We start from the raw sequence: 262,892 nt of genomic DNA, 5'->3' as shown, positions 1-262,892 counted from the left end.
CAGGAGGGACTTTCTTGCAGTAAAAACTGATTGACAATAGAAGAGACAACCTCATTCACTACGGTCATTTCAATAGACTCTGGATAAGGACGTTGCATTTGTACTGCGGATTGCAAACTGCATGATCTCCCAGGTCCCTTATGACTCGATGATTGTGTGCACTCTGCTGCAGCTGCAACCCCCGCCTGCCCCCCAACATCATGCATGAATAGGCAGACACATTATTAAGCCACTGCCACCCCTAGTTTGACCCTAGTCTGAAAACTGAAAATGGTCTGCTGGGGTAAGAAGCCCCTCAGAAAATGGGTTTTGTTTTCAGGAACCAGATGGTCACAATATTTAGGGACAGTGAGAATTTCCTTTACCAGGTCAGACTGGGTGATGATTCTGTTTCTTTGCTCCATCAGACTTCTCCTAGCAGTGAAGGATAACTTCCTTCATCCGTATGGGCTTCTCTTTAACAAGCCTTTAGTAGTCTGGTGTCCTTCAGAGGGACTGGACTACAACTCTCGACAGCCCTGATCATTGGCTGAGATTAGAAGTCCAACACATTTGGAGAGTCTCAGCATGGGGAAGGCTGCTTTACGGGGTCTTCAGGTCTCTCCCATCCTGATGATTCCCACCCCTGTCCTGTTGCAGCCAGTCAAAGATTTTACCGCTCAGCCAAAGGTCATTTCATTCCCTCTGGCAGCAGAAGCACACATAAAGGAGGAAAACTTGTTTTTCAAGAGCCAACTGTATACATAACCACCAAAGCAAGGAAAAGCTAACTTCCTCATTGTCTTAGGTCTCAGATTCTCAGCTAACGGATCTTTCCTATACTCACACACTCATTTAGAACAGCAAGAACACCAATGACCCTTTTAAATATTTTGGAATTTTTTGGATGAAAATCTGGAAGGTTCCATTCCTTGGTGTCCATTATGTCTATGCAGATAGAATGACAGTTTTGACTATTGAAGCATTTGCTTACCTTCATCCTTTATGGCCACAACTGGAAATAGATTCTTCTTCATGCATGAACCACTCTCTCCCAAAATTGTGCCCATACATTATTAACCTGAAAACCTGTTCAGCTAGTTCTATCTCTGAAGCAGCTGTCAAGCTTCATTCTGACAGTAGAATTTGCACTTGAACCAACTGCATTTGCCACTGTTCCTCCTAGATCTACACAGAATATATATTTTGTCAATTAGGTGTCCATGTGCTACAAGGATCAGAGCTGGTCTCTGATAAAGTATGATGGATAAGTCAACAAGCCAAGGAGAAGCATAATTCAATCAAAGAAGGAAAGCGGATCATTCTGGAGAGTAACTGTTCTGCTGCTCATTCAGTGATGGGTGAGAACTTAGGAGGAAACAAACAATGGTTTTATATTCTTCCAGGATGACTGTCAGTCCCAGAAGAATCCAGTTCTTGAAGAAATTCACTGAGGACTCAATAGCTTGTTATTTCTGGAGCACATAAGTTGCATTGACTGGTTTCCTTCGTGTTATCTGGAAAATCTTTGAGTCTCAAACATCTCTTTTCCTGCTTCCAGCAGCAAGCAATAAAACAGTAAAAACACATTTTAAAAAATATATATTGAAAACAATTCCCATACAGATGCAAATGGGGACCAAATATCCCGACTTAAAAGGCTTGTTGAAAGAGGACAGTATTCAGTAGGCGCCAAAAAGACAACAGAGATGGTGCCTGTCTAATATTTAATGGGGGAGGGGGAATCCCAGCGGGCAGGTGCCACAACACTAAAGCCTCAATTCTTATATTGTACAGAATGGAACTCCGGATCAGGTGGTACCTTCAAGAGGCCTTGACCTCTTGAGTACCATGATCAATTGGGTGTATAAGGGGTTAGACAATTTTTCAGGTATCCTATAGTTTTATTCCTGCTTCTCCTTCCCTTAGGTGAAGTGGCTTCCCAGCAACAATTTCATGAGAGCTCCATGAAATCTCGCTGGAAGCTTCTTCTTCTTTCCCCTTCTCCAGTGGTGACAACAGGGTGGGGAGGGCACCCACAGGGTCACCACCCCACAGGATTCTGCCACCCGAAGTGGCTGCCTCAGTGCGCCACATGGGTGGGCTGGCTCTGCCCCCTCTCCTTTGGTTCACCTTTCCTGCTTCCGTCTCCTTTTGTAGTCATTTGAACATCAAGTCCATCTAAGAGAGATGAATGCACGTAGTAATGAGACAGAGCAAGGTCTTCATCAATGTCTATTTTTATGAAAATCCTCTCTCACTGAAACAAGTCGCCTCTATTATTCATAACAGTTGGAATAGAAGTGACCTAATCCTGTTGTCATCAGTAACTAACAGTTTGTAGCAGATGGGGACATGAACTTATCCAGATGAGACATGAACTTTCCAATAAATGGCATATTATAGCCAATAGCAGATAAGTAATTTAGTCCATTTCCAAGTTATGGGTTTCAAGTCAAGCAGCCTTTGTAGGTTCTGCCATTTAGCTGAGCACATGCAGAGATTAGCCATGTGAACCCAAAGAGAGAGGAAGAGAAGCTGGCTATTAGAAGATTCCTGTTTGATCAGTAATTAGAAACTGACAGTGGAGATAATCATTTAAATGTTAAAGGGCACTCACTGGGACAAATAGGAATGTGCACCTGTTTTAGTGTCTGAATGATAACATCTTATGATCTGGGATAATTTTCCTGTGGGAAAAAAATCAATACAGAATCTAATCAAAACAAATAAATTTAAATCTCTTGAGAATCCATCACGGGCTATTTCAAATAGAAACTTTTGAAGAGTTCCATATATCTCAGAGTTTCCCTGAAGTGCTTCTTTGCAACAACTAACTACCTCCCAGAAGCAATGAACCTTATTAACTGAAACCTTTCCCCTTGAGGTTATTTTTTACAAAGCAGTTTTAGTTTGTTAAAACAACAGCTCTTTAATGAACCCAATTAACATGTACCAATGGGTCTTGTTGAAGACTAAGACTATTTTCGCCCTGAGTAATGTAATTAAAGAAGTTTTAATGAGAGACTGAGTAGCACTTAGCAAATTAAAACTTGTTCAAAAGCAGAAAGACAGTTTGAACACGGAAGTTCGTTCATCTAAACTATCTTTTTTCATCTAAATTCAAATAAATTATTTTTTTACAACGGTAATGTCAATGGTGGTGACATAGCCAGAATACGGCAGCCGGAAATCACTGAAACATCCGGAAAAATCTGAACATATGGCAACCCTACAAGAAACAAATAATAGTACTAGTTTTGATTCAGCTCCAGTTAAATGCTTCCATTGTACTTAGACTGTGGATCTGGTTTGCTTTGAACCCACCACCATTGACATTACATGCTGGAAGTCTAGATTTTGGCGAATATCCTAAAAAAATAGCTCAAAAATGTCATTCATATATATATATATTGCAAAAATGCTCAACCAATTTGGACAAAACTAAGAAAACCTCAGCAACTTTGGCCAAAAGACAACAACTTCAGTGTCCGGATTTTCACCTTCTGAAATATAGCAACCCTGGTTTATTACATTTACTGTGTTGGTCTGGATATAGGCTATACTTTCAGCCCCAGACCTGGCTTGTATGAAACCTGAATGTGGCCTATAATTGCACTCTTGTGAGGCAGCAGTAAAAGGAATGGAAAGTAAAATGCAACATCATGGACTGAATTTACTCTTGAGAGTTTTTTAAAGCCAAACCTGGTTGCCCACTCTCTTCTTTGCTCTGCTGGTCTTTATGTTCATCACGGTCCTCTCTGAAAACAGCCTCTTTCTCTATCTGCTCCAGGCGGATTCTGCTCTTCACCCCCCAATGTATTTTTTCCTTAGCCTGTTGGCCTTTATGTGTTAGGATATTTCCGTTCCACCTTAAAAGGGGGCAGGCTTTGTGAGTCACAGAGTCTGCGTATTTCCTGTTCACAGGAAGTTTATGTTTTCTATTGCTTTCGTTTCTCTCTCTGTGCCAGAGACACTGAAGCTGGCGGTCATGTTTTTTCTTTGTTCTGACCAACGCTGAATAAACTTGTAAATATGCTCTCCTGCGTGCAGCTTTCGCTGTGAATTATCTGCTGATAGAGCGTGCATCAGCTCTAGAATGTGGCAGGCTAATTCTGGAGCTCATGTCGCTAATTGCTGATACTGCGTGTCTACAGGAGATCGATGGACGTCCGGACACGGCTTGGGAGTCATGATGGACTTTGTCTCCCTGGCAGTATCCCAACATCATGAACATCTGTCAAACACTTGCCACTGGCCCTAAAATGGTTGTGGATTTTGTAAGCAAGATGAATGTCATTTCTCTGGCTAGATGTTCAGCTCAGATATTTTTCACTCTGATGACGGGTACGGCAGAATGCCTCATCCTTGCAGCAATGTCCTATGGCAGGTATGGGGCCATATGCAAGCTTTTGCAACATCCGGTCCTTACTAGGAGGAATATCTGCCTGGCTCTGATAGCGGCGGTTTGGTTGGAGACCTCTCCGCAAGTCTTGGTGCCCGCTGTTTAGGAAAGAGTCAGAAAGTACTGGGCACTTGCCTCTCCCACTTGGTGGTGGTGGGACTCTTCTATGGGGCAGCTAGGCTCAAGTACCTGAGACCCAAGGCATATCAGACACCATTCCAGGACAAAATAGTTTCAGTGTTTTGTACCATCATCATGTCAGTTTGCATTTCTTAGTGCAGAAAGGATTGATCTAATGTGTAGATAGCTTTCCTATTCTAATTCATTCAAGAGGGTTCTGGAAGCTACTGGAAGCTTCTCTGTGTGAGATAAGCAGAGGCAGAAAGGTTAACGATTGTTTAAACTAGGGGTAGGCAACCTAAAGTGCGGGGGCTGGATGTGGCCCAATCGCCTTCTCAGTCCGGCCTGCAGACTGTCCGGGAATCAGCATGTGTGGTGTAGTGGTTAAGAGCGGTAGTCTCGTAATCTGGGGAACCGGGTTCGCTCCCCCGCTCCTCCACATGCAGCTGCTGGGTGACCTTGGGCCAGTCACACTTCTCTGAAGTCTCTCAGCCCCACTCATCTCACAGAGTGTTTGCTGTGGGGGAGGAAGGGAAAGGAGAATGTTAGCCGCTTGGAGACTCCTTCGGGTAGTGATAAAGCGGGATATCAAATCCAAACTCTTCTTCTTCTTCTTCTTTACATGAGTAGAATGTGTCTTACCCATGCCTACCCATGGTTTAATGCTTGATGGTTTCACAGGTAAGGCACAAAGTTTAGTTCAAAACAAAACTCTTTACAGATAAACTTTTGAAGAGCACTCTCTTACAAACCAAGTCTTATGTAGGCTTTCCCCACCTAGAATAGCTATCAGAGCTCTAGCCGGAAACACCCACTCAGCGCCTTCAAGCATTTAGCTAACCTTACTCACAAAGTGAAACCCTGTGCGCCTGTATCATCCTTCTATGATTGTTATGCTGTCAGCATGTAACTTAAATTCTAGTCTTTCTCTCCTGACTGGTTGACTGTCTTGCCAGCTTTCACTGGTTGCTGGGTCACCAAGAGGCAGCCCCAAGGCCTGTCTGTCACACTCCCAACTACATTCTGATCACCTGCAGAGGTCTCCTTCAATTACCTAGGAGAAACTTTGGGTTTGCTTATGTGTACATTGTGCCATGTCTCTTAGGTTATGGATAACCACTCAAAGGTTGGTTCCACACTTAGTCATACACAGAGTAGGCTCACTGAAATCAACCATTCATTTCAGAAATGAACATTTATTTCAGAAACCAATGTTTATTTCAGAGGGCGGTATTCAACTCCTCACATGTGCCGAATGACTTCTGCTTGCATCGCAGTGTGCCAGTATTGCTTTGTTCAGAGAACAAATCTAAGCCTGATTTGTATGTAGCAGAAATGGTCTCACATTTAAGCTTTTAACTTTAGTTCCCTCTGTAACAACGGCCATGTTGGGCGCAATTCCCCTTCCTATCAGCGCACAGAAAATCTAGGGTTGAAGGTTCGTTCTTTAGGCCCATAGCAAATAAGTTTCCTTTAATTGGGAGTTAAATTCTTGGTTGAGCATTACAGAGGAGAAATAAATTATAATAACATTGCAAAGTGAAAATGTTGATCTTTGATACAGAGCTGAGAAACCTTAATAAAATCACCTTTATATAAATCGATGGTGGATAGATGGATAGAGAGAAAAAATATTCCTCTTTCTGGATGCTCAGAACTTTTGGGCTTCCAATGAAGCCAAATGTTGGAAGAATCAGGGCGGATTAAGAAAGTACGTCTTCACCCAATGCGTAGCTAAACTGTGGAACTTGCTCCAATAGTGATGATCACCACCGTGAATGGCTTTAGACAAGTGTTGAACCAATTCATGGAGGAGGTTTTTGATGGTTACCAGCCATGCTGGCTATATGCTGCCTCCACAGTTGGATTTTGAAGAAGAGGAAGAAGAAGAGTTTGGATTTGATATCTCGCTTTATCACTACCCTAAGGAGTCTCAAAGCGGCTAACAATTTCCTTTCCCTTCCTCCCCCACAACAAACACTCTGTGAGGTGAGTGAGGCTGAGAGACTTCAGAGAAGTGTGACTGGCCCAAGGTCACCCAGCAGCTGCATGTGGAGGAGCGGGGAAGCGAACCCAGTTCACCAGACTACGAGTCTACCGCTCTTAACCACTACACCACACTGGCTCTCACAATTTGAGTTTGGTGGAATAGTTGAGAAATGGCCCTTGTCAATCCTACTCTACAATATCAAGTGAAGAGACCTGAAAGAAAGAAAAATGGTGTTGGGAATACTGAAAATTAAGGGAATCCCAGACTGATTTAGCAAATGGACAGATTCCATGTCACTTAGAGAAGTCCCTTCATATTTCTTAACAGGCGAATGCAGAAGCATCTCAATGAACACCCATGTGCTATGCTATGGCAAGGTGCCTTAAAGTGCCAAATCCTTTCGAGATGCTTGCCACTACGGTCAACACCTCATTAATTGAAGACTGGGGATCAAATTCCCGAAAGCCAGCAGTCAACCAGAATGTCCTACTGGAACCTACATTGTAAACCTTGCATGGCTCCATAGACTTTATTTGTGTAGCCAACAGGCCATAGCATCAAAGGACAAACACAGACATTACAAATATAGTTACCGTAAAATCTTATGACCTATTAAAACCCTAGGTAGAAGCTGGATTATCATTCATCAATGACCCTCTGTCCCATGGGCGGCGGCCTTTTCTCTGGTAGATTGTTCCAGGTCAGTTAAGTAAATAGACCAGCCAAATTGAAAGATTATAAATATAAATATAACCTCGGAGGGATGGTCAGGACAGGGAGAAAGATAATAATAACCACTTGCGTGGCTTTAGTAATGCAAACGCCAGTCTCAATTTAGGACCGATCAAAGTAACAGAAAACAGTTTTCCTCAAGGGATTTCACCCTGGTCGCAATAGAACTAGAAACTATAAGTAATAAGCACCAGTTTCTACCCAAAGGACTCATGTCATCGGCAAGGGAGCTCAGCTCTGTTTCGTGCAGTATTTAGATGGAATTGTGTCTAAGAGCTTTCAGCACGCCAGAGTCGCTGATGTCAGATCTCTGGCAGAAACCTTCCTACCTTTCGTTCAATAGGTTGGTGTGATGAAACAGGCAGAAGGTACATTACGAGGAGAGAGCGCCTGTCCACAGGTTAGCTCTCTGATGCTTTATGCAGGGTCTGTATAGAAGCCTGGATCTGCTTGGTCCATAGTAATCCATCTAAGCTGTGTGCTTTAAGGAGCTAATTGTGTTTGAATATTGGAAATCTAGCTCTTCAAGGATCTAAACGGTTCTCTTTCTGCTAATATAGGAACACATGAAGGTATGTGCTTTTTTTTGTTACTGCTGTTGCGAAGGGTGGGTCTGAACCAACCAAGTCCTATGATGAATGGTTGAAAGCCTTGGGGCTGTTTTGCCTGGAAAGGAGAAAGTTATGGGGACAAATCATAGCTGCCTTCAGATATCTGAAAGGCCGTATCAGAGACAATCATAGGATCGTAGAGTTGGAAGGGACCCAATGGTCATCTAGTCCAACTCCCTTTACTCCTCACAGAGTTACAGCTCTTTCCCACCCTTAACAAAGTACAGTTTCCAGGAATCGGTGGAGGAATTCATCTGCTTTAAATGTATGGTGAGCACGCAGCTTTAAGCAAGTGGCCAGCACTTCTAGAGAAATTAAGGGAACATGTGGTTGGTGTGAGAGCTCAGGCAGTAGAGCATGAGAATTTAAATCCCAGGATTGTCTGTTCAAGCCCCACATTGGGCAAAAGATTCCTGCAGAAGCCCTCCTGGTTTCTGATTTGATCCTAGACTGTCCCACTTTTCCTTAGGTAAAGGTAAAGGGACCCCTGACCACTAGGTCCAGTCGTGACCGACTCTGGGGTTGCGGCGCTCATCTCGCTTTATTGGCCGAGGGAGCCGGCGTACAGCTTCGGGGTCATGTGGCCAGCATGACTAAGCCGCTTCTGGCGAACCAGAGCAGCGCACAGAAACACTGTTTACCTTCCCACCAGAGCGGTACCTATTTATCTACTTGCACTTTGACATGCTTTTGGACTGCTAGGTTGGCAGGAGCAGGGACCAAGCAACAGGAGCTCACCCTGTCGCGGGGATTCGAACCGCCGACCTTCTGATCGGCAAGTCCTAGGCTCTGTGGTTTAACCCACAGCGCCACCCGCGTCCCTCCCACTTTTCTTTAGGATGTCCCTATTTTCATTGCAGAAATGCTGGAGGCCATGGAGCTATCCGACCTCCAAGCTGTCTGAAGGCAATCCTGTATAGGGAAGGTTTTGTATGTTTATTCTGATTTTTTATATCTTGGAAGCTGCCCAGAGTGGCTGGGCAACCCAGTAAGATGTATGGAGTATAAATAGAAAATTATTGTTACAGTGGTACCTCGGGTTACAGACACTTCAGGTTTCAGACGCTTCAGGTTACAGACTCTGCTAACCCAGAAATAGTACCTCAGGTTAAGAACTTTGCTTCAGGATGAGAACAGAAATCGTGTGGCGGCGGCACGGCAGCAGCAGGAGGCCCCATTAGCTAAAGTGGTACCTCAGGTTAAGAACAGTTTCAGGTTAAGAACGGACCTCCGGAACGAATTAAGTTCTTAACCCGAGGTACCACTGTATGAAATGGGACGTCCCTATTTTCACTGGAGAAATGTTGGAGGGTATGGACTTGATTGCCCTTGTGGGCCCTTCTATGATTCTATGATAGCGCCCGGGCTTGATAGCGCCCGTTATTATTTCTCTCTGAAAATGAACAAGAAGCTTCTTAGCCCAGATCCAGAAATCCTTCACAGGCATGTCATCTCTCCTTCCCATTCATTCCATTGACACTAAGGTTGCCATCTGACCAGGGAAAAAGCAAACAAGCCTGCTCCTGTGTCTTTTGCAGCAGTTTGATATGAAAAACTCAGCGATAATGTAGCTGATATCAGCAGCTCGATGGCCGTTAAATACCCTGGCTTTGTGAAAATGCATAATAAATATAAAAAGTCTTTTTAAAACACTGGTTGAAACCGTCCTCCATTGGATTGAATGGAGATGTAAGGTCATGCATACAGAGCAAGGGCTGTGGACTGTGGGTTGTAACACTTCATTGGTAATATTGGGAGACTATTTTCATACATTTGCACTATTCTAAAAAGTGATATTCTTTCGCCATTGTGGAAATTTCGTATACATCTTAGAAGATAAAGGTAATGGGACCCCTGACCATTAGGTCTAGTCATGACCGGCTCTGGGGTTGCGGCGCTCATCTCGCTCTATAGGCCGAGGGAGACAGCTTCTGGGTCATGTGGCCAGCATGACTAAGCCGCTTCTGGTGAACCAGAGCAGCGCACAGATACGCTGTTTACCTTCCCACCAGAGCGGTACCTATTTATCTACCTGCACTTTGACATGCTTTCGAAGTGCTAGGTTTGCAGGAGCAGGGACCGAGCAACGGGAGCTCACCCCGTCACAGGGATTCAAACCACTGACCTTCTGATTGGCAAGCCCTAGGCTCTGTGGTTTAACCCACAGCTCCACCCTTGTCCCTCATCTTAGAAGATAGGAAGCTGCTTTATACCCAGTCAGACTACTGGTCCATTAAGCTCACCATTGTCCACACTGGCTGACTGTCGGAATTGGGGGATGAAAAGCCAGCTGGCTTGGCCCCAGATGGAGCGTCTCCCCTGTGAGCCTTGCCGCTGCAGAGATCCATCGACCTCTGCTCCTCCGACGTGCGTCTGTGACTCAAGCTGCCGTGCAGGCTTAAGCACACAGTACTCAGCAGGGTAAACAGCACAACAGATCAGGCTTGAGGCATGGATATGATACTAAACTACACATTTATTCTACATAAATCAGGACAAAGAAAACATGGCTTCTCTCCCTGCCGTTCTTCTCGGAGAGAGAAAACAAAAGCAATACAGAGTGGAAGTTCTGCTCACGCCAGCAATCTGTGCTGGAATGTAAACAGACATGTGAAATGTAACAATCCACATATCTGTATCAAAGGGTGGAATGGAATTCCCAACACTGACAGCAGGGCTTCAGACAGGGCAGTCTCTCCCAGCCCTACTAGAAGATACCTGGAATTGACCCTGGAGATGCTCCACCACTGAGCTGCAGCCCTGGCCCAGCACACTTAGGAAATTTCTGAATGGAGATCTATGAACTTGCTGGAAACTACCATCAGCACCGTTCCATTGATATCCAAATACAGTAGTACCTTGGGTTAAGAACTTAATTTGTTCTGGAGATCTGTTCTTAACCTGAAACTGTTCTTAACCTGAAGCACCGCTTTAGCTAATGGGGCCTCCTGCTGCTGCCGCGCCACTGGAGCATGATTTCTGTTCTTATCCTGAAGCAAAATTCTTAACCTGAAGCACTATTTCTGGGTTAGCGGAGTCTGTAACCTGAAGCGTATGTAACCTGAAGCGTATGTAACCCGAGGTACCACTGTATCTTTAAGTTACAAGTGCTACAAGGCTTTGTTAGCATGGTTGTGTCTGACATTGGTGGGGAGGGTTGGGGGGGTCAGCTGAAGACCTTGTGCCTTTTAAAATGTTGTTGTTTGAAATGTCCACATAAAAAACATTTAACCTGGTGCCCCTCCAGAATTCTGATGTTTTGTTTTGCTTTGCTTTGCTTTGCTTTGCTTTGCTTTGCTTTGCTTTGCTTTGCTTTGCTTTGCTTTGCTTTGCTTTGTGGGTGCATTCCGCAACATGCCATTGATGCACTCATTGCACATTTGTGGCAGTGGGCTCATTGTTCTGTCATGCTCCCCCAATGCTATTGCAATATCGCGTCTGAAGGAGTGTCTCCAACTCCATCATTCAGCCCGGACACTGAGGTCCAGCACTGAGGGTCTTCTGGCGGTTCCCTCACTGTGAGAAGCAAGGTTACAGGGAACCAGGCAGAGGGCCTTCTCGGTGGTGGCGCCCGCCCTGTGGAACGCCCTCCCGTCAGATGTCAAGGAAATAAACAACTATCTGACGTTTAGAAGACATCTGAAGGCAGCCCTGTTTAGGGAAGTTTTTAATGACTTTTGTTAGAATCCGCCCAGAGTGGCTGGGGAAACCCAGCCAGATGGGTGGAGTATAAATAAATTATTATTATTATTATTATTATTATTATTATTATTATTATTGCTGTCTTGAGGAGCACCCTTGCACCACTGAGCAACAAAAGTGGAACAATAACACCCCCCTCCCCAAAAGCAAACCTTTGTGGTAGGCAAAATTTCAGCAGGAAGTTATTGGACGTGCACCAATTGCAAAGAATGTAGTATGACCACCCAAAACCTTTTGCACCAACAAAGAGTATTGAAAGTGAGATAATGTCTAACTTCCCCATCATGAGCCCCCAAATCATCATTAATACACAGCAAAAAAAAAAGCAAAAAGCAAAAAAACCTGGCATTCTGTGAGTTCCATCTCCTTAAATCTTATCCTTTTGTCCTCAGCTCCAGCCCAAGGAAGAGGCAATGGGTCATGAAAATGCAACATCCTGGACAGAGTTTCATCTTGTGGGGCTTCTGCATCTAAAGACCCCCACCTTATTTTTTAGCATCGTTCTGTTTATGGCTTTCGTTGCTCTGCTGGGAAACTGTCTCCTGCTCCTCCTAATCCAAATGGACTCCTCGCTTCATACGCCAATGTACTTTTTCCTCAGTCAACTATCCTGCATGGATATGGGCCAGATCCTCATTGTGGTCCCAAAAATGTCTGTGAACTTTTTAACGCAGAGGAGCACTATTTCGCTCGGCGGTTGTGTGGCCCAGATCTTCCTCACTCTGACCATGGGGAGCTCAGAGAGCCTGGTCCTGGCCGTCATGTCTTACGACAGGTACGTGGCCATCTGCAGGCCCTTGCAGTACCCAATCCTCATGCGGAGAACCATCTGCCTCGTCATGACTGTCGGGATCTGGTCTACGGCATCGCTGACCATCATGGTCATTGCGATTTACGTCCACTCTCTGCCGTACTGTGGCTCGAACGTGATCGACCATTTCGTGTGCGAGTTCCCGGCTTTGCTGAAGCTGTCCTGCGCTGACACCTCTGCCTTTGAGAACGTGGTATACCTTGACAATGTGGTCCTACTCCTCTTCCCCATCTCAGTCATTGTTTCCTCTTACGTCGCCATTCTGGTGCAAGTCTTGAGGATGCACTCGACCGAGGGAAGGCACAAGGCTTTAGGGACTTGCCTGTCCCATTTCTGTGTCGTGGGCATATTCATTGGGGCATCTATGCTGACCTACACCGCCCCTATGAACTCTTACTCAGCGCAAAGGGCCATGATCTACTCGGTCTGCATTACTGTCGTCCCCCCAATGCTCAACCCTTTTATTTACAGCTTGCGCAACAGGGATGTCCTAGCAGCTCTGCGGAAGCTCTTTGTGAAATGCACAGCGTATTAACGGCGCCTAGAGAGGCAACAAAATTTCACACTCGTTCAGTTTTCGAAATAAATATTCAAGGTTTTAAGGTAGAACCACGACACCATTTCAAATGCCTTTGCAACAGTGGGTGGGGAAGAACAATCAAGAATACATGTCCATACTGATATAAGGACCTATTGGAAAATAAAACCCCGAGGTGGCTGTCACCGATGGAAGCGAAGGCTCAGAAAAAGCTCAATATGGAGGTCAAATGGCCGAAATATTGGGAAATTCTGGAACAAGAGGGAGATAGACTGAAATTGCAGAGTTATGAGAAATTAAAAAACAAAGTGCGAGACTGGCTTCATTATTATCAGATAATGGAGGCATACAATTTGGACAAGAAAATTGGCTTCCAGGTGGAAAAATCAAAATTAGAAACAGAACTGTTAGAACCCAAAACTAAGATTTTGTCAAAAATGTATAACTTGCTGTTGAAATGGAATACACAGGATGAAACGGTGAAATCTGCTATGATTAAATGGGCACAAGATGTTGGACATAACATAATGATGGCTGACTGGGAACAGTTATGGACCACAGGTATGAAGTTTACGGCATGCAATGCCTTAAGAGAGAATATTATGAAAATGATATACAGGTGGTACATGACACCAGTCAAGCTTGCAAAAATCTATCATTTGCCCGATAATAAATGTTGGAAATGTAAGGAAACTGAAGGTACATTCTTTCACCTTTGGTGGACGTGCCCAAGGATTAAGGCTTTCTGAGAGATGATTTATAATGAACTGAAAAGGGTATTTAAATATACCTTTCTGAAGAAACCAGAGGCCTTTCTCCTGGGCATGGTCGGCCAAATGGTGCTAAAGAAGGACAGAACTTTCTTTATGTATGCCACAACAGCAGCAAGAATACTTATTGCAAAGTATTGGAAGACGCAAGATCTACCCACCCTGGAAGAATGGCAGATGAAGGTGATGGACTACATGGAACTGGCGGAAATGACTGGCAGAATCCGAGACCAGGGAGAAGAGTCGGTGGAAGAAGATTGGAAGAAATTTAAAGACTATTTACAGAAATATTGTAAAATTAATGAATGTTAGAATGATGTTAGAATGAAGTTAAGTAGTTTAAGCAGCAATGTTTTAAAGGTGTATGAAAAATGGATTATTAACAGGTGAGAACTTAAAGTTATATTATATTAAGTTAAAGGATTAAGATAAAAACAAAGAGGGAAAGAAATTGCTGAATCAACTAACTAAATTGGAATACCAAAAAGGGAGATGTGAGGAGTTCAGGGAAGCAAGGATATGAATATATGACATGGAAAGATTGATGTTGTCAGGGGTTCAGGGACAGAGGCACAGGGTAGGCAGGAGATGGAGAGCGATGGGGATGAATCCCAGGACAGCGAGGAAGAGGATGACAATGACTCAAGAGATTCCATGAGTCTTTCCAGCGAATCAGAGGATTCCCAGAAGGGGGCGCCGGTGGTCAGGGCCAGGGGAGCCCCAGGGGGGAGGTGTCAGGAACAGGGGGCCAGCAGGGGATCCCAAAGTGGCAGCTGGGCATCAGGACCAGCCTCCCCGCCAGAGTGCAGCGAAGGGGGTGGAGGTTCCAGTGTATCAGGGGAAGCAGCTCCGGCAGCAGAGAAGGGAGGGAGGTCGGAGCAAGCCACCCTCCCGGAAGGGGAGGGGAGTAGTGAAGGGAGTAGTGTAACTGTCAAAAGGAAGGTTAGAGGTTGGGCGCGCGCGCCAAGTTCAAATGTAGAGGCGCGCGGAAGTACAGGGAGCCCGGAGGAGGAGCCAGGTCCCAAAGCCCGCAGGAGGGGGGAATCGCAGTCTGGGGATTCCGCGTCAGGGGAATCCAGGAGGGGCGAAACCCCAGGGGGCAGGAAGACCCTGCGGAAAAGGAAAGAGAGGAAGAGGTGGAGCAGCGCAAGCTTCTTAAACTGGTGCAGGGGAGGGACTGACTCAGAGGGGACTTCAACGGTCTAAGCGTAACAGACGTGGGGCTGCGCGCCTCGGATGTGAAGCAAACAATGAACTGCAATAAACACTTTTGTATATAAGAAGAGATTGGCGTTGGTCTTTTGTGAGCTGAGACTTGAGGCAGCCCTGACAGATGTGTTTTCTTTTTAAATGTTTTTTATCTTTTTTCTGTATTCTGTATTTTTCTTTTTTCTTTCTTTTTCTTTTTGTCTTTTTTCTATTCTTTTTACCTATGTAATTTTTTTCCCCTTTGAAAACTTAATAAATATCATAAAAAAAAAGAATACATGTCCATACTGATATGGTACATTTGCTTACAAAATTATAGGAATCACTCAGTTTCCAAGGCAAATCTTCTTTACCTTGTTATCTCTTAGTCAAAGGTGGACCTTCAGATCTTGTCAGACTAGACTGCAGCTTCCATCATCCCTGCCACTTGGCCATGGGGGGCCAGTGTGGTGTCATGGTTAGTGTGTTGGACTTTGAGGGTTCGAATCCCCACTCATCCATGAAGCTCGCTGCGTGACCTATGGTCAGCCACTGTCTCTCAGCTTAACTTACGTCATAGTGTTGCTGTGAGGATAAAATTGGTGGAGGGAGAGAATCATGTCCACTACCTTGAACTCCCTGGATAAAAGTTGGGGTATAAATGCAATAAATAAACGAAACAAATAAAATGAATGTATGTGGGCAGAAAGACAGCAAAATCTGGAAGATGGAAACATAGAAAGAGAAGGGCTGAAGCAGTAAGGTAACTCACAGGGTCTAATTCAGGTTGATTAAGGGTGTTGACTTGTATTAGAATGATGCAGCAGTTCAAGGGATCAATACAGCTATTTCACTGCAGGTAAAGTCCCTTTCTACAGCAGCCAGTCCTTCAGAAACACAAGAGTCTAACTGAACTCTTTTTAAATCTACAGCGTCCTCTGACTCTCTGCGATGCACATCACGCTTCTTGCTCAGAGTAAAACCAAAGCACACACAGAGATCTGGGGCATGTGCAAAGTTCCAGTTGCACTGAGCTCCAGCTCACCATTTTATCTTCTGCAATCATTTTGGCAGATTTTATCCTCTGCATAGATGTTTTGGCATTTTGTAAGACTAAACAGATTTCTACTTTGTCCAAACAGGGACTCAGCAATCATGTGCTAATTCCCCCTAGGAATTAAGGAACAATGCAACAACCCCATGTCATAGCATGACTCGGGGCACATAATCTTGAAATAGCATGCCTACTTGGGGTGTGGGTGGTGCTGTGGTGTAAACCACTGAGCCTCTTGGGCTTGCTGATCGGAAGGTTAGTGGTTCGAAGCCCCATGACAGGGCGAGCTCCCATTGCTCTGTCCCAGCTTCTGCCAACCTAGCAGTTTGGAAGCACACCAGTGTGAGTAGATAATTAGGTACCACTGTGATGGGAAGGTAAACAGCATTTCCATGCACTCTGGTTTCTGTCACGGTGTTCTGTTCTGCCAGAAGCAGTCATGCTGGCCAAATGACCTGGAAAGCTGTCTGTGGACAAACGCCAGCTCCCTTGGCCTGAAAGAGAGATGACCTCATAGTCACCTTTGACTGGACTTAACCATCCAGTGGTCCTTTACCTTACCTTCTACCTTTACTTGTTAATCCAGATTTATACACATGTGGGTTAATGTGTCACTAGGGCATGTCACATTAATATGCCTAAATGCTTGTCATTTCAATTTCAATGCCTCCATGCCACCAAATGCTAGAGCTTTTGAGATCTGTGGTACAATCTCCAGTTGTCTCATTACTTCCTTACCCAGGGCATTGGTATCACCCACTAAAACTCAGCAAAAGTCTTAATTATCTAGTATCCAAGCCAGAAATGGGAAAATAATATCCAGGACATTTTTCTTCCTATTAGCAAGCGTTAGGCATAAGTGAAATAATATGGCCCTGGACTCAAGCCAGTGAAGTCCTTACAAATTGCATCAGCTGATGAGTTTGTTCTGACTTTAATCCCTAAGGTGTGAACTTTTCCAACTTCAGTAATCCCTAAGGCTGAAAGTTGAATAAAACGTTAAAAAGTTAACCCTTACAGTGTTATTCCCTTACAGTGCGATTCTAACTATGTAACTCAGAGAAGTTAAGTCCTATTGAATTCAGTTGGGGTATTTCTCCCAGGTAAGAAGGCTTAGGATTGCAGCCTACTGGCTAATGATAGAATAGCCAAAATATATTTTAGGCCTGCCTGAATATTTATTTTGACTTGCAATGTGACGCTCAGTGACCCCGAGCATCAGCAATTGGGAGGGAAAAGCGGGACATTCCAGGGATCAAATCAGAAACAGAGATGGCTTCTGTAAATTTGGGACTGTCCCTGGAAAATAGTGAGACCTGGAGGGTCTGGGGTTTCTGGCATTGTCAGCCACTGTGAGAACAGGATGTTGGACTAGATGGGCCAGGTTCTTCTTTGGTCAATGGGTCCCCTACTGGGATGTGTGCCTTTGGCATGGTGACCTTGGCCTTTTGAGTGGAGCTGACTGCATTCATAGTACGCAGGAAATTCACTCAGTTGGTTCCACCCACATAGTTCTGATATTCACTTACCTGTATTTTTCGCTCTATAAGACGCACCCGACCACAAGACGCACCTAGTTTTTGGAGGAGGAAAACAAGAAAAAAAATATTCTGAATCTCAGAAGCCAGAACAGCAAGAGGGACCACTGCGCAGTGAAAGCAGCAATCCCTCTTGCTGTTCTGGCTTCTGGGATAGCTGCGCAACCTGCATTCGCTCCATAAGACACACACACATTTCCCCTTACTTTTTAGGAGGGGAAAAGTGAGTCTTATAGAGCAAAAAATACGGTATCTTCTCCAACAGTCCTCAATCACTCTCTGTGTGTATGTGATGTGAAGGCAATCACAGAGCATTTTAGATGCTTGCAGCTAGAGATAGTGGATTATTCCCTTAAACAACAATAAATGGTCGTTGTCTTTAAAGCATCCTGACTTTTTATTTGAGACCTCCTAGTTTGTAAGATTAATACTAATAGCTTGCTGAATATTGACGCAAAATGTTCTCATTGCTTTGATGATTTTCGAATACAATTTCTTTCCTCATTAATTGCTGGCTACTACTCAGAGATGGGGAAATGGGATAAAGTTTTGGTGCAGCACTAGTCATAAAGTCTTCCCATCACTTTGTGTGGACTCAGCTATACAGCTGCAAATAAAACGTTTTGAATGGGTTGTAATATACAAATGTGATATATGTAATATACAGAGAAGTATGACTAGCCCAGGGACGCGGGTGGTGCTGTGGGTAAAACCTCAGTGCCTAGGACTTGCCGATCGTATGGTCGGCGGTTTGAATCCCCGCGGTGGGGTGAGCTCCCGCCCTTCGGTCCCAGCTCCTGCCCACCTAGCAGTTCGAAAGCACTCCTAAGTGCAAGTAGATAAATAGGTACCGCTTTATAGCGGGAAGGTAAACGGCGTTTCCGTGTGCTGCGCTGGCTCGCCAGAGCAGCTTCGTCACGCTGGCCACGTGACCCGGAAGTGCCTGCAGACAGCGTTGGCTCCCGGCCTCTTAAGTGAGATGAGCGCACAACCCTAGAGTCGGACACGACTGGCCCGTACGGGCAGGGGTACCTTTACCTATGACTAGCCCAAGGTCACCCAGCAGTTGCATGTGGAGGAGCAGAGAAGCGAACCCGGTTCACCAGATTACATGTCCACCGCTGTTAACCACTACACCACCCTGGCTTTCATCAGTTCCCATAAAATAAATTATGATGGAAAGGCAAACTCCCAGCTACATTCAAATATCCACAGAGGAGCATTTTCTCCACCCTCTTGAGAAATTCCTTCTAATCCAGAGAGCTTCTGTGTTGGGATGTTGGCTACAGGTGAGAGAGTCAGACACTCCTTCAGACTGCTCTTGCTCCCCCGTGGAAAGATTGACAGGTATTTGGACAGGTAGGAGGAGACCTAGAAAGGGACAGTTACAGAGACCTAAGGTATAAAGGGAATCAAGCAGAAGAACGCCAACCTCATCAAAGAACAGGGAGAATGAGAACTGAATGGAGGCCAGTACTTCTCCCCAGAATCTTCTGCTCCCTCATTCATCTTATTTAGTGGACATTGGCTTGGAGGAAGCCATGTCTGCAGAAGTAGCATATGGTGCTATCTTTAGATTCTCATTATCTAGTGGGGCGTGCAATGTACTGTTTGAAGTCTGACTTGTAGCTTCCACTTCTGAAAGTATTACTTAATAAGTTGGGGAGCCAAAATTCCCAAATATACAGGAGTGTGATCGTTTCTCCTTGGAGCTTTTAAATACTGATTGTGAAAATGCTGGTTATAATATAGATCCAAAAAAGGCACATTTTTTCTCTTACTGCTAGACCCTGTGGGACTAAGTAAAGATTTTGCAGAGATAAAGCAGGAGACGTAGATTTTAAAATGTTCCTTTACAAGAAAGAGCATTATTTATAGTTCACAAGGTCTGGATTGTTTTCCTAGCTGACCTCAAATCAAGCAATTTAGGGTTTGTGATTCTGGATATTTTAAGATGTGAAAAGCAATCAAGAAAATAAAATATTGATTGTGGCTTTCTCTCTCTTTTTCTTTTGGAGTTATAAAAATATTTATGGTTTTCAAAATGTAAGGAAAAAAGATGCCATTCTCTCAGAGTAACAACTCTGTTCTAAAGAATGTACTGTAAATCATTTTTTGCTTGCAACAAGAAAAAGGCTGTAACACTTTTAAACTGAATTATGGTCAATAGTTTATGGTGGAGGACATGAGCAAGATTTAATTAAATCAGTGGTTGGAGCACTGAAGGTTTACAGCAGAACATCTAAAGGCCAACAGCTTCTAAAAAATCACATCGGTTTTCTACTTGCTGGCAGAAAGACATGCGTTAGACACAGGTATGTGATTCTTAATATTTATATAGGTTGCATTTTCAACACAATTTTTTGTGGTTGGCATATCTGATGATGATAACATCAATTTTCATACACAAAATCCTTTGCAAGTGAATGTGGGGCAGGCAATCACAATCCAAAGGGGGGAAACACAAGTGTGTGTGTGTGTGTGTGTGTGTGTGTGTGTGTAACCAGCACACCTGAAATTGTGAACCTAATTCTGGTGCTGAGAAGAGCAAATCTGTTTGGGTTGTTGTTTGAGGCGAAGGATCTTTCTTGCTTCAGTATCAATTACAGTGGTACCCCAGGTTACATACGCTTCAGGTTACAGACTCTGCTAACCCAGAAAAATTGCTTCAGGTTAAGAACTTTGCTTCAGGATGAGAACAGAAATCATGCTCCAGCGGCACAGCGGCAGCAGGAGGCCCCATTAGCTAAAGTGGTGCTTCAGGTTAAGAACAGTTTCAGATTAAGAACGGACCTCCGGAACGAATTAAGTACTTAACCCGAGGTATATGGTTGCATCCCTATGTTTACAAATTACAAAATACAAGGTGAGAAAAAGATCCCAGAAACAGAAATGTATCTCAACAGAGAACAGAAATCTACACAAACACAGAATTCTATGGCATATTCTACACTGACTTTGGGCAGAATATATAGTTCCCTCTGTGTGCTTATCAGAGCCTTTGAAGTAATGTGAATGTTACTTTAAAAAAAAAAAAAGTTTACCATTTCTCCAATGAACTCAGGGCACTATGGGTGAGATACCCAGGGCTTTTTTCTTTTCAGCCAGAACTCACCAGAAATCAGTTCCAGCACCAATAAGGTGGGTGCCATTGTCATTTGTAAGAAAACAAGGGAGGTGTTCGTTATGAGTTCCAGCACCTCTTTTTCTAGAAAAATAGCACCACTGGTACCCGCTTTAGTGTCCGGTGTAATAGTGGCAAATGATAATACAAACGTCCACTCAATTCCATGTCTTGTTCACAACAACCCTGGGCATTAGGCAATGCTGAGAGGTAGCAAGTAGTCTTTTGTTTGTTGCCATTTGGTAACCCTCCATCTTCCAGAAGATTTGCACGAGAGCTGGACCATAAAGAAGGCTGATCACCGAAGAATTGATGCTTTTGAATTATGGTGCTGGAGGAGACTCTTGAGAGTCCCATGGACTGCAAGAAGATCAAACGCATCCATTCTTAAGGAAACCAGCCCTGAGTGCTCACTGGAAGGACAGATCCTGAAGCTGAGGCTCCAATACTTTGGCCACCTCATGAGAAGAGAAGACTCCATGGAAAAGACCCTGATGTTGGGAAAGAGGGAGGGCACAAGGAGAAGGGGACGACAGAGGATGAGATGGTTGGACAGTGTTCTTGAAGCTACCAGCATGAGTTTGACCAAACTGCGGGAGGCAGTGGAAGACAGGAGTGCCTGGCGTGCTCTGGTCCATGGGGTCATGAAGAGTCGGACACGACTAAACAACAACATAGTTCAATCTGGCAACTCACGCCGTTGGCATCTATGCAAATTGGCCATTTCAAACTTTGGCACCATTGTAAATTGCTCACCGAAAGCGTTAGTTAGCTGGGGAGTTACCTTTGAGTTTTGAGACACAAAGACACCCAGGGAGCCTTTCTCTTACTCACTTCTTTCCTGTGTCTCCCCTCTGGCCATGTTGTCAAGTGAAGACGAGCAACTTACTTTTATGAAGAGCTAAGGGGAAGGGGGAAAGTTGCAGTGCACAAATGATTGGGAATATACAGCTATCAGGCTAAAGAAGTCTGTCAAGCTAAAAAATAATAATGGCAGGATCTGCTGTTGGTCATCATTCCTCCTGATCCTTGAGCCACCACACACAATGGCTGTATTTTGGGAATGGTGAATAGGTCAGACCATCAAAACCCAAATGACCAATTTTCTCCAGCTCCTAGCTGCTAATAAGTGCTGTGAAGAGCTCCACAAGAAGCCCATCACAAAGCCAAATGGCTACTTCTGGGTGGTTATAAGGCTGCCGAGACTACCCAGTACTCAAAGCTGTGTCACAATACTGGACTTCCTCACATGTTATTATGTTGGCTAAGCCATTGTAGGAGGTCACAATATGGTAAGATAAAACAGACAAACTATTCCCCCCCCCATTGACTTTTTATACTCATTTTTTGTGCTTGTATTTCTTCAACATAAGAAGTGGAGATTTGAGAACGATGTGTTTTGCACCCTTTTTTCTTCTATTTATTTATCTCTTCCCCTCTTTTCTCATTAAGATTTTCTGTATGGTTCGTTCATACTGTAATGTTCCATTGTTCTATTTGTGTTATAAAATTTTAACAGCAAAAAATTATCGAAACAAAAACTGATAACTAATAAAATAAAATAAAATAGCATGTAACATTATGGTGGAAAACTCTTTGAAAGGGGTAGCCTGGGCTGGATCTATTTCCTCTCTTTCCAGGTTTCCTCCATTTCTCCAACAGGATGGTTTTAGCTGCGTAGCTTACCCTCAAAAACCACTTGTAACTGAAGACGGCATGTTTTATTTTTAAATGTTGCCACTCCACAGTTATAATATTAAGGGTGCTTTACCTAATTTTTTTCACAGGGAAGTGTGACTTCCATTCCCCACATATTCTCTCCTTGTATCTTACTCAGCTGAAATCCAGACAAATGAAGAAGGAATGGGGGATGAGAATAAAACATCGTGGACAGAGTTTCTTCTTGTTGGACTTCAGCATCAAAAGTCACCCACCCTTTTCCTTGGTGTTATCCTCTTCATGTCCCTTATCGCTCTCCTTGGAAACAGCCTCCTCCTGTTCTTAATTAAAATGAGCTCTGGTCTGCAGACCCCAATGTACTTTTTCCTCAGCCAACTGGCCTTCATGGACCTCTGCCAAGTTCTCTCCATCGTTCCCAAAATGACCGTGGATTTCGCAACCCACAGCTACACCATTTCACTCTACGGATGTGCCATCCAGATTTTTGTCACGCTGGTCATGGGAGGAGCAGAGTGCCTCACCCTGGCAACCATGTCCTATGACAGGTACGTGGCTATCTGCAGGCCGCTGCAATATCCGGTCCTCATGAGGAGCAAAATCTGCAACATCATGTCAGTCGCTGCCTGGTTCTGGTCTGCATTCCAGGCTCTGAACTGTTCCCTCTACGTGCTGCCTCTTCCCTACTGCAAGTCCAACGTGATTAGACACATCGGTTGTGATTATACAGCGCTTTTAAAGCTTTCTTGCTCCGACAATTCTGCATTTGAAAAATCAATATACCTCGGAACATTCCTAGTATTCCTCATCCCCATCTCAATCATCCTGGCTTCCTACACAGCCATCCTCCTTCAGGTTCTGAGGTCCCGCTCCTCCGGAAGTAGCCACAAGGCCCTGGGGACCTGCTTGTCCCACTTGTGTGTGGTGGGGATCTTCTATGGTTCCGCCATTTTAACATACATGACACCCGTATCTTCCTATTCAGCAGAAAAGGCTATGATCAACTCAGTGTTCATTACCATTGTCCCAGCCATGCTGAACCCATTCATATACAGCCTGAGGAACAGAGACGTTTTAGCAGCTCTGAGGAGACTTTTGGAAAAATGCATATTGTGTAAATAGTTGGACAAGAAAAATATATATTAGAAACTTACATACAATGCTACTACTACTACTACTACTACTACTACTACTGTGATTTGCTTTCTATAAGGGATCTCAGTGCTATTTTACAAAACAATAAAAACATTCATATACCCATTTCATATGTACAAAGCGCTAAATAATTGCACATATAAAAATCTCTAAAAAAAACCCATTACATACATAAAAACAATTTCAGATTCAACACAGATGCCAAGTGGGATGACTTGGAAGATTTGCTGGAAGAAAATAATGACAATAGCAAGTTTGTCCAAACATATTTTAATCTTTCGTTTGGAAAGAAAAAGTATCCAAATGCTTTCATGGGGAACACACTGAGGCTGCTTTCCTTCCCTTCCTCCCCACCCAATTCCCTGCTCCCTGAATGTGCCGGATTGCTCTGGACAGCCCAACCAAGAGCTGTTTCTGCTTGACTCTGCCAAAGTCCAGGTCTCCCTTATTTGGTTTTGGCTTTGGCTGGGCCCAGTGCTCAGACCTAATGTACATTATCCCATCAAATGTCTGAGTCACAATCCAGAGAAAGGCTTCTTACACAAAGAGAAGCATTGCTGCAAGACATGCACGGTTGGTGGTGAGAGGTAGTTCTGCAAGCCTGGCCTCCCAGCAGCAGCACCCCTGCTATTTATGAGGAAAGTGATGGGGTGGTGAATGGCAGTGCTGAGAGCAGGGCAGTTTGAGTGAAGTGGAAGAGCCAATCTGGTGTGCCCAAGCTGTCACTATCTTCCCACCACCCTGTCCCACCCTACTAACCATCCTGGTACATGGCAGTGATGCTCGTGCTGGGAGGCTGAGCCTACAGTGCCTTCCCTCACTGCTGGCTATTCCTGCTCCAAACACTTGTCCCTGTTTGAACTCACACAAGAGAATTTGAGCTTTGGCATAGCTCTGCTCTCAGCCATGGCCTGGCATTCAAGGAATGAGGTCTATCCCCACGGCAGAGTCCAAACTCTAAATATACCATACTTTCCCATGTATAAGACTGTTTTTTTCCTTTTAAAATCATGCTCAAAAGTAGGGGTCGTCTTATACATGGGTGGCATAGCTGTCAACATTTCCCTTTTTTAAAGGGAAATTCCCTTATTCCGAATAGGATTCCTCGCAAGAAAAGGAAAAAGTTGACAGCTATGATGGGTGGTCCATAGGGTGGACGTTTGATTGGTTGCTGCTGCAGCTGTCAGCGGCTATATTGCATGTTATTGGCTGCTTTGTCAATGGGTAGTGTTGATTGGCTGATGCTCCAGCAGTTGGGCGGGCGATTTGCAGCTTCTGACGGTGATGGGACAGATGGAATGTGGATTTTGTGACACGTGCAAAAGCTCGACAACTCTGTGGCATCTCTCCCCATTTTCTTAAATCTGAGTCCCCCAAAATAGGGGTAGTCTTATACAAAGGGGTGTCTTCTAGACGGAAAAGTACAGTACTTTTTGAAGTGAGGCAATGAGAACTGTATACAGTGTTCCAAATGTGATCGCACCATAAATTTCTATTGGTATCTTCAATTTTATTTTCAGTTCCTTTCCTAATGATCCCTGGCATGGAATTAACCTTTTTTCATAGCTACCACATGCTGGATACCTTACGACCCCAAGACCTCATTCCTGGTCTGTCTTTGCCGCCTGACATAGTTCAGACCCTGTGTCAGGAGCTAGAGTCAAGCGTAGGTCAACAATAAAAACATGGTGTCAGTGACGTTAACGTTTTATTCAAAACAACTAAACAGTGCAGGTGTAGTAATCCCAGTAACTCTTCCCAGTAGGTCTTGCCTCAATGAGACAGTAGCGAGGTGCGTTCGAAAACGGAAGCATTTACTTTCGGGTTCTTAGCGTTCAGGTTCGAGACGTTCTAGAACAGAGATACCACTGTATTTTTGAGATACACTCATACTCTCCAACAGTGTTAGATCGCTCTCTATGTATATGTGATGTGAAGGCAATCACAGAGCATTTTGAATGCTTGCTGGTAGAGATGGTGTGTGTGTGTTCCCTTAGGCAATAATAAATGACAATTATCTTTCAAAATAGCCTGACATTTCTTTTTCTTGAGACCTTAGAAGACATTTATAAGATTAATACCAGAAACTTAGTGAATGCTGACACAGCAACAGTTACCAAGTTACTGGCATTCATAAGATGTTTGTAGGCCACTGGTCAGGAACTACATGAGTAGATCTCTCAAGACCTGTTTTGGACATGTTGCATATTTACTGCTAAAACATGGGCATAATATTGAAATTTGACCATCTCTCAAAGGTATCCAGCTGGTCAAATGTCAGAATTTGTTGACATTTCCTGCTAGCCCCTAAAATGTAAAGAATTAGCAGAAGCAATGTAGAAGTCACAATAATCACTATCACATGTTAGAAGAAGTTCTAACAATCACTATCATGACTGAGATGTGGAGAAAGACCATAATGAATGTTATTTCAAAGTTCTCTTCCCCTGTGAAAGGGGCTTCCTTTTTTCTTTTCTTTTTTTTTTGCCTCATTCTCTGTGCACTTTAAGGGATGCAGGTGGCACTGTGGGTTAAACCACAGAGCCTAGGACTTGCCGATCAGAAGGTCGGCAGTTCGAATCCCTGTGATGGGGTGAGCTCCCATTGTTCGGTCCCTGCTCCTGCCAACCTAGCAGTTTGAAAGCACATCAAAGTGCAAGTAGATAAATAAGTACTGCTCTGGCGGGAAGGTAAATGGTGTTTCCATGCACTTCTCTGGTTCGCCAGAAGTGGCTTAGTCATGCTGGCCACATGACCTGGAAGCTGTACGCCGGCTCCCTCAGCCAATAAAGCGAGATGAGCGCTGCAACCCCAGAGTCGGCCACGACTGGACCTAATGGTCAGGGGTCCTTTACCTTTTACTGTGCACTTTAGAATTTCTTTAGAGTTTTGGTGGGTTTGTGGTTTACATTCCTTTCATCTAGCAAAGTGGGGGGGGTTGGGGTTGGTGGGGGGGAATGGACAAGAATTTCCATAAGGAAAATGTGCTTTGAAAGTATGTTTGAAGTTTGAGTCGTAGCTTCCAGTGTGCCTTAATTGAAGTCAGGGGGCCAAAATTCCCAAACGGATAGGAGAGTGATCATTTCTTCATGAAGATTTTAAATACTGTTGGTGAAAATGCTGGTTGTGATGCAGCAGATGTAGATTTTAAAAATGTCCCTATGTAAGAGAGACTTTTTTTTTAATAGTTCAGAGAGTCTGAATTGTTTTCGCAACTGACTGCAAAACAAGGAATTCAGTCTTTATGATTCTGAATATTTTAATATGTGGAAAGCAATCAAGAAAACACTTAACTACCCTAAGGCACTAAATATTGATTGTGATTTCTCCCCCTTCCTTTTGAAGTTATAAAAATATTTCCACTTTTCAAAATGTAGGCAAAGTAAGTCAATAATTCAGATTAACAACTCTTTCAAAGAATGTACTGCAAATCATTTTTTGCCTACAACAGGAAAAACGTTGAATCCCTTTAAACTGAATTGTGGTCAATTAGCTTAGGGGAATACTATAGAAGAGATGGGCAAGATTTAATTAAATCAGTAGATGGAGCACTGATAATTTACAGCAGAGGACTTATATACCAGCTTCTTTTAAAACATAAGTTGTCTTTCTGCTTGCTGTTGCAAACACATGCATTAGACACAGGTATGTGACTCTTTTCTCATTGTCATTGCAATCTAATTCTTCTTTCGTTTTCTGTTTTGTATTGTTCTTTGGTGACAACACGAATTTTCATAAAGAAAATCCTTTGCAAGAGAATCTTAAACAGGCAAAGAGAGCAAAGGAAAAACTATATATATACATACATATATATATCACTAAAAAGTATATATACTGATAGTGTGTGTGTGTGTGTGTGTGTGTCTATCTGTCTGTCTGTCTGTCTGTGAGTGACACCATAAGACACTAGAACTCAGGACGCAAGGGAGAAATCAGTCATAGCTGAGTAAGGTTGTCTTCCATGAACACGGTTTTAACAGTGAGTCCGTAAGTGACTGTGGAGGCCAATTCTGGATCCACACGTGCTTCCACAGTGGGGACAGGGCGGGAGTTGATCAAGGTGTGGATTTGCCAAGTGTGCCTTCCTCTTAGCACGTTTCTCCCTTTCATCCCGAATTTGAGTGTCTTCAAAGCCCATGGCGCATTTGGTAAAGGCTATTCTCCAATTGGAGCGCTCGCAGGCCAGTGTTTCCCAGTTGTTGGTGTGAAGGCTACACATATACTTCATTTGGGAGTCATGTTTATGTCAGGGGCATTAGTCATTCATTTTCAGAAAACTGTCTTCAAGAGTTTCTGCATGTAAGATGAAACTCTGGCTGTGAAGCTGGATTGTTTGCACTGGTGCAAATATAAGACAGTGACATCATGGACATGCGCAGTGCGTTATGTGAGAGTGACTGAGAGAGAGTTTCGGTTTTAATCTACTGAAAAGATGCAAGCAGATCTGCTGCTGTGGGGATCCAGAGCAGTCTCTGTAAATAGCAATCGCTAAGCTTAATGACATGCAATAAAAGTAATCTTCCTAGAACAATCGTGTGTTGCTCATCAATCAAGACTCAGGGCCGATTTCCTCACGCTTCACTAACAGACTGTATTTCAACTCTGCTAAACACATGGTCGGAAGTGTGCTGGGCGAATCTTTCACAGCAGCTTTCACGCCATAAGCAGCCACAGTTTACTCAGAAGTTAATTGGAAATCCATTCTTTATTTGAAAAAACAAAACATCCTGTAACCCATCTGGGCACTGTGATGTGGTTCTCCTCTCTGATCTAGCAACTGGTGTTGCATGCAAGGCCCTTTTATTTTAAATTATTTTATCTGTGAAAATTAGCATCTTTTAATCTCATATATCATTCATGGCTTTCCCTCCCTCTTCTATCTACTTTTCATTTGATTTATCATTCATAAGGTATGTTTTATGTTGGTTAAGGCAGAAATCTATTGCACAGGGTCTCCATTCAGCAAGATAAAATGATAACTAATAAAATAAAAAAGTAAAGGGTAATATATTAATGACAGGCTTTTTGAAAGAGGGAGCCAGAGCTGGATTAATTGGCTACAAACAGGAGGATTTCAGCTCTTTTAAAAGACCTCTTTGCTTGTATATCATGAATCTCGCACACATCCAGTTGGGTCATATAGCCTACCTACAAAAAACACACTTGATAACAGAAGATGGGATAATTTATTTAGAAATCCTGGGTTCCCACCCACCACAGTTACAATATTAATGGTTGTTTACCTAAAATTCTCTCAAAGTACTATGTGATTTCTATCCCCAGCTATTCCCTTCTTGTATCTTATTCAGCTAAAATACGGACAAATGAAGAAGGAATGGGGGGTGAGAATAAAACATCGTGGACGGAGTTTGTTCTTGTCGGACTTCAGCATCAAAAGTCACCCACCCTTTTCCTTGGTGTTATCCTCTTCATGTCCCTTGTCGCCCTCCTTGGAAACAGCCTCCTCCTGTTCTTAATTAAAATGAGCTCTTGTCTGCAGACCCCAATGTATTTTTTCCTCAGCCAACTAGCCTTCATGGACCTCTGCCAAGTTCTCTCCATAGTTCCCAAAATGACGGTGGATTTTGTAACCCACAGCTACACCATTTCGCTTTCTGGATGCATCACCCAGATTTCTGTCACGCTGCTCTTGGGAGGGGCAGAGTGCCTCATCCTGGCGACCATGTCATATGACAGGTACGTGGCTATCTGCAGGCCGCTGCAATATCCGGTCCTCATGAGGAGCAAAATCTGCAACATCATGTCAGTCGCTGCCTGGTTTTGGTCTGCGTTCCAGGCTCTGAGCTGTTCCCTCTATGTGCTGCCTCTTCCCTACTGCAAGTCCAATGTGATTAACCATTACCTGTGTGATTATCCAGCGCTTATACAATTGTCCTGCTCTGACAATTCTGCATTTGTGAGATCAACATACTTTGGTAATTTCATGGTCCTTCTCATCCCCATCTCAGTCATCCTGGCTTCCTACATAGCCATCCTACTTCAAGTCCTCAGAACACGCTCCTCAGGAAGTAGCCACAAGGCTCTGGGGACCTGCTTGTCCCATTTGTGTGTGGTTGGAATCTTCTATTCAATGGCCATGTTTACGTACATGACCCCCTATACAGCGGAAAAGTCCATGATTAACTCAGTGTTTACTACCATTGTCCCTGCTATGTTGAACCCTTTCATATACAGCCTGAGGAACCGCGATGTTCTAGCAGCTTTGAGGAGACTTTGTGCAAAATGCATATTGTGTAAATAATTGGATAGGAAAAAAGAAACTATCCATGATGTTATCCTCAGAACCAGCAGAACTCTTAAACATAACTGGAAATAACTAACTAGGCATAGGTGAATTGGTTCATTTCAGTTTAACTCAGTTTCTCATTTTTCCAGTTTTAAGTTCAGCTCTCCACATTTCCACATCAGTTTACAACTGGGTGGCTTTTTAAAAGGTCTTGTTAAAATTCATTAGCATTCCATCTGAATTTCTCCTAATCCTCCTGTTGCTTTATGCATTTTCCCCTAACCAGTTTGCAGAGCAGTTTCCCCTATTGTGATGCATTTCTATGTGCTACTTTCTACAATATAAGCATGTTCATGCACACCTTACCCTATCAAATGCATTTTTTAACATTTTTTGGGCTGGAGAACTGTATTGTAAAGTCTGGACAACTGCAAAATTTGAAAGCTGGATGTATATTTGTTGTGTGCTGCTTAGGAAAGCATGAATTTGGGAGAACTGAATCAGAATTATCTTCCACCAATAAGAAGGAGACAGGCAGAAGTGACAGAAGGCTGCTGAAACTGCTAAGTGGTTTAAAACTAACTTTATTTGTTGACAAGAAAGTATTAAAATGTAAATTACAAAAAAATAGAAAGAGGTAATGCAGTACTGCAACAAGACAGAAACAACAGAAACATTTAGTATATTTATTTTTCAAAAAAACACACACATTGTAAATAATTATTGAGAAACTGAACAATAAAAAGGTCCTCCTATTAACTAGAAGTCCCTGTAATAGATCAATCATAGAATTCTAAAGTTGGAAGGGATCCTGAGGGACATCTAGTCCAACTCCCTGCAATGCATATATTGAGAATAAAGCTCTTAAAATTCTATGCCTTGGTCTGGGAGGCTACAAAATTGGGTTGGGGGATTTCAGTGATTCCAGTGATTTTTTGGGGGGGAGGCACACAGGTCATGATTTCTCCCTCACCCCAATTCCCTATTCCAAGGTACATTTGGCAGTGGAGTGGGGAAATTACAGTGGTGCCTCGCAAGACGAAATTAATCCGTTCCGCGAGTCTCTTCGTCTAGCGGTTTTTTCGTCTTGCGAAGCAACCCTATTACCGGCTTAGCGGATTAGCACTATTAGCGGTTTAGCGGCTATTAAAGGCTTAGCGGCTTAGCTGCTAAAAGGCTATTAGCGGCTTAGCGGCTTAGAAAAAAGGGGGGGAGCGAAAAAAATCTCAAGACTTGCAAGACATTTTCGTCTTGCGAAGCAAGCCCATAGGGAAATTCGTCCTGCGAAGCGCATCGAAAAATGGAAAACCCTTTCGTCTAGCGGGTTTTTCGTCTTGCGAGGCATTCATCTTGCGGGGCACCACTGTATTGAGCAAGGTCTCAATATGGGGGTGGTACCATTCCACTACCACTATTCCACAGAATGTCACTTGGATGAATACATTGGGAGGTAGGAAGAAGGTGCCCACTGGCCAACTGGAGTCAAGAGGAAACTCCAGTGAGTGTCTTGTCCCCAGATTACAGCACCTTTCAAAAACCTGTGCGACACAGCACTCTCCCCATTTGCATAGGCACGCACAGCACGTTTCATTAGGGTGTGCACCCAGGGATGTTGTAAAAAATGATTTCAGCAAAGGAAGAAGGGGCAGGGAATGGCAAGACAAACAAATAGGGTCAAGAGAGAGGTAAAGAGGAAAAACCACAAGAGCAGTCAAGAAGCCAAAATAGGATTTTTTTCAGCAGAGAAAAAGACTCATGCCAAGCTGACCAGATGCAGGGCACTTATGGAGGGCCAAGGGTGGAATGGCCTCTCCACTTCCTTGCTTAAAAGGTAAAGGGACCCCTGGCCGTTAGGTCCAGTCATGACCGACTCTGGGGTTGTGGCGCTTATCTCGCTTTACTGGCCGAGGGAGCTGGCGTACAGCTTCCGGGTCATGTGGCCAGCATGACTAAACCGCTTCTGGCGAACCAGAGCAGCACACAGAAACGCCGTTTACCTTCCCGCCAGAGCGGTACCTATTTATCTACTTGCACTTTGACTTGCTTTCGAACTGCTAGATTGGCAGGAGCAGGGACTGAGCAATGGGAGCTCACCCCGTCGCGGGGATTCAAACCGCTGACCTTCTGACTGGCAAGTCCTAGGCTCTGTGGTTTAACCCACAGCACCACCCGCATCCCTATTTCCTTGCTTACGGACCATAAAAAAAGCAGCCCCTATCCCCTTCAGATCTCTCTCCACGAAAGGAGGCCAGTGGAGTGAGGATGGAGACAGAAACAGACACAGGCAGAAGAAAAAGGCTGGAATGGATCTGCAGGGGCAGCTAGTGGAGCCAATCACTCTCATTCCCACTGCCACTGCCACTTCCAGAGACAGACACAGGCAGAGGCTCCAAGTCCTTTCCAGATCCATTCCATTCCATTTCTTCTGCCTGCATCTCTCTTTGTCTGCTTCCCTTGACCCACACCCTTTTTAACATCAGGGTATGCCTGGACACCCCCAGCACACCCCCTGTGTACTTCTAAGCCCACTTGTGGTTCCCAGTGATGATATTCAGAGACCTCCAGCACTGGGGGTACAACATTGTGGCTGGAAGCCACTGATAGTCTAATCCTCCATGAATTTGTTGATGTTGGGATGAGAGCAGAAGAGCTAGCAGGCAAGTACTTGCAGATGTGATTGTAAAGGATGGCATACAAATAATAAAATCATTATCATCATCATCATGGGTGGTTATTGTACATGTTGCAACCTGTCTGGTTCAAGACAGGAACCAGAGCTGACTGGTCAGAACAGAATGACAATATGATCATGTGAGCCCGTGCACTGTCAATTCATAGCAATCTGTCCCTCAATAAGTAGGAGAAACGTCACGGTGGGGAAAATCAATGTGGTTTGACCAGGACTCTCTCTGCACGGTGTCCTATAAAACCATTTATACCATGTTATACTTTACAAAGAGTTTTCTCAGTCCTGCTAGCATATCCCAGTTCCTCTAGACATATATGAAAGTATTTGTCATTGTAGATGCTATAGTAATCAACACCATATATCTCCAAATAGATGCTCCATAGCAGAGTACCACGACACACAAATTGGGCAAGCAGGTTCCCTAAGGCCTGGTGGCTTCTCAAATAATAGCACAGCATCTAACTTTTAAGGGATCCAGGAACAATGAAGACTTTCCTATCGCTGGAGCTGGCAGCCCAGAATATGCCTGGCCCCTTCACTGAAGTTTATGGCAAAAAAATATTTTTGTGAGACCGGGGAATGATAATACTTAGAATTCATACAACATTTTAGGGCATTCAAAACACTTCAGATTACACGTTATCCCCGTACATTATGTTATTGTCATCTCCATTTAGGAGCTCAGCCCCAGCAGGGACACACTGTCTTGCTTGAAGCTGCAGTATATATTATTAAACCAAAGGAAGTAACATTCATTCAGAAACAAAGCTACAGTATGAATATTGGGGTACATTTTATGCTGTGGTCACCAATCATACAACAATAATGAAAGTTAGAGTGCTTCCAGATGGGGGCTTAATAATGCAAACAGTACATTAAGGTGTTGCAAATAGGTCCCATTTTGGTTTGCAGACTGTTCACACATGAGTAGCATGAAAACCAAAATAATACACCCATTTGAAGCGCCATTAGACAAAATTTGCATCTCTCCCCTTAAGTTCCCTCCAGCTAAATTTCAGCCCTTGCATAAATTCCAAAGGGAGAGTACCTGCCATTCTGTTTCCTGGTGAACTCATTGACACATTGTGCATCTTGCAAAGAGCTTTCTCAGTGCTGCTAAGACGTCCCGGTTCCTCAGGCTGTATATGAAAGGGTTCATCATGGCAGGCACCATGGTACAAAACACAGCGTTTATCATGGCCCTTTGTGCTGAATAGGAAGCGGCAGGTGTCATGTACGTCAAAATGGCCGTAACGTAGAAGATCCCCACCACACACAGATGGGACAAGCAGGTCCCCAAGGCCTTGTGGCTTCTTCCAGAGGAGTGTGCTCTGAGAACTTGAAGTAGGATGGCTATGTAGGAAGCCAGGATGATTGAGATGGGGATGAAAAAGATCACGAAACTACCAACGTATTCTGTTATATCAAATGCAAAATTGTCAGAGCAGGACAACTGAACAAGGGCTGGGTAATCACACATGTAGTGTCTGATCACATTGGACTTGCAGTAGGGAAGAGACAGTACATAAAGGGAACAGAACAAGGCCTGCACAGAGGACCAAAACCAGGCAGCAGCTGACATAATGTTGCAAATTTTGCTCCTCATGAGAACCGGATATTGCAGCGGCCTGCAGATAGCCACATACCTGTCATATGACATGGTCGCCAGGATGAAGCACTCTGCCCCTCCCATGAGCATTGTGACAGAAATCTGTACAAAACATCCATAGAGAGAAATGCTGTAGCTCTGGGTTACAAAATCCACCGTCATTTTGGGAACAATGGTGAGAACTTGGCAGAGGTCCATGAAGGCTAGTTGGCTGAGGAAAAAATACATTGGGGTCTGCAGACCAGAGTCTGTCTTGATCAGAAAAAGAAGGAGGCTGTTCCCTATCAGAGCTACTATGAACATGAAGAGGATCACACCAAGGAAAACCATAGGTGACCTTTGATGCTGAAGTCCAACAAGAAGGAACACGGTCCATGACATATTCCCTTCTCCCATTCCTCCTTCACTTGCCCAATTTTGCCTGAAGATTCAAGGAGAGGACTTGTGAGATAATTACTACTGTTATAACTCCCCAGTTTCAAAGGGGTGGGAATTCATCCTCTACCGCAAAAATGTTTTCCCTTCCATTCTTTAAGAAAAAGAGAAATGCCTTCTTGATTAATGAGAAACGTTCACAATCTTTTTATAATAAAAAATAGGGGTTAGGAATGCCATGACCTATATTCATAGCTGCAGAATTACATGTGCCTTTGCTTCCTTTTGACATGCTTGATTTTTAAAATTCCAAAACCTAAACAAACCAATTCATGCTCCCTGATAAAGCAACGTGCATATCTCTGAAAATTTCCCAACGTACATTTACAGCGAAATGTTTGCTTAGCTCCACAGACTCCCTGTTTCTAGAAGCAGGAAATATATATCTGGGTTTTGATTCTGAAACATTCAGACCAGAACCAGTATTTCTCACCTGGCCCATTTCCAGTCCAGCATTTCTACTCTCCATGGAGAAATGCTCGCCAGCTCCACCCTGAGGGAATGTGGCTCCCAAACCATTATTTTAATTGTTACCAAACGTTGTTGCAGTTCAAATGTGAAAACTTCCTACCACTCACCATCTGAAGATGCTGAAATGCTTTCATGGACAGTATGGATGGATGTATTTTCAATTTCTATTCCTCTTTATATTTTAAATAAAAACCTCAAAGGGATGTAAGACATATTAAATCAATAAATCAATAAAACAATAGCCGGTTGATGTTCTTCTGACCTCATGAGGAGCCTCTTAGTAGGTCTGGGTGAGTGTGGGCCCCGCCCCCTAGGCCAGTTGGAAAGGGCCTTTCCGGGAGCAGCCTTCACGCCTCACATGCAGACATATATGATAATATTGAGGATAGTGAAGATGATGAATGTTCCTACGCATCTACTGGACAACAAAGGAGCAGAAGTAAAATCTGTTCCATGCTCAGGTTCTGCTTATGGGCTCCTCACAGACATGTGGTGGTGGGCACTGTGAGAACAGGATGCTCAGCTAAAAGGGCCAGAAGGACTTTCCTTGTGGTTTTATGGAAGGGGGCAGACTAGGGAGACTTCTCCCTCTCCCTCCCTCCCTCCCTCCCTCCCTCCCCCCCCTCTCTCTCACTCACTCACACACACACTCCTCACTTGCATAGCCATGCACAGCATATTTCATTTTGGTGAGCCCCCAGGGGTTTTGTAAAAACATTTCCAGCAAAGGAAGAAGGGATAGGGAATGTCAAGACAAACAAACAGGGACACGGAAAGGGTAAAGAGACAACAACAACAACAACAACAACAACAATGGACAAAACAGCTACAAAGGCGCTCAAGAAGCCAAAATAGGAGATATTTCTTGCAGAGAAAAAGACTCAAGCCCATTTGGCCAGAGGAAGGGCACATCAGGAGGTTCAAGGAAGGAATGGCTTCTCCTCCTTGCCTGCAGACCACAAAAAACAGTCCCTGCCCCCCTCAGATCTCTCTCCACAAATGGTGGCCAGCAGTACGTGGATGGAGACGAAGCTGGGAGACAAAAGCTGACAGAGGCAGAAGGAAAAGGCTGGAATGGATCTGCAGGGGCCACTGCTGGAGTCAATCAGCACACTGCTGCTTCCAGAGACAAACACAGACTGAAGCTGCAGAGCCAATCCAGATCCATTCCAGCCTTTTTCTTCTGCCTGCATCTCTCGCTGTCTGCTTTCCTGTACGGTTCTGGACTTAAGCAGGAAGAACCAGATGCACAAATAAAGGATGGGGGACACCTGGCTTACAAGCAGTGCATGTGAAAAGGATCTACAGGTCTTGGTGGACCACAGGCTTAACATGTGTCAACAGTGTGATGCAACAGCAAAAAAGGCTAATGCTATTCACGGCTGCATCAACAGAAGTCTAGTGTCCAGATCAAGGGAAGTAATAGAACCACTCTATTCTACCTTGGTCAGTCCACACCTGGAATACTGTGTCCAATTCTGGGCAACACAATTTAAGAAGGATGTTGACAAGGTGGAACGTGTTTGTAGGAGAGCAACCAAGATGATTAAGGGTCTGGAAAGTAAGCCTTACGAGGAATGCTTGAAAAAGAGGAGACTGAGAGGCGATATGATAGCCATCTTCAAATATGTAAAGGGCTGTCACATGGAAGAGGGAGCATGTTTGTTTTCTCCTGCTCTTGAGGGTAGGACTCGAGGCAATGACTTCCAGTTGCAGAAAAGCAGATTCTGACTAAACATTCAGAGAAACATTCTGACAGTAACAGCTGCTAGGCAGTGGAACAGTCTCTCAGGAGAGGTGGTGGAGCTGGCAGCCCAGAATATGCCCAGCTCCTTCACTGAAGGTTATTGCATACATATACACACACACACACACACACACACACAAACAAACACAGTGGTACCTCTGGTTAAGTACTTAATTCGCTCTGGAGGTCCGTTCTTAACCTGAAACTGTTCTTAACCTGAAGCACCGCACCACACGATTTCTGTTCTCATCCTGAAGCAAAGTTCTTAACCCGAGGTACTATTTTTGAGTTAGCGGAGTCTGTAACCTGAAGCATCTGTAACCTGAAGCGTCTGTAACCCGAGGTACCACTGTATATATATATGTATGAGACAGGGGAAATGATCCTTAGAATTTATACAATGTTTTAGAGCATTCGTAATATTTCCTATAATACATTATCCCAATAAAAGTTGCAGCAGTCCTGTAAGTTATGTTATTATAATCGGTAAGAAAGCTACAGTATGAATGTTGGGATTCATTTTTTGCTACCATCACAAATCATATAGTGGTAATGATGCAAACAGGACATTCAGGTATTGCAAAGGAGTTGTTCGAAACATTACGCATGCGTACCACCCCCACCCACATACATATGATTTTCCACGGAGAAAGTAAATGTGTTTTAAAAGGGGTGGGTTGGGGAATATAGGCACACATTTCAATGCCAAGAACACCATCTGACATTGTTGAAAACCTGTGTTATTCATTTACTTAGTAGATTCCATTTACGAATGATGCCCCATAAAATATTTCCAAGTGGTTTTACAGTAAAACAACATGAACAATGACAACAACTAATAACCATTTAATTAAAGCAGACTCTGGTTTCTAGATTCTGTTCACTCGTGAGTAGCACCAATCCCACAATAATACGCCCATCTGAAGCGCCCTTAGACAAAATTTGCATCTTTCACCTTAGGTTCCTTCCAGCTAAATTTCAGCCCCTGGATAAATTCCAAAGAGAGAGTACCTGCCATTTTGTATCCTGCTGAAATCATTGACACAGTGCACATCTTGCAAAGAGCTTTCTCAGTGCTGCCAAGATGTCCCGGTTCCTCAGGCTGTATATGAAAGGGTTCATCATGGCAGGCACCATGGTAAAAAATAAAGTGTTTATCATGGTCCTTTCTGCTGAATAGGAAGTGGCAGGTGTCATGTACGTCAAAAGGGCCGTAACGTAGAAGATCCCCACCACACACAGATGGGACAAGCAGGTCCCTAAGGCCTTGTGGCTTCTTCTAGAGGAACGTGCTCTGAGAACTTGAAGTAGGATGGCTATGTAGGAAGCCAGGATGATTGAGATGGGGATGACAAGGAACATGGAATTACCAAAGTATGCTGTTATATCATATGCCAAGTTGTCAGAACAGGACAACTGGACAAGGGCTGGGTAATCGCACATGTAGTGTCTGATCACATTGGACTTGCAGTAGGGAAGGGGCAGTACATAAAGGGAACAGAACAAGGCCTGCACAGAAGACCCAAACCAGACAACAACTGACATGATGTTGCAAATTTTGCTCCTCATGAGAACCGGATATTGCAGCGGCCTGCAGATAGCCACATACCTGTCATATGACATAGTCACCAGGATGAAGCACTCTGCCCCTGCCATGAGCATTGTGACAGAAATCTGCACGACACAACCATAGAGTGAAATGCTGTAGCTCTGGGTTACAAAATCCACTGTCATTTTGGGAACAATGGTGAGAACTTGGCAGAGGTCCATGAAGGCTAGTTGGCTGAGGAAAAAATACATTGGGGTCTGCAGACCAGAGTCTGTCTTGATCAGAAAAAGAAGGAGGCTGTTCCCTATCAGAGCTACTATGAACATGAAGAGGATCACACCAAGGAAAACCATAGGTGACCTTTGATGCTGAAGTCCAACAAGAAGGAACACGGTCCATGACATATTCCCTTCTCCCATTCCTCCTTCACTTGCCTGAAGACTTAAGCAGAAGACTTGTGAGAAGTGGTGTGCCAAATTGTAGGGTTGAATCCACTGTACACATAACATAAACAACAAAAAGAGAGCAGTTTTTATAGAATGGATTGTGTCTAATGCTCCGCACACTTAGTTCTGCCTGTGAAACAAGACTTCTCTTCTCTTCTGCAAGAGTCCCCAAAATATGTTTGGGGGTTCCCAACCCTCCAGTTGAGATTTTGAGGATTCAGTGGGGCAGCTGGAGGGAAGAGGAAGTTCTACTGAATGCATGGAAGTCCATTTTGCAGGCAGAGCTTCAATGTTGGATACTGCCCAATATGTTAGAAGTCTCTCTGGGTGCATCCAGATTCTCACTACAGTGGTACCTTGGTTTACAACCTTAATCTGTTCTGGAAGTCCGGACTTAAAACAAAGTGGACTTTAACCAAGGCGTGCTTTCTGATGGAAAGTAAAGGGAAATGGATTAATCCATTCCAGACGATGAAAGCAACTCCTAAAACAACAATTTGACATGAATTTTACTATTATATTTTGCTTGTGGGATTCAATGGCACAAGCTTAGGTTTGCTCAGTTGATGTGGATTGGGTGCTTTTGTGCTACCCCTGTCCCCCTCCCCCCACCACTAAAGGTGCAGAAATGCTTGGGAAATGGTAGGACAATTCCTGAAAACCTAGCCAACCTTGTGTTTTAGAAGGGAAAGGGGAATAGGGTGTTTGAGGTTGATCCAGCCCCAACTTCTCCTTTCATATCGCTAATTGTGGGACTTTTCCATTGTTGTTTCGGTGAAGCCCATTGCAGTTCTTTTTCAGTGGAAATGGGTCACCTGGGATCCAGATTCACCACTATAGGAGGGAAATCTCTAACATGCAACCACCGGAAGGACCATGTTCCTGTCCCTCCACATTCATAGCACTACCCCTTTCTCAGCTTATCTGGAGTAGGTTTAGAGATTCTGGCCCATTCTCAGGGATGATGGGTTCTATAGCTTCAACATCTGGATGGCGTCAGGTTGGCAGCCCCTGCCTTACTCTAACCTATCCAGCAGGCTGTTATGGGTATGAAGGAAAGGGCAAACTCAATATTTAAAAAATGAATGCACAATAATGGGTCATATTTCAAAGCTTTATCATGCTTTAGAGATACACAAAACTCCCCATCCTGCCCAAACTCAGTATAAGCACGAGAATGGAATACTCTGTTTGTAAATACTCCTGTTTAAATAAAGGACGTGGATGGCAGGTGTCTATTATATATCTAAAGAATAGTAGTGTTGTAGCTCAGTTGCTTTAGAGCTACAAAACCATGAGTACTGTAATAAATTGTTTCCAGTAGAATGGTTTATCTAACGTACATTTTGAAGTACATAGGCAGCATGTGGGAATAAATAGTATGTGTAGTGCCAAGTCTCACTTTCAAATGAAATCTGGTTTATAAAAATATCTGTTTCTCATTTTTTAATACCTTGACCTTTCCTGGAGGGTATGGCAGGACAGCAATTATCTAAAAGGAATATTCATACGCTACATAAATACATACATTTTCCGGTTCCAAATTATATTTTAATTTACCATACAATTTCAAGTTTTTTAAGTACAAGTAAATTGGTGTTATCATGAATCAGCATGGAGGACCATCATGTGGCAAAAGATTGCATCCCATTTTAGTTCTACTCAGAATAGATCTGTTGAAATTAATGGCCAGGACTAACTGAGGTCCGTAGATTTCCAAGGGGCTATAGAGTTGAATGAAATACAGAATAACTATGATTTCTAAAAATGTTCAGAATTACATACCTGTGTCAACCACTTCTGTTTACAACAGAAAGAAGGGGGGGACAGTCTAGTTTCTTAAAATGAAAAATAATTCCCAAGGCTCCGTTGAAAAACTGTGATGCCTCTGTTGTGTTAATTAAGTTTTTACAATAATTACTACTGTTATAACTCCCAGTTTCAAAGGGGTGGGAATTCATCCTCTACCGCAAAAATGATTTCCCTTCCATTCTTTAAGAAAAAGGGAAATGCCTTCTTAATTAATGAGAAACATTCACATTCTTTTTATAATCAAAAATAGGGGTTAGGAATGCCATGACCTATATTCATGGCTGCAGAATTACATGTGCCTTTGCTTCCTTTTGACATGCTTGATTTTTAAAATTCCAAAACCTAAACAAACCAATTCATGCTCCCTGATAAAGCATATCTCTGAAAATTTCCCAACGTACATTTACAGCAAAATGTTTGCTTAGCTCCATTGACTCCCTGTTTCAAGAAGCGGGAAATATATATCTGCCTTTTGATTCTGAAACATTCAGACCAGAACCAGTATTTCTCACCGGGCACATTTCCAGTCCAGCATTTCTACTCTCCATGGAGAAATGCTCCGCCAGCTCCACCCTGAGGGAATTTGGCTCCCAAACCATTATTTTAATTGTTACCAAACTTTGTTGCAGTTCAAATGTGAAAACTTCCTACCACTCACCATTTGAAGATGCTGAAGATGCTTTCTTGGACAGTACGTATGGATGGATGGATGGATTTTCAATTTCTATTCCTCTTTATATTTTAATTAAAAACTGAAAGGGGTTTTCCACATATTACCATATTTTTTGCACCATAACACTCACTTTTTTCCTTCTAGAAAGTAAGGGGAAATGTCGGTGCGTGTTATGGAGCGAATGCCTACGGATGGCGGGGGGATCTGCTGCAGTCGTGAGCAGAGGATCCATGGTTCCCCTTCCTTCCCTCCTGCGTGTTTACAAAGCATGGATCCACATGGATCCTCAGGATTTTTGCATTGGGCTACTCCAAACTCAATGTCAGATCACATGTCTGTGGCCACAGCATGAACCACAAAAATCATATATCCACTATTTCGTTTAGAATATTTTTTTTCTTGTTTTCCTCCTCTAAAAACTACATGCGTGTTATGGTCTGGTGCGTGTTATAGAGCGAAAAATACGGTAAAGCAATAAAGCAATAAAGCAAAACCGGCGATGTTCTTCTGACCTCATGAGGAGCCTCTTAGTAGGTCTGGGTGAGTGTGGGCCCCGCCCCCTAGGCCAGTTGGAAAGGGCCTTTCCGGGAGCAGCCTTCACGCCTCACATGCAGACATATATGATAATATTGAGGATAGTGAAGATGATGAATGTTCCTACACAGCTACTGGACCACAAAGCAGCAGAAGATTCATCTGTTCCGTGCTCAGGTTCTGCTTATGGGTTCCTCACAGACATGGGGGGGGGGGCATTGTGAGAACAGGATGCTCAGCTAAAAGGGCCTTTGGGCTGATCCAGAAGGACTCTCCTTGTGGTTTTATGGTAGGGGGCGGACTAGGGAGACTTCACACACACACACACACACACACACACACACACACACACTCACACACACACACACACCTCACTTGCATAGGCATGCACAGCATATTTCATTTGGGTGTGCCCCCAGGGATTTTGTAAAAAATATTTCAGCAAAGGAAGAAGGGATAGGGAAAGTCAAGACAAACAAACAAGGCCATGGAAAGGGTAAAAAGACAAAAACAACAACAACAGACAATACAGCCACAAAGGCGCTCAAGAAGCCAAAATAGGAGATATTTCTTGCAGAGAAAAAGAGTCAAGCCCATCTGACCAGAGGAAGGGCACTTCAGGAGGTCCAAGGATGGAATGGCTTCTCCTACTTGCCTGCAGACCACAAAAAAACAGTTCCTGCCCCCCTCAGATCTCTCTCCACAAATGGTGGCCAGCAGAATGTGGATGTAGACGAAGCTGGGAGACAAAAGCTGACAGAGGCAGAAGGAAAAGGCTGGAATGGATCTGCAGGAGCCACTGCTGGAGTCAAGCAGCATGCTGCTGCTTCCAGAGACAAACACAGGCAGAAACTGCAGAGCCAATCCAGATCCATTCCAGCCTTTTTCTTCTGCCTGCATCTCTCGCTGTCTGCTTTCCTTGGTCCCTGTGTTAGTGTATTTCATTTTAGGGACAATATGGGACAAATGTACGGTTCTGGACTTAAGCAGGAAGAACCAGATGCACAAATAAAGGATGGGGGACACCTGGCTTACAAGCAGTGCATGTGAAAAGGGTCTACAGGTCTTGGTGGACCACAGGCTTAACAAGTGTCAACAGTGTGATGCAACAACAACAACAAAGGCTAATGCTATTCTCGACTGCATCAACAGAAGTCTAGTGTCCAGATCAAGGGAAGTAATAGAACCACTCTGTTCTACCTTGGTCAGTCCACACCTGGAATACTGTGTCCAATTCTGGGCAACACAATTTAAGATGGATGTTGACAAGGTGGAACGTGTTTACAGGAGAGCAACCAAGATGATTAAGGGTGTGACTCAAGGCAATGACTTGACTAAACATTCAGAAAAACGTTCTGACAGAAACAGCTGTTGTTCAGTGGAACAGTCTCTCAGGAGAGGTGGTGGATCTGGCAGCCCAGAATATGCCCAGCCCCTGCACTCAAGGTTATATATTAGACAGGAGAAAGATCCTTAGAATTTATACAATGTTTTAGGGGATTCCAAAAATTTCCTATAATACATTATTCCAATAAAAGTTACAGCAGTCATGAAATTAGGTTATTGTAATCTGTAAGAAAGCTACAGTATGAATGTTGAGATACATTTTTTGCTACCGTCACAAATCATATAGGTCTGCAATGATGCAGATAGGTCATTCAGGTATTGCAAAGGGGTTGTTTGAAATATTACGCACACATTAACACACACACCCCCACACACATACATATGATTTTCCACATAGAAAATAAATCTGAATTAATGGGGAGAGTTGGCACATTTCAATGCCAAAAACACCAAATGGGCACTGTTGAAAACCTGTGTTATTCATTTACTTAGTAGTTGATTTGATTTACGAATGATGCCCCATAAAATATTTCCAAGTGGTTTTACAGTAAAACAACATGAACAATGACAACAACTAAAAACAATTTAATTAAAGCAGACTCTGGTTTCAAGACTCTGTTCACACGTGAGTAGCAAGAATCCCACAATAATACGTTCATCTGAAGCATCCTTTGACAAATTTTGTATCTCTCACTTAAGTTCCTTCCAACTAAATTTCAGCCCCTGGATAAATTCCAAAGAGAGAGTACCTGCCATTCTGTTTCCTGCTGAAATCATTGACACATTGTGCATCTTGCAAAGAGCTTTCTCAGTGCTGCTAAGACGTCCCGGTTCCTCAGGCTGTATATGAAAGGGTTCATCATGGCAGGCGCAATGGTAAAAAACACAGTATTTATCATGGCCCTTTGTGCTGAATAGGAAGCGGCAGGTGTCATGTATGTCAAAATGGCTGTAACGTAGAAGATCCCCACCACACACAGATGGGACAAGCAGGTCCCCAAGGCCTTGTGGCTACTTCCAGAGGAACGTGCTCTGAGAACTTGAAGTAGGATGGCTATGTAGGAAGCCAGGATGATTGAGATGGGGATGAAAAAGATCATGAAATTACCAACATATCCTGTTATATCATATGCCAAGTTATCAGAGCAGGACAACTGAACAAGGGCTGGGTAATCGCACATGTAGTGTCTGATCACATTGGACTTGCAGTAGGGAAGTGGCAGTACATAAAGAGAACAGGTCAAGGCCTGCACAGAAGACCCAAACCAGGCAGCAACTGACATGATGCTGCAAATTTTGCTCCTCATGAGAACCGGATATTGCAGCGGCCTGCAGATAGCCACATACCTGTCATATGACATGGTTGCCAGGATGAAGCACTCTGCCCCTGCCATGAGCATTGTGACAAAAATCTGCACAAAACAACCGTAGAGTGAAATGCTGTAGCTCTGGGTTACAAAATCCACCGTCATTTTGGGAACAATGGAGAGAACTTGGCAGAGGTCCATGAAGGCTAGTTGGCTGAGGAAAAAATACATTGGGGTCTGCAGACCAGAGTCTGTCTTGATCAGAAAAAGAAGGAGGCTGTTCCCTATCAGAGCTACTATGAACATGAAGAGGAGCACACCAAGGAAAACCATAGGTGACCTTTGATGCTGAAGTCCAACCAGAAGGAACACGGTCCATGACATATTCCCTTCTCCCATTCCTCCTTCACTTGCCCAATTTTGCCTGAAGATTCAAGGAGAGGACTTGTGAGAAGTGGTGTGCCAAATTGTAGGGTTGAATCCACTGTACACATAACATAAACAACAAAAAGAGAACAGTTTTTAATATAATGGATTGTGTCTAATGCTTCTCACACTTAGTTCTGCCTGTGCAACAAGACTTCTTCTCCTCTTCTCCCCTCCAAGAATCCCCCAAATATCTTTGGGTGTTCCCAACCCTCCAGTTAGGGACGAGGGTGTCGCTGTGGGTTAAGCCACAGAGCCTAGGACTTGCCGATCAAAAGGTCAGCAGTTCGAATCCCTGTGACGGGGTGAGCTCCCGTTGCTCGGTCCCTGCTCCTGCCCCCCTAGCAGTTCGAAAGCAAGTCAAAGTGCAAGTAGATAAATAGGTACCGCTCCGGCGGGAAGGTAAACAGCGTTTCTGTGTGCTGCTCTGGTTCACCAGAAGCGACTTAGTCATGCTGGCCACATGACCTGGAAGCTGTACGCCGGCTCCCTCGGTCAATAAAGCGATATGAGCGCCGCAACCCCAGAGTCGTCTGCGACTGGAATTAATAGTCTGGGGTCCCTTTACCTTTACCTTTAACCCTCCAGTTGAGATTTTGAGGGTTCAAAGAGACAGCTGGAAAGAAGAGGAAGTTCTACTGAATGCATGGAAGTCCATTTTGCAGGCAGATCTTCAATGTTGGATACTACCCAATATGTTAGATGTCTCTCTGGGTGCATCCAGATTCTCACTACAGTGGTACCTTGGTTTACAACCTTAATCTGTTCCAGAAGTCTGATCTTAAACCAAAGCGGACTTTAACCCAGGTGTCCTTTCCAATAGAAAGTAATGGAAATCTGTTCCAGATGATGAAAAGCAACCCCTAAAACAACAATTTGACATGAATTTTACTGTTATATTTTGCTTGTGGGATTCAATGGCACAAGCTTAGGTTTGCTCAGTTGATGTGGATTGGGTGCTTTTGTGCTACCCCTGTCCCCCTCCCCCCACCACTAAAGGTGCAGAAATGCTTGGGAAATGGTAGGACAATTCCTGAAAACCTAGCCAACCTTGTGTTTTAGAAGGGAAAGGAGAATAGGGTGTTTGAGGTTGATCCAGCCCCAACTTCTCCTTTCATATCGCTAATTGTGGGACTTTTCCATTGTTGTTTCGGTGAAGCCCATTGCAGTTCTTTTTCAGTGGAAATGGGTCACCTGGGATCCAGATTCACCACTATAGGAGGGAAATCTCTCAAGGCCACCTCTAACATGCAACCACCGGAAGGACCATGTTCCTGTCCCTCCAGGTCCATAGCACTACCCCTTTCTCAGCTTATCTGGAGCAGGTTTAGAGATTCTGGCCCGTTCTCAGGGATGATGGGTTCTATAGCTTCAACATCTGGATGGCGTCAGGTTGGCAGCCCCTGCTTTCTCTAACCTATCCAGCAGGCTGTTATGGGTATGAAGGAAAGGGCAAACTCAATATTTAAAAAATGAATGCACAATAATGGGTCATATTTCAAAGCTTTATCATGCTTTAGAGATACACAAAATTCCCCATCCTGCCCAAACTCAGTATAAGCACGAGAATGGAATACTCTGTTTGTAAATACTCCTGTTTAAATAAAGGACGTGGATGGCAGGTGTTAAGCTCGGTGTCTATGATATATCTAAAGAATACTAGGGTTGTAGCTCAGTTGCTTTAGAGCTTTAGAGCTGCAAAACTATGAGTACTGTAGTACTGTAGTAAATTGTTTCCAGTAGAATGGTTTAACTCATCTACATTTTGAAGTGCCACAACCTGAGAATGTGGGAATAAATAGTATGTGTAGTGCCAAGTCTCACTTTCAAATGAATCCCTTGACCTTTCCTGGATGATATGGCAGGATAGAAATTATCTAAAAGGAATAAGTATACTCTACATAAATATATTCATTTTCCTGTTTGAATATATTTTTCCTATCTTCCATAAGCTTGCAAGGTTCTTAAGTACAAGTAAATTGGTGTTATCATGAATCAGCATGGAGGACCATCATGTGGCAAAAGATTGCATCCCATTTTAGTTCTACTCAGAATAGATCTGTTGAAATGAATGGCCAGGACTAACTTAGGTCCATTGATTTCCAAGGGGCTATAGAGTTGAATGAAATACAGAATAACTATGATTTCTAAAAATGTTCAGAATTACGTACCTGTGCCGACCGCTTCTGTTTACAACAGCAAGAAGGGAGAAAGTTTGGTTTCTTAAAATGATAATTAATTGCCAAGGCTTGGTTGAAAAACTGTGAGGCCTCTGTTGTGTTAATTAATTTTTTACAATAATTACTACTGTTATAGCTCCCCAGTTTCAAAGGGGTGGGAATTCATCCTCTACCGCAAAAATGTTTTCCCTTCCATTCTTTAAGAAAAAGAGAAATGCCTTCTTAATTAATGAGAAACGTTCACAATCCTTTTATATTCAAAAATAGGGGGGAGGAATGCCATGACCTATATTCAGGGCTGCAGAATTACATGTGCCTTTGCTTCCTATTGACATGCTTGTTTTTTAAAATTCCAAAACCTAAACAAACCAATTCATCCTCCCTGATAAAGCAACGTGCATATCTCTGAAAATTTCCCAACGTACATTTACAGCGAAATGTTTGCTTAGCTCCACAGACTCCCTATTTCCAGAAGCAGGAAATATATATCTGCCTTTTGATTCTGAAACATTCAGACCAGAACCAGTATTTCTCACCTGGCCCATCTCCAATCCAGCATTTCTACTCTCCAGGGAGAAATGCTCCGCCAGCTCCACCCTGAGGGAATTTGGCTCCCAAACCATTATTTTAATTGTTAAAAAACTTTATTGCATTTAAAAAGTGAAAACTTCCTACCACTCACCATCTGAAGATGCTGAAGATGCTTTCTTGGACTGTATGTATGTATGTATGTATGTATTTTTAATTTCTCTACCACTTTTTAAAAAAATAAAAACCTCAAAGGGATGTACCACATATTAAATCAATAAAACAATAAAACAATAGCCGGCGATATTCCTCAGGGCTCATAAGGAGCCTCTATGGTAGGTCTGGGTGTGTGTGGGCCCTGCCCCCTAGGCCAGGTGAAAAGGGCCTTGCCGGGAACTGCCTTCACGCCTCACAGCCGGGCATATTTAATAATAATAAAAATAAAATTTTATCTGTTCCCCACCCTCCCTGGACGGAGCCGGGCTCAGGGCTGCTAACACCATGAAACTAAGACAGTATACAAAGAACATAAGATCCTAAAAACAGGCAATCAGGACTTCCGGGTTAGCGCCATCGGTAATGGCGGAATTCCTCTGAACAAGAGGAATCCGCTCCGTGGAAATCGGGTCTGGCCGCCGCGGCGAAGGTGGAGACCCTTCAAAAATCACAGGCGGTTGAAGCCTGTGAACGTGGGATTCGGCGGGCACCATCAGCGCCTCCCCTACTCGCGGGGAAACCCGTTTTCGGGGATCCAGAGTGAAGTGGGGTGAGCGGCGCGGTGCTTTGAATCGACTGCTACTTTCACGGAGTGAAGCCGCACAGCCGTTGCCGGAGAGCGCTGACTTTTTCCTGTGGACAATTGGATTTAAAAGCAACTACCCGTGACTAGATTGAAGAATTGGAATTTTAAAAGTTTGAATTTGACAACGAAACGGGGGAGGTTCAAAACAGGAAGTCCGCCTTCCCCTTTTGTAAATAGACGGAAGCAAAACGGCTCAAGCTAAAGCCTTGGAAAGTTCACTGTAAAAGTTTAAATTTCCAGTATCAAAAATAGCGAACCCCCCTTGGAAGCAGGAGAAGAGGGGGGGGTGTTTTGGACTGTATTTGCCTGCAAAAGAGAGGGAAGGAGGCTAAAATTCCACAACTCAGAACCTGGGAACGGGCTGCCATTAAGATTGCTGTACTTTGGAGCCTGCATTGACTGTGAATAGACCGCTCACTGACAGCCAGCTAAGTAAGAGAGATACATTGTTTCAACTATTCTCTTCTGATTTTAAAAAAGAGTAAAAGGAGTAAAAGTAATTGTGAAACTAGTTTTATTGTTGCAACTGTGACTTAAAAGGTGATACTTTGGATTAATACAAATACAATTAGCAACTATATCCCTCTAGAGGAAGTTTCTGAAATTGCTGAAAGTGTTACAAGAGCTGGAATTTTCCATCTGCAAGATAAGACCTTGGGACTGTGGGACTGACCTTGAATTACTTAAGTGTTATGGCAGATGGAAAAGAAAAAATAGATCAGTCAATTCAAGACAAAACAACAAGGTCTGGGAAGTCTTGGCAACGAAGAGCCTCTACATCTGGCCCTCCTGCCTCATCTGCGGCTGTACTAACTCATTCTAAATCAAGAGGAATGACATCAGAAGAGGCTCTAGCGCTTGCATTAAGTAAGATAAATGAATCATTGGAACAACTTAATAAAAAAGTAGATGCTGCAAGTATTAAAATTGATCAGAACACAGGAAGTATAAATAGCTTGACACAAAAGGTTAATACTAATACAGAAACCATGGAGAAGCTGATACAGGAATCCAATTTGACACGACAGACCGCAGAGGAAGCTAAGGAAAAAGTTGTTGCTGTGGAAGCGAAAGTAATTAAAATAGAAACAGAGAGAGTTCCAGACCTTCAGAAGCAACTGGAGGACCACAAGTTGACGCTTTCTATGATTGAGCTTAAGGATAAACAGACAAATTTGAGGATTAGAGCTGTACCCGAATTGGAAAAGGATAGTTTGATAGACTATCTCACGCAGGAATTTGCAGATTTTTGGGACCTGGATTTGGAACAAGAGGAATTTAGAATTGTGAGGGCCTTTAGACTTGGAAGAGGAGGGAAGAAAGAGAAGAATAGAACAAGAGACTGTTTGATTACCCTCCGATCTAAAGAAGAGAGGGATAGAATTTTGGGTTGGCATTACCAGAAGACTTTGGAAATACAACAGTCAAGAGTGGAAATATTTAAAGACATCCCGAAACATCTTTTGGATCTCAGGTCCAACTATGGAGATTTGGTTGTCCTGCTGAGAAGGAAAAAAATCATCTTCAGGTGGGAATTTCCTCAAGGCCTATCTTTTAGCTTTAAAGGAAGGAAAATAAAAATAAGATCAGTAGAAGACAAACTAAAGTTTTTGAACAACTATGAGGAAGATTTGCAGAAGGAACTTGGAAAAGAGTCAAAAGCGTCTGACAGAGGATCGCCACACAGAGGATTAGAGCAAACAGCATTGGACAGAAGATCACCAAAAGGGGGAATAGTGGATATAGCAACATTATCTTTTGAACTGGACCGCCCAGTGAACGTGACACCGACACCACCAACGGAAGAAGAGCAGGCATTGGGTGCAATTGGAGGAAAATCAGAGTAACTACATTATGGCACTGCAAGTATTAAGTTGGAACATTAATGGTCTGAACTCCCCGGAAAAAAGGCGGAGAGTCTTTCATTTACTTAAAAAAGAACAATTGGACTTGATCTGTCTGCAAGAAACACATGTGATAAGGCTACATAGGAAGATATTGAGTAATAAAAGACTGGGCCAAGAATTTATTTCATCAGACAAAGTTAAAAAAAGAGTAGTCCTCTATGCAAAAGAGAGCCTATCACCGAAATTTATATTTAAAGATAACCAAGGAAGATTCGTTGCAATTGAAATTCAATCACAAGGAGAGAAATTTTTGATAGTAGGTATTTATGCACCTAATGAAGGAAAATCGGAATTCTTCAAGAAGTTACATGAGATCCTGATAGACTATATGGATTACAACATGATTTTGATGGGAGATATGAATGGAGTGGTGTCTACAAACATGGACAAGGCACAGAGACAGGTAGTCACTAAGGATGGTAGGCTACCAAAAACTTTTTTTGACATGACTGAAAATATGGATTTAGTTGACATCTGGAGAACGAAGAACCCTCTGGGAAGAGAGGGAACTTTCTTCTCGGAGGCTAAAATGACATGGACAAGAATTGACCAAATCTGGGTAACTAGAGAACTGGCTCCGAAGACTAGTAAAGTGGAAATTTGCCCTAAAACTTGTTCCGACCATAATGCTGTGAAGATGGAAATGAAACTGACGCCAATTGGCTCCTTTAGATGGAGGATGAATGATACTTTGTTTAGGAATGAGGAAGTGACTAAGAAGGCCAAAAAAACTTTGAGAGACTATTTTGAGATAAATATGAACACTATTGTGGAAAAAAGAGTAATCTGGGATGCAAGTAAAGCGGTTATGAGAGGTTTTCTGATACAGCAGAATGCAATTAAGAAGAGAACCCAAAACGAAAAAAAAGATAAAATCCTGGAGAAAATAAAGGAAGGAGAGAAGAAATTGAGAGCGAAACCAAAGTCGCAGGAGATCCTGAAAGAGATAAAGTTATATCGAGTACAATATATGAAAATGATGAATCAGGAAATAGAATGGAAGATTAAACAGATGAGACAAAAGACATTTGAATCAGCAAATAAGTGTGGAAAACTGTTGGCTTGGCAAATGAAAAAAAGACAAAAGCTTAATACCATTCCGAATTTGGAAGTGGAAGGAAAGAATATACAGAATCCAGTGGAAATTAGAAAGTGCTTCCAGAGGTATTTCAAACAACTATATACACAGGAGACGCGGAAAGAAATGGACATTGATAGATTTTTTAAAATTAATGGACTACAAAAAATCTCTCAGGAAAATAAGTTAATGTTGAATTACAAAATAACGGAGCAGGAAGTAGAAGGGGCCATTCAGAACATGCAATTGGGTAAATCCCCAGGACCGGATGGATTGACTTCAAGATACTACAGATCTCTGAAAGAATGGTTAATACAACCTTTAAAGGAAGTCTGTAATGAAATTCTGGAAGGGAAAAGGGCACCAGAGTCGTGGAAGGAAGCTTATATCACACTTATAATACCGAAAATAGAGTCTGAAAAGACACAACTCAAGAACTACCGCCCCATATCACTGCTTAATGTGGATTATAAAATTTTTGCGGATATTTTGGCTAAAAGATTAAAAAAGGTGTTAGCAGAAGAAATTCATAAAGATCAAGCGGGCTTTCTCCCAGGCAGACACTTGTCTGACAATATGAGGAACATAATTAATATCTTAGAAAAATTACAAGTGAAAATTAATACTAAAGCAGTATTGATATTTGTGGACGCGGAGAAAGCCTTCGACAATATTTCTTGGAGTTTTATGAAGAAGAATTTACAGGGGATGGGGGTTGGTCAAGGTTTTGGAAATGGTATAGGTGCAATTTATTCAGAACAGAAGACTAAATTAATTGTGAACAACGTAGTGACGGAAGAATTTAAGATTGAGAAAGGAACACGACAAGGTTGCCCAATCTCTCCATTGCTTTTTATGTCGGTCCTGGAGGTTTTGCTAAATATGATTAGAAGGGACCAATTGGTTAAAGGTATACAAGTGGGAGCTAAACAGTACAAATTGAAAGCATTTGCTGACGACTTAGTATTGACTTTACAGGAGCCAAAATCTAGTACTAAAAGAGTATTGGAATTGATTCAAGAATTTGGTCAGGTAGCAGGCTTTAAGTTGAACAAGATGAAAACTAAGGTTTTAGAGAAAAATCTAACTGCGATGGAGAGAGATAAGTTTCAGAAGGAGACAGGATTAACATTGGTTAAGAAAGTGAAATATTTAGGGGTTAATATGACTGCTAAGAACGTGAATTTATTTAAGGATAATTATGAAAAATGTTGGACTGAAGTGAAAAAGGACTTAGAAATATGGTTAAATTTGAAGTTATCATTGCTAGGTCAAATTGCTGTGATAAAAATGAACGTATTGCCGAGGATGCTGTTTTTGTTTCAAACATTGCAAATTTTAGACAAAATGGACTGTTTCAAGAAGTGGCAAAGAGATATCTCTAGATTTGTCTGGCAGGGCAAGAAGCCTTGAATAAAATTTAAGATATTAACAGTTGCTAAAGAAAGAGGTGGATTTGCCCTGCCAGACCTTAAACTTTATTATGAATCAGCCACTTTTTGTTGGCTGAGAGAATGGATGCTTCTTGAAAACACTGATGTGTTGGATTTGGAAGGTTTCAACAATGTATTTGGTTGGCATGCATATCTGTGGTATGATAAGGTTAAAGCACACAAAGCGTTTAAAAACCATATTGTCAGAAAAGCACTGTTTAATGTCTGGATAAGATAGAAGGACTTGTTGGAAAATAAAACCCCAAGATGGCTGTCACCAATGGAAGCAAAGGCTCAGAAAAAACTCAATATTGAGGCCAAATGGCCGAAGTATTGGGAAATTCTGGAACAAGAGGGAGATAGATTAAAACTGCAGAGTTTTGAAAAATTGAAAAATAGAGTGCGAGACTGGCTCCATTATTATCAAATAATGGAGGCATATAATGTGGACAAAAAACTAGGTTTCCAGGTGGAAAAATCAAAATTAGAAACAGAATTGTTAGACCCCAAAGTTAAGAATTTGTCAAGAATGTATAACTTGCTGTTGAAATGGAATACTCAGGATGAAACGGTGAAATCTGCTATGATTAAATGGGCACAAGATGTTGGACATAACGTTATGATGGCTGACTGGGAACAGTTATGGACCACAGGTATGAAGTTTACGGCATGTAATGCCTTAAAAGAGAATTTAATGAAAATGATTTTCAGGTGGTACATAACACCAGTCAAGCTTGCAAAAATCTATCATTTGCCCGATAATAAATGCTGGAAATGTAATGAGACTGAAGGTACATTCTTCCACCTTTGGTGGACATGCCCAAGGATTAAGAACTTCTGGGAGATGATTTACAATGAAATGAAAAAGGTATTCAAATATACCTTCCTGAATAAACCGGAGGCCTTTCTCCTGGGCATGGTCGGCCAATTGGTGCCAAAGAAGGATAGAACTTTTTTTATGTATGCTACAACAGCAGCAAGAATACTTATCGCAAAGTATTGGAAGACACAAGATCTACCCACCCGGGAAGAATGGCAGATGAAGCTGATGGACTACATGGAACTGGCGGAAATGACTGGCAGAATCCGAGACCAGGGAGAAGAGTCGGTGGAAGAAGATTGGAAAAAATTTAAAGTATATTTACAGAAATATTGCAAAATTAATGAATGTTAGAAGGATGCTGGAACGAAGTTATATGGCTTTAGCAGAAATGTTATAAAGAATTAAGTAAAAATAGATTGTTAATGGACCAAAGTGGAAAATTTAAGGTTAGACTGTCTTAAGTTAAATTTTAGAACGAAAATTGAGAAAGATGGAAAGGACTTGCTGAAATAGCTAATTGAACTAGAATACAAAAAAGGGAGGTGTGAGGAGGTCGATGAAATAAGTATATGAAAGGTAAAGACATGGAAAGGTTGGATGTGTTTTTAAATGTTTTTGTTCTGTTTTTTCGTTGTTTTACTGTATTGCTTTTTGTTTTTTTGTTTTTTGTTTTTTTATGTATTGTAAGGTATTGTTTTGTTTTGTTTAATTTTCTATTGTTCTTTTTCTCTTTTTGTAACTTTAAAACTCCTAATAAATATCATTTAAAAAAAAAACAGGCAATCAATTAGCTAAAATACATCTTAAAATTAGTTCAGAGCAAATATTGAGGATGATGATGAATGTTCCTACGCATCTACTGGACAACAAAGAAGCGGAAGATTCATCTGTTCCGTGCTCAGGTTCTGCTTATGGGCTCCTCACAGACATGTGGTGGTGGGCATTGTGAGAACAGGATGCTCAGCTAAAAGGGCCTTTGGGCTGATCCAGAAGGACTCTCCTTGTGGTTTTATGGTAGGGGGCAGACTAGGGAGACTTCACACACACACACACACACACACACACACACACACACACACTTTTGTAGGCATGCACAGCGTATTTCATTTGGGTTTGCCCCCAAGGATTTTGTAAAAATTATTTCAGCAAAGGAAGAAGGGATAGGGAATGTCAAGATAAACAAACATGGACAAGGAAAAGGTTAAAAAACTGACAGAGGCAGGAGGAAAAGGCTGGAATGGATCTGCAGGGGGCACTGCTGGAGTCAATCAGCACGCTGCTGCTTCCAGAGACAAACACAGGCAGAAGCTGCAGAGCCAATCCAGATCCATTCCAGCCTTTTTCTTCTGCCTGCATCTCTCGCTGTCTGCTTTCCTTGGTCCCTGTGTTAGTGTTGGTGTTTTTCATTTTAGAGACAATAGGGGACAAATGCACGGTTCTGGACTTCAGCAGGAAGCACCAGATGCACAAATAAAAGATGGGGCACACCTGGCTTACTAGCAGTACATGTGAAAAGGATCTACAGGTCTTGGTGGACCACAGGCTTAACAAGTGTCAACAGTGTGATGCAACAGCCAAAAAAAGCTAATGCTATTCTCGACTGCATCAACCGAAGTCTAGTGTCCAGATCAATGAAAGTAATAGAAGCACTCTATTCTACCTTGGTCAGTCCACACCTGGAATACTGTGTCCAATTCTGGGCAACACAATTTAAGAAGGATGTTGTCAAGCTGGAACGTGTTTACAGGAGAGCAACCAAGATGATTAAGGGTCTGGAAAGTAAGCCTTACGAGAAATGCTTGAAGGAGCTGCGTATGTTTAACCTGGAAAAGAGGAGACTGAGAGGAAATATGATAGCCATCTTCAAATATGTAAAGGGCTGTCACATGGAAGAGGGAGCATGTTTGTTTTCTCCTGCTCTTGAGGGTAGGACTCGAGGCAGTGACTTCTAGTTGCAGAAAAGGAGATTCTGACTAAACATTCAGAAAAACCTCCAGACAGTAACAGCTGTTGGGCAGTGGAACAGTCTCTCATGAGAGGTGGTGGAGCTGGCAGCCCAGAATATGCCCAGCTCCTTCACTGAAGGTTATTGAGATATATATATATATATATTCGACAGGGGAAATGTTCCTTAGAATTTACACAACGTTTTAGGGCATTCTAAGCATTTCCTATAATACATTATCCCAAGAAAATTTACAGCAGTCCTGTAAGATATGTTATTATAATTTGTAAGAAAGCTACAGTATGAATGTTGGGATTCATTTTTTGCTACCATCACAAATCATATAGTGGTAATGATGCAAACAGGACATTCAGGTATTGCAAAGGAGTTGTTCGAAACATTACGCATGCGTACCACCCCCACCCACATACATATGATTTTCCACGGAGAAAGTAAATGTGTTTTAAAAGGGGTGGGTTGGGGAATATAGGCACACATTTCAATTCCAAGAACACCATATGACATTGTTGGAAACCTGTGTTATTCATTTACTTAGTAGATTCCATTTACGAATGATGCCCCATAAAATATTTCCAAGTGGTTTTACAGTAAAACAACATGAACAATGACAACAACTAAAAACCATTTAATTAAAGCAGACTCTGGTTTCTAGATTCTGTTCACTCGTGAGTAGCACCAATCCCACAATAATACGCCCATCTGAAGCACCATTGGACACATTTTGAATCTCTCACTTAAGTTCCCTCCAGCTAAATTTCAGCCCCTGGATAAATTCCAAAGAGAGAGTACCTGCCATTTTGTATCCTGCTGAAATCATTGACACAGTGCACATCTTGCAAAGAGCTTTCTCAGTGCTGCCAAGACGTCCCGGTTCCTCAGGCTGTATATGAAAGGGTTCATCATGGCAGGCACAATGGTAAAAAACAAAGTGTTTATCATGGCCCTTTGTGCTGAATAGGAAGTGGCAGGTGTCATGTACGTCAAAATGGCTGTAACGTAGAAGATCCCCACCACACACAGATGGGACAAGCAGGTCCCCAAGGCCTTGTGGCTTCTTCCAGAGGATCATGCTCCGAAGACTTGAAGTAGGATGGCTATGTAGGAAGCCAGGATGACTGAGATGGGGATGACAAGGAACATGGAATTACCAAAGTATGCTGTTATATCATATGCCAAGTTGTCAGAACAGGACAACTGGACAAGGGCTGGGTAATCGCACATGTAGTGTCTGATCACATTGGACTTGCAGTAGGGAAGGGGCAGTACATAAAGGGAACTAGTGAAGGCCTGCACAGAAGACCCAAACCAGACAGCAACTGACATGATGATGCAAATTTTCCTCCTCATGAGAACCGGATATTGCAGTGGTCTGCAGATAGCCACGTACCTGTCATATGACATGGTCGCCAGGATGAAGCACTCTGCCCCTGCCATGAGCATTGTGACAGAAATCTGCACAAAACAACCATAGAGGGAAATGCTGTAGCTCTGGGTTACGAAATCCACCGTCATTTTGGGAACAATGCAGAGAACCTGGCAGAGGTCCATGAAGGCTAGTTGGCTGAGGAAAAAATACATTGGGGTCTGCAGACCAGAGTCTGTCTTGATCAGAAAAAGAAGGAGGCTGTTCCCTATCAGAGCTACTATGAACATGAAGAGGATCACACCAAGGAAAACCATAGGTGACCTTTGATGCTGAAGTCCAACCAGAAGGAACACAGTCCATGACATATTCCCTTCTCCCATTCTTCCTTCACTTCCCCAGTTTTGCCTGAAGACTTAAGCAGAGTATTTGTGAGAAGTGGTGTGCCAATTTGTAGGGTTGAATCCACTGTATACATAACATAACAAAATGGAGAGCAGCTTTTAATATAATGAATTGTGTCTATTGCTCTGCACACTTAGTTCTGCCTGTGCAACAAAACCTCTTCTCCTCTTCTCCCTTCCAAGAGTCCCCAAAATATGTTTGGGGGGTTCCCAACCCTCCAGTTGAGATTTTGAGGGTTCAATGGGGCAGCTGGAAAGAAGAGGAAGTTCTACTGAATGCATGGAAGTCCATTTTGCAGGCAGATCTTCAATGCTGGATACTGCCCAATATGTTAGAAGTCTCTCTGGGTGCATCCAGATTCTCACTACAGTGGTACCTTGGTTTACAACCTTAATCCGTTCTTGATCCGTTCTGGAAGTCTGGTCTTAAACCAAAGTGGACTTTAACCAAGGCGTGCTTTCTGGTGGAAAGTAAAGGAAAAAGGATTAATCCTTTCCAGCCGATGAAAGCAAAGCCTAAAACAGCAATTTAACATTGTATTTTGCTTGTGGGATTCAATGGCAGAGCAGCAGCTTAGGTTTGCTCAGTTAATGTGGCTTGGGTGCTTTTGTTCTGCCCCTGTCCGCTCCCCCCACCACAAAAGGCGCAGAAAGGCTTGGGAGATGGTAGGATAATTCCTAAAAACCCAGCCAACCTTGTGTTTTAGAAGAGAAAGGAGAATAGGGTGTTTGAGGTTGATCCAGCCCCAACTTCTCCTTTCATATCGCTAATTCCTGGGACTTTTGCTTGGGACTTTTCCTTCGTTCTTTTGGGGAAGCCCATTGCAGTTCTTTTTCATTGGCAATGGGTCACTTGGGATCCAGATTCACCGCTATAGGAGGGAAATCTCTAACATGCAACCACCGGAAGGACCATGTTCCTGTCCCTCCACATTCATAGCACTACCCCTTTCTCAGCTTATCTGGAGCAGGGTTATAGATTCTGGCCCGTTCTCAGGGATGATGGGTTCTATAGCTCCAACATCTGGATGGCGTCAGGTTGGCTGCCCCTGCCTTACTCTAACCTATCCAGGAGGCTCTTATGGAAATGAAGGAAAGGGCAAACTCAATATTTAAAAAATGAATGCACAATAATGGGTCATTTATCAAAGCTTTATCATGTTCTTAGAGAGACACAAAAATCCCCATCCTGCCCAAACTCAGCCTAAGCATGAGAATGGAATACTCTGTTCGTAAATATTCCTGTTTGAAATGAAAGGATATGGATGGCAGGTGTTAAGCCCGGTGTCAATGATACAGCTAAAGAATATCAATGCCAGACTGTTGTAGCTCAGTTGCTTTAGAGCTGCAAATCCATGAGTAGTGTAGTAAATTTTTTCTAGTAGAATATTTTATCTCATGTACATTTTGAAGTGCCACATAGGCAGCATGTGGGAATAAATAGTATGCGTAGTGCTAAGTTTATAAAAATACCTGTTTCTCATCCCTTGACTTTTTCTGAAGGGTATGGTAGGATAGAAAATAACTAAAAGGACTATGCATACGCTAAATGAATACATACATTTTCCTGTTTGAATATATTTTTCCTATTTACCATAAGATTGCAAGGTTCTTAAGTACAAGTAAATTGGTGTTATCATGAATCAGCATGATGGACCATCATGTGGCAAGACATTGCATGCCATTTTAGTTCTACTCAGAGTAGATCTGTTGAAATGAATGGCCAGGACTGACTTAGGTCCATTGATTTCCAAGGGGCTATAGAGTTGAATGAAATATAGAATAACTATGACTTCTACAAATGTTCAGAATTACATACCTGTGCCAACCGCTTCTGTTTACAACAGCAAGAAGGGAGAAAACTTTAGTTCCTTTAAATGAAAATTAATTCCCAAGGCTCGGATGAAAAACTATGATGCCTCTGTTGTGTTAATTAATTTTTTACAATAATTACTACTGTTATAGCTCCCCAGTTTCAAAGAGGTGGCAATTCATACTCTACCGCAAAAATGATTTCCCTTCCATTCTTTGAGACAAAGAGAAATGCCTTCTTGATTAATGAGAAACGTTCACATTCTTTTTATATTCAAAAATAGGGGGGAGGAATGCCATGACCTATATTCAGGGCTGCAGAATTACATGTGCCTTTGCTTCCTTTTGACATGCTTGATTTTTAAAATTCCAAAACCTACACAAACCAATTCATGCTCCCTGATAAAGCAACGTGCATATCTCTGAAAATTTCCCAACGTACATTTACAGCGAAATGTTTGCTTAGCTCCACAGACTCCCTATTTCCAGAAGCAGGAAATATATATCTGCCTTTTGATTCTGAAACATTCAGACCAGAACCAGTATTTCTCACCTGGCCCATCTCCAATCCAGCATTTCTACTCTCCATGGAGAAATGCTCCGCCAGCTCCACCCTGAGGGAATTTGGCCCCGAAACCATTATTTTAATTGTTACCAATCATTGTTTGCTTGGGACTGCTGATGGCAGTTCTCTGACATATACAAATAAAGCTGTATTCGATGGATGAAAGGATATGTGATGTCTGACATGACTGAGAATCGTAGAGCCAGAGACGGAGATCCTTAAAGCATTAAAATCGAGATGTGGAAAATATGGAAACAACGAGGAGAGGCAGGACTGAGATTTGGAGATATGCTTCAAGGTCCAGACTATGGGAAGTCCCAAAAAATTAATAATTATAATCTGGATGATAATTCCATCTTTTTTATTTTAGTTTTTTATTTTAATTGGATTATGATTTGATATGTTAATTGGATGTTTTTTATTGGAAAATTAATAAAAATGATTTAACAAAAAAAAATTAGTCCAGAGCAAATATTGAGGATGCTGATGATGGTGAATGTTCCTACGCATCTAATGGACAACAAAGCAGCAGAAGATTCATCTGTTCCGTGCTCAGGTTTTGCTTATGGGCTCCTCACAGACATGTGGTGGTGGGCATTGTGAGAACAGGATGCTTAGCTAAAAGGGCCTTTGGGCTGATCCAGAAGGACTCTCCTTGCGGTTTTATGGTAGGGGGCAGACTAGGGAGACTTCTCCCTCCCTCCCCCCCCCCTCTCTCTCTCTCTCTCTCACACACACACACACACACACACACACTCCTCACTTGTGTAGGCATGCACAGCCTATTTCATTTGGGTGAGCCCCCAGGGATTTTGTAAAAATTATTTCAGCAAAGGAAGAAGGGATAGGGAATGTCAAGACAAACAAACAGGGACAAGGAAAAGGTAAATATGGGGGGGGGGACCCTGACAAAATAGCCACAGATGCGCTCAGGAAGCCAAAATAGGAGATATTTCTTGCAGAGAAAAAGTCTCAAGCCCATCTGACCAGAGGAAGGCACTTCAGGAGGTCCAAAGGTTGAATGGCTTCTCCTCCTCACCTGCGTATGTTTAACCTGGAAAAGAGGAGACTGAGAGGCAATATGATAGCCATCTTCAAATATGTAAAGGGCTGTCACATGGAAGAGGGAGCATGCTTGTTTTCCCCCTGCTCTTGAGGGTAGGACTCGAGGCAATGACTTCCAGTTGCTGAAAAGGAAATTCTGACTAAACATTCAGGAAAACGTTCTGGCAGTAACAGCTGTTGGGCAGTGGAACAGTGTCTTACAAGAGGTGGTGGAGCTGGCAGCCCAGAATACGCCCAGCTCTTTCACTGAAGGTTATATATTAGACAGGGGAAATGATCCTTAGAATTTATACAATGTTTTAGGGTTTTCCAAAAATTTCCAATTATGCATTATTCCAATAAAAGTTACAGCAGTTATGAAATCAGATTATTAAGGGGTTGTTCAAAACATTATGCACACATTCACCTCCCCCCCCCCCCCCACAGACATACATATGATTTTCCTCAGAGAAAATAAATCTGAATAATATGGGGTGGGGAAAATAGCTACACATTTCAATGCCAAAAACACCAAATGGGCACTGTTGAAAACCTGTGTTATTCATTTACTTAGTAGTTGATTCGATTTACAAATGATGCCCCATAAAATATTTCCAAGTGGTTTTACAGTAAAACAACATGAACAATGACAACAACTAAGAACAATTTAAGTAAATCAGACTCTGGATTCCAGACTCTGTTCACTCGTGAGTAGCAAGAATCCCACAATTATACGGCCATCTGAAGCACCCTTAGACAAATTTTGTATCTCTCATTTAAGTTCCTTCCAACTATATTTCAGCCCCTGGATAAATTCCAAAGGGAGAGTACCTGCCATTTTGTTTCCTGCTGAAATCATTGACACATTGTGCATCTTGCAAAGAGCTTTCTCAGTGCTGTTAAGACGTCCCGGTTCCTCAGGCTGTATATGAAAGGATTCATCATGGCAGGCGCAATGGTAAAAAACACAGTGTTTATCATGGCCCTTTGTGCTGAATAGGAAGCGGCAGGTGTCATGTACGTCAAAATGGCCGTAACGTAGAAGATCCCCACCACACACAGATGGGACAAGCAGGTCCCCAAGGCCTTGTGGCTACTTCCAGAGGAGTGTGCTCTGAGAACTTGAAGTAGGATGGCTATGTAGGAAGCCAGGATGACTGAGATGGGGATGAGAAAAACTAGGAAATCCCCAAAATATATGACTTTATTGAAGGCAGAATTGTCAGAGCAGGACAACTGTACAAGGGCTGGATAATCACACATGTAATGGTTGATCACATTGGACTTGCAGTAGGGAAGTGGCAGTACATAAAGGGAACAGGTCAAGGCCTGCACAGAAGACCAAAACCAGGCAGCAACTGACATGATGTTGCAGATTTTGCTCCTCATGAGAACCGGATATTGCAGCGGCCTGCAGATAGCCACGTACCTGTCATATGACATGGTTGCCAGGATGAGGCACTCTGCCCCACCCAAGAGCAGTATGACAGAGATCTGCACGACACAACCATAGAGGGAAATGCTGTAGCTCTGGGTTAAAAAATTCACTGCCATTTGGGGAACAATTGAGAGAACTTGGCAGAGGTCCATGAAGGCTAGTTGGCTGAGGAAAAAATACATTGGGGTCTGCAGACCAGTGTCTGTCTTGATCAGAAAAAGAAGGAGGCTGTTCCCTATCAGAGCTACTATGAACATGAAGAGGATCGCACCAAGGAAAACCATAGGTGACCTTTGATGCTGAAGTCCAACAAGAAGGAACACGGTCCATGATGTTGAATTCCCCTCTACCATCCCTCCTTCATTTGCCCAAAATTCACCTGTAGACTCAAGGAGAAGACTTGTGAGAAGTGGTGTGCCAAATTGTAGGCTTGAATCCACTGTACACATAACATAAACAACAAAAAGGAGAGTAGTTTTTAACATAATGTCCAATGCTCTGCACACGTAGTTCTGCTGGTGCAACAAGACCTCCTCTTCTCTACTCCCCCCATGAGTCCCCCCAAAATATTTAGGGGTTCCCAATCCTCCAGCTGAGATTTTGAGGGTTCAATGGGACAGCTGGAGGGAAGAGGAAGTTCTATTGAATGCATTAAAGTCCATATACTGCCCAATATGTTAGAGGTCTCTCTGGGTGCATCCAGATTCTCACTACTTTGCTTGTGGGATTCAATGGCATAGCAGCAAATTCGGGTTTCTCAGTTAATGTGGATTGGGTTCTTTTGTGCAACAAACCTACTCCTGTCCATCCCCCCTGCCGCTGCCCCCCTCTGGGCAACAGAAGGTGGGGAAATGGATGGGAAAGTGTAATATAATGCAATCTCATTTAATTGGCCCTCAAAGTTGGATATATGCTCAATAAGCAGGTTTCTTGAAAGTGCTCCAATCCTATTTTCCTACATGTAAACCGCTTAGAAGCCTATTTTGGTATCAAGCGTTATATAAATATTACTGCTAATAACAGATGGGTAGGCAATTCAGTCAAATAGCATGTTTTCATGACTGCAAGTAAATTCTTAGGACTGAAAATATTTCTCAGTTTCTACTCTTTTATTATTTATCTGGTCTGCTCCATATTTACACACTACCTGATTTCTGGTTCAAAAAGGTGAATTTCTAAAATTAACTTCCAAACTGGAGAATTTATTACAGTGGTACCTCAGGTTACATACGCTTCAGGTTACAGACTCCGTTAACCCAGAAATAGTGCTTCAGGTTAAGAACTTTGCTTCAGGATGAAAACAGAAATCGTGCTCCGGTGGCGCAGCGGCAGCAGGAGGCCCCATTAGCTAAAGTGGTGCTTCAGGTTAAGAACAGTTTCAGGTTAAGTACGGACCTCCAGAACGAATTAAGTACTTAACCTGAGGTACCACTGTACTTGTCTCAACAATCATTTCCTTCAGTTTGCATCTATCTTTTCATCCTGTCTTTAATGTGGATGACATTGGAAACAAAACAAAAGGCACTTCATTGCAGGAAAACACTGCAAGAAACTAAAGACAGATCACCATCTTGATGTGATCGTGTGTGTGATTGCAAAATAGTGACAACTATCAGCAGAAATTTTATCTGAACAGAGCCTTTCAGTATTTGAAGAAGACAATAATCTTCACCATTCATAGAGCCTTAAATAGTGAGCCAGAATTAAAGATAGCACATGTACAGGAAGAATGCAATGATAATAAATGTTGCTTAATTTAATGGCTATTAGGATGTAAGGCAAAGATGCCAGAATCTTACTCTGCTAGTCTATATGTCTTCATGACTGAACTCTTTGAAAACATTAGCAAAACATTCAAATGGATTTTATTACCCTGACATTAAAATGTACATTTCCAAAGTTCCTAGAAAACACAGATTCATACACATTCTAAATCTATACATTTTACATTTTATCTGATGCAAAATTCTGAAAATAGGTGTGTGGAGCTGTCATTGATATGGTCCAATCCAATCCAAATTGCTTTTCACTGATATGGTAAACAGTTATGTTTTCTCATTTTTCCAATCTTAAATTCAGTTCTCGACATTCCCACAGCTATTTGCAATTAATAATAATTTAAAAAATACTCAGGAAATTCAGGTGCCATTTAGTGCTAGTTTCTCCTAATAATACACATTTTTGCAAGCAATTGTCCTTACACATTGGTTGGGAAAAGATGAAGGACAGCTGTGTTTCAATTTGCATAGTGGTTTTGGAAGTGTGAATTAATTTTAATGCAAATGAAATGAAATGAAATGAAATAAACCCATCCCTAATTTGTATTTATCTCGCTCTCTTTTTAATCCTTTGGCCATTCCTGGAGGGTAAGGCAGGATATAAATTAACTAAAATACACTAAATAAATAAATAAATAAATACATTTTCTTGTTTGATTATATTCTTGCATTAACCATATGCTTACAATTTTTGAGTAAAAATAAGTGAATTAACATGATGGACCATCACACTTCAAAAGATTGCATCCAGAGTAGCCCCATTGAAATTAATGACCAGGACTAACTTAGGTCCATTAAATTCCATGGGGCTATGGAGCTGGATGCAATGCAAAGTAACTATGACTTCTACAAAAGTTAAGAATTACATACCTGTGCCGACCGCTTCTGTTTACAACAGCAAGAGGGGAGAAAAATTAGTTTTTTAAAATGAAATATAATTGCACAGGCTCCGTTGAAAAACATTCATGCTTCTGTTGTGTTAATTAAATCTTTTTCAATCATTACTACTGCTATAGCTCCCCAAATTTAAAGGGGTGACAACTCTTCATCTATTGCAAAAATAATTTCTCCTATATTCTATGTGAAAAAGAGACATGTCTTCTTCATTGATGAGAAAGGTTCACATTCATTTTATATTCAAAAGAAGTGGGGAGGGATGCCCTGACCTATATTCATGGCTGCAGAGCTACATGTGCCTTTGCTTCCCTTTAACATGCTTGATTTTTAAAATTCCAAACAATAAACAAAACCAATTCATACTCTCTTATAAAGCAACATGCATAAGTCGGAAAATATCCTAAGCTACGCTTACAGCAAAATGTTTGCTTAGCTCCACTGGCTCCCTGTTTCTAGAGACAGGAAAAAGATAGGTGCCTTTTGATTTTGAAACATTCAAACCAGAACCAGTATTTCTCACCTGCCACATATCCAATCCAGTATCTCTCATCCCAATGGAGAAATGTTCAGCCAACTCCATCCTTAGGGAATTTGGCTCCGAGTCCAAGATTTTAATTGTTACCGAACTTTAATGCAGTTCAAAAGTGAAAACTTCCTACAACTCACATCCCAAAGTTGCTGTAACTTTCTTGCACAGTATTTTATAATGTTGTGGATGAGGATTCATGCTCCCACCCTTCTACTGAACAATAAAAAAAGAAGATTCAAATGTTCAGTGGTGAGGTCCTACTTATGGGCTCCTCACAGACATGGGGTGCTGGGCACTGTGAAAACAGGATGCTCAACTAAAAAGGCTGAGCCAACAGGGTTCTCCTTATAGTTCTGGGATGCGGGTAGTGCTGTGGTCTAAACCACGGAGCCCCTTGGGCTTGCCAATTGGAAGGTCAGTGGTTCGAATCCCTGGAATGGAGTGAGCTCCCGTTGCTCTGTCCCAGCTCCTGCCAACCTAGCAGTTCGAAAGCATGCCAGTGCAAGGAGATAAATAGGTACCTCTGTGGTGGGAAGGTAAACGGCATTTCTGTGCGGTCTGGTTTCCGTCACTGTGTCCACTTGCGCCAGAAGTGGTTGAGTCATGCTGGCCACATGACCTGCAAAGCTGTCTGTGGACAAACGCCGGCTCCCTCAGACTGAAAGCAAGATAAACACCACAACTCCATAGTCATCTTTGACTGGACTTAACTGTCCAGGGGTCCTTTACCTTTTACCTTTTACCTTTTTGGTTTTATGGCATTGGGCAGACTAGGAAGACTTGCAACCTACCTTTTAAGGATTGCATGCCAGTGGTGGGCTGGGCCAAAACAACAGTTAAATTTCTATCATTTGGAAGATGGAAGGGACCTCAAGCGTCCTCTAGTCTAACCCCCTGCAATGCAGAAATCTCAGCTAAAGCATCCATGACAGATGACCATCCAACCTGTGCTTAAAAACCTCCAAGGAAGGAGAGTCCATCACCTGTCGTGGGAGCCTGTTCCACTGCCAAACAGCTCTTATTGTCAGAAAGTTCTTTCTGATGTTTAGTTGGAGTCTCCTTTTCGTAACTTGAAGCCACTGATCCGGATCCTATTCTCTGGAGCAAGAGAAAACAAGTTGGTTCCTTCTTCCATGTGGCAATGCTTGACATATTTGAAAATGGCTACCATATCTCCTCTCAGTCTCCTCTTTTCCAGACTAAACATACCCAGCTCCCAAACTGTTCCTCGTAAGGCTTTATTATATTATGGGTCTACTAAGACCCCTAGATCCCTTTCACATATACTCCTGGCTAGGTGTCCCCCATCTTATATTGGTACAGCTGACTCTGCCTGCCTAATCGCAGAACCTTGCATTTGTCCCTTATGAAATTCAGTTCGCTAGATTGGGCCCGGTTCTCCAACCTATTAAGGTCATCTTGTATCCCGATTGTGTCTTCTACGGCATTAGCTACCCCTTCCAGTTTGGGGTCATCTACAAATTTGATGAGCATCCCCTCAATTCCTTCATCCAAGTCATTTACAAATATGTTGAACAACAACGGGCACAGGGAAAGCAGTGCAGCAAAGGCAAACTCCCCAGCCCCATGCCTAGAAAGCACAGGGCAAGCAGAAAACTGCTCAGACCCATGCTTTCTAGCAGTGGTGTAGCGTGGGTTGCCAGCCCGCAGGGTCACACAAAGGGGGTGGGGAATGGAAACCCAAGGGATCACAGTCACAGAGATTTGTTCTGCACATGTGTAAGGAATAAAAATGTCGCCTTTTCATAAAATCATAAGAGGTCATAGGCCTCAAACAGTTACAGCATCTGAGTAGATGGCTTCAACAGCTAAGAAACCACGGACTCACTTAGAGGCTTATCTTTACTGGCTTGTGGATAGAATGCCCCAAAACAGGGCGGATTGCTGTTAGGTGATGGTTTATCGGGACACCTCAGTGAGCTTGGGCAGGGCATATCTCATACATGCCTAAGCGGTGGTTAGGGTGTGGCTTTATCGCTTGAGTAGATGTGTGAAAGCATAGGAACACCCCGCCTTATTTGAGTAAAAGTGATTAGGAGTGATGGTCCCTGGATTTAGAGGAATAGGAGTTGTCAACAGGGGTGAGCCTACAGCCAATGGAGGAGAGGGGAGGAACTTGTGATAAAAATGTGTGTTTTACTAAATGGTGGGTGTGCCTGTTTTTGGACACCCATCCTTGCCAGTATGTCTCTAGAAACATTTTGCTGCTTCACCAATTTTGTTCAGGTTTTATTTTAAGGGTCCCAGGACCCCAGTCTTCGCACCAGTGTTTCATTTCCAACAACATGGTAAGCAGCAAATTAGATATCATTAAATGTCTGGCTTCCCAAACAAGCTGAAAAAAAGCTCAGAATGTTGCCCGCAAAGGCATTTCCCACCCCACTCCACCCCACCCAAAAGTGAACCAAAATGTCACCCAACATGTTCAAGTGTCAAGTGTGACACTTATCTAGACTTCAAACACAAGCACAGCGAAGGCACAGGAAACAGGGAAGGCACTGCAAATAAGGTGCGGGGGGGGGGGTGGAATAAAGAGGTGGAAACTGATCATATTGGTTTGGCTATTGCATGACGTGGATTCTTCGGAGTAGCCAAGGAGGCAGGATGGGGGCTGAGAGAGACTAGTACGGACAGTCTATAAACAGACATTGCTTCTGTCCTTCGTCATAACCTTCCATTGTATTTCCGGAAGTCGATTTCGCTGGCTCCTCCAGGACCTGCCCGTTTGTTTATCTAACAAATAATTTTAAGCACTGCACATTTTGCATGGAGTTTTCTCAATGCCGCCAACACGTCCCGGTTCCTCAGGCTGTATATAAAAGGGTTCGTTATGGCAGGGACCATGGTGCAAAAGGCTATGATAACCATGGACTTCTCTGGTGTGTAGGAGGACGTAGGTGTCATGTACATCAAAATGGCCAATCCGTAGAAGATCCCCACCACACACAAATGGGACAAGCAGGTCCCCAGGGCTTTATGGCCACTTCCAGAGGTGTGTGCTCTGAGGACTTGAAGGAAAATGGCTATGTAGGAAGCCAGGATGACTGAGATGGGGATGAGAAAAACTAGGAAATCCCCAAAATATGTGACTTTATTGAAGGCAGAATTGTCAGAGCAGGACAACTGTACAAGGGCTGGATAATCACACATGTAATGGTTGATCACATTGGATTTGCAGTAGGGAAGAGGCAGAACATAAAGGGAACAGGTTAGGGCCTGCACAGAAGACCAACACCAGGCCGCTACTGACAGCAGATAGCAGATTTCCCCTCTCATGAGGATTGGATATTGCAAGGGCCTGCAAATAGCCACATACCTATCATAGGACATGATAGCCAGGATCAGGCATTCTGCTCCACCCAGTGTCAGCGTGACAGCAATCTGGATAACACACCCACAGAGTGAAGTGTCATATCTCTGGGTTACAAAATTCACTGTCATGGAAGGAACAATCGAGAGAACCTGGCAGAGGTCCATGAAGGCTAACTGGCTGAGGAAGAAGTACATTGGCGTCTGCAGGCCAGAGTCCGTTCTCATTAGGAAAAGAAGGAGTCCGTTTCCCACCAGAGCTATTACAAACATGAAAAGCATCAGACCAAGAAAAACCCTGGGTGACCTCTGGTGCTGAAGCCCGACAAGAAGGAAAACCGTCCAGGATGTAATATTTCCTTCTCCCATTCCTCCTTCATTTGCCAGGATTCCGCTTGAAAACACAAAGCAAAAGCATGTGGGAAACACCGTTCATAATTGTAGAGTTACTGTTCGTCCACTCTTTGCACAACATAAACAACAATGATAGAGCATTTTAAAATACAGTGCGTTAGAAGAATCTCTGAGAGCTTCCAGGTGGGATTTAGCCAGCTAGTTCAGGTTGTGGAATTAAAGAGGACCAGCTCAGCACTGTTATGAAACAAACCCACTCTTCCCTTCACCCTAACGATGGGGAAATGCTCTTGAAAGTGCCACTTAACATTGCTCGAGGCAATGTTGTATAACCTCCCTGCAGAAGAAATCAGAATGAATGCTGAGACCCTACCTGCCCATGGACTGTCTTGCCAGAGTGGTGCATGCTCTGGTTATCTCCCATTTGGACTACTGCAATGCGCTCTACGTGGGGCTACCTTTGAACTGACCCTCCCACCAGATGTCAAGGGGATAAACAACTATCTGACTTTTAGAAGACATCTGAAGGCAACCCTGTTTAGGGAAGTTTTTAATGTTTGCTGTTTTGTTATGTTTTTAATATTCTATTGGGAACCGCCCAGAGTGGCTGTGGAAAACCAACCAGATGGGTGGGGTATAAATAATAAATTATTCCTATTACTCAACAAGTAGCAGATTTTGTAAAATCTCCTTGTGATCATTGTGCAAAGAAATCAGGAGAAATGCTCAATGGCCAGGACTTGGAAACTCTATTGTGCTCTTTTTGGTGCTTGCTAAAACAATTTTGTTTAGACAAGCCTATCTGGAATGCTGCTGTGTCTTTAGTTTATTGCTGGTTTTAATTTCCTCAGTGTTTTAATGGTTTTTACTATTTCACTGGTTTATTCTTTTTGTTGTTTTTTTTAAAGAATATTTATTCCAATTTTAAAATTACAAAAAGAAAGAAAAAACCATACAAAAAAGAATAAAACATGTTACAAAAAACAGACAATAAGAAAAACTCAACAAAAAATAAAAAATACATTACAATAAAGTATGACAAAAATCAAATTAAACCTTTACAACCTTTTTCCCTTTTGCTTATTTCCATGACTTCCTCTCACCTCCCTGCTTTGTATTCTAGTTTAGATCGTATTTCCAGCAAATCCTTCTAACCTTCTTTTCATTTACTTATTTTAACATTCAATGATGTAATTAATCCTCCTCTATCCTCATTTTACACTTCATTTTTACTTACTCCATTATATCATATCTGCCAGAACGGCCTAATATTCTTTTCCAACCTCTTTCTAACATTCTTTTATATTACAGTATTTTTGAAGATATATTTTAAATTTTTTCCAATCTTCTTCCATCGACCCTTCTTCCTGATCTCGAATTCTGCCGGTCATCTCAGCCAATTCCATATAGTCCATCCACTGGTTTATTCTTTTTGTAAAGCTTGTTGATTTTGGGGGGCTTTTTCTTTGCAATTAAGTAGTATATAAATTTTATGAAATAAAGTTTGGTAACTATACAATGCTACCAGTAATATTTTAATAACCGTGAGCCACTTAGAAGTCTCGTTTGGAATTAAGGGTTATAAAAGCATCACTAATAATAATATATGGGCAGGCATGTCAGTCTAATAGCTTGTTTCCGTGACTGCAACTATATGCTTAGGCATGAGAAGATTTCAATAATAATAATAATAATAATAATAATAATAATAATAATAATTTATTATTTAAACCCCAGCCACTCTGGGCGGCTCCCAACAGATATTAAAAACACTATAAAACATCAAACATGCTACTCCATGATTATTTTACCCGGTCTGCTCCATGCTTCCTCTCCGTCTGATTTCTGGTTTAAGTAGGACAATATATTAAATTAACTTCCAAACAGAAGAATCCAGTACAGGTATGCATGGTAGATAAAACACACAAGCACAATTTTGATGAGATCCTGTGTATAGTTGGATGAATATTTTTTTAATATAGTGGTTTATTATTATACAGATCCATACATGTGTTATACCGCTAGGAATGGGGAAATCTCTCTTCCCCACCAACCCCCACACTCTGGCCAGCTTTAAATTCACTTTTCCCCATTTCCATTAGACTTTGTAGCTTGTTTATTTTTAAAGGCCCAGTGAAATTTCAGCAGCATTCTAATGCAAATTTCTCCCAATATCCATCTTTGTGTATAGAATTTTGCCTAATACAAACATTTCTACAAGGCAATTTCTGGTAATATAATACATTCTCACTAATATATGCATTAACTCTAGTTGATGCATGTATGCAAACAGTATTTAACCAGAGAAGTGAATTGCAAAATTCAGATGTAGTGTGAAGTCAAAGGATGGCTGTCCTTTTGCTTTCTGAAGAGTGCGGAATAGGTAGATTTGCCTTTATGTGCAAACAGAATGTAAATTCTCCCCATCCCTGCATCCTACGAGGCAATGAAAAGTCACAAAAACGGTAATGATGCCACTGAATGTACAATGCCAGGACACGAACGCACACACTTTTTTTTTTTTTTTTTGGCAGTGTTTCATTAATGAATACATGTGAATGGGAAAGTTGGCTAGAGTGACAGACAAATCTAATTCCCATTTATTCTGTTTTGGAAAGAAGACTCGGTCATTTGGAACTCCCAAATCCGGGAGGAATTTTGGAAGAGTTCCTCAAAGCCCTACCAACCCTCTGTTTTAGGGGAGAAAGAGAGTGAAGTACATGCGATTAATCCAGCCCTAATGCCCTCTTTTGAAACAGCCAATAGTTGGGATGTAAAGGTAAAGGGACCCCTGACCATTAGGTCCAGTCGTGGCTGACTCTGGGGTTGCGGCGCTCATATCGCTTTATTGGCCGAGGGAGCCGGCATACAGCTTCTGGGTCATGTGGCCAGCATGACTAAGCTGCTTCTGGCGAACCAGAGCAGCACACGGAAACGCCGTTTACCTTCCCGCTGGAGCAGTACCTATTTATCTACTTGCACTTTGACATGCTTTCGAACTGCTAGGTTGGCAGGAGCAGGGACTGAGCAACGGGAGCTCACCCCGTCATGGGGATTCGAACTGCCGACCTTCTGATCGGCAAGTCCTAGGCTCTGTGGTTTAACCCACAGCGCCACCCGCGTCCCATCTAGCAGCCTGTACAGGAGTATAAATGAAAGGTTGGACAAAAGAAGTAATGAATGAATGGCCAAAATGGATCATATTTCAAAGCTTTATAATGCTTTTACAGATATGCAAAGCTCAGCATCCTGCCCAAGCTCAACATGAGAACGGAATACACTGTTCATAAGCATTCCTGTATGTACATACATTTTCTGATTCAATTTGCTCTTCTATGATAGACTTTTTGTGTATAAGAAAGTGGATGTTATCATGAATGAACATTATGGAACATCACATTGCAAAAAATTGCATCCGATGGTCGTCCTTCTCCAAGTTGACCCATTGTAATTACTGGACATGATTAATTTAGGTGCGTTAATTTCAGTGGGTTTTCTCTGAGTAGGACTAAGTTGGATACCACCCAAATAAAGTATGGCCTCTGCAAAAGTTAAGAATTACTTACCTGTGTTGGCTGGTGCTGTTGAGTAAGAGAGGAAAGGGTAGGCTTTACAAAAGGAATTTAGTTGCAAATGCTCCTTTGAAACATTTTGTTGCTCCTGCTGAATTAATTAAATATTGTTCCTCATTTCTCTTTGGCTGATCAAACTATGCGCTGTGATCCAATTAAAATGGGTTACGAGTCAACTCATCTTCTACTTCAAAAATGCTTTGCACTACATTATTCAGGGGGGAAAAGACCTGTCATTTTAAATTAATGAGATACGCTGAAAATATTTTTATATTCAAAAGCAGAGGGGGCAGATGTCAGGGCTACAGAGGTACTTATGCATTTGCTTCCTTTTGACATACTTAAGTTTTTGAATTCTAAACCCTAAACAAAACCAATTCATACTCCCTGAAAAAGCAACATTTCCTAACTTACATTTACAGTGAAATGTTTGCTTAGCCCCACTGGCTCCCTGTTTCTAGAGGCAGGAAAAATATAGATGCCTTAAAATTTTGAAACATTCAAACCTGGACCTGTATTTCTTACCCGCCACATATACAATTTCTAATCTCTATGGAGAAATGTTCAGCCAGCTCCATCTTCAGGGAATTTGGTTCCAAATCCAAGATTTTAATTGTTACCGAACTTTAATGCAGTTCAAAAGTGAAAACTTCCTACAACTCACATTCCAAAGTTGCTGTAACTTTACCAATCACAGTCTGAAAATGCTGTCATTTTCCTGGACTGTATTTGATAATATTTTGTTTTATTTAGTTAGTTAGTTATTGAATTTATATACCGCCCCACAGCCGGGGGTCTCAGGGCGGTTCACAGAATAAAATCCAGATATAAAACCATAATAATATAATAATAATAATAATTTATTATTTATACCCCGCCCATCTGGCTGGGTTTCCCCAGCCACTCTGGGCGGCTTCCAAAAGAATATTAAAATACTATGATACATCAAACATTAAAAGCTTCCCTAAACAGGGCTGCCTTCAGATGTCTTCTAAAAGTCTGGTAGTTGTTGTTCTCTTTGACATCTGGTGGGAGGGCGTTCCACAGGGAGGGCGCCACTACCGAGAAGGCCCTCTGCCTGGTTCCCTGTAACTTGGCTTCTCGCAGTGAGGGAACCGCCAGAAGGCCCTCGGTGCTGGACCTCAGTGTCCGGGTAGAACGATGGAGGTGGAGACGCTCCTTCAGGTATACTGGACCGAGGCCATTTAAGGCTTTAAAGGTCAGCACCAACACTTTGAATTGTGCTCGGAAACGTACTGGGAGCCAATGTAGGTCTTTCAAGACCGGTGTTATATGGTCTCGGCGGCTGTTCCCAGTCACCAGTCTGGCTGCTGCATTCTGGATTAGTTGTAGTTTCCGGGTCACCTTCAAAGGTAGCCCCACGTAGAGCGCATTGCAGTAGTCCAAGCGGGAGATAACCAGAGCATGCACCACTCTGGCGAGGCAGTCCGCGGGCAGATAGGGTCTCAACCTACGTACCAGATGGAGCTGGTACACAGCTGCCCTGGACACGGATTTAACCTGTGCCTCCATGGACAGCTGTGAGTCCAAAATGACTCCCAGGCTGCGCACCTGGTCCTTCAGGGGCACGGTTACCCCATTCAGGACCAGGGAATCCCCCACACCTGCCCGCCTCCTGTCCCCCAGAAACAGTACTTCTGTCTTGTCAGGATTCAACCTCAATCTGTTTGCCGCCATCCATCCTCCAACCGCCTCCAGACACTCACACAGGACCTTCACCGCCTTCACTGGTTCTGATTTAAAGGAGAGGTAGAGCTGGGTGTCATCTGCATACTGATGAACACCCAGTCCAAACCCCCTGATGATCTCTCCCAGCGGCTTCATATAGATATTAAAAAGCATGGGGGAGAGGACAGAACCCTGAGGCACCCCACAAGTGAGAGCCCAAGGGTCTGAACACTCATCCCCCACCACCACTTTCTGAACACGGCCCAGGAGGAAGGAGCGGAACCACTGTATGACAGTGCCCCCAGCTCCCAGCCCCTCAAGACGGTCCAGAAGGATGTTATGGTCGATGGTATCAAACGCCGCTGAGAGATCCAGCAGAACTAGGAAACAGCTCTCACCTTTGTCCCTAGCCCGCCGGAGATCATCAACCAGTGCGACCAAGGCAGTTTCAGTCCCGTGATGAGGCCTGAATCCCGATTGGAAGGGATCCAAATGGTCCGCTTCTTCCAGGCGTGCCTGGAGTTGTTCAGCAACCACTCGCTCAATCACCTTGCCCAAGAATGGAAGATTTGAGACTGGGCGATAGTTGGCCATCGTGGCCGCATCTAAAGATGGTTTTTTAAGAAGCGGTTTAATAACCGCCTCTTTCAGCGGGTCTGGGAAGGCTCCCTCACGGAGGGAAGCATTCACCACCCCACGAAGCCCATCGCCCAGCCCTTCCCGGCTAGCTTTTATAAGCCAGGATGGGCAAGGATCAAGGAGACAGGTGGTTGGTTTCACTCATCCAAGCAGCCTGTCCACATCCTCGGAGGTAACAGATTGGAATTGATCCCACACAATTTGACTAGACAGGACTCTAGCACTCCCCCGCCCCGGCCCTGCTCCCACGGTGGCGTCTACCTCTTCCCACAAAATACCTAATAAAAATAAAAACAACACCCCCCCAAACACACACACAAAAAACAAATTTTAGAAGGGCATAGGATGTAAATCAGATCAACCAAATGCCTGGTTAAAAAGGAACGTTTTTGCCTGGTCCCTAAAGGTGTATAATGAAGGCGCCAGGCAAACTTCCCTGGGGAGAGCATTCCACAGATGGGGAGCCACTGCAGAGAAGGCCCTGTTCTCGTGCTGCCACCCTCTGGACCTCTCAAGGAGGCGGCATACGAAGGAGGGCCTCAGAAGATGAACTCAGGGTCCGGGTAGGTTCATATGGAAGGAGGCGGTCCTTGAGGTATTGCGGTCCTGAGCCATTTAAGGCTTTATGGGTCAAAACCAGCACTTTGAATTGGGCCCAGAAACTAATTGGTAGCCAGTGCAGTCAGACCAGGATCAGTGTGATATGCTCAAACCGTCTTGCTCCAGTGAGCAACCTGGCTACTGAATTCTGCACTAGCTGAAGTTTCTGATGCATCTTCAGAGACAGCCGTACATATAACGCATTGCAGTAATCTAACCTTGAGTGTAGCGGCAGCAAGACGCATACACGTACAGTCAATTAAAAGTTGGTTTTATTCTAGAATAAACATGCCACTTGTCCGGAGCGCTCTGCCCCCGTGACTTATGGCTACCCTGATGATGACTCAACTAAATCCTCAGCGTTGTTCCTCTTCCTCCAGAAACAACGCATGAAAATGAATCTCTTCCGTCGCTTCTGTGATGTCAATTTCCCCTTTTCTTGTACCCCTCCTCTTCTGCGTTCTTGCACGCTGAGAGGTTTGCAAACTGGTTCGGACAAGCTATGGTCTGCTAAGTCCTGTGTTTCTCTGGGCTGTGAACTCCCCCCTGTCCTTTCCTCTGATCTTCCCATGACAAACCTCCCTTCGTTCCCTGGGCTGCCGTCCAAGTCTGGCAGCTGCTCCTGTTCGCTTGATGGCTCCAGCCTGACATTGAGGTTACCAGACCATAGACAACAGTAGTTAGGCTATCCTGTCCAAATAGGGGCATAATATTGAGGATGGCGGTGTTCCTACCCATCTACTGAACAACAAAACAGCGGAAGAGTCATATGTTCCATGCTCAGGTGTTGGGCAGTGTAAGAATAGGTGTCAAGGTCTGGTTCACGGGCGATCAAAGTCCCAGCAGGGGATGTCAGGACCGGTGGCAAGATGGCGGGGTGGGAGCAGGAAAGGGGGTACAAAAGCCAGGAGTCAGGAAGCCAAGAGTCTGAGGGTCAGAGAGCTGGGAGTCAAGAAGCCAAGGGTCCAAGGGGCAGGAAGCAAGGAGTCAAGAAGCCGAGGTTCAAGGATCAGGAAGCAAGAAGCCAAACGCAGCAAGGCAGGAAGCGTGTTGCTGTAGCAAAGAGCCGAAGGGAAATGCTGACCTTATATCCCTTCCCAGCTCTTACCACCAGGTGCTGTGAGTTACCAATCGGCCTCACCTGTGAGGCTACGCCTTGCCTCTTCAGAACAAACTTAGGAAGGCTCCAGTCCTGCAAAGTCCTATTGGTCACAGGGCCTGGCTCCTTCACGCACAATAGGACTCTCCACCACCCCAAGGACTGCATTCAAGTGGGCATGGTCAAAGCGGGAATGGCCATAGCTGGCATTCCACAAACACACCACACACCCTACAAACTCACAGCACACTTGCAATCCATGCACGCATATATACATTTATGGGCATATCCAACACACACCACACTGACTGACTCCCACCAGTAACTAGGCTTTTCTTTTCTAAGACATTTCAACTTTTTTCAAACCTAGTTGCCTGAGTCTATGCTAACACCACTCGACAAAGTTGGTCTTATCCCCCTCTTCTTCCAGGTTGTTTTTTCTTTCCTTCTGGTCATCTCCTGGCATGAAATGATTTATTACCAAACAAGGACACGCAGCTACTTAACGAAGCTATGGATAAGTTTCCACTCCATGATCCATGGACCCCAAAGATCCCAAGAACCCCAATGGATCACACCAAAGCCCCTTCTCGTCCACCATCCTGTTTTCAGTGGCCACCCCAATGCATCTTGGAATCCCACAAGCAGGATGTAAGGAGTTGCGTGAGCCACAGGCATGTTTCTCAGATGCTGTTTATTTATCACATTTTTACTGCTTTACGTAATAAAATATCTGCACAGTTTACATAAAAGCAACAAAAATACAACAGTAAAATTTCCTAAAAAGAAACTAAGAATATGATAAAGATGCCACACCACTGTGCATCTCAGCTAAAACAAAGCAATTACAGTAGTACCTCTGGTTGCGAACGGAATCCGTTCCAGAGGCCCATTTGCAACATGAAAAGAGCGCAACCTGAAGCCCCATATCTGCGCAGGTGCACGGCGTGATTTGACGCTTCTGCACATGTGCAAAGCACGATTTAGTGCTTCTGCGCATGCGTGAGCGGCGAAACCCGGAAGTAACCCTTTCTGGTACTTCCTGGTCGCAGCAGGACATAACCTGAAAGAACATAACATGAAGCAAACATAACATGAGGTATGACTGTACACAGAAAGTGAATTCTAAAAATGTACAAGTAGTTGCAACAAAAAAGCAAGCTCCACCCCACCCTCCTTTTTAGAAACTGACCTGCAAGTTGTTAGAAGGGCTGATGTGTAGAACTGCTGGTCACCTGCCAGTGAAAAACTTATTCAGAGCCATTTTGCTTCTCCTATCAGCCATTTAATTGAAGTCTTGGGACTGTTTTCCCTACAGAATGAGAGACTTTCCCTTGGATGATGGAAGCAGAGCCTGCTTTTTTTAACCAACAAAAGCTGTCTAGAATTGAGCAGTATCTCCAAAACAGAGATTAAGCACCAAAGTGCCATCAAATAACAAAGACCATCTCCGTTTTCGGGAGATATTGAGATGTGGGATCCTCCCATTGCCACCTTAAGGATTCACAATGATACAGGTACACCTTTTACACCTGTAATCCAGCGGTAAAAATAAAACAGATGATTTGAGGTGGTTGTTTTATGTTCTGTGCTAATGAAATGAGTTGCGCAAACATTTTCTCATTTGTTTATCGAGGAATGTATAGCCTATGTTTCTTTTATATAAACTAGGATTGTCCCTCCAGATACTGACAGATTGTATTTCCCATCATCCCTGGCCTTTCGCTAGGAAACTGGAGGGCCACAGGTCCTTCACCCCTGAGGTAAGTCAAGGTAGGATGGCATTTAATAGTCCTCTTCACACTTAAAATTTGTGTGTATGTATGTGTGTAATAGAGAATGGGGGAGGGAAGCAGGATCCTATATTTTTATTATTATTCTGTGCTTTTTACATTGTAATTTCATGTTGTGAACTGCCCTCAGATCCATGGGTATAGGGCGGTATACAAATTTAATAAATAATCATCATAATAATGTGCAAATAACTTTCACACCTTCATTTGCAGGGCTCGCCTCTCACTGTTGGGAACCTCGCTACATCCGTAAGATGTGAAAAGGGCTTCTGCTGTTATGGCTGTAATAAATGCACCTGTCCGGCGGGGGGGCTACTTGATTGTTAACTGGGACAATAGATTGCATTTCTTCTGAATCATGTTTGCTTGAACTAAATAACACCACACGCTGGGCTCCTTTGTTTAGAATGGAATGACCAGTACCAATTTTCTAGAAAAAGAGGTGCCAGAACTCACCACGAACGCTTCCCTTATTCTCTTAGAATGGCAATGGCGCCCACCTGGGAGGTGCCAGAATGGAGTTCCAGTGAGTTCCAGCTGGGGAAAAAAGACCCTGGGAATGACAGGCATTTACTTAATTCATAATTCCACTCAATGAGCTACCGTATTTTTTGCTCTATAAGACTCACTTTTTCCCTCCTAAAAAGTAAGGGGAAATGTGTGCGCATCTTATGGAGCGAATGCAGGCTGCACAGCTATCCCAGAAGCCAGAACAGCAAGAGGGATTGCTGCTTTCACTGCGCAGCGATCCCTCTTGCTGTTCTGGCTTCTGAGATTCAGAAAAGTTTTTTCCTTGTTTTCCTCCTCCAAAAACTAGATGCGTCTTGTGATTTGGTGCGTCTTATAGAGCGAAAAATACGGTAGTTCACGTGCAACGCTAAGCCAAACCATGGGTCAGCGAAAGCGCGAGGCCTCCCAGAGATGAGATTGCAACCACTTTGCTCCTTCCCCACTCCTCCTCCTGCCATGCTGCTGTGAGCTAAGTCACGGTTTGGTTTAGCATGCCATTCAGACCAAAGAGAGCACAGTCTGTAGCCAAGGTTTGTTAACTGGGTTTACAGCATGAGTCTGGGTTGGGATGCCATGGCTTAGTTCAAAGCAGCACTGCAGCAGTAGGACGGGAGGAGGAGTAAGGCGGCTGCAATCTCCTCTCTGGAACTCCCATTGAAGACTTTACTACCACATTTCTTCTCTTAGAAAAAGAAAGAATGATATTCAGTGAAAATAGTAAGAATAAAATGGCAGCACGCAAGGACTACCTTCCCTATCATTGTCTCTCCTTGTCTCTTCAGATTCAAGCAAGCCAACTCAAGAGGTCCTGGAAAAGAACAACGCAACATCTTGGTCAGAATTCATCCTTATGGGTTTTTTGAGCCAATCGAAATCACCCAGTGTTATCATGACTCTGTTTGTCATGATGTTCATCATGGTCCTCTCTGAAAACAGCCTCCTCCTCTACCTGATCCACGTGGACTCTGGCCTCCATTCCCCAATGTATTTTTTCCTTGGTCAGTTGTCTGTCATGGATATTTCTCAAACTCTCACCATCGGCCCTAAAATGCTTGTGGACTTTTAAAGGGAGAAGAACACCATTTCACTGACTGGGTGCTCAGCCCAGATATTTTTCGTACTGCTCATGGGCAACGCAGAATGCCTAATCCTTGCAGCAATGTCCTACGACAGGTACGTGGCAATCTGCAAGCCCCTGCAATATCCGGTCCTCATGAGAAGAACTGTCTGTCTCATCCTGACCGCGCTGGTTTGGTTTTGTGCCTTTGGTGCCTTGGGACCCAGCATGTACGTGCGGCTACTGCACTACTGTGGCTCCAATGTAATCCATCACATCTTTTGTGACCTCCCATCGATGCTGAAGTTGTCCTGTTCTGATACATCTCGCTTGGAAAAGACACTGGTTTTTACTGGCTTTCTTCTGCTGATCCTCCCTTCGGCCATCATTCTGGCCTCCTATGTGTGCATTCTCGCTACGGTCTTGAGGGTGCACTCTTCTGAAAGGAGCCACAAGGCTCTCAGCACTTGCCTGTCTCACTTGACCGTGGTGGGGCTCTTTTATGGGGCAGCCATGTTCAAATACTTGAGACCCAGGTCCTACCAAATGCCGTACCACGATGATATGGTTTCTGTGTTTTGCATCATCATCACTCCCATGATGAACCCTCTCATCTACAGCTTGAGGAATCGGGATGTGCTGGCAGCACTGAAGAAAACGTTCCGGAAAAACACATCTTGAATAACCTCCCGGGAAATGTCATCAGGAAGTCTTGCTGCCCCATTAAGATTAACGGAGTCATTATGTTCAGAATCTTCATGGACGTATGCCTACTTTATCAGATGCTTCTTTGTCACTGTTTCTCATTAATAGTTCCCTGCCCCAGTGCAGGCGTTAATACAATCATCTCAGTGATTACCCCTACTGTAAAAGATGTGCCCATTTTAGCAAACTTTGAAAGTGTGATGATCACTGATGGTCATTTTTGCATTTCATTTCCACTCAAATCCCACTTTCCAGTTTTCTCCCAAATATTACGTACCGTTTCACTTCATGCATCTGACAAAGTGAGCTCGAGTCCAAGGAAGCTTTGTCAATCTTTATGGCACCACAGCACCCTTTGACTGTTTTTGCAGTGAGAAGCTAACACACAGACTCCTCTGGAATTTTTTTCAGTGCACTTTAATGTATGCTCTGCTTGCTGCACTAACTGAAAAATGAATAATAGTCACAATGCACAAGTTCTCAGCAGTTGCTGCACACAAATATAGAAGACCCTTCACCTGTACTATGTCCTTATGTTTCTGAAGAAGAGCCTTTGATTTATTTCATATATGTCCATTACTAACAGTGCAATCCTAGACACATCTACTCAAAAAGCAATTTTGAATCGATCTGGGGGGAAGGAGAGGAAGGAAAGCTGTGATGTGCTATGTCCTTTCTCTGGCTTCCACTAGTGGGACCAGTTAGTTCAACATGGCCCTGGTGGTATGCACTGGCCACAAGATTCAACTTGTTTCAATATTTTAATGTTGTATTTTAATCTTGTTTATAAGTTGTATTCATTCAACTTGTTTTTATTATTGCTTGTTAGACGCCCTGAGCCCGGCCTTGGCTGGGGAGGGTGGGGTATAAATAAAAATTATTATTATTATTATTATTATTATTATTATTATTATTATTAATCTGTAGCTTTGGAAAGCAGACTGACCTGTTTTGGAGCCTCTCTGTGTCTGTCAAATTTGACTCATTATTTGGGACTGGAATTAGAGTTGCTAAAAAACAAAGTTGTGTCCCCATCTTCCCCATTCACTAAAATTATGAATTTACAAACAGCTACAACTTGTTTCTAATTTTGCAGAAATTGGTTAAATTTGCAGGCAAAGGAGCAAATCCAGAGTGGATTAATGCTGAACAATTTTAGGCAGATCAAAGGTTTTTCGTGCTGGGGACCTTTAAAGTTGTTTCGTCTTATAAAGAAAAGGTATCCTTTATTTTATGCCAGAATTTTCTGCCTGCTACAGTGGCTTTCCCCCCAAGAGAGATTTACCATTTTGGGGTAGGTACAATAGGAATAGGGGCAGGGGCAATGAAAGGGCAGGGGGAATAGCATTGATCCCCAGTAAAGTCTGGGCTGGGGAAAAGGTCAACACACACACACACACACACACACACACACACACACACGTATGGCTTCTCATGCTGTTGTGGTACAACTTTAGTCTGATCAAATATACAGTATTTTACTGAGCATTATATTATTCTTGAAAGCTGTACCCTTACTTTCTTTTTTTTGTGGACAAGAACTCAAAGTTGTCAGGAGCTGCATAAATAACAATAAAATATTTTTTTTAAGTATTGATTTTATTTAAGACCGTTGTAAATGTACTCTGTGTGTTTTTAGAGAGGTATGAGGATAGTTGTGATGAAAAAAACTGAATAATGATGGAAATAAGTACAATGGAAACTCACCCAATCTAATTCCTTATCACAGACCATAAAACCATAACAAAAAACATAATAAGAGCCTGTTGGATCAAGCCAATGGCCCATCTAGTCTAGCATATGCCATTTGAAATATGATTCGGGGGGGGTGAATTTTGACAGATAGGTGTGCTCTGGTTCACATATTGTTTCAGAAAGTCTGAATTAGGTAGTTTAAAATGCAAACAAAATCAAATTCCTCCTCTATCCCTACTCTCGGGTAAATGTGCATGGGATTATAGCTCAAATGCTGTGTTTATACCTTTCTTTTGCGAACATTCACATTTATTAGGCAATTAAAGATGTTTTCCTTTTGCCATTCACCTTGTGCAGGAGAAGAAGGTATGTGGTGCCAAGGGAATACAAGACTAGTGTTTGCAGAAGTTCTTAAGTCTTGATCTCTTTCTCTCTAAAAATAGCAGCTAGTTACTAACATGTCTACCCAGAAGTAAATTTGATTGAATTTAAAAGTAAGTGATAGTATAGCAAGCCTAGCTTTATATCTTCTACAAAAGTAGAATGTATGAATGACTTTCCTTCTTTTAAAAAATGCCAATTAATTTTTATTGATTTTCAAAAAAATTAATAAATTAACAACAAATTAATTCAAATTTAAAACAAATTTAAAAGTTGGTTTCCCATCCCCCTTCCAGATGTTTCTTTTCTCTCCTTCCTTTGCTGCTCACAATAACATACCTTTTCCTAATTTCTATTCATTTCCCATCTTTCTGAATTTTCACCAGCTGTGCATGTTTCAATTCCAGCTTAGACTTTTGCTTAACTACAGCATGTCCCCAGTTATTCAAATTATTCTTCCTTTATCTATCCATATAAATTGTGAACGAGCTTTTCCTTTGAGTTTTGTAAAACTGAGCCGACTGTGAAATGTGGAACAAGCAAGCAGCCTCCTGTTCATGTCTGCAAACTGCTTGCTCACCTTCCTCTTGCTCTGCCACTCCAGAAGGGATGACCACTCGAACTATAACAGAGATGAGGAGGAGGAGGAGGAGAAGCTGTCACTGCCTGCTTGCTCATTGGCAACACACACACACACCCCTTAAAGAAAACATTGAAGGTACTTGCAGATATTGAAAGCAATTTTAGGATGCAATAAGAAGAAAAAGAATAAGAATTTATTATTTGTACCCCACCCATCTGGCTGGGTTTCCCCGGCCGCTCCCCAGCTTCCAACAAAGATTAAAAATACATTAAAGTGTCACACATTAAAAACTTCCCTGAACAGGGCTGCCTACAGATGTCTTCTAAATGTCAGGTAGTTGTTTGTCTCTTTGACATCTGATGGGAGGGCGTAGTATAGGGCGGGTGCCACTGCTGAGAAGGCCCTCTGCCTGGTTCCCTGTAGCCTCACTTCTTGCAGTGAGGGAACCGCCAGAAGGCCCTCAGTGCAGGACCTCAGTGTCCGGGCTGAACAATAGGGGTGGAGACGCTCCTTCAGGTATACTGGACCGAGGCTGTTTAGGGCTTTAAAGGTCAGCACCAACACTTTGAATCGTGCTCGGAAACGTACTGGGAGCCAATGTACACAAAGACTGCATGATCCTTTTTTGTAATGAAACCAAATTCTTTTCCTTTTAAATAATTTGGAACCTTTTCTTCTTCTTTACCTTCACTGCCAGTGCATGGAAACTTGTTTACTAAACCAGCCTCACGTCCCAGAAGACAGAGGGTCTAAGAGGGAGCTCTGAATACAGCTCTTTTTATTAAACTGTTCCTCATTCTCAGTGGCTGCTGTTTGACCCAGGAACATTACAAACTTATGCGAAATGGTGTTTCGGCTCTAGAAATTACTTATGAGGGGCATGCTTCAGAAAGACTTTCCTTAGGGCTGCTAGAACATCCCTGTTGCGCAGGCTGTATATAAAAGGATTCAGCATTGGGGGGATGATGGTAGTGCACATTGAGTAGATCATGGCCCTTTGTGCAGAATAGGAGGATACTGGGACGGTGTATGTCAGTGCAGCTGCCCCATAGAAGAGTCCCACCACACACAGGTGGGACACACAAGTCCCTAAGGCCTTGTGTCTTCCTTTGACTGAGCGCATGCCCAGCACTTGCGCAAGGATGGTGATGTAAGAGGCAGCGATGACTGAGATAGGGAGGAGAAGTATGACCACGTCATCAAAATACACCAGTTTTTCAAAGGCAGAGGTGTCGGCACAGGACAACTTCAGTAAAGCTGGGAAATCACAAACATAATGCTCAATCACATTTGACCCACAGTAAGGCAGAGACTGGACAAAGATCGCAATGGGCATGATGGAAAGCGTTGACAAAGACCAGATCCCAGCCGTCAACATGAGGCAGGTTGTTCTCCGCATGAGGATGGGGTACTGCAAGGGCCTGCAGATGGCCACGTACCTGTCGTAAGACATGGCGGCCAGGACCAGGCATTCTGCGCCTCCCCCGGTCAAGGTGAGGAAAATCTGTGCCACACAACCGCCGAGCGAGATGGTGTTTCTGTGGGCTAAAAAGTTCGCAGACATTTTAGGGACAATAACGAGGATTTGGCCCAGATCTATGCAGGCCAGTTGGCTGAGGAAAAAATACATTGGGGCGTGAAGGGAGGAGTCTCTTTGGATTAGGATCAGGAGGAGACCATTTCCCAGCAAAGCAACAAAAACCATGAGAAGAATTGCACCAAAGAAGACGTTGGGTGTCCTCAGATGCACGAGGCCCACAAGAAGAAACTCTGTCCATGATGTGGCATTCTCATTTCCCATGATCCCTTTGACCTGAAGACAGAAGGGCAACGTTTGTGAAGAAGGAAATAGCTGCATCCAACAAACAAAACAGAAAACCTTCAAGATTTGGCCAATGCTTTAGGTACATGGCTATTAAAAGAAAAGCAAGAGGAAGACCATACAATGTTAATTTGACTATTAATGTTCTGTAACAACAAAAAAAGAGCATTGGTGCTGTTGGAATTCCACAGGTACCAAGACAGGAGATGTGATTCAGGCAGTGTCTATTGACCCAGAGTCCTCCTATGGGTGCAGCTCTGAGGCATATGGCCAAGAAGCTCTGGTCTGGACTCAAAGCCAGTGGCGGGATTGGTAGAGTGGAAAGTAGGGAGACGGAGGGTAGCAGAACCAGAGACAATGATAGGCAGAGCCAACTCATTCTCATTCTGTCCCCATCTCCCTCCTCTCTGGTGAATTTCACAAGGACAACACAGAGCCTAAAGAGCAGGATGTTGCCACTGGCCTGGAAGAAGTAGCAAAACTGGCAGGTTCGATCTGACTGAGGACTGACTGAGGTTGGCAGAGCAGCCCTCGTGAACCAGCCTCCACACAACATATGCATGAAGCTATTGTGCGTACAAGTTCTGTGTGGTACCTTTTAGGCTCCACTCCCATCTGGGGACCATCCCCAAGGAATTTAGTGGGGCTTACTTCTGAGTAATGTGTGGCTATTGTGACATTACCTGTCACACTACAAACTGTGACAGGAGGGACTGCTTCTAAGCCAAGGTTAGACATGGCGCTGTGGGTTAAACCACAGAGCCTAGGGCTTGCTGATCAGAAGGTTGGTGGTTCAAATCCCCACGACGGAGTGAGCTCCCGTTGCTCGGTCCCTGCTCCTGCCCACCTAGCAGTTCGAAAGCACATCAAAGTAAAAGTAGATAAATAGGTACCGCTCCGGCGGGAAGGTAAATGGCGTTTTTGTGCGCTGCTCTGGTTCGCCAGAAGCGGCTTAGTCATGCTGGCCACATGACCCGGAAGCTGTACGCCGGCTCCCTCGGCCAATAAAGCAAGATAAGCACCGCAACCCCAGAGTCGGCCATGACTGGACCTAAAGGTCAGGGGTCCCTTCACTTTTACCTTACTTCTGAGTAATGTGTGGCTATTGTTACATTACCTGTCACACGACAAACTGTGACAGGAGGGACTGCTTCTAAGCCAAGGTTAGACACTTTCCGGTTTAGTTAGGCACTAAGTGCTTATACAACAGCAGTGTTTTTGTGACCACGCCTTTGACCACACCCATGTGACCTCCTTGGTTCCACCTTCTTAACTTCCAGTAACAATAGTTCCCTGGGAGACATTCAAAATGTAGTTTTTAGATAAATAAAATATTATATTTTTCCTACATGGTGGGATGAAATGATGTCTTCATTTAGGAAAAGCATCCTAAATATGCTTTAAATATCTGTGAGTGTCTTCAGTGTTTCCTTTAAAGTGTGTATTTTGTGTGTCTTGAATTCTGCTTGTACTGCTCTCTTTCTCTAGCTCTAGCTACTTCTTCAGTCCTCATGGTCCCCTTCCAACTCTACAGTTCTGTGGTTCTATTCATACCCTATGATTCAAGGGGAAAGAATACATGGAATCTCACCATCCCATTAAGAGTGCCCTTCATTCCAGTTCTTTCATGGGCCAGCCATCCCACCTCCTCCCAAACCCATGCAAAAGCACTTTCCTTGGCACAATCCAGAAAACTAATCCATGCTCACCCAAGGATGGGTCCATGCTCACCCAAGGATCAACCAACACAACCACTCTGCATGTGGACCGGCTGTTGTAGCTTATTGAGCAGGTGCAATTTAGGCATGTCAAAGGTCTCCAGTTCTGCTGTGGCACATTTTTAGTGTGGCAAGATGTCAGGAAGCATGTCCGCAAGGACCTTTCCAAAGTTGGAAAGCAAAATAGCCTGGGCTGTACTTGACTAGTGTTGACTTTTTCTGCCTTAAGCTGAACTGCCCAGTGCACCTGGTGACTGAACTATCCCCCCCTTATTTGCCATGAGCACAAGTTTTCTCCACATATGATGTGGGATTTCACAGGTTGTGCACATGGTGGGTGGTTCAGATGAACTGCTCACTGTGTGCAACATGCTACATGGGGTGGGATGAGAAGTGGGAAATGACCATGCTCAAAGCCACCCAACATGTGGCAAGTAGCAGTAATAGGACCGTTTTCTGGCTGGGAGGTGGATTCCAACTTCAGCCACCCCAGCCCCTCTTTACTGCACCTGCTGTTGTGCCTGGGACTAGAAAACTGCTGCCTGTTGAGGTGCCAGAAGGCGAACCCAGCCAGCCTCACCCTGGAAACCAGTTGTTTCTAGACACCCTTGTGTTTGTGGTGGGAGCACATATTCAAGTCATGAATGTGTAATGTGTTGTTTGTGGTGCGCCTTTGCTGTTGCTGTTTTGCATTCTTATAACTGCGGGGTTTAAAGACTGTCTCAAGGCAAATCTAAAAAAAATTAGTATAAACACCGACAACTGGGAAACACTGGCCTGCAAGTGCTCCAATTGGATAGCAGCCTTTACCAAAGGTGTCATGGGCTTTGAAGACACTCAAACTCAGGACGAAAGGGAGAAATGTGCTAAGAGGAAGGCACTCTTGGCAAACCCTCACCATGATCAACTCCTGCCCAGAAACCAATGGACCCACTGTGGAAGGACGTGTGGATCCAGAACTGGCCTCCACAGACACTTACGGACTCATTGTTGAAACTGTGTTTATGAAAGACAATCTTACTCGGCTACAAGAGATCGCTAAAGAAGAAGGTTCTTATTGACTGATTATATTGCACTTTGCTTTAGCATTCCCCCCCCCCCCCCGTTTTGTATTTGTCTGTTCACTGCCTTGGGGGCCTTGGTCAAAGAGTGGTATAGATATAAACATGAAGTACCCATCTGGTCCATTGGAGAATGGCTGTGGGTTTTTCCAGTCTGTGGCTAGATCTCATGCTTCAAGGCTGAATCTTGTTGAGCATCACTTATTTTGGATCTGTCTGCTATTAGGCATGGTGTTGATTCTACTTTATTTCTCATTCACTGCCACCCCAGGACCTAGGCAGCCATTTTTTTCTAGTGTTGGGAAATGCTTATAAAATCTGTACTATCAAGAGCCATCGCTCAATAAAAGCCTTACCAAAGCAAAAACAAAACCACTTACCTTCATGTGCACATTTCTGGATATATAGAAGAGACAGGAGCTCACCCCATCACGCAGATTTGAACTGCCGACCTTCTGATCGGCAAGCACAAGAGGCTCAGTGGTTTAGACCGCAGCACCATCACTTTATCCCAGCTTCTGCCAACCTAGCAGTTCAAAAGCACACCAGTGCAAGTAGATAAATAGGTACCACTGTGGCAGGAAGGTAAACAGCATTTCCGTCCTCTCTGGCACTCGTCATGGTGTTCTGTTGCGCCAGAAGCAGTTTAGTCATGCTGGCCACATGATCTGGAAAGCTGTCTGCGGACAAACACCGGCTCACTCAGCCTGAAAGCGAGATGAGTGCCTCACCCCACAGTCACCTTTGACTGGGGTTCTTTACCTTTTTACCTTTTACCTTACCACATAGAAAAGACTTTGGAGGACATTTTGGATGGAGGAGGCAACAACAGCTCTAAATAAAATCCACAAAAAAGCTATACTAATTAATAGAAATACCTTGTAACATCAGGTATCCTGGTTTACTGAAATGAGGATGCTCTTCAAAATAGCAGCATCTCAGTCCTGGAAGCCCTAGGTTGTGTCATCTTAGTTTGTTTTGTTTTGTTTTGTTTTGTTTTCACCCATGATGATTTCAGCCTCTGTCTCAGGGGCTAGGGCTGGAGAGTTCTTCAGAACGCACCAGTTTTAGTTCTCCTGGCAGCATGGTGAAAATCACCTGAGGAAGAACTAAAGAGCAATATTTGCATTCCTCAGGCACTTCAAAGTTTAAAATATCTAGTAAAGTATTCTTGGTGACTTTTGACCTTAGGGAAATTGGTCCCAAGTCCTTAATTAAGAAGTTGTTGATGGAAACATTACTCTAAGGAATTCTGAAAGCTATATGATTGCAGTTCTACCCATTGGTGTTTATGTAGAATCCTCTACATTTACCTTTTCATTTCCAGATCATGAACCTGAAGTGGTATTTGTGCATTTGCTGTGTTACCCAGGGGTACCCCCCATTTTCAGCCATCCTCAAACTGACCTGTCCTTTTGAACCTATTGATTTGGTTGCCTCACCTCAAGAAGGATATTGTAGAGTTGGGAAAGTTTCAGAAAGGGCAACCGAAGTGATCAAGGGGCTGGAGCAACTCCCTGGTGAGGAAAAGTTGCAGAATTTGAGACTTTCTAGTTTAGAGAAAAGTCAAGTAGGAGATGACATGATGGAAATTTATAAAATTATTAGGCATGACGTTAAAGATATACACATATTTTTTACATACGTCCTGACTCCACACAAAAGATTCCATTCCTCTAAAGAGTGTATGTTGGATCTATCTAGGTTTGTTGGACTTCATCACCCATCATCCTGACCCAGCTGGCTGAAGCTGATGGGAGCTGGAGTCTAACAACATCTGGAAGGCTACAGGTTCCCCACATCTCATTTGGAAAATAGTTAATGTTCTTACCAATCCACTCATATTCCAGAAACCATGCAAATTGCCAAAATAATTTTTTGGGGGGGAGGGGGGATTATAGGGACAGAACTACCCAAACTGTATAGAAATTTATTCATGTATACAACTATAGTGGCAAGAATGTTATTTGCCCAAAAATGGAAAGAAGAAGTACCAGTGAAAGAAGAATGGATACAAAAACTTATGGAATACGCAGAAATGGCGAAATTTACCAGAAAAATAAGAAATCAAAATAACAAACTTTTTATAAAAGAATGGAAATGGTTTATTGAATATTTTCAAACAAACTGTAAACAGATAAGAACATTGGCAGGACTATTGTAATAACCTGCAGTTTTATACGTTTAAAGTAGATGAGTAAATGATTAAGTTAATTTGGAATATGCAGAAAATAAAAAAATAAATTTAAGGAACCGCAAAAAGAGAGGGAAGGAAGTCAAGTTTTCGAAGTGTTTAAATGATTGTAAAATTATTGAAATGTATAAAACTGAAAATCATAAATAATTTTTTTTAAAAAAAAACACACACCAAATATGCAAATTGTATTTTGAGGCTCTTGTCTTAACTTGTCTGCAGGAAAGCTGGTGTATATTCCCACTTATTGTGCTCGATTAAATTTAGTCTTCCTTTATCTTAGATAAATCTAAGAACAAGATCTTTACATGGCCCTTAGTGTCCAGTTCATACAACATAACACAATACCCATATTTAAGATTACCCCTGCTCCACAACTCTTCAAGGTTGGCTGTTGCTTCTGGAAACTGCCTTTCTGCTCTTCTGCTTGGGTCCTCCTCGTGGGATTTCCATAGATATAAGGTTGGCCACTGTGAGAACTTGACATTAGGCTATATGAGCCATTGGCCTGATGCAACAGGCTCTTCTTATGGTCTTTGTTGTGGTTTTATGCTCTCTATTTACTGCTGAATCAGAGCAAGCATCCATTGGGCTTTATCCGCATTGACTTTTGCTCTGATGTAGCACTAAAGGGTGAGTTTCTGGAGGGAAGTGCCAGGGCAAAGGAGAAACCGCTTCAACCCATGCCTGGAAAGGATGGTGTTTCCATGGGTGCCGTTTGCCCGTTCTTTTGGAAATGTCTGTACAGGGGAAGAGAAAGAGTTAATAGGTAGACTAATAGAAAAGCCAGAGGCGGAGCCTACCTGTTTTTAAAAGGGCTTAGCCAGAGGTTTAGACAGTTGGGAAGGAGCGGTTGGGAAAGCAGTTGGCAGACAGTTGGAAATAGAGAGACAGTTAGTACAATTGGTTCTTGTGTGAGGGGAGGTAGAAGAGTTAGAGACAGGATAAAATAAGACTAGGAGGGTAAAAGGGTTAACAGTGTTTCGAATGCAATTAAAGTTTATTTTGTGCTTGCAATAAACTACAATCTTCGTGGTTAACTTGAGAACTGACCGAGACTAAGTGATTTACCAGGGAGGACCTGGTTGGTGGCAGCGGATTAGTGGTGTACGGGTCAATAGTCCGTGAGCCGACCGGGGGCTCCGTACGAACGCCACACCATGAAATAGGGTCTCAGCTTCCTAAACACTTTTCAGGCAGTGTGTGAAAAGTTCCACTGTAGATAGGACAATGACACAATGTAGAACTTATCTGGAGTACTGCCATTAAAACTTGAAAGGGTAATGAAAGGGTACGACTTTCTTTCTAGATAGCTGGGGTGTGGGGTTGCACTAGGAACAATCATCATGGAAATATATACCCATAAATGCTAATAAAGTTTTAGTCCCTGTATGTAGAGCAGGTCATCTACGATTATGATTGCTGTGTTTTTAATTGTGTTTACTGATAGAAAACATAGGTGCATAGTTAATTATTCTTATTGTTTTGCAATTTCCAATGTAGCCTTATGAGGCTTTGCCCTCGGGTGGGAAAAAGTATTGCACCTGGGAGAGGGAAATGGGAGTCAACAGACACTCAAGGAATAGTTTCGGAGAAAAAGCTTTATTTCTACCATCCATGAACTGGTAGAAGGAGCAAGTGTGATAACTCACAAACAAGCACGGGTTCACAGTCATTTGCACAGAGCATATATTCCCCTTCCAGTTCCCTCCCCTTTCTCCTCCTCTTCAGGAGTCCTGCCCCATGTTGGGTTTCCTGAGCATGAACAGAAAGCTCTTGTCTTGGGACTCTTTTTGGACTCTTGGCACCCTTCCCAGGAAAGGGGGATGAGAAGCCTTGCGTTCAGCATGTTCAAGATGTTACAACCGAATGAGATAAGATTCAGTTCCCAGGCCTGCTTATGCTTGGCACTGACAAGAGTCTATTCATTAGCCTTTTTGAAGCTCCCTTGTACTGATAAAAGTAACATTTTGCCTATGCACAGCATCTTGTGAGAAAAGCAGAGGAAAGCTTTAGCTGTCGATTTTTAGAAGAGAGAAACAGAATTTTGGACAGTTTTGAGGCCTGGGGTGATTATTGAGGCCTGGGGTGATTTCACAGACAGGATTTGGGTATCCTGTCCCTTCACCAAAACTCCAAATATCAACATGATCCAGAAGGGCTCTTCCAATATTTTTACGGAAGTACTTTCAGTTTCCTGAATAGTTTCCCTAATGCTGCTAGTACATCCCGATTTCTCAGGCTGTATATAAAAGGATTCACAGTCGAGGTGACAATTGTGCACAATGCAGCAAAAATCTGGTTCCTCTCTGCTGAGTAGGAGGAGGCTGGCCTTAGGTGCCGCAAGATGGCCGACCCATAGAAGATGGCTACCACACACAAGTGTGACGAACAGGTGCCCAGTGCTTTGTGGCTTCTTTCCGCTGCACGCTTAGCCCTCAGAATCTGCAGAAGGATGGATACGTAGGAGGCCACAATGATGGAGAAGGGGAACAGAAGCAATAAATGGCTACCAATTAATAACGACACTGTTTCAAAGATAGATGTATCTGAACAGGACAACTTTATCAGGACGTGGAACTCACAGAAAAAATGGTTTATCACGTTTGATCCACAGTATGAAAGAGTTAGTAAATAAATCGCTTTCATCAATGCATAATGGAAAGATGAAATCCACACACTGGCTGACATGACTAAGCATAATTTTCTTCTCATGAGAACTGCATATTGCAGAGGGCGGCAAATGGCCACATACCTGTCATATGACATGACAGCCAACAGGAGGCACTCTGCTCCTCCTATGTTCAGAACAAGGAAAATCTGGGCCACACATCCAACAAGAGAAATTGTTTTGGACTCTGTTACAAAAGCCATTACTGTTCTGGGAACAATGACGAGGACTTGGCACATATCCATGAAGGACAACTGACTGAGGAAAAAATACATTGGAGTCTGAAGACTTGAGTCCACCTGGATCACAGCCAGGAGGAGACTATTTCCCAGCAAAGCAACCATGGACATCGATAGGAAGACAGCAAACGAAATAGTTGATAGCTTTGTTTGGCTTAGAATGCCCAGGAGAACAAACTCTGTCTGTGATGTTCCATTTCCATGTCCCATTTCTCGTTTCATCTGACCTCCTGAGATCTGAAAATGCAAGGAGACAATTGGAAGAGAAACAAAGCCACAAAATCTTAGACGTTTCTACATATTCTTTTCTTTTATCGAATGGCTAATTCACTGAGCATCAACAAATGGACAGCTTCTCTACACACACACACCCAATAAAACCCCAACTGAATTATTATTTTTTAAACATAATTGAATGAAATTTATGTAGGAAATATCTTTGCTAATTGCGGTCACCTTTATAGAAAAAGTATATACTCAGAGAAGGCCCACTTAAGGGCCATTGATTTCAGAGGATTGTAGCCAATGAGGTTGTACCTGAAAAAGCGTCTTCACCCCCATCGTTCTGCCCAGACGCTGAGGTCCAGTGCCGAGGGCCTTATGGTGGTTCCCTCATTGCGAGAAGCAAAGCTACAGGGAACCAGGCAGAGGGCCTTCTCAGTAGTGGCACCCGCCCTGTGGAACGCCCTCCCATCAGATGTCAAAGAGATAAACAACTACCTGACATTCAGAAGACATCTTAAGGCAGCCCTGTTCAGGGAAGTTTTTAATGTATGACATATTAGTGTATTTTTGGTCTTTGTGGAAGCTGCCCAGAGTGGCTGGGGAAACCATTATTATTATTATTATTATTATTATTTTATTATTATTATTATTATTATTATTATTATTATTATTATTATTATCATCCTGATTGTGCAAGGAGTTCCACCTGTGCAACAGGATTTCCTCTCCCTCTCCCCTCATTGTGTTCTGTTCTGGGTTCCCTACCCAACCTTCTGGAATTCATCTGGGAGGCCATGCAGAGAGGAAGTCTTGTGCTGGCAAAAGTCTGGCATAAGAACGCCATTTCAAGGAGATCAAGTCAGATTTCGCTGAACCAATATACAAACCGAGTTACCTTTCAAAATGCAAACTTCTCCAAATTTGGGGCTATTGTTCCTCAGCCAACCAAGACGCACACAAAAATGTGTATATTATGGGAAGCTGACCCACTCGCCACAATTATTGGCAGGTGGTGTTGCTCCTTTGCCTTGCAACTGGCACCCCCTGCTCACTTGTCAGAAGCAGCCAATGAGCAAGCAGGCAGTGACAGCTTCTCCCCCTCCTCACCTCTGTTGTAGTTTGGGTAGTCATTCCTTCTGGGGTGGCAGAGCAAGAGGAAAGCAAGCAAGCAGTTTGCAGATATGAACAGGAGGCATCAATAGCCCCTTCAGCTGGGATGAGGGGCCTTGGCCCAGCCCAGTCAACCTTCAACACCAGCTTTGCCTTGACCAAAACCATCAGGAGGCTGCTTGCTTGTTCCACATTTCACAGTCAGCTCAGTTTTATCTCCTGGTACGAAACTCAAAGGAAAAGCTCCTTCACGATTTATATGGGTAGATAAAGGAAGAATACTTGAATAACTGGGGACCTGCTATAGTTAAACAAAGTCTAAGCTGGACTTAAAACAGGCACAGATAGTGAAAATTCAGAAAGATGGGGAATGAAGAGAAATTAGGGGAAGTATGTTATTGTGGGAGGCAGGTGGCGCTGGGGGTTAAACCACAGAGCCTAGGGCTTGCCGAGCAGAAGGACGCGGTTTGAATCCCCACGACGGGGTGAGCTCCCATTGCTCAGCCCTGCTCCTGCCAACCTAGCAGTTCGAAAGCACATCAAAAGTGCAAGTAGATAAATAGGTACTGCTCCGGCAGGAAGGTAAACAGCGTTTCCGTGCGCTGCTCTGGTTCGCCAGAAGCAGCTTAGTCATGCTGGCCACATGACCTGGAAGCTGTACGCCGGCTCCCTCGACCAATAAAGCGAGATGAGCCCCGCAACCCCAGAGTCGGCTACAACTGGAAATAACGATCAGGGGTCCCTTTACCTTTACCTATGTTATTGTGAGCAGCAAAGGAAGGAGAGAAAAGAAACACCAGGAAGGGGTTGGGAAGCCAACATTTGAATTTCTTTTAAATTTGAATTAATTTGCTTTTAATTTGTTGTTTTTATAAAAATCAACAAAAAATAATTGACAAATTTTAAAAAAGGAAAAGCTCATTCATACATTCTTCTTTTGAAGAAGATATAAAGCTAGGCTTGCTATCCTAACACTTAACTTTAAATTCCATCAAACTTACTCCTGGGTAGACATGTTAGTAACTAGCTGCTATTTTTAGAGAGAAAAAGATCTTGAACTTCTGCAAACAGTAGTCTTGTATTCCCTTGGCATCACATAATTTCTTCTCCTGCACAAGGTGAATGGCAGAAGGAAAACATCTTTAATTGCCTAATAAATGTGAATGTTCGCAAAACAAAGGTATAAACACAGCATTTGAGCTATAATACCATGTACATTTACCCGAGAGTAGGGATAGAGGAGGAATTAGATTTTGTTTGCATTTTAAACTACCTAATGCAGACTTTCTGAAACAATATGTGAACCAAAGCACACCTATCTGTCAAAATTCACATGTCTTTGAATTTTGCAGAGCATCCTCCCCCCCCCCCCCCAACACCTGAATCATATCTCAAATGGCATATTTTAAAGGGAAATTGCCCTAAAATGCATATTGGTTTAAATAGTATAGAAAAAGCATTATACTGGGGAAATTGTTTGCACAAATGTGTGTATTAGTCAAAACCAGTGCTTTTTTCTGGGGGTACGCATACCCCTAAACATTTTGTGAATTTAAGTTTGGCCTCATTGAGGGGCAGTATTTCAATAGGAGTAGGAAAATGAGACTACCCCTAAACCTTTTTTGGGGGGGGGTGCAAAAATCTGGAGAAATTTGTACTAAAATGCTGATGAATTTTCAGGAGGAGGTATTGTAACAAATTGCTACATAAATGTGGAGAACTGAATTTTAAACTGGGAAAACGAGAAACTTTGAGATCCAAAAGCAACAGATTTGCCCTTTCCTACCTGGGAGTAAGCTCCATTGAACCTAGTGGGGCCCACCTCTGAGTAAACATGTCTAGGACTTCACTGTCATCACTGCCCAACTCATTCTTGCTTTCAGGTTCTCAAAACGCTGGTGCATGAATGAAAGGATTTACATCAAGTAAATAAGATTCTGATATGCATTGGAATGTCCCAATAATTGTCAATGAATTGAAATAATACACTGAATGTTGCATTTGTAACATCACAAAAGGTTTATTATCCCAATAATGTTGACAGAATACATGCAAGATGAAAATAATTCCAAGGAAGGTTTAGGGAAGAAACCCATTTAGAGGAAACAGAAGTAAAACACTTGTCTAAGTCAGGGGTCAGCAAACTTTTTCAGCAGGGGGCCGGTCCACTGTCCCTCAGACCTTGCATATTTTGAAGAGAGAAAAAAAGAACGAATTCCTATGCCCCACAAATAACCCAGAGATGCATTTTAAATAAAAGGACACATTCTACTCATGTAAAAACACGCTGATTCCCGGATTATCTGCGGGTCAGATTTAGAAGGCGATTGGGACGGATCCAGCCCCTGGGCCTTAGTTTGCCTACCCGTGGTCTAAGTGATCTTTTTTGCTGCTGTGTTCTGGAGTGTTGGATCAAATATTTACCTGTATCACTGTGAATCCTGAGTATTGCACTGAGATGACCCAGTATCACCACAGCTCCTCAGAAAGTGGTCTCTGATCTTTGCATCGGTGTAACTTCAAAACGATCTACAGCCCTGCTCTGGTATGATGGTTGAACTCTTCTATTCATTGCTTTGCTGTGAGGGGCACTTTAAGCTGGTTTAAAAAGTGAAACTCTGCCTGCATCACCCAAGGGAAGACTGTCCCAAGACTTTAATTAACGTGGATTACAGCACAAGCAAAATGTACTTGAATAATTTTTCATTAGCAGGTGCTTGGCAACTTAGTGCTTCTCTGCTTTTGCATATGGATATCACTTGCTGCGGGTTGCGCTGTGGTCTAAACCACTGAGCCTCTTGGGCTTGCCGGTCAGAAGGTCAGCGGTTCGAATCCCCGCAATGGGGCGAGCTCCATTTGCTCTGTCTCAGCTCCTGCCAACCTAGCAGTTCAAAAGCATGCAAGTAGGAAAATAGCTACCACTGCAGGGAAAGATAAACGGTGTTTCTGTGCGCTCTGGTTTCCGTCACAGTGTTCCAATGCACCAAAAGTGGTTTAGTCCTGCTGGCCACGTGACCTGGAAAGCTGTCTGTGGACAAACGCCGGCTTCCTCGGCCTGAAAGTGAGATGTAAACTCGAAACCCGTAGTCGCCTTTGACTGGACTTAATTGTCCAGGGGTCCTTTACCTTTTACCTAAAGGAAACAGGACGCAGGCTTAAGAGACAAAATTGTGTAAAGGTATAGAATACTTCCAGGCATATTAAGATGTTGGAGGCTGAGCTTTCCCTGGAACTCATGGTAGGAGAAAATCCAAAGTCTATTTGCTACTAAATTCCAATGGAGGCCCCACTGTTTCCAGGATCTCCATTGCAAAATTCAGCTTTCATCAATAACAACTTTGTATTGATTCTATCACTTCTGCATCCAGGGCATTGCTATTACTAAGAGAAATGTTTCTGAGGTCTTAATTACAAATATCTCTCTCTCTAGGCAGAAATGGATAAATAATACTCAGGATACTTTACATCCAATTAGTAAGACTTACACACCTGTGAAAGAACATGGCCCAAACTCAAGTCAGTACCCAAATCTAATTGCATCACTTGTTGAGTTTGTTCTGACTTTAATTTTCTGCAGTGTGAACTTAAGTCATTCTCCAAGGCTGTAAGTTGAAAAAGTAAATAAAAAGTTAACCCTTAATTGCTGAACCTTTCAATAATGATATATCCATGATATGTTTTAGACATAACGTAGAAATTTGTAATTAAGTGTAGAAGTTTTGGATTTACTCAGTCCTCCCTACAATAGCAAATGAGTTTTACGTATGAATACAGGAAACTGCCATAAAGTAAACCCCAAACAAGGAGCTCTCCCCCCCCACTTGCTCATTTCTATATTATTATAATAATTTAATATTTGTACCCTGCCCATCTGACTGAGTTGCCCCAGCCACTCTGGACGGCATTTCTGAACTTCTGTCATTAACATATACACTTATTTCTCTTTCTCACCCACCTAGAATCACAGAATTGTAGAGTTGGAAAGTATCCCTTGGGTCATCGAATCCAACCCCTGCAATGCAGAAGTCACAGTTAAGAATTCCTGACAGATGGCCATCCAACCTCTGCTTAAATACCTCTAATGAAGTAGACTCCACTACCTGCCAATGTAGTCCATTTCACTGTTAAACAGCTCTTACTGTCAGAAAGTTCTCCTTTCTTGTAATTCAAATCCATTGGTTTGGGTCCTGCCCTCTGGAGCAGCAGAAAACAAGCTTGCTCCATCTTCCATGTGACAGATATCACCTCTCAATCTCTCTGCTCCAGGCTAAACAGACCCAACTCCCTCAACCATTCATCATAAGGCTTAGTTTCCAGACCCTTTGATCATCTTGGTCGGCCTCCTCTGAACACTTTCCACATTGTTGAAATCCGTCTTAAATTGTGGCGGTCAGAAAAGGACACAGGACTCCAGGTGTGGTCTGACCAAGGCAGAATAGAGTGGGACTTTTACTTCCCTCGATCTGGACACTATACTTCTTTTTCCCCAGACATCTTTATTGAAAAGTACATAATTATATGTGCACTAAACGTGGTGAGTCGTAAATAAAAGAGAGAGAAAGAAAAAGAGAAACAGCACCCATGTAGAAGGGAAAGTAAAGAGGGGGAGGGGGAGAACCCCAAAACTGTATACAGTGGTACCTCAGGTTAAGTACTTAATTCGTTCCGGAGGTCCGTACTTAACCTGAAACTGTTCTTAATCTGAAGCACCACTTTAGCTAATGAGGCCTCCTGCTGCTGCCGTGCCGCCGGAGCACAATTTCTGTTCTCATCCTGAAGCAAAGTTCTTAACCTGAAACACTATTTCTGGGTTAGCGGAGTCTGTAACCTGAAGCGTATGTAACCTGAAGCATATGTAACCCGAGGTACCACTGTACTTTACAAAGTTGTTCTTGTACTTCACTAGATCTTAACCTATTAATGTATTTGTAAGAATGGATTCCAAATATCATTGAATTTGTCCATGGCAAGTCTGCATTTATATGCAAGTTCCTCATATGTTGCGAGTTTGTATAAGTCTTCAATCCAATCGAAGAAGGGAGACACATTTTTATTTTTCCAAATCCTCAGTATCAGTCTTTGTGCCGTAGTAAGGGCATGGAGAGTCCACTCATATTGTCCTTTTGGAAGGTTCCATGTGCTGGGCATATAATTCAAAAGGATATTTTGCTCTGTAAATGTAAGGTTGTTCTGTACGGTTCTATTGATAGTTTCGGTTACGTTCTGCCAAAAATCTTTCAATATAGGACAATGAAAAAACATGTGTTTTAGAGAAGCATTATCCCTATTGTATCTTCAACAGTTAGATACCTTAGACAGCCCTTTTTTAAACAAACGTAATGGGGTCCAGTATATTCTAAATATTATTTTTTGTTGTATGAGCCTCAATTTAAGGTCCAGAGATGCCCTTGTTATAGTACTTAAAACAGTTTCCCACTGTGTGGTCGAAACTGAGATCAACCCCAGAGTCGTCCGCGACTGAACTTAACAGTCAGGGGTCCCTTTACCTTTATGCAAATATGAAATTGGTATTGTTTAAACGGTTAAACCAACAAGTTATTTCCTATTAAAATCAACTCCAATTTGGACGAGCGCAGGTGGCACTGTGGGTTAAACCACAGAGCCTAGGACTTGCCGATCAGCCTAGGACTTGCCGATCAGAAAACACAGACTCACTTAGAGACTTATCTTTACTGGCTTGTGGTTAGAATGCCCAAAAACAGAGCAGATTGCTGTTGGACTATGGTTTATCGGGACACCTCAGCAAGCTTGGGCAGGGTATATCTCATGCGTGCCTAAGGGGTGGTTGGGATGTGGCTTTATCACTTGAGTAGATGTGTGAAAGCATAGGAACACACCGCCTTATTTGAGTAAAAGTAATTAGGAGTGATAAGGGACGCAGGTGGCGCTGGGGGTTAAACCACAGAGCCTAGGACTTGCCGATCAGAAGGTCAGCGGTTCAAATCCCCGCGATGGGGTGAGCTCCCGTTGCTTGGTCCCTGCTCCTGCCCACCTAGCAGAATATCATCTGCAAACATTACCAATTTGTAGTCAAGTGAGTTATGAATTACACCAAAGATTTCCTTATGCTGTCTAATAGTGTGGGGTCTCAGAAACGTTTCTTTATTCTGTTTGTATATGGCATAACTAACGCCATCTTGCGTCTGTACAAATTGCTTGCTGAATTAATCCTGTGTGCTTTTAAAAGAATGCCGGCAAAGGAACTTAGTGTGAAGTCTCAGACCTCCTTTGAAGCTTCTCTCTGTTTTTGTATCAACCACAGTACACACCAGGGGTTTCAAACAGATATTAAAAAGGCGAAAGTGGGCTCTATACTTATGATGATGGAACCTAGAATTACAATAGTATTTTTTGCCCCTGTACCACACTGTTTACTCGTTCCGGAGGTCTGTACTTAACCTGAAACTGTTCTTAACCTGAAGCACCACTTTAGCTAATGGGGCCTCCTGCTGCTGCTGCGCCGCCGGAGCACAATTTCTGTTCTCATCCTGAAGCAAAGTTCTTAACCTGAAGCACTATTTCTGGGTTAGTGGAGTCTGTAACCTGAAGCGTATGTAACCCGAGGTACCACTGTACTCTCATTTTCCTGCTCATATTGAAATACTGCCCCTCAATGAGGCCAAACTTAGATTCACAAAATGTTTAGGGGTATGCATACCCCTGTGTACCCTCCCCCCCAGAAAAAGCGCTGGATGGACACATCAGCTGGTGTTTAGGTCTGAAGAGGCAATGGGAATGAAACAATTTCCTGGGGTATATTCCTTGTTATTTCCTGGGGTATATTTTACAATCTCCAGGGTTGGCAAATTCTAATTTTTGTGGAAATGGGGGGCAGGGTTTGGATTTTTATTAATTGTTCACATATGTATGAAATAAAATAGCGGGTCTTAATCTGTTTTCAGCCTATTGTTTTCAAATGCCTTACATTTTTGCTAAGTTTTCCTAAGGATAATATTTTTTTTTATCTTTTTTTGTAAAAGACTTTGAGGTGTTTTGGGGGTTGTTGTTTTTTAAAACAATCAAGGGGTGCATAACTTTTATGAAATAATAAAATAAAATACTTGTTTCTAGACTGCCCTCCCTCCATAGCTGTCAACTTTCCCCTTTTTTAAAGGGAAATTCCCTTATTCCAAATAGGATTCCTCGCAAGAAAAGGGAAAAGTTGACAGCTATGCCTACCTCCCGTGGTAGCCTGGGGTACTTTACATTGTTGTTGTTGTTTAGTCGTTTAGTCGTGTCTGACTCTGACTCTTTGTGACCCCATGGACCAGAGCACGCCAGGCACTCCTGTCTTCCACTGCCTCCCGCAGTTTGGTCACACTCATGTTGGTAGCTTCGAGAACACCGTCCAACCATCTTGTCCTCTGCCGTCCCCTTCTCCTTGTGCCCTCCATCTTTCCCAACATCAAGGCCTTTTCCAGGGAGTCTTCTCTTCTCATGAGGTGGCCAAAATATTGGAGCCTCAGCTTCAGGATCTGTCCTTCCAGTGAGCACTCAGGGCTGATTTCCTTCAGAATGGATACGTTTGATCTTCTTGCAGTCCATTGGACTCTCAAGAGTCTCCTCCAGCACCATAATTCAAAAGCATCAATTCTTCGGCGATCAGCCTTCTTTATGGTCCAGCTCTCACTTCCATACATCACTCCTGGGAAAACCATAGCTTTTACTATACGGACCTTTGTTGGCAAGGTGATGTCTCTGCTTTTTAAGATGCTGTCTAGGTTTGTCATCGCCTTTCTCCCAAGAAGCAGGCGTCTTTTAATTTCGTGGCTGCTGCCACCATCTGCAGTGATCATGGAGCCCAAGAAAGTAAAATCTCTCCCTGCCTCAGTCACAGAAATGACAGCTAAAGTGGGACCTCGAGTTACAAATGCCTCAGGTTACAAATGCTTCAGGTTACAGACTCCTCTGAGTAGGGCTGCGATCTCCTTACACACCAAGATTTTCGAACGCCACCCTGCACGCTGGATGCTCTCCATGAGGCTTCTTCCGCGATTGGCTGAATGCGGGACCAATCGGAAGCTTCCTTTACGTTCCAGAGGCGCTACCTGGATTCGCTCCTTTGCTGGGGCAAGTCCTACGGCGCCTGCGCATTTCGTTCTCGTGGGGCTGATGGCGAGAAGCAAGTGGCCACTTGCAAGATGCATCTGCAGGCAGCGCTGGGCAAGACCTGAAGACTCTGGAGATCCTCTGATCGTGGGATCGCGCTGAGTTTTAGCATTATCATCGTGGGCACGTGTCTGCTTAGAAGACCTGCTAAGCCCCTCAGGGTGAAGTAGGACTTGACTCCCACCTAAGTGTGCAAGGATTGCAGCCTTAGCTCTGTCGGGGAATCAAAATTAGGGAAATTAGCTGGTGAGCACCATTTTCCCCAAGGAGGGTGGAAAAAAACTTTCTCTCCCCACCCAACCCTATGTAAAAGAAATAAAGCTCCGGGTTCTTTGCATCCGTCCACAAAGGAGGCATCCCGCAGTGCAGACGTAAAATTAGATGCTTGCAGAACTTGCACGAGAAGCGCCGGCGCTTCCTTATCTTTATTCGGAAGAGTTTTTTTAAAAGTGCTCAGGTTTTCTGCAGAAGGCAATTTCTCTAGGTAGAAGGGAAACTTCAATGGAGAACCATCGGAAGAGCTGTGCGCGCGCGCGATGCTTGCGGTTTTTGACATGCAGATGAATTTATTTGAGAAGGAGGCACGCTATGCACAGAACTGAAGACTTCCTTGTATTACGAACTACAGAAGGAAATAGTAGTGATAATAGCTAGCTTTCTGACAAACCTACCACAACTTCCCTGGTGGTCTAGTGGTTAGGATTCGGCGCTCTCACCGCCGCGGCCCGGGTTCGATTCCCGGTCAGGGAACACTTCTTTTGAAAAGATTTGCCTTCAAATTCAACTGGATAAACCTTTCGCAAGGTGTTCAATATGCTTGGAAACAGGTTACTTTTGCTTTCAAAAGCTTTGCGTTGGAATGCTCCATTGTAAGTTGTTTAATGAAATAATCCATATTAAATGGGGGGGGGGGATATATGCAGAAACTTCCTGTGTGATTTGACATAATTTTGATATTAGTTCAGTGCTGGAAATCTATCTCACTTTTTTTCCAGATTTTTTTTTTAAAAAATCTTCCTTCAAAAGTAAGGAAATAACATAAAAACGAAATGGGGAGAGGGGATATCCCAGAAACAACATTAATTGCTTATGGTCTGCAAAAAAGGCTTTTTATTTTTTTATTTATTGAAAGATTAATTACTTCCAATTGTACTGTAAGTACACAAGAAGAAATGAGTGAAGATGGTGCTGGCAAAATAAATGAACAAATCTTTTCAAAATTCCATATTCCTCCCATTTCAGTTCCTTCTATGTGGAGAAATGTAAACTTCCCCACTCTGCATCCCTGTATTATAAATTCCAGCCTTGCTGTCCATCAGGTTTCCCCTTCACAGTATAATCGGGAAAGGAAGGAAAAGATATAGGGTACAGAATGGAAAAACAACAACATGGTACTACTGGCACTGGGTCATGATTTTTAATTTTCTTTTGCATTTTTGTCTGCCATCTAGAAATGCTGTTAGATTTTGTTGCACACCACCCCAAGAACCCAGAGATTACAGGAGTTTGAGGCGCTTACCCAGGGTTTGTGTTTCCTTTTGGAATGAGGCACAGCAGAGACGGTGGTGTCTTCATAATCTATGGTTTATTTGCAGATCTATACTACAGAGGGGCTCACAACATTGACACCCTAAGAGGGTCTTGTTTCTTTCATAGCCGTAGCCTTGGATTCAAACAGAAATCAAACCTTGCTTTCAAGCCTTGCTCCGACTCTCCAGCTTACTTCTAGGTCACATCACTTGAAAAACTCTGGCTTTGGTTGTTGTTGTTCTTCTACACATTTTCTGTCTTGCTCAGAGCCCCCCTTGTTCTCCTAATGACCCATTACCCTGGCTTATATTTTAACACTTCCTGGATCCAGCAGTTAGAAGGATCTTGCATCCAGCCTACTTCTTTCTCCCCAAACTCATAGCAATATTTTGACTTGTCCCGATTCAAAACTCCCGTATGTCAAGATACAGTGGTACCTCGGGTTAAGTACTGAATTCGTCCCGGAGGTCCGTTCTTAACCTGAAACTATTCTTAACCTGAAGCACCACTTTAGCTAATGGGGCCTCCTGCTGCCGCCGTGCCGCCGGAGCCTGATTTTTTGTTCTTATCCTGAAGCAAAGTTCTTAACCTGAAGCACTATTTCTGGGTTAGCAGAGTGTGTAACCTGAAGCGTATGTAACCTGAAGCATATGTAACCCGAGGTACCACTGTATTCCTTCAAATGATCTTTTCTCCTTTTGCAGAGTGCCTGTTTAAAGTTCCTCTTTGTTATTTGGCTGGTTCCTGGGCGACCACTTCCCAGATGCGAAGTTGATTTCTCTTGCTGCCCTCAGCCCTGACATGATTGCGGAGTCCAGCCAGCCGTGGAGTTTGGTAGTGTGTTCCCCAGCAAAATGGATCCTGCCTTCTGGCTCCTCGAGAGGTTCGCTGTAATCAACAAACTGGTAGGGGGTGAAGGCAGCAAAGCCAGCCATGGAATATTTATCCAAGCTCCATCTCTTTATTACGGATGACTGGCACACAGACTGGATGTACCCCTTGGGCAGGTGGTGGATGGCAGACAGGTCATCCAGGGTGATGCTAATGATGTCATCATGGCTGAGGGCCTGAAAGAAACGGGAGTCGTCACTGTGGACGTAGCTAGCCAAGACAACCCCAATGCTGCTGGAAAAGTTTTGACTGACGTAGTAGACGAATCGGGCCGGGCGATCAGTTGTGGACTTCCCGCCGCGGATCCCATCAGCTTCCCAGAACTTCTCGGCGCAAGCGAGGAAGACTTTAGTGACGCTCCTGTAGTGGATGGACCGCAAGGCGTGGCTTTTGTCACGCGACAGGGGCGGCTCAAAATGGATGCGCCTCGTGGCCTTGGCGGTGGAGGTGACCACGGCGTAATCGGCCGTCACGCTGAACAGTGCTTTGTTGGCGGTTTGATAAACCGCGGTGACGCTCTCGCCTGCCTGCTCCATCCTGACCACCCTAGTACCAAAATGCACCCTTTCTGAAATGCTTCTGTAAATGGCTATTGGCAGCTGATCAAAGCCTCCTGTGATTTGATCAAACCTGCAAAAAAAACCACACAAACAAATGCAGATTAATGGATGGATAGAAGATGGAAGAGCCTACTGTCGTGTGTTGCTCAGTTGCTGCTCAGTTCAGCACACACAAACGGAAGCATTTCTGAACCCAGAACATAGTTAACACTCTGGAATTCGCGCCGACAAGGTGTGGAGATGGCCACCAACTTTGAAAGAGGATTAGACAAGTTCACGGAAGATAATCAACGGCTTTTAGTTATTGTGGATATATTATCCAAGGGGATAGCTCACTTGGTTAGAATGTGGTGCTGAAAACGCCAAGGTTACAGGTTTGATCCCCGCATGGGACAGCGGCATGTTTCTGCATTGCAGGGGGTTGGACTAAATGTTCCTCAGGGTCCCTTCCAACTCTGCAATCTATGATTCTATGCATGCTGGGTATCACAAGTGGGGAGAGGGGCTATTGAGCTTAGGTCTGGCTTGCAGGCTTCCCATAGGCCTCTGGTCTAGATGGAACTTTCGCAAGAGCCAGCTGGACTCTTACATCTTTATGTTGACTTTGTTGTAGGGAGAGGGAGCATATGTTATTTGTTTATTTATCTATCATCAATTTGATTTACAGTGGTACCTCGGGATACATACGCTTCAGGTTACAGACTCCGTTAACCCAGAAATAGTACCTCGGGTTAAGAACTTTGCTTCAGGATGAGAACGGAAATCTTGCTCTGGCAGCACAACGGCAGCAGGAGGCCCCATTAGCTAAAGTGGTGCTTTAGGTTAAGAACAGTTTCGGGTTAAGAACGGACCTCTGGAACGAATTAAGTACTTAACCCGAGGTACCACTGTATATACCAACCATTATTCAAAGATCCCGGGGCGGTGTACAACATTAAGAACAACATTTACAACATTAAGAACAAAATAATAAAATGCAGAGCATAATACTGGACTGCATAATAAAATAATCATAATAACAGTCCACCCACCCACCCCTTTAACAAATCATCGATTATTTAATGGCTAAAGGCCTGAATAAAGAGGAATGTTTTTGTTTGGTGCCTAAAGATATGTAATAATGGCCACAGGCATAGCCAGGATTTTTGTTGGGGGTGGGGCAGGGCTTTTGTTGGCGTGGGGGGGGGCAGAACCCCAGCTTGCTATCCATTTTTATAGATTTTTATTTATTGGTGGGGTGCTGCCCCCCCTTAGCTCCACCCATGATAATGGCACCAGGCAAGCCTCTCTGGGGAGAGCATACCACAGACGGGGAGCCACCACAGAAAAGGCCGGTTCTTGTGTTGCCATCATCCAAACCTCTTGGGGGGGAACGGGGGACATAGAGAAAGGTCTCGGATTACAAGCTCAGGGTCCGGGGTCAGTTCGTATGGGGAGAGGCATTCCTAAGGTATTGTGGTCCCAAGATGTTCCTACAGTCCTAGTTTTGGAAATGAACCAAAATGCAATCTCATCTGAAGAAGAGCAGATTATTTACTTCAGCAAGAATAAATCCTCCCTATTTCCTTGCAATGCGTATTTCTGCTTACCTCTTTCCAGAAGAGAAGATCATTTCACCTCTCATACTTTCAATGAACGACTGGTAATAGCCAGCATCTTCATTGAGCAAGTCCCCAATCATTTCGACAGCTCCACGACTCAGCTTTGCTACTTTGATTAAATATTGCTGTTGTGGGAGGGGTGGGGAATAACCACCTTTAAGGATAGCACTCCACAAAGATGCTTAAGCAAACACACCACCAAGCAACAACTGAATTTGGAATCTAGTACACAAGAAATCCTGAGGTTCTCAGGCTTCAGGATTTGCTTATTCTGGAAAGCAAGGAATTGGATTCTGCAAAAAGTTATAGTGCAGTCCTCTATATGTCTATCTCTCTGAGTTCGGTGAGGCTTGTTCTCAGTCCCAGGTGAGTAAACATATCTGTATAGTCTTAGGTCAGGCATAGGCAAACTCGCCCCTCCAGATGTTTTGGGACTACAACTCCCATCATCCCTAGCTAACAGGCCCAGTGGTCAGGGATGATGGGAATTGTAGTCTCAAAACATCTGGAGGGGCGAGTTTGCCTATGCCTGCCTTAGGGCTCATCCACCCTTCTGTTTGGGCTCATCCACCCTTCTGCTTCTCTTTTACATATGTAGGTGAGGCAGTGGATATGCTGGACTGTTGTTTTGCCTCTGTCATGGAACTGGATGAGAGCCAATACACTGAAGCTCAGTCCAGATAGGACTAAGGCACTAGTAGTGGGTGATTCCCTGGACTGGATGGATGGGAGGGAGGTGGCCTGCTCTTGATGGGATTATACTTCTTTGGAAGGAGCGGGTATGTAGCTTGGGAGTTCTTCTGGATCCTTTGCTGTCGCTTGAGGCCAGTGCCGGATTTACGTATAAGCTAAACAAGCTATAGCTTATGGCCCCACTCTCTTGGGGGCCCCAAAAAAATTAAAGGGGGAAAAAAACCTGGATGTACATTTCCAAACTACAAGATAAAAAACAAATAAAATAAAACGTTTGTTATTGCCAAATGCCAATGTGCTTGCATTATTAAGTTTGTTATGAATAAAAAATCACTTTAAGTTAGAGCTTAATAATTATTTCACTATTAATATACCGTACTTCTTCTTAATTGTATTTCACTATTAATATACTTCTCAATTGTATTTCAGTTCAACAGTTACTTTGATAAAATACATATTTTGTTATGTGCAAATGGCTTTAGATACCTACTAGGTCCATAAATTACCATATAGCATATATTCAACACAAAAAACAGAGACAATTTGTTGTTGACAAAGGACAGCTGGACCTATAAAGGGCCCCATTACCTTCAGGAGCTTAGGGCCTCATCAAACCTCAATCCGGCCCTGCTTGAGGCTCAGGTGGCCTCGGCAGCATGCAGTGCCTTCCATCATTTCTGGCTGGTGGCCCTGCTGCTCCCCTAATCAGGACAGGGATAGACTAACTTCTGCTATCTATACTCTGGTAACCTCAAGGTTAGATTACTGCAACAAGTTGTGCATGGGGCTGCCTCTGAAGACATTTTGGAAAATTTTGCTGGTGCAAAATTTGACAGCCAGGTTGCTCACCAGGGCGAGACAGTTTGAGCATAGTGTACTTTATCCTGGCCTGACTGCACTGGCTGCCCATGAGTTTCTAGGTCCAGTTCAAAGTTCTGGCTCTGACCTATAAAACCTTAAATGGCTCAGAACTGCAAAGGGTCAAGGGCTGCCTCTCCCCATATGAACCAACCTGGACCCTGCAATGATCCCCTGAGGCCCTTCTTCATGTGCCCCTGCTCCCCAGGATATCTAGGTGGGATACCTAGGAAGCTGGGTAACTACTATAGGCTTGTGTAATATTCTAATAATATAACAGAAGTGCGCCAATTAAGTTTTTACTGAAACTTTGCACGTCACAAGTTTGGGGCATTGCTTTAGCTAGTTTTGTTAACTTATTGGGTTTTATTGCGCTAGCCAAAGGCCATGGTAACATCCAAAGAATGAAAAGAAAAGAAAAGAAAAGAAAAGAAAAGAAAAGAAAAGGGGGGGGGATCATTCTTTTTTACCTTGGTTGAGAAGGTATCATATTTACCCAGCACGTAGCTACAGTTTGTCCTCTTCACCTCTTCTTCAACCTGGTATGACCATAAAGAAAAAGTCAGAATGCATTTCATAGTTTACCTACATTGGCTCCCAGTACGTTTCCGAGCACAATTCTAAGTGTTGGTGCTGACCTTTAAAGCCCCCAAATGGCCTCGGCCCAGTATACCTGAAGGAGCGCCTCCACCCCCATCGTTCAGCCCAGACACTGAGGTCCAGCTCCGAGGGCCTCCTGGCGGTTCCCTCACTTCGAGAAGCCAAGTTACAGGGAACCAGGCAGAGGGCCTTCTCAGTAGTGGCACCCACCCTGTGGAACGCCCTCCCACCAGATGTCAAGGAAATCAACAACTATCTGACTTTTAGAAGACATCTGAAGGCAGCCCCATTCAGGGAAGTTTTTAATAGCTGATGTTTTATCATGTTTTTAATATTCTGTTGGGAGCCGCCCAGAGTGGCTGGGGAGGCCCGACCAGATGGGCAGGGTATAAGTAATAGATGATGATGATGATGATGATTACTACAATGTGATATGCTGCCTGAGGAGGTGCTTTCTTTTGTCCGTCCCAAATCCTCTAAGCTTCAGCTTAACTGGATGTCCCCAACTTCTAGTGTTATGAAAAAGGGAGAAAAAACCCCACCCACTTTCTGTATACCATGCATAATATTTAGCATCACATAATCTTAAATATTCTCATGCCTCCACTTAGTAAAAATAAATAAATCCCCCAATATAGTAACCTTCCCTCATAGAGGATCTACAATTTATTTTAGGAGGGTGTGTCGGCTAGACTTGCTTTTGGTTCTTTCCACCTCTACGGTCTTAATATTTGGAACAGGACACAGAAGGTTTTCCCAATTAAAAGAAGCACCAAAAGTATCCCAACCCGATGGAGGGATTCCTCATACAGCTGACCAGCGGTTTTGCCTTCTTCCGAGGGATCCACAGTGTAATTCAAGAGGCTGGGGTTCCTCTTGACCTCCCCAACTCGCTTCCTGATGTTGTCAATCAAATACCAGGCATTCTCATCCTCTGGAAAGAATTCCGTCAGACTCAGGCCAAACTTTCTGACATATTCGCGGACGATCCTGAGGCATGAGAAGGGGACAGTGCATAGTCAAAAGAGTGGAATTTGCTCTTCCAAGAGGCAGTGTTGCCCACCAACTTGGAGGCCTTTAAAAGAGGGTTAGATCAACACATGGAGGACAAGGCTAGCAATTGCTACTGGCTATGATGGATTGCCGATGCTTTTGAATTATGGTGCTGGAGGAGACTCTTGAGAGTCCCACGGACTACAAGACGATCAAACCTCTCCATTCTGAAGGAAATCAGCCCTGAGTGCTCACTGGAAGGACAGATCCTGAAGCTGAGGCTCCAATACTTTGGCCACCTCATGAGAAGAGAAGACTCCCTGGAAAAGACCCTGATGTTGGGAAAGATGGAGGGCACAAGAAGAAGGGGACGACAGAGGACGAGATGGTTGGACAGTGTTCTCAAAGCTACCAGCATGAGTTTGACCAAACTGTGGGAGGCAGTGGAAGACAGAAGTGCCTGGCGTGCTCTGGTCCAGGGGGTCACGAAGAGTCAGACACGACTAAACAACAAAAACAACATGATGGATATGCTGTGCTTCCACGGTCAGATGCAGCGATGATTATTATGTTGTTATTATTTACTAGGTTAATATACAGTCATACCTTGGAAGTCAAACAGAATCCATTCCGGAAGTCCGTTGGACTTCAAAACGTTCAGAAACCAAAGTGCGGCTTCTGATTGGCTGCAAGAAGCTCCTGCAGCCAATCGGAAGCCGAGCCAGACGTTAGGCTTCTGAAAATCGTTCGAAAACTGGAACACTCACTTCCAGGTTTCAATCTTTTGGGAGCTGATTTGTTTTGACTGTACCGCTCTTCATCTCAGGAGAGTTCACAAGATAAAAGCACATATAATTAGTCAAAACAGGAGCACACAAGCACATTTCAAAGGCTGCAGAATATTAATCATCCACCTGCCACCATATATATATATAAAATCAGTGCTTTTTTAAAAAAAAAAGTGTTTAGGGGTACTCTCATTTTCCTACTTGTATTGAAATACTGCCCCTCAATGAGGCCAAACTTTGATTCACAAAATGTTTAGGGCTATGTGTCCCCCTGCATACAGTGGTACCTCGGGTTAAGTACTTAATTCATTCCAGAGGTCTGTTCTTAACCTGAAACTGTTTTTAACCTGAAGCACCACTTTAGCTAATGGGGTCTCCTGCTGCCGCCACACCACCGGAGCATGATTTTTGTTCTCATCCTGAAGCAAAGTTCTTAACCTGAAGCACTATTTCTGGGTTAGCGGAGTCTGTAACCTGAAGCGTATGTAAACATGAAGCATATGTAACCCGAGGTACCACTGTATAATGAATATATAAACAGACCGGGGGTGGAGAGAGATAGCAAAAAAGGTTTGGTAAGCCCTGTGCAGAGCACTTCCTAAACACCTAGTTGTTGTAGTAGTAGTAGTAGTAATTATTACTATTATTATTATTATTATTATTATTATTATTATAGTACCACACCCATCTGACTGGTTTGCCCCAGCCACTCTGGGCAGCTTCCTATTGCCCAGCGCTTACAAATAGTCACTATCTCTCGACTTTATCTTCTTCACAGGTGCATCGTGGGGCAAAAGGGAGGTGAGCTATGTTTGCCACCCTGGGGAAGGGAGGAATAATGAGTGTTCCCAGAAGAGGTCCTGCCTCCTCCTCCTCCCATCTGCTCTGTCGCGTTCACAGAAAACAAACTGCCATAGGCCTCGCAGCCAAGATTTTCTCCAACTAGTGGGCCACATCCAAGAAGTCATACATTGTCTTCAATTCCATATACACTTTCTTCCTCGTGGCAACAGGCCAACAGCTCTTTTGTCTCCCACACAGCCAAATGCACCAAGACACGTGTCCATGGAAAGAGCCATAATGGATGAGCAAGGCGGGATTTATGCGTGCTCAGCAGATGAAGTGAAAGGCATGTGGTAACCTCCCGTCTCACCTGTGTACCTGAGGCAAACGCATGGGCCCCAGATCTGCATACCAGCCTTCTTGCTCGTTTCGATACGTCTCCACTCGTCCCCCCACGCGGTCGCTGGCTTCAAGAACTGTCACCTGAAGGCAAACAGGACAGCAACTGCTGTATCACTCCAACTACTGCTTCATGCTACACTAGGTAAAGGTAAAGGGACCCCTGACCATTGGGTCCAGTCATAGCCGACTCTGGGGTTACGACGCTCATCTCGCTTTATTGGCCGAGGGAGCCGGCGTACAGCTTCGGGGTCATGTGGCCAGCATAACTAAGCTGCTTCTGGTGAACCAGAGCAGCACATGGAAATGCCATTTACCTTCCCGCCGGAGCAGTACCTATTTATCTACTTGCACTTTGACGTGCTTTTGAACTGCTAGGTTGGCAGGAACAGGGACCGAGCAACGGGAGCTCACCCCGTCACAGGGATTCAAACCGCCGACCTTCTGATCGGCAAGTCCTAGGCTCTGTGGTTTAACCCAAAGCGCCACCCACGCTACAATAGCCTGCCTCAATTTCCATGGTCCACAGCACAATTCTTGAGGGCAGTTGAGAGACTTACCCAGCATGGGCCAGGAGTCGGCTTCACCTGCTGAGCAGCAGCCTGAAGCAGCAGAAGGCAAAGTGACTCCACCTGCTGCTGATCAGCCTTCTTGCTCCTGAGGAGAACCAGATGGCTCCAGCTTTCTTAAGCAGGGTTTTCAGCCTCAGTCAGTTGCTGGAAACAACATTTGTCGTTCCTGGTCAGACCTTGCTGCTTTTTGCTTCTCGTGACCTTGGACCTTCTGCTTTCTTGACCCCCAGATCATTTGACTACGTGAACTGAGATACTCCTGACTGGCCTGAACCTTGCATACAGCCTCTGCCTCCAGGCAAGTACCCCCCTGGTTGGCTGGCTTCTCCTTCTACTGAGCTCTGCTGTGGTTGGCAGCACACAACTACAACAGCTCCTTACGCCTCCCCACCTATTTCGGCCTAGTTTCCCCAACTACCAGATGAGGTCTGTGCCATGTTAAATGGCTGCCCTTGTGAGATCTGCTGCAGCCAAAAAGATTCATGGTATTTTTGGGTGGGACTCCATCACATACCACCAAACTCAGATTGCGACGTCAAGTTGCATGATTAAAATTGATTTGGTGCCCTCAAATACCAAACCTTAACCCCCCACCTCCCCAGCTGGACTCTGTGTGAGAAGAAAAGGTGAGGTGTGGAATAACACTTCCTTTGATGCAACACCTAACCTCCCCGCAAAGTAAAAAACGAATACTCAGCAAAGAGCCACAGTGGTTTAACCTCCCTGCAGACTTTGTGCAAACAAATCAATACGCAGGTCCCTAGGGGGCAACCTCGGAAGCAGAGGACCAGTTGCAACATCTGTGATGACTAAAGGACCCCTTACCTGGTGTCCAGCTTCTGTGAGAGTGTAGGCTGCGCTGAGGCCTGCTATGCCTGCTCCTACGATCAGCACATGTCTTGGGTGCGATGCGTTGCCCAGCCCGTTCTTGGCTATCTCTAGATAATTCTCATACTCAGCATCCTGGAAGCACTTTTCCAGCGGACTAGGATTATCTGTGTAGCAGCTTCGCAGGGCAGAAAAGAATAGCAATGCCGAAAGAACTGGAATGCAAAAGACACAAATGGATAGAATAAGTATATTTGTCTGCATGTTCCTGTTTGTCCACATTCTGCCATCCATGCTCAATCCATGTCCCTTTGGTTGGAGGCACAAATGCTCTTGGAAAGCAGTTTGTAGAAATGGCAGGAGGGAAGAGTGCTCTTATGCTTGCACCTGGGCGGCTGCTGGGGGGAAGAAGAAGAAGAAGAAGAAGAGTTTGGATTTGATATCCTGCTTTATCACTACCCTAAGGAGTCTCAAAGCGGCTCACATTCTCCTTTCCCTTCCTCCCCCACAGCAAACACTCTGTGAGGTGAGTGGGGCTGAGAGACTTCAGAGAAGTGTGACTGGCCCAAGGTCACCCAGCAGCTGCATGTGGAGGAGCGAAGACGCGAACCCGGTTCACCAGATTACGAGTCTACCGCTCTTAACCACTACACCACACGGGCTGGGCTAGATGGGCCATTGGCTTGATCCAGCAAGCTCTTCTGATGTTCTTAGCTGTTTACAAGCCTCTCCCAAGACTGGCCAAGTGTGAAGTGTATATAGCAGAAGAAACACATTCAACGGTCAAGTGGTTGAACCTTGGGTGCGTTAGCTGCAAACTGCTTACCAGTTATATATTACAACAGGAGAAATAAATTGGCGCTGTCAGATAAGATTTAGCAATGGCATGGGAGGGGTGTTTAATGACACCATCATTAAAGGTTTCAAAACAAAACTGGAGTGTCCTCAAAATTCTGACGGGGTATTTCTTGAATCCTAAGTATAGTCGTGATTGCTTTTTCCCAACTAGTTGTTTCTCCCCAGTGAAGATTCTGCTTGTAAATGACATGACATATTTACCAATTTAGCTCACACCTGATGTTTGTTAAAACAAAAGCCAAACTGTGGTGGTGGCGATGATGATGATAATATCTGGGTGGCTTCCAACAGATAAAACAACATAACACAACATCGAACATTTAAAAATTCTCCATACAGGGCTGCCTTCAGATGTCTTCTCAAAGTTGTTTAGTTCTTTATCACCTTGACATCTGATGAGAGAGTGTTCCACAGGGCAGGTGCCACTACCTGGAAGGCCCTCTGTCTGGTTCCCTGTAACTTCTCATAGTGAGGGAACTGCCAGAAGGCCCTTGGAGCTGGACCTCAGTATCTGGGCTGAGTGATGCGGGTGGAGACATTCCCTCAGGTATACTGGGCCGAGGCCATTTAGGGCTTTAAAGGTCAGCACAGAATTGTGCTTCGACAATACTGGGAGCCAATGTAGATCCTTTAGGACAGGTGTTATATGGTCTAGGTGGCTGCTCCCAGTCACCTGTGTAGCTGCTACATTTGGGATTAGTTGCAGTTTTTGAGTCGCCTTCAAACGTAGCCCCATGTAGAGCGCATTGCAGTAGTCCACGTGGAAGATAACCAGGGCATGTACCATTCTGATGAGACAGTGCACAGGCAGGTAGGTTCTCAGCCGGTGTACCAGATGGAGCTGGTAGACAACCGCCCTGGACACAGAATTGACCTGCGCCTCCATGGACAGCTGTGAGTCCAAAATAGCCCCAAGGCTGCACACCTGGTCCTTCAGGGGCACAGTTACCCCATTCAGGACCAGGGAGTCCTCCACACTGTCCCCCCTGCCATCCAGAAACAGTACTTCTGTTTTGTCGGGATTCAACCTCCATCCATTAACAACCATCCATCCTCCAACTGTCCGCTTTCAACAGACTTTGTGGTTGGGAGATTCCTGTCATTGTCTAAAGACGTTGTTCTGGAGGGAGGGGGGGCAGAAGATGAGTTTGACCACAAACCCTGTTAGAACCTGCTTTTTAAGGAACTAAAGCTCTAACTGAAGAGTGATTGCAAAACTATCCCTTTTGCTACCCATGACTGAGCTTGATGCTATTAAGAAATAAGGTGTTGCACAGTGGAAGCACCAGATTGCTTCTGCTAGTGGTCCTGCACCGTTGCGTCCTCACTGCCATCCTCACCCCCATCTCATGCCACCCCTGTCAGTGAGTTTATATGTGTTGGAAGCTGCCCAGAGTGGCTGGGGCAACCCAGCCAGATGGGTGGGGTGTTATTATTATTAATTACTACTAGATGCAAATCGACCAACCTAGACAGCATCTTAAAAAGCAGAGACATCACCTTGCCAACAAAGATCCGTATAGTTAAAACTATGGTTTTCCCAGTATGGAAGTGAGAGCTGGACCATAAAGAAGGCTGATCGCCGAAGAATTGATGCTTTTGAATTATGGTCCTGGAGGAGACTCTTGAGAGTCCCATGGACTGCAAGAAGATCAAACCGATCCATTCTTAAGGAAATCAGCCCTGAGTGCTCACTTGAAGGACAGATCCTGAAGCTGAGGCTCCAATACTTTGGCCACCTCATGAGAAGAGAAGACTCCCTGGAAAAGACCCTGATGTTGGGAAAGATGGAGGGCACAAGGAGAAGGGGGCGACAGAGGACGAGATGGTTGGACAGTGTTCTCGAAGCTATGAACATGAGTCTGACCAAACTGCGGGAGGCAGTGGAAGACAGGAGTGCCTGGCGTGTTCTGGTCCATGGGGTCACGAAGAGTCGGACACGACTAAACGACTAAACAACAACAACACATGCAAATCAGCCAATCATTTCAGTATTTCTATGATCATGTGCATATGTAGCCAACAGTTAACGTGATCACGTATTCGTCACATGTAATGATGTTTTGGGGCCTTCAAGGAGTTGTGCAAATGTTTTGGGTGTTAACCTATTCTGTGCCTCCTACTATAGCTGAATAAACTGTCTGGACTTTCCACCCTGGTGTGAAACTCATTAGCTACCTTCACCCCAGCCCAGCAGGAGTGCTGCTGAATCAGGTGAAAGCCCCATCTAGTCCAGCATCCTATTCTCACAGCGACCAGCCAGAGGCCTGTGGGAAACTAAGAAGCAGGACCTGAATGCAACAGTGCTCTCCGCACTTGTGATTTCCAGGACCAGGTATTCAGAAGCATACTGCCTCCAACATTTCTATCATGGCTAATAAGCCACCAATCTGTCCTGTGGAAGTGAATTCCCATCATTGCTTATTTCAACTCGCTTGTGGAAACAACTCAGAGGCCATGAAAGAAGGAAGGTTAACAACATGAAGATTTAAAGGAACTATTGGAAAGACTATTCAAGGCAGCAGAGATATGAGATGATCAGAGCCCCCCCTCCCAAACTTGGAGCATGGGAAGTCCCAACAAAAAAATTATAATTTAGGCAGAATATTTGGACTATTTGATATGTATTTGTATAATCTGGAACATTCAGTGTGGTTTGATTGGATTGTTAAAATGGGAAACTTAATAAAAATGTTTTTTAAAAAAAGTGAATTCCACAGTTTAACTACATTCTATGCAAAGAAGTGTTTTTATTTCTCTTTCCTGAAACTTCCAATATTCAGCTTCATTGGATTGTCCCAAGTTCTGCTATTATGAGAGAGGGAGAAAAAACTTCCTCGAGCTCTTTTAACTCTAAGCATATACAAACGGGGTGCAGGTGGCAAAAGAAATGCCTTGAGGGATTTCAGAATGTCACTTTGTCATGGGCAAAATCTGGAGGAAGTAGCAGTGGTGTACCGTGGGTTGCCAGAGCCCAGAGCTGCATGGAGTGGTGGGCAGTGTCATGTATTCAGTGGTCTGTGTTTGTCTGAGCAAACTGGATTAAGGTCTGGACTAAGGATTCTGAGCTCCTGTGTTCTGATTTGATACCTGATATCCAATCACATAAAGGGACGCGGGTGGCGCTGTGGGTTAAACCACAGAGCCTAGGACTTGCCGATCAGAAGGTCGGCGGTTCGAATCCCCGCGACGGGGTGAGCTCCCGTTGCTCTGTCCCTGCTCCTGCCAACCTAGCAGTTCAAAAGCACATCAAAGTGCAAGTAGATAAATAGGTACCGCTCTGGTGGGAAGGTAAACGGCGTTTCTGTGCGCTGCTCTGGTTCGCCAGAAGTGGCTTAGTCATGCTGGCCACATGACCCAGAAGCTGTATGCCGGCTCCCTCGGCCAATAAAGCGAGATGAGTGCCGCAACCCCAGAGTTGGTCATGACTGGACCTAATGGTCAGGGGTCCCTTTACCTTTACCTATCCAATCACGTAGCATTATCAGAGTTTAGGCTACTGGCATTGGCTCTTAAGCTCCGGGTTACGATTTACAGCTTCGGGGTTGAGTCAGCCGATCATGTTGAGGGTGGCCCAGGCCTTCAGAAATGCACATATGCAGTTGTCTGTTGCTCTTGATGATTCAGTAAAGCCTTTAAGCTGAATCACTGCCTTGGGTCTTGCTTGAACCCACATATACTTCAGGTGGGAGGTAAACAGGTGGAGTACGCATGCACATTCAATTGCCTAACGGCGTCCATGTCACCCAAGAGATTGCAGCTGCAGAGATAAGAGTTGTTCTTTTGTCTGGTGGCGAGGTCACTTCCTGGTTTGCATGGAGAAGCCATTTTCAATGGAGCCCAGCAATGGAAGTGCACAGCCATATGGAGGCAGCAGCGGGTGTTGAAATTTTGCGCCCCTAACAATTTTGCGCCCAGGGCTACTGCCCACACTACACCACTGGGAAGTAGTGCCACGTGGGCAAGGTTAGGTGGGGCTACGAAGCCAAAACCCAACAAATAATTAAACAAAATAAAATCTACACTACTGATATGCAACTAGCCACACACACTAGATCCGTTTTCCCCAATGTGGTGCTCTCCAAATGTGGCTGGCTTGCAACTCCCATCATCCCTGACCATTGACTGTACTGGCCTGGGTTGAGGGGAGTTGTAGTGTAAAACATTGGGAGGGTGCCAATGTACAGCTTGGTAGAACACTAGCACACACCCGGTGTAATCCTGACCCATGGATTCGAGTTTTTGCCCTTGTGAGCTTCGACATGGTTAGTATACCCTGACACAACGTGAACTGGGAGAGTGTCCAGCAATAACGTTTATTCATGCACACACCACTGAGAGGTTTGGGATCTTCTGCTAGAGTTAGGAGTGTGTCTGCTATGAATATTTGTTTTACCCATAACCTTACGCCTATAAGAAGTTCTTACACAAAAGAAATAAGCAAAGCTTGCCTTAATGCAGAGGTGCCACCTTGGGCAAAGACTGGGTGGCCAGCAGCGTGGTACATGCAAGATGTTGCACACGCGCCTGTGATGTCATGCACGTGTCATTGGGAGGAGGCACATTGTTGAGAGAAGGCCTTGCCCAGTGTTGCACAGCTTTGATGGCCACAACTCTTCCTCTCTCATGCTCAGAAGGAGCCTGCCTTTGATGCTGTCTTCAATATTGGGGGGGGGGGGGGCTGAGTCCCCTGCTAAGGAATATTGATGGGACTGGTGACACCTCAGCCCCCTACAGTTGGCACACCCGGTTTATTGTGTGAAAAGAAAGGGACAGAATATATAAATGCTGCTTTGGACAGCAAAATTACAATTTAAGCAGGCAGCAAATCCTACACATTGGTCTAAAGAGTGAAGTAATCCATTACTATTCTTAAATGCCTACGGAAAGTGAATGTGACAATTTTGCCACAGAACCCAAACTTATGACAAGGCAAGCAATGGAAGGGGAAGGGACTACGTGTCCTTAAGGAGAGGCATGTGTTGGTTCCTTGAGAGTGCTGAGTAAGTTCCTTGTTGGAGCTTGGAGAGAGGGTTTCTGTACTAATTTTAGCCAATGCATTCTGATGGAGAAGGGACTTTGAGATGAGCAGTTCCTGTAATTCCAACAGCATAGCTGTCAACTTTCAGATTTGAAAATAAGGGATCAGCAGCCTCACCTGTCCCGGGGACAGTCTACGGGATATCTAACAATCCGGGATAGCAGCGGGAAGTGGCGCTGGAATAAGGGAATTTCCCGCAAAAAAAGGAAAGGTTGACAGCTATGTCCAACAGCTCTATTGTTGTGTTGTTCCTTTCTGGAACTCCCTGCCTATTTCCCATTTTGCTTAGTCTGCTTAAGTAAAAGTTGAAAGAATATTAGCCTAGTGAGCAAAGACTAAACTGGTTCTCCTTGTCTGCTTCGTCTCTTAAAGTTATCTTACCATTTTGTCTGTGCAGCAGGTGTCGATTAGCTTTTAGGGGAACTGGATGACACGTGCGAATCTTTATTCAATGTATTAGGACACATTTGAGATAAGATCTCGTGCCACAATAAGTTTTACTCATGCAAGGATCTTTTACTCATGCAAGGACTACAGTAGTAAAATAGTAAACCATAGCAAAAGTTCAGATTAACACATGCACTGTTAGTTGAGTGCGAGGCTTTCCTGCATTGGTTCCACTTAAATGAGTGGGAGTTTGCAAAAGAGCAAAATCCCACAGGTAACACTTAAGAGTCAAAATAGAGCTTTCCACAACAAGTTCAAGCTCCCCCTCCCTGCCCTCCCACACCTTTTGCTTTCTGAAATTCAACTTGGCGGAATATTATTTTAAAATCTTGTGCTGGAAATACTTTGGGATTTTGTTTTTTTAGACTGTTTGCTTGTGAGCTGGGCTTTTGCACAGTACCAGGTCTCCTTTATATACTTTTACGAGTTAGAATAATAATAAATTTAAAGCATTTTTGTTTAATAGCAACTTGCAAAAGATTTTTACATCTCCCCTTCTCAAAATCCAGTAACATCAACAACTAGGTATGCTGGTGAACAAATACTGAATTAGTCAAATCCACCAAATAGTTGATCAGTCATCTGTTAGATAAAAAGACATTTTTATCTAACATATGTTTCTTTTGTTGGAAATGTATAATATCAAACAGTATTTTCTCTGTCGCTTGTTATTCTCTGCTCTCCACTACTCTAATAAGAAGAAGAAAACCTCCCACATATTTTCTAAATAGCAACAGTTTCTGAAAGTTGAGCATAGTGAAATCTGACATCAGAAATGTCATTAATAAGATTAAAATCAGACATTTACCTCAGCGATGTAATCTTACCCAGGATTATACTTACAGAAGATGCTCATACCTTTTGCCTTGGGAACTTGAATGGCAAAACTTGTTGGGCCCATTTCTTTTGCTAAGTGAGGCGCTCCAAATACTTTTTCAAATAAACACTCATACGTGAACAGAACAGGAAAGTGAGTGAACAATGATTTAAGCATTTGGCAGGCTCCTCCCCTACTTTCTCTTCCTCCTCCCACTCTAATTATGCATCAAGCAATTATCAAAGAACTGGAATTCTCTCAATATCCAGTTCTGTGGTTTGCACTTATGTCTCTAGGAAGCCTCACAAGCAATTCATGAAGGTAACAGCCCCTGTCTCCCCAGTGATGACGGATGCCATAGGGGTTGGTAGGGAGAAAACTGGGAGGCCAACAGTAGGGGGAGCCAGAAGCAATGACACACAAAATCAACTTGTTCTCCTTTTGTCCTCCTCCTCTGCCCTGGTGGGTCCAACATGGGCAACATGGAGACTAAGGGCTTATCCATACCTACCTTTCAGATTAAACGGGTTGTCTGCAGATTGCCATTTGCTCCGACTGTGCTTTAAAGAGTGGGTTTTTGTGGAGAAAGCTCCGGAACAAGACAAAGAACACTTGGACAGGGAGCTCTGAAACGCAAACCAAATACAACCACAAAACCTAACAATCTTCGTCTTCGGCGATCACTCGTAGCCGATTGTCTTCCATGAACACGGTCTTAACAGTGAGTGACTGTGGAGGCCAATTCTGGATCCACATGTCCTTCCACAGTGGGGACATAGGTTTCCAGGCGGGAGTTGATCACGGTGAGGGTTTGCCAAGCGCGCCTTCCTCTTAGCACGTTTCTCTCTTGTGTCCTGAGTCTGAGCATCTTCAAAGTCCATGACACCTTTGGTAAAGGCTGTCCTCCAACTGGAGCTCTTTCAAGCCAGTGTTTCCCAGTTGTCAGTGTTTATACTACTTTTTTTTTAGATTTCCCTTGAGAGAGTCTTTAAATCTCTTTTGTTGACCACCAGCATTATGCCTTCCAATTTTAAGTTTGGAATAGAGTAGTTGCTTTGGAAGATGATAATCAGGCATCCGCACAACATGACCAGTCAAGCGAAGTTGATGTTGAAGAATCATCGCTTCAACACTGGTGATCTTTGCTCCCTCCAGTACACTGGTATTAATTCGCCTATCTTCCCAAGTGATGTGTAAATTTTTTGGGAGACACCATTGATGGAATCTTTCAAGGAGTTGGAGATGGCGTTTATAAGTGGTGTGTGTTTCACAGGTATACAGTAAAGTTGGTAGTACAATAACTTTGTTAACAAGCATATTGGTTTCCCTGCAAATGTCCCGGTCCTCAAACACTCTGCACTTCAATTGGGAGAAAGCTGCACTCGCAGAGCTCAGGCGATGCAGGATTTCGGCATGAAATGTTGGCCCTTGTGGAAAGATAACTGCCCAGGTAGGAGATGTGATTGACACTTTAACCCATTTTAAGCACATAAGGCCAAAATTATTCTGTTTTTACTTGAATCCCTCTCATAAAACACTGACAGTCTGGAGGCGTCCAGGGTGTCCAGAGCCCCCCGGAATAATTTCTGAAGAGTGGAGTTGCTTTTGAGCAGAGCTACAGCCATCATTGTCACATATGTAGCATACACTGAGATTCCTCACACTCACCTCCTCTCTTTATGCCTTTAAAAAAAATGAAATAGGCATATTCAGGAGCTGAACTCGAGTCACAGCTGCGTCTGCTAGATGGGATGGGCAAAAGGTAAATCAGGATCTCATGACAGATTTCTGGGTAATTTTAGTAGATTGGCAAGGATTATAACAACAACAATTATACTGCCAACAATTACACTGCTGGCATTATACTGCTGACATAAAGAAAGGAGGGGGGTGGATTTTGCATAGAAGAATTGGGAGCTCGCTTCAATTCTGGCACTCAGAACAAATACCTGGGCTCAAAAATATTCAACTATAAGCTTCTTTCTTGCGCACCTAGCTCCAGCTGGTGGATCACTGATAAGTAATAAAAAGAACAACAGATCCCTCAAGCTTGGAGCATCTTAGAACTGCTGTCATCCCCTGTTGGTGGATGGCAGCGAGGAAAGAAAATTGTGAAGGGAGGTATCTTTTACAACTTGTGGTGGACTTTTAAAGAGGTAAAGGCTTTCTGGGAAATGGTACATATGTTGATATTTTCACCCCTCCCATTGCCAGAATCTCCTGATCTGATGTTTTGAGAAAGGAGGGGGCAGAAACTGCTCTTCTGTTCTTCCGCTCCTGACTGATTGCCTGACTCTGTGTCGAGAGTCCTATCTATGTAGTGACTAGAGGGCTGGGTGAGAGAGGTAACACTCATGCAAGCCAGTACAGCGGTACCTCGGGTTAAGAACCGTTTCAGGTTAAGTACTTAACCTGAGGTACCACTGTACAGTCATACCTTGGGTTAAATGTGCTTCAGGTTGAGCGTTTTCAGGTTATGCTCCGCAGCGACCCAGAAGTAATGGAGCGCGTTACTTCCGGGTTTTGCCGCTCGCACATGCGCAGACGCTCAAAATGATGTCACACACATGCGCGGAAGCGGCGAATCGCAACCCACGCATGCACAGACGCAGGACTGGAAGGTCTCTGAAAGCGCTCCAGTCGCCTAGCCGGGTCAGGGCAGAACCAGTTAATTGAGCCCAGTCACTGCACATCGGTTGAAAGGCGTACTGACAATATAATGAGTTAAAGAAAATGTATAAAAATACTTTTGTTAAAAAACCCAGAAGCCTTTCTATTGAGGCTAGTTGGTGAAGAGACACCAACGGGAGATAAAGTACTGTTTATGTATGCAACAACTGCGGCATTTTTAGCCCAAAAATGGAAACAAGAAGAAGTACCAACGAAAGAAGAGTGGCAGATGAAGATGACGGTCTTTGCAGAACTGGCGAAGCTGACAGGAAAAATCTGAAACCAGCATGATCATGCATTCCAAAAGGACTGGAGTAAATTTATACAATATTTGAAATACAGTGGTACCTCAGGTTACATAAGCTTCAGGTTACATACACTTCAGGTTACAGACTCCGCTAACCCAGAAATAGTGCTTCAGGTTAAGAACTTTGCTTCAGGATGAGAACAGAAATCGTGCTCTGGCGGCACAGTGGCAGCAGGAGGCCCCATTAGCTAAAGTGGTGCTTCAGGTTAAGAACAGTTTCAGGTTAAGAACGGACCTCCGGAACGAATTAAGTACTTAACCTGAGGTACCACTCAGCAAGTAACCTCACTAGCAGGGTTGTCTGGAGACTTGTAATGAGAGATATTCTACCTTTCTATATTTATTTAGATTTTGGGCCATTTTGTAATGAGTGTAATTAGAATTGGAAAACGTACAAAATGCAGTGAAATAAGGGTGAGAAAACTGTGATGGAGACTTTTCTGCAAGCTCAGATAGGTACAAGAAAACTCATTTCTTAACATCGATCGTCTGTCTGTCTGTCTTTTTGCAAAGCAAGGCAGTTCTTTGCTGCAGGCAGCACCCAGGAAGAAGCTTGCATGGCTTTTCCCCGGGGACCTCTGTGTCCGCTTAAAAAAAATGCAACGCATGGACGCGATCGGACACTCTTCCGCGGGCGAAAGAAAGCGCTGCCGATCTGCCGGCAGTCCCCTCTCTCTCCCCCCGCCCCACCTTTACCCGTAACCCGCCTCGCCAAAGCGGAGGACGGAAATGACTCGCAGGCAGGCGCGTGTGAGCTCGGAAGTAAGTTCAGAGTCTGCTCAGTGGGATCGCTGTTAAGATCCTGTGCGGAAAAGGACAGGCATAAATGTTTCAGGCTTCACAGAGGATTTTTCCACCATTAGGGAGAGAGAGAGGGATGAGGGGGAACAAAAAAAAAAAAATCTTTAAAAAAAAAGGATGTGTCAGAAGTGGGATTTGAACCCACGCCTCCTATTGGAGACCAGAACACCCAGAGCCTGGGAAGGATATGAGCCTTGAGTCTGGCGCCTTAGACCACTCGGCCATCCTGACACTGACGCTTGGGCTCTCCCTAGCTGAATCCTAATTAGCAGTATGCTAATTCACGGGTCTACGTGCCTCCATCCGCATTTCCTTTGCGTTTTATGCCGATCTTTTGCAGAGGCAGAGAAGCCTCCGCAGCCTTCCTTCTGTCAAAGCGGCAAGGCGCTCGCACACACGCATCGACCTCGCTGTGCATCGGGGTTGCGCTGCAGCAGCGCCCTGTTCCCCAGATTCAGTGCAGAGCTCCGAGAGGAAGGAGATGTTCTCAAATCGTTTATTCTTTTAAAGGCAATTTGCTCTTGAAGTTCCTCGGTGCGAGCTGTTGAGTTGCCACATGATGTTTGATCAGGTTGCGTGTGTGAGTCTGGTAAGTGGGAAGACCTGCATTTGCAGATTTTAAGCTTCGTATTGAGCTGTGCATGTCTACTCGGAAGTAAGTATCATTGAGTTCAATGGAACTCACTCCCCGGGAAAGTTCGCACGGGATTTCACTGTCAGTTCTGTCAAGTGCAGGAAAAGAATTAAAAGTTAGAAATCATACATCTCAACATCTATAAACAGAAAGAAAAAGGAAACAAAAAGGAAAAGCAAAGAAAAAAGAAAGAAAAAGACAAGACAAAACCCAAAAAAATAATTCAAAATGTATCTTCTGTTAGAAGGAGTGTTGGAGGTGTGAGGCTGAAGTTACTTTTTATCATATATGGTGGGACTGTAAAAACGTAAAAATATATTGGGAAATGATATACAATGAATTGAAAAAAATGTTGAAAATAATATTTGTTAATCAACCAGAAACCTTCCTGTTAGGTATTTGAGGTCAAGATCTGCCGAAAGAGAAGAGGACATTATTTATGGATGCTACTACGGCAGCGAGAATTGAGGTTTGGTGAGAATTGGTGCTGCACTGAGGTTTGAGATCCTCCATATCAACCAGTTGGAAGGAATATACTCATCTCACTTACATTTAAAGTATCAAGCAAGAAGGACATTACTGTGAACAAGATGAACCATGACAGCTATAAATTCAGCAAATGTATGCATTTGCTGGTCTGCTTGATGGCATTTGTCTGCTGTGATTCACTTGCAATTTACAATAAAAATATAAATGAGGTTATCATCAGTCAATAGTAAACCTATTGGAATGAATAGGCATTCCAATGCCTATTCATTTTGCGCCTCAGTTTTCTAACATTCCAGTCTTCCGGAACATTCCGGTCTTCTGGAACGGATTACATTCGAAAACCAAGGCACTGCTGTATATTGTGGTATTTATTTTATTTTCAGTATTGTGAGTTGCATTGTTTTATGTCTTAAATTTGGAATTCAAATTCATTTCTGTAAATCTTACCTTCCCCACATTTTTATAGTATCACTTGGGTTTTTTTAATAAGTCATCTGATTGTTATTAAGTATCACACAGTGGATACGTTTCTTAATCAGCATTTTATATAACTAGATTTGTAGCCATCACCCAAAACCAAAGCTCCGTTCCGGAGAATAGAAGACACAATTACACTTGAAAACCGCTAAAATTCAGATTTATTGGAAGAAGTGAAGAAACCTAATAAAATCCTGCTTTACTGGAATTGTGGTTCTTTTCGAAAGCCACCTCTTTTGTGTCTTTTCCATAGCAATTCTCTCCGTTTGGTGTCCAATGAGATGTCTAAAGTGGTAAATGACAGGATTTCTTGGACTTATGAAGGCAGCAATATATTTTTTAAGTCTCTTGGGTATTATGTGGATCTTCTCAGGGCAACCTTTGCTCCTCTCCTTTCTTGCCACCGCTGGAGAAGAAGAGGGATGCTTCTCTAAGTGGTGGTGATGGCGGTGGGCTGTTCAGCCATGTGCTTGGTCAACTCCTTCTCCATGGCCTCCTTCAAGGCAGTTTGGACATTGTTGCAGCTGACGAGGGCCTGGGCCTGCTCCGCTTTCTGCCTCAAGGCCTCTACTTGGGTCGCCACGTGACTGTATAAGTCCGCCAGCAAGGTCTTCATCAGATTCCTGGCCTTGGCCTCCATGCGCACCTTGGGCAACTGGCGCAGAATTTTGGAAGCAAAGAGCTTTGAGGAACAGATCTTTCTTGGCTGCCCACTGCTCCTTGACTTAGCGACTGAGGTCCTCTTGGCTTGACGCTTCAAATGAGGCTGCTTCTTCTTACGTTTTTGAGCCTGGAGCTTCTTCCAATTCCATCTCGCTTGTTGGTGCTTCTTGTTGACGTTCTTCCTCTTTGGAACCCTGGCTTTCTTTTTGCCTTGCTGTTTGGCTGCCATTGTTCTGCTCTCCTTAAGCTCCGGCCTTCAAATGTTACCATATTTTTGTCAGCATGGGCATATATAGACAATATAGCATGACAATGAAGGTGCCCCTGGCTTCACTGTAGCCAAGGAACCATTGTTACCCTGAACGGGACTATGACCTACCCTTACTATGATCTAGTTGTGAGTTTTGACAGTGGCTTCTGGCAGATATTAACTGCACCTCACACTTCTAATTATACCACAGAAATCAGTTTTCATATAACAAAACAAAACAACACCCAGGTTTCATCATCCCATGCATGTTTTGTGGGAGTAAATATATGTGCCATTAGCCCCAAACCTGATTAATCATCACAACCTGAGTTTCTGCACCAAAACAGTGTGTGTGTAATCTGAGTATCTAAAGACTATGGTCCTGGGATAGTCCTTCTGCTCATAGCTGTCAACTTTTCCCTTTTCTTGCGAGGAATCCTATTTAAAAAAGGGAAAAGTTGACAGCTATGGTTCTGCTCCCTATTTTGCCACTGTTGGTGGTAGAATACAGAACAGGCAGATCTCTGGACAGAAGCCAACTTTCCCAACAGCCCCTATTGCAGTGCCATTCAAAGATTCTTTGTGTGCAACAATTTGCAAGTGCTTCCTGGTTGCTGAAGGCCAACTTTCACCAACTCTCTCCAGGTAGCCCCAGGTTGGCAAAGTTTGCTGGGTCCAAATCCTCTTAAAGCTGCAGCAGAACCAACTGAAAAGTGGGCAGGAAAGCAGCTCTTAATGTTTTCAAAGGAGCTCAAACTGAACTACCACCAACATCCTGGAAGGAAAGTATTATGTACTGAAGTTCTCAGCCTGGCCACCAGGAGTATCGTGTACATAGTTTTCACTCAGGTCCACATCAGTTACTTTAGGCGGGAAACCCCGGGTTGTTGCTACAATGTTGACAGCCGGCTGCCTATAAAAGCAGGCCGGCCGAGCTGTTTGCTGTTCAGTTCTGTTCCAGCTTACAAATAAAAAGCTACTTTGGAGAAATCACTGCATCGTCTGCTATGTCTACCCACAATTTAACAGAAAGCTCTTTTGGACAGATCTTCTAGAAATGCCACCCCTTCATCCGTATACCATTCCTTTTTTTAAAAAAAAAGCAAACCAACTATATTATTTCCATTTGTCAAAGTCAGAGCAGCCCTAAACCTTGAGAAACATTTCCAGGAACCAGCATTAGTTCTGAAAAGGTGAAGCAGTGTGGATTTGGGTTGCTCTGGGTTTTATCTGGCAGTCACCCACACTGACAGCTGATAAAGGCACTTAAGTATGATAAATGTGATTATTATGTATGGTTTTAAGTGGAATTAAGCTACACAGGTTATTAATGACAGAGCTCATTCTGGAACAGGTGCGTAGTCTTTCAAGACACTTTCTACACAGGACTGATTAAAAGTTGCAAATTCATCAGGGCTTTGGGCTGTGCTTTCCAGTCAAACAAGATGAGCAGGAGTGTTTTAATAATTTGTGTGGGAAAATGAACTCAAGAGTATTCAATCGGGTCCTTGTGCTGATTGCTTCTAAAACTGTGTGTTTGTATTCCAGCATCATCTAGGCTGTAATAGGGGTCTTCTCAGATCTGCAGGTGGCCACTGACTGGAAAAAAGGCCCAAATGACATCATAAAGATTTGATTATTACACATTCTTCAAAATTCCAAAGATGAGCTTGAGTGACGCAAAGCAGTTAGGAACTTAAATCTTAACTCCTGAATGTCGCCAGCTTTATAACCATTTTAAAAAGAAATTAAACCTTCATTTTTTGTTTTTCTCTGAATAGCCACTTTGCCATTTTTTTGGTTTTGTATAGCACCTCCTACATGACTAGAAGCAATCTGAAAGGCCAGCGGCAGCTAATAGTGGGTAGCATTTAATTAAGTTTTACTCCGACCCACTGCAATTAATGAATCTTAGTCATGGTTCAAGTGGGTCTACTCCGAGTAAAAATTAGTTGAATGCTACCCATTGGCTTTCTCCGAATTCTCCTTGTTTTGTGAGGGGACAGGGTTGTTAAGGTTTTCACACATCGGATCTGCACAATTTTCAAGGCATTTCATGAACTTCCATTTATTCCTGCTTCATATGACGACCCTGACACCTTTGTACATTTCAGTATTTTGTGTAACTAGGTTTGCAGTCAGTAACCAGTCCCAGATTAAAAACAACACACACACACTTCAGTGAATAAGGCTGCTAAAAATCCTGATTTATTGGACGAACAATATACGGTGTTTCTTTTCTTTCAGAAACCAGCTCACAAACAATTCTCTCATATATTTTGATTTATGTTCTTCCTCACTGAACTCTGCTGATTCTGGCTGATGGCGATGGAAAAATCTCTTGGGCATGTGTAGTCTGTAGTCCAAATTTAGCTTCCTTTCCCATGGTCTTTCACGACATCCCCATAAATGGAACAATTGTTACAAGCAATAAAGATTGTTGAGGTGAAGCTGGTATCTTAGATTACAGGATTTCTTAAGACACATTCAGGCAGCAAAGTCTTTTAAAGGTTTCTCAAGTTTTAAGGATCTTTTTTCAGGGCAGTTTTTGGTCCTCTCCCTTCTTGGCCCTGTTGGAGAAGGGGAGGGGTGTTTCTCTAAGCACATTCGTTCCTGAGGGGCTCAGACGTGTGGTTCACCAATTCCCTTACTACAGCCTCCTTCAAGGCCGTTTGGACATCAGTGCAGCTGATGGTAGCAGACGGGCTCTTCTGGCTCAAGCGGTCTATTTCCGTTGCCACGTGGTTGTACACATCTGTTAGCAAGTTTTTAACCATGCCCTTGGCTTTGACCTCAATGTATGCCTTTAGCACCTCTCGCACCATCTTGGACGTAAACAGCTTAGGGGAACAGATTCTCACCACCTTACTGCTCACAGTATTTCTGGCAAGTGGCTCCTTGACCCCATGCTCAAGGCAAGATGGGAACTTTCTCTGTTTACGGTCCTGGAGTTTGTTTTTCCTGATGTGCTGATATTTCTTCTGGAGCTTCTTTCTCTTCAAAGCCGCAGCCTTCCTTTTCACTTGTTGTTTTGCAGCCATTTTTCTGTTCTGTTCTGTTGACTTCTGTTCTGAAGCTTCGAGCCCCTGCCTTCAAATGTCACCACACCTTTGCCAACATGGTCAGTTATAGACAGCAGTATGCAAATGAAGGAGCTACATGGAGGGTGCTGATTGGCTCTCTCTACCTGCACAGTAGCCAGGTAACCATTGTTATGCTGAATATGACTATGACCTACTACTGAATATGACTATGACCTGCTGCTATCCAGTTATGAGGTCGGACACTGCCACTGTTTGTTGACTTTCTGAAGAGCATGATGGCATCTGGCCCTTCAGGTGTTGCTGCCGCAATCAATCCTGGCTAATTTTGAGAAAATAAATGTGTACTTTCCATCTTCCTTAAACCAGGCTACCATGCCCAGAATGTGATTTTTTTCTCTACATCGAAACAGGCTTTAAACCAGGGATGGGTGGGTGTCTCCAGTCCCTGTTGAGAAAATTTCATAAATTCCTAGCTGATTCTGTCAATGACAGTGTTCTAAGTTAAACAGGTCTTTGGAAGAGCTACCATCCCCCCCCCCCCACCAGTCCGGACTACTGTGCCTTTAACCACTACTTTCATTTTGGCAGAGGATCACATTTATCCCATGAAAGGTTTTCCCTATAAGAAGAGTGCCTGTAGGCTCATGAACAAGATTCTGCTTGAAAAATGGACAACCTTTATTATGAATCTGAGACATTGGAGCACTTATTAATTTTTTATTTTTTTAAAAATATTTTATTAAGGATTTTCTTGTTTTACAGAAGTGTAGTGCCTCGTTTTTTTTTTTTCATGTAACATTTTTACAAATCCGTTTCATTTGTTGAGGCATTAGGGGGAGAAGAAAAAAAAAGAAGAAAGAAAGGGGGGGTGGAGAGAGGGAAGATGGATGGGGGTGGGGTCGGGTGGCGGTGTTTCTATTATGTTTAATGTATGTAGAGTTTGGTGTCAGCGTTGCTTGTGTTGTTCACTTGTGTTCCTTTGGTGGTGAGAGAGGTTGGGGTTGGCCTAGGGTGTGATTGTTTGCTTGTGATTGGCTGTGGTGATCTTTGTTTTCGTGTGTGAGTGAGGTGGGTGGGTGTTTTGGATCAGGTTAGCCATATTGATTTGTATGCTGTTGGTGGATTATTGTCATTGTCCTGTTGGGCTGTGTATGTGATAAAGGGGAGCCATACCGGGGTGAAGGCGTCTTCTTCTGTTTGTCCCCCTGTCAGTTTCAGTTTATTAATTTTTCTAGTAGGGCTGTTTCCCATACTATTTGGTACCATTGGTCCATGCTTACTCCTGACAGGTCTCTCCAGTGTCTGGTTATGGTGTTTCTGGCTGCTGAGAGCAGGTGGGTTATGAGCTCTTTGTGGTGTAAATGGGCATTGTTGTCTTGGAACATGTTTAGTAGGGCCAATTCTGGGGTGATGTCTATTACTTGCTTAGTTATTTTACATATTTCTTGTATGGCTGTTGTCCAGAATAGTTGGATTTTGGGACACTCCCACCACATGTGGAGGTATGTGCCACATTGGAGCACTTATAACGTAAAGTTTTGAGATGTGAGGTCCCATGTGAAATTTGTAAAGTCCCCCCCCGTAAACAGCGGTACAGAAATTCAACAATAAATAGTGCAACAATAATAAAGTATTTTTTTAAATTAGTAGTAGCAGTAGCAGTAGCAGTAATTTAGACTGCCCTTCACCGCGCAGGGCAGTGTACAAATGACAAAAACTAAATACAGTGGTACCTCGGTTTTCGAACGTAATCCATTCTGGAAGACCGTTTCTAGTTCCAAAACGTTCCAAAACCGAGACTCAACAGCCGACAGTTAGGTCTCCAGATCTTGCACTCAGCAGAAGACGTGTTCGACTTCTGAGGCTTGTTCGAAAACCAAAGCATTTACTTCCGGGTTTTCGGCGTTCGAAAACTGAAATGCTCGACTTCCAAGACGTTCGAAAACCGAGGTACCACTGTATAAATGTTAATTAAAATTAAACAATCAAACAGTTTAGCAGCAGCACAGCACAGAAATAAGCACACCAGACTTCACACTCTTCCCCAAATGCCTGTGTGAAAAAATAATCTGTCACTGAAAGGCCTGGATCTGGGAGGCTATGGGGACACACGTACACTGGGCAGCAGGCTAGGAGGGCAACAAACAAAAATGCTCAGGGAGTCCTGTGAAGACTTCAAGTGGATGTGGAGCAAGAGAGCCCTGTATGGCAGGGTTCTGCAGCCACCATGGCTCCACCACTAGAGCTGAGTTTGGTCTGGTTCAATGGCAGCTACAGAGAACAAGCCAGTGGTTGCTCACCTGTTGCATTCAGCACCTTTGCAGGCACACCTTGGTACAATTAACTGATGCATTGATTCATTCCAGATTTTCAGAATACAGTGGTACCTCGGGTTACAGACGCTTCAGGTTACAGACACTTCAGGTTACAGACTCCGCTAACCCAGAAATATTACCTTGGGTTAAGAGCTTTGCTTCAGGGTGAGAACAGAAACCGCACAGTGGCGGCGTGGCGGCAGCAGGAGGCCCCATTAGCTAAAGTGGTACCTCAGGTTAAGAACAGTTTCAGGTTCTTCAGAACAAATTAAGTTCTTAACCTGAGGTACCACTGTATGTGCAAAAGCGTTGGCATGGTGCTATAGATCCTTTCGCAAACCAGCCATACTTCTAACACCAAGACCTTAATGATGTTTCTTCAGAAGTTAAGTCCCGCTCAATTTGAAAGGCACCTCCTTCTCCCTTAAACAACATGCCTTGGATTAAATAATAAAAACATTCCTTCCAGTAGCACCTCAGAGAGCAACTAAGTTTTTTATTGGAATGAGCTTTCGTGTGCATGCACACTTCTTCAGATATTGCAGCTGTTGGATATTCTCTCTGTGTGTGAGAGAGAGAAGAATCATTTGTTCCAGAAAGAGAGAAGAGCAGAGAAGCTTCAAGAAGCAGCAGAAGGCTGAGACTGTCTTGTCTATGCAAGGATGTTTTCTGTGGGAACTTCTTCTTTGGACATGTGCAGTGTGACAGGAAGTACTGATAACAGTGGTTCTGTGTAACTTGTTGTGAGTCTCTTGCTTGCGTCTTGTGGTGAGAGAAGCTGAGCGAGTGTCTTGGACTCTTGTTGGACTCTAAGCATCCTTGACCATGGCAGTGGTGAATGTCTGTATAAATTTGCTACCAATATGCTTTTATGCCTGTCAAGTAAACCTCTGCACTTGATTGAATCTTTATGGCATCCATGAGTGTTTATTGCCTATAAGGTATACTGTGTGTACCTTCAACCCTGAAGACGCTTCCAAGGAGGGAGCTGTGTTGAGATGTAACTCTGCTGACTATAGATACTGGCACACAGTATCTTCTAAGTACAGTGGTACCTCAGGTTACATACGCTTCAGGTTACAGACTCCGCAAACCCAGAAATAGTACCTCGGGTTAAGAACTTTGCTTCAGGATGAGAACAGAAATCACATGGCGGTGGCGCAGCAGCAGCGGGAGGCCCCATTAACTAAAGTGGTGCTTCAGGTTAAGAACAGTTTCAGGTTAAGAACGGACCTCCAGAACGAATTAAGTACTTAACCGGAGGTAGCACTGTAGTGTTACTAGCTTCCCTGCAAAATAGAAAAAAATCACCTTAAAATGGGTCTAAGTTAAAAACAAGAGAAAAAAGTGGGTCTAAGTGGGTCATTATTGCACAAGCTATTCCTGATATGTACAAGTCCCTTTTTGCCTTTAAAAAAGATGGAGTCCAATGTTTATTTTTAGAACTCATTCTTTTGAAAGATATTCAGGATCACCCTCTGGAGGACAGTAGTAGCTGCGCTCAGAAATTGTTAACTATAGCACAGCCATTCTTTCACCACAAACCCATGTTCAATGCCAAGTCTAGAACACTATAAATGCACTTGAGTTAGTGAACTGTCTGACATAAGGCGAGTGTTTGTTATTGTTGCTGTTGCTGCTTCATTTCATTGAATTTGTATCCCAACCTTCAGGATTCAACGCTTCAGGCTTTTGGGGGGATGACTGCTTTCAACATCTTTTTCAGTTCATTGTGAATCATTTCCCAAAAGCCTACTGCATTTTTACAAGTCCACCACATATGAAAACATTACCCTTTGGATTGCTTCATTTCCAGCATTTACTTGGTGACTTTTAAAACAAATATTAAGTGATAAGTGAATATCCAACACTAAAATATGGCAAAAAACAATTCAAGTTCTAACAGGTTCTTCCCCGCAACACAGTACGTTAAATTGTAAATATTCAGTAATTTTTTTACTTATTAAACTGCAACAATGAACAACTGCTCAAAGCAAAGAAAAAGTATATTAAGATTGTTTCATTTCTGTAAATTTTACCTCCCCCACATTTTTTTCAATATCACTTGGATTATTTTTTTAATCAGTCATCTGATTGCTGTTTAGTATGACACAGTCAATACTTTTCCTAAACAACATTTTATATAACTGGATTTTTACTCATCACCTAAACCCAAGCTTAGTTCCAGAGAAGCAGAAGAAGACACAATTAGACTGGAATAAAGCTGCAAAAATCCTGATTTATTGGAAGAAGTGAAATAAGCTGCTAAAATCCTGCTTTACTGGAATTGTGGTTCTTTTCTTTTTGAAAGCCACTTCTTTCACGGTTTTTCCACATAATAGCAATCCTCTCCATCCGGTGTCTGATGATGTCTAAAGTGGTAAACGACAGGATTTCTTGGACTTAGGAAGGCAGCAATATATTTTTAAAGTCTCTTGGGTATTATATGGATCTTCTTAGGGCAACCTTTGGTCCTGTCCCTTCTTGCCGCCGCTGGAGAAGGGGAGGGATGGTTCTCTAAGTGCACTCGGTGGGGATGGCGGTGGGTTGTTCGGCCGTGTGCTTGGCCAACTCCCTTTCCATGGCCTCCTTCAAGGCGGCTTGGACTTCGTCGCCGCTGATGGGGTTCTGCTCCTCTTGCTGGCTCATGGCCTGTACCTGGGTCGCCACGTGGTTGTACAAGTCCGCCAGCAAGGTCTTCATCAGATTCTTGGCCTTGGCCTCCATGCGCACCTTGGGCAACTGGCGCAGAATTTTGGAAGCAAAGAGCTTTGAGGAACAGATCTTTCGCGGCTGCCCACTGCTCCCTGACTTAGCGCCTGAGGTCCTCTTGGCTTGACGCTTCAAATGAGGCTGCTTCTTCTTTTGTTTTCGAGCCTGGAGCCTCTTCGGATTCTTCTGATTCCGTCTAGGTTGTGGGTGCTTCTTGCGCACGTTGTTCTTCTTCTTTGAAACCCTGGCTTTCTTTTTGCCTTGCTGTTTGGCTGCCATTGTTTCTTTGTTTCCTCCTTAAGCTCCTGCCTTCAATTTTTTTGTCAGCATGGGCATTTATAGACAATGGCATGCAAATGAAGGTGTTATGTGGAGAGTGCTGATTGGGCGCCTCTGGCTTCAGTGTAGCCAAGGAACCATTGTTACCCTGAATGTGACTATGACCTATTCCTTGCTATCACGGATCTAGGCAGAGCTTTTTGCCATCATTTTTTTTACCTCTCAGCGAGTGGGAGCCATGGCAAGTTGCCTTCCCCACACTGTACTGTTCCTGCCACTGCCAGTTGCCAAGACGGGAAAGTTTACTTTCTACACCAGGCACCCCCAAACTCGGCCCTCCAGATGTTTTGGGACTACAATTCCCATCATCCCTGACCACTGGTCCTGTTAGCTAGGGATGATGGGAGTTGTGGCCCCAAAACATCTGGAGGGCCGAGTTTGGGGGTGCCTGTTCTACACCAAGGATCCTCAAACCTTTTTCTTGGGAACCACACTTTCAGAATAAAAACTTGCGCCACTGATTTTTTTTATCGATTACAAATACAGTCATACCTCAGGTTGAAGTAGCTTCGGGTTGAGCATTTTTGGGTTGCACTCAGTGGCAACCCGGAAGTAACAGAGTGCGTTACTTCCGGGTTTTGCCACTTGCGCATGCGCAGAAGCGGCGAATCGTGACCCGCGCATGTGCTGACGCACAGACAGGGGTTGCGTTCACTTCAGGATACAAACGGGGCTCTGGAATGGATCCCGTTCGCATCCAGAGATACCACTGTACATGGGGAAACGAAAACAAACAACTCCTAGCAATGCTCTACCTCTCTTTCATATCAGAGCCAGTGAAGGCATTGAAGGTCCTGTGTGAGCGTTTGGAGGCAGTTGGAGGATGGATGGCGGCTAACAGATTAAGGTTGAATCCTGACAAGACAGAAGTACTGTTTTGGGGGGACAGGAGGCGGGCGGGTGTGGAGGACTCCCTGGTCCTGAATGGGGTAACTGTGCCCCTGAAGGACCAGGTGTGCAGCCTGGGACTCATTTTGGACTCACAGCTGTCCATGGAGGCGCAGGTTAATTCTGTGTCCAGGGCAGCTGTTTACCAGCTCCATCTGGTACGCAGGCTGAGACCCTACCTGCCCGCAGACTGTCTCACCAGAGTGGTGCATGCTCTAGCTATCTCCCGCTTGGACTACTGCAATGCGCTCTGTGTGGGGCTACCTTTGAAGGTGACCCAGAAACTACAACTAATCCAGAATGTGGCAGCTAGACTGGTGACTGGGGGTGGCCGCCGAGACCACATAACACTGGTTTTGGAAGACCTACATTGGCTCCCAGCGCCAAGGGCCTTCTGGCAGTTCCCTCACTGTGAGAAGCCAAGTTACAGGCAGAGGGCCTTCTCAGTAGTGGCACCTGCCCTGTGGAACGCCCTCCCACCAAATGTCAAAGAGAGAAACAACTACCAGACTTTTAGAAGACATCTGAAGGCAGCCCTGTTTAGGGAAGCTTTTAATGTTTGATGCATTACTGTATTTTAATATTTTGTTGGAAGCCGCCCAGAGTGGCTGGGGAAGCCCAGCCAGATGGGCGGGGTATAAATAATAAGTTGTTGTTGTTGCTGTTGTTGTTGTTACATGGAACACAACTACTTTATAATAGCCATGGGAAATCCAGAAAGTAAAAAGCAATGCAACTGCATTGTTCCCAAACTATACATGAATCCTTCCCAAAATATAATTACAAACAAGCCTCTTACATATGTATACAAACCCAATGAAAGATGTGAGCTTGCTTTTGCCGGGTAATCTCATTTATAAATCTAATCTGAGACAAACTGTCATTTCCTCATCAACACAAAGAAGCCTTTCTCTTTTCTGATCTTTCATATTTCTCAGAGTTGAAAATCCCTGTATCACCAGACAAAGAAATTTCCATAATATGTCACTCAGCGTCACCATCAAATAAATTGTTCATGGTCAAGCCGCTGGTGGGCTTAATCAATATTTCAGCTGTTGTATGTGGGGAGTTTTCTGCTGAGCAATCAATTGAGCCACTTGGCAAGATATAAACTGCATATTTTCTGAGAATTTTACTTTTGTGGGGTTGTTTTTTTTTTAAAAAAAATATATGATCCTTGTCATTTCTGCTGCTCCAAAAGCCTTTCAAAATATTGAACATTCTTGTCTGCCAGATTTCCATGTTTTGACAACAGATGTATTTTCTTCCCATCTGGGGCCGCATTGGAATTGGAAAGCATCTCACTACACATCAAGTACAGAGGTTGAGAGACATTTCAATCTCCAGTCCATGTGAAACCAAGATTCAGAGCTATCCACATATTGTCAACTAACTTTCTTTTCTAGAGGTTTGCTTGGGCCTGCTACTGGTGTCAAATTAAATTGGTCTTTTCTACTCTACTCCACTGAAATGTTTGAATGTTTCTTTGATTGTCCTTGAATCTTCCCAACACATTTGCCACATCTTTGAGAACCATTGTTCTACACCAGGCGTCCTCAAACTTTTTAAACAGGTGGCCAGTTCACCAACACAGGCATTGAAATGTTGTGAATTTTCAAAGTTATGGTGAAAAATTGAGTATATGGGTGTGCAATATTTTCTTTCAACACTGGTTCGGAATATATTTCAGGAATCTGTCCATAGGGGAAGAAATACAGATTTCAGAACAGAGATGGGGAACGTATACGCCTCCTGATGTTGTTGAACCTCCTCTCTTCCTCATCATACAGGCTGTTTTCAATTATTTTATGCACAAATCACCTTGAGACAGTTCTTTAGAAACTGTCGATGGTGATGCTCTCCTCTCTTGCCCCTCCTTGACTCCAGTTAATATTATTGTTTGTTTGCTTTTGAATTATGGTGCTGGAGGAGACTCTTGAGAGTCCCATGGACTGCAAGAAGATCAACCTCTCCATTCTGAAGGAAATCAGCCCTAAGTGCTCACTGGAAGGACATATCCTGAAGCTGAGGCTCCAATACTTTGGCCACCTCATGAGAAGAGAAGACTCCCTGGAAAAGACCCTGATGTTGGGAAAGATGGAGGGCACAAGGAGAAGGGGACGACAGAGGAGGACGAGATGGCTGGACAGTGTTCTCAAAGCTACCAGCATGAGTTTGACCAAACTGTGGGAGGCAGTGGAAGACAGAAGTGCCTGGTGTGCTCTGGTCCATGGGGTCACGAAGAGTCGGACACGACTAAACGACTAAACAACAACAACATGTCAATGAATACACCTACTCCTGTTGCAGATTATCAAAGATATGAGATTTGCACGTTTTATCTGGTCAGGTACTCCATGTGACCTCATCGCTGAGGTGCACGCACACCCCGCACCGTATTGCACGATTTTCTCCATCAGTTCACCCCATGTCTGCCAGTGGAACTTCCATGTCAAGCTGCAGTGTAGCTGCTGTGCAGTTTTTTCCTTCCTCTTTTTGGGAATGAAGCAGAACAACAAACACACATATCTGCTCTTTCTCTGGATGTCCAGCAGTACCTGGTTCCAAAGATGGCATATCCTAGGCTGCCACCTGGTGCCAAGTTAGAGTATAAATCTTTATGAAAATGCATGAAGGAATTGGCAAGCAATAATAATACAGTGGTATCTCGGGTTACATACGCTTCAGGTTACAGACGCTTCAGGTTACAGACTCCGCTAACTCAGAAATATTACCTCGGGTTAAGAACTTTGCTTCAGGATGAGAACAGAAATGGCACGACGGCGGCGCGGCAGCAGTGGGAGGCCCCATTAGCTAAAGTGGTACCTCAGGTTAAGAAAAGTTTCAGGTTAAGAACGGACCTCCGGAACGAATTAAGTTCTTAAACCAAGGTATCACTGTACAGTAGACCCTCCAGATACAAACTAATTTGTTCCGGGGGTCCTTACATACGCCAAAAAGTCTGCAACATGAGGCGCCATTTCTGCACACGCGCACAGCACGCAGAGCACTTCTGCGCATGCGCAAGCACCGAAACCCAGAAGTAACCCGTTCCGGTACTTCTGAGTTTCGGCACATCCGTAACCCAAAAAAACGCAACCTGAAGCGTCTGTAACCCGAGGTATGACTGTATTATCACATTGTTATCGTTCTCTCTAATTACCTTCTAATTAAGCTTTAATGAACCTTTTTATTTTTCATGGTTGATGACTTCAGAAGTAGCGGTGGAAAGGAGTCCTGCTGAAAGTTGAAACAGGGCAGGGAACACTTTGGCCTCAAAACTGGATGATCCCGGTTTTTTACAGGGCGGGTGACAACCCTGGGCGAACCACAAAATGGTGTTCTCCCCGGACCCTGTTGCCAGGGAGGAAGGGGTGGGTGAAGATCTACATCAGGAAACAGGGGGAAATAAAGATCTACATTGGAACTCCTGTCTTTGTGTATCCTGCTTGTCTCATGGCTGGACCGGCCCTGACCACAGAAGTCCTCTCAGAATATTCTGAGGCGGTTGGGGTAACAGCCTCCAGCCTCTAAGATGTGCCTTTTTGCTGCCGCTGCTGCTATTTCCAGACAGTGTTTTTACACACACAGCAAAATTGGGAGACTTCCGAGTTAGCGCCATCGGCAATGGTGGAGTTCCTCTGACCGAGAGGAACCCGCTCCGTGAAAATCGGGTCTTGCCGCCGCGGCGAAGGCGGAGACCCTTTAAAAATCCCAGGCGGAGGAAGCCTGGGAACGTGGGATTCGGCTGACACCAGGAGCGCCTCCCCTACTCGCAGGGAAACCCTTTTTTGGGGATCCGAAGTGACGTGGGGTGAGTGGCACGGTGTTTTGAATCAACCGCTACTTTTACGGAGTGAAGCCGCACAGCCGTTGCCGGAGAGCGCTGACTTTTTCCTGTGAACAATTGGACTCTAAACAAGTACCCGTGAGTAGAACGGAAAATTGGATTAAGAAACATTTTAATTTGGCACTGAAGCGGGAAGGCTCTAAACAGGAAGTCCGCCTCCCATTTTTGTAAATAGATTGAAGCAAAAACTTTGCAAGCTAAAGTCTGGAAAGTCGTATATAAAGGTCTAAATTTCCTTCAGTTATTACCACCAAAACCCCTCTTGGAAGCAGGAGAAAAGGGGGGGAATTTTTGACTGTTTAAGCCTGCAGGAGAGAGAGTAAAGAAAGATAAATTTCCACCGTCTCAAACCTGGGAACGGGGTGTCAGAGACAGAAATTTATGGGGAAGTTCATCGACTGTGAATGGAACATCTTTTGACAGATAGTTAAAAAAGAGAAACAAATTGACTTCAATGTTGCCTCTTGCATTCAAAAGAAACAAAATATTTGAAAAATGAAAGTAATTTTCTTTTGTTGGCCCTGCTTTCAAAAGATGGATACAAATAGAAATTGTATCCTCTAGAGGGAGTTTGTTAATATGTTGCTGGAGTCGATCTGGGGATTTCACAGCTGTAAGATTAGGATCATGAGACCAGACTCTGACCTTGAATAAAAATGTGTTTAGAAGAAGTTTTGGTGCTTGCTTTTTGCAAGACAAGTGCTTTGCTGGAGCAGATGCATGAGAAGATGGATTTGATGACTGTTGCAGTTAAAAACTTTGGACAAATGGCGAATACCCATATAGAAACCATTCAGGAACCAGCCCAGGAACTTGTTTTGACAGGGCAAGCGCAAGTGCAGAAGATAATGGAGGAGGTTGCTGTTGAACCTCAAGTAACACAAATGGAGAGATCCGAGGCCATGCAGGAGCATAAGCCGCTGTTCTTGAAGTTTGAATCTGGAGTGGACCGGGGGGGTCTGGAGTTGTGAGGGCTCTTAATTTTGGAAGGACTTTGAAACATGCTTTTAAATACTTCCTGGATTACAGTGTTGACTGTGGGGAATGGGACTGTGGGGAATGGGCTGATCTGCTGAGGGGAGATGGAGATATTTTTGGATTGGAGTCCTCCCGAGACCTACCCACCAATGAGAAAGGAAAGAAATTAAGAAAAAGATCAACAAAAGACAAAGTAAAGTGCAGGTATAAACAAGAAGAAGATCTGCAGAAGGGACATGGAAAAGACTTAAGAGCCTCGGACATAAGATCACCAGGTTGATGGACTAGATGGAATGGACAAGAAGGACTGACAAAACCCGAGACCAGGAAGAAGAGACGTTGGATGAAGATTGGAAGAAAGTTTTTAAAAATTTATTTTGAGAATTAGTGTAAAATTAACGAGTATTAGGAAAAATGTTGGAATGAAACTATTTGGCTTTAGTAGAAATGATATAAGGAGTTATGTACAAATAAGTATTAAGTTTTAAGGTTTTTTTTATGGTAAGATAAGGTTAAATAAATTAAGGTAAATTGAATGACAGAATATAGTGAAAGATGGAAAGGATTTGTTGAGTTAATTAAAAGGTTAGATCGTTAAGATAAATTATATAACAAAAATTGAGAAAGATGGAAAGAATTTGCTGAAATAATTAATTAAATTAGAATACAAAAAGGGAGGTGTGAGGAGGTCGATGAAACAAGTAATGAAAGATAAAGATATGGAACATTGGATGTGAGTTTTAATGTTATTGGGTTTTTTTGGGGTTTTTTTGCTGTATTCTTGTATTGTTTTCTATGCTTTTCCTTTTATGTATTGTAATGTATGTTTTGTCAAATTTTTTGTTGTTTTCTTTTTCTCTTTTTTCTGTAATTCTTAAACTTTTAATAAATATCATTAAAAAAAAAAAATACACACACAGCAAAATTGGAAGCCATTTTGGCTTAGCCTTAAAACATGGCTACTACAACACCTACTCCTATGAGACTACAGAATGCAGGGAACAATCCACAGCAAACTTCAGTTCCCAGGATTTTTGGTGAAAAAGCAAGGTGCTTTAAAAGTGTGGCTCAAGTTTGCTCTGTCAAGGATAAGTCAAAGAGTACACTAGGATAACCTGGTAGCAATAGTGCCCTGAGGGATAGGAGATCTACATGGTAGGAGAAAGTGGGTAATGTAGAATAACACTTTTTGAAGAAATAATCAGCATGTTTATATTTTCTTAATTAATACTGAAATGTTTTGATTATTATTATTTATATTATTATTATTTTATTATATTGTGTAATCTTTTCTTGGGAGTCGCCCAGAGCGTCTGGGGAAACCCAGCCAGATGGGCAGGATATAAATAATAAATGGTTGTTCTTGTTCTTGTTAAATTTATACCCTGCCCTTCCTCCCAAAGATGCTCAGGGAGGCAAACACAAAATGTTATAACAATACAATTAAAAATAAGTGACATAAAACTTTTACAAACATTTTAGAAGGATTTAAATCATCTAAAAACAACAACGTGCCTTCACAGTTAATAATGTCAAACCCAAGCTGAGTTCCATAGAGAGGAGGAGGAAGAGGAAGAGGAAGAGGAAGAGGAAGAGGAAGAGGAAGAAGAAGAAGAAGAAGAAGAAGAAGAAGAAGAAGAAACAAATACACTTGAATAAAGCTGCTAAAATTCTGATTTATTGGAAGAACTGAAAAAAGCTGCTAAAATCCTGCTTTACTGGAATTGTGGTTCTTTTCTTTTTGAAAACCATCTCTTTCATGTCTTTTCCATACAAATTCATCCGGTGTCCGATAAGATGTCTAAAGTGGTAAACGACAGGATTTCTTGGACTTATGAAGGCGGCAGTATATTTTTAAAGTCTCTGGAATATTGTATGCATCTTCTCAGGGCAACCTTTGGTCCTGTCCCTTCTTGCCGCCGCTGGAGAAGGGGAGATATGGTTCTCTAAGCGCACTCGGTGGGGATGGCGGTGGGCTGTTCGGCCGTGTGCTTGGCCAACTCCCTCTCCATGGCCTCCTTCAAGGCGGCTTGGACTTCATCGCCACTAATGGGGGCCTGCTCCTCTTTCTGGCTCAAGGCCTCTACTTGGGTCGCCACATGATTGTATAAGTCCGCCAACAAGGTCTTTATCAAATCTCTGGCCTTGGCCTCCATGCGCACCTTGGGAATCTGTCGCAGAATTTTGGAAGCAAAGAGCTTTGAGGAACAGATCTTTCTTGGCTGCCCACTGCTCCTTGACTTAGCGGCTGAGGTCCTCTTGGCTTGACACTTCAAATGAGGCTGCTTCTTCTTATGTTTTTGAGCCTGGAGCTTCTTCCAATTCCGTCTCGCTTGTTGGTGCTTCTTGTTGACGTTCTTCCTCTTTGGAACCCTGGCTTTCTTTTTGCCTTGCTGTTTGGCTGCCATTGTTCTGTTCTCCTTAAGCTCCAGCCTTCAAATGTCACCATATTTTTGTCAGCATGGGCATATATAGACAATATAGCATGACAATGAAGGTGCCCCTGGCTTCACTGTAGCCAAGGAACCATTGTTACCCTGAACGGGACTATGACCTACCCTTACTATGATCTAGTTGTGACAGTGGCTTCTGGCAGATATTAACTCATAGCTGTCAACTTTTCCCTTTTCTTGCGAGGAATCCTATTCGGGATAAGGGAAATTCCCTTTTAAAAAGGAAAACGTTGACAGCTATGTATTAACTGCACCTTGCCCTTCTACTTTTACCACAGAAATCATGATTTCAGCTAAGAAAAAAATCAGCCGGGCTTCATCATCCCTAGGCATGTTTTGTGGGAATAAACATACAGTAGTACCTTGGTTGTCAAACAGAATCCCTTCCAGAAGTCCGTTTAACTTCAGAAAACACTCGACAACTGAGGTGCGGCTTCCGATTGGCTGCAGGAGCTTCCTGCAGCCAATCGGAAGCTGCGTCAGGCGTTCAGCTTCCAAAGAACGTTTGCAAACCAGAACACTCACTTCCGGGTTTGCAGCATTCGGGAACCAAAACGTTCGAGTTGCAAGTCATTCAGAATCCAAGGTGTACGACTGTAGAGGCCATTCGCCCCAAAGCTGATTTATCATCACAACCTGAGTTTCTGCACCGAAACAGTGTAAATCTGAGTACAGTGGTACCTCAGGTTACATACGCTTCAGGTTACACACTCTGCTAACCCAGAAATAGTGCTTCAGGTTAAGAACTTTGCTTCAGGTTGAGCACAGAAATCGTGCTCCTGCGGCATGGCAGCAGCAGGAGGCCCCATTAGCTAAAGTGGTGCTTCAGGTTAAAAACAGTTTCAGGTTAAGTACGGACCTACGGAACGAATTAAGTACTTAACCCGAGGTACCACTGTACAGTCATACCTCATGTTACGCCCACTTCATGTTACGTTCTTTCAGGTTACGTCCCGCGGCGACCTGGAAATACCGGAATGGGTTGCTTCCAGGTTTCGCCGCTCACACATGCACAGACACGCAAAATGATGTCACGCGCATGCACAGAATCGGCAAATCGCAACCCGCGCATGTGCAGATGCACCACTGCAGGTTGCATTCTTTTCATGTTGCGAACGGGCCTCCGGAACAGATCTTGTTCGCAACCAGAGGTACCACTGTATCTAAAGACTACGGTCCTGGGATAGTCCTTCTGGTCCCGACTTTGCCACTGTTGGTGGTAGAATAGAGATCAGGCAGATCTCTGGACAGAAGCCAGCTTCAATGATGATATTATCCTCTCTTGCCCCTCCTCGACTCCAACCAGTATTATTGTCTGTAAATGAATCCACCTAGTCCTGTAGCTTCGCAGGTGATAAAAGAGAGATGTGTGTACAGTGGTAACTCTGGTTGCGAACGGGATCCATTCCGGAGGCCCGTTCGCAACGTGAAAAGCCCGCAACCTGAAGCGCCATATCTGCGCTGGTGCGTGGCACAATTTGGCACTTGTGCGCATGTGCGAAGTGCGATTTAGCGCTTCTGCACATGCACGAGCGGTGAAACCTGGAAGTAACCCTTTCCAGTACTTCCGGGTCGCCATGGGATGCAACCTGAAAAAACGTAACATGAATCAAATGTAACATGAGGTATGACTGTATTGTTTTAGCTGGTCAGTTACTCCATATGTGCTGTGGCAGCAGCACCTGGTTCCAAAGATGCCAGGCTGCCACCTGGTGCCAAGTTAGAGTATAAAGCACGAAGGAACGGGCGAGCAATGCAATAAAGGTCCTAATCAGTGTAATACTTTACGTAACATCAACCCATTTAAAACAAAAGCAGAGTCCAGCGTTGAAGAAAGCTGCAGTAGTTCAGGGCGGGTCGATTTATTGTTTCAGTGCTGCGAGCAACAGGGGTAAAGAGATGTTTCGGACAAGGAGTTGTTTTTCTGCAACGATGGAGCGTACAGCCGCTCGAAGCAAAAGAGCGGGTTCCTAAGTGTTCTCAAAATATTTTATTTTGAGTAAATGCTGGTGTTGTGACTAATTGAAACTGTTTGCAAAACACATTCCCTGACCGGGAATCGAACCCGGGCCGCGGCGGTGAGAGCGCCGAATCCTAACCACTAGACCACCAGGGAGGCGGCTGGCAAAGCTTTTCACTAGCTAGTATACAGTCTAGTAAATTAGGATATAGTTTTCCAAGTCTAGGTATGTTTTACCAACATATGGAATCTGGGAAATCTTTAAAAAAATAAGCTCTCTGCACGTTGTGTTACAAACCAGCAGACTGAAGGTTCTGTTTATAGTGCGGCAAGAAGAAAAACTACTATCAGTTGTCTTTCGTTTAAAAGCCAAAATGTCTGGAAAGAGTTGGTGCTTTGCAGTCCTAAGGTTTAAGATTTCTATAGTTATATAGATATAATAAAGAAGCCGTCCTTCCCTTTTTCCCCTTCTTTATTCTCTACTCCACAAAATACACTCCAAGTAGCAAAAGGAACTTGAAAGCAAAAGCAGGGGACATGAAAGCCACCTTGAACATAAACAAGAGAAAATGTTTTTTTCTCTCTCTCTTCTGGAATGTATTTTTAAGTTCTTTTGTGCGTAGGCTTTATGTATGTTTTTATGGGAAATAAAAGTATTATTTTAAAAAAAAAAAAAAGGATGTGTCAGAAGTGGGATTTGAACCCACGCCTCCATTCGGAGACCAGAACACCCAGAGCCTGGGAAGGATATGAGCCTTGAGTCTGGCGCCTTAGACCACTCGGCCATCCTGACACTGACAGAAACATGCTGCGAACAAAGCACCCTAATGCTTGGCAGGCTGCTGTTTCTTAAGACAATGCATTCGTTTCATTTGAAAGGAAAGAGGGATAAGTAATGCACAGGAATCGCCCTCCAACTGGGGAGAAAGAGGGGAAACAACGTAGCGAAGCGCCCCGGATGCTCTCACTGGCGCTTAACAGCGTCTGAGCGCTAAATCCCGGGCAGCGTCGAATCGTTCCATGCCCACCGAAAACCACAGAATTAAAACACCGCAGGTCGGCTGATTTTCTAATCCCCTCTTCTCCCGAATTGCCATAAAAAAATATTATAGGATTATTTTCCTTCCGGCAGAGTCACCCTCCCTCGCCGATCTTTCCTGGAGCACCCAGATGCATGCACTTGTTTGCAAGGCAAGGGCGACTGTGCTCGTTGCAACGGCAGGCGCTTGTTGCGGTGCAGTCGCGCCTGTTTAAATGCAAAATCTAAGTGTCAAACGAAGACCGGGAGCCGAAACAAAAACGGATCGGCGGCCAAAACCAGTGGCCTCATTCGAGCCTTTTACTATTATTTTGAGTTTTTACTCTGCTTTTCTTTCCACCAGCCTCCACCAGCTTCACACGATATGGCAGCACCAACAGCGTTTACTATATATCTATATAATACATATAGATATATGATACATATAGATATATTATATATGTACACAGTACAGTATACTGTACATACTGAACTGTCATGAAATTCTACTCAGTATCGATCCAGAGCAGAACTTCAATGTATAATTAGCAGAGTAAAAAACTTAAACCCGTTGCAGGATTCCCAAAAATAGACCAGAGGCAATTAATATTTCACCCAGCAGAGCTTTACTGCTACTGAAGGCAAATGAGCATAATGGTCACAAATCCAATACATTCAGGATTGGCACTGCCCATAAGAAATCCAGTTGCAGCAGACTTAACTTAAACTTACAATAACTTATAAGAAGTCTAAAACCTTAACACTATGTACACATACTATGTACAGAACACCACCCCAGAAGGAAGAGAGATAGAAAAAGAAACTGAAACCCGGGCTCCTTCTGGCCTTCCTTTTATAGTCAGAATGACCTTGACGGAAGAGTTACAGATAGGTAGCCGTGTTGGTCTGCCATAGTCAAAATAAAAAAAAAAATTCCTTCCAGTAGCACCTTTAAGACCAACTAAGTTAGTTCTTGGTATGAGCTTTCGTGTGCAAGCACACTTCTTCAGATACACTGCTGTATCTGAAGAAGTGTATCTGAAGAAGTGTGCTTGCACACGAAAGCTCATACCAAGAACTAACTTAGTTGGTCTTAAAGGTGCTACTGGAAGGAATTTTTTTTTTTTATCTTGACGGAAGAGATAACAAAACCAATTTAAGAGAGCTATACTCAGCTTCTCTGAATAACCCAACCCTCCCACATTGAGGGTGCTCGGCGTCACATATGCATGATGTCATGCACTGGGTGGGGGGCGCCAGGTGGGACGTTGTAGAGCAGCCAAAATGGGATTTTACATTATGAGCTTCATAACGCGTTTTCCTGTAACGTTTTTAAATATCTCTAGATCCAGCCTTGGTCTCATTTGCTCATCAGCCCCAGACAACATGGCCCAATGTTCAGGGATAATGGGAGCTGTGATCCAACACCTGGAGGACCACATCGTTTCATCTATCCCTGCTTTAGATAAAGATGGTTGCTCCTTAAATGTCTTCTGCAGTAACCCTAATGTCTGGCTTTATTGGAGGGAAAGGAAACCACATGCAAGCTAAAGATCCTGGTAGAATCCCATTTTATTATATTCCTAAGAATAAGATGTTTCTTCTCCCAAAGGTTTTCCGGAGATGCAAGGATTCTTCTGCAGCTCAGATCCCTTCTTAGTTTACTCAGGATGGAGAGTAGTTGATCCCTGTACTCGCATGAGATGTTTCCTTTAAAGTGAAGAATTTCTCGGTCTCTTTAGAGTAGCATCAGGACTTTTCATTAGGTAGGTGGTTCTCTTGTTTCTTGCTCTGTAGGTTTCCTCTGTAGATCTCACTTGCGCCAGCCAAAGGAGACTGGGACAAATGTCCTAACGGCGCCGTGCCACTTTGCGGACAGTTTTTACCAGCTCCATGACTTGTTTCTTGCGCAGCACGCGCTTGAGTGCTTTGTGTAGTTCCCTGGAGCCGATGGTGGAGGTCCGCTGGGCTCTCTTGCTGCTCTTGGCGTGGTTGGACACAGTGTTGTAGAACCTCCTTATGAAGGTGATCATCTTCCCTTTGGCCTTGGTCGATATGGGCACCCTGTCGCGGTGCAGCTGACTCAGAACTTTAGAGATGAACTCATCGCAGGGATGCCTGACATCCTGCTTTACAGGTGCCATCACCTGGTCTACCACCTTCCGCCGCCCCTGCTTCCCTTGGCTCAGATTTGGCTTCCTCTGCTTTGGCAGCAGTTTCCCATGTGCAGCTTTCCGAGTCGTCTGTTTCACTCTCTTGGGAAGGCGGGTCCTCCTCCTCGTTGTTCTGCAAGCAGCAGCCATTGTCCTAATCGTCTCCTTTGGTTCTAGCTTCCACCTGACGATGCTACCATTGCTCTGAGCTTGGCTGACATACACTGGCTGGTGCTCAACTGAGGGGCCTGCTCTTATCCTATTGGGTGGACAATGTGCTGCCCAGGCATCCAATCAGACTCTGGCACATCATAATGTGCATCTCTGATCCTCATCTCTCCTGTATGCCAGCAGGGGAGATTGTGACTCCCCATTTGCTCACTGCTCAGTGGGTAGGATTGAAATCAAATTTAAGCAGGTGTTGTTGGGCCCCTAACATCTCCATCTGCTGCACCAGTCAGTTGGGCTGTGGGGCAGCAGGGCACCAAAAGAGATGCCACTTTGATTGCTGGGTGAATCAACTGGTTGGATGGCTAGAGAAGATCCACATCTTGTGGTGTGGTGGTGCCCCGCAGATCTCCTGGCAAGCACAGCATCAAAAGAGGCATGTCTTTTGATGCTGCACGAGCCAGGTGATTCCTGGCACCCGACCAGCTGCTCCATACCTGCTTCCACTGAAGGAAGCCCAGGCCAGCAAGCACACATACCATCTCCACCACTTCTTCCTTGGTAGGAGTGGGGGCACCATTTTGTGGTTCACCTCAGGTGCCAAAATGTTTTGGGCTGGCCCTGCCTACAAAAGAACCTCTGCTCTTATTTCAGATTAACCAGACTGCTATGCAACCGGACTTACCTTTGCAGAAGCCATGCTGGTTCTAATTCAGCAAAGCTTTTTCTTCTAAATGCTGGGTTATTTTATCCTTAACAATACTTTCGACCAGTTTTCCTTGTGAGAGATGTTACATTAAACAGCCTGTAATTTCCAGGATCCCCAGCCCAAATTCCCTTTTGTTAAAGTTGGTGTTACATTGGCTACTTCCCAGATAAAGATGGTTACCCCTTAAATGCCTTCTGCGGTAACCCTAAACACCTTGCTTTATTGGAAGGAAAGGTAACCACACCCAAGCTAAAGATCCTGGTAGAATCCCATTTTATTATATTCCTAAGAATAAGATGTTTCTTCTCCCAAAGGTTTTCCGGAGATGCAGGGATTCTTCTGCAGCTCAGAACCCTTCTTAGTTTAGTCAGGATGGTGATCAACACAGTGCTCCTGTGAGATGTTGTTTTCTTTAAAGTGAAGTATTTCTCGGTATCTTTAGGGTAGCATCAGGACTTTTCATCAGGTGGGTTTTTGTCTTGCTTTGGAAGGCTGGCGCATTCGTCTCTTCTCCCCCGTGGATCTCACTTGCGCCAGCCAAAGGAGACTGGGACGAACGTCGTCCTATCGGCGCCGTGTCACTTTGCGGACGGATTTCACCAACTCCGCAGCTTGATTCTTGCGCAGCACACCTTTCAGTGCTTTGTGTAGTTCCCGCGAGCCGATGGTGGAGGTCCTCTGGGCTTTCTTGCTGCTCTTGGCGTGGTTAGTCATATTGTTATAGAACCTCCTTATGAAAGTGATCATCTTCCCTTTGGCCCTGGTCGATATGGGCACCCTGTCGCGGTGCAGCTGACTCAACACTTTAGAGATGAACTCATCGCAGGGATGCTTCACATCCTGCTTTACAGGTGCCGTCACCTGGTCTACCACCTTCCGCCCCTGCTTCAGATTTGGCTTTCTCTGCTTTGGCAGGAGCTTCTTATGTGCGGCTTTCCGAATCGTCTGTTTCGTTCTCTTGGGAAGGCGGGTCCTCCTCCTCGTTGTTCTGTAAGCAGCAGCCATTGTTCTAATTGTCTCCTTTGGTTCTAGTTTCCACCTCAGGATGCTACCATTGCTCTGAGCTTGGCTGTCATATGCTGGCTGGTGCTCAACTGAGGGGCCTGCTCTTATCCTATTGAGTAGACAATGTGCTGCCTGGGCATCCAATCAGATTCTGGCACATCATAATGGGCATCTCTGATCCTCATCTCTCCTGTATGCCAGCAGGGGAGATTGTGACTCCCCATTTGCTCACTGCTCAGTGGGTAGGATTGAAACCAAATTTAAGCAGGTGTTGCTGGGCCCCTAACATCTCCATCTGCTGCACCAGTCAGTTGAGCTGTGGGGCAGCAGGGCACCACAAAACACGCCTCTGTGGCTGCTGCACTGCTGTAGAAATCACCCGGTTGGTGGGGTAGCGTGGCACCAGAAAAACACATGTCTTTAGGTCACATTGATCCATTGTTGTTGTTTAGTCGTGTCCGACTCTTCGTGACCACATGGACCAGAGCATGCCAGGCACTCCTGTCTTCCACTGCCTCCAGCAGTTTGGTCAAACTCATGCTCATAGCTTCCAGAACACTGTCCAACCATCTCGTCCTCTGTCGTCCCCGTCTCCTTGTGCCCTCCATCTTTCCCAACATCAGTGTCTTTTCCAGGGAGTCTTCTCTTCTCATGAGGTGGCCAAAGTATTGGAGCCTCAGCTTCACGATCTGTCCTTCCAGTGAGCACTCAGGGCTGATTTCCCTAAGAATGGAGAGGTTTGATCTTCTTGCAGTCCATGGGACTCTCAAGAGTCTCCTCCAGCACCATAATTCAAAAGCATCAATTCTTTGGTGATCAGCCTTCTTTATGGTCCAGCTCTCACTTCCATACATCACTACTGGGAAAACCATAGCTTTTACTATACGGACCTTTGTCGGCAAGGTGATGTCTCTGCTTTTTAAGATGCTGTCTAGGTTTGTCATTGGTTGATCCAATAGAAAGTAATAAAAATCCACAGGCGCACCAGAAGCTCCATTCCTGCTGGGACTGAACTGATTGTGCTCCCCTAGATCTGCCTTTGCTGTAGAGATTGATATGGAAGAGACCCGTTTTGTTGCAGCTGGGGCAGATGAAGGCATCCGGTTGTGCTGCTACAGATGCACATGGCATTTCTCTCTGCGCTTCTCCCAGCGGTCATTCCTCCCCTGGCCACTGCTGTGCCTACACAACCTGACTGCTTGTCTGCAGGCAATGCGGTCATCTGCAAGGGATTCCCACACGGCCGGGTTGATGCTGTCAGCCTTTATGTCACATTTGCAGACATTTTTTTTAACGTGCAGTTAAGCCACAATAAATTACCTTTCTCGGAAACTTGAGAGTTCAAAAAATTATGTCTATTATTTGTTTCATGAATGGGTGTCACTTTCCAGAAGGCATCCTGAAGCAATCTACTATTAAAAAAATAGAGAATTTTGTGTGTGTGTGTGTGCGTGTGTGTTTTTTTGTGTGTGTACCATTAAAAAACCAACAATTACACCAACAAACAATTACAACAAATACATAAAATCGATTCAAATCCAATGCCACTGGCAGGGACCGGACTTGGAGGATAAAATCAAAGATTGTGAAGTTAAAACCAGCATCGTTTGCCAGGTGGGAAAAGACACGCGGTTGCCCACATTCAACGTCGCTCTACCTAAAGCCAAGCGGCCGGCCGGCCCTACGCGCATTGCCGAGTGAACTACAACTCCCATGAACCACCGGGGACCCAGCGGCGAGGCCACGTGACCAGGCGCGCGAGGGCAAGGGGGCTTCTCCGCCCCGCCCCCTCCCGTCCTCCTCCTCAGCTGCCATATTTCGCCGCTCTTCCTCTCGTGTGTCAGCGAAGAGTGAGGGGCGGAGGAGGAGCATTCGCCGCTCTTAAAGGGGCCACGGTGCCTCGCGGTGGGCCCCCTCCCCGTCCCCTGTATCCATAGGGAGTCCTCAACGGAACAGCGCTGCCCGCACCAACGCGGGGAGATGGAGTGGACGGCGGCGAGAGAGCTGGCGCTCCGGAGCGAAGCCTGAGCGAGACGGTTGGTGGAGGAAGGAGGGGCGCGCGGGTAACGGAGGGAAAGCGGCGCTCCTCTCCCCCTCCCCCTCCCCCGGCCGCTGCGCGCTGGCCTCTGATTGGCCGCGGCCCGAGAGGGGCTGGCAGCCGTTGGCTTGAGGGAGAGGGAGGGGCGGGACTGTGGATTCGAGGGGGAGGACCGGCAGCGTCGGCGGAGCACGAGAATGGCACGAGTTGGGGGGCGCTGGGCAGGTTCCCCCGTTCACCCCCCCACCCCGTCAATGCATCTCTGCGCTGTGTGGGCCAAAAGAACAGACACGTTGTAACACCCAGAAGACTATAGGGGGAGGACTCTGCAGGGGGTTCGACTAGATGACTCGGGGGGTCCCTTCCAATCTATCATCCTTCGATTCTGATCTTTATTATTCCAAGGGGGAGTTAGTCAATTTCTTTCATCAAGAAAAGTACTCTTCTTTTTTCCTGTAACATTAAACCTCAAGATAATCCATTTGTGCTTTTGCTGTTTTTTGCCTCCTTTTTCTGTTCTGTTCTTCCTTTTTGTTTTGTTTTGTTAAGGCATTTCTGTACAGTAAGGATGGGCAGACATCAGGATTTACTTCATTTTTTATTTATTTGTTTTTTTGCTGGGATCCAAATGGTGCAAAATACTGATCCACAAGGCAGAGCTGTAGCTACCAGGTGGGGGTGGGGGGGTCTAGCCAGGTTTTTTGCCCAGGGTGAAGCCTCCAGAGGGGGGACACTGAGGCTCCCAGTCTCTCTCTGTGTGTGTGTGTGTGTGTGTGTGTGTGTCTGCACAAATGTGCATGCCAAACCTGGGTCTTTGCCCCTGGTGAAATAAGCCCAAGTTTCACCCCGCCACAAGGAACTGACACCCAAATGGTGCAAAATATTGGAGTGGACGAGGAGCCAGTTGCAAAATGACAGTCCAGAGGAAGAGGCAAGTTACCCGTTGCTCACACACCAAGCCTTAGACTGGGTTGACAAGTATAAAAGTACAAATCTCTTTCTGAGTTGTGGCAGTTCAGGGATTCCGAAGAAACCACCAACAATGGCACCATCTTGCAGTTGCCATTGTTAAACAGGTGGAGGAAGTCTTGCAAGTCTTTCACAAAGCACCTAGAGGTCACCCAGTAGATTCTGACCCACCTGCTGCTTCATAAGATAGAGAAGTGGCATAGTCAAATTCTAGTTTGACAGGTACTGCATCATTCCAGTAATAATAGGGAGAGGGGGAATGCCAGGGGGTTTAAGATGCAATATCTAGCAGCAGACATGTGCATTGTAAAAGGCATGGATAGGCAAACTAAGGTTCGGGGGCCGGATCCAGCCCACTCGCCTTCTAAATCCGTGGACGGTCCGGGAATCAGCTTGTTTTTACATGAGTAGAATGTGTCCTTTTATTTAAAATGCATCTCTGGGTTATTTGTGGGGCATAGGAATTTGTTCATCAATTTCTTTCAAAATATAGTCCAGCCCCCCCCACAAGGTCTGAGGGACAGTGGACCGGCCCCCTGCTGAAAAAGTTTGCTGACCACTGGTGAAAGGGGTATGGTTTCTTGGGAGTGTACACAAGGGAGCTTGGGTCATATGTAACCTCTGAAAGGTAGAGTTGTGGCACTTTAGAGACTGACAGCGCAAGGACAGGTCTCTGCATCCTGATGAGCTCTGAAAGCAGCTTACCCAAAACACCTTTACATTAAAATCACATTATTATTATTATTTTATTTTAAATTTTTATTGGAAGGTTATTTACAACATAACATAAACACCCCACCCCACCCTCCAATACACAAATCTAAAATCACATTATTAAAGTGTCCAAAATAGAATGTGGCTTCAGGAACATGCAAGAATATTTCCTGCCTTCTCCGCCAGCTAAAACCGTTCGGTGTTCCCTTTGGCGACCCCTTTGCAGGCAGCAGTGCCTTCTGAGGAAGACCCTTAGGCAAGGGAATGGGGTGGACCAGCAGGGTTTGCTCAGCCATTGATGGAGGAAACGTTCACCGCAGTGTCTGCTCTTTATAGCTTGCTTGCGTGGCTCAGTTGGGAGTTCCTCGTGGATCACAACTCCCATTGCCTTTTTCCAGCGAGGCAGCTTGGGAGATGATGGACCACGGGCGCCAGGGCCGCCAGCGGGCCTCCGAAACGATTCGCAAGCAGAAGCGCAAGGAGCTGGATGCGCGGCGAAGCAAGTGCCGCATCCGAATCGGCAGCCACCTGGAGCAGTGGTGTCAGCTGAAGGAGCAGCTGGGGTTCTCTTTGCACTCCCAGCTGGCCAAGTACCTGCTGGACAGGTGAGGAAGCTGCTTCAGGGAGAACTTGACTTCCACCTGCCTATTCCTTGGCCTGCTTTACCTGTGTGTCAAGTGCTAGATTTGCATGCGCTGAAGTAACTGGATATGTGCAGGTGAGAAGTGGCAAGTCTGACAAAAAGCCAGGCAGGTTTGTGGGAGATGGAGATGGTTAGTTTTGAGCAAGCTGCTGTTTCTCGGTTTTTGCTTGTCTCCCCCACCCTCCCTTGCAGTACACAGATAATATGGACCTAATTTTCCTGGTTGTTACAGGGATTACCGAGGCCTGGTTTAAAGGTAATGCCTTTGATATACAAAAATACATACCTGTGAAGGGATCCAGACACAATGTTCTGTTCCAGTGGTGTTGCTGGTACCTATCAGAGTTTGATAGTGCATTAATACAGCGCATGCAACCTCACATAGGGAAGTCAATTTACATATCTGATGTCTCATTTAAATTTGGCCTGATATAAAATCCCTGAAGCAACGATGGTGGCCCGATGACACTTGGGATGTTGTCAAGAGTCCAGCTCCCACCATTCCTGAACACTGGCCATGTTGACTTATGGGACTCCCAGCAACATCTGGAAGACCATAGGTTCCTCAGCCCTGCTCTAGCAAATGCTCAACTTCTTATTTCATCAGTAATATTGAGGAAAGCAGTTGCTGCAAATCAAGTGCAGACCCCTGTATTTTGCCTGCTCACCTTCCTGCCTCTTCTCTTTCTCATTCAGGTACAGTTCACAAGGCTCAGTTCCAAAAACAGGTAAGAATCCTTGCAGGTTCTCTGTAGAAAATGCATTTTATTAGTATGTATTAAAGTGATCTCACAGTAGTCTGGCAGATAAGTACAATGTGTTTGGGTGGGTTTTTTAACCGCATAGCCTGTTTGCCCACTTGGACAAATGTTTCACATGGTAATTGGGGGGGGGGGCAGTGGGCTTACCTGAGTCACTGGAGATCGTAGCAGGACAGGCTTTCTCAAAAGCTCCAACAATCTGCACAAACGTTTACAGTATCCCCGTTAAAAGGGGAAGGAGTCTGATTCCAGCCAGCAAAAGACTCGCACTGTAATTTGTCATGGATATACAATAGACGAGTATTTCTTTTAAACATGTGTGTCAGCAGGCTCTTAAAAAAAAAAGCAAGTTTTAGTTTGGGGGGCCTGTGATACTTCTCTGAAACTAGAGCAAGCCTCAACTTTGGGAGTAGCGGCCCTAAAGTTCCCAACAGATGGTGAAAATCAATTCTATTACTACTGGTTTGGGCCAAGATGGCAGATTTTTTTCTCTTTCTACAGATGTAAAAACTTTTTACAGCCATTTACTATTGTGGTTAATTAATGGTCACTGTGTTATTTTGCCTACCTCTAAGGTTTAATGTACTTGCTGCAGGGCATTTCATGTCCACCCAATCTCAATCTTTTACATTTTTACCCTCTATACCACAAGTATATGTAATACAGGTAACTCAATTGATCATTCCCCTCATATATAAAATCCTGCACATAGAAAATTAACCCATTGGAGAAGGTAACAGGCTAGAGCTTTTTCTGGAGGCGTAGATCAGCCCCGTAATAATTGTTAATAAAAATGTAGTATAGCATGTAAGCTCACTGCTGCGCTGTGTCAACCTTTGAGTTCATTAAACAGTTACGTAGATCAAGTTAATATCACACAAAATCTGCAAATTAGCAGAGGACTTACTTCTGTTTCCCTTTCGACATGACCTTTGGGTGCTGGATGTGGCTGAACAAAAGACTTAACTTGGATTATGAAGTTTGCGTATATTGTTTCAGTTGACCTCTCTTTTTGCAGGGTGAGGGAAGAACGAATAAGCGACTTAGCAGCATCCAATAGCTATGCTTTACTTTTTCTAAGCTCAGCTGTGATGCACTTCTATCCCTGAAACACCCCAGTGTCAAGCATTCTCACCACAGAAGTAAAACCCTGCACTTAGGTCTAGAATGTAGGGAGGTGGAATCCTTGCATGCATGTGTGTGTAGGGGAGCGTTATAGGCAAAGGTAAACGGACCCCTGACCATTAGGTCCAGTCGTGGCCGACTCTGGGGTTATGGCGCTCAACTCGCTTTATTGGCCGAGGGAGCCAGCGTACAGCTTCCGGGTCATGTGGCCAGCATGACTAAGCCGCTTCTGGCGAACCAGAACAGCGCACGGAAACGCCGTTTACCTTCCCGCCAGAGTGGTACCTATTTATCTACTTGCACTTTGACATGCTTTTAAACTGCTAGGTGGGCAGGAGCAGGGACCGAGCCACGGGAGCTCACCCTGTCGCGGGGATTCGAACCGCCGACCTTCTGATCGGCAAGTCCTAGGCTCTGTGGTTTAACCCACAGCACCACCTGTGTCCCACAGGGAGAGTTATACATGGGGATATTGGGTCCCTTGTAGCAAGCCTGTGTCATGCTGGTTTCCCCTTTCTTCTTCCCAGGACAGGACAGCTCCAAAGTTGTTTCCGAGCCTCTTCCTCCTGACGCTCTGCAGCACCTTGTCGTCCTTTCTCACAATCACAGCCAGGAATGTGGCTTCATCCCTAATGTGAAGCCCTCGTTGCTGGACCAGAAAGAAGTCCCAAGCAGCATGGTATGGGAGTGCCTAGCCGGTCACACCTTCTCTTGGAGCCCCGCCACCTCGCAGACGTGCCCTCCGTCCCCCTGCAAGGCAGCCTCCAGGTGTCCAGAGGAGAAAGCCGTGCGTTCCAAGCCCAGCCCCCCGCCCTCCCGCATCATCCGGCACCGGCGTTCCCTCCGCAGGGCGGCAGCAGCCCATGCCTTCTCCTTAGCGCTCGCTTCAAACTCACCAAGCCCAGTGGACGAGGCAGAGCCATCTTCCAAAGAGGATGGGGAGGGCGGTGCGGACGGAGAGAGATCGGCGTGCCTCTCTCCTGGCAGCGGAACGGTCCTTGGCGAGGAGGCGGGATTGCTGAGCGACCAGAACCCCGATGAGACAGGTGAGGGGGGCTGGCTGCTTGTAGGATGCTGGAGGGAAGTCCTTGAACTTGAGAGCCAGTGTGGTGTAGTGGTTAAGAGCGGTGGACTCGTAATCTGGTGAACCGGGTTCGCTTCCCCACTCCTTCACATGCAGCTGCTGGGTGACCTTGGGCTAGTCCAGGGCTCAGCATACTTTTTCAGCAGGGGGCCGGTCCACTGTCCCTCACACCTTGTGGGGGGCTGGACTATATTTGGGGGGGGGGAAATGAATGAATTCCTGTGCCCCACAAATAAGCCAGAGATGCATTTTAAATAAAAGCACACATTCTACTCATGTAAAAACACCAGGCAGGCCCCACAAATAACCCAGAGATGCATTTTAAATACCGGTAAAAGGACACATTCTACTCATGTAAAAACATGCTGATTCCCGGACTGTCCGTGGGCCGGATTTAGAAGGCGATTGGGCCAGATCCGGCCCCCGGGCCTTAGTTTGCCTACCCATGGGCTAGTCTCACTTCTCTGAAGTCTCTCAGCCTCACTCACCTCATAGAGTGTTTGTTGTGGGGGAGGAAGGGAAAGGAAATTGTTAGCCGTTTTGAGACTCCTTAAAGGGAGTGAAAGGCAGGGTATCAAATCCAAACCCTTCTACTTCTTGGATGATTAGGGACCGAAGAGGCCCCAATTGGGTTAGAGGCTATAGGAGGGTGTTACGTTGGAGTGTGAGATGCAATTGTTGGGTGCACCTGAAAGTAAAAGCAGCCTGGAAAGGGCTGGCCCAGTAAGTGAAATACCATACTTTTCCATGTATAACACGCGCCCGTGTATAAGACGCCCCCTATTTAAGAAAATGACCCAAAGTTGTGGAGCTTTTTTTGAGGGAGGCTGGCCCAAAGTTGTGGAGCTTTTTTGAGGAGGGGATTGACAGAGATTGACAATCACTTGCGTCTGCAACAAGCATCTGCCGGAAACAGCAAGCAAACTTGCCACGGCAGTAGCCAATCCACAACAGCCATTGACCCATCAACCAATCACACACCCATTTAACACAGCAGGAGCCAATACAAAGAACCCCTTGCCACAGCCACCAATCACACACAAAATTGTCAATGACAAGCTGCAGTTCATGGCTGCAACCGATCACCCGTCACCCCTATCCACTATCCGTGTAGAAGAAGCCCCCAGTTTTCAAACCTTATTTTAGAGTAAAAAAAAGCTCGTCTTATACACAGAAAAGTACAGTAATAAATTCAGCTCGCTTAATAAGCAAGCACCATTACGTTACAAATTGTGGAATATGGTCTGCAAAGCTTGCCTGTCAAATTCTTATGGTTACCGAGAAATTGAATAAATCTCCTCCAATACTGTCAAATAATCAGAAACCACAGAGAATCTGAATGAATTTCTAGTTCATTTTTTTGTTCTTCCTTCTCTGTGTATTTAGATTATCCTGCAGGTAGGATTCTGTCATTGATAACTTTTTTATATGCCCCTTGGGGGCTATTTGAGGAGGGGGGCATGCTTAAGGAATTATTATCATTACCAAGCCTGCCACAGGTTTTTAAAGCAAAACAAAGAGAAATGTAGCATCTCATTTTATTCGAAAGACACGTACCAGAAAAGATCTATTAATTAGCAATGTAGGTTTTGATAATATGTCTATGTAATTTCTGTATATTCTTTTCTAAATGGTAATTGCTTGAATTACAGTGGTACCTCGGGTTAAGAACTTAATTCGTTCCGGAGGTCCGGACTTATCCTGAAACTGTTCTTAACCTGAAGCACCACTTTAGCTAATGGGGCCTCCCGCTGCCGCCATGCCACTGGAGCACGATTTCTGTGCTTATCCTGAAGAAAAGTTCTTAACCTGAGGTACTATTTCTGGGTTAGCAGAGTCTGTAACCTGAAGCGTCTGTAACCCGAGGTACCACCGTAATTGTAATTGAGTTGGAATAACAAAGGCGGTGGTGGTTAGAAAACATCTTGTACCTTATTGACACAAAAACGCAAATTGCTGGTATTAAAAAGGAGGTTTATTTATGGGAAAAACATCTGCCTATGTAATAGCAGAAAGACTCCTCTATACAGTTGTACCTTGGACGTTGAACAGAATCCATTCCGGAAGTCCGTTCGACTTCTAAAACGTTCGGAAACCAAAGTGTGGCTTCCGATTGGCTGCAGGAAGCTCCTGCAGCCAATCGGAAGCCATGTCGGACGTTCGGGTTCCAAAGAACGTTTTCAAACCAGAACACTCACTTCCGGCTTTGCGGCGTTCGGGAGCCAAAGCGTTCAAGTTGCAAGGCATTCGTCAACCAAGGTACGACTGTAATTTTGTACTGTTCCTGGTTTAGACTGTGTTTTCAGTGGGGTCTTTTATATCATCTTCATTGTTCCTCGCGGACTGGAGGTTTCCCAGGTTACAAAGCATGCAGTTCTGCTGATTTCACTGCACAAGGCCGCAGTCTCAATCCCTAGCATCCCCAGCTAGGCTGGGACAGATCCACTGCCCCAAACCCTAGACAGCTAGAGGACCTAGATGGGCCATTGGCCGGGCTGAGTATCAGGCCGCTTCCTGTGTTCCTATGTATGCACATTCTGTGGCTGTCTCACCCAGTTCTAACTGTGAATGTTTCCTCTTGCAGCGACTCCCTCCGAAGAGATTCCAGCTGCCACAGAAGTCACAGAACCTGAAAGGTCAGTTTCCATGCTGCCTGGCTGCCTAGATACAAGAGGCAGTTTACGACTTTAAAATAATAAAGCAAACAAATGGTGCAAAACGCAGACCAGCAGAGTTTCTGCAGGCTGACCGATGGGACTTCTCAGGAGCACATGGCATCAGCTCCCTGGCCTGGTTTCTTCACTTCTGCCTTCTCTCAGGGCACCCTTGAGTGAGAATGTCAACGTGGATCTCCACATTGGCAGGACAGGCATCTTTCCTCAGATGACTGAGCTAAGGAAGAATTGGGCTTTCCTGTTTCACAGCAGAGGCTGGCTACAAGGGTCGGCTAAATAGTGATTGCGGCGTTCACAAAATTGCTATGCTCCCCAGTCACCCATTGGTGATATGTATACCCGGTATGTTGATGAACCATATATCTGTTGATACATTTTTTAAAAGCATTTTTTGTCATTTGTTGTTGTTTGCATAGGGTCTGTTGGTTACTGCTCTAGGTAATGGAGTTTAAAAAGGTAAAGGGTAAAGGGACCCCTGACTATTAGGTCCAGTTGTGGCCGACTCTGGCGTTGCGGCGCTCATCTCGCTTTATCGGCCAAGGGAGCCGGCGTACAGTTTCCAGGTCATGTGGCCAGCATGACTAAGCCGCTTCTGGCGAACCATAGCAGCGCACAGAAACACTGTTTACCTTCCCGCTGGAGCGGTACCTATTTATCTACTTGCACTTTGACGTGCTTTCAAACAGCTAGGTTGGCAGGAGCAGGGACCGAGCAACGGGAGCTCACCCTGTTGCGGGGATTCGAACTGCAGACTTTCTGATTGGCAAGTCCTAGGCTCTGTGGTTTAACCCACAGCGCCACCCGCGTCCCTGTAATGGAGTTTAGGGACCTTCAAAAGCCTTGTCTCCAAGGCAGTTTGAAGTTGCCCACCTCCACAGCAACCTTGATAACACATTCATGGAAAAAGGCTGTGCAGGCATCTCTCAGTAAGCTTAGCAGTTACGGGAAACTCTCCTGCCTTTGATGTCAGGAAGGGCTGAGCTGTATGAACCGATGCCCCTTTCTACGTTGAAGGATCTTTGAGCCCTGCGCCCCCTCACTTAGTTTTTATTTTAATTATTTTGTATTCTCTGCAGCACTTTGCCTCTACCAGAGGAGACGCCAGAGTCTGTGCCTGACCAACCAGAGCAGGAAGATGACGAAAGAGAGGAAGACAACCTGGTATATACAGATGACCTGCAAGATGAGAATTATCATCCTTCCCTGGACAGGTAAATGGGCTTTGCGGGGCATTACCACCAGTTAAGGACTGTGCAAGCATTTCTAGTTTAACGCTGCTGTTCTTATTATTACGACTTTTCTATATAATAATAATAATTTATTATTTATACCCTGCCCATCTGGCTGGGCTTCCCCAGCCACTCTGGGCAGCTTCCAACAAAATATGAAAATACTGTAATACATCAAACATTAAAAGTTTCCCTAAACAGGGCTGCCTTCAGATGTCTTCTAAAAGTCTGGTAATTGTTCTCTTTGACATCTGGTGGGAGGGCGTTCCATAGGGCGGGCGCCACTACCGAGAAGGCCCTCTGCCTGGTTCCCTGTAACTTGGCTTCTCGCAGTGAGGGAACCACCAGAAGGCCCTCAGAGCTGGACCTCAGTGTCTGGGCAGAACGATGGAGGTGGAGACACTCCTTCAGGTATACAGGACCGAGGCCATTTAGGGCTTTAAAGGTCAGCACCAACACTTTGAATTGTGCTCGGAAATGTACTGGGAGCCAATGTAGGTCTTTCAAGATGGTCTATCCCATCTTTCCTCCAAGGAGCTCAAAGCAACTTCCATGGTCCTCCCCACTCTCCATTTTAAAACTCACAACAACCATGTGAGATGCATTAAGCTGTGAGTCTGTGAAGTGCCCAGTTGAGCTGGGATTTGAACTCTGGTCTGCCAGGTCCTAGTCTGCCACTGTTAATTAGCTGATTGGCTCTTGTGGCATGCCACCCATCCTTTAGAGTCCGGTAGCGTTGCAGTGGTGTTGCATCCTGTCAAGTTAGTTTGGTTCCTGGGTGGCCAGAGCAACTGTTCAGGGCTCAAGTACTTAGCAGACAAGCTTTTGCCCCTTCAGGGCCGGATTTAGGTTTGATGAGGCCCTAAGCTACTGAAGGTAATGGGGCCCTTTATATGTCCAGCTGTCCTTTGTCAAATTGTCGTTGTTTTTTGTGTTGAATATATGCTATAGGGTAATTTATGGAGCTAATAGATATCTAAAGCCATTTGTACATGTTGCCATACAACCAGTCCATGCAAAATGTAGGCACCCTGTATATAGAAATGAGCAAACCAGTGATATTTTAGGGAGCAGGTTAGCAGGCGGGGCCTATTACTTACATCATAGGAGCCTACACAACAACACAAAACACTGTTGCTGTATGTAGGTTTTATTTTATTTGTTTTTTATCTTATATTTTGGAAATGTACATCCAGGTTTTTTCCCTTTTAATTTTTTTGGGGGCCCCCAAGAGAGTGGGGCCCTAAGAAGAAGAAGAGTTTGGGTTTGATATCCCGCTTTATCACTACCCAAAGGAGTCTCAAAGCGGCTAACATTCTCCCTTCCTCCCCCACAACAAACACTCTGTGAGGTGAGTGGGGCTGAGAGACTTCAGAGAAGTGTGACTGGCCCAAGGTCACCCAGCAGCTGCATGTGGAGGAGTGGGGAAGCAAAACCAGTTCACCAGATTACAAGTCCACCACTCTTAACCACTACACCACACTGGCTATCGCTTGTTTAGCTCATACATAAATCTGGCACTGTGCCCCTTCCATTTTCCCACCACTTTTAAAGACGGCTGCTTCCCTCATCCTTGCCACGGTGGCAGCCTAAAGACCCTTCTGGGGAAGGATCCTTTTTGTTGTTACATGGAAGACCCTTTCATTGCTATGCTTACCAAGCTTATTTCTTCCTGTACAGTTGCAAGAAGCGGGCACAGCCTGGTGATGAGGATGTGGCCCAGATTGGTCCAAAGAGAATCAGGTGGGTGCTGGTCCATTGGCTTTTTGAGCCCAAAGGGCATGCCTTTAACCTCTCCAGAAGTGGCCCATAGCGTAGGGACCATGGAAGAAGGCCTCTAATTCATGGTTAGATTAAGGTGGTCATGCTAGACAAATGGACTGATCTATTGAATCCCTAGCCCTAACCCTAGTCTCCTGAGAAATCTCTATATGGGACAAGAAGCTACAGTTAGAACTGGATATGGAACAACTGACTGGTTCAAAATTGGGAAAGGAGTACGGCAAGGCTGTATATTGTCTCCCTGCTTATTTAACTTATATGCAAAATTCATCATGCGAAAGGCTGGGCTGGATGAATCCCAAGCCAGAATTAAGATTGCCGGAAGAAATATCAACAACCTCCGATATGCAGATGACACAACCTTGATGGCAGAAAGTGAGGAGCAATTAAAGAACCTTTTAATGAGGGTGAAAGAGGAGAGCGCAAAATATGGTCTGAAGCTCAACATCAAAAAAACAAAGATCATGGCCACTGGGCCCATCACCTCCTGGCAAATAGAAGGGGAAGAAATGGAGGCAGTGAGAGATTTTACTTTCTTGGGCTCCATGATCACTGCAGATGGTGACAGCAGTCACGAAATTAAAAGACGCCTGCTCCTTGGGAGAAAGGCGATGGCAAACCTAGACAGCATCTTACCAACAAAGGTCCGTATAGTTAAAGCCATGGTTTTCCCGGTAGTGATGTATGGAAGTGAGAGCTGGACTATAAAGAAGGCTGATCGCCGAAGAATTGATGCTTTTGAATTATGGTGCTGGAGGAGACTCTTGAGAGTCCCATGGACTGCAAGAAGATCAAACCTCTCCATTCTTAGGGAAATCAGCCCTGAGTGCTCACTGGAAGGACAGATCCTGAAGCTGAGGCTCCAATACTTTGGCCACCTCATGAGAAGAGAAGACTCCCTGAAAAAGACCCTGATGTTGGGAAAGATGGAGGGCACAAGGAGAAGGGGACGACAGAGGATGAGATCGTTGGACAGTGTTCTCAAAGCTACCAGCATGAGTCTGACCAAACTGCGGGAGGCAGTGGAAGACAGGAGTGCCTGGCATGCTCTGGTCCATGGGGTCACGAAGAGTCGGACATGACTAAACGACTAAACAACAACATTGAATCCCTATTATTTGTCCATGGTCAAATATTCCATGAATCTGGTGATGCTTGAAGAATGGGCCGGCTGTCAGCTTAGCACAAACACCTTTAAATACTGCTTTTTGTTTTTCAGTAGGTGTCGGGGAACCTTCCAGAGTAGAAAGAGAGGCAGGAGCTCTAGAAGGGAGGAAGGGGAATTCCATTGCACCTACTAAATCTCACCCATTGTTCTCCTTAAAAAAACAGCCTAAGTATAGCAGCTGCTTAAATATAGTGATGCTGTTCTGAGAAAGTTGACCCTATAAAAATATTTGGCCAAGTATATGACATCTGACCATATCGTTTTTGAGTAATCCAGTGCTTGATGCTTGACATAAGAACATAGGAAGCTGCCTTGTGCCGAATCAGATCATTTGTCCATCTATCTCAGTACTGTCTACACCGGCTGGCAGCAGCTCTTCAGGGTTTAAGAACGGGGAACCTGGAGATGTCAGGGATTGAACCTGAGTTTCCTCTGCCTTTCTTCGCAGGAAGGCAGCCAAGCGAGAGATCCTCCTCTGCGACTATGATGGCTGCGGGAAGATCTTCTCCAACCGCCAATATTTGAATGTAAGTGACGGATCAGTGGCAGGAAGCACTTCCCCATGCACAAGGGCAGAGAGGGGACATGGAGCACTTGGAAATGGTCGAATCCTGAGGAAACGTGAATTGGTCAGCCAGGACTATTTGACTGCCTCGGGAGGTGATAAGGTCTCCTTCGTAGGAGGCAGTTAAACAAAAGCCTGTTGGAGATACATTTGCAGATTCCTGCACAGAGCAAGGGGTTGTATTAGATTACCTCCACGGTCCCTTGCAGCTCTAAAATTCTGTAATTTTAGGAAATCCGGTTTGGTGGGGAACATACTGTATGACCACTCGCATAGCAGCAGGAAAGGCCGCCATATTGATAGGTGATCAGAGAAAGGTTTAGTGCAGCCTACTGGCCCACTAGTTGAGGACCAAAAGTTTTAAAAAATATATAAAGGACCCCTGGACAGTTAAGTCCCGTCAAAGGCGACTATGGGGTTCGAGTGCTCATCTCGCTTTCAGGCCGAGGGAGCCGGCGTTTGTCCACAGACAGCTTTCTGGGTCATGTGGCCAGCAGGACTAAACCGCTTCTGGTGCAACGGAACGCCATGACGGAAACCAGAGCGCAGAGAAATGCCATTTCCCTTCCCGCCGCAGTGGTACCTATTTATCTACTTGCACTGGGGTGCTTTCGAACTGCTGGGTTGGCAGGAGCAGGGACAAAGCAATGGGAGCTCACCCCCGTTGGGTGGATTCAAACCACCAACCTTCTGATCAGCAAGCCCAAGAGACTCAGTGGTTTAGACCACAGCGCCACCCTTTAGTTGAGGACCAGCATATTGTCCACACAAACTCTTATGTTCTGAACTACAAACCCAAAGGAGAGCCTGAGCAAGTGGTTTGAGGCAGGGAGGCCAAAGGAGGATGTCAAAAACACCAGAATGACCAGTCTTAGCGTTTTATTAAAGAAAGGTATCAACTTACAACACAGTGTGCAGAACCTCACTGCCTTTACAGTCTTGGGACAGACACCACCACAGTGAGAGGTCGCCAGGGCTTGTCTGCAAAGTGCTAATACGTTAAACGTATGTTGGCTTGGCCAGAACCTCCCATCTCTGCACCTGACCTGTGAGGGCATATAGGCGGCAATCGTCCGAGGCTTACAGATAGCTCCCCTCTCTAGGCTGAGAGTCCAGTATCCCAGGGCCCGCAGATAAGCATAGCATCAAAGCAAGCCAGGTACCACATCTCAAAACAAGTGAATATCAACATCTAGGTGCTCATTCTTGCACCAAATAATTGTAGGGTTATCTTGACGGTTGAGATGGCATTTGCAGAATTTCTGGAACACCTGACTTTTGCTTCAACACACTCTGTCCCTAGTTAAAAGGTAAAGGGACACCTGAACATTGGGTCCAGTCGTGGCCAACTCTGGGGTTGTGGCGCTCATCTCGCTTTATTGGCCGAGGGAGCCGGCGTACAGCTTCCGGGTCATGTGTCCAGCATGACTAAGCTGCTTCTGGCAAACCAGAGCAGCGCACGGAAATGCCATTTACCTTCCCACCAGAGTGGTACCTATTTATCTACTTGCACTTTGACGTGCTTTCGAACTGCTAGGTTGGCAGGAGCAGGGACCGAGCAACGGGAGCTCACCCCGTCGCGGGGATTCAAACCGCCAACCTTCTGATCGTCAAGCCCTAGGTTCTGTGCTTTAACCCACAGCGCCACCCACGTCCCCTGTCCCTAGTTAACTGCAGAAAATTTCCATGGGAGCCCCACCCCTTCAAGGATTTCATGCCCCAGCAATTTACATATCTGATGGGCAGAAAGAACTGTGGAGGATCATTCATTGGGCATGGTCCTTCATGCCCTCCTCGTAGGGACATTAGATGCTGGAGGTGGTGGGCATGCAAAGCTCCCTGGGGCAGCATACCTACCACAGCAGAATCCCACCTTGCTTCATCAAAGCCATGTAAAGAGGCAGCGGACGGGCACATTTCTGAGACTGCAATTTGTCATGCCATTATGTGATGTATTTTATCTATTCAGGAAGATTGCTTTGCTCTGTTTTTGTAAAGCAGTTTTGTTGCAGTAGGCAGAGTTTTTGTTCCACTTTAACCTCTTTTTCTGCCCCCTCAGCACCACAAGAAATATCAGCATGTTCACCAAAAAACGTTCACCTGCTCTGACCCCAGCTGCGGCAAGTCCTTCAACTTCAAGAAGCACCTTAAGGAGCACGAGAAACTGCACAGCGGTGAGGATTCTTGTAGGATCCCACCTGGTTAGGATCCCTACCAGCCCAGCTCTTTAAGTGCTTTTAACTTGCCTTTGGCGAACCCTTTCCTGCCCCCTTATTCCATCCACGAGATGATGTGGAGAGCAGCTAGCCATAGATTGGTCCTGAACGGGTTCAAGTTCCTGCTCCCAGAAGGGAGCAAATTATGTAGAAGAACATACTATGGTGTCTAGAGGTATATATTTGGGCAGGCCCCACAGCTATTATTTGAGGTTGGTTTTCATTTCAGGGTATTGAGTTAGTCTTCAGACTTTTCAAGAGGATTTAAGATTGGCAGTGTGAGACTCGCAGAAACATGGCAGCATGGCATGCAAGATCAGAAAACATTGCCCAGTGCACAATTATTCACTCAAAAGAAAGATGGTGTGAAATTATAGATAGATAGAGATATAAAAAATAGTTTATCCTTCCAGATTCGAACTGTAAGTCCTTTGATAATCATAGGTAAAAGGTAAAGGGACCCCTGACCATTAGGTCCAGTCGTGGCCGACTCTGGGGTTGCGGCGCTCATCTCGCTTTATTGGCCGAGGAAGCCGGCATACAGCTTCCAGGTCATGTGGCCAGCATGACTAAGCCGCTTCTGGCGAACCAGAGCAGCGCACGGAAACGCCGTTTACCTTCCCGCCAGAGCGGTACCTATTTATCTACTTGCACTTTGATGGGCTTTCAAACTGCTAGGTTGGCAGGAGCAGGGACCGAGCAACGGGAGCTCACCCCGTCGCAGGGATTCGAACCGCCGACCTTCTGATCAGCAAGTCCTAGGCTCTGTGGTTTAACCCACAGCACCACCTGTGTCCCTCATTGATAACCATAGAGGTTTGCAAAATCTGCTTTTGTTGTCTTGCTAGATATAGATGTATCTTGAAAGATACTTGAAACATTTTCAGAGGTTTGTTCTCCATTGAACTGCTTTGATTTAGGATTTGGTGTGTGTGAGAGAGAGCATTTTTGTTATTTGGATCCTAACTCTCCTTCCATTAACGGAACTGTGTTCACATTCACAAAACAATGCTATCCTGCCTTTGTGTTCCTCCTGTGCTCCCCCCCCCAACCCCCCCCCCAAATCTGTTCTTGGGGTTTGGGGCATCCTTGGGATTGATGTGGGATATGGTGCCCAACAGATGAAGGGGAAAGTTGGCAGAAATCACCTCCTCCATTACATGAATTGGGGGGGGGGGGGCCTTAGGATGCCTGCCAATATGTGTAACAGGATTTTGTATGTGTACACTGTAGTAGTTAAAAGATTAATATTTGGAAAACTATTAGACACTCGCTGCAATATAAGCTTGTTACCTTGGGCCCAAAATAGCCAGTGACCTACTTTTTTCTTCCCTGCAGATAAAAGGGACTACATCTGTGAGTTCTGCGCCCGCTCCTTCCGAACTAGCAGCAATTTGATCATCCACCGGCGAATCCACACTGGAGAAAAACCCTTACAGTAAGGACTGTTGTATTGTACTACTGATAATAAGAACAATTAGTAATGCGTTTTCTTCTTTGGCGATCACTCGTAGCCAAGTAAGATTGTCTTCCATAAGCACGGTTTTAACAATGTGTCCGTAAGTGACTGTGGAGGCCAATTCTGGATCCACATGTCCTTCCACAGTGGGGACCTGGGTTTCCGGGCGGGAGTTGATCACGGTGAGGGTTTGCCAAGCGTGCCTTCCTCCTAGCACGTTTCTTCCTTGCGTCCTGAGTTCAAGTGTCTTCAAAGCCCATGACACCTTTGGTAAAGGCTGTTCTCCAAGTGGAGCGCTCGCAGGCAAGTGTTTCCCAGTTGTTGGTGTTTATACTACTTTTTTTAAAAAATTGCCTTGAGGCAGTCTTTAAACTTCTTTTCTTGACCACCAGCATTACGCTTTCCATTTTTAAGTTCAGAATAGAGTACAGTCATACCTCGGGTTACAGACACTTTTCGGGTTGCGCACCGCGCTGAACCCGGAAGTACCAGAATGGGTTACGCTCGTGTATGCGCAGAAGCGCTAAATCGCACTTTGCGCATGTGCAGAAGTGCCGAATCGCAGCGTGCGCAGACGCAGCGCTGCGGGTTGCAAACCTGCCTCCCGCATGGATCACGTTCGCATTGGACAGAGCGTCCACTGTAGTTGCTTTGGAAGACGATAAATTCACCAGCAGCTCCCAAGGTAAGGTAAAGGTAAAGGGACCCCTGACCATTAGGTCCAGTCGCGGCCGACTCTGGGGTTGTGGCACTCATCTCACTTTATTGGCCGAGGGAGCCGGCGTACAGCTTCCGGGTCATGTGGCCAGCATGACTAAGCCGCTTCTGGCGAACCAGAGCAGCGCACGGAAACGCCGTTTACCTTCCCGCCAGAGCAGTACCTATTTATCTACTTGCACGCTGACGTGCTTTTGAACTGCTAGGTTGGCAGGAGCAGGGACCGAGCAACGGGAGCTCACCCCATCGCGGGGATTCGAACCGCTGACCTTCTGATCGGCAAGTCCTAGGCTCTGTGGTTTAACCCACAGCGCCACCCACGTCCCTAGCTCACAAGGTAGGCTGCAGCAAATTAAAATTCAATATTAAAAACTGCTAAAACAAGACATAGGAATATGGTGGGTCCAAAAAACACATATCCCCTAGTATACGGGGATGGAGCTGTCCAGTCATGAGTTCCCTGAAGCCCCTCATGCAGATGAGCATCACCACCCCTTTTCTTTTATATTTGATGCAGGTGTGAGATCTGTGGGTTCACCTGCCGCCAGAAGGCCTCCCTCAACTGGCACATGAAGAAGCACGACGCGGACTCCTTCTACCAGTTCTCCTGCGACCTCTGCGGCAAGAAGTTTGAGAAGAAGGACAACGTCACCGCGCACAAGAGCAAGAGTCACCCCGAGGTGGCTGCCGGGCCTCCGCAGCCTGTGCAGGAACCCCCGGCTCTGACCCACCCGCTTGCTCTGGAGCCGTTGGAAAACCCCGTGCAGAGCCAGCCCGGCAACCCACCAAGGAGGGCGGAGGAGTCCGCCCTCATCATCGCAGTCACTATCGAGTAATTGGGCCGGGCCAATCGAGAAGCAAAATGGCGGAGAGGATTCCTGGCAAATCCTGTCGGCGACAGAAATGGACTCCGGCGTTTGGTTCGCAGTCGCAGAAGGATGCAAGATGGAGACCCCAGAAAGGGGTCTGGAAAGCCCTGACCCCCAGGAAGCAATGTCTTGCCAGCTGCATCCCTTCAGCGCAGCTGCTTTCGGACTCGGTATCTGCAACACAAACGGCCCAAGGCTCAGCCTTGCCTAGTGGCAGGATGATGAGGAGTACAGTATCAGGAAGGCCTTGAAAGGCTTAAGTTGGTGGTGATTCGATCCCAGACCCCAAGTATGGGAGGGACTAAGGAGGCCCGGGCAGCTGGTAGAGGAGGCGTAAACATACCACTTCCAACTCTCACCTCACATGGATAACAGCTCTGGATTTAGCTGGTATGGATTAATGACGATGGAAGACATGCCATGCCCTGTTGTTGTTCTTAAATCCTTTTCCTTTGGGAAGCTTAAAGGATGCCACTGTCTCGCATGGAGCTGGAAGCCAAGGACCTGGAATATGCAAGGCGTAGCCTCCGCTACAGAACTGTGATCAGAACTGGAGATACACTCTGGAACCTGTATATGCAAATCTTTGCTAATTTTACATGTTTCACTAGCCTTGGAGGTGGACTGACATGTTATGGAGAGATGGCAAAGACCTGGGCAGAGCACTTCACTCCCAACCCGTGGCCACTGGAAATTGTTTACCTTGGCTTTGGAGATTCACCAGGCATTTCCCAGAGACTCAATCCTTAAAGGGGAGTGGAGAGAAGCACATTTCTAGTTCTTACGGCTGCATAAAGAGAGGTTTTTGGGTGGGGATCGGGGGTTTTTTAATTCTCAGGAAACTAAATCCTGCAGCCAATCCAACACCCTGCATTTTTTCCTGTGCTTGCACATTGTTATTTAATACATTTCCCGTTCCTGCCTAGCTTGCACAGATTTTATGTTGTTATGTGGGCCATTGAGAAACTTAGCTTTCACTCCTGGGCTTCCCGCAGCCAGTTAGACTTTTCAGCCATCCAGCTTGAGCCTGCAGTTTTGTACCTTATCATCTCAGTAGGTAGAGCACAAGGCTCAGCATCGTGGGGTAGAGTCTCAAGCTGGGCAAAAGATTCCTGCATTGCAGGGGGTTGGACGAGATGACGCTTGTGGTCCCTTCCGACGCTACAATTCTATGATTCTATCTGGAGCCGCCTTCCTGTAATTTAGGCAATAGTCCAAGGAGAATAAGGAGTTGGCACAAGGTACTCAGCAGATCAAGACTCTTCATTCCTGGTGTACCTTGTTTAGGGTAGGCTCGAACCTACATTCCTGCTTCTTTTGGATATTCCTGCCCTTCCGTCTGGGATGAAAGCCAGCAGCAGAAACAGACTGCATACTCCAAACTTTATTATGTGTGAGCAGGTTCTGATGAGCCATTTCACAAGGCAATGACCCTAAGGCAACTTTGCTCCCACTCTTTGGAAATTTTCGAATTTTTAAAAAGCCTTATAAGGCTGTGAGCATGCCTCATCTGAGGACAAGGAATTCTTCTCCCTGTGAAGCAGCTGTGATAGGGATCTTTTAGCTATACCTGGCACTGTGGGTTAAACCACAGAGCCTAGGACTTGCCGATCAGAAGGTGGGCGGTTCGAATCCCTGCGACGGGGTGAGCTCCCATTGCTCGGTCCCTGCTCCTGCCAACCTAGCAGTTCGAAAGCACGTCAAAGTGCAAGTAGATAAATAGGTACCACTCCGGCGTGAAGGTGAACGGCGTTTCCGTGCGCTGCTCTGGTTTGCCAGAAGCGGCTTAGTCATGCTGGCCATATGACCCGGAAGCTGTACACTGGCTCCCTAGGCCAATAAAGCGAGATGAGCACCGCAATCCCAGAGTCGGTCACAACTGGACCTAATGGTCAGGGGTCCCTTTACCTTTTACTACATGGAGATGCCAGAATTACCTGTCCTCGCTCAAAGGAGGCTATTGCTTCTCCGCACTCGAGTTGGTTCTTTGGGCATCCATTCACAAAAAAACAAGTATATTTTAACTCTCCTATTTTGGGGGAACAGTAGTCCAGCCTGCAGAATCTGCAAAGCACATTATCTTTGGGGTTTTTCCCCGCCACAGCTTATTGGAGTGTTCTGCAAAGGAGCACAGTAATTCCCATGTTGTTGGGAAACAGAGGACTGAAAGAAAATGCCAAGCGCATCTCTGCCGAAGTGAAGAGAGAGTTTAATCCAAGAGTTTGTCTTCCCTACAGACTTAACCATTTTAACAGTCGCGCACAGAGTGAACTCTGGAAACTTGTGCAAGCGTTACCCACCCTGGAATGGCATTCACAATGAAGAGTAAGACATTTTTAAATAACTGAGGGACAGGGTCTCCTACAAAGGATTCTCAGCTACCCCACCAATAATATCTCATTGCACCATCCCATGTCTAAATCCTGGATTAGAATTAGTCCTACTTGTGACACTAAAGCCTCAGTTTCATGACCCATATAAATTGCGCAAATGCTTTTATTTTGAAATTTTTATTCTGTTTCTGCTCATCAAGGGAAGCAGAAAGGAACTATATAGAAATGGAAATCCTTTCCTCTGACAGCGGCTCTTTGAGACACAGTAACAGCCCTGAAGTTCAGTCCAGTGTCTTTTTCTCACGATGGACAGACACGGTTGTGAAGCCCACTTCACACCGGTGACTTGAGGGCATCCTGCCGTTCTTTGCAGCAACTGGTATTCCCAAGCATGGCACCTCCAGCCCTAGAGGGGAGCATAAAGCCATTATGACTAGTAGCCGTTGACAGCCTCCGTGAGTTTGTCTTCTTCAGATATTGCACAGAAACTAGGTATTTCATCCACAAGGAATAGTAAAACTGCATTACCTTTTGATATAAAGTTGAGGTTCTTACTAAGTTGGGTTTCTGTAGTTTTTCAACACTCGTTTAGAATTGCAACATATGAAACAGTCCTGATTCTTTTCCCCCCTGAATTCCTCACACTGGGTTTAGATTATTTCTCAGCAGTGAGTGTCATTGGGTGGTCCTGAGCCAGCCACTTCCTCCCTAGCTAAAGTGGGGTAACTCCCATATAGGCCTCCTCCAAATCCCTGGTTGAAGAATGCAGTCAGTAAGTGAATTTGTTTGAAATTTGAAGTCTATACGTCTCTTGTATCGACCAAATTGAAATCAAACATCAGCCCTTGACAACAACAACTATTATTATTCTTATTATTCTTGTTATTTTATTATTACTACTATTATACCCCCGCCCATCTGGCTGGGTTTCCCCAGCCACTCTGGCAGCTTCCAGCACATATAAAAACATAATAAGATGTCAGACATTAAAAACTTCCCAATACATGACTGCCTTCAAATGACTTCAGTTAAGTGACGAGGCATGTGTATCCTTGCTATTAACGCCTCTTAATTAAGAGTGTGATGGATTGTCATCCCAGTCATCATAATCCCAGTTTGAAAAGACAAAATTAGTCATGACTAATACTGAGTTTCAAGTGAATTTTAAGCATGATTGACATGGATCTAAAGAAAGTGAAAGGGTATCTAGTCCAGGGGTTGGCAAGGCTTACCTTGCCTGGGCCGGCTCACTGCCGCAGAGCCCCCTCTGTGGGCTTCATTGCGTCTGCGCAGACGCGATTTCCGGCACCGTGAAGTTAGTCCCCGCACCATGCTGCGCCGGTTTAGCACAGTACACAGGGACTCGCCAAGCGGGCAGCGCGGCTCGTGGGCCGGTAAAAAGACCCCCATGGGCCGCAGGTTGCCGACCCCTAATCTAGTCCTTAGAGTTGCAGAGATAACAGCTTCAGCCCAGTCTCAGCTTAGACAGCACTAAAGTTCACAGAGGATATGTCTTTCGCTATTAGCCATGAGAGCTAAATAGAACTTCCATGTTCAAAGGCAGTACAGTGATACCTCAGGTTACAGATGCTTCAGGTTACAGACTTTGCTAACTCAGAAATATTAGCTCGGGTTAAGAACTTTGCTTCAGGATGAGAACAGAAATTGTGCTGTGGCGGCGAGGCAGCAGCAGGAGGCCCCATTAGCTAAAGTGGTGCTTCAGGTTAAGAACAGACGTCCGGAACGAATTAAGTGCTTAACCCGAGGTACCACTGTATACCACCACTACATGCTGGGCACAAAGAACGAGGAAGGATGTTCTATTCATCTTTGGTTTGAGGGCTTTCTAGAGGAAACCAGATTGCACTCCAGGCTACTTCTGTGATCTACAGAAAGCTGAAGAGGTACTGATTATTGCTTTTACTGAGGAAGCTGCAGCACAGCCTGAAAGCAAAAGGCATTGGGGAGAAGTGTCATTTCTGTAGCAACAGAGTATGAGAGGCGGTTGTGGATTCTCTTCATTGGAGGCTTTTAAGCAGAGGTTGGATGGCCATTTGTCATGCATACGTTAGTTGAGATTCCTACATTGCAGGGGGTTGGACTAGGTGACCCTAAGGGTCCCTTCCAACTCTGATTCTGCGAGGCTGCATTCCAAAGCTCATCTTCATCACATTAATGAAATGTTTTAACCCACAGCAGTTCTCTGAAGTTTATCGAAAAAGTGTTTCATTCTAAAACAGACATGAGTTTAAACTTTTCTCCTTCAAAAACAAAACTGGTTTTATTTTCAGATAACATTCTATAGTGCCATATAACTAGGTGCTTGCTGCTGGTTTGATCTCCTCTCTGCAGCCGGCACGTTGCAAAATATTTAAATCTTGTTAGAAGGTTGTAAAATGTATTTGGTTTTTTCCTGCCCATAAGAATTGTATAAAAGAAAAAGGGGAAAGGAAATAATTTTGACAGATATTTGCTAAATAAACTAACGTTGACTCTGTTCTTTTGGATTTCTTTGGGGGGGGTACTTTTTAATGACTTGATGTATAATATTTTGTTGGAAGCGGCCCAGAGTGACTGGGGAAACCCAGACAGATAGGGGGGTATATTTATACATACATACATGACAGGACGCGGGTGGCACTGTGGTCTAAACCACTGAGCCTCTTGGGCTTGCTGATCAGAAGGTCGGTGGTTCGAATCCCGTTGCTCCCATTGTTCGGTCCCTGCTCCTGCCAACCTAGCAGTTCGAAAGCACGTCAAAGTGCAAGTAGATAAATAGGTACTGCTCCAGCGGGAAGGTAAACAGTGTTTCCGTGTGCTGCTCTGGTTCGCCAGAAGCGGCTTAGTCATGCTGGCCACACGACCCGGAAGCTGTACGCTGGCTCCTTGGCCGGTAAAGCGAGATGAGCGCCGCAACCCCAGACCCGGTCACAACTGGACCTAATGGTCAGGGGTGCCTTTACCTTTTTACATACATACATACCCCGCCCATCTGGCTGGGTTTCCCCAGGCACTCTGGGCGGCTTCCCACAAAATTATTATTATTATTATTATTATTAGAAGCGAGTTCTCGATCCTCAGTGGGAAGCGCACAGAGGGCACACATGATCACTAGTGGATCCAGCCCAGATAAGTTTGTTGTGAGCGATCACTCCAGCTGAAATCAGCACGTTTGAGGTCTGCCATCCTATACCCGCCTTTCTCCACTAGGGGGCTCCGAGGCGAAAGCGGCTTTCTCTTTGCAAAGCTTTTCCTTCCTGCGCGGTCGAAGCCGATCCGACGCTGTCTCCTCCTCCACCTGCTGACGAGCGAAAGCGGGGCGGGGCTTAATCCGCATCCCCGTCCAACCCGAACGCCGCTTTCCTTCTCGTCGCGTGCTCCACCTTACCCGACCGGAGTGAGAACTTGTCAGCCTGATGGCTCCGGGCTCCTCCTGCCTCTGTGCAACCCGCACCCCAAGGGCTGCTGCGACTTAACAATTAACGCCGGATACAGGGGAAGGGGAGGAAAAAGGGCTGGGACAGCGGAGCGAGGAAACCTCACATATTTCCCTTCCTTGCACAGCTTTCCCGATCGCGTTGAAGCGGAGGCGGAGGGAACGGGCGCAGCTTGACACGCGCGCGCCACCCGCAGACCCTGAGCCGGACCAGAAGGAGAACCTTGGCGTTTCCCGGCAGCTGTTCGGCCGATCTCCGGCGTCCCTTGGCTTTGTTGCAGGGATTTTCGTTTTCCTCCCTTACTGGTTGTTGTTGTTGTTGTTTTTCCCCCGCTCCACTCTTCCGAAACCATCCATCTCTTTCATTTGATTTATTGATTTTCCTCCTCCTCCTCCTCCCCCCATGAAAATGCCTCTGAAATACGTCAAGAGTCGGAAAGGCAGGGATCAGCTGCTTCACGAAGGGTACCTGTATCGGAAGGAGCGGGAGAGCAAGAGCAAGATGGTCTGGAAATGCGCCGACTACCACAAGTCCCGTTGCCCGGGGAAGGCCCACACGCGCCACGGCAAGCTGGTCCACTCCTTGCCACACGATCACCCTCCTCCTGCCAAGACAGCCGGCACGGATGCCGAGATGTGTGGCACGAAGGAAAGGCCTTCCTCTAGCCAAGAGCCCGTCCGCAAAGGGTCCGTGCCAGGCTGCCAGGCGTCGCCAGGGGTGCCCGCTTCCCGCAAGCCACGCATCCAGAACGATCCAAAGCTCACCATCCAGCTCTTGAGGGCACGTCTGAACGCAGCCCGCCAAGTCGTGTCGGACTTGCAGCAGGGATCTTCTGCTGTCGCTGAGACAGTTCCTGTAGATCCGTCTTCGCCAGCTTCTCTGGACTTGCCAGAGCGCTCAAGTGCATTTGAGAACGCAAGATCCAAGGATGCCCCTGTTCTGGGCAACGGCACAAATGCACCCCGTTTGTTCGCAACCCGGTCCATTCAGGAAGCTGCTCGCCAGAGGTTCCGCTTGGGCCCTGTCCCGCCTGCAGAAGCCCCCCAGGAGATTCTGTCCTGGCTGAGCGAGGCAGCTGAGCAGTGGCTGTGTCCTCAGCAACACAGCAAGGACCAGATTGTGGATATGGTCATCCTGGAACAGTTCCTGAACGTGCTTCCGGGGAACTTGCAGGCGTGTGTGAGAGCCAGGGATCCAGGCAGCAGCAAGGAGGCACTTCAGCTGGTCGAGAGCTATTTGAGGGAAGAGGAGCCAGCTAACACTGTTCAGGTGCTGGGATGTGGTTTTTTTTCTTCCTTTTATTGATATGTTTACATGTGTTGCCCACTTTTCCTCCAAGGAGCTGGAAGTGGCCTAGGTGGTTCTCCACCTCCCAATGTTATCTTCACAACGACCCTGTAGAGTAGGTTGGGCTGAGAGTGAGCGACTGCCCCAAGGTCACCCAGTGAGCTCCGTGGCTGGGTGGGGATTTGAACCCTGGCCTCCTGGCTCTTAGTCCAATGCTCTAACCACTATGCCACTCTTAAGAATGGAATGCTGTTGTGTATCCGATTCTAATGCAGACCCAGAAAAACTGGTACCGTTTGATGTTGCCTTTTCTGCTTCTGTTGTTGCAGACCTGCTGTAGCTCAGGGGGAAAATGGAGCCCTCTAACCCTCTCTTAACTGGCCCTCTGGCTTTCCCCAGACCACAACTCTCACCAGACCTGCTCCATGTCCCCCCTCAAGTGCTTTTGCCTGGCTGGAATGTGTCCTCAAACTATGATGGCGTTTGACTGTGCTGCGGCTAGAGCCATGTCTGCTGCCTCACCCACCCTTGCCTCGCCATTGGCATGTGGCCCCTGAGTGATTGTCTGTGAAGGGATGTGGCCCTTTAGGTTCCCCACCTCTGTGCTATAGAGATGCAGTGAGTTCCATCTCCCTGGCCAGAAACTGACGTCCGGTGTTAATCCTTTTCTGACGGCTAGAGAATATCCGCTGCAATGCATTCAGCAAAAGGTCATGGTGGTGGGTCACAGGGTTTGTTGGGGCCTGCACTGTGGGGAAAGGTTTCCTTGGAGCCTGTTGGGAAAGGATTCTGGTAACCTGGATATGACACACATATCATTCATAACCAGTGTTTTTGTTTTGTTTTCGCTGGCTTTTCTTCTTTTAAAAGGCGGGCAGGTGTGGAGGACTCCCTGGTCCTGAATGGGGTAACTGTGCCCCTGAAGGACCAGGTGCGCAGCCTGGGAGTCATTCTGGACTCACAGCTGTCCATGGAGGCACAGGTCAATTCTGTGTCCAGGGCAGCTGTTTATCAGCTCCATCTAGTACGCAGGCTGAGACCCTACCTGCCCGCAGACTGTCTCGCCAGAGTGGTACATGCTCTGGCTATCTCTCGCTTGGACTACTGCAATACACTCTATGTGGGGCTACCTTTGAAGGTGACCCGGAAACTACAACTAATCCAGAATGCAGCAGCTAGACTGGTGACTGGGGGCGGCTGCCGAGACCATATAACACCGGTCTTGAAAGACCTACACTGGCTCCCAGTACGTTTCCGAGCACAATTCAAAGTGTTGGTGTTGACCTTTAAAGCCCTAAATGGCCTCGGTCCAGTATACCTGAAGGAGTGTCTCCATCCCCATCATTCTGCCCGGACACTGAGGTCCAGCGCCAAGGGCCTTCTGGCGGTTCCCTCGCTGCGAGAAGCCAAGTTACAGGGAACCAGGCAGAGGGCCTTCTTAGTAGTGGCACCCACCCTGTGGAACGCCCTCCCACCAGATGTCAAAGAGAAAAATAACTACCAAACTTTTAGAAGACATCTGAAGGCAGCCCTGTTTAGGGAAGCTTTTAATGTTTAACAGGTTATTGTATTTTAGTGTTTAGTTGGAAACCGCCCAGAATAATAAAATATTATTATTATTATTAAAGGCTGCGTGAGGTGCAATTGAAGCTATTCCTGGCTTGCAGGTGCCATGATGGAAAAGCTTTCTTCCTGCTTGTCACGCAGCTCTAAACTGCAGGAGAGCATTGCTGGAAGCAAAATGTTTGCTGCTCTCTCTCTCTCTCTCTCTCTGTTGTTGATATAAGGCAGGGATACAAGGCACAGATGGCATATTATTGCTCATAATCTGGTTGAGTAACCAGTCTGATTTGGTCTCTTCTCTGATTATATCTTGTTTGTGCCTGTGACAGGGTGTGCATTTAATCGCGTTGGTGTGAGGTGAGGTTAAGCCTGTGTTCCCATGACCAAATAAATGGGAAGCTTCCTGCTGATCTTCCCTTCACTTTCATTCCATACAGTTAAGTGGGAAATGCCAAGTGCTGTGATATGGAGTGGCATAGAATGGGATAACCAGAAATGGCCTGGGGCTAGACTGAGGAAAAAGGGGTTTGCACAAAAACATGCCCAGAATGCTATGCTATCAGAGCCAGGGGGAGAAATTGGGTAACCATAGTACCTTTTTAGCAAATGATTTTAAATAATAATAATAATAAACCTGGTGTGGTGTCTAAATGCAAGTTATTGGACTTAAGAAATTGCCAGGCCTCTGGTCCATCTCCTCTAGTATAGTCATCTCTGACTGGCCCTGAATCTCAAATGTCTTGGATACCAAGGCTGAAAGAAAGGCCCTCACCCAAGATCCTTCAGCTGGAGATAGAATCATAGAATCGTAGAGTTGGACGGGACTATGAGGATCATCTAGTCCAACCCTCTGCAATGCAGGAATATTCAGCTGTCCCATACGGGGATCGAACCTGCAACCTTGGCGTTATGATCAGCACCATGCTCTAACCAACTGAGCTATGTGTGTGCAATGTACGTGCGCTGCCGCTTTTGTGCATGCAAATTCTCTGGTCTGCCCCTAAGCTATGTCCCTTTCTCCCAAAACCTTTTAAGGCTTTGCCCAACACAGTCAACAGAAGTCTTAATGCTGTGACATTAATGGAATATCCTTCTTGTTTGTTTCAGGGCCTGGTAACCTTTGAAGATGTATCTGTGCGTTTCACGGAGGAAGAATGGGCTCTGCTGGGCCACAAAGAGAAAACCCTTCACTGGAATGTCATGCAGGAGAATTACGATAACGTGGCCTGGATGAGTAAGTGTTCCTAGAGAATCCTGGTGCAGTTACCAACTCTTTCCACTTTTACATCACTGCAGCATACAGTTTAGGCATGCATCAGTTATACCCAGATTTCTCTTGAAATAATCATCCCCTTGTACATCTTTTATTAACTATTTTATGTGGTCATCTAGCTTCCCATTTTTAGATGCCCTTTGAATACTTTCTTTCATCAACAGTCTTTTTAAGTTGAACTCATGACATTTTCTGCTTCTGTACTTTCCTTGCATTTACCGTTATTTTAACATTTGCTGTACACTGCCTAGATGGCTTCGATACAAGTTAGCAGTATATGCATATTTTTACAAATAAATAAACTGAACTCACCAAGCCTTCCGCCGGACTAGATAGGCATAGGATTGCACCGTGAGCTGATTATTCAATTTTGTGACTTCTTTTAATTGCAGTAGAGAGGGACTGGTGCAGCCAATGTATTCTTAATGAATTTTTAGGACACAGTGTGATTGCTTTTCCTTGCTTCAGCAGGTGACGGGACCGATAGCAAAAGCAGATGGGAGGATCCTTGGCTGGAAGCGTGCGAATCGGTGGCGATGGGAAAATCCAAGGAGGCTATTTTGCAGAGTCCTGAACAAGACATGCTAAGGCAGAGCTGTCTGGAGAGGCAGCAAAAAACCAACTCAGGAAGAGAAAGAGAAAAGGATGTTCTCTGTTGCAAGAGTTTGCAAAAACTAGACAGTGACATGGTTCACCTAGAGATGGAGACATGTGCCGATTGTGAGGACTGGGGCGAATCCTTATCAGCATTTATCAATACTCAGGAAAGTCCCAGCAAGGAACGTTCTGAGCCTATGACTCAATCTGGGGAGTCACATGAATTATCTGAGAAGAAAATCCTCCAGAATCTTCAGGGAAACTTAATCAAAGAGGACCAGAGCAGTTTGCTGGGGCAACAGGCAAGCCAAGAGAGATCTACTCTTCTTAGAAACAGCTTGAGGGACCCACTTCATCTTGACTCTAGGCCATGTACTGATTCTGCAGAACTGGAGGAATCACTAAGACTTGGCAGCAGTCAGAAAATTCACAGCAGGGAAGATCCTGACTATGTGGCACTGGAAATGTCTGTGGACAAGATTTCTCAGATTTCTGCCAAGCAAGACCTGCAGTCCAAGCCTATGCAGCTTTGCTCAAACCGGATTCCTGCCGAAGTGAACGAGACGGCAGACTCACAGCACAAACCTGCACATGTTTACTCAGAAGTAAGTACCAGTGGGGCTCACTCCCAGGGAAGTGGGTGTAGGATTTCAGATTCAATCAGCGAGGACCAGAACGTTCTGGAGAGCCATCGCGCCAGCATCTCAGGAAATGATGACGGACAGGAGAAATGTCTTCTCTATGGAAATGGTCTGAGAGATCTGTCCAAAGACATGCTTCAGCTAGATGCTGAACCAGGACCAGAGAACCAGAATAGCCGCACTGGTTGTGGGGGTCAAGATCAGTGCTCAAAGCACATTGTTAGCCGGGAAATGGCTCAGAGGGAAGACCTATATAAAAGTCCCAAGTCCAATAGGCGGTTCACCAAAAATGCTGGCCAGGCTAGCTGTTCCGATTCAGGTAAGAAGCCCAGAGACCTCTTGGCTTTAATGAAACAAAGGCGACTTTACAAAAGAGGAAAGTATTTTAATGGGGAAAACATGCATGCCAAGTCTGTTCTTGGAGTGCCTCAAAGAATCCAGCCAGCTGGAAAACTTCAGAAACGTTTGGACTGGAAAGACAAGGGCCTCTACAAACTTAGCCAATGCAGACTTCTTGAACCAGGAAGAAGACTAAGGCAGCCCCTCAAAGACCATCTCCAGACTCGGGAAGCATTGCATCAGACTACAGCGACAATCAGAATGGCCTCAGGGACTGGACCTTCCCCTCCAAACTCCAAAAGACTGAAACCTGAGCCAGTATCTCCCTCCCCTCCCCCTCTCTACAAAATGGCGGCTGAGCCAACGCTCGCCCAGTTCATGACTCTGCTAGAGCAAGTTGCTGCTGACGCCGTGGAGATAAAGTTTGCAGTCTCCCGCTTGCACAACTCAGTTATTGCCATCCACAGCGCCCTCGGGAGTCTCTCTGGGTGTTCGGACGAGGCTGAGCTCAGGATTTCCGACTTGGAGGACACCTCCCGAAATACAAAGGCCCAGCTTGTGAAGCAGTGTAACGATATTAAAGCTATTGAGGCCAAACTCATTGGGAAAGCCGTGCAGACCAATATCATTGCAGGTTTGTGGTCATCGCTGAGGGGTCAGAGAGAGGCAGCCTCCCTTCATCAGCCCCCTAACTAATGTGTAAGGATGTTTCTGAAGACTTGGCTCAGAGAGAGATCAAGCGCCGTGCATTCCAAAACTAGGCTTGGATGCGATTGGTCCAGACAACCTGTTCACCGCCCACGAATTTACCACTCCTTTCTGCTGCCTTAGAAAAACCTTTGCAAGCTTTTGACCCTCTGCTTCTTTCAATAAACCTTTGGTGACCACAGTAAAAAAATAAAATAAAATGGTTCTTGTGCCTCTGCTGATGTTGATTCAAGTCATCTTGGCCTATCTAGGAATGGAGCGCAGGAGAGTAGTCTGGGAACAAAGGGGATGAGGGCAGCCAGTTTTGCCCGCTACATTCAGGTACCAGAGGTAAAAAGTAGGCTGGCCAAATCATTATTTTGCATATTTTGCATTCAGTTACCCCTTGTGTACAAAATATATAAGATGTACGCACACATTTAAATCTAACCTTAGAAAGGTGACGGGACAGATCAAACTTACATGATTGGCAGGTGGGCAGCGTTTGCTAGAAGTGGCCCTGTAGGCTATCGAGGGGTGCCAATGTGAATAAAATATTGGGGGGGGGCAGGTAAGCCCCACCTTACATAATCAATCACAAGATGCAGTATGCACACCATTCGAATGGCAATGCCCATCAATGGGGAGAGCACTGTCTTCCTCAAATATTTTATTTGGGGGGCTGATGGGACCTCGATCCCTAGGAATTGGCTCCCAAGAGGACATCTGGAGTTAAGCAATGCAAATATTGGGAATTAATCACTAACAAAGGTAAAGGGACTCCTGACCGTTAAGTCCAGTCGTGGCCGACTCTGGGGTTGCGGCGCTCATCTCGCTTTATTGGCCGAGGGAGCCGGTGTACAGCTTCCAGGTCATGTGGCCAGCATGACTAAGCCGCTTCTGGCGAACCAGAGCAGCGCACAGAAATGCCGTTTACCTTCCCACCGGAGCAGTACCTATTTATCTACTTGCACTTTGACGTGCTTTCGAACTGCTAGGTTGGCAGGAGCAGGGACCGAACAACGGGAGCTCACCCCGTCGCGGGGATTCGAACCGCCGACCTTCTGATCGGCAAGTCCTAGGTTCTGTGGTTTAACCCACAGCGCCACCCTACGACAGCACCTAAAGGCTGGTGAGGCAGATGAGAGATCTCGTAGACTGCCCTGGGATGAAGAGGGTGAATGAACAGCACTATAAATGCAATGGTCAGACAGAGCGAGCTTCTGACAGCAGGATGTGTCACAGCAAAGGCCGTCCATAGAGTATTGCCAACTTTCCCATCAGTCACTAAAGCTGCGCCTCTTAACAACAGCTTGATGTGCAGATATTTATTAATCTCTAAAGCACCTATAATGTTTAGGCACAGTTTGAGGAGAATAACAAGAAGAGGAGGAGGAGAGGGAGCGGCCTACAGAATTAGGTCATGTTCACACCACACATTTGTAGCACTATGATACCACTTGGAACAGCCATTGTTTTCCGCAAAGCATTCTGGGAGCAGGGGTGGACTTTAGTAATCTTTGGTAATATGGCACCAAAATTTGGCATCCCTGAATTATGGAGCTTCTCAATTTTGCGCCCCATCAGCTTGGCACCCTGTGCCAGGGAGAACCACCCTCACCGCCCTAAACCCAGCGCTGCTATGAGCTGTAGTTTGCTAAAGGTGCTGGAAGTTGTCAGGAGAGAGAACCTCTCATTCCCCTCACAGAGCTAAATTTCTCAGAGTGGCCTAATGCTCAATGCCTCTTCCGAGAGAACTACCAGGAATCTTGGGGGGGGGGGGAGGCACAATTGTTTAAAATGGCATCATAATGCTTTAAAACAGGCTTCCTCAACCTCGGCCCTCCAAGTGTTTTTTGGCCTACAACTCCCATGATCCCTAGCTAGCGGGACCAGTGATCAGGGATGATGGGAATTGTAGTCCCAAAACATCTGGAGGGCCAAGTTTGGCCATGCCTGCCTTAAAGCTTTCCTTGGGGGGGGGGGGAGGTGCTGGCACTGCGTTCCCTTGAGCATCCCCAGAAAAACAACAACATTGCCTTAAAGTCCAATTAGAAAGCTTGTGGTGTATATTCATTAGAGGATCCCGCCTGGGGACCTGAGGAGACCTGGATTCAAATGCCTAATTATACCTGGCATCAAGTACCTAGAGGTGTCTACATTCCCAAAAAGTACAGTTCCGTAGCACTCCTGGAACATCTAAGCTGAGATCCATCAACATGGGCGGTTAAGCAGGCACAGCTTCCCTTTTGTATTTTGCAAGCTGATTGCAGCATCAGGGCTTGATGAGGAACAGGTGGCCCTCCCCTGTTCCAAGCTTACTGAGGAATCACACACTTCCCAGAGCTAACAAGCCCCACCTGGCTAGCTAGGGAGCTGGGCTGTGGGTCCTTGCCTGCCTCAGCCTCCTAGAGCACCCGCCCACCGCTCCCCGTGCCTTGGAGCTGGCCGAGTTCGTGGAGACAGGGGCCCCTTTGTCTCTGGTTCCTGGGCACTGACTCTCAGCCCTTCGCCATCCTCTGCCGCCCTGTGAGTACATTCCAGCCACCCCACCCACCTCTCCTCCACCTTGCCCTGGTGTGTGCCAATTGTGGCTACACCCCTTCCTCCTCCCTGTCGTCCTGCCAATTCATGAACACTCATCCACTGTGAAGCTCGCTTTGGGTGGCTTGGGGCCAACCCCTGCTTCTCAACCTAACCAACCTCGCAGGGTTGTTGCAGAGATAAAATAGGGGAAGGGATATAGATCAAGATTAAGGATTAGGATTAAAAAAGTTAAAAGAAATGGAAAATTGGCTTTTAAGAGGTAAAAATCTAATGTTACATTATATTAAGATTAAGGATTGGGATTAAAAAAGAGGGAAAGAAATTGCTGGACAAACAAATTGAACTGGAATACAAAAGAGGGAGGTATGAGGAGGTCCAGAAAATAAGTAAATTTAAAAGTGGTGATGAAAAGGTGGCATTGTTTTTAACTGTTTTCTTTTTTGTCTTTTGTTTTTTGTTTTTTTTTGTATTATGTATTGTGTATTTTTGAATTGTGTATTTTTCTTTTTTTTCTTTTTAATTCTTTTTTACTGATGTGTTCTTTTTATTGGAAACTCTAATAAATATCATTTAAAAAAAAAAAAGATAAAATAGGGGAAGGGAAAGCAGGTGCGCAGCCTCAAACTCCTTGGAGGGAAAGCGGGATAGAAATATAAGATTTGGGAAAGTGAGATAGAAATGCGGTAGCCAGACTGGTGACTGGGAGCAGCCGCCGAGACCACACAACACCGGTCTTGAAAGACCTACATTGGCTCCCAGTACATTTCCGAGCACAATTCAAAGTGTTGGTACTGACCTTTAAAGCCCTAAACTGCCTCGGCCCAGTATACCTGAAGGAGCGTCTCCACCCCCATCGTTCTGCCCGGACGCTGAGGTCTAGCGCCGAGGGCCTTCTGGCGGTTCCCTCACCGTGAGAAGCCAAGTTACAGGGAACCAGGCAGAGGGCCTTCTCGGTAGTGGCGCCCGCCCTGTGGAACGCCCTCCCATCAGATGTCAAAGAGAACAACAACTACCAGACTTATAGAAGACATCTGAAGGCAGCCCTGTTTTAGGGAAGCTTTTAAAGTTTGATGGATTACTGTATTTTAATATTTTGCTGGAAGCCGCACAGAGTGGCTGGGGAAACCCAGCCAGATGGGCAGGGTATAAATAAATAATAATAATAATAATAATTAGAAACTGGCATGATGCAAATTGAATAAAGGGGATGGGGAGGAAAGAGGGAAATAAGCAAAATGTTTGCCCCTCCAGCACTCAGTGTCACCATGACACCTGACACAGTCCACATGTTTCGGGCTGCAACTCCCATCAGGGGCACTGGGAGTTGTAGTTCGAAACATCTGGGTGGCGCCAAGTTGGGGAAAGATTGTCATAGTTAATGTTCCAGCTTCTTTCCTCCGGTCAGGAGGAGCTGCAGATTGATTCAGGGGCTGGGTTTGACTCTGCTATGGAAAGCTTCCCTGCTGATTTTTCTTTCTCAGCTCAAGCTACTGTTAAAGGCACAAAAGGAGCCCAGACTCCCACCATCTCCACAGTCAGATGACTAACCTACTTCCTCAACAGAAGAAGTGATCCTAGTCAGGTAGGGGGTCATTTAAGTTTCTCCCCACCAGAGGGCAGTGCATGGGGGTTGTGTTACCAGGCTAGAATGAAAGGTGTTTTATTTAAGAGGCTGAACCTCTAGTTGATTAGTCCTTCCTTACACCTGGATGCTAGTTTCATGGGATTGTGTGAGAAGGTGGAAGACTTTCCCAGAGCCTCCTGCAGTAGAGAGGTCAGCAGGTGAACACCCTGCTCAGGATTCCTCTGAACTTCTTGCTCCAGGTAAGACTCAATAGAACAAATATAGATAAAAGATTTTGTACCATGGGACGGGGGGGGAGGGGACGGGACAACAACACCTGCCATTTATTTCTTTCTGTTTGCTCCAGATCCTTTATATGATGAGAAATTAATTCGCTCACCCTGTTTCCAAAGCTTACGCTTGTTTATGCAGGTCAGAAATAATGCACTCAGGGCTAGAGGAAAGCTGTAAATCTGTGCCACTCTATTTAGGAGATTTATAAACCACTTGATCAAAGAGCTCCCCAAGCGCTATACAAATCAAATGGTTGGGAGCCAGCACTGCTAAAATCCATAGACTAATTTAAAACCAAGTGGGCTTGATAAAGCCATTGTCATTTAAAGCAAAAAATCAAATCAAATAAACTTTAGAAATTTTTGAAAACGCAGAATCCATAGCTTCATTACCCACCAACTTTTTTTCCTCCCCCTCCTTGCTAATAGTAAACTATTAGGCTGAGGCAGAGTTCTGGAGAACCTGAAAACTTGACCATTATTTTGTGACATTTTGGCTGGCCTAAATACTGATTTTGAAGTAGGTGCCGCAAGATTCTTTATCTCTCTTAATGCAAAGTAAAACGCTGTGATCCTTTACATCTCCTGGTACAACAAGGTAGTCATGGCAGTTATCTGCCTCCCAGACGTGGTCTCCCCTCCTTAGAGGCAATCCCCTTAAGGCAATAAGAAGCAAAGAGAACTAAATGGCCGTTCATACAATGCATTATAAAGTGAGTATCTTCAATTGTTATGCAAATTGTTCAGCCCAGGAGTTCAGCCATTTGCCTTTGGAAAGCTATGTATCTGTTGACCTCTCCTTTTCATAAGAGAACAATATCCTTCAGGTGAAGGGCTGAGGTCAAGACAGGAATAAAAAACAGACTTTTACACACACTCGCTTTTTAAAATGTATTTATTAAGGTCGTTTATATACCGCTTCATCCTTCAAAGAATGGAAGATGGAAATATGTGTAGCAGTTAGCGTTTCTGGGGAACTGAGGTAAATTTAGGATTGTGAATATTGTGTCACACACTGGGATTTCAGGAGGACTTCAAGACACTCTGTAATCTCTATTTCATAGGATAAGACTTTCCTTGGGACAACGATGGCTCTAGCTGGGCCTCTGAGCAGCCAGATATTCCTTCCAGCCTCTCTATTCCCTGGAAAGTTTCCTCGGTCACGTCCCCCTTCCAAGATGGCGGACCAAGTTGGCACTCCTGCAGAGACTAAGGCGTTGTGTCTGGCCAGCCAGGAATCTCATCGGCAGATGTTCCGCCAGAGCATTGTCCCGCATGGAGAAACTCCTCTGGGGACGATGTCCCGCCTGAGCGATGCTGCTCATCGATGGCTGCGCCCTCAAGAACGCACCAAGGAACAGATTGTGGACATGATCGTCCTGGAACAATTCTTGTCTCTGCTTCCAGAGGAGATGCAAGTTTGCCTGAGAACTAGAGGGCCAGGCAGCAGCAGCAGCAAAGAGATTGCTCGCATGGTGGAGGCTGCCCTGCAGCAGCAAGAACCAGCTGAAGTCATCGTGGAGGTGAGGAATGCTGAAGGATTTGTGCAATGACTAATTCTGGTTATTCAAAATCTATAATACTGTCTACCCGTATTGGGCTAGGCCAGATGTGAGGAAACTTTGATCCTCCAGATGTTGATGAACTACAACTCCCATCAGCCCCAATAAGCATGGCCAATAGCCAGGGATGATGGAGGTTGTAGTTCTGGAGCGTGGCTTTTTCATTAGGGGGGGCAGAACCGATGTGATTGGTCAGTTATTTCTATTGTTTTACTTGATCTAGGGTGGGCAGTTCCCCCTCCCTCCTTGGCTACACCCATGATCTGGAGCATCTTTTCCCAAACTTGGGTCTTTGGCTGTTTTTGGACTGCAACTCCCATCATCCCTAGCTAGCCAGACCAGTGGTCAGGGATGATGGGAACTGTAGTCCAAAAACAACAGCCGGAGACCTGTTTGGGAAACACTGATATGGAGGGTCAAAGGTTGTCCACACCTGGGCTAGACAATGTGGGTCAGAAATTTTGCTCTGGTTAAAGCTGGTGGGAAATGAAAATATTTTTTCCTTCTGGCCGCTATAAGCCTCACATAAACTCTCTGCAAAACCGCAAACTCCAGAAATGTGTTCCAACTACAACAACAAAAACCAACCTCTGGTTTTCAGGAATCTGAACTTTGATTCTTTATGGCACTATTGTGACTATACAGCAAACAAATCTTTAGGTGTGAACGTTTTTCAGCTGCCAGTGAATTCTGAGGAGCCATCGGAGTCCCTTTCTGAAAGTGAGCAGACTTCAGTGAACCCCAGGCAAAAGACCCTTTACTGGAAAGTCATGGAGGAGAGTGATGAGAGCGGATCATCATCAATGGGTAAGAACTCTTGCCTTCCCTTTGTTGCTGGATGCAAACAACTGAGCCAGTGAAGGAGGACTTGTTGATGCATGCTTTTTAGCAAAGTTGAGATGTGGATTACATATCATGCATAAAACAATTATTCTTTCTCTCTTATACACATACTCATCAGCTGAGTAACCGCTCGCTTTGTCATGTCCCTAAATTGCTAACCGCTATGCAACCTGGATTAGGGACGCGGGTGGCACTGTGGGTTAAACCACAGAGCCTAGGACTTGCCAATCAGAAGGTCGGCGGTTCGAATCCCTGCGACGGGTGAGCTCCCGTTGCTCGGTCCCTGCTCCTGCCAACCTAGCAGTTCGAAAGCACATCAAAGTGCAAGTAGATAAATAGGTACCGCTCCGGTGGGAAGGTAAATGGTGTTTCCATGCGCTGCTCTGGTTCGCCAGAAGCGGCTTAGTCATGCTGGCCACATGACCCAGAAGCTGTACACCGGATCCCTCGGCCAATAAAGCGAGATGAGCGCCGCAACCCCAGAGTCGGCCACGACTGGACCTAATGGTCAGGGGTCCCTTTACCTTTTACCTTTATGCAACCTGGATTGGGGTCTCCTGAGCCAAAAGGTAGAATTCAGTTGTCCGTGAAGCATTTCTCTTACAGATCACCATTGCTTTTTCAGTGCTTCAGCTGTCAGACAGCAACACATCACAAACAAAAGCTGCCAGTCTTAAGAAGTCTGAAACAGGGATCCTAGCATCTATACAGGTGAGCAAACCTTGGGGAATAGAGGGAAGGGATTTGGGGGAGGAGATAAATGAGGAATGGAAGGGGTGCTTGTCACTCACTCACTTTCTTTTTGACCTTAACAGCCTGAATCCACACATCCAGTCTCAACTTGCACTGTTACCAATCCAGGTAAATTATTTTAGTTACTTACCTAGTTTTTGAATTTATAATTCTCCCTTGCCCCAGAGAGTCCAGGGCAGCAAACAGATCCTCAATTTAAAAACAAAGCAATGACATTTTGCAAACAAGGCAAGTGGTAAGCTTTGCAGGTTGCTGTTAATGGATTTGAATATTGTATCTTTATATTGTTGGAACCCACCCTGGGATCTTACAGTGAAGGGTCAGGAAAATAACAAAAATAAAAGACGCGGGTGGCTCTGTGGTTTAACTAGGGCTTGCCAATCAGAAGGTCAGCGGTTCGAATCCCTGCAACGGGGTGAGCTCCCGTTGCTTGGTCCCTGCTCCTGCCAACCTAACAATTCAAAAGCATGCCTGTGCAAGTAGATAAATAGGTACCGCTCCAGCGGGAAGGTAAACGGTGTTTCCGTACGCTGCTCTGGTTCGCCAGAAGTGGCTTAGTCATGCTGGCCACATGACCCGGAAGCTGTACTCCAGCTCCCTCGGCCAATAAAGCGAGATGAGCGCCGCAACCCCAGAGTCGGCCACGACTGGACCTAATGGTCAGGGGTCCCCTTACCTTTACCTTATCTTTATATTGTTAGAACCCACCCTGGGATCTTACAGTGAAGGGTCAGGAAAATAATGAAAATAAAAGATACCACCTATGGCACTCTCTTTGATGCAGATAAAATATAGGGCTGTCCTGGCTGCTTCACAAAGGATCAACAGAGGGAGCTTGGAGGGCTCTGAATCATTGGGAGCTGGTCCATTCGGGTGGAGGAGGCACTGCCCCACCAATTACAGCCTGCCCTCCATCACACACACACACCGCCATGTGTTTGCCTTCGGACTTACAAGGGCAGCAGTGCCTGCCAGCTTCCCTTGCCTATGTCTGAGTTTCCCTTGTAGAACTAAGCATGGAGGAGAATGGGGAGACCCCACTGGAATGAGTTGGCTCCGCCTCTCCTTGGCTCCGCCTACTGATCGGGCTCCCTGCCTTCCGACCCACCAGCCACCTCTGGCTCAGCAGTATTTCCCCTGTGTTATGTAGGGCCATCTCTTGGCTTTAGAGACTCAGAGGCATCATATTCTGCTCCTTTGTCGCTGACGCATGTTGTCTTCAATGCACTGCGAGAGGGACAGTGCATCGGTTGGGGGCACATGTGCTGGGCAGGAGGGCTGAGGTTCAGTCCCTGGAATTTGCAGTTTTAAGGGAAGAGGAAAGGATTCTGCTGGAGGACTTGGAGAGCCACAATGCTCAAAGGGCAAAGTCTTCCATCCTCTTTCCCTGCAGTGACCAAACAGGTGCCCATAAGAAAAGAGGCACGCAGGACCCGATTGCAACAGCAATCTCCCCATTTGTGATTCCCGGCAACTGGCCCTCAGAAGGTATATTTCCTCCAACAGTGGAGGCAGAACCTAGCCATTGTTAGCATCAATAGCGCTGTCCTCCATAAATTTGGCTAATCCTCTGAAATATACTCTGAGTCGAGAGTGGATTTCATGCTCTTTATTCAGCTCATAGTGGTGAGAAGGAATGGAAGTTCCCCCAGAATGTCTGCTTTATATACATTATTTACACAATGGACCCCACGTGATTGGCTAATTCCGGGATTCTCCTGTAGGCCAATCAGGTTGCGGATTCACTTCCACCTGGAGCTGGATTGGGTGGCTCCTGTGGACCAATCAGACTGCTGCATTCTGAATCCTATTGTTCCAGGACCAATCAGACTGCTGCATTTTGGATCCTATTCAACTCAGTACATAACATCCTCTTTTAAAGCTGTCCAGTTTGGTGGCCTTCACTACCTCTTGGGGAGAGCAGATTCCATAGTCTGAACTGTACATTGTTTGAATAAGTACTTTTTTTTGTCTGTCCTGAATCTCCCAACTTTCAGCTTCATGGGTCATAGAATTATAGAATGGGAAGGGATCCTGATGATCATCTAAGCCAATTGCCTGCGATGCAAGAATGTCCAATGGGAGAATGCTATTTTGTTGTTGTTGTTGTTCCAGATATCATTACGGTGGAAATAAATTCAGAAAGAGAATTTTGGCAGGATGATCCTAAAGACGAAGGGAATGAGATTCCTTCCTGGCCTATTAAGGAAGAAGATGATAATGTGAGCTGGTACTGGCCACAGCAAAGTGATCAGCAAGGAAGCCACCCATGGAAGGAAGAGGAAAACGCATTTCATTTTGGAAGCAATTTGGAAGAAAACCACGATCCACAGATCCACTTACAAACCGAACAAGAAGTGGTTGACTACACTTCTACTTGGCCTGGGGAAACATACACAAGCGCATCAGGGTATGAGAAAAGGGACCCCAGAGGAAAATCGTCCTACATGTGGCTTGAATGTGAAAAATGGCCCACCTTCAGCTCTGACTTTGTAGGCCACTCAGAGATCTTCACTGAACTGAATCCCTCTGCAAACACCTTAAGCAATAGTTCAGTCCTCTTTAAACATGTTGCCTCTACCACAAGAGAAAGATCGTACGCTTGCAAGGACTGTGGGGGAAGTTTCGCTTGCAAATCAAGCCTTGATCGGCATCGGATGGGTCACACAGCCAACAGGCCCCACAAATGCCATGAGTGCGGCAAGAGCTTCCAAGCCCGGTCAAGTCTTGTTCGTCACCAGAGGATCCACACAGGGGAGAAGCCTTACCAGTGCCCCCATTGCGGCAAGAGCTTCAGAGCGAAATCATCCCTGACCCAGCACCAGAGACTTCACACTGGAGAGAAGCCATTCCAGTGTCCTGATTGCGAGAAAAGATTTAATCAGCGCATGAAACTCGTCTATCACTATAGAACCCACACAGGCGAGCGACCCTATCAGTGCTTCGACTGTGGCAAAGGCTTCATTACACGTTCAGGTCTTGTTCAACATAATGAGAGAGTCCACTCTTAGGGCAATTGCAAAAATGTCCTCTGTGTGGAAGAGCTCTCAAGTCTAGGTTCTTTTTGCATTTTGTGCCTTTTGGCAGATGTGTCTTTTTGTAAATTACTATGTGGTTTGAAAAAGCTTTGATTTGAATGCAACTGCCCGCTTCTTTTTTATGGATCTTTTGTGTGTGTTACAAACCATGTAGGTATTGCATAATAAAAATAATAACAACAATAACAGCAACAATAATTTTATTATGTATACCCCGCCCATCTGGCTGGGTTGCCCCAGCCACTCTGGGCAGCTTACAACACATATGAAAACATCAAACGTTAAAAACTTCCCTAAACAGGGCTGCCTTCAGATGTCTTCCAAAACTTGTGTAGTTCTTTATCTCCTTGACATCTGGTGGGAGGGCGTTCCACAGGGCAGGTGCCACTACCGAGAAGGCCCTCTGCCTGGTTCCCTGTAACGTCACTTCTTGCAGCGAGGGAACTGCCAGAAGACCCTCGGAGATGGACCTCAGGGTCCGGGCTAAACGGTGGGGATGGAGACGCTCCATCAGGTATAAAGGGCCGAAGCGATTTAGGGCTTTAAAAGTCAGCACAGTATTTGTGAGACCACTTTTAACTCTCTTTTTGGAGGGGAATGATCTGGCTGACGCAAGGAGAGCAGGCGAGGAAGAGGCGTCGCAGGCACGACCACCAGAGGGCTCTGGCTACAGCTGAGGGAGGGGATCTCGCTCCCTGCCTTTCCCAAGCTCTCTATTCTTTCCCACCCAGGATATCAGGGGGCTGAGCTTCCTAGGTCACCCCAGCTGCGGGTGCCCCCGTAGCAACCAGGCAGCCGCGGCTGCTGCTCCCGGCGAAGCGCGGCGTTCGGCCGGGTGGCCGACCGGAGGGAGAACTGCCGCTTGCCGGGCTCAGCCTCGTGGCCCAGCAGCCGCGGGCGCCGCTCGCAGCCCTTAACCCTTCAGCAGCCGGAGACTCCAGGTAACCCAGAAGAGATCGGGGAAACGGACCAGATGTGTTCAAGGGAGAGACGGAGAGAAAGAGTCTTTTTCTTGTTTTAAAGCCTCCATTTTAAAGCCTCCCTTTCCAAACGAGGCGCGGTGGTGGCGCTGGTTTTTACGCAGCAAACACAAGGCAGAGGGGGATTTTCCCTCAGAGATCAATCTCTGCATCTGATCAATAGGGAGAGCAGCAAAGGGGGGCACTTGAAAAACAGCAGACATGTTTGCGTTTTCGGGGGGGGGGGGACCCTCTTTTCCACAGCTTCCCCCCACCCGACGATGCGTTTGTGGGGCGAAAAACCCACTTGCAAGAAGCACCGGTTTCTTTGGATGCTTGTTCTGGCGTGTGCTGCAAAACGACACAGCGCGTTTTGTTGGGGTGTGGGATTCAAAAAAAAAACCGAGCAACACCAGAAAATGGGTGGGGGGAGCTTAGGGGAAGCCCTGCAGTTATATCCTTCAGCGTTTTTAAATTTAAACATAGCCCTCAAAGCACAGCCCAAAACACATCCTTATTTGACAGCAGCATTTCCGCTAGGGATTACATCTGTTTTATTTCAGCGCAGGAGGTTTTCTGTTGGTTCTTTTGACAGCCACGTGAGAAGGTTGCTCCTTCCTCCCAGTGGCGTAGCGTGGGTTGTCAGCACCCGGGGCAAGGCAAGTAATTTGCGCCCCCTAACCCGTGGATTTGCGCCCCTTAACCCTAACCCCCAGAAGTTGCGCCCGGTGCGGCCGGCCCCCCTGCACCCCCCACGCTACGCCACTGCTTCCTCCTCCCGGCCGGAGCTTTTAACAACTTCCCAGGTGTGTTAGGGGAGGAAGATTTTTTAAAAAAAAATTAGTGTCACAAGAAGGCGAGATAGAGAAGATCCTATTTATATTATATTATGTTTGGCTGCAGGGCAGTTAAACGAATCCCTGAGTCCTGACAGGGGAAGAAAATTGGAAAGGTAATAAGGGATGGTGACAGAAGCAGGTGAGCTTGTACCTGTTTGTGTCATGGAACTGAAGGGGTTCCATCCCCCCATGAGAAAAGAATGAGGATGTATGAGCATGAAGTATATCTATTTATTGCTACTGAGCCCAATTCAAGGTGTTCTAATTGGTGTATAAAGCCCTCAATAGCTTATTAGGAGCAGTTGACGTCTGAGCTCACCTGACCCCAAATATGCCCATTTAGCTGCTTCCATCTGTGGAACGGGCACTGCTACAGGTGCCACAGAAATATTCACCCTGCATTTATAATAATTAGATATTTTAGTGTGGTAGCACCTATACTTTGGAACTCTCTGCTGGTTTGATATCAAGCAAGTACTTCCATTGTGCTCTTTTCGGCGCCTGCTAAGGACTTTTCCCTCAGGCAAGGCTACCCAGATTGGTGAGATTTTTATATGTGTTTTTAGTTTACAGGCAGATTTTAATTCTTTAAGAAATGTTTTCAGTAGTTGTTTTTACCAAAAATTGTATCGTTTTATTCTGTTTTGGGGTGTGTTTTTTGTGTGTTTTTTTCAATGAAGCAATGTATAAATTTTATGAAATAAGACAAATACATATATACACCCACCCATTCAAAGGTATTGCTCACCCTCTCGCAGCAAAGGCACCTGAGACAGTTTGCAATAAAATCCAGTCTAAAATGTATATTGTGAAATCAAGTCATTATTTGCTTACTGTTGCCCATAACCTTCAGTTCAGTGCCGGATTTACGTATAAACTAAACAAGCTATAGCTTAGGGCCCCACTCTCTTGGGGCCCCCCAAAAAAATTAAAGGAAAAACAACAACTGGATGTACATTTCTAAAATAGAAAAAGCAAATGAAATAAAATCTACATACAGCAACAATGTTTTGTGTTGTGTAAGCTCCTATTTGTTATGTGCAAATGGCTTTAGATACCTATTAGGTCCATCAATTACCATATAGCATATAAGGTAAAGGTAAAGGGACCCCTGACCATTAGGTCCAGTTGTGACCGACTCTGGGGTTGCGGCGCTTATCTCGCTTTATTGGCCGAGGGAGCCAGCGTACAGCTTCCAGGTCATGTGGCCAGCATGACTAAGCCGCTTCTGGCGAACCAGAGCAGCGCACGGAAACGCCGTTTTACCTTCCCGCCGGAGCGGTACCTATTTATCTACTTGCACTTTGACGTGCTTTCGAACTGCTAAGTGGGCAGGAGCAGGGACCAAGCAACGGGAGCTCACCCCGTCGCGGGGATTCGAACCGCCGACCTTCTGATCGGCAAGCCCTAGGCTCTGTGGTTTAACCCACAGCGCCACCCGCGTCCCTCATATAGCATATATTCAACACAAAAAACAGTGACAATTTGTTGTTGACAAAGGACAGCTGGGCATATAAAGGGCCCCATTACCTTCAGTAGCTTAGGGCCTCATGAAACCTAAATCCGGCTCTGCTCCAGTTCTTCCTTTGCCTGGAGTTTGGCCAATGGGACCTGCTGTTTGTTCTTCCAGAGGCTGCGATCTATCTGAGCTGCGGCTGCTGGTGGCAATGGAGCAGTATGTGCTGCTGGATCCCCGGCAGAAGGCCTTGTACCACGACGTCATGCAGGAGAGCTACGAGACGCTGATGGCACTTGGTAGGCTGATGTTGGCTGCCTCCTCCTCTCCTCCGCCCATAAACTTTTACAGGGGGAAGCCAGTGACGTGAAGCAGAAAACCTCCAAAACGTGTGTTTTTTCCTTCTGCGGAAAGTCTTCTGTTTCATAAGTTCAATCGTGAAAACTAATTACAAATGCAATATTAGGCAATTGTCAAACTGCTCAGCTTTGTTTACTAAATACAAATAAAATGTGCATGCTAATCGAGATCACTCTCTAGGGCTTTGGAACGTTTTCCGATGCAAGCTGAAAATGGTTCTGATGGAAATTAGCCTTATGCAGATAACCCTAATTTGCATAGGAAAATTCCCCAGGTTATTTTCAAATTCAGATTTCCCCCCAAAAACCCAGATTACAGGGGTGGGGGTTCAGGGGGTTGGCCCACATCTTCACAGAGTCTGTTGCTAAGGGAGTGGTGCCCTCTCTGCATGCCATCTGGGGAGATGAACTCCATTTTGTATACGGGAATGTTCATATTTATATCGGGGTGGCGGCAGGAGTGAGAAGAGATGTGCCAAAACGTTTATGATTTTGTTGCTTGGTGTAATTGCTGCTGTCAGCTTAAAAGTAAGAAGTGCTAAATTGGTACAGAAATGATTTCTGTTTGTGTGCCAGCTTTCAAGTTACACAGACTCATTCACTGGAGAATTTCCAGTTCTTTGCAACCGTGAGAGCCCAGGCTTTTTTTAAAAGAAAAGGAAAAGAGATGAGACTTTCAGGAATTCTGAGCTTGCATAGTGAACACACAAATATGGCATGAGAATAAACAGGTTCAAAGTTCAGTTCCCTGACCATTGAGTAAACAGAGAGGGTTTCCACAGTTCAGATCGATATTCTGCTTTCAGTATCAACACTGAGCTCACAATCTTTATATATAAAAAATAATTATTGGTCTCTTTGCTCCTCGCCCAAACATTCTTAGTTTCAGAAGCCAAATATTGGGGTGGGTGGTGGGTTTGTTGCTGCTGTTAAAACATGGGGAGTCAACAACGCTTACTGATCTATTTCAAATCACCCATAGATTTAGCAGGAGATCCTGCCCACATTGGCCTAAAAATAGTTGAGATATGGGTGGCGGTGGTTGATTTATAAGCTGAACTAAAGCTGCATTCCCTCCTCTTCCCCCCACCTCAATCTTTTCAACTGAGAAGAATTTCCACTGTCCAAGCCTGACTTGCTGTCCCGATTGGAACAAGGAGATGAGGCGACAACCTTTGACCTGCAGGACCCGAGTGTCATCCTTCCAGGTGAGTCATGGGCTTTCCTAAAATTCTTTGCTGCAGATATTCAGAATAAGCCCTGCCAGTCCTGCCTTCCACGCACTGGGGATGAATCCCACAGGGAGCTTAAAGGCAGAGAGCCAGACTCCATATATTTGGTCCAGTGCATAGACAGCAGCTGGCTGGCTGGCAGAGGACATGAGAGTGGGCTGCACAGGCAGTCAAGGGGTGGGGGCTCACGGCAGAAAAGGAGAAGTGATATTAGAAGTTGAACATAGTTCCTGAATACACTAAGGTCCAGCTGCGAGGGCCTTCTGGTGGTTCTCTCACTCCGAGAAGTGAGGTTACAGGGAACCAAGCAGAGGACCTTATCGGTGGTGGCGCCCACCCTGTGGATCACTGCATCAAACCTATATTCAGGCCTATTTGTGTAACTGGCTCCTCCTTTTTCCTCTTCCTGTCTCTCCAGCCATCGGTGGCAACATGGAGGAAGAGAATCTTCCTGCACAGAAGGACCCCAAAGAGGTGGAGCCGGCAGCAGAAGACTCCGAGAGTCCCAGGGGTGTTGATCTGAGCAGTAGCATCCTGGCTGAGAGCCCCCTGCCGCCCGCTCCGCCTTCATCCCCGCCCCCTCCTCCTGCCGCCCTCCACAACCCCAACAACTGCCTCCAGTGTGGCAAAACCTTCAGCCACAAGTCCGCTTTGGTGAAACACCAGAAGATCCACACGGGAGAGAAGCCCTATGAGTGCGAGGAGTGCGGGAAGGGCTTCATCCAGCGCTCCGACCTGACGATCCACCAGAGAACCCACACAGGGGAGCGGCCGTACCACTGCCCCGACTGTGGGAAGAGCTTCAGCGTCAGCTCCACGCTGCTGACCCACCAGCGGACCCACGCGCCGGGGGGAGAGAAGCCCAACCGCTGCCCCGAGTGCGGGAAGTGCTTCAGCGAGCCGGCGGCCCTGGAGCGGCACCGCAAGAGCCACGCCGGAGAGAAGCCCCACGAGTGCACCGACTGCGGGAAGAGCTTCGCCTGGAGCTCCCACCTGGAGAGGCACCGGCGGATCCACACCGGCGAGAAGCCCTACAAGTGTCCCGAGTGCGGGCGGGCGTTCGCCTGGAGCTCGCACCTGGATCGCCACAGGCGAACGCACGCCGGGGCGGCTCTGCCCGAGGAGGCGCCGCCCTCAAAATGCGCGGATTGCGGCAAGTGGGTCAACCACATCACTCAGCCTCAGCGCTTCAAGCACAAAGCCACCCAGACCCCTCTGGAGCACGAGGATGCAGAGGCGGCGGAGGAACAGGAGGCTGAGGCCGAGGCGCGGCCCTATCCGTGCACAGTCTGCGGGAAACGCTTCAGCCAGAGCTCCAATCTGCTCAAACACCAGCGCGTCCACACAGGGGAAAAGCCCTACCAGTGCCCGGAATGTGGGCGGCGGTTTAGCTGGTGTTCCGCCCTCCTCAAGCACCAACGCGCCCACAGCAACAGCAGGCCACACTCCTGCCCAGAGTGCGCCCGCAGCTTCCGGGACCCTGCCTCTCTGGCCAAACACCAGCTCAGCCACACCGGCGGGAAACCTCACCAGTGTCCGGACTGCAACAAAAGCTTCGGGTGGAGCTCGCACTTGGAGCGGCACCGGCGTATCCACACCGGGGAGAAGCCCTACGAGTGCGGGGACTGCGGCCGGGGGTTCACGGTGGGCTCCCACTTGGAGAGGCACCGGCGCATCCACACCGGGGCCCGGCCCCACGGCTGCGGGGAGTGCGGCAAGACCTTTGCCGTCGGTGCCACACTGGCCACCCACCGGCGCCTCCACGACGCCAAGTCCAAGCCTCACCGCTGCCCCGAATGCGGGAAAGGGTTCAGCAGCGCGGCGGTGCTTGAACGTCACCGCCGGTTGCACCGCGGAGAGAAGCCCTACCAGTGCGATGTCTGCGGCAAGGGCTTTGCTTGGAGCTCGCACTTCGACCGCCACCGGCTCTCGCACACTGGAGAGAAGCCCTTTCCGTGCGCCTACTGCGGGAAGTGCTTTGGCCGCAGCTCCCACCGCAACCGGCACCAGCGTGCTCACGCGGTCTCCGAAGACCAATGCCCGCCGCAGAGCAACCAAGACGATGCATCTCTGGCAACGGCCATGCCCGAATGGTGGGAAGGGGACGGCGAAAGGAGGGTCCCGCTGGAGCAGCAGGAAGTCTGGTCGTCTCCACTAGATCCCGTTGGCCCTTTCCCGTGGGTGGCCAAATCTGCTGGTGATGCATGGAGGACCATAGGGGGAAACGGTTTGGGGCAAGAGGCCGAGAGTTTGACAGCCCCTGCCAGAAGCTGGACTCAGCCAGTTGCTCACATGCCCACTACTAACCCCCCTTGATCAATGCTGTGCAAATCTCATTCCCATTTTGCTTCCCCTTCTGCTGTTCACACACAGAAACACTTAAACACTTCCCCCTTACCCAGTAAAACAACTGTAGCTGGCTTGAAAGACAGGTCCGTATCTGCCTTGCCTCCTCACACCTCCATGGGCCAAATTCGACGGGTGAGCAGGGCCCACATCACGGGATGCTGTGCTTTGAAGGCCCAGCACTCAGTTGATTGTTGGCACGTCAAAGCACCACACAGAGCTCTGCAAGGGACCCTGTGCTGTGCTTTGAGGTACTGCCAACCAAATGATCTTTGCGGCTTCGGAAGCCGTTTGTGGCCGTACCCAACTGTCTTTTTATGTGCCTGCATGTGATGTCATATATGACACCTGGTGATTGGCAGGTGGGTGTGGCTTGGCTAAAGTCCCTTACCCCTAGTTAAAGAGCTGAAGTTGGGCTGAGAGCCAAAGTTGCATGACACGAGGAAGGAAGTGGGACCCACTGAATTGTTCATATTGCACGTTCAGGTTCTGGTTGCCAAGGGGGTCTCATTGGACTCAGCTGTGTCACAGAGTGTGGCAGAGGCTGGAAACATGTCATGTCCAACTTTCAGAACGATCCTCTCCCTCCACAAATGAAACCACTGGCACCCTAGAATGAAGAAGATCCAAGAGGACACAAGCAAAGAAAAAATAGGAGTACAGTGGTACCTTGGTTCTCAAACTTAATCCATTCTGGAAATCCGTTCCAAAACTAAAGCTTTCCAAAACCAAGGCGCACTTTCCCATAGAAATGCAAAATTAATTAATCCATTCCAGACATTTAAAAAGAACCCCTAAAACAGCAGTTTAACATGAATTTTACTCTCTAACGAGACCATTGATCCATAAAATGAAAGCAATAATCAATGTACTGTATTATAACTGTACTGTATTGCAGATGATAAAAAAAAATATTTTTTTTAATTCCTTACCTGCACTGATGATAGCCATTGTTTTCCGCAGCCACATAATCAGTAAGCTAAACTGGGTTCCACATAGTCACAAAAACAAATTAACCAAAAAAGCCTCAAAAACAAAAAAGCAAAACAAATAGCTAAAACAAAAGTGCCAAACTTAATTCATTCCGGAAGTCCGTTTGACTTCCGGAATGTTCGAAAACCAAGGCACAGCTTCTGATTGGTGCAGGCGCCCTGGAAACAATAGCCAACAGCCGCATTGGGCGTTTGGCTTCCAAAAAATGTTCAAAAACCGGAACACTTACTTCAGGGTTTTCGGTGTTTGGGAACCAAGAAGTTTGAGTACCAAGGCGTTTGAGAACCAAGGTACCACTGTATTGCTAACTGGGTTGTACCACTGAGGGAGGGACCCATCAAAGGGACATGTGCTCCTTACCTTTCCATACCTTGAAAGCACTATGATGTCACTTTAAACAGTCATGGCTTCCCCCAAAGTTTGATTCGGTTTTGAAATACAGTGGTACCTCGGGTTAAGAACAATTTGTTCTGGAGGTCCATTCTTAACCTGAAACTGTACACACACACACACACACACACACACATACACACATATATACACATACATACATATCAGTTCCAACATACAGCATATCTTCTCATCTTATACAATATTTTAGACTTCCGTCAACACCTCTGATGATTTTCCGTTCTTTATCACTTATTCTGCATTTCTTAATTTCTATATTACATTTAGTTATCCTTAACTAATAATTCTCTTCATAGTCTTTCTTGCCGTATTTCAAATAATCCACTTTACAAAACTTCTTGCAATCCTACTAGCGTAATCTGTTCATCACAATTACTTTTCAAATAGTTCCTATATTTACTCCAGTAACCTGAAACTGTTCTTAACCTGAGGTACCATTTTAGCTAATGGGGCCTCCCGCTGCCGCTGAGCAATTTCTGTTCTCATCCTGAAGCAAAGTTCTTAACCCGAGGTACTATTTCTGGGTTAGCGGAGTCTGTAACCTGAAGCGTCTGTAATCCGAGGTCCCACTATATGTGGAATGATGCCTGCAAATGGATATACACACAAAGGTTTTGCGTGAGTGGTTAAAAGAAATTACCCAGAGCAGTGTGTCTGCACGTTGCATGCTGAGAAGCACTATTATTTTTTTTAAGAGCATTTTTGTTTTGTTGTTGTTCAGCCCTAGTGGTGTCGGAGAAGTACCGTATTTTTCGCTCTATAGGACGCACTTTTCTCCCTCCAAAAATGAAGGGGAAATGTGTGTGCGTCCTATGGGGCGAATGCAGGCTTTCACTGAAGCCTGGAGAGCGAGAGGGGTCGGTGCGCACCGACCCCTCTCGCTCTCCAGGCTTCAGGAGAGCCCCAGCGCCAGCCCCACAAGGTCGGGGGACAGAGGGAGGCGGAACGCCGCCATCCCGCTGTCTCCCGAAGTGGTTTGGAGGCTGACGGCGGGGAGACCCCGCTGCCTGCCCCGCAAGCTCCGGGGACAGCTGGGAGACGCAGCGCGTCTTCCTGCTGTGCCCGGACCTGATCTGAAGGCGGGCGGCGGGGAGAAGAGCGCTTCTCCCCGCTGCCTGCCCCACAAGCTCCGGGGACAGCTGGGAGGCACAGCGCGTCTTCCCGCTGTCCCCGGACCTGATCTCAAGGCGGGTGGCGGGGAGAAGAGCGCTTCTCCCCGCTGCCTGCCCCGCAAGCTCCGGGGACAGCTGGGAGGCGCAGCGCGTCTTCCCGCTGTCCCCGGACCTGATCTCAAGGCGGGTGGCGGGGAGAAGAGCGCTTCTCCCCGCTGCCTGCCCCGCAAGCTCCGGGGACAGCTGGGAGGCGCAGCGCGTCTTCCCGCTGTCCCCGGACCTGATCTCAAGGCGGGTGGCGGGGAGAAGAGCGCTTCTCCCCGCTGCCTGCCCCGCAAGCTCCGGGGACAGCTGGGAGGCGCAGCGCGTCTTCCCGCTGTCCCCGGACCTGATCTGAAGGCGGGCGGTGGGGAGAAGAGCGCTTCTCCCCGCTGCCTGCCCCGCAAGCTCCGGGGACAGCTGGGAGGCGCAGCGCGTCTTCCCGCTGTCCCCGGACCTGGTCTGAAGGCGGACTGCGGGGAGAAGAGCGCTTCTCCCTGCTGCCGGCCCCACAAGCGCCTGGGGGGGAAATAAATTTTTTTCCCTTTATTTCCCCCCCAAAAAAACTTGATGCGTCCTATGGGCCGGTGCGTCCTATGGTGCGAAAAATACGGTACGTAATTTGGAAATCTGAGAACAGGGAATAGGTGAAAGCATGGGGTAGAGCCTCAGGTGTTCCAACGATGCTGTGTGTATATTCAGCACCGCTGCAAAAAGTTTGGTTTAGGTGTAGAAATCCCGCCTCATAAATTCAGCTTTCATTTAAAAGCAAGCCAACGTTCTAGTCCTCATGCTGTGCGGCGATGAGACAGAAGTGGGCATCTTTGCAAGCGACAAGTTTTCCAGGGGTCGGAGGGTGAAGCTGGAGGGTTGTACAACCCCCGTTCCATTGCTGCTGCCCACAAAAAGCAGAAACTGAATATTGTGTAGAACAAGAAGAAGCTTGTGACATTCCAAATGGTGTTCCATCTCCCATCACTCCTGACCATTGACTGTGATGACTGGCGCCAGTTCAAAACCAGCAATTCAAAATCAGTTCCATGTCAAAGAGAAAAATAACTACCAAACTTTTAGAAGACTTCTAAAGGCAGCCCTGTTTAGGGAAGCTTTTAGTGTTTAATAGATTATTGTATTTTAGTGTTTTGTTGGAAGCTGCCCAGAGTGGCTGGGGAAACCCAGCCAGATGGATGGGGTATAAATAAATTATTATTATTATTATTATTATTATTATTATTATTATTATTATTTACTGCGTCACACAAAAGGAGTCCTGAAGCAACTTACAGGAATAACAACACACAATATTTAAAAAATAAGTTGTTGGGAGTTCAACAACAGCTGGAGAAGCACAGGTCCCCTATTCCGGATTTTAATTGGGAGCAGCAAGTTAAAGGAATGATTAGCTGAGAGAAAAGATAAACATAAACTTTGTTTTTAGATCTCTCACACAAAGCAGCCATCAACTAGGAAGAGGTTTGCTGTCACTCAGGAGGAAAGTGCCTCTGCTACCTGTTCTTGTCACCTGCAGTTTCAACAATGATTTGTGTTTTTAAAAGTGATTTTTTTAAAACAACCACCACCACCACCTGCTGATTTATTATCAGGACACCGTTTGAAAAAATATATATATTTTTTTAGAGTGCCAGTGTGGTGTAATGGTTCGTGTCGGACTTAGGCCTGAGAGACCAGGGTTTAGATCCCCACTCAGGCATGAAGTTCACTGACCTTGGGCCAGTCGCTTTCTCTCAGCCTACCTTACAGGATCATTGTGAAGCTAAAGTGGGGGAGAACCTTGTGTTTCTGGGAGAGGTGGGATAAACCTGTAATAAAATAATGTGAATTGTCCAGCAAATGTGTAATTTTAAGCGTGTCTTCTCAAAAGTATACCTCATTTACATCAATGGGAACTTACTCGCAGGTAAACGTGCATTGGATCGCAACCCAAATCAGCTAATGCGATGGGCCTAACATGCATACTTTACACAGGTCACAGAATCTAGCTGTTCTTGGCAAGAGTTTGGATGACCTTCATGCAAAACTTTAAATACATCTCACTTTAATATTTATTCTTTTTTGTAAGCACAGCCTGGGCTATAACTTTCCACCAGCTGCCTCTCCCTTCCTGTTTGAATCTTCCCTTTTTCTCTGTTCCATGTCCTTCCAGCCATCTTTTTCGATTCTTCCCCTTACGAACAATTGTTTTAATTCTGAACCTTGAAAGCAGAATAAACGTGTTTGTATGCCAACGTTGCTTGATTTGCAGGATTTTGATTGCAGACTTCTTGGTAGCTGAAACAGAACAGCCATAAGGCCTGGAAACGATGCCTTATGAGGAACGGCTAAGGGAGCTGGGCATGTTTAGCCTGGAGAAGAGGAGGTTAAGGGGTGATATGATAGCCATGTTCAAATATATAAAAGGATGTCACATAGAGGAGGGAGAAAGGTTGTTTTCTGCTGCTCCAGAGAAGCGGACACGGAGCAATGGATCCAAACTACAAGAGAGAAGATTCCACCTAAACATTAGGAAGAACTTCCTGACAGTAAGAGCTGTTTGACAGTGGAATTTGCTGCCAAGGAGTGTGGTGGAGTCTCCTTCTTTGGAGGTCTTTAAGCAGAGGCTTGACAACCATATGTCAGGAGTGCTCTGATGGTGTTTCCTGCTTGGCAGGGGGTTGGACTCGATGGCCCTTGTGGTCTCTTCCAACTCTATGATTCTATGATTTTAAAGATTCAATCTAATAATAATAATAATTTAATCTACAGAGGTCTGACCCTTACGCCCATGCAAGTCCATGAAATGCAACTCACCCAAGGTTTCTTAAGGTCTAGTGAGTGATGCATAACACCCATTCAGACAGTTCCTGCCCATCTGATCTTATAGACCTCTTTCCTGCCCCCAATCAGCTGCCTTTTCCAAAAGCAGATGATGAGCATCCCTTTGTGCTTATTGCAAGTGGGAGACCTGTTCCCCTCCAGATGTAGCTATCCTACACAACCATCTTGACCACCAATCCTGCTGGCTGGGGTTGGAAGGAGTTGGAAGTTCAACATCTGGAGGACCACATCCCCCATCCCTCCATTAACCCCTTACGAGTGGGCAGACTCTGAGCGTCTTGATTTACTTTGATATGTAGACCTTTGGGTTACGGTAATGGACACAGCCAGGCAGGAAAAGGGAAGAGTTACTATGAATGAAAAGAAATTCTACTACAGAGAAGCCCAGCTTGCTTGCTTTCTTCACTTCAGCAGCCTGATACAGGTGGAGACCCTGTCATTTTGCTGTTAAGCAATTGGAAGTGCTATATTTTTAATTGCTTCTTTCAGGAGTGCCAACTTGAATAAAATACTGGGGGGGGGGGCAGGTAAGCCCCGTTTCGCATAACTGATCATATGACCCAATGTACACACCGTTTAAATTGCAATGCCCATCAACTTTGGAGGGGCCGGCCCCCTCAAATATTTTACTGGGGGGACATGATGATGGGACCTTGGCCCCTAGGAGTTGGGTTTCTCATCTGTTGTACCCCATTGAATTCAGACCGCACAATACAACAGATAAAAGAGGCAATTAAAATGAGTATTTAATGCGACAGATGTGCTGCAGCTGGTCTTCAACCAGATATGCGAAGGACCACCAGAATGAAGCTGGCAGACCAGTTTGGGAGCAACTGCTTAAGGTCAACACTCTTCAACCGAGGACTCGTCTTCAGCCCAAACCTGCATTTTCAGATGTACTCAGTTTCTTACCATTTATTGGTCCGGCCGTTGTGCTTCCCTTACTCTGGAGGGAATGAGAATGGTCGTCTTTCCCCCCTAACTGTATATAACCTATTATAGTAACCCACCCTGGCACCTTATGGTATACATTTTATTATACAGTGGTACCTCGGGTTAAGTACTTAATTCGTTCCGGAGGTCCGTTCTTAACCTGAAACTGTTCTTAACCTGAAGCACCACTTTAGTTAATGGGGCCTCCTGCTGCCGCCGCGCCACTGGAGCATGATTTCTGTTCTTATCCTGAAGCAAAGTTCTTAAGCTGAAGCACTATTTCTGGGTTAGCGGAGTCTGTAACCTGAAGCCTCTGTAACCCGAGGTACCACTGTATAGGTAAAAAAAGTTAAAGGACCCCTGAACGGTTAAGTCCAGTCAAAAGGCAACTATGGGGTTGCAGCGCTCATCTCAATTTCAGGCCAAGGTAGCCAGCGTTTGTCCACAGACAGCTTTCTGGTTCATGTGACCAGAATGACTAAACGGCTTCTGGTGCAATGGGACACAGTGACGGAAGCCAGAGCTCACGGAAACACCGTTTACCTTCCCGCTGCAACAGTACCTATTTATCTACTTGCACTGGTGTGCTTTCGAACTGCTAGGTTGGCAGGAGCTGGGACAGAGCAACGGGAGCTCACCCCATCGCGGGGATTCAAACCGCCGACCTTCCAATCGGCAAGTGGTTTAGACCACAGCACCACCCGTTGTGCTTACTAGTGGATCCCAGGCCTCGCATTTGCACCAATGCCCTGAGCTCAGCGAAAGGAAGAGTGCCAACGCCGCCTTCTGTAAACCAACAGGGCTGTAACAAAACACCAGACACGCCACACTTGCGTGAGCTACGTTTTCAATCTTTATTACTCCTAACCAACAACAAAGAAGTCAGAGCTTAGAAACTCCCCCTTTTAATAAGTCAGTCGAGGGGACAGGACCCTAAAACATAAGAGACGCTTGCTTTGGATGAGAACAAAAAAAGGGGGGGGGGAGAAAAATAAACAGAAGTACATTGAGGCAAACAGACTCCCCTTGCCCCCCGCCCCAAATGCAATAAAGTAAATAAAGCTTGGAAGAAGGGGCAGAACAACAGGGGGGGGGGGAGTAGACACCCATAAGACAAGGGAGAGGTTAAGCCGGAGGCAGAAGCAGAGGGAAATCCAGAGTCCAGGCCTCATCCGTCCACCCACTTGCATGGTTAAGAGGGTGTTGTGGCGCCATGCCTCTTTGGGGTGTGTCTCTTGTTGCAGCGCAAAGGCCTCCCGTGACAAGCAAGGCTTTCTGTTCCTTTGCAGGCCTCTCCGTCACAACAGGGCCGAGGAAGAATGGGGTGCGGGAAACGGGGCTCTTTTTCAGTCAGTCCTCCCGAGCGAGATTCCGAGGTAGGTGACAGGAGAGATTGCCACAGAATTGCAGAGCCAGAAAGGACCCCTGAGGGTCATCTAGCTCAACCCGCTGCAGCACAGGAAGCTTAAGCAAAGTACCCATGGCAGGTGGCCAAAATCTGCAGTCGCCCCTCCCTGGAGCAAAGATGCGCTGCTCTCAGTCAGTAGTAACAGCTCGCCTGTCCTCGCCACAGCGGAGAGGCAAGGCCTTTTTGCTCTCAGTTCTCCCCAACTCGTGTCTAGGGCCTCATCTGCACTACATATGTTTAAGGTCGTATCACACCACTTTAAACAGTCATGGCCTCCCACAAAAAGAATCCTACGAACGGTAGTTTGTTAAGGGCACTGGAAGTTGTTAGGAAAGCCCTCTCTTCTCAGAGAGCTACTATTCCCAGAGTTCCCCGGGAAGAGGGTTAGATTGCTAAACCCCTCTAGGGAATTGTAGTTCTGGGAGGGGAATAGGAGAGTCTTCTTCACAACTCTCAGCACCCTTAACAAACTACCAACCCCAAGGAGTCTTTGAGGGGAAGCCACAACTGCTTAAAGCAGTGCGTTAATTATTATTTTTCCTTTGCATCGCTTTCTTTATAATTGAAACGTTTTCAGGAAAATATGAATACTAAAAAAATAATAATGGCTGCTTTAAATGTAAGGTGCAGGTGGAGCCATGATGTGTTACGGTAGTAAGTTCTGAGGCGTTAACCTTGCATGGCAAGGTAACATTTCCCTTTTCTCCCACTGAGAGCTCCACATTCCTCCTCTGCCTCTTTTCCAGATTATAAATTCTGCTTCTTTAGTTTCTCATGCATCCATCACACCACCCAAAGGCTCAACTTCTTTATCATTGCATGTATGTGTGTGTGTACATCAATCCTACTGCCAAACCAGGATAGGAAAACTCCAAGATGCCTATTTGTTGGGCTTTCTGGACCCAAGATCCACCCTCCTAGAAATCTGGATTTTATGTTTTAAGACAGGCTGATGCCTACAGCCAGCTACCCTCTGCCCCTTCAAAAAAATAAAAATAAAGAGACCATGAGCCTTTGAACTCCTATTCTGAATCTTATCCATCAACAATACACTACCCCAGCATGCTTCCAGGCCCAAAGCTGAACCCTCCTTGAGTGTTTTACGGTTTTCTTCCCCTCAGTAAGTTGCACACTTATGTTGTATCCTCTTCCCTAAACTGAAGAGATGGGCTTTCTCACCAATACCTCAGTGAGCAGATTTCGCACACGTGCTTCACATTTGTGGCCAAACTATTAAGAACCCCAAAAGACAAGAGCTCAAAGAAGGGGACCATCTAGCTGAATAGCGGCACATAAGCACAGCTCCCACTTTCTAATGGGGTCTCAATCCTCTCTGCTTTTCCTTTAGACCTCAGGAAACGAGACCCTCCAGGGATTCCTGGGTCTGGAGGGTGCCATCAGCAGCTTTGGAAAGCAGAAACTGAGCAGGAGAGATTCCGAGATCCAAGCAAAACCAATTTGAGCTTCTCTAGCTAAATGCTGCAATCTGACCCTCAGTGGCCATTTAAGTTCCAATGCACCGGCTACTTGGGTGGGAGCGCTACTCAAGGCAGAGTTCATGCTCCCCCTACCCACCCCCCCCCAAAAATGTTTAGATTATTTGTGTTGAATAAGTCAATAAAGCTTTTCCTCCACATTCAAGAGGCTTACCAAAGTTTCATGGCCCTCCCTGCTACCCAGGTGGATTCCTAGCATCTAGTGAAGTCTGAGTCCTTCTCAGTTAGGCATCTAAGGTCTGGAGGTCAGTCCTCAGCATGTTAAAGCTTTGTTATCCAGAGTTCAAAGTTACCCATGGGGGAAGCAGCTATAAGAGAGGATTAGACAAATTCATGGAAGATAAGGCTAGCAGCAGCTACTAGCCATGAGAGCAATGTTCCCCCCTCAACTGTCGGAGGCAAACAAAAACACAAAAAACCCCTCTAGTTGCTGGAAATCACAAGTGATTGCTGCACCCGGGTCCTGCTTGCTGGCTTTCCATAGACATCTGAACGGCCGCTAGGAGGACAGGACGCACAATCCTATATTGGCCCCCGATCTGATCCATCAGCGCTCTTCTAACAGGGCTGGAGGGGCGGGGAGAAGGGAGTCGGATACAATACAGGGCGAGGAAGAGTCAAGTAAAGCTTTTCGTTTCCCAAAACATGGGTTATATTTATACGTACACAGTGTCAAAACAAAAAAGGTGAGCGAGACACCCATACGGATTCTAAATCAGGATCAAAACTCCCCAGTGGACATGGTTACTAGGTTTTCACCTCAATAGGCCTTCTTTTCCAAGAACCTCTTTTCCCCCCGCCCCGCTTATCGAGGTGTGTGTGTCTACAATCTCTTCGCTTATATGCTGCGGTCGCGTGTTTCTTTTCCATTGCTATCTTTCCCCCACCCCACCCTAACCCCTGAAATAATTCCTCAACCCCGTGCAGATCCGCCGGGGTCACTGCAAGAGCTGCGCCGTAGCTTTCCCCCGTTAAGCAGAATGTACAAAAAGGATTCCTCTTCCTTGTGTGGCTTCTAGACTCGTTTGGTAATGTGAGGGAGAGGGTGCGCGTCTCCCGTCTCTCCCCCCCCCTTCCCCGCTTCTCTCGCGCCCCCTCTTCCATTTTTTTAAATTTTATTTTAGGGGCTTTCCTTCGCGTGGCTCCGCTGGTGCTTCAGCAGGTTGGCTCGCCGCGTGAACCCCTTCCCACAGTTGGAGCAGCGGTAGGGCTTGGTCCCGAAGTGGGTCCGCTGGTGGATGATGACCTCCAGGGTGGTGCCGAAGCTCCTCCCGCACTCGCTGCACTTGTAGGGCCTCTTGCCCAGGTGGCTGCGCTGGTGCTTGAAGAGCTGCGAGGTCTGGCTGAAGTGCTCCGGGCAGTCGGGGCACTTGTAGGGCTTCTCGCCCGTGTGGATGCGCTGGTGCCGCTCCAGGTGGGAGCTCCAGGCGAAGCTCTTCCCGCAGTACTGGCACTTGTGGTTCTTCTCCATGGCGTGGCCCCGTTGGTGCGCCAGGAAGGCCGAGCTGTCGCCAAAGCGCTTGTCGCAGTCGCCGCACTTGTAGGGCCGCGCGTGCGAGTGCGTCTTGTTGTGCTGGAGCAGGTGCACCTTCTGGGCAAACTTCTCCCCGCAGGTGGGGCAGGGGAAGGGCCGCTCGCCCGTGTGGACGCGGCGGTGGCGCTCCAGGTGGGAGGCCCACACGAAGCCCTTGCCGCACTCCTCGCACAGGTGCGTGCGCTCGCGGTGGTGGCCCCTCTGGTGGCGCATCAGCGTCTGGCGGCTGCGGTACACCTTGCCGCAGTCCTCGCAGCCCAGGTGGGTCTTCTTGTGCTCCTCCAGCTCCGAGATGAGCGCGTAGCTGCGCCAGCAGGCCGGGCAGTTGTAGGGCCGCTCGCCCATGTGGTTGCGCCGGTGCTTTGCCAGGTGGGCACTCTGGCTGTAGGTCTCCCCACACTCAGGGCACTTGAAGGGCCGCTCGCCCGTGTGGACCCGCCGGTGCCGCTCCAGGTGGGAGGCCCAGATGAAGCACTTGCCGCAGTCGGCGCACTTGTGGGGCTTCTCGGCCGTGTGGCCCTTGCGGTGGTTCTCCAGGGCCGAGCTCTGGGCAAAGCGCTTCCCGCACTCGGGGCACTTGAAGGGCTTCTCGATCAGCTGCGAGCAGCGGTGCTGCAGCAGGTGGAAGTTCTGGCTGTAGGCCTCGCCGCAGTTGAGGCACTTGAAGGGCTTCTCGCCCGTGTGCATCCGGCGGTGGCGCTCCAGGTGGGAGCTCCAGATGAAGCTCTTGCCGCAGTCCGAGCACTGGAAGGGCTTCTCCCGCGCCGCGTTGGCCTCGCTCCGCTGGCGGCCCCGGGGCGGCGCATGCAGGCTCCTCGTGCAGTCCGAGCAGCGGCTCTCCAGGCTCTTCTTCAGCGCATGCCCTCGTTGAGTCGCTTTGTCCTTCTTCACCACCGGAATGATCTTGGGGGGAGGTGGCGGCGGTGGTGGCGGCTGCTTGGGCGGTGCGCGGCGCACCACGGGCTTGACTCGCCTGGGGGTGCTTTGAGACGTGCCTGGCCGCAGCTCCTCGGGCCCTTCGTCCTCCTCCTCTTCATCGTCCTCCTCCTCTTCCTCCTCTTCATTGTTGTTGCTGTTCAGCAACTTGTCTGCAGCTGGAAAACAAGGCAACCAACTTAAGAAGGCCAAAATGTGTGAATTTATATAATAGTAACACCTATTGATTGCACATGAAATGTAGCAACACCCCCTCCGTAGAATTGTAGAACTGTACAGTTGGATACTGGAAGAATAAGAAATCAAGATAACTATTTTATATAAAAGAACGGAAATGGTTTCTTGAATATTTACAGGTAATTTGTAAACAGATAAGATGATTGGCCGGATTATTGTTATAACCTGCTGTTTTATAATAAGAGTAGGTTTTTAAAGTAGATGAATAAATTGTGGGAATCTTGAGGATTACACCCCACATAAATGAGCAAATTAAGTTAGTGTGGATAGGTAGGCAGAATATGTTAAAAATAAATTTAAGGAACCGCAGAAAGAGGGAGAAGGAAGTCAAGCTCTGAAATGTTAATATGATTGTAAAATTAGTGAAATGTATAAACCTGAAAAGCATAATTATTTTTTAAAAAAAAATAGCTGTACAGTTGGAAGGGTCCCCGAGGGTCATCTATTCCAGCCTCCTGAAATGCAGGAATCTTTTGTCCAATGGGAGCCTTGAACCCTGAGATTTAGAGAATAAGCTATCCAGAAGTTGCCACAAAGGAATGCAGTCCAAGCATTAACATAGCGACTGTAAAATCAGCCAAGTCACACCTTAGTTGTAAAGCATCAATCAACTCTAACCCATTAGCAGTTTACATGGGCAATTAGTTCCCTTTATTGCTACCCGATTTTACAGGTAAGCACATGAAATTCTGACTGCTACAATTTTAAAAAACAGCAGGGGGGGTGGAGATGTCTTTAGCCTTTGCATTATCTTATATTTCATGACCTTGGATCCCCAGATGTTTTTAACTACAACTCCCATCATCCCTGACCAATGGCCATGCTGGCTGGGAATGATGGGAGCTGTAGTCCAACAATGTCCAGGGACCCAAAGTTTAGAAAGGCTGGATTAATAGCATCTTGACTTTTTTTGTAAGCCGCTTGGGGGGGAGTGCAGGTTGTTAGGTGTCGTGGACAAGGACTTGGGAGAACAGGGTTCAGAACCCCATTCAGCCATGAAGCTCCATGGCGTAACCGTTGGCCAATCTCTCTCTCCCTCCCCTCCCTAACCTATCTCACAGGGTAGTTGTGAGGAGAAAACAAGAAGAAAGAGAACAACATAGGCCACTTCCAAGCTCCTTGGAGGAGACAGTGATATATAAATGTAAGAAATTAAAACAGGATACAAACTCAAGCTTAACACTAAAAAGTCAGGGTGACTGTGGGGGGAGTGTAACAAAGGGTTACTTCTACTTTTAATTACTTTTCTTCCCAAACGTCTATTTTAAAAAGCTGCAGGCAAAGTATTTTTTTATTTTTGCATTACAGGTCCTTTAATAACAACAGGAAGAAAGGGATGGGCATATGTGATAAGAAAACAGAAAAGGTGGTTAAGTCCAGAGCTCTCCAACATAGGAAGTGCTATAGTTGTGCCATATAATAGTAATTTTATTATCTCATTTCAGGTCTATATGATGGTTAAAAAAAACCTGAGAGCGGTTTGCAAAATGTATGCAGAACATCTTTCCCCGTTCCACTGCATTAAAAACAGAATCATCACCATCAACCATCACTATCAGTTGTGGGGGAAGTGTTGGCCCTCCAGATGTTGCTCAACTACAACTCCCATCAGCCCCAGCAAACCTGACTCAGGCCAAGCGTAGTGGGAGTTGTAGTTGAGCAACATCTGGAGGGCCAAAAGCAGCCCACAGCTGATCTGCATCAAGGAACAGACACACAAACTCCACACACAAAATGTCTGGGATGCAAAGACTGGCATATAGGAGTTCTGGAACTCTGGACAAAAATAAGGGCAGGGGACTCAGAAGAGACAGGAATCTTGCAGCACATGAAAAGCAAAAACGAAGGGGACTGAGTAGGGTCAAGGTGACCAAGAAAGGAGCTTTAGGGTGTAGGAAGAAATGGGGTGAAAGAGATAATAATAATAATTAATAATAATTTATTATTTATACCCCGCCCATCTGGCTGGGCTTCCCCAGCCACTCTGGGCGGCTTCCAACCAAATATTAAAATGCAGTAATCCATCAAACATTAAAAGCTTCCCTAAGCAGGGCTGCCTTCAGATGTCTTCTCAAAGTTTGGTAGTTGTTGTTCTCTTTGACATCTGGTGGGAGGGCGTTCCACAGGGCGGGCGCCACTGCCGAGAAGGGCTTCTGAGATAGCACAAAAGTCCCTGGGAGGGTAATTAAAGCCACAATTGCTCCATATATTTAAAGCACTATGATACCGCTTTAAACAGGTGTAGCTCCCCCCACCCCAATGATTCCAGGAACTGTAGTTTGCTAGGGGTGCCAAGAGTTGTTGGGGGGGCACTACTCTCTTCACAGAACAATAATTCCCAGAGTTCCCTGGGAGGATGGGTTGCCTGCTAAACCACTCTGGGAATTATAGCACTGGGAGGGGAATAGGGGTCTCTTTTAACAGCTCCCAGCACCCTTTGCAAACTACATCTCCCAAAAGGTGCAGTGCAAAAGTGGCCCAAAATGGTATCTATCCCCCAGGGACTAAAAGAAAAGGAAGCATCTGGTTGGCCCATGTTAGAACAGGATGTTGGACAAGATGGAATCCAGCACAGCTCATCTTAGCTTCTTATGAAGACGAAACATGCGAGGCTGTAGGAAATTGGGACTCTGGCAGCGTGGGAAAAGGGGCAAGAGTGAGGAGGGTGGGCATAGGAAAGAGGAGATGACAGCAAAACAGGAACCTGCTAAAGAACACACCTGGCAAAAGGATACCCAATTCCAAAAAATAAATACTCACCAGGAAGAACAGGGAAGAAGAAAACCGGAATCTCAGCCCCTGTGTTCCTTGCTTCCATTGAAGCAGCCTGCCTCTCTCCTCTCAGGGAGGCAGCTGAGGGAGGGAGAAGGGCAATTTATTGGCTGGAAAGGGCACTCACTCTCTTTGTGGGTGGGGTCTTTAAAGAGCATCTCCTGGGGCACATTTAAGCTAAGGTGCTTAAAGGACTCTTTAAGACAATCCCAGGCTCCTTTCTCTTACCCTGCAGGACCCTCCGACCCCCATGCCCCCAAGGTAAAGGAAATGCAAACTGTCTCCAGATCTCTGTGGATAACAGCAGGGATGCAGGTGATCCACAGGCAGAAAATGGGAAAAAGAGCTGGGAAACAAAGGCATTAAATGGCCAGTATCTTATTAGAAAAGAAAGCTCGATGGATCGTCAAGTGGCAAGAATAGTAACAGGAGCTCAAGGAAGAACCTGTGCTTGATTTCTCAGCACTGTTGTGGAAGCAGCAGACAAATTGGTTCCAGGTGCTATGGAAGCCTTGATGGCCAGAGAAAGCTGCTTCCTTAAAGGGTTGCAGAAAGTATAGGGTACTTTTTCCCAAGTTTACATGCCCAGTGAAGAGGTTCTGTGTTATGCCAAGTGAGTAAAAAGTGCTTTGTTTAATGCTGAACAGAAAGAGAGGCCTCTTCAATTTTTATTGGGTTATAACCCTTTAGATCAGTCTTTCTCAACCTTGCATTCCTGAATGTTGCTGGACCACAACTCCCATCATTCCCAGCCAACATGGCCAGTGGTCAGGGATGATGGGAGTTGTAGTTCAAAAAAACATCTGGGGACCCGAGCTTGAGAAAGGCTGGCTTAGATAGTGCAGTTAAATTTTTAATGCTTAATGTTTGATGATGCTTTTATATGTGTTGGAAGCCGCCCAGAGTGGCTGGGGGAACCCAGTCAGATGGGTAGGGCACTAATAAGGCTAATATTATATTATTAATAATAATATTAATATTAATAACAGTGGTACCTTGGGTTAAGAACTTTGCTTCAGGATGAGAACAGAAATCGTGCTCCAGCGGCACGGCAGCAGTAGGAGGCCCCATTAGCTAAAGTGGTGCTTCAGGTTAAGAACAGTTTCAGGTTAAGAATGGACCTCCAGAAGAATTAAGTTCTTAACCCGAGGTACCACTGTATAGTATAGTATAGTATATAGTATAGTATATAGTATAGTATAGTGTATAGTATAGTGTATAGTATAGTGTATAGTATAGTATAGTATAGTATAGTATAGTATAGTATAGTATAGTATAGTATATTATATTATATTATATTATATTATATTATATTATATTATATTATATTATATTCTGGAAACCTGTTTCCTAAACCTATGGATGATACAGAATGTGTAGCCAGGTTTTCCAAGTTTAATGAGCAGGCCTTTTCATACCTAGGATTCTGTCTTCTCAAACGTTAGAACTGGAGCACCGTACATTTCACACAAGACAACATCCATCTTAAAAGAGTCCTACGGATCTCACAGCAGCTTCTTGCTTGGCCTGCAGGTGCAATTGGTCCTTACAAAAAGTGAGCTGCACAAAAGCGGAACTTGCTTCTGCACAAGCAGACCCAGAAGGGGGATAAAAGCCGAGGCGCTGAGCGACTCCACCCCACCCCTATCCATACTTCCACACCATCCATGGAGCATCTTCCATGAGTGTTGTATGGGATTGCAAACCTGACACGGGTTGTCTTGGGTGTTCTGGAACAGGTGTAATAAACGTAAATCTGCCTTTATTCCCTTATGGGGGACACAAGAGCCCTTATAGAGTCCTTTGCAGGTTCTCCATCTGTGGAGGTAATCTGCCAGACAGGAGGTAAACAAAGCACTCAGATTTCTGTTGTAGGCCGCCCTTTCTGTGATGTAGGTGTGATGTATCCGGAGGGTGGTCTTGGACTCCAAGGCGGGCAATTTAAAATGTCTATATAAGGGCGGGCACACCTTTGTTTGGGGTCCTCCTCCTTCTCCTGCGTGTGAAGGGGGCACCCTGTTGCAACAGTTCAATAAAGATCAGGCTTACTAGCTGCTTTGCTTCTCAATATTCTCTGGTTGGCCTCAGTTATTCTCTCCTACCGATGGAGAACCTGCAAAGGACTCTATAAGGGCTCTTGTGTCCCCCATAAGGGAATAAGGGCAGATTTACGTTTATTACACAGGTGAGGTATGGAAGCCAGCCTCGGGGCGCGGGGAGCCAAGGTCCATCCTTCTGAGGTCATTACGGAGGTCATTTTTCACTCAGGAGTCCCATGGACTGCAAGAAGATCAAACCTCTCCATTCTTAAAGAAATCAGCCCTGAGTGCTCACTGGAAGGACAGATCCTGGAGCTGAGGCTCCAATACTTTGGCCACTTCATGAGAAGAGAAGATTCCCTGGAAAAGACCCTGATGTTGGGAAAGATGGAGGGCACAAGGAGAAGGGGACGACAGAGGATGAGATGGTTGGACAGTGTTCTCGAAGCTACAAACATGAGTTTGACCAAACTGCGGGAGGCAGTGGAAGACAGGATTGCCTGGTGTGCTCTGGTCCAGTGGGTCACAAAGAGTCGGACACGAGTAAACAACAACAAAATTAGCTCTGGGAATTAAGCGAAAGAACTGCATGAGGGGGAGAATTGGACCCCCCCCCCAGCACAGAGTAGCTTTTGAACTCCCTGTTCAAGTCGGGCAGAGCAGCCAGGGGGGAGAGGTCTGACTGAAGCCCTCGTACGCCTCACGTCCAGCACATTGCGTCAAAGCAAGCGAGAGTTCTTGGGCAGGGACTAAGCACACACGTCTGGCCTTATGCGGCCTGTTTGACAGGTTTCGGACCTGCCTATTTGGAATGTTATTCCCTAGGGAGGAATGTTGCACGTACAGTGGTACCTCGGGTTAAGAACTTAATTCGTTCTGGAGGTCCGTTCTTAACCTGAAACTGTTCTTAACCTGAGGTACCACTTTAGCTAATGGGGCCTCCTGCTGCCGCCGCGCCATTTCTGTTCTCATCCTGAAGCAAAGTTCTTAACCTGAGGTACTATTTCTGGGTTAGCAGAATCTGTAACCTGAAGCGTCTGTAACCCGAGGTACCACCGTAATGCAAAACCAAGAGGTTCCCTAGGCAAGACGAGAGGAGCTCCTGTCAAACGGTGAGCTGGGTGCCTAGAAAACTGTTGTCGGAACCTCACTATCTGAAATGTTGTGCTTGTACCCCATTTGCTCCTTGAGGTGGGAAAGCTGTGTGTCTTTTTCCCAGCCAAGTTCTTCATTTGCTCCCTGGGAATTTAAAATGCGTGCAACTGTGACTATAAACTGTAACCTGGTACATTTCTGCTTCCTAATGATGATGATAATAATAATACTAATAATAATAATAATAATAATAATTTTATTTACACCCCACCCATCTGGCTGGGTTTCCCCAGCCACTCTGGGCAGCTGACAGCACATATGAGATCTTGCCTCTGCTATGAGTCTCCGAATCTCTCAGGCCATTCTCATCTAAGAATAAGGAGTCTGAGGGTCTCTCATTGGTTTTTTTCTCCCTTTCTGGGAAATTCACACTGCTTCCCCCCTCACCTTTTTTTCAGAACAAAGAACACCACTTCCCTGAAAATGTTATCAGTGAATATAGCGTGCACACACAAAAAAGAGGAGCAAAACCAAGTATGAATGGAAGAGGAGAACCGATACAAAGCGGAAGGTAAATGGGATTCTTACCAAGAGACATCAGTGTCTCGTAGCTCTCCTGCATGACATCTCGATATAGTGCCCTCTGTCGCGGGTCCAGATACACCCATGGCTCCATGGCAGAATGAGTTCTCAGGAATCCAGCAGCACCTACCAACAACAAATGAAACCCATTCAACATTCAACAAACAAGATGAATTTTAACAGGGAGAAATGTAAAGTATTGCACTTGGGCAAAAAAAAATGAGAGGCACAAATACAAGATGGGGGACACCTGGCTTGAGAGCAGTACATGTGAAAAGGATCTAGGAGTCTTGGTTGACCACAAACTTGACATGAGCCAACAGTGTGACGCGGCAGCTAAAAAAGCCAATGCAATTCTGGGCTGCATCTAGATCAAGGGAAGTAATAGTGCCACTGTATTCTGCTCTGGTCAGACCTCACCTGGAGTACTGTGTCCAGTTCTGGGCACCACAGTTCAAGGAGGACACTGACAAACTGGAACGTGTCCAGAGGAGGGCAACCAAAATGGTCAAAGGCCTGGAAACGATGCCTTATGAGGAACGGCTAAGGGAGCTGGGCATGTTTAGCCTGGAGAAGAGGAGGTTAAGGGGTGATATGATAGCCATGTTCAAATATATAAAAGGATGTCACATAGAGGAGGGAGAAAGGTTGTTTTCTGCTGCTCCAGAGAAGCGGACACGGAGCAATGGATCCAAACTACAAGAAAGAAGATTCCACCTAAACATTAGGAAGAACTTCCTGACAGTAAGAGCTGTTCGACAGTGGAATTTGCTGCCAAGGAGTGTGGTGGAGTCTCCTTCTTTGGAGGTCTTTAAGCAGAGGCTTGACAGCCATATGTCAGGAGTGCTCTGATGGTGTTTCCTGCTTGGCAGGGGGTTGGACTCGATGGCCCTTGTGGTCTCTTCCAACTATATGATTCTATGATTCTATTGGAATGTACTACTGAGGGGGGGACGCGGGTGGCGCTGTGGGTGAAACCACTGAGCCTAGGACTTGCCGATCAGAAGGCCAGCGGTTCAAATCCCCGTGACAGGGTGAGCTCCCGTTGCTCAGTCCCTGCTCCTGCCAACCTAGCCGTTCGAAAGCACGTCAAAGTGCAAGTAGATAAATAGGTACCACTCCGGCGGGAAGGTAAACGGCATTTCCGTGCGCTGCTCTGATTCTCCAGAAGCGGCTTAGTCATGCTGGCCACATGACCCGGAAGCTGTACGCTGGCTCCCTCGGCCAATAAAGCGAGATGAGCGCCGCAACCCCAGAGTCGGCCACGACTGGACCTAATGGTCAGGGGTCCCTTTACTGTTACTACTTAGGGGTGGCTTAGCTGCGACCTTCTGGAGACCATTGAACAACATCTCCCATCATCTCAGACTGTTGGCCGTGCTGGCTGGGGGCTGGACTTGGGAGTCCAAAGGCATCCATTCAGAGGACCACAGGTCTCCCCCCCCATCGGCCCCCTGCTATGCCTTAGAGAACATTAGGAGGAGAAGCAACAGGTTTCTTTGCTCATAAAATCACCAGCCAACAGCAGGTTAATGGACAAGAGGAGACAGCCTGGTTAAAGGCCTTTCCGCCAGATTCAGTACACAGTGTCGCAACCTCTGCAGGTGTGCTGGGTTTTAAATATACTCCCTGCCTTCTTTCACAGGCATGATAAGAAGTGTTATATGCGTACATAGAACTGTTATTCTGAGAGGCCCAGGAAAGGACCAAATTAAGGTGTTTTTACACCAAATGGAAAAGCTGGAATCTGGCAAATGGGTACTCCGGCACACCTTAATTGCAATGTCTGGAAGTAGGACCTTTACAAAAATAAACACACATCTGCCATTGATGCTTTCGCTGAGATTCCTGCATCGCAGGGGGTTGGACTGGATGACCCTCAGGGTCCCTTCCAACTCTACAATTCTATGATTCTATGATCTGTATAAATATGCTCTACAAACTCACCCACAGCCAGAATTCCAAGAGTGGAAGCCAAAAAAAAACCCCAGTCTCTAACACAGCATAGGCCCGTGGGGTCTCTCCCACCCCCCGCAACCTCCACACAAGTGGGATCCAACTGAGTCCTACTCAGAGTAGACCCATTGGAATTAATTAATGCAAGTTGATGGTTCAGTGGATCTACTCTGAGTAGGGCTAGCATGGGCTACAACCCAATTTATTTATTTATTAAGCTTTCTTATAGCAGTTTCCAACCTCAATGAGGTTTGCATAAAGTAGCAAAAACTAAACTGGAAAACGCACACTTTTAACAAAAATCAAAGCCTCGAGGCTTCAAAGGAGCAAAGCAAACCATCGAAAAGCCATGCTGAAGAAGGCTGTTTTCACCGCCTGCCTATACAGCGCTGAGGGATGTGGCTCTAGCTGCCTTTCCTTCTGAAAGGCCATTTCACAGCTGAGGGTGCCACTGCAGAAAAGGCCCCGTCTCACATTGCAATTTATAGGGGCTTTGATATTTTCAAACTTCCCTAAACGTCCAAAGGGAAGGAAACCTCCACCAGCCACTGTACCCAACTTATGCCAGGAAGATACACCTTGACAGATTCTGATTTAACATTCAGATTGGGGGGGGGGGAGTTTTTGCAATTGTTTCTTCACACCGAACACCTCCAAATCAAATCAGGATTAAGTGGTTTTCTAAGGACGGTGGGGGCATGGGTGCTATGTTCGAAACTGTGGACAGAAGTCGGCTCCCTCAGCCTGAAGCGAAATACTGTGGGGGGGGCATCAGCAGAGGGAGAAGCGGATACAGTGGTACCTCGGGTTAAGTACTTAATTCGTTCTGGAGGTCCGTTCTTAACCTGAAACTGTTCTTAATCTGAAGCACCACTTTAGCTAATGGGGCTTCCTGCTGCCGTCACGCCACAGGAGCACAATTTCTGTTCTTATCCTGAAGCAAAGTTCTTAACCTGAGGTAATATTTCTGGGTTAGCGGAGTCTATAACCTAAGCGTCTGTAACCCGAGATACCGCTGTAGTTTCATTCTCCAGGGTGAGAGAGTCCTGTTCCTGTGGATCTTGCCCAATAACCCCAGACAGTGGGGTGGTGTGCGTTTCGCCTGGTGCTTAGCTGGCTGCAGTGGGTGAGAAAAGAGACTGCTGGCCCCCTAAGCTGAGAGCCTGTTTTTAGGACCTCCTCCTTTCTCTCACCCGTAAAGGAAGCATTTGGGGTGGTTCACTGGACGTTCTTTCCATTGGCATTCCCGACACACATCCCAATGTGACCAACTTGGATTTGTGTTTTTGCTATTCAGATTCCTTTACTGTGCTTCCACAAGGGCATCTTTCTCTTGTACAGTGGTACCTCAGGTTAAGTACTTAATTCGTTCCGGAGGTCCGTACTTAACCTGAAACTGTTCTTAACCTGAAGCACCACTTTAGCTAATGGGGCCTCCTGCTGCTGCCGCGCCTCCAGAGCACGATTTTTGTTCTCATCCTGAAGCAAAGTTCTTAACCTGAAGCACTATTTCTGGGTTAGCGGAGTCTGTAACCTGAAGCGTATGTAACCTGAAGCGTATGTAACCCGTGGTACCACTGTATTAGGAGATGCTGTTTTGTTTTATTTTTTAAATTATAATGGCTTGTTTTCTTGGGAGGCTTTTGGAACTCAGCTCCACCGTGGGAAAAGCAGCGTGCAAAACATTCAATTATTTATTTATTTTTTAAGAAACAAAAACCCTTAAGTATCCGAATGCTGCATTGGCCTGGCAACTCAGGGCGGTGCAATTGCAACATAGCAGCACCGTTTGTGAGTCTGATTGGGGCAGGAAAGGGGGTGGAAACACCAAGCTGCCCCACTTAATACCCAGAGAAAATTTCTACTACATTTAAAATGCCGCCCACTGCCCATGCCCCATTGTTGAAGCGCTTGCAAAGCTCCAGCCCTTTTGCAGGCATCCATCTCATTGGACTATTCCTGGTTTCCATGGCGGCCAGATTCAATACAGAACAGGCTTCACTGCTCTTTAAGGATGTTTACACTACTGGGCTTATACTAATTCAACAGCCATGCCCCCCCACTCCCAACAAGAAACCCTGGAGATTGTGGTTCTACAGGGAGCGGAAAAGGTCTCAGAAAATCCTGTCCAATTCCACAAAGGTGGGGCCACCGAGTTTCTTCCCCAAAACGGTGTCTGGCTAAACCTTTAATCTGCTCATATTCTCTGCACTGAGGCTTTTGCATAGGAATTTCTGCAGCTCTCTTCAAGTAATAAAAGCCATCCCAAGTCTTGCTTATTTCGCCTTCCAACTCCAGAGGTAATGTGAATTTTTAAATTCCATTTTTAAAGCTCATTGGGGCCTTCAGAGTCACAAATTCTGGACCTTCTCCCATTCAAGGTCTGTGCAGTTTGCCATTCTCCATCCCCTCAGGACCACCACCCAAAAAACCTGCCATATATTGGAATCTTCTAGCTGCATGACAGGACCCTGTTGTTTTGCAGACCCGGAAGCGGATGGTTTGATCCTCTCAATCAGGCATAGAGAAACTCTGGCCCTCCAGATGTTTTGGAACTACAATTCCCATCATCCCTAGCTAACAGGACCAGTGGTCAGGGATGATGGGAATTGTAGTCTCAAAACATCTGGCGGGCCGGAGTTTGCCTATGCCTGCTCTTAATACAGGGGTGTGTGGGAATCTGTGGTGCGTCAGGTGCTGATGGGGACTACAATTCCCATCATCCCTGGACCCTTGGCCACCCTGACAGGGGCTGCTGGGAGTCCCAACGATAGATATAGAAGACCGCAGGTTCCCTACTGCCAGTCTAGAAGGTTCCCTTCCGCTGCTTACGCAGGCTGTGATTGGCTACGTCCCAAACCAATCAGGGAGCTTCCCAGCTGAGCAGAGATTTGAACCCACAGCTCCCACACCCAAGCTTAGCATTCAGTGCACCTGGCCAGTCACAGCAACTGGAGAGCGCGTGATTTAGGCTTGAACCCCAGCTTGGAACCCAAAGTATGAGCTCACTCTCCTCGGCTAGGGTTGGTATGAAGAGGTGGAAGGGGAAAAGAGACCATAAACTCCACCCTCAGCCCCTTGGAAGAAACGAGGAATATTTATCATCAACAGCACCTCGCTGATGAATATCGCTGACGGATTCTAACTCCCTGTGGGTATAATAACTCTCCCAGCACATTTGAAAGCTGACCTCTTGCTGATTTTAATTTGATATATACAAAAGGGTGGGATATCAAAAGGCAGAGGAAAAAATAAGAACAGATAAAGGGCTGGAGAGCCACACACAAACTATTACCCAATCCGGAGCATGTTTATTTGCACAGCGGCAATACTTATTTGGATTGCTAATTTCTTGTGCAATCTGCTATTGGTTAGTCAGGTAAAGTGTCTACAAACAGGGTGTGTGAGACCAGTTGCAGTTTAGCTCTCCCAAGATTGGGAGGGAATGCTTTTTTTTTTAATAAAATAAAAACACAAATTAAAAAAGGGGGTGGGAAACCAGAAACTGTGATGCCTCATGTTAAAGAGATTCCACCCTGCCTCCAAACTGGCTCCCTTCAGGAGTTTTGAACTACAACTCCCAGTTGGCTGGAGCTGATGAGAGATGTGGTCTAAGACAGCTGGAGGGCGCCAGGTTGGCAAATGAGGCCTTATGCAGTTCAGAAGTCCAGCTCGAGATATTTAGGGCAACTCAAGGCATAAAGTCCAAACGGTGCTATGTCCTACACTGCAAGGGTTCAAAAGCAGATTAAAAATGGAGAAATCTGTGCAAGCCTTATTTATAATAATATCGTCCAAGGTGCTGCAAGTTCTTTGTTCATAATTTGTTTGCTTTAGCGAGGCATGAGCTTTTATGAACCAGAAATCACTACATCGGAGGCATCATTTGATAAAACAGGCTCTCATCCAGGAAATCTTGGGGCATAATCAAGCACATTTTTGTGGATTTTGACACAACATACTAGACTGTTGAGCAGGAGTAGCTAACTGGTCGTGCACCATATGTTGCTGAACTACAACTCCCATCAACCCTGGCCTAGGTTGGCTAGGGCAGATAGGAGCTGGAAGCCCAAAAACATCCAGGGGGTTAGTGCCCTTGCTCATCTAAACCTGGCTCTCCAACTGTTGTGGACTACAACTCCTATCATCCGTAGCTAGCAGGAACAGTGGTTAGGGATGATGGGAATTATAGTCCAACAACAACTGCAGACCCAAGTTTGGGAAATCCTGGACTAGAATAACTGGAAATTTGCCTCCATGCTAATACCATTCCTGTTCTTCCAATTCATCTTCTAATAAGGCTTTTTCCAATAATGGGTTTTTTAAAATAAAGTTTGCATGTTTTCATACTTTGCCCATTTCTTCTGTTAACGCTTTAGCAGAAGGCAAACTTGGCCACTTCAGAACATAGAATAAGAAGAACTTTATTGTTGGAACTGAGCTATCCTGCAGCATCTCAGGGATCACTCTCAGCAACTTTTAAAAACACATACAAGTGCAAATATAATATTGCAATAAGCATAAATACAGCAGTATGTGATACTGGTTAATTTCTGAGATTTCAAATTGCTGTGCTCATACCCTAAGGGCCCCTGAGAGCTTAACTCCCAAGGCCATGTAAGAAATCTCTTTTTCAAAAATCTTGTAAGAATTACTAATAATTATTGGAAGCAGTAGCATTGCGAAGACTAGATTCCAAGCAAGAATACTTAACATGACAAAGGTGGGCGTAACTTCTGGTACAAAAGCGGGCAGGGACGCTGTTTTATTTACCCCCCGCCCCCATATTAAAGTAACCCACAAGAAAGGGCTAGGAGTTTCTGCATGGGGATGAACTGAACGCGCTCGGCTACCACGAAAAAGAAAAAAGAAAACCCGGATTGCTTGCAAATTAAAACTTTTGTGCGTGCTGCAACACGCTTACGAGGCTACCCAGAAAACTAAATCCGGGCCTTAACCCCCGAAATCTATAGGGACAGATGGGAAACTGCTTGCTCCGATTCCACTGCAGGAGGACGCAGGAGCCCAATTCGATTTGGCCATTGATCTTCTAAGGAGGTGGAAAAAATAATAAAGTCTCCTTTTCTCTCCCTCCCCCCCCCGGCGGCCAATTTGGCGCTCGCCCTTGTTCCCAGTCCCACCCACCCCCTGCAGCAAAATGGGCCGAGGCTTAATCGCTCCCCCCTCCTCCCCTTTAAAGGGCTCCCCACCCCCTCAACCGGCAGAAGGGCTTTGCTTCGCCATCCCTTCCCTCCCACCCCCCACCATGAAACAAAAAAATGAGCGGGGGGGAGGAGGGATCAGGGCCAATTAGTCGGCAATCCCTCCAGGCCTCGATCCCGCGCGCAGCCCCTCCCTCACCTCTCCGCGGGGATCCTCGCCTTTGGTCACCTGGAGCGCGGCTCCGGCAAGTTTGCAGATCGGCCGGGGGGGGGGGTCGTCCCTGCTGCGTGTTGTGGGGTGGGGGGGTAAAGGAGGAGGAGAAGCAGCAGCAGCAGCAGCCGCCGCTTCAGCTTAATCCGGATGTGCAGCGGCGGCTGACTCAGGAAACTCCGCCTCTCTCGGTGCGGGGCTGCCGAGCGGCGGCGGCGGCAGAGAAGGGCACAGCTCGGGCGGCTGGCAGCAGGAAGGGGAGCCCTCTGCTGGGCAAGGACCCCCAGATCGGGATCGCGAGTGGCTCTTGCAGCGAGGGGGGGGGGTTGGGGTGTGTGGATGAAAGATGGGGTGGATGAAGAAGAGCTTGCTCTCTTTAATAAATAAATCGATCGATCCTATCTGGAATATATCTATATTTATGTCTTCTGGACTGGTTGCTGCTCTCATCCGAGTTTCCTCCGCGGTGACCTTAAAATGTTTCTTCTCGACCTGCCCGTGCGAGTTTTCCCGCAAAGGAAAAAGGTGTCTCTCCCCCCCCCCCCCGGAGAGTTGAAAAAGAATCTCCGTCGGCGTTCTAGATCTTTGGGCGCGTTCTAGAAGACGAGCGGTTTCGGTGCGTTCTGGGGAATCCTTACCGCTGGAGGGAAATCGGAGAATTGCAGAGTTGGAAAGGGACCACGAGGGTCCAAAACCCCCATGCAATGCAGGAATCGTTCGCCCAGGGGTGCCAACTGGGGAAAATGATTGGGGAGGCACAGGTAGGCCCGCATCACAAGACATGGCACGCAAACACCATTTGAACGGCAATGCCGTATCAACTGGGGTGGGGGGCGACCCCCTCAAATATTTTATTGGGGGGAACCAAAAGGACCTCGGCCTCAAGGAGTTGGCTCCTGTGTTTTCGTCCAACGTGGGAACCCAGGACCTGAGATTAAGAGTCTCATGCTCTACGGACTGAGCTATCCGTGAGAATGATCTTCCACCCACTGGAGAAAGGACTTAATTTGAAAGGGGTGGGGAAGTGGTTACCCTTCCCGATTTTATAATTTTGTCACCTCTCCGTTTCTGTTGTAGTAAGGATGTTGCCCTGGGTTACATAAAGCGACTGACCAATTGCAAGCAGGACCTGAGTGCGATTCCTCTTCTCTCTTGTGGCTTCTGGCTCCAGCTGTGGAAGCAGTTCACAGGGACATCATAGCTAGCAGCCACTGATAAGTCATAAATCTGTCCAAGCCTCTTGCAAAACTTGGTGGCCACCGCTGCCTTCTGCAGGAACCAGTTCCATGGTTTTAACTATGCACTGTGTGAAGAAGTGCTTTTTTAAACAAAAAATCTGCCCTGATAAAGATGAAGAGCAACTTACAAAAAATTGGAATGAACAATACACAGCCTAGTCTAGCCCAGGGATGGGGAACCTTTTTCAGCCTGAGGGGGAGCTCTGAGGCCAAAAGCTACCCACCCTCCTGGTAGGCAGCCTCTGATTCAGAAAGACAGATGTGTCATACATACCTAAGCGTGTGGATTTTCTGTTACACAATTGGTTGAGGAACCAATAATGTTTCCTACCTACATTCCAATGTATTACTTAGACAGGCCACCACCAAGATCAACTATCTGAACATGTTTGGCGGTGAGCGTTCCAAGCACCACAGCTCATGGCTCTGTAAAGCCAGCGATATTGTTCGACTTGAGCATAGGAGACCTGGTTTCAACAGCTTTCTCAGCCATAAGGTTCCATACATTTAGGGATACAGTGGTACCTCGGGTTACAGACGCTTCAGGTTACAGACTCTGCTAACCCAGAAATAGTACCTCGGGGTAAGAACTTTGCTTCAGGATGAGAACAGAAATCATGCGCTGGCAGCAGGAGGCCCCATTAGCTAAAGTGGTACTTCAGGTTAAGAACAATTTCAGGTTAAGAACGAACCTCCGGAACGAATTAAGTTCTTAACTCAAGGTACCACTGTATATATTTTTAAGTATGAATGCTTTGTTTAGCTTGCTAATGCGGATATAAAATACTATATTTAGGGAGGTAGCCGTGTTGGTCTGCCGTAGTTGAAACAAAATAAAAAAATTCCTTCCAGTAGCACCTTAGAGACCAACTAAGTTTGTTATTGGTATGAGTTTTCGTGTGCATGCACACTTCTTCAGATACCAAGTGTGCATGCACACGAAAGCTCATACCAATAACAAACTTAGTTGGTCTCTAAAGTGCTACTGGAAGGAATATACAGTATTTAGGGAATGTGCTTGCTTTTCTTGTGCTTTAAGTATTGATAACTTTTTAAAACTGCTCCTATGAGCGGCTTCTGAGCATAATTTGCTAAATATTCACTGGGCAATTTGCAGAATGGCCACAGGTTCCCTATCTGTGATGTAACCACATCAGGATTCATAGAAGTCAAGGTGATTTTAAGCAGAGGTTGGATAGCCACCTGTCATGGATGCTTTAGCTGAGATTCCTGCATTGGGGGGGGGGGGTTGGACTAGATGACCCGTGGATCCCTTCCAGCTCTAAGATTCTATGATTTTAGTGCCTTGGAATAGGAGCAACAAACTGATTATTCAAATACTGTCCCCAGTCTTGCTCCACCCTGAAGGCACACAAAAGAAATTTGTATCAAGTTCTGGGGAGAAATTTGCCCATACTGTAGTCTTACTCATAAGGGCAGAGGAAGGAATATTTTCAAGATTTTAAAAAAAGAGGCTTTTCACACTTTAATGTTACAGTCCTGTTTTTTAATTGTGTATCTCGGTGGTTCTCAACAGCAAAGCTCTTCACTTGAAACAAAACTTCAGAGGAACGCTTGTAGTAAAACATTTTAAAGATATTAAAGGATGGTGATTATTGGGAAAGGCCGCCGGAGGAGCAACTTTAGGAAAATAAGAAGATGCCTTCGACTCTCCCAGTCCCATTTACAGATGTCCAGGCTCTGCGTAATTTGAGGAACATTGCAACAACGGTGTGATTTGGGGTTGCTGGCTTGCTTTACTTCGGAAGCCCCCCTGTGTTCTGACAAGGGGTGATCAGACCTCACCCAAGGACTAAGGCGCTCATTCCCACGTTACAAAGTCACGTGCCCTTACCCTTGCATTGCCTGCTGCTGTAGCGACCTTACTCTACAAGCCTTAGCTGCATTTTGGGGGGAATCCCCGCCTTTGCAGGAGAGGAGCGCCCGGCTGTGGCGTTTTCCACGCGGCTCAGTTCGCAACCCTGCCTTCTTTCCCCGTGCAGTTGCGTGTATAGAAAACGGGTGGCGCCACCCTCCCGCATGGTAATTTGACGTCTGTTTTATATATATAACATGCCTTGCAGCTCCCCCAGACCCCGCGCAGAGGTTGCCGTTTTGTTTTGTTTTGATCCCCCTTCCTGCCTGCCTACTTTTTCTCTCTTTCCTCGCTGCAGCGACTGTTGTAGCGGGGTTTGCTTTTCTGCCGGCACAGGAAGGGGCTGGAAGTAGCTGGGGAAGAAGGAGGGCGGCGAGGGGTCGCATGGGGCGCTGCGATCGGAAATCGACTTTTTCTTTGACTTTATTATTGGCCAGGGAAAGCCCCCTTCGCCTGGGGCGCCCAGTTGCTGATTGGCGCCTGCAGAGGGAGAGAAACCTTTCGGGTCTCCGCCCACTCCTGCGCGCCCGACCGAAGTGGAGACTGTGTGCCCACCTACTCCCTGGACTCAGCCCCCAAGAGGGGAGCCAGCGATTAACTCCGGAACAGCCGGGCACTCTAGGTAACTGTGGCGTGGGGCAGGACGGGGTCTCCGTCCCCTTTTCCTCCTGCTACGTTGCTGGGGAATGTCAGATCAGCTGACAATGGGTAAATGATCTGAGAGCCATACGAGAGAGTTGTTTTGTTTTGTTTCCTGCGCACTTGTGTAGTCCTTTCCCACGTGTTCCTCAAAAGGGACGGAAGGCGGCCTATGTAAAGGCGACCCTGCTTTATGCTCGCGACAACCTTGTGAGGTAGGCGAGGCTGGGATTGTGTGACCAGGCTGTGTTCACCTGCGTGGTGTTCCCCATATTTTCCCCAGTGAGACTCAATGCCCTTGGTCAAGGCACAGTCTGACCCCTTCCTTTGGTGACCCTCGTAGAACTCTGGCCCAGTGGTTGCTATTTATTAATTTGATTTTGAATTGATTTAAGAATATTGCTTTTAAAATGCTGTGTTACTTTTATTGTTAGCTGCTCTGAGCCCGACTTCGGCTGGGGAGGGCGGGATATAAATAAAATATTATTTTTATTCGATCTGCAGTTTCTTAACCCTAACAATCAGCCTAATGCAGATATTTGTATTTGAAGATTACACACTCCAGCCGGGCAAAGACTCTCAAGGAGGTTACAAAGCAGAGCCTGCCAGAAGGGGCAGGTATGGCCTCCGGAGAGTCTTGAGGGGGTCCAGAATTCCCCACTGCACCCCAAGATCTAAGGTTCCCCATCCCTGAAACAGGCCTTTATAAAACACTCAGGTATCTTGCTGGAAAGGAGCTTGGGAAGTTGCCTAAATATTTGTTCATCTAGCAGCTGGCGCAGTGATGCCCACTCTGTCTGGCAGCAGGTCTCCAGCAGAGGCCTCTACCCCCCCCCCCATCACCTGCTTCCTGGTCCTTTTCAAACTGGAAATGCCAGGGACTTGAACCTGGGAATATCCCTTCTTAAAATGAACCCTTTTGCTGTTTTTCTTTTTTCTTTTACATCACAGTCTGCCATCTTCTGCCCCAACCCAGTGCATTCTGCTGAAAGAAGGAATGGCTACAGCAGAACCAACTCAGGTAGGGGGGGAGATCTTCAAATAATTTATTTTAGTAGAGGCAATTTCAAGAAGGTTTCTGAGCCATCGTGCCCTTGGAGCAAGAAAGGTGGGCATCTCAGGAGTTGGGATTTGAGTACCATGAAGGGAAACGTTGATCAGTCCTCTGGGGCACAATCTAGTTGGGTTGGTTGGTTGGTTTGAATGCAGTAGTAGTTTCGTGTGCTTCTCATTCATTCAGAAAATATGTAGACGGGGGGTGGGAAGCCTTTGGCCCTTTAAATCCCATCAGCCCCAACCAGCATGGTCAGAGTTGATGAGAGTCCAGCAACGTATTGAGGACCAAAGTTCCCCCACTTCTGAAGTATAGGGTTGTGGTCTTAGACATGTTGCCATATGCAGATGATACCCAGCTCTACATCTCTTTTAAAACAGAACCAGTGAAGGTCCTCTGTGAGTGTCTGGGGGTGGTTGGAGGATGGATGGCAGCTAACAGATTAAGGTTGAATCCTGACAAGACAGAAGTACTGTTTTGGGGGGACAGGGTATGGGCAGGTATGGAGGACTCCCTGGTCCTGAATGGGCTAACTGTGCCCCTGAAGGACCAGGTGCACAGCCTGGGAGTCATTTTGGACTCACAGCTGTCCATGGAGGCACAGGTCAATTCTGTATCCAGGGCAGCTGTCTACCAGCTCCACCTGGTACACAGACTGAGACCCTACCTGCCCCCAGACTGTCTTGCCGGAGTGGTGCATGCTCTGGTTATCTCCCGCTTGGACTACTGCAATGCGCTCTACATGGGGCTACCTTTGAAGGTGACCCGGAAACTACAACTAATCCAGAATGCAGCAGCTAGACTGGTGACTGGGAGTGGCCACCAAGACCATATAACACCAGTCCTGAAAGACCTACATTGGCTCCCAGTACATTTCCGAGCACAATTAAAAGTGTTGGCGTTGACCTTTAAAGCCCAAACTCGGCCCTCCAGCTGTTTTAGGACTACAACTCCCACCATCCCTAGCTAACAGGACCAGTAGTCAGGGATGATGGGAATTGTAGTCCCAAAACAACTGAAGGGCCGAGTTTGGGGGTGCCTGCTCTAAACGGCCTCGTCCCCAGTATACCTGAAGGAGCGTCTCCACCCCCATCGTTCAGCCCGGACACTGAGGTCCAGCTCCGAGGACCTTCTGGCAGTTCCCTCGCTGTGGGATGTGAGGTTACAGGGAATCAGGCAGAGGGCCTTCTCAGTGGTGGTGCCTGCCCTGTGGAACGCCCTCCCATCAGATGTCAAGGAAATAAACAACTATCTGACTTTTAGAAGACATCTGAAGGCAGCCCTGTGTTGGGAAGTTTTTAATGTTTGATGTTTTATTCTGTTCTTAATCTGTTGGAAGCCACCCAGAGTGGCTGGGGAAACCCAGCCGGATGGGCGGGGTATAAATAATAAATTATTATTATTATATTTTTAACATCTTTTCATGGCACAGGAGTTTAGGATTTGTGTTAGTGTGGAACAGACAGAGGCCTGGGCACAGGAAGGCTACACCCTGCAGCCATCCTAGTGTGACTGTTGTTAATACAGCAGGCAGTGAGCTTAGGAGCCTTGTTGTTTTAGGAGCTGGGCACACCTGAGGAGGAAGACGAAGAAGGGGAGAAAACAGTGCACCTGTCTCACCCTGACCAAGCATCCCCCACAAATGATACTCCAATGGGGGAAGAAGAGGACTGTGCAGCATCCCCAGGTAAAAAGCCCCAGTTACTTCTGTCTTTCTGTGAGCCACTGCATCACCCTTGGCTTCGCTGCACTAGGACCTTCCTCAGACTCTTTAGTTCTGGGTTTCTCCCGGCCATGACGGTCCTCTGAAGTAGCTCAAGCGCTCAGGACAGATTGCCTGCACTTTGTCCCATGTGGCAGTCAGATGCAAATCTAAGGGACACCAGAGATTGGACATCCTTTCTTGGAGATAAAGAAATGCACGCTAGGTAATATCATTTTCAGTTGCTATTTTTAAACTTCGGGGTTTGGCTTTGTTGTCGTTGTGTGTCAGCCTTTTGAAACATGCACACAATGACTGGAAGAGAAAGTTTTACTTTAGGACAAGGGTTCTCAAACTGTGGTCCGCAGGCTACCAGAGATCTGTGAGTTTCACTCTGGTGGTCCGCGACGTGTCTGTGGTTTCGTGGTTGAAGATGGGAGGTGGACATCCACTCACTCTGGCTGGGGCTGATGGGAACTGGAGTCTACTCATAACCGGAGGACTACAGGTTCTCCATCCCTGGGCAAACAGGAAGGATTTAACAGGAGCTCTGGCAGAGAAAAGGTGTCAGGTATATATATTCCTTGAGGAAGTTGTTCTGCACATGCAAGGACTTAGCTGAATTCACGTGCAGCCTCTCAGAAAAGAATTCTGGTATTTACCTGACAGGAGATTCTGTCTATCTAAAACAGGATCTCCAAGTTCTGCTGGGGATGCCCAACCAGAAGGAGAAGAAACGGCCTGGGGTCTTTATCTCCAGTACTCAGAGGAAGCCAGGAGCCCAAGAGATAGCGATGGTTCGGATGGAGACCACAGCTGGGAATCTCAGGCAGTCCTTGTGAGCTCTCCTTGCCCAATCCCATCTTGCCCAGGTCAGGAGCTCATGGAGCAAGCAATGGGTTCCTGGAGGCTTTTGGGCTTTGTTTTGTTTTGCTTATTTTGCAATATTTATATGCCGTTCGAATAGAATAGTATAAAATATTCATTTTTAAAAAGATAAAACAGACTTAAATAACAGCACACATAATAAAACTACCCAAATAGGAGTAAGAATCAAGTGATTCTGTGAAAACTGCACGTTTGGGTGGGCTTGCCAAAACAAGAGAGTTTGTAGCAGGCATCCAAAACAAGGCCTTGCATCTAACGCAGCGCTAAGTTACCTGCTCCATCTGTGCAAGATGCTGTTGGACTACAACTCCCATCATTCCTGATGATTAGACATGCACGCTGGGGCTGACGGGAGCTGTAGAGTCCAGCAAGATCTGGAGGGACATGGGTTTGCCATGTCTGACTTCTAGAATCAGGCCTTTGGAGTCCATGCCATTCCGGCCGCTGTGGTAATGGGAGCCATTTTGTGCTTTACAATATGATATGATAATCTTTATTGTCATTGTCCCATAGAGAACAACGAAATTGAAAATCTACATCAGACATTCAGAAACCAACAAGCCTGCTATCCCAGCTACCCCAGCCTGGTTAGCCTCCTAAAAACTCTGATACCCCATAATTAAATACAATATACTCCCATAGAGACTATCTTACACTGCGTTTAAAACCAAAATCACATTTGAATAGAAACTGTTTCTCAGGCAGCTAGTCCTAGTCTTTATAACCCTGTACCTTCTTCCAGAAGGCAAAAGCTGAAAGAGATCATTTCCGGGGAGCACACTATCCTGCACTATCTCTGCAGCTTTCTTATGGCACCTGGAAGCATAGATTTGATCCAAGGTAGGGAGAGTGCACCCAATTATTCTCTCCGCAGTCTTTACAACCTTGGACAACATTGTTTTTTCCCTGACCGTGCAGCTCCCAAACCACACACAGAGACCATAAGTTAATACACGCTCGACAGTACAATGGTAAAATGCCATCAACAGGTCCTTTGAGAGATTATTTTTTCCGGAGGATCCTCCGGAATCTGTGAATGACACATTCATGTGGGTTTCTTTTCAGAGAGTGAAAACAAGGAAGAGTACCCAGAGACTGTGAGGTCTCGCATGGCCTTGTCTGGAGCCTGTAGAAGGAGGGGGTCCTCTGGTGCTAAGAAGTGGGAGTCCCGCGAGAAGCGAGATGAAAGCTTCCTCAGAGAGAGCTGGGCTTGCCCTCCTCCCTATATGGAGGTTCTTGGGGGCACTCGGGACTGTGCAACCCACCAGGGGCTCAGCAACCATCACAAGGAGTGTGGGAAGATCCTTAAGGCCCGGCCCCCCAACCTCATTAGCCGCCAGAGACTTCACGGGAGCATGAAGCTCCACCGCTGTGCCGACTGTGGGAGAGGCTTTGGCCTCCTCTCGAACCTCATCCGCCACCAGAGGACCCACGTTGGGGGGAAGCCCTACAAATGCCCCGACTGCGGGAAAGAATTTGGCCACAGCTCGGCCCTCATCACTCACCGGCGCATCCACACCGGGGAGAAGCCATACGCGTGCAACGAATGCGGGAAAAGCTTCAACGTGGTGTCGAACCTTCTGCGCCACCAGAGGAGCCACACGGGAGACAAGCCGTACCAGTGCCCCGACTGCGGGCGCTGCTGCAGCCAGAGGTCTCACCTGGTCACTCACCTTCGCCTCCACACAGGGGAGAGGCCTTACCGGTGCCTGGAGTGTGGGAAAAGCTTCAACGTCAGCTCCGACCTCATCAAACACCGGAGAATCCACACGGGCGAGAAGCCTTACGAGTGCCGCTACTGCGGGAAGCGCTTCAGCGGCAGCTCAAACCTCATCACGCACCAGAGGCTCCACACGGGCGAGAAGCCCTACGTCTGCCCAGAGTGCGGCAAAAGCTTCCCCATCAGCTCCAAGCTCATCGCTCACCAGAGAATCCACACAGTGGAGAAACCCTACGATGGCGCCGACTGGGGGAAGAGTTTCCCCGAAAGGCCTCGCCTGGCCAGGCACCAGCAGAGCCCGTACCGCCGAGAGAAACGCTTCAAGTGTGGCGACTGTGGGAAGAGTTTCACCACCAGCTCCTACCTTATCACTCACCAGCGCACCCACACGGGGGAGACCCCTTACATCTGCGGGGACTGTGGGAAAAGCTTCACTGTCATCTCCAACCTTGCCAGACACCAGAGAATCCACACGGGAGAGAAGCCTTACCAGTGCCCGGACTGCGGGAGGAGCTACAGCCAACGGGCCCACTTGACGACGCACCTCAGAGTCCACACGGGAGAGAAGCCTTACGTCTGCGCCGACTGCGGGAAGAGCTTCAACGTCAACTCGTCCCTCACTAAACACCGGAGAATCCACACGGGTGAAAAGCCCTACATGTGCCCTGACTGTGGGAAAACGTTCAGCCAGAGCTCCAACGTCATCACGCATCGAAAGCTCCACCATGGAGAGAGCCTCCTCGGTGGCCCCACAAGGATCCTTCAGATCAAATAGAACTTCCCATCTCTACCTAGTGACTGGTGCCTCTCTGTGTGGGATGTGAAACACAGAGCAGTCAAATACAACATTCCTAGAGTGGACATAAAGAGGGGGTGTCTGTACCAGCCAGTCAGAACTTCCTGTTTCCACCTGGGCTGGGACAAACTTCCTCTACATGTGACCAGTGGTGGGCATGACCTCACCTTTGCAGGTAACAAAATAGCACAGGGGAGGCAGCCATCTCTCTTTCTGACTCCATTCGTTGAAGAAGCAACTGTTGAATGGTCTCTTTAAATTTGAAGGTTCATTATTGTTCCACAAGATGTGTATTTCTTTAAAGGCCAGAGCAAATAACGTGACCTGGTTTTAAAGCCAGGGCGATAATTAATTTGGCTGTCAGCGACCAGCAAGTAGTCTACATAAGGAATAAGAAAACCAAAGAAATGTGGGACAGTTTTGCAGCAGTACATATTAGAGAAAAGTCAGCGTCTCCATTGACGTTTTTCAAGCAGCTGTACCAGACGAAGTTGCAGCCTGGTGGTGATTTGGCAGCACACTTGAGACGTCTGGAGGCGATACGTGGCGAATTGATTCGAAGGGACATGGAGATACCTGATATTCAGTATGTATTTATCATTCTTTGTTCCCTTAATGAAGACTTTGATGGTGTAGCTAGCCAGATATCTGCCGTTCCACCAGCACAATTAACTGTGGAAGGGGTAACGGCAAGTTTAATGGGCGAGTTGAACAGAAGGGAGGCTTGCATGATAAGCACTCCTATTTCCAGAAATAATGAGCAATGCCATATGCAAACTTGTGGTGATACAACTGCATTTAAAGCTGCCAAGAGTTGTTGGTTCTGCAATAAACAAGGACATTTTACAAAGGACTGCAGATCCAAAAGAAAGCAAAGTACTCCTAAGTCTGTTTCTGTTCGTCAATCACAGTCGTCAGCCTAACAGCCAACGTCGGATCATAAAGACAGAAAGGAGCCGCGAGCTTTTCATGCTCGGACAACAGATCATAAAAGAATTAAAGGTGCCAAGTGGAATAGCTAACAGCAACATCTTCTTAGTCTGAGATTCTCTCTTGGCTTCCAGCCAAGAGAGGACAAAGGAGCTATCTCCTTATGGGATAGATTCCAGGTGTATATATTTTGTAACTTAAGTCTGCCTTCTGGGATCCATCTGTGAACAGAATGTGAGTAAACTATTTTATACTTTTATACAAGACTGTGTCGTGTCTAATCTTTTTAAGAGGGAATAAAGGGGAAATTACCAGGAAACTTATTTTAGAGGCTTATACAAGCCTGGCAAACGTTATCCGCTGTACAGTACAAGTTTAAAAAGGGAATGTTGTTGTCGTTTAGTCGTGTCTGACTCTTCGTGACCCCATGGACCAGAGCACGCCAGGCCCTCCTGTCTTCCACTGCCTCCCGCAGTTTGGTCAAACTCATGCTGGTAGCCTCGAGAACACTGTCCAACCATCTCGTCCTCGGTCGTCCCCTTCTCCTTGTGCCCTCCATCTTTCCTAACATCAGGGTCTTTTCCAGGAAGTCTTCTCTTCTCATGAGGTGGCCAAAGTATTGGAGCCTCAGCTTCAGGATCTGTCCTTCCAGTGAGCACTCAGGGCTGATTTCCTTCAGAATGGATAGGTTTGATCTTCTTGCAGTCCATGGGACTCTCAAGTGTCTCCTCCAGCACCAGAATTCAAAAGCATCAATTCTTCGGCGATCAGCCTTCTTTATGGTCCAGCTCTCACTTCCATTCATCACTACAGGGAAAACCATTGCTTTAACTATACGGACCTTTGTTGACAAGGTGATGTCTTTGCTTTTTAAGATGCTGTCTAGGTTTACCATTGCTTTTCTCCCAAGAAGAAAAGGGAAAAAGGGAATGTTACTCTGCTAAATTATAGAACTTGTTAACACAAGTTGGGAAGGATATAATTAAACAACATATCCTCTCCTGCCTCCCTGAACATTCCCACAGTCTGGGGGTCTGGCTGCCTTTGAGGAACTTGACAGTCTTTTCTTGCCTTGTCCTGACTTTGGAACACATCCTGTGGAAATGCATGAAGCCTTCCCAAGTGTGCCCAGTCGCTTGTTCCTCACTGAGTTTGAGATACGATTAGGCGCTCAGGTAGAGTAAATAAACACCTGCAAACTTGCATTTCATCACCAACCAGAACCTCCAGCTGAACAGAGTCCTTTTGTGTGGGATCTGCCTCAGCCAGCCTTTTGCTCAGTATATATCAAGGAATCATGACAGGCTGGATCCTTGGATCCCCTGGTGACTTCAAGAAAGGCTTTCCTCCCAAATCATTTTGTCTTTCTAATCAGAAGAGAATCCACTATTGAGAATGACCTCTCTCTGCTCTGGTGACATGTGGGGGAAATGTTCAAACACCATACATGATCCTGGCGACTCTCTTACGCATTCCCACAAAGGATAAGTTATCCTTAAGGCTTCTGACAGAAAGTGCTGTTCCACCTTTGACCGTCCCCAGTTGTCATTTCAGGGAATTAGGATGCGCAGCTGACCCTGAACATCTGGTAGGGCTCTTTGGATCTGAAGCATAGCTTTGCAGCCCTTGGCTGGTCTAGTAACTGGAAGAGAAAAAGACTCTTCAGTAAAAATGGCTTCCTTGATTTTATGCCTCCAACCAGTTTGCTGGAATTAGAGAGGACAAAGATCTCAGAAAACATTTTCGGGTGGGGGAGTAAATGGGGAAAGTCCTGACTTTGGTGCCTGTCGAATGACAATAAAAGGATGCTTTTGTTAGTAATTCTGTACTTTCTTAACTAGCAGTGATGGTTGCCGAACTACTATTGTCACTGGGTTGCTCAATGTGGAGTAGACATTTTGCAGTTTATACAGCCACTGAGTTAGCAGGGTGATCGCAATAATCCCTGCAATAATAAATATACAGTGTGAACAGAGCAGTTCTTAGGCTTCCCAAGGAATGAAAATTTACTGTTAAACCACTGAGAACTGTAGCTCTGTGAGGGGGTCTCCAGGTAACTCTCAGCACCCTTAACAAACTACAGTTCCCAGGATTCTCTGGGGGAAGCCATGACTGTTTAAAATGGTATGACATTGCAGATGGGGTCTAAGTTCAGCTACCCAGCCCGTGCCACAAATGCCTGCTTATAGCCCTCCAGATGTCATCAGACTCCAACTTCCTTCAGTCCCAGCTGGTCAGGGATGATCAAAGTTGGAGTCCAGCAGGGTGGATTTGGTTTAAATCACAATTTAAATCACTAGTCAGTAAGACTTGATTTAAATCACTAGTTAGTAAGACTTGATTTAAATCATTTTTTTTACAGAAAGATTCATTCTTTCTGGTATAATCTTAATATTTACAACCAGAGGAAGGTTTCATTTTTGGAATAATAAATTTTCAGAGTAGTTTTTACAGTTATATCAAAAATTACTGATTTGGTTATACTATTAGAAATACATAGATAATTATGAAATTATTGTAAGGTTTAATAAGTTAACTGTTTATATTTGGACAACTTTTCTGCTGTACTTTATTGGAAGGAAAATATAATTGGTTCCTTAATAACAATTTAAACAATTTATTTAACTAAAACAATAACATTATAGCATATGTATCCATGTTTGTTAACTGATGTGGTTAAACTTTGTTGTTGTTGTTTTTTTAAAAAAACTTAGACTGAGTTTTAGCACACATGAAAAACTTAAAACAAATCCTTATTTCCTGATGAATAGCCTTTGGACTATAATGTAACTTAAATCAAAAACTATCTTTGGAAAGATTTTTCCTCCAAAAGCATTTTATTTTTAAAATCTTATTTAAATTTAAAAAAAAATCTGATTTTAAAATATATATATTTTTAAATCATTCATTTCCCCCCCACCCTGTAGTCCAGCAATTCCATAGTTTCGGGAAATGCATCTGCCTTTCACGGTTTAATGGTTTACTCCGGAGATTGCGGCGTAAGACGAATGTGGCTGCTGCATCAAATCTCTGAAGCAGCTCTTCCACGTTGTAACTGATTTTTGCCAGAGCAAAACAGCAAGGATCTTTCAAATACTGCTCTGAAACATGAACAAATTTACACCAAGGAACTCCAAACAGACCGTATCTGGTATGTTGTCCTACGCTAAAGAAAGTCCAGTTCTGCCAGGGGTACCAACTTAAATAAAATAGGGGGGGCAGGTAAGCACCACCCTGCATAATCGATTACATGATGCATCACACACCCCGCCATTTGAATGGGAGGGGCGAACGGTCCCCTCAAATATTCCATGGGATACTGAAGGGACCTTAGCCCCTAGGAGTTGGCTCCTATGAGTTTTGCCCTCCATGCTTCGTCAATATAAGATAAGCACATGCAAATGTGCTTATCTTTCATAAACATCTATGGTTTGAATCTTTAATTGAAATCTACAGTGGTACCTCGGGTTACATACACTTCAGGTTACATGCGCTTCAGGTTACAGACTCCGCTAACCCAGAAATAGTACCTCGGGTTAAGAACTTTGCTTCAGGATGAGAACAGAAATCGTGCTCCGGCGGCGCGGCGGCAGCAGGAGGCCCCATTAGCTAAAGTGGTGCTTCAGGTTAAGAACAGTTTCAGGTTAAGAACGGACCTCCGGAACAAATTAAGTACTTAACCTAAGGTACCACTGTACTGTATTGAGTGGCAGGGGACATTTATGGTGGTGTGATGGTTAAGAGTATCAGACTAGGGCCAGGAAGATTCAGATTCAAATCACCACCTTCCCCAATAGTCACGAAGTGACCCTGAGCTGCTCACTCAGCCTAATCTACTTTGCAAGGCTGTTGTGAGAATAAAATGGGGGGGGGGGGCATGTACCACCCTGAAGTCTCTGGTCACGACTGTCCTTTTTCATCCTGTGATTTTGGAATGACTGAAGAAGATTTCTACAGCCGGATGCAACCATTTGTTTTGTTCTCCAAAGATCCTAGAAGCTGGAAGTTGGCCAGAGCAGGGATTCCTTTCCAGTTGTCAAAGCCCTGTGAAAGACCCTTTGCCTCTCCCAGAATAAATTATGGAAGTAGATGCAAATTGATTATGCATAGCATATAGGGACTGCAGAATTCACAGAATCTCGATGGGGTGTACAGTGTATTACAACACACACTGCCAAAGATGGCAGTAACACAACAATATCAAGACCTGATTTGCCTACCACTCCCCCCCCCCCCCATAAGACGATCTGACCATCCATTCCTCCTCATAAGGAAGCTGTGCCTGAAGGAAGAACTGTGAGGGGAGAGACTCCATCAGGCAAGGCCTCCTTCCACCTGCCTTGTTCTACCCTCTGCTTCTCAATGTGTATTGTATTGTTTTATGTTCTGTGGCTTGCCGTTGTTTTATTGATTATAGTTTAGATATTATCGTAACTGTTGAGTGGATTTCTGTTTAACTTTTATATGTTGATATTATTTTATACTATTCTAATGATTGTTGAATGTTATTTTTTTGACGGAGGTTGCCTATTTTAAAGTTATGTTTTATTATCACATTTTTGTATTGCATTAGATTGTTATAAGATGTACATTTTTTGTTTCTTCAGCTCGTAAACCGCCTTGAGTATTGTAAGATAGAAAGGCAGTATACAAATTAAAAATGATGATGATGATGATGATGATGATGAATGACACGGATGTCAGAAGGTCTGAGGCAGACAAAATATTTGCTTTTCACACAGGTTATGGGCATCATTACCACAAGATAATGTGCTTTGAATAAAAGTATAGTTTGTACACTACAGCCATATAAAAGCTACAAGAACCCAAAACATCAGATCCGTTTTGTTTTTTTAAATTTGTACTGCGACTCCAGGACATGCTAAGTTCTGTGATTTTTGTTGCTGGCCAGAGCCAGAGGCGAGGTGCATTTAGAGTGAACTGTTTGCAAACATGAGGATTTAATAAAAGCAGCGCAGATCCAATCGTCATCCTCACAGAATCGTAGAGTTGGAATGGGTCCAAGGGTCATCTAGTCCAACCCTCTGCAATGCAGAAATCTCAGCTAAAACATCCATAATATAATCAGCATTTTCCTTCTATGCAATGCAATGACGGGGTTGGACGCTCAAAAGCAAGGCAGGGGCCACTCCTAAGCGCGTCTCATCTCAGGACGTCCCAACTCTGGCGGCCTGCAAAATTGAGACACGATCCCCGCTCCTGGCTTCTCGATCCTGCAAAGGAATCTATGGGTTAAAACCACCAGCGATCAGATTCCTAGAAGGCTCCAGGAAAAAACAAAAAATTAAGGAGGAAGGAAATAGCGAAGGCCACCTTCCTGTCCTACTTCCTTCCCGTTCCCCAACCCTCTCTTCCGGCTAGAAATTACCTTTTTTGGGGGGGATAACATACAAATAAACAATAAATACAACCGCTGCGGATTGCAAAGGGTGCAGAACGGTGGATTTGGGGATCTGTCGGCTCATGCAAGAAGGAGAAGCCCTGGAGGCAAAGAGAAAGGAGGAGACCAGAGACTGCAAAAGGGTCGCTGGAAGGTTTCCCAAAGCCCCACTCCAGATCAGAGCCTGTGTTGCTGATCCCCCACATCGTCCCTTGTCCGGATCCCCTCTCCAGATCCGGGTCAGAACAAGGTAATAAACAGAGGGGAGGAAATGAATCTCAGGTGCATATCTCATTCAGGTTACCTGATCCATAATGCCCTGTCATTCAAAGAAGGCGACTGTACCATCCCGGCTAGCGGTTTCTACACCGGGCTAGTTAGCAGCTCTCTCTGGTCACAACCATCACCCGCAGCCTAAGGTGCTTCAAGCTGGAGATGCCAGGATCTGAGTCTTGGGATCCTCCCTGTGTAAAGTGCGTGCTCTGCCACACTGAGGAGCTACAGGCTTCTCCGCAGTCAGGATGTAGAAATGCAGGGTTTTGAGCCAATTTAGTCTGTAAAGGAGCTGGCCTGATCCGAATCAGCCCAGGGACCCGATGCTGCAAAACCTCTGAGTGCCAGCAGCGTTTGGAGGCTCCCAGCCCTGGTGCTCAAGATCTTTTTAATGAGAGGTTGACTCTGGGTCTTTAGATGCACAATCTGTGGGTTTTAGCGCTTAGCGAAGGCTTCTCTGTTATTGACTGGCAGTTCAAAACTGTGGCAGAGCTATTTTTATCTGGGTCCAGTTAAGCTCAAAATGCAGCGGCGTTAGAAACAAAGTGAGAGTGTCTAATAATATAGCCAAATGTCATTGACATCTGGGTTCGAGGTAGTGTGTTCCTGTTACAAGTCCTTAAAGGAAGAATGTTGTTTTATTTATTTGTTTGTCTGTTTATTGAGGAAGGCATGTCCGATGCTGAAAACCCAAACCCTGAATTAGAATGGAAGTGTAGACCTGAGAACAGGGATGGGGAATCTGCGGCCATCCAAGTATTGTAGGGACTACAACTTCTGTCATCCCTGACCATTGGTCATGCTGGCTGAGGCTGGTGGGAGTTGGAATCCAACCACATTTGGAGGGCCACAGATTCCCCCATCCTTGATTTAGATCGGGGTTTCCCAAACGTGGGTCTCAGGTTGGATTTGGACTACAATCCCATCATCCCTGACCACTGGTCCTGCTAGCTAGGGATGATGGGAGCTGTAGTCCAAAAGCAGCTGGCAACCGAAGTTTGGCAAACCCTGTTTCAGAGAAACCCTGGAATGAAATAGGCTTTTCATGCTCAGGGCAGATGATGCCCTGTTGGAGCACTTGGATGCTGGACTCTTGAGCTCCCCTTGTCTGCATCTTGCACTCATACCATACGTACCTTGTTTTCTTCTCTCTGCTCATCTCATTCCTTTCATGCCACCATCTGTCCATCACACCAGTTGTTTCCCCCATGCAATACCTTTGGTTCCTTTTTCCTTGACCTCTGTCATTCCATTTAGCCAATATCCCCATTTGCCGTGCTCTCCATTAATGTTTCTCATCAGATAATTGTATTGGAACGGGAGGGTGCCTAACAGATTACCTAGCCCAGCCTCCTGCTCAGAGTGTCCTGCCGTTGATCCTTTTCCAAACTTATCCTCAAAACCTCCAAGGAAGAAGATATTGGAGAGCTGTTGCCAGACAGTGTAGACAGGAACGGCTAACTTGTGGTCCTCCAGACCTTATTGGACTCCAACTCCCATCACCCCCAGCAAGCAAGGCCAGTGTTCAAGGGGGGTTCGAGTTGAAGCCTAACAACCTTTGGAGTGCCACAAGTCAGCCATTTTTGTGTAGACAATACTGAGCTAGATAGTCCAGCAGTCTGACTAATTATAGGGCAGCTTCCTATATTCCTACATTATGTCCTTCTTGAGATGACTAAAACTATCTGCAGTACTTTTATATGTGAGTGCAGTCAGGTTACCTCGCCTTCCCTAGTACAGTGGTACCTCAGGTTACATACGCTTCAGGTTACAGACTCCGCTAACCCAGAAATAGTGCTTCAGGTTAAGAACTTTGCTTTAGGATGAGAACAGAAATCATGCTCCGGCGGCGCGGCAGCAGCAGGAGGCCCTATTAGCTAAAGTGGTGCTTCAGGTTAAGAACAGTTTCAGGTTAAGTATGGACCTCTGGAACGAATTAAGTACTTAACCCGAGGTACCACTGTACTTGGCTTGCCATTTTGGCAGCGGCTTTGCTGACATCTTGGGAGCAGAGTTCACATTTCTCTCCAGATCCTGGTTGGCGGCCATTTTGGCCTGGTGTGCAGTTATTGAAAAGCACATTTTGTTTGCAGCTCCAGGAGTGCGGAGGGGAAACCCGATGGAAGAGCAGGACCCAGCAGGACCCCAAACAGAGGAGACATTAGAAGGAGGAGGAGGACATTTTCCTGTTTATCGGGTTTATGGGAGCACTGAGGAGGTCCAAATTGAGGAAGGTCCACAAGATGCTAAGCGGATACTGGATGAGACCGCACCACTAGGTACTAAAAGGACTGCAGGTGAGGAGGCTGCGCAGGAGGCTCAGCAGGTACCTGATGAAGCAGGTCTGCAACAGGCCAGCCAGACAACTGACAAAAAACTCCAGCGGCCCCAGGACACCCAACATCAGGATTTCCAGAAGACAGCCAAGTCCCGGAGGAAGCTGCTGGTGCCTACCCGATGGGACCACACCAAATCTTTTCAGACTTCCTTCAGGAGAATAGCTGATGCCATCCAGTGGCCTCGAGAAGAGCGGAAGACCCAGAATCTGCTAGACCTCAGTGTAGAAGCCACTCAAGTCTGTAAGACCCTGGGCTCCCTTGGGCAAGTGGCGGACGAGGACGCCACCAGTTTGGAGTTATGGCGCCGGCGGTTCAGGCAGTTCTGCTACCTGGAGGCCGAGGGACCCCGAGAAGTTTGCAGCCAGCTCCAAGACCTTTGCTTCCGATGGCTGCAGCCCCAGAAATGCACGAAGGAGCAGATCCTGGAGCTGCTGGTCTTGGAGCAGTTCCTGGCCATATTGCCGCAGGAAATGCAGATCTGGGTCAGGAAGCACGGACCGGAGACCTGTGCTCAGGCGGTGACCCTGGCAGAGATTTTCTCTTGGAAGCTGCAAGACCACGAGAGGTGGGATCAGCAGGTGAGAGTTCTGGAGAGGAGGCTACACCCTGTGGCCCTCCAGATATTGCTGGACTCCAACTCCCATCAGCCCCAGCTGGCATAGCCAAAGGTCAGGGGTGAAGGGAGCTGTAGTCCATTAACAACATCAGGAGTGCTATAGGTTCCTCCATGTGTGGTGTAGTGGTTAAGAGCGGTAGACTTGTAATCTGGTGAACCGGGTTCATGTCTCCGCTCCTCCACATGCAGCTGCTGGGTGACCTTGGGCTAGTCACACTTCTTTGAAGTCTCTCAGCCCCACTCACCTCACAGAGTGATTGTTGTGGGGGAGGAAGGGAAAGGAGAATGTTAGCCGCTCTGAGACTCCTTCGGGTAGTGATAAAGCGGGATATCAAATCCAAACTCTTCTTCTTCTTCTTCTTCTTCTTCTTCTTCTTCTTCTTCTTCTTCTTCTTCTTCATGGAAGTGACTGCAGCTGTAGAAGGGCAGACAGCATGGCAGGGGGCAATTTATGAGTGCTCATCTGAGGGTTATGTTTCTCTCCTCTCCCGGACAACTAAATAGGTTGGGGTAGGAATCCAGTCTATTTCCTGTCATGCTGATCCCAACGAGGCAGTCAGCTGGACCAGGCAGGTGAGGGTTGGGGAAGGTAACAGAAATTGATTTTGGAGCTGGGGCATTTGCCTCTCCAAACCTGTTGCTATGACCTGATGTCCCTCCCTTTGATTCAGGTGCCGGGGCCCTTTGAAAAAGTGGCTGTTAATTTCTCTAAGGTAGACCCCTTGAAGATGCAGCTGTACGTGGTGGCCATGCAGGACGATGAAAGGATAACCAGCTTGTTGGGTAAGGGTTTTTTTTTTGTGGCATGCCTGGATCATGTTACAAAGCTCAGGGTGGCGGCAGAGTGGGAAGGTAAGGCAGAACCCACTGGGGCCGGAAGGCTACGCTTAGTTTCTCCATCCCAATCTAGTCCCAATTTTGTCTAGCCTAGTGGCAGGGGCTCACCCTTGGCCCCCCAGCTCTGCTCCCACAGATCATTTTCATCTGGCATCGTTGGGGATCAAACGTGGGGCCTTCTGCTTGCAAACAATTTTTCCATGCCACAGTACTACAACCCCTCTGTGGTGTTTGCCTCCTAGGTGGGTCATAAGGAAAGGGTTAAATGAGTGTGATGTGATTGGCCAGTGGAAACTGATTGGAGGAGTTAGAGTTAGAGTGGGTGTTTTTTGGAAGTCAGTTGAGAGTTGGGAGTTGGAGAAGGAAGAAGGAGGATATAAGTCTGTGGGTTGGTCGAGTTGTGTTGTGAGAGAGTGAGAGGAACTGTTAGGTGGAGTCAGATAGATAGTTGGGATAATCAGTTTAAAGTTGTTAGGAACGTATAGGACAGTTAAGAAACTAAGATTAAGAAACTGACAAGAAAAATTAACTGAAACCATAATGCCTATAAAATAAACTTGATTATTTGTTATAAAATAAACAAATAATCATAGGCATGATTATTCATGCCTATAAAATAAACTTGATTATTTGTTAATGTTAACAACTGTCTGGACTCCGTGTGCACCCGTGAGGAGAAACGGGTTGGTGGCAGTGAAGAAAGCAATCACAGTGGTGGCACAGGGATCAATAGACCGTCAAACGTCCGGGGGCCCTGTGTGATCGCCACAGCCTCCCCAGAAATTCACTCTGTGGTTGTCTCTTTATTCCAGCAGGCAATGGCCAAGCGAGTGAAAGTGAGGAGGAGAATCTCCGGCTGGAAAGGCCGGGGCAAGTGGAGTACCGCAGGATGTCGCTGGAAAGGGCTAAAGGGAGCGTCTTCTTATTTCCTGAGATGGGAGAGGTGCCCGAAAACCAGCTGGTCACTGGAAGGGAAGTCCTCCAGTTTCTAGAGACTGAAGAGACATCAGGAAGCCAGCAGGCCCCAGAGAAACGCCAGGGAAGGCTCCTGGAACAGGCAGCGGAAAAGGCCTTTCATTCCGAAGGGGCAAAAAGTTTAAATGAGAGCACTTTACACAAGGGGCTTGAGGCAAGTCCTCAAAAAAAGACAGTCGCAGGGAAAAGCTGCAGCCAGAGTACCGACCCTCTTAAAAACTTGAATGTCCAGGCCGGGAAAAAGTCATACAGATGCTCGTATTGCGGGAAAATCTTCAACCATGCCTCCGCTCATTTGGTCCATGAGAGGATCCACACAGGAGAGAAACCATATAACTGCCTGGAGTGTGGGCAGCGTTTCAGTCGGAGATCGCACCTTACTAGACACCAGAGAATCCACACAGGCGAGAAGCCCCACACATGCTCAGAATGTGGGAAGCACTTCAGCCGGAGATCCCACCTTATTGAACACCAGAGAACCCACACGGGAGAGAAGCCGTTTGCCTGCTCCATCTGTGGGAAAAGCTTCAACTACCGTTCCCTCCTGAAAGAGCATGCAAGGATCCACACAGGAGAAAAGCCATACAAATGTTCAGACTGTGGGAAAAGCTTCAATCGGAGGGAAAGCTTTATAATACACGAGAGAACACACACGGGGGAGAAGCCGTATGAGTGCCTAGACTGCGGGAAAAGGTTCAGTCAGCGATCGAACATTACTGCCCACGAGAAAACCCATATGGGAGAGGGGAAATGCAAGTGCTCAGAGTGTGGCAAGAGCTTCTGTAATTCAACCAGTCTCCTTAAACATCAGAGAATCCACACAGAAGAAAAAGCATAATAAATATGCAAGCACTGGCAGTAGAAAAACCTCTGGTTAGTGATCCACATTTTCTTAAAGAGTAAAAGTCAGGTCATTACTGCAGGAAAATAACCTCAAGGTATGACCATACACAATTGTACCACTTCAGAAGGTCGGCAGTTCGAATCCCCGTGACGGGGTGAGCGCCCGTTGCTCGGTCCCTGCTCCTGGCAACCTAGCAGTTTGAAAGCACGTCAAAGTGCAAGTAGATAAATAGGTACCGCTCCAGCGGAAAGGTAAATGGTGGTTCGCCAGAAGCGGCTTAGTCATGCTGGCCACATGACCGGCTCCCTCGGCCAATAAAGCGAGATGAGCGCCGCAACCCCAGTCGGCCACGACTGGACCTAATGGTCAGGGGTCCCTTTACCTTTACCAATGGTCTTACACAATTGTACCACTTCAGATGAAGGGTGGGAAATTTGTGTGACTGAGTGCACAACTTAAAAAAAATGTAAAAATAAAAAAATCTTGTGGGCAGCTAGTATTATAGGAAGAGAGGCTTTGCCCTGTCCTCTTACCTTATGTGCCAAACAATTAATGTGCAAGGTTTTTTCCCCCAATGTGCAGGGCAATTCAGACATGTGATTTCCCCCACATTCATTCTGAAATAGCACATCCGCAAGAGGTCTGCATCATGGGTGTTCAACCGGCACATAGAAAACTTACAAAGGAGGGAAGTCCTATAAAGACTTGACTCTGAAGGCTCAGAGGTTTCAGTCTGAGCTCAAACCATGTTTTATAAGGCCAGGGGATGGGAGTAGAACTCAGATTCCAATCGTCAGTGTGAGGCACTCAAACTTAGTACTTTTTTGTAAGCCCCAAAGTTTAAGACTCTCCAAAAACCTTGACCCAGTTCAGATCATGCATCTGAGGTGTGACTCACTGTCAGCTATGGAAGTCAAAGATCTATAGGAATAAGCTATTCTATATCCTACAGTGCAAGAGCTGCATTTGCTGAGCTCAGCTACTGGATCCCGCCTCCAACGGAATCAAACCCTCTTATGGCAGCTCTCAGCATACTGGCAACCAGAGAATCTGCCACAGTCCCTGAATATACCCAGAACCACCTTTGTGTTTTTATCTTTCTAACTACAGTGGTACCTCAGGTTACATATGCTTCAGGTTACATACACTTCAGGTTACAGACTCCGCTAACCCAGAAATAGTACCTCGGGTTAAGAACTTTGCTTCAGGATGAGAACAGAAATTGTGCTCCCGTGGCGTGGCGGCAGCGGGAGGCCCCATTAGCTAAAGTGGCGCTTCAGGTTAAGAACAGTTTCAGGTTAAGAACAGACCTCCAGAATGAATTAAGTACTTAACCCGAGGTACACTTAAAATTGGCACGAACATATACAGCTATCTGGAAATTCTGTTTGGCATATACATATCCACTCTGCCTAAAATTGTGTTTTGCAGATATTTGCTCTTGTTGCAAAGGGTCATTTTTCAGTATCCAAACACCTTGGGTTTAAGGGTAGTGGATCTTCAAGTTGCAGTTCAGTAGCTGAGGCTGCAGGGAGGAAGTTCTTAATTGAGAAGGCAGTGTTTTGCATGTGTGAAATCACATGAATCCTCTCCATTTCTTTTTTAAGCCCAACATTTACAGTTTCTTCCCCTGTTCCTCACCTGATCTTACCTTTTATGCCCTTTGTCAGGGCAAATGCTGTTACTAAAAAAAAAGGGGAGGGCGATGTCCCAATTAAGGGTACTCAACACAGAGCCTTGCAGACATTTTGTACTTCAACTCCCATAACCCCTTATTATTGGCTATGTTAGCTGGGAATGGGAGCTATACTCCAAAACATCTGCAGGGCCTCATGTTGGCTACAATGATTCAAAGAGAAACCACACAGCCACTCCACCCAAAAAGACATACAATGTCTTACTGAATGGTCTGGTGCATTCCTGTTGCACCTAGGTCTCTGCTTTCTGAAACAATCCTTTACTCTTCCATAAGCCCCCAACAGGCACTTAAGCATCGGTCAAGAGACACACAGAGATGATGTCATTGTAACTGGAGACATTTAAGATGATGCAACCTTCATCTTATGCAAGTGATGGATGGCAATGGACAATATAGATGGAGGAGGATGGAGATTTCTGCTACAAACATGAGGTTTTGTCCCTCTTCTCACTTTCTCCCCCAACCTCTTCTTACAGTCTGATACGCTCTGGCAAAATGCTTTGTGCTAATAAAGTATCTTTGTACGGAGCTGAATTAATTGAGAGAACGTTTGTTTTCTGGGACATCCAACGCTGGAGCAAGTGAGACTTCCTTTCCCTTCTGTCCTCTGGAGAGACCAGATTCCCGAAGGACAAATTGCATATTGCATGAAGCCCAGTTTATTGCTACGCATCTCAGATCCTTCCAACGCTGCTGGCATAGTTCTGTAGCAACACAAAAGGCAGCCTCGCGCTCAGAAGCTCAAGATAAAATGAATTAGGAAGTTGTGAATACTACTACTAATAATAATTTATTAGATTTATATACAGTGGAACCTTTGTTCTCAAACGCCTTGGTACATTTCGGCTCCCAAATGCTGAAAACCGAGAAGTAAGCGTTCCAGTTTTTGAACGTTTTTCGGAATCCGAACATCCGATGTGGCTGCCGGCTATTGTTTCCGGGGCGCCTGCGCCAATCCGAAGTCGTGCCTTGGTTTTCGAACATTTCGGAAGTCAAACGGACTTCCAGAACGGATTACGTTCAAGAACCAAGGTACCACTGTACCACATTTATCTTCCAAGGATCTCAAGGTGATATACATGGTTCTTCTCATTTCATCCTCACAACAGCCACAATTGTGAGGTAGGGTTAGGCTAAGACAGGCTTCCTCGGCCCTCCAGATGTTTTGAGACTACAATTCCCATCATCCCTGAACACTGGTCCTGCTAGCTAGGGATCATGGGAGTTGCAGGCCAAAAACATCGGGGGGGCCAGGGTGAGGAAGCCTGGGCTAAGAGATGGTTACTGACCCAAGGTCACCCTTCATGGCTGAGTGGGGATTCGAACCCTGTTCTCCCACATCCTAGTCCAACACTCTTTAACTATTATGCCACACTGGCTAGCAGAAGAGCCCAAAGGCCCATCTAGGCCAGCGTCCAGCATCACTGGGGCCAACCAGATGCCTCTGGGAAGCCCGAATGCAGGATTTGAGCACAGCAGCCTTTGTTTGCTCATGATATCCAGGAAGTGGTATTCTGAGGCATATTGCCTCCTACACTGGAGGGACTGGCTTCCCATTAGCATCTGGTTGGCCCCAGTGAGAACAGGCTACTGGACCAAATGGGCCATTGACCATTGGTCTGTTTCAGCAGGCTCTTCATGAGGGCTGGTCGATAATCTGTTTTCAACATGATATTCCGATATATCATGAGGTCAGAAATAAATATGAAGCTATGTACAGTGGTACCTCAGGTTACATACGCTTTGGGTTACAGACTCCGCTAACCCATAAATATTACCTCAGGTTAAGAACTTTGCTTCAGGATGAGAACAGAAATCGTGCTCCGGTGGCGCAGCAGCAGCGGGAGGCCCCATAGGCTAAAGTAGTGCTTCAGGTTAAGAACAGTTTCAGGTTAAGAACGGACCTCTGGAACGAATTAAGTACTTAACCCAAGGTACCACTGTAGAGGCATTGGGTGGCTTCACGGTTTCCCCTGCATAGTGGTTTTTGCATACACGCACATTAGGGCTGGGAAATACATGGATACATCATCAAAAAACAGTTTGAAGTCCGCATCGCGGTAACGGTTTCGTAATATTCAACATGGCGATGCATCACAAATATATCTGTGTGCTATGTAAAAAATTGCGAAGCCAGTCATTCCTTCCCTCATGATTCCTTCTGCCCCTGTTGCTCTGTACTATAAAAGAACAGTTGTAACAATATGTTAAAGGTAAAAAATAATGTGTCAGTTATAGACCCCTAAGTAGCGGCAGTTTCCAGGATATTACCCACTTCGCCTCTACATAGTTAAGTGTAAGGAAAGTGCAGTTGACATGTATAGATGGTACACAACCAGCTGGCAATCGTACATGGGTATTAACTTACCTCAGAAAAATTATAAACAGCCACATTGGCCCATTAGACCAAAATTCACGTGGGCAGTAAAATAACGTCTTGATTTAGGGACCAAGTTTTCAAACTGAAGAAAGGGTGGTGGAATGCCTTTATTTGGTGTAACTGGGTCCATCATGAACTTAAAAAAACAAAACTGAATGGCTTCCCATAAAATATTTCCAAGCAATTTCACAATACGTAAAGAGAATTCCACATGTAAAAAAAACAACCCATACACACAATTAAATTAAAAAAACAACCAGTTCCATATGTAAGAAGAGGAGCCTGTTGGGTCAGATGGATCCAGTCCAGCGCCCTCACTGAATCATAAGAGTTGGAAGGGACCACGAGGGTCATCTAGCCCAACCCCCTATGTTCTCAAAATGGCGGGACAGTTTGTTGCCTGTGGGAAACCAAGGAGCAGAATGTGAGCATAAAAGCCCTTGCTCCTCCTGTGGCTTCCAGCAACTTGTATTTAGAAGTACTGCTGTCTCTTAACTGCGGAGGGCAGGGCACAGACACCGTGGCTAGCAGCCATGATTATTTTTCAAAATTATTATTATTAATTAAATTTATATACTGCCCTTCATCGTAATATCTCAGGGCGGTTCACTGAATATTTTACGACAATTAGTCCATGATAACATTCATCTTCTGTGTGTGTGTGTGTGTGTGTGTGTGTGTAATGTAAGCAACAGATGGAAAATCGGAAGTCCCTTTTACCTTTCTTTATTGTCTCTTTTCCTTCCTTCTCTCCTTCCTTCCTTTCTCTCTCTCTTTTTTCTTTCTTTCTTTTTGTTTTTTATTTACGTTCGTTTTCTTTCTTTTTCTATAACTTTTATTAATTTTTCTGTTTCACATTTTACAATATTCATTTAAACAACCTTAAAATATCAACAACTTCCCTTCCTCCCATCCCATGGTTCCTTTTGCATAACATATATTTCTGCACATTTTATATAAACTAAACCATTCAGTATCCCATTATTCATAGCTGTCAACTTTCAGATTTGAAAATAAGGGATCAGCAGCCTCACCTGTCCCGGGGACAGTCTACGGGATATCTAACAATCCGGGATAGCAGCAGGAAGCAGCTCGAAACAGCGCTGGAATAAGGGAATTTCCCACAAAAAAAGGAAAGGTTGACAGCTATGCCATTATTACATCCATCAAAACCTATTTATCTTAATTGTGTCCATGTTTTCAAATCTGAAAACATAGTTTTCTATATCTTATGGCATTATGAAAAACACTTAATAAAAACTGTACATCCAAGTAGGCAGACCAGACTGGATTTACCCAGTTTTCCCCTCCCCCCCCTTTTTAAGGGGAGATATTTCCAGATCCTAATCATCATCATCATGATGATCAGTGCCTTTTCTGGGGGGACGCGGGGGGATGCATACCCCTAAACATTTTGTGAATCTAAGTTTGGCTTCATTGAGGGGCAGTATTTCAATATGTGTAAGAAAATGAGGGTACCCCTAAACATTTTTTAAGAAAAAAGCACTGATTAATAAATAATAATAATAATAATAATAATAATAGGGTTGTCCCAGCCACCCTGGGCGTCTGGCTGGTGGTTCATCTAGCAGGGAGGCGGCCTTTGGGTCCCCCCCACCCAGAAGACCCTCTTGCCCAGCCCGTGGCCATCTCCGCCCGGATCTTGACCCGATCTTCCCCCCGCCGGCCTATGCCGAGCATCCAGCCCGGTGCCGGGAGAGCGTTGCAGGCCGGCCTGGAAAGGCGACGGCACAGGAAGGGGCTGGCTTAGCCGGAGGAGGCGGGTGGGTGTGCGTGGCCAGCAGATCCGGGGTGGGAAGTGAGGGGGGAGGGAGAAAGGAGCAAGAACAAAAGGATCCGAGGCTGCGCTCCGTCCCTGGATCTTTCCCTCTCCTCCGCGGAGGTAATTCGTTTTTGCTCGCCGGGCGGCTTCAGCCTTCCGAAGTTGCTGCAGCCGCGCGTCCCTGGAGATCTGGGCCTGGGGGGGGGGTGTTTTTTGGGGGGTGGGGGGTCCGAGGGGTGGGGAGGGGGCGACGCACGCTGCAGCCATTATTAACCCCTGAGCCACCGGAGGTTGCAGGCAGTAATTGAGAATCCCGGGAGGGGGATCCCCCAGAGGCCATCTAGTCCAGCCCCCCTGCAATGCAGGGATCGCAGTAACGCTGCGGAGGAGGAAGGAAATCGCGTGCGGGGAGGAGCGGGGGCTGTAGATGAGGTTTAAAATAATGATAATTTTGGAGTTCAGCCAGGCTGATCAGGCTTGATTTGCATCGGGGATTATTGAGCTAGATTCCTCTGCATCTCTTTTCAGACCCGGACGAACCTAGTGGGTTTTGATTTCGAGGCAGAAGGACTTGCTTTCTGGGTCAAGGCTCAGCCCTTAAAAATGGGGCGGAGGGGGGAGGTGGAGAAGGAGACCTTTAAGCCTATGCAGAGAACAACTGTGGGTTTTTTATTTTTAAAAATGTGGCCACAGTAGGAATGATTAAGCGCTCTCCAGTTAGCTCCGGGGACTGCCTCTCTGAAGGAATTTACTTGGAATCAAGGCCCATCAAAACCGATAGATCCTACTTCCAAGTAAAAAGCGTTTGGGATTCCTGCTTGCTGTAAGTGAGAAGGGAGCTCAGAAAGGGGGAAAGTGAGCCTGTCAAGCAGTTTTTCTGAGGATCTACCTGGTAAGCCAAGTGCCTCTGGGCACTTATTATTATGCCTGGATAAAATACATATCTCTGGATCCAATATACATATCTCTGGATCCAATACACACTTGCTTGAATAGCCCCCCCCCAGGTGGTAATATAGCAAATTAGGGGGACAGCTTTAGCACATACCTCTCTAATTGGTACTTTTCCACTCTGTGGAGGAGATTTTGACACATGGTCATTTCGGAAGAGATGTCTTTGCTGAGGTCATCGTGGAGCTGAATGACATGACATTCCTGAACAATTGAATCCGTCCTACTGACACGAGCGATTGGATTCACTACCAAAAGAGGGAGAAATGACCTCCCCACCCCACCCCCAGTTTGGACACCTTTAAAAGAGGATCGGACAAATGTATGGCAATTTAGGCAATTTATCATTATTGATATATTGCCTCTGAAAACCAGTTGGTGGAGCTCACAAGTAGGAGGCGTCTGGATGTTCACCGTGATAATGCAATTTAGGACTAGATAAGCCTTTGGTCTGATCGAGCAGGGTTCTTTTTATGAAGGCTATATTCCTGAATAATATATTCTCCAAGCCTTCTAAATAACAATGCTTAACATTTATATAGTGCTCTCTCTTTTTTTAGCATTCAAAACATTTCATAGACATGATTATACTCAGCAATTCTGGAAGGTAGTCTAGTAGTTGTATAGCCTCACTGCGTTGGGTGGGAGGCTGATAAGTAGTGTCTTGCCTAAAGCCCCTAGGCAGCCCAATTCTAAGCAAGTTTACTCAATAGTTAATGCCAATGTTTTCATGTAATTTTTCATAAAAATGTGCCAACAAGTTAATAATAATAATTTAATAATACTTTTATTATCTGTACCCCGCCCGTCTGCTACACCAGCAACTCTAGGTGGCTTCCAAAAGATATAAAAACATAATAAAAAAATCAAACGTTAGAAACTTTCCTATACAGGGCTGTGTTCAGATGTCTTCTAAACGTTATGTAGCTATTTATCTCCTTGACATTTGATGTGAGGGCAGGCACCACTACCATGAAGGCTGTCTACCTGGTTCCCTGAATAATAATAATAATAATAATAATAATAATAATAATAATGGCTGAGACTAGATTTGAAGAAGGGTCTCATCCTGCTACACAGCTTCTTCATTGGACACATATTGAGCAGTCTCTTATCATACTACTGTTAGGATTAGCACATTCCTAGGTCTTAGACAACACAGCTGCCACCAGCACCGCTAGTCAGGGTCCTTGCAGGCCCAATATGCAATATTCGGATGGATGACCTTCTGAAGGTGACTCTCTTCATCTGAAAAGAAGCATAACCTATCTTGACGTAGGGGAACCTGTGGCCTTCCAGATTTGATTTGATTTATTACATTTCTAGGCCTCTTTTCATTCAAATGACTCCCAAAGCGGCTTACAAACAATAAATAACATGATAGCACATAACAGAGCATCACAAATAGAGCACCAATCCTATAGGATAATTAGCAAATCATCAGTGAAACAATTGCAATTTTAGCAACAACTAAATTTCAGCAACAACTACAAAGAAGCTAAACATCACAATCAAAGCAGACGTTAGAGGATTAGTGAAACAGCATTTACAATCTGCAAAACAACATTAAGACCATTAACAAAATAACAACCAAGCACTGCTGAGTTTGTACGCACACACTCCACACTCCACACCCCCATAACTCATAATCTTTCATTCTGTTCAGCACAAGGAAATAAACATCCGCATAATGCCCATTGCACCAACTCCCTTCTGAAGATTCCTTGGACTGGACGTGGGACAGCACAGGTGAGAAACCAACCGCCCCTTGATATCCAACACACATCCTCTCTCCCCTGACTAGATGTCATTGGACCCTCATCGGCCCTAGGGAGCATGACCAGGGCTGATGTCAGCTGTTGCCCCACAACCCCTGAAGGGCCACCAGTTCCTCGCCTCCCAAAGTGTAGTGATGGGCTAGCACAGAGTGGGTGGAGATCACACTGGGTGACTTCACATCTTGGCTTGGTCCTGGTTTGGTCGCCAAGCCACAGGTGAGATGGGGAAGCTGGACTCCAGGACTGGGGCTGGTCAAACTCCAGAGGGTCGTGAGAGCAGTCAGATATTGAGGCAATCCAGAGATGCAGGGTTGCTGAAGAGAAGCCAAGACCAGGCACTGTGAGACAGTCACAACATGGGGCATGATCCAATAGCAAGGTCATGAAACAAAGCCAAGGTGGAACACAGCAGAGCAAGTCCAAAGATAGACAAGTTAGCAAAAGCAAAGGCTTAGGAGCATAAGGTCAGTCCGCGCAGGAAGCAGGAACAAGGCTGTGGCGTAAGTCTTGTAGGACGCGGGTGGCGCTGTGGGTTAAACCACAGAGCCCAGGGCTTGCCGTTAAAAATGTCGGCGGTTCAAATCCCCACGACGGGGTGAGCTCCCGTTGCTCAGTCCCTGCTCCTGCCAACCTAGCAGTTCGAAAGCACGTCAAAGTGCAAGTAAATAAATAGGTACTGCTCCGGGGGGAAGGTAAACGGCGTTTCCGTGCGCTGCTCTGGTTTGCCAGAAGTGGCTTAGTCATGCTGGCCACATGACCCGGAAGCTGTACGCCGGCTCCCTCGGCCAGTAAAGCGAGATGAGCGCCACAACCCCAGAGTCGGCCACAACTGGACCTAATGGTCAGGGGTCCCTTTACCTTTATTAATAGTCTTCAGCTGGGAGCTTATGTAGGCTTATCGGCCAGACCCAGCTACAACTGGGTTCGCCTGGTTTTCAAGGTTCCTTGCTCCCAATGAGTCCCAAGAGGCCTGGTTCTTCTAGGTGACCACTCCACCAAAATGGGGGCTGCCTGCACCTTCTGATACTAGCATTCAGTGTCTCCCTGATTCTGCCTCCCCCCCCCCCGCCCCCCGCAATCCTGCAGGCATTCCACTTCGATCTGCAGAACTGACCTTGGTTACAGGTGTCACACGATACTCGTCCTGCATTTGTAAGAAATTGGTCTTGTAGTATAGCAGCAGCCACACTTCGGAACTCCCTGCCTATTGACATTACGCAGGTGCCTTCACTGTACTCTTTTGTTTGGCGCCTCTTAAAAATAATTTTGTTTAGCAAAGCCTATCCTAACACATAGAACGTTGATGTGTGCTTTAATCTGGTTTTTGGCTTATTGTTAATTTTCATTATTTCTAAAATATTTTAAATAATTGTTCCTTACTGTTTTGTATTGATAATTTCATTGTTTAATTCTTTTTACTGTAAACTGTTAGGAGGTTATGGGTTTCCCCCCCCCCCAAAAAAAATCAAGTGGTATATACATTTTCTGAAATAAATATATGCCCTTCAAACCTATGTACCTCAGCTTTTTCCCTGGGCTGAATAACTGGAGCTAAAGAACAGGGGGTGTAATTTACCTCTAAAGTTCCAGCCGGCTGTTAACAGCTATGTGGTAACCCCTAGATTCACGGTTGGGCAACATCTTTATTATGGCCAACTGAAATATCACAAAAGTGTGGGAAACCTCTGAGATCTCCAGAACTTTTCAGCCACAAGATGCTACACAAAGTGTGACCTTGGGCTAATCGCTGTTTCCCACCCTAGCCTACCTCACAGGGTTGTTTTGAGGATAACATGGGAGAGGGAGAGAGCCACGTACAACACCTTGCTCCATGGACGAAAAGCAGGTTATAAATGCAACCAATACAATAGAAATAATTATAATATACAGAAAGTAGGCTGGATGCTGTAGCCATAAAGTTAGCAAGACTGCAGAATGAATTACAGTGGTGCCCCGCAAGACGAATGCCTCGCAAGACGGAAAACCCGCTAGACGAAAGGGTTTTCCGTTTTTGAGTTGCTTCGCAGGACGAATTTCCCTATGGGCTTGCTTCGCAAGACGAAAATGTCTTGCGAGTCTTGAGATTTTTTTTCGCTCCCCCCCCCTTTTTTTCTAAGCCGCTAAGCCTTTAATAGCCTTTTAGCAGCTAATCCGCTAAGCCGATAAGCCTTTAATAGCCGCTAAACCGCTAATAGCGCTAATCCGCTAAGCCGCTAATAGGGTTGCTTCGCAAGACGAAAAAACCGCTAGACGAAGACACTCGCTGAACGGATTAATTTCGTCTTGCGAGGCACCACTGTAAATCTCTGCTAGGTGTTACAGTTCTCTTATAGATGGTGATTCTGCTTTCCTTTTCCTCACTGACATAAGGGAGGAAACACTGGTTAAACTTGTATTCAGAAATTCAACTGAACAGCCCACTAAATCCCCTGTTCTGTGGAGAGGTTTTACTGAGAACTGAATTGACCCACCTTTTTCTTCTCATATGCAACAATTGAATGTGGCACTGCATTTTTGGTAGTTTCTTGGGGGGTTTTTACCCCTCATCTGTATCTGTGTTTTATTTTTCTACTTTTACATCTATTTTTATTTGCCATATCCATTATTTTCATTGTATTCTGTATGTGTTTATGCCAATAAACTTTAAATTGATATTTTTTAAAAAAAGAAAAGAAGAAACACAACCCATTGCCCATTAAACAGTGTTATCGTCTCCATTCTAGTTTCTCTAACACATCTTTTTCTTTTTCTTTTTTTGCAGCTGCTAAGGGTGGTGTTACAAAGTGGTTAAGAGTATAAGATGTGACTCAGAAAGTCCCCAGTTACAAGCTTACTAAGTGACTTTCAGAAAATCGTTATCTGTCTTCTCCAGTTGCAACGTAAAGGTAATAATACTTCTTGCCTACTTTACAGGGCTGTGGTACAGATGATGGAGATAATGGATGTGAAAGGCCTTGAACCCTCTGAAGTTCTGTGCTAATGCTAACAATTATTGGTTGTTTTGCAGGGAAGGCTAAATGAAAGTCGAGATTTGTTTATTATGTTAACATTTCTTACCTATCACCATAAAGTCCTGATGTGGGTTACAAGGGATGTGGGTGGCACTGTGGTCTAAACCACTGAGCCTCTTGGGCCTGCCGATCAGAAGGTCGGTGGTTTGAATCTGCGCGACAGGGTGAGGTCCCATTGCTCAGTCCCAGCTCCTGCCAACCTAGTTCAAAAGCATGCCAGTGCAAGTAGATAAATAGGTATCGCTGCGGTGGGAAGGTAAACAGCATTTCCACGCGCTCCGGCTTCCGTCACGGTATCTCGTTACGCCAGAAGCGGTTTAGTCATGCTGGCTGCATGACCTGGAAAGCTGTCTGTAGACAAACGCTGGCTCCCTCAGCCTGAAAGCGAGATGAGCGTGCAACCCCAGAGTCGCCTTTAATAATAATAATAATAATAATTTATTATTTATACCCCGCCCATCTGGCTGGGTTTCCCCAGCCACTCTGGGCGGCTTCCAAAAGAATATTAAAATACAATGATACATCAAACATTAAAAGCTTCCCTAAACAGGGCTGCCTTCAGATGTCTTCTAAAAGTCTTTGACTGGACTTAACCGTCCAGGGGTCCTTTACCTTTTTTTTTTTTTTTTTAACAAGAGCATAGTACACAGTCATTACAGAAACAAGTAAAATTGTTCCAGCCAAAACAGGACAGCATAGAGTCAGCAAAATAAGTGAGTCCCAAAACCAAAATGCCTTAACTGTCAGCAGCCGAGATAGAGAGCTGTATGTTCAGCATACAGCCAAAGCTATACAGTACACCAGAAAGGTTAGACGCATCAGATTATGAAGGGAGTTCCTCAGTTTAGGGGCTGCCACAGAGAAAGCCACCTCACTAGACTGCGAGGTAGCTTTTCAGATACACTTCACTCGTAAAATAAAGCTTCATGCGAGACCACTGAATAGTCCCTCACTGGCTCCTCTTATTTAATCTGAGCAGCACCTCCTTGCAAACAACCTGCCTTGCTTATCCTCCAGATGTGCCGCTGATTTCATAACTTCTTTTTGCTGATGTTCCAAACTGATGCATATCTCTTTGTTCCGGCAGTTTAGCAATGATGAGCGAGGAGAAGCCGCAGCTGAAAAAGGAGGCGATCTCCCAGGAAGAAGAGGAGGAGGAGGAGGAGGGAGGAAAGCTGGTGAAAGAAGTCACTGTCCCCCAGGAGAAAGCAGAGAATGGTAATCTAGTGAAAGAAGAGATCCCCCAGGAGGAAAAGAACTGGCTGAAAGAGGAGGAGGAGTCCCAGGAGGAAGAGGAGTATTGGGTGAAAGAGGCGATCCACGTGGAGGAAGTGGATGATGACTATTTCGTAAAAGAGGAGATTCTTCCAGAGGAAGGTTATGAAGAGACAGAAGCTTATGAAGAGACGGAAGATTATGAAGATCCAGAAGGTTATGAGCAGGCAGAAGGTTTTGAAGATCCGGAAGGTTATGAGCAGGCAGAATGTTATGAAGGTTACGAACAGACAGAAAATTATGAGCAGGCAGAATGTTATGAAGCTTATGAACAGGCAGAAGGTTATGAACAGGCAGAATGTTACGAAGGTTATGAACGGGCAGAAGGTTATGAGCAGACAGAAGATGGTGAGGCCCTAATCGAGGAATATGAAATAAATGTTTTCCAGATTCCTGGGGATGATGAGCCATGTTATAGCGAGCCTGTTCCTGAGAGCCAGAAAGTCTATGTCCCAAAGAAGAGAAGGAGCAAAGCTGTGCCAGTAGAAGGAACAGGCGTACAACCTGGCAAAGCTGCAGTCGCGAAGGTAGGAAAAATCTACAAGTGCCCCGATTGCGGGAAAATCTTCAAACGGTGCTCTCCCCTTATCAGACACCGGAGAACCCACACTGGGGAGAAACCTTACGTCTGCCGGGAATGCTTGAAACGCTTCAGCGACAGCTCAGCCCTGGTTAAGCACCAGCGGATCCATGCAGGAGAGAAACCTTACACATGCCCCGAGTGTGGGAAGAGTTTCTCCCAAAGCTCAACCCTTATTGCACATCAGAGAATACACACTGGAGAGAAGCCGTATGTGTGTCCTGACTGCGGGAAGAGCTTCAGCGTGAGCTCCAATCTTGTCGCTCACCAGAGAATCCACACAGGAGAGAAGCCTTTTGGCTGTCCTGTCTGCTTGAAAGGCTTTCTGGTCAGCTCCCATCTCATCAGACACCTAAGAATACACACAGCGGAGAAACCTTACATTTGCCGAGAATGCGGGGAGTGCTTTACTCAGAGCTCCCACCTCGTCGTGCATAAGAGAATCCACACCGGCGAAAAACCTTATCTGTGTTCCGAGTGTGGGAAGAGCTACCGTGGGATCTCAGATTTGATCCAGCACCAGAGGATTCACACGGGAGAGAAGCCCTACAAGTGCCCCGAATGTGGGAAATGTTTCAGTCAGAGTTCATGCCTTAAGAAGCACCAGCGGATTCACACAGGGGAGAAACCTTTCATGTGCCTCAAATGTGGGAGAAGGTTCAATCGGAACTCACATTTGACCAGGCACCAGAAAACCCACACAGTGTGATTTGATTTTTTTTAAATGCTTTTCCGTTGGAAGTTCATCTCCATAATTATAGCCACTATAGAATAAGTAAAGCCAGGTATCGTGAAATAGGAAACCTTTCTCCGTCTTCCAAAGGAACTTTTGTCCAACACTTGAATTGGAGGATTATCATCAGGGAAATAATACATAGGATACAATTCTTCTAAAATTCCCCCACCTGGCTCCTACTCTCCATCCACTTCTTAACAGGATTCTAGTATCTTCCTATTATATTCTATACAGTGTTCTTTCCTTTTTACTTGTTTTAAAATGTCGTCCCGTTGTCAACACCTTCAGACAGGTCAGCTCTTGAGT

At 45.5% G+C, this 262,892-nt stretch overlaps 22 protein-coding genes, 1 long non-coding RNA gene and 1 pseudogene across 43 annotated transcripts; 11 read left to right on the top strand and 13 right to left on the bottom strand.

Moving 5' to 3' along the window:
• Positions 1-11,952: 11,952 nt before the first annotated feature.
• LOC308471753 (olfactory receptor 2T2-like) lies at positions 11,953-12,885 on the top strand (the record flags this gene model as incomplete). Its single annotated transcript, XM_080996006.1, has 1 exon — positions 11,953-12,885. One exon carries the CDS (start codon positions 11,953-11,955, stop codon positions 12,883-12,885), a length of 933 nt encoding a protein of 310 aa, XP_080852132.1.
• Positions 12,886-22,596: 9,711 nt separating this feature from the next.
• On the top strand, positions 22,597-23,361 carry LOC308471752 (olfactory receptor 2AG2-like; the record flags this gene model as incomplete). Its single annotated transcript, XM_080996005.1, has 1 exon — positions 22,597-23,361. One exon carries the CDS (start codon positions 22,597-22,599, stop codon positions 23,359-23,361), a length of 765 nt encoding a protein of 254 aa, XP_080852131.1.
• A 5,605-nt stretch (positions 23,362-28,966) lies between these two features.
• LOC308471751 (olfactory receptor 2AK2-like) lies at positions 28,967-29,656 on the top strand (the record flags this gene model as incomplete). The annotated part of the gene is made up of 1 exon (XM_080996004.1): positions 28,967-29,656. One exon carries the CDS (start codon positions 28,967-28,969, stop codon positions 29,654-29,656), a length of 690 nt encoding a protein of 229 aa, XP_080852130.1.
• Positions 29,657-33,402: 3,746 nt separating this feature from the next.
• LOC308471749 (olfactory receptor 2AK2-like) lies at positions 33,403-34,029 on the bottom strand (the record flags this gene model as incomplete). Its single annotated transcript, XM_080996003.1, has 1 exon — positions 33,403-34,029. The coding sequence occupies one exon, from the start codon at positions 34,027-34,029 to the stop codon at positions 33,403-33,405; it is 627 nt and encodes a 208-aa protein (XP_080852129.1).
• Positions 34,030-37,527: 3,498 nt separating this feature from the next.
• On the bottom strand, positions 37,528-38,254 carry LOC308470096 (olfactory receptor 2T27-like; the record flags this gene model as incomplete). The annotated part of the gene is made up of 1 exon (XM_080993371.1): positions 37,528-38,254. The coding sequence occupies one exon, from the start codon at positions 38,252-38,254 to the stop codon at positions 37,628-37,630; it is 627 nt and encodes a 208-aa protein (XP_080849497.1). The 3' UTR covers positions 37,528-37,627.
• Positions 38,255-43,505: 5,251 nt separating this feature from the next.
• Positions 43,506-44,469, bottom strand: LOC308470065 (olfactory receptor 2T27-like). Its single transcript, XM_080993320.1, has one exon. The coding sequence runs from the start codon at positions 44,459-44,461 to the stop codon at positions 43,727-43,729; it is 735 nt and encodes a 244-aa protein (XP_080849446.1). The 5' UTR covers positions 44,462-44,469; the 3' UTR covers positions 43,506-43,726.
• Positions 44,470-56,149: 11,680 nt separating this feature from the next.
• Positions 56,150-57,056, bottom strand: LOC308470030 (olfactory receptor 2AK2-like; annotated as a pseudogene). Its single transcript has one exon. The product of its transcript is annotated as an olfactory receptor 2AK2-like (transcript).
• A 4,390-nt stretch (positions 57,057-61,446) lies between these two features.
• On the bottom strand, positions 61,447-62,145 carry LOC308471748 (olfactory receptor 2AK2-like; the record flags this gene model as incomplete). The annotated part of the gene is made up of 1 exon (XM_080996002.1): positions 61,447-62,145. The coding sequence occupies one exon, from the start codon at positions 62,143-62,145 to the stop codon at positions 61,447-61,449; it is 699 nt and encodes a 232-aa protein (XP_080852128.1).
• A 3,481-nt stretch (positions 62,146-65,626) lies between these two features.
• Positions 65,627-94,664, bottom strand: LOC308469934 (olfactory receptor 2Z1-like). Of its 8 annotated transcripts, XR_013982157.1 has the most exons (6): positions 94,278-94,664; positions 90,839-93,182; positions 90,414-90,505; positions 89,284-89,358; positions 84,680-84,785; positions 82,970-83,279 (listed from the first exon to the last, which is right to left on the bottom strand). XR_013982157.1 is itself a non-coding variant. In XM_080993055.1 (5 exons), the coding sequence occupies exons 4-5, from the start codon at positions 88,225-88,227 to the stop codon at positions 84,106-84,108; spliced, it is 954 nt and encodes a 317-aa protein (XP_080849181.1). In that variant the 5' UTR covers positions 88,228-88,367; positions 89,284-89,358; positions 90,400-90,505; positions 90,839-92,203; the 3' UTR covers positions 83,606-84,105. The 8 variants fall into 8 exon arrangements, 4 of the variants coding, with proteins under 4 accessions (XP_080849181.1, XP_080849182.1, XP_080849179.1 ...); XR_013982155.1 differs by lacking the exons at positions 82,970-83,279; positions 84,680-84,785; positions 89,284-89,358 and adding exons at positions 65,627-65,891; positions 66,217-66,331 and having other exon boundaries at positions 90,400-90,505; XM_080993055.1 differs by lacking the exons at positions 82,970-83,279; positions 94,278-94,664 and adding an exon at positions 88,222-88,367 and having other exon boundaries at positions 83,606-85,053; positions 90,400-90,505; positions 90,839-92,203.
• Positions 67,988-68,903, bottom strand: LOC308465083 (olfactory receptor 2V1-like; the record flags this gene model as incomplete). Its single annotated transcript, XM_080984918.1, has 1 exon — positions 67,988-68,903. The coding sequence occupies exon 1, from the start codon at positions 68,843-68,845 to the stop codon at positions 67,988-67,990; it is 858 nt and encodes a 285-aa protein (XP_080841044.1). The 5' UTR covers positions 68,846-68,903.
• Positions 79,979-80,557, top strand: LOC308465078 (olfactory receptor 2V1-like; the record flags this gene model as incomplete). Its single annotated transcript, XM_080984905.1, has 1 exon — positions 79,979-80,557. One exon carries the CDS (start codon positions 79,979-79,981, stop codon positions 80,555-80,557), a length of 579 nt encoding a protein of 192 aa, XP_080841031.1.
• Positions 94,665-104,399: 9,735 nt separating the features above from the next.
• On the bottom strand, positions 104,400-120,950 carry LOC308469656 (L-amino-acid oxidase-like). Its single transcript, XM_080992430.1, has 7 exons — positions 120,696-120,950; positions 113,504-113,721; positions 112,078-112,190; positions 109,932-110,133; positions 109,014-109,082; positions 106,981-107,117; positions 104,400-105,461 (listed from the first exon to the last, which is right to left on the bottom strand). Exons 1-7 carry the CDS (start codon positions 120,844-120,846, stop codon positions 104,654-104,656), a joined length of 1,698 nt encoding a protein of 565 aa, XP_080848556.1. The 5' UTR covers positions 120,847-120,950; the 3' UTR covers positions 104,400-104,653.
• An 8,196-nt stretch (positions 120,951-129,146) lies between these two features.
• On the bottom strand, positions 129,147-130,082 carry LOC308470154 (uncharacterized protein). Its single transcript, XM_080993442.1, has one exon. The coding sequence runs from the start codon at positions 129,999-130,001 to the stop codon at positions 129,558-129,560; it is 444 nt and encodes a 147-aa protein (XP_080849568.1). The 5' UTR covers positions 130,002-130,082; the 3' UTR covers positions 129,147-129,557.
• Positions 130,083-134,538: 4,456 nt separating this feature from the next.
• On the bottom strand, positions 134,539-135,365 carry LOC308470119 (uncharacterized protein). The gene has a single exon (XM_080993406.1). The coding sequence runs from the start codon at positions 135,308-135,310 to the stop codon at positions 134,837-134,839; it is 474 nt and encodes a 157-aa protein (XP_080849532.1). The 5' UTR covers positions 135,311-135,365; the 3' UTR covers positions 134,539-134,836.
• Positions 135,366-142,742: 7,377 nt separating this feature from the next.
• On the bottom strand, positions 142,743-143,575 carry LOC308470121 (uncharacterized protein). The gene has a single exon (XM_080993408.1). It carries the CDS (start codon positions 143,492-143,494, stop codon positions 143,033-143,035), a length of 462 nt encoding a protein of 153 aa, XP_080849534.1. The 5' UTR covers positions 143,495-143,575; the 3' UTR covers positions 142,743-143,032.
• Positions 143,576-149,772: 6,197 nt separating this feature from the next.
• Positions 149,773-173,457, top strand: ZNF692 (zinc finger protein 692). Of its 2 annotated transcripts, none has more exons than XM_080992540.1 (11): positions 149,773-152,588; positions 154,672-154,878; positions 155,613-155,644; positions 157,330-157,848; positions 160,471-160,522; positions 161,638-161,772; positions 163,471-163,533; positions 165,189-165,267; positions 167,365-167,479; positions 168,860-168,959; positions 170,215-173,457. In XM_080992540.1, the coding sequence occupies exons 2-11, from the start codon at positions 154,688-154,690 to the stop codon at positions 170,531-170,533; spliced, it is 1,605 nt and encodes a 534-aa protein (XP_080848666.1). In that variant the 5' UTR covers positions 149,773-152,588; positions 154,672-154,687; the 3' UTR covers positions 170,534-173,457. The 2 variants fall into 2 exon arrangements, with proteins under 2 accessions (XP_080848666.1, XP_080848667.1); XM_080992541.1 differs by having other exon boundaries at positions 154,610-154,878.
• Positions 173,061-175,390, bottom strand: LOC308470188. The gene is made up of 2 exons (XR_013982235.1): positions 174,686-175,390; positions 173,061-174,474 (listed from the first exon to the last, which is right to left on the bottom strand). It is a non-coding gene; the product is annotated as an uncharacterized lncRNA (long non-coding RNA).
• Positions 175,391-176,154: 764 nt separating this feature from the next.
• LOC308469355 (uncharacterized protein) lies at positions 176,155-182,944 on the top strand. Of its 2 annotated transcripts, none has more exons than XM_080991678.1 (3): positions 176,155-177,605; positions 180,294-180,420; positions 180,928-182,944. In XM_080991678.1, the coding sequence occupies exons 1-3, from the start codon at positions 176,739-176,741 to the stop codon at positions 182,730-182,732; spliced, it is 2,799 nt and encodes a 932-aa protein (XP_080847804.1). In that variant the 5' UTR covers positions 176,155-176,738; the 3' UTR covers positions 182,733-182,944. The 2 variants fall into 2 exon arrangements, with proteins under 2 accessions (XP_080847804.1, XP_080847805.1); XM_080991679.1 differs by having other exon boundaries at positions 176,157-177,605; positions 180,931-182,944.
• Positions 182,945-187,069: 4,125 nt separating this feature from the next.
• LOC308469680 (uncharacterized protein) lies at positions 187,070-193,298 on the top strand. 2 transcript variants are annotated; one of them, XM_080992484.1, is made up of 6 exons: positions 187,070-187,094; positions 188,192-188,650; positions 189,367-189,496; positions 190,158-190,243; positions 190,348-190,393; positions 192,401-193,298. In XM_080992484.1, exons 2-6 carry the CDS (start codon positions 188,216-188,218, stop codon positions 193,294-193,296), a joined length of 1,593 nt encoding a protein of 530 aa, XP_080848610.1. In that variant the 5' UTR covers positions 187,070-187,094; positions 188,192-188,215; the 3' UTR covers positions 193,297-193,298. The 2 variants fall into 2 exon arrangements, with proteins under 2 accessions (XP_080848610.1, XP_080848609.1); XM_080992483.1 differs by lacking the exon at positions 187,070-187,094 and adding an exon at positions 187,563-187,840.
• Positions 193,299-196,770: 3,472 nt separating this feature from the next.
• LOC308469487 (uncharacterized protein) lies at positions 196,771-202,051 on the top strand. The gene is made up of 3 exons (XM_080992011.1): positions 196,771-196,876; positions 198,049-198,144; positions 198,587-202,051. Exons 1-3 carry the CDS (start codon positions 196,789-196,791, stop codon positions 200,482-200,484), a joined length of 2,082 nt encoding a protein of 693 aa, XP_080848137.1. The 5' UTR covers positions 196,771-196,788; the 3' UTR covers positions 200,485-202,051.
• Positions 202,052-207,667: 5,616 nt separating this feature from the next.
• Positions 207,668-226,777, bottom strand: LOC308469703 (uncharacterized protein). Of its 2 annotated transcripts, none has more exons than XM_080992552.1 (3): positions 226,284-226,777; positions 218,943-219,062; positions 207,668-212,369 (listed from the first exon to the last, which is right to left on the bottom strand). In XM_080992552.1, exons 2-3 carry the CDS (start codon positions 219,028-219,030, stop codon positions 210,862-210,864), a joined length of 1,596 nt encoding a protein of 531 aa, XP_080848678.1. In that variant the 5' UTR covers positions 219,031-219,062; positions 226,284-226,777; the 3' UTR covers positions 207,668-210,861. The 2 variants fall into 2 exon arrangements, with proteins under 2 accessions (XP_080848678.1, XP_080848677.1); XM_080992551.1 differs by having other exon boundaries at positions 226,254-226,776.
• A 461-nt stretch (positions 226,778-227,238) lies between these two features.
• LOC308469617 (uncharacterized protein) lies at positions 227,239-237,372 on the top strand. Of its 3 annotated transcripts, XM_080992337.1 has the most exons (5): positions 227,239-230,233; positions 230,970-231,039; positions 232,633-232,759; positions 233,467-233,646; positions 234,728-237,372. In XM_080992337.1, exons 2-5 carry the CDS (start codon positions 231,016-231,018, stop codon positions 236,155-236,157), a joined length of 1,761 nt encoding a protein of 586 aa, XP_080848463.1. In that variant the 5' UTR covers positions 227,239-230,233; positions 230,970-231,015; the 3' UTR covers positions 236,158-237,372. The 3 variants fall into 3 exon arrangements, with proteins under 3 accessions (XP_080848463.1, XP_080848464.1, XP_080848465.1); XM_080992338.1 differs by lacking the exons at positions 227,239-230,233; positions 230,970-231,039; positions 233,467-233,646 and adding an exon at positions 234,405-234,502 and having other exon boundaries at positions 232,642-233,000; XM_080992339.1 differs by lacking the exons at positions 227,239-230,233; positions 230,970-231,039; positions 233,467-233,646 and having other exon boundaries at positions 232,644-233,000.
• A 4,923-nt stretch (positions 237,373-242,295) lies between these two features.
• On the top strand, positions 242,296-248,416 carry LOC308469554 (uncharacterized protein). 3 transcript variants are annotated; one of them, XM_080992179.1, is made up of 4 exons: positions 242,296-242,759; positions 244,876-245,699; positions 246,409-246,520; positions 247,390-248,416. In XM_080992179.1, exons 2-4 carry the CDS (start codon positions 244,902-244,904, stop codon positions 248,385-248,387), a joined length of 1,908 nt encoding a protein of 635 aa, XP_080848305.1. In that variant the 5' UTR covers positions 242,296-242,759; positions 244,876-244,901; the 3' UTR covers positions 248,388-248,416. The 3 variants fall into 3 exon arrangements, with proteins under 3 accessions (XP_080848305.1, XP_080848304.1, XP_080848303.1); XM_080992178.1 differs by having other exon boundaries at positions 242,300-242,791; positions 247,387-248,416; XM_080992177.1 differs by having other exon boundaries at positions 242,303-242,759; positions 247,387-248,416.
• A 5,850-nt stretch (positions 248,417-254,266) lies between these two features.
• LOC308469780 (uncharacterized protein) lies at positions 254,267-262,568 on the top strand. Of its 5 annotated transcripts, XM_080992719.1 has the most exons (5): positions 254,267-254,375; positions 256,873-256,955; positions 258,071-258,136; positions 259,746-259,869; positions 261,083-262,568. In XM_080992719.1, exon 5 carries the CDS (start codon positions 261,090-261,092, stop codon positions 262,557-262,559), a length of 1,470 nt encoding a protein of 489 aa, XP_080848845.1. In that variant the 5' UTR covers positions 254,267-254,375; positions 256,873-256,955; positions 258,071-258,136; positions 259,746-259,869; positions 261,083-261,089; the 3' UTR covers positions 262,560-262,568. The 5 variants fall into 5 exon arrangements, 4 of the variants coding, with proteins under 4 accessions (XP_080848845.1, XP_080848844.1, XP_080848843.1 ...); XM_080992718.1 differs by lacking the exon at positions 258,071-258,136 and having other exon boundaries at positions 261,088-262,568; XM_080992717.1 differs by lacking the exon at positions 258,071-258,136.
• The last annotated feature ends 324 nt before the right edge of the window (positions 262,569-262,892 follow it).

Source organism: Podarcis pityusensis, assembly GCF_964106645.2.
Source record: "Podarcis pityusensis genome assembly, chromosome: 2".
Classification (NCBI taxonomy): Eukaryota; Metazoa; Chordata; class Lepidosauria; order Squamata; family Lacertidae; genus Podarcis; species Podarcis pityusensis.
The sequence above is the reverse complement of the archived record's forward strand: the minus strand, read 5'-3'. Positions and strand labels throughout refer to the sequence as shown.

Coding starts and splice junctions, on each gene's coding strand:
- LOC308470065 (XM_080993320.1), bottom strand. CDS start 44,461: ATGGACCTCTGCCAAGTTCTCTCCATTGTTCCCAAAATGACGGTGGAT.
- LOC308469934 (XM_080993053.1), bottom strand. CDS start 90,522: ATGTCAAGTTCTCACAGTGGCCAACCTTATATCTATGGAAATCCCACG. Junction 85,054..90,399: donor TGAAGAGTTGTGGAGCAGGG/GTAATCTTAAAT, acceptor TTCTGTCTTCAG/GTCAAAGGGATCATGGGAAA.
- LOC308469656 (XM_080992430.1), bottom strand. CDS start 120,846: ATGCTTAAATCATTGTTCACTCACTTTCCTGTTCTGTTCACGTATGAG. Junction 107,118..109,013: donor ATGATACCTTCTCAACCAAG/GTAAAAAAGAAT, acceptor CTCCCACAACAG/CAATATTTAATCAAAGTAGC. Junction 105,462..106,980: donor ATCTTCTCTTCTGGAAAGAG/GTAAGCAGAAAT, acceptor TTTTTTTTGCAG/GTTTGATCAAATCACAGGAG.
- LOC308470154 (XM_080993442.1), bottom strand. CDS start 130,001: ATGGCTGCAAAACAACAAGTGAAAAGGAAGGCTGCGGCTTTGAAGAGA.
- LOC308470119 (XM_080993406.1), bottom strand. CDS start 135,310: ATGGCAGCCAAACAGCAAGGCAAAAAGAAAGCCAGGGTTTCAAAGAAG.
- LOC308470121 (XM_080993408.1), bottom strand. CDS start 143,494: ATGGCAGCCAAACAGCAAGGCAAAAAGAAAGCCAGGGTTCCAAAGAGG.
- ZNF692 (XM_080992540.1), top strand. CDS start 154,688: ATGATGGACCACGGGCGCCAGGGCCGCCAGCGGGCCTCCGAAACGATT. Junction 160,523..161,637: donor GAAGTCACAGAACCTGAAAG/GTCAGTTTCCAT, acceptor TATTCTCTGCAG/CACTTTGCCTCTACCAGAGG. Junction 163,534..165,188: donor ATTGGTCCAAAGAGAATCAG/GTGGGTGCTGGT, acceptor CTTTCTTCGCAG/GAAGGCAGCCAAGCGAGAGA.
- LOC308469355 (XM_080991678.1), top strand. CDS start 176,739: ATGAAAATGCCTCTGAAATACGTCAAGAGTCGGAAAGGCAGGGATCAG. Junction 177,606..180,293: donor AGCCAGCTAACACTGTTCAG/GTGCTGGGATGT, acceptor TGTTTGTTTCAG/GGCCTGGTAACCTTTGAAGA. Junction 180,421..180,927: donor CGATAACGTGGCCTGGATGA/GTAAGTGTTCCT, acceptor TCCTTGCTTCAG/CAGGTGACGGGACCGATAGC.
- LOC308469680 (XM_080992483.1), top strand. CDS start 187,814: ATGGCCGTTCATACAATGCATTATAAA. Junction 187,841..188,191: donor TTCATACAATGCATTATAAA/GTGAGTATCTTC, acceptor TCTATTTCATAG/GATAAGACTTTCCTTGGGAC. Junction 190,394..192,400: donor TTGCACTGTTACCAATCCAG/GTAAATTATTTT, acceptor TTGTTGTTCCAG/ATATCATTACGGTGGAAATA.
- LOC308469487 (XM_080992011.1), top strand. CDS start 196,789: ATGGAGCAGTATGTGCTGCTGGATCCCCGGCAGAAGGCCTTGTACCAC. Junction 196,877..198,048: donor CGAGACGCTGATGGCACTTG/GTAGGCTGATGT, acceptor TCAACTGAGAAG/AATTTCCACTGTCCAAGCCT. Junction 198,145..198,586: donor CCCGAGTGTCATCCTTCCAG/GTGAGTCATGGG, acceptor CTGTCTCTCCAG/CCATCGGTGGCAACATGGAG.
- LOC308469703 (XM_080992552.1), bottom strand. CDS start 219,030: ATGGAGCCATGGGTGTATCTGGACCCGCGACAGAGGGCACTATATCGA. Junction 212,370..218,942: donor CGAGACACTGATGTCTCTTG/GTAAGAATCCCA, acceptor CTTGTTTTCCAG/CTGCAGACAAGTTGCTGAAC.
- LOC308469617 (XM_080992337.1), top strand. CDS start 231,016: ATGGCTACAGCAGAACCAACTCAG. Junction 231,040..232,632: donor CTACAGCAGAACCAACTCAG/GTAGGGGGGGAG, acceptor TTGTTGTTTTAG/GAGCTGGGCACACCTGAGGA. Junction 232,760..233,466: donor GGACTGTGCAGCATCCCCAG/GTAAAAAGCCCC, acceptor TATCTAAAACAG/GATCTCCAAGTTCTGCTGGG.
- LOC308469554 (XM_080992178.1), top strand. CDS start 244,902: ATGGAAGAGCAGGACCCAGCAGGACCCCAAACAGAGGAGACATTAGAA. Junction 245,700..246,408: donor ACGAGAGGTGGGATCAGCAG/GTGAGAGTTCTG, acceptor CCTTTGATTCAG/GTGCCGGGGCCCTTTGAAAA. Junction 246,521..247,386: donor AAGGATAACCAGCTTGTTGG/GTAAGGGTTTTT, acceptor TCTTTATTCCAG/CAGGCAATGGCCAAGCGAGT.
- LOC308469780 (XM_080992718.1), top strand. CDS start 261,090: ATGATGAGCGAGGAGAAGCCGCAGCTGAAAAAGGAGGCGATCTCCCAG.